Source organism: Pelmatolapia mariae, linkage group LG2, assembly GCF_036321145.2.
Source record: "Pelmatolapia mariae isolate MD_Pm_ZW linkage group LG2, Pm_UMD_F_2, whole genome shotgun sequence".
NCBI classification, from domain to species: Eukaryota; Metazoa; Chordata; class Actinopteri; order Cichliformes; family Cichlidae; genus Pelmatolapia; species Pelmatolapia mariae.
This window is the reverse complement of record NC_086228.1, coordinates 23,398,484-23,675,002: the sequence shown is the minus strand read 5'-3', so window position 1 is coordinate 23,675,002 and position 276,519 is coordinate 23,398,484. Positions and strand designations below refer to the sequence as shown.

General features: G+C 40.0%; 13 protein-coding genes across 31 annotated transcripts; 5 read left to right on the top strand and 8 right to left on the bottom strand.

The window, feature by feature from the left end:
* The first annotated feature begins 9,059 nt into the window (after positions 1-9,059).
* lnx2b (ligand of numb-protein X 2b) lies at positions 9,060-28,593 on the top strand. Of its 3 annotated transcripts, none has more exons than XM_063486171.1 (10): positions 9,060-9,282; positions 14,322-14,908; positions 17,163-17,356; positions 20,185-20,384; positions 22,866-23,288; positions 23,869-23,997; positions 24,910-25,084; positions 26,271-26,511; positions 26,611-26,769; positions 26,867-28,593. In XM_063486171.1, the coding sequence occupies exons 2-10, from the start codon at positions 14,505-14,507 to the stop codon at positions 27,000-27,002; spliced, it is 2,061 nt and encodes a 686-aa protein (XP_063342241.1). In that variant the 5' UTR covers positions 9,060-9,282; positions 14,322-14,504; the 3' UTR covers positions 27,003-28,593. The 3 variants fall into 3 exon arrangements, with proteins under 3 accessions (XP_063342241.1, XP_063342250.1, XP_063342233.1); XM_063486180.1 differs by lacking the exon at positions 9,060-9,282 and adding an exon at positions 13,374-13,435 and having other exon boundaries at positions 17,163-17,347; XM_063486163.1 differs by lacking the exon at positions 9,060-9,282 and adding an exon at positions 13,374-13,435.
* Positions 28,594-29,808: 1,215 nt separating this feature from the next.
* On the bottom strand, positions 29,809-35,697 carry chic1 (cysteine-rich hydrophobic domain 1). Its single transcript, XM_063495422.1, has 6 exons — positions 35,544-35,697; positions 34,059-34,113; positions 32,964-33,119; positions 32,526-32,582; positions 32,027-32,086; positions 29,809-31,220 (listed from the first exon to the last, which is right to left on the bottom strand). The coding sequence occupies exons 1-6, from the start codon at positions 35,687-35,689 to the stop codon at positions 31,170-31,172; spliced, it is 525 nt and encodes a 174-aa protein (XP_063351492.1). The 5' UTR covers positions 35,690-35,697; the 3' UTR covers positions 29,809-31,169.
* A 1,488-nt stretch (positions 35,698-37,185) lies between these two features.
* Positions 37,186-40,235, bottom strand: cdx4 (caudal type homeobox 4). Its single transcript, XM_063486149.1, has 3 exons — positions 39,800-40,235; positions 38,255-38,400; positions 37,186-37,419 (listed from the first exon to the last, which is right to left on the bottom strand). The coding sequence occupies exons 1-3, from the start codon at positions 40,233-40,235 to the stop codon at positions 37,186-37,188; spliced, it is 816 nt and encodes a 271-aa protein (XP_063342219.1).
* Positions 40,236-50,445: 10,210 nt separating this feature from the next.
* Positions 50,446-93,928, bottom strand: kdrl (kinase insert domain receptor like). The gene is made up of 30 exons (XM_063495410.1): positions 93,409-93,928; positions 86,325-86,415; positions 85,224-85,435; positions 83,433-83,554; positions 82,000-82,159; positions 81,755-81,897; positions 81,493-81,664; positions 81,239-81,359; positions 80,959-81,128; positions 79,314-79,470; positions 76,892-76,997; positions 74,636-74,744; positions 73,271-73,555; positions 73,034-73,180; positions 72,643-72,771; positions 71,509-71,615; positions 71,009-71,138; positions 69,862-69,966; positions 68,214-68,327; positions 67,960-68,048; positions 67,598-67,751; positions 66,757-66,854; positions 66,281-66,403; positions 65,921-66,032; positions 62,412-62,511; positions 59,855-59,960; positions 57,610-57,728; positions 55,448-55,526; positions 55,092-55,192; positions 50,446-52,538 (listed from the first exon to the last, which is right to left on the bottom strand). Exons 1-30 carry the CDS (start codon positions 93,470-93,472, stop codon positions 52,355-52,357), a joined length of 3,909 nt encoding a protein of 1,302 aa, XP_063351480.1. The 5' UTR covers positions 93,473-93,928; the 3' UTR covers positions 50,446-52,354.
* A 6,660-nt stretch (positions 93,929-100,588) lies between these two features.
* Positions 100,589-111,649, top strand: tex11 (testis expressed 11). The gene is made up of 29 exons (XM_063495398.1): positions 100,589-100,616; positions 101,761-101,873; positions 102,184-102,268; positions 102,732-102,822; positions 102,894-102,975; positions 103,084-103,203; positions 103,431-103,511; positions 103,635-103,720; positions 103,797-103,854; positions 103,946-104,041; positions 104,124-104,205; positions 104,451-104,529; positions 104,660-104,811; positions 104,980-105,065; positions 105,365-105,502; positions 105,659-105,761; positions 105,889-106,013; positions 106,565-106,650; positions 107,310-107,363; positions 107,473-107,513; positions 107,621-107,698; positions 107,792-107,862; positions 109,056-109,169; positions 109,381-109,447; positions 109,628-109,777; positions 109,886-109,994; positions 110,098-110,218; positions 110,806-110,973; positions 111,321-111,649. Exons 1-29 carry the CDS (start codon positions 100,589-100,591, stop codon positions 111,390-111,392), a joined length of 2,736 nt encoding a protein of 911 aa, XP_063351468.1. The 3' UTR covers positions 111,393-111,649.
* A 94-nt stretch (positions 111,650-111,743) lies between these two features.
* dlg3 (discs, large homolog 3 (Drosophila)) lies at positions 111,744-194,258 on the bottom strand. Of its 10 annotated transcripts, XM_063495329.1 has the most exons (23): positions 194,036-194,258; positions 193,068-193,199; positions 182,361-182,446; positions 177,307-177,417; positions 143,782-143,835; positions 143,225-143,275; positions 141,932-142,056; positions 141,377-141,546; positions 141,065-141,201; positions 137,788-137,932; positions 135,565-135,709; positions 128,994-129,150; positions 128,315-128,417; positions 121,289-121,403; positions 118,853-119,029; positions 118,675-118,750; positions 117,957-118,059; positions 116,428-116,469; positions 116,168-116,218; positions 115,723-116,084; positions 115,495-115,604; positions 115,317-115,408; positions 111,744-114,947 (listed from the first exon to the last, which is right to left on the bottom strand). In XM_063495329.1, the coding sequence occupies exons 1-23, from the start codon at positions 194,052-194,054 to the stop codon at positions 114,841-114,843; spliced, it is 2,670 nt and encodes an 889-aa protein (XP_063351399.1). In that variant the 5' UTR covers positions 194,055-194,258; the 3' UTR covers positions 111,744-114,840. The 10 variants fall into 10 exon arrangements, with proteins under 10 accessions (XP_063351399.1, XP_063351423.1, XP_063351432.1 ...); XM_063495353.1 differs by lacking the exons at positions 177,307-177,417; positions 182,361-182,446; positions 193,068-193,199; positions 194,036-194,258 and adding an exon at positions 170,075-171,212 and having other exon boundaries at positions 115,723-115,895; positions 115,983-116,084; XM_063495362.1 differs by lacking the exons at positions 177,307-177,417; positions 182,361-182,446; positions 193,068-193,199; positions 194,036-194,258 and adding an exon at positions 170,075-171,212 and having other exon boundaries at positions 115,723-115,895; positions 115,983-116,084; positions 117,957-118,056.
* A 2,152-nt stretch (positions 194,259-196,410) lies between these two features.
* On the bottom strand, positions 196,411-207,559 carry gdpd2 (glycerophosphodiester phosphodiesterase domain containing 2). Of its 2 annotated transcripts, XM_063486132.1 has the most exons (16): positions 207,536-207,559; positions 203,185-203,407; positions 202,371-202,474; positions 202,147-202,240; positions 201,962-202,021; positions 201,765-201,863; positions 201,571-201,661; positions 201,048-201,193; positions 200,500-200,582; positions 199,991-200,147; positions 199,674-199,883; positions 199,438-199,586; positions 197,859-198,006; positions 197,626-197,702; positions 197,509-197,537; positions 196,411-196,914 (listed from the first exon to the last, which is right to left on the bottom strand). In XM_063486132.1, the coding sequence occupies exons 2-16, from the start codon at positions 203,272-203,274 to the stop codon at positions 196,862-196,864; spliced, it is 1,590 nt and encodes a 529-aa protein (XP_063342202.1). In that variant the 5' UTR covers positions 203,275-203,407; positions 207,536-207,559; the 3' UTR covers positions 196,411-196,861. The 2 variants fall into 2 exon arrangements, with proteins under 2 accessions (XP_063342202.1, XP_063342209.1); XM_063486139.1 differs by lacking the exons at positions 201,765-201,863; positions 207,536-207,559 and having other exon boundaries at positions 203,185-203,484.
* Positions 207,560-212,152: 4,593 nt separating this feature from the next.
* On the top strand, positions 212,153-219,934 carry pdzd11 (PDZ domain containing 11). 2 transcript variants are annotated; one of them, XM_063495291.1, is made up of 6 exons: positions 212,153-212,254; positions 212,943-213,040; positions 215,334-215,474; positions 215,582-215,680; positions 218,223-218,283; positions 218,856-219,932. In XM_063495291.1, exons 2-6 carry the CDS (start codon positions 212,948-212,950, stop codon positions 218,888-218,890), a joined length of 429 nt encoding a protein of 142 aa, XP_063351361.1. In that variant the 5' UTR covers positions 212,153-212,254; positions 212,943-212,947; the 3' UTR covers positions 218,891-219,932. The 2 variants fall into 2 exon arrangements, with proteins under 2 accessions (XP_063351361.1, XP_063351370.1); XM_063495300.1 differs by having other exon boundaries at positions 212,184-212,254; positions 212,934-213,040; positions 218,856-219,934.
* Positions 219,935-221,221: 1,287 nt separating this feature from the next.
* stard14 (START domain containing 14) lies at positions 221,222-223,693 on the bottom strand. The gene is made up of 6 exons (XM_063486119.1): positions 223,520-223,693; positions 223,253-223,400; positions 222,765-222,868; positions 222,434-222,551; positions 222,287-222,339; positions 221,222-221,428 (listed from the first exon to the last, which is right to left on the bottom strand). Exons 1-6 carry the CDS (start codon positions 223,691-223,693, stop codon positions 221,222-221,224), a joined length of 804 nt encoding a protein of 267 aa, XP_063342189.1.
* A 2,029-nt stretch (positions 223,694-225,722) lies between these two features.
* Positions 225,723-233,761, bottom strand: rab41 (RAB41, member RAS oncogene family). Of its 5 annotated transcripts, none has more exons than XM_063495275.1 (8): positions 233,587-233,761; positions 232,422-232,480; positions 231,323-231,376; positions 230,947-231,052; positions 229,913-230,024; positions 229,415-229,508; positions 227,414-227,480; positions 225,723-227,215 (listed from the first exon to the last, which is right to left on the bottom strand). In XM_063495275.1, the coding sequence occupies exons 1-8, from the start codon at positions 233,663-233,665 to the stop codon at positions 227,151-227,153; spliced, it is 636 nt and encodes a 211-aa protein (XP_063351345.1). In that variant the 5' UTR covers positions 233,666-233,761; the 3' UTR covers positions 225,723-227,150. The 5 variants fall into 5 exon arrangements, 4 of the variants coding, with proteins under 4 accessions (XP_063351345.1, XP_063351328.1, XP_063351336.1 ...); XM_063495258.1 differs by lacking the exon at positions 229,415-229,508 and adding an exon at positions 228,914-229,007; XM_063495266.1 differs by lacking the exon at positions 230,947-231,052 and adding an exon at positions 230,315-230,420.
* A 2,233-nt stretch (positions 233,762-235,994) lies between these two features.
* Positions 235,995-242,343, bottom strand: arr3b (arrestin 3b, retinal (X-arrestin)). Its single transcript, XM_063495238.1, has 16 exons — positions 242,259-242,343; positions 241,769-241,802; positions 240,633-240,663; positions 240,415-240,475; positions 240,269-240,313; positions 239,988-240,181; positions 239,774-239,833; positions 239,596-239,672; positions 239,364-239,499; positions 239,191-239,275; positions 238,995-239,067; positions 238,650-238,787; positions 238,440-238,517; positions 238,316-238,339; positions 237,861-238,227; positions 235,995-236,422 (listed from the first exon to the last, which is right to left on the bottom strand). The coding sequence occupies exons 2-15, from the start codon at positions 241,774-241,776 to the stop codon at positions 238,158-238,160; spliced, it is 1,080 nt and encodes a 359-aa protein (XP_063351308.1). The 5' UTR covers positions 241,777-241,802; positions 242,259-242,343; the 3' UTR covers positions 235,995-236,422; positions 237,861-238,157.
* Positions 242,344-247,755: 5,412 nt separating this feature from the next.
* On the top strand, positions 247,756-265,283 carry inppl1b (inositol polyphosphate phosphatase-like 1b). 2 transcript variants are annotated; one of them, XM_063495217.1, is made up of 27 exons: positions 247,756-249,316; positions 250,440-250,503; positions 252,528-252,666; positions 252,814-252,934; positions 253,382-253,522; positions 254,074-254,161; positions 254,267-254,344; positions 254,649-254,786; positions 254,937-255,051; positions 255,186-255,286; positions 255,365-255,467; positions 255,577-255,773; positions 257,062-257,179; positions 257,345-257,441; positions 257,546-257,684; positions 257,833-257,932; positions 258,099-258,187; positions 258,895-258,976; positions 259,277-259,366; positions 259,465-259,578; positions 259,660-259,748; positions 259,839-259,926; positions 260,170-260,322; positions 260,702-260,783; positions 262,138-262,924; positions 263,000-263,130; positions 264,438-265,283. In XM_063495217.1, the coding sequence occupies exons 1-27, from the start codon at positions 249,180-249,182 to the stop codon at positions 264,529-264,531; spliced, it is 3,675 nt and encodes a 1,224-aa protein (XP_063351287.1). In that variant the 5' UTR covers positions 247,756-249,179; the 3' UTR covers positions 264,532-265,283. The 2 variants fall into 2 exon arrangements, with proteins under 2 accessions (XP_063351287.1, XP_063351296.1); XM_063495226.1 differs by having other exon boundaries at positions 247,757-249,316; positions 263,015-263,130; positions 264,438-265,281.
* A 5,131-nt stretch (positions 265,284-270,414) lies between these two features.
* p2ry4 (pyrimidinergic receptor P2Y4) lies at positions 270,415-273,589 on the top strand. Its single transcript, XM_063486106.1, has 2 exons — positions 270,415-270,707; positions 272,173-273,589. The coding sequence occupies exon 2, from the start codon at positions 272,224-272,226 to the stop codon at positions 273,313-273,315; it is 1,092 nt and encodes a 363-aa protein (XP_063342176.1). The 5' UTR covers positions 270,415-270,707; positions 272,173-272,223; the 3' UTR covers positions 273,316-273,589.
* Positions 273,590-276,519: the final 2,930 nt, after the last annotated feature.

The following is a 276,519-nucleotide window of genomic DNA, read 5'->3' as shown; positions in this document are numbered from 1 at the left end:
TGCATGCGAGGAGCCCACCTTCTGTCTGTGCCTGGGCCACTTGGCTCCTTTACAAAGGCTTTCTGGAATAACAGAGCCAACCGGAGGAAACGACAGCCTGATCACAAGAGGCTCACCTCTAGCTGCCTGCTGGGGTGGAAAAGGGTGTGTCTGTGTGTCTGTGTGTGTGCGTGCGTGCATGCGTGCGTGCGTGCGTGCGTGTGTGTGTGTGTTTGAACGGGAAAGCAGCTTTCACTGCTGCACGAAACAATCAGGATGCAGTTGCAGCAATGGTTATGAGCAGGATCTAACTAAACCTGCAAGTTCGTATTTGCTATTCATGCAACTGCTCCGCTTTTGTTTATTAAAGAGGAGCTGGAGTGACTATTATTCACATCTGTGCTTCAACTATAGAATATCAAAGTAGCTGAAAGAGCCCACTTTGAAAACGCTTTGATCACGCTGTTATACATGTTTGTCTTGAAATACACAAGATAATGAGGTATCTTTCCGTAAAGATAAGCAGTGTGATGACGGCTCTTGCTGTATCTTATCAATTAATGCTTCAGCAGTCAAACAGAGCGCCTCAAAGAATCTGTTGCCAGTATGTCTCCTTTGCTGTCCTTTCCCACACTGCCTCTGCCCACCAGTATTTGTGTAGAATGCAGATAGAGCACTACCTTCTTCCTGTATGTATATCACTGTCGTGAATATGTGCTTCCTCCATGAAGAAAAGTATTGCGGGCGCTGCCTGCATCCCTTTGTGTTTGGGGGACTGGTATCTTGCAGTAGGTGCAGGCTGGCTGAGGCATTGTCATTCTCTGGATGTCATGCGCAAGTCGACCCTTGATCTCCCACTTTGAAGTGCATTGCAGACCCACGAGAGCAGTGGTTGTGAGCTCACAGCAATCAACAGAGGGCGCTCCACACCAGAGAGCCTGCAGACCAGAGGCCGGTGGCTCTCCTCCTCACAGATTGGTGCCAGGCTCACAGAGCTCTGCAGTAAAATTCTCACCTCATTATCTCAGACAGTCACATCACAGGCTTGTGTGGTCAGGGGAAAGGAAAGGGAAGAAAGGCTCGGGGGTGGGCAAGAGGAACAGGCTTGGGTGGCTGACACTAGAGTCTCTCTCTGTGAGTGTGTCTTTCTTTAAAGGGGGGGTGGGGGTGTTGCACTGGTGATGAGGCTTGAGTACAATTTACTGTGGCACTGCTTTAACACCTCTAACAACAGGGATCAGGCCAAACTGCTCCTGGCTCACTTAACAGGAATGAGAGACGTGTTATTCATAGGAGCTTAAATTTGAATTAATGGTTTCTGTGATTGTGTAAACTGTGAAAGGTTGTTAGGGTTTGTTAGGAATAGTAAATGCAATTTTGCACCTCATTATTGGGATCAGTATTTATTGCAATGAACGTTAAAACTGCCATTATGTCAGCTCTGCAGAGCAGTAAATGTGTTTATATACACACTATAAAGTGTAAAATTAGTGATAAATCTGCGGCCTTAAAGGGGTTAATTTGTGTAATTGTGTTAGTGACCTTTGACATTTCTCGTTACTTTAAAAAGACAAACCTTATATTACACTTGTTTCTTCTGTAACACATGTTTTTCCCTGTAAAAACCTACGAATGAATGATCCATTAACTATTTAGTCAGGATGCAGATGACCAGGAGGTCCATTGTTTGCGAGGATGCAGTGGAGAACTTCTGGCAGCTGCTGCCCCCCTTATCTTTGCCATGTACAGTCAATAAATCAATATCAAATCTAAGGAACAGGAAGCCAGATGGCCTTCCCACAACCTCTCCAGGACAGCCATCTCTCAGGTCCTCCTCGGCTACTGTACCACTGGTGCATGCAGCGGTCCTTTGAAGACATGCACATTCAACAAGCAGCTCAATGAATGACTAAAGGGAACAAATAAGCTGTTACGACTCTGCTCAAATCAGTGTTTGTGTTTCTATCCACATCAAAGGCCTCAGTCTGTTTGATATTCAGCCCCCACACCTTGATCCGAGCCACGTACAGGTAGAAGGGAGGAGCAGTCCATTGAGAAGAGAGAGGGTCATGTGGTTGCCTCTTTCAGCCCCAGCTTGTGGGTAGTTGACCCAGACGAAGGGTCTGGTCATGTTTCTTATTCCCCAGGGTGCTACTGCTTCTTACACCCTATCACTAGGCATGTTATTTATTGAGTCCCCTATTGATTATATGCTTTAAAGAATATTCACTTTTTTTCTTAGCAGTGATTACAAAGTAGAATGCATTTTCAGATTTTGACATTCAAAGTCTTGTAATATTAACTGAAAAAGAAGCCGTTGGTTCAGTTGGTTCACTTGGTTCACTTGATGCTGGCTTGGTGAAATGAGTTCAGTGTGGGCAGTTACCTAAATACATCCCGCCAGACCCATCTTAATTTCTGTTAAGGCCTGGGGTCGGGTTAAACAGTAGTTTGATTGAATGGCTGTTCACAGGCCGGTGTGAAATGCCATCTCTTTTGCAATGTGGGAGTAGAAAAAGGGGGTTTCTGTGGCCTTTGTGTGGCCCACAGTCTTAGAGCACGGACCCATTGTTAGAGCCTGACCAGCCAGCCCCTCAGACTCTCCTTTAACCTGCTTTGTCTCAAGCAGTGTGACCATTTCCTTCATTCAGGTCAGGGCAGGGTCGTGACTTTGGACACCAGTCTCCTCTGTCTGTCTGCCCTAGCCGGTATACTCATAAATGCATGTGCCACTGAGACAGATGTGCTGTTGTCACATGTCAGATGTAGCTGAACTAAGAAGATGAGTATGACTAGGTCAGGTGTACTCCTAAATCACATTAATATAAACTTGACATTAAAATAATACCTAAAGTTTAAGCTGCATTGCACAAGTCAGAATACATTTAAGAAAATATGTCACTTTTGTGAGTGTGTAAACAACAGTACCTCATGCACACAGCTAAGATTAGTGCTTTACTGCCTTGAAGTTGTGCAACTGCTTAAAAGAGTGCTCAGTTCCCTCCCTCTCTGTGTCCTGAGCCTGGACCTGCCTTATCATGGCCTGGCCATCACGGTGATAAGAGGAGGAAAGACCAAGGGGCCATAACGAACAGTGTGCGTGATCCAGGTCAACAGTGTGAGGAGACTAGACTCAAGAGGGAGGGAAGAGGGACAAGAATATTATCTGATAAGAATCACAGAAGTCTTTTGATGTCAAAGGGGCTGATCCAAGGCTACAGGGTGTCATGCTGAGAGGACGAGCAGAATGACACAGCAGGTACAAACAAGCAGGCCCTTGAAGATCATCCTGGTCTTAAGCACACATACACAGGAGAACCCTAGACTCGCACACAAACACATAAATTTTATATTTTCTTTGGCTTATCTTTTTACAAATAACATGTAATTTTGTAAGAAAATAACAGCAAGAAATTCAAGATTCATTCAATTCAAGATTCAAGAACTTGTCAATACAACAATATACACAGTAGTATACTGAAAATGGCGCTTTGACCCCAAGCCCCCCTATGGTGCATTTATAAGAATATAAAAAAATAAGTGAACAGTTAACAATGTCAAAAAAAAAAAAAAGACAAATTAACTATGACTCAGCAAATCTTTAGCAGTGTTGTCCAAAATGAACCACAGCTGACTGTGAGATTACTGAAGCTTGAATGCAGTGAGTGTAGTCTGGTTTGGGTCATAAGTCACTGATTAAAATCTATCATGTGCAAGCCAGACAGGACCTGAGGCTACAGTGCAAGCTGCTGCCTGAACCAAATGCCTCGTTGTCTTGCCCAGGGCGAGCTGCAGAAGGTTTATTTTATTTTTATTTTCTTTCTTTTGCCTGGAGTGGCCAGAGGAGGAGTAGGCAAGCTGCTGCAGTGTTACAGTGTCCTTGGTTTCCCCTTAGCAACAGTAAAAAAACAAAAGACCACACACACAAACGCCCCTTCGCTCATTTGCAAAGTAAGGCCCAATGAGAAGCGTTACACTACAAAGACAAAGGAAACTAGTAGTTTTCTTCATTCTCATCAAGTTGCTTTAAATGATGTTGTCTTACATGCCTTGTTATGTCATTGATACCTCTGAGCCCTTGGTACCCAGTGGACCAAAAAATCATTAAAAAAAACACATCACAGTGACCTTTTACGTCATTACAGTGCTTTTTTTAAATGTATTTTATGTAATCCCACATGCGCCAGTGTGTAAGACCTGAAAAAGAACACTAGTCTAATACACTTTTTACTGCAGCTGAAGTTGTGTTTGGTCACAACTACAGCACCCAGCTGTTTAGGAGAAGTGTCATTTTGAAAGCAAAGAAAACAAACTGAATATTTGTGAGCTGTGCTTGAAGGCATGCCCCGTATGTCTTTTTTTTTTTTTTTTTTTTTAATGTGATCTATCAGGAGAGGTATGACTCTTTATGAAAGAAACTGGACAAAAGTTCTCCTCGTCAAGCCAAAAGACTCTGGTATCAGCAACCTGTTACATCCACACTCCAATTAAAAGAATTAAGATGTAAGGAGCCTTCATTATCAGCTCTCTCTGAAGGACATCAAAGGCTGAGGTGGAGTGAGAGTGCAGCTGCCCTGATGGTGTGAGTTTCTCCTCTCTCACTCCAGAAGAACTTGTTTGTGTTGAGGATGTTTACTGATCCCGGGGAAGACAAACAGCCTGTTTCTTGTTTGTAGGCACCACAAGTCAAACACAGAGCTGTGGGTCCTTTCTGTGTGTGCGAGAGCGAGACTTTGGGATACGTTTTATTGTTTGGCCATTGTTTGTCTTTTATCTGTCTTTGCAACTTACTTCCAACCTTCTCATCATGGGCCAAAATTCAAAAAAAGAAAGACAAGGAAAGACATATGCCTTTTGTCAATGACAGAAACCACATCTGTACAAAGGCTCCGCATACTGAAATGAGATTTTCTGATAGATATCCTGTTTCACGTTTAATCAATCAATATCAAAACAACAGATAAACTGTTACCAATATATGTATATGTGTTTAGCTTTATTAGTAGGTCTATATGTATTTGCATGTAGTACTTTTTTTTTTTTTAATAAATTGAGTTATAGTACCTAACCTAAACACATGGTGTCACTCTTTCTCATCTATTTCACCAACACATGGGGGTCCTCAAAGTTTTTGTGACCCATTTCACATGTATCACATACCAACATGGTTGCTGTAAATAATGTTTCTGGCATGATTTGTTAAATCTGACAGCAAAAAGTGTTGTTATGAAATACAAGCACTTCATATTATGTGTCTGGACTACTTTAAAGTGACTTTTAGTTAGATATTTGCTCTTTTTTCTGTTGTTTTGAAAATGTTGGGTAAGCAATCACAGCATTCTAAATTATGCATAGATCTTTCCACAAAATCAAATGAAAGGTGCTCCATTGTGCTTTTACAACTGATTTATTTATGTTCTAATTTTAATAATAATGTCAGCAAAGAAACCCTAAAAATCATGAAAGATGTGCGGCCTAAGTTCCCTGCTCTCTTATGAAATATAGACCACGTGACATCTGTATTGCTTCGTGGAGAGTTTCATTCTGTGAGCTTGTATCAGCAAATGTCACTTTGAATTGAAGCTTCCTACGACAGCTATAAATCCTGGGGTGAACAGGCTTTCACAGAGAGGTTTTATGGCACTGAGACTTCCCTTCCTTTCTGTAGGGGGTATCGTGCTTTACACTGTCCATGTGTCACAACCCTTTTAACTGGTACAGTGCTAGTATTTTTCTACAGTTTTGCAAAGGTGTTTGGAAAGTAATTTATTAAGGGAAATGCCAGCATTCGCTAGTTCTGAGTTACTGTGCTGTGAATTTTTTTTTTAAACTTCCGGGCATTTGTATATGTGTCAGTTAATTAGAAAAACACATAACATGCATCAGCTATCATAATCACAACGGCCACTGTGGATAATCATATGCACTATAGCCTAGTAATTATGTATAAAGTACATTTTGTCTAAAATGTTCATGCTGACTTTGATGCAAATTTGAAGTCTAGACATGCAAAAAAAAACCAAAAAAAAAAAAACCAAAGGGAAATGTTTTATTGCGCGGCTATAAAGTGATTCAAATATTCGGCCTTTTCAAATACAGAGCAGGAACCCTTTAGAGAGCTCTGCAAGTGAGCTGCAAGCTCACTAGTTTGGGATTCAAGTAGCAAGTATCACACTTCACATTTCACCATCCAGAACATCGTAGAAATGCACATTTAGACAGTGACAGTTTGAAATATACAATTAAAGGACCGTACATGAGCAAATGTTCTTAGTTACCTTACACCACATCGCACAGTTAATGCAGGCTGTGTACCATGTATCTGCTGTATCCCAGTTTAAACTCTTATCCATGGCTGCTCCTTCCTGAGCCTGGCGGAGGTCTGTTTTTGTTAAAATAGAGTTCTTCCTTCCCCCTCTGGCTGAGTGCTCATTCAGTAGAGTAAGTAGACATTTACTGCTTCCATAGGAAACAAAGTAACTACTGAATTAAGTGCTTCTAGTAATGTCTTCTGGACAGATCAGACCAAAGTGGACACATTTGGTAAAAAACAAATACATTATACCAGCTGTCAAGCTCGGTGGTGGAGGGTTGATGATTTAAGTTTGTTTCGCAACCACAGGACCTTTGCACCTCTGTATATCAAAGTATTCTAAAGTCAAATGTGAGGACATCTGTCCGACAACTAAAGCTTGGCCAAAACTGTGTCATGAAATAAGATAATAATTCCAAGCAAAGCAGCAAATCTACAATAGAATGGTAAAATAGTATTTGGTAAATGGATTGGTTCTTATATAGCACTTTTCTACTCTAACTGAGAACTTAAAGTGCTTGAATGGGTTAAAAAGAAAGGCTCTTGCAATGCCCCAGCCAAAGTCCAGACCTCTACCTGCCTGAAATAACTTCAAGTTATTCATACTAAAGGTGGCTCTACAAGCTACTGAATTGGGGGGGTCCACACACTGCTACAATGGTGGATGTTCAAGATAAAAGTTCCAATATATATATATATATATTAAATGAGAAAAATAATGTTCAAGTTATAACAGTAGTAGTTGTTCGGTTGATTAGTGCAAATTACAGCGCTGATGTAAACATCCATGTTTGTTGGGAGCAGTTTTGATTGTACAGTCTGACAGCTGCAGGGAGGAAGGACCTGCAGAAACGCTCCTTCGTGCATCTAGGATGCAGCAGTCTGTCACTGAAGGAGCTCTGGAGTTCAGCAACATTTACATGAATGGGGTGGGAGAATCTCAGAGATGTTATTTTGGCCAGAGTCCTTCTGTCTCCCACCACCTGCACTCGATCCAGGGTGCATCCTAGAACATCCAACCTCTTCCTCTCAGCTGCCGATAAACTGCTGCTCCAACATACAACACTGTAAAAAATGACAGATGCCACCACAGAGTCATAGAAGGTCTTTAAAAACGCTCCCTGGACTCCAAATGACCTCAGCCGCCTCAGCAGGTAGAGTCTGCTCTGACCCTTTCTGTAAAGAGCATTAGTGTTGTGGCTCCAGTCCAGTTTGTTACTCAGGTGAACACCCAGGTACCTCTAAGAGTCCACTATCTCAATGTCCACTCCCTGGATGTTCACCGGTGTCAGTCTGGTGGGTCTGCGTTTCCGGAAGTCCACCACCAACTCCTTGGTTTTTCCGGCGTTGATCAGCAGGTAGTTCTGTTGGCACCAGTCCACAAAGTCCAGAGTCCACTGTCTGTACTCTGAGTCGTCCTCACCTGTGATGAGGCCGACTATGGCAGAGTCGTCAGAGAACTTCTATAGGTGGCAGCGTGGGGAGTTGAAGTCTGCAGTGTAGAGGGTGAAGAGGAACGGTGCCAGTTCCCTGTGGGGCCCCCGTACTGCAGACCAGCATATCAGAGACACAGCCTTGTGTCCTCACATACTGTGGGCATCCTGTGAGGTAGTCCAGTATCCACTGGGACATGTGGTGGTCCACTCCTGGTAGCTCCAGCTTGTCCCTCAGAAGTTGTGGCTGGATGGTGTTGAAAGCACTGGAGAAATCAAAGAACATGATCCTCACAATGCTTCCAGGCTTCTCCAGGTGAGTCAGAGCTCGGTGCAGGAGGTAGATGATGGCGTCCTCCACCCCAATTCCAGGCTGGTAAGCAAACTGCAGCGGATCCAATGAAGATCCAAAGGGAAAGGAGCTAAAATTGTGTTTTTAGTCACAGGATGCACATAGGGGTTCTACTGGGGTCCAAGAATAAAAAAATATGGACCTGGAAAAGAGCAAAACAGGTTTTGTCAAACCCCTGCAAACCTGGCTTCATAATAGAAATAAACTTTATTAGTCTCACACTGGGGAAATTAACATGTTATAGCAGCACAGGGGCCAGCAAGAAAGAGTAAACTAGAGATATATTAGAAAAATAGCATATAAATAAAAAAGGCCAAAAAACTGCACAAGAGTTATTACTGCCATTTACAAATGGATATAATATATACTAAACACACTTTTCATATGTACAGAACTGCATATTTCTAACTGAATATCCAATTCTGTTGCATGCTATCTCACCATATAGCCTTTATTTTGTTTATCGCCATAGGATATTCAGAAACCAGGCAGTGGGTTTTTATTACCAGCACACCAGTTTATATGTAAACAGGCTGGCTGTTGGTGTTTTTTGTTTTTGTTTTAGCATCCATGACCTCAGACATCTAAAACTGAATGTTGCACTGTACAAAACTCACAATAACTGAGATGAAGGCACTTTGGAAAAGTTAATTACTTGCATACTTTGTGTGTCATTAAAAAAATAAAAATAAAAATTAAAAAAAAAGGCACGAATATGCGTCTCTTTTTAAAATACTGGGAGTATTTTTCCCATTTTGTCATAGATGGATATATACAGTTAGATATCAAAGCAAAATATAATGCTTTGGGGTGAGTTACTGCTTTGAAAGAGTGTTTTGTCTGCCTGGAAAGAGCGGGCTGTTATGTAAAACCTACTGCCTTGGAAAGGGGGACGGTACTGTGTACACCTGCATGGACTTCCCTCCGGTGCTCAACCTCTTTTTGGTTCAGTGTGTTTGCTCGAAACTGGGAAAGACGCCCAGTCTTCGCCTGCAGGTTCAACTGCACCTGGGACAGGTCAACGGCTGCTATGTGGTAAAAAGAAAGAAAGAAAAGAAAAAAGTAGTTAATGAAAACCAGCTCGGGGGAGACACTGGCCAGACTTTGTGCCGTTTTCATTTCGCTGCTGTCCGACTTCACAAAGACCTCGCTGTTCTAGCTTGCGACACGTTTGCTTCTGCTTCCGGAAAACAACCTTCACACAGGTAAGACGAGTTTCGGCTTCGCCTTCGGCAAATTCTCTTCGTTTCTGTGTACAAATATTATTAGTAGCCGTTGTAGTTTTTCTTTTACGCTTCATGTGAGCTCTATGTTCGCGTAAACGAGTCTTAGAGCGCAAAATTCGCGCTTTCACGGAAAAGTAAGTCGCTCAAGGTGTGTAGCAGTTAGCGCTTTCTCCGCGGGGCACACACGGTGTAGCTGAAGGTGAAGCAATGTCTTCCTGCTCTCACTTTACCTGCCTCATTAACCAGTATCCTGGCCGATACCTATGAAGAGCTGCTTTTATTGCCCCCTCTGTCATTTGGATCTGTCAAGGTGGTGTTGTGATTAGGAGCTCAGCAACAGCCGTCGGTGGTCAATGGAGGGACAGTGAGTTATTTATGGTGGCAGTGACAGCACGCACATCCAGGCAGTCAGAGTCGAAAATGATCGCAGATGTCCTTGTTGCTGTCACCGAGTGTCTGTTTTTTCATGTGCGAAATTTTTAACTATGCAGAGAAAATGGTTATTTATTCAATCTGAAGGTGTTTGAAGTTTTTAGCCTGCTTTCCTTATTATTTCTATGAAATGTAAATTTCAGAGAGGAAATAATAAAGATGAGCCACAATATTAAATCCACTGACCGGGTCTGTTAGTTAGCATTTACTTAAATGTGATGTTCTGCTGAGAAACCTTGATTCATCCTGATGTTTTGAAAAATACAATCGACCTTAACTCTGTTTGATGTAAACCAAAGACACTCCCCAACGGTGGCCTTTAGCCCTCAATAGGATCAGTCGTCCCTTGCTAAAACCACAAAGAACTCCAGATGTTCCATATCAGTGCAGTGAAGAGTACTTGTTTTTTGTGGCATGTGATCAAAACATGTCTACTACCCAGTAAACTAATACAGTATATGACTTATATTATCACCACATATTATAATAAATGTACTCTAAAGAAGCCATTATGCTTAAGAACCTCTTTCACCACTTACAAGCTGCAAAAGTGGCACAAACATTAAAACTTCACTATGTGTGCGTGGGTCTTTTGTATATTGGTTGCAACACTCTCTAAGGGTTAAAGACCTTGCCGCAGGTGTTGGTTGATTACCACACAGCTCTGGTATTTAACACTGACTGTGTGTTTGCCAGATCTCGATGAAGGTTTGATAGAGTTTATATGCGTTGATTTATCTTTTCTTGCCGGGTTGCCTCTGGAGTAAACTCGTTATTTTTAGTTTACAAATGGACAAAATGCCTCAGTGGGCCTGGTTTTTGTTTGTGCTATTGGTATTAAATTTATACTGTTATAGTGTAATTGTGTGCAGCGGTGTTGTTATTGTAATGGCTTGAAATTGCTTTTGTTCTTTGATAGATTTCGGCACAGTTGGATTAAGTTAACCTGTTTCAGTTAAATAATTTTACGTCTTGATCAAATACACAGGAATCTTATATTTGTGCCACTCCTGCTGTAAATGAATCCAGAGCAGAGGATGCAATTTTTTTAATGCTGAACTATTAGAAATTTTAAAAAAGAAACAAACTGTTGACAAGTAATCCTCTGCTGAGGATTTTTTCGTGGGGATTTTGTTCACGAATTACAGCCCCAGTTTTCTCTCTGTAATAACATAATGAAATTACAGACATATGTGGTGTTTGCTTGGCTGCTGTACACTGGGAGGCTTGCATGCCTTGTGCAAACAAGCTTGACCTCTGTGCGTGATTTGTGGTTATGAGACTGGCTCCACACCACACTGTGCACGAGTCTGCTTTAAGAAGCTTTATTTGTATGTATATTTGAGCCAAAGAGAAGGTAAACTGGGGAAGGCATTTTTGGCAAATACATCATACCAGGTTTTATTGTGTTGTTGGAAATGATTATTGATTTTGTCCACACACAGTAGATATGCAATGCAAATACTGGTGATTGTATTTTAAACAGAGGACTTTGCATCCTGTTGCTATAGCAGTTACATAAGATTTCTCAGAGACTGCTCAAAACACGTGGCATTGAACTTTGATTATAAAGATTAGATTCAATTTCAGTTCAAGACGCTCAAGAGAAAAAATAGTCCTTGCAATCAAAAAGTAAACTTTTTTTATAGATAATAAAGTTACTGAAAGCTAAGAGTTACAAACAGGGAGTAAAACATACACAGAGTAATCAGTCAGACTTCCACCATGGATGATAAGACATTTCTCCCTAGTCTCCTGGCATCCTGCTTATCTCATGTTACCTTGACCACTGGAATGATTCATCATCTGGACTGAGGAAAAACAAGGCAGTGTAGTTTTCTTAAGGAATTACAGGCTTCAGAACATATTCAAGTCGTAAGAAAAAAGGTGGTTTAATCTCTGAGAAATGCTCGCCTGATGATTAAGAGTTATTCATGTCTGGGTAACTAATTCAATTAATTTTCCATTCTAAGTGCGGTATTGTCATTTAATGCCAGACATTAATGGAAGGTAGAGGCAGACATGGCACACCTCCTGTCTCATGGACCTGAGAAATTACTGTCTAACATGGCCTCACCTGTGTTCACCGAGGGTGTGGCAGCACATGTGATTCACTCATATCAGCTATCAAGGCATGGGATTGGGCCCGGCTTTGAAGAAACGCCACCTCAGGTAATCCTCTAAAAGAGACCAGAGTACTCTGTAGGGCCACAGACACTTCCCTCGAAAGCTTACGCTGTCACATGATTACAAGGCATTTGATTTGGATAAGGTGTTCCCTGGTGCAGCCTTTCCTCTTTGGTTGCCTCTTAACATATTTCACCATATTTATTTCAAAACCGCTGGTTTCATAAGCATGGGCTTTAATTTTCTTTTAAAGTAGACACTTTATCATTTCCACACCTCTAATACTGAAAACTTTCAAACTTAATAACACAGTTTAAATTGATCAGCTATGAAATATTCATTTTTACCTGTTATGAAGCGTAGAATGAGCTATAGAGACAAAAAACCTTTTTTTCTGCATAATTTTAAACTGTTTTTTTCTGCTTTGACATTGGACATTTTAAAGAGATTAACACACTTTGAAACAAAAGCAGTGCCTGCAGTTTGTAGCGCTTTCTTACATTGGCTTCATTTTTCAGCCCTGGAGGTTGTCACTTGACCACATTATGCTGTAACTTTTTGAAAACTCTCCATTTCACCTGGAAATTCCCAAGAAAGATGAGTACTTTGATCGAGGTCATGCTTTTTTTTCCCCTTTTTTTTAAAGGAACATGGTTAAAAGGCTAATAGCTTTACAGCCAGCCATTCTGAGATTACCATCATTTTTTAGGATGCTATTTATCCTCCTATGAAGCCATGTTTAATGAGGGCGTGTTGGAATACAAAACCTTTCGGAAGACTAGCTAGTGCATGTCACTGTAGCACAAATCAAATACACCTTTAATGTAAAGCCTAGCTGAATTGTTACCTCTTCATTAATTCAGATGGTGGATTTTACTTTACCGTCATCCACCGAGTGATGTGTTTTCAAGGTAAATGGAGCGTAGCCTGGTTTTTACTGTGTGTGTCTCTGTGCTACAGTATCCTTGACCCCGATTCGTAACAGGAGTGGGTATCAGCTGTACAAAGTGAAGAAAGAGAAGGGAAAAGGCCTGTGTACATGTATATGGAGAGATGTTTGCACATATTTATAACCAGGCTTTTGTGTTTGCAATCATTCACTCAGCTACTGAGAGTACTTTACCTGTGGTAGTGCAACATCAGCAGTCTGAGCCACCAACCCCCAAACCTACGCACACACTCACATACACACACTCACACACACACACACCGAGGCACTGATGATGGAGGCAGAACAACCATTTCTCCTTTCCTCTCATGGTGCCTAGTTATATTCAATTCCCCTCTGCATTCCTCACACCGGTGCAATTGGAGCTCATACACATCCACACTGATGCACATACACACACGTAGTCTCTCTCTCTCTCTCTCTCTCTCTCTCTCTCTCTCTCTCTCACACACACACACACACACACACACACACACACACACACACACACACACAGTCATTATTCTGACGGTCTGCTGGTGAGGAGGCAGGGTTCTGGTTTCATTCAGGCTTCAGGCAACTGCTAGAGTCTCTCCTTTGCGTGCAGTGGCTACTGGGCGCTTGACAGCAAAGATATCATCTCGGGTGAGTCGCTTCAATAACACTGAAGATAAAGCAGTCTTTTTGTGTCTGAAATCAGCACTGCGATCACAAAGACAGGGGACCTGAACATAGGGACTTTATTGTGGTGGCTCATTTTGTCATTTTCTTATGTGCAAGAGAACATTTCTCTTTAGTTGATTTGCATCAGTAAGATAAAGCCATGTATCTTATGGTGGTATTTGATGGTCTTTGTGGATTTCTTAGCCTTTCTGACAGTCCAAAGTATTGAAAGTACATCAAGCTATTTTGCTAATCAAGTTAATAAAGCAGTTAATAAATAATCACTGATTATTTCCATCCGCAAACAAACTGTTTTGATGGATGATGTGTCCTCAGTGGTAGATTTCACAATATCCACCTAAGTACATTTGGTATAATTTGCGATGTTTCTTCATTTGTTCTTATTTGGAGAGGTTGTCTAAAAGTTTCTCCAAAGAATGCGTCTCTAATCAGTGCTCTCCTTATGAGAGGGAATTAAAAGGAGATTACGACCTGCACAAAGGGATAGAGACCACTGCCGTTTGGGTGCAAGGGGTCATTAGTGAAGGGGATTGCATTTCTGCCCAGTTCATTCAGAATTCTTACTCCCGTGCGTGCTTTGCCTTTGTTCCTTCCCATTAGCAGAGGGTTGACTTTAGTCTGTTTTCTTCTGGCTCATTTCACAGAGTTCAGCGCTTTCAGTGAGAAGCACTGTGACTTTTAGCTGAGATGAGAATTCCTTTTGTCCCTCAGGAAACTTGCTGAGAGGAAGCAGCTGTAGCTTGCTGCCATATTGCTGCAGCTTTGTGGATTTGTCATTTCCTGTGTAGCTGCCCAGTTTAAGTAGGAATGGTCTGCTGTACACTTAACTGTGTTTCTCTCTCAACAGAGAATCAACATGAAGATGTGGAGATAACATTTTCGACTCTGGATAAACTGCTTCACTGCTGGAGTGGATTTGGCTGTGGGAATGCAAACGTAGACTTATGAAATATACTAAAGAGTTTGTGAGGAGATAAGAGCGTGCTGATCCTTTCCAGACACAGAAAACTGGACTGAGCTCTCTCAGATAATGGCTACAACAGAAACCAAAGTTAGCGGCAGCAGCACTGTGGGCCTGTCGTGGGCACGTGTCTGTAAGGAGTGCGGCCAGCAGCACGACAGCCAGGACTCCCACTTGTACGAGTACCAGGATGAGGTGGACGATGAACTGGTTTGCCACATTTGTCTGCAGCCTTTACTGAAGCCAATGGACACACCGTGCGGCCACACGTACTGCTTTCATTGTTTGAGCAACTTTTTGAAGGAGCAGGACTTCTGCCCTGTGGACCGCCAGCGGCTGCAGTTACATCAGTGCCGTCCCTCCAGCCTGCTGGTCAGGAACCTGCTGGACAAGTTGACGGTTATGTGCCCACACTGTGCGGAGTGCCAGCAGACGATGCAGCGCTGTGAATTGCAGCCTCACCTGCACAACAGGTAAGACTCAGTGGGATGCTGACTGTGGATACTGTTTGACCTTCACAGTTCTAACACACATGAAACTCTAAATCTTCTATTATGAGTATCTTATGACGACATTATACGCAGTGCAATAGTTTTACCTAGTTTTCCTTCATTTTGAACCATCTGCCTGCTTCAGACAAAGGTTGTAGTTTATGATGGTGTTTATGTAATGTGTCCTATGTTATATTCATGTTGATCTCTGATGCTGTCTTGTGTAAACTACCAGCGACCTAACTCATCGGTCATGTGGTTGTCACAAGAACTGTTGAACTTTTTCAGAAACATTTGCTTTCTTGCTTTTTAGGCAAGAGTTAAGACGAGTGTTGAATGGCTGTTTACTCAATCTGAAGCTACAGCTGGCTTTCGTTTAGTTTAGCCTAGCTTGAAGACATCTAGCCTGTCCACCTTGCAGAACTGCGGAAACTGTTTGTTAATCTGACAGTTGATGTGTAAAGTGGCCATATCACAGATTTACAGGGGGATTCGTGTGACAGATTAAAGATTTATTGCAGGCTTGTTAATTAGTAAGCTGAGTAAGTACAGGAAGGCAGTTTCTTTCGTTTTTTTTAAGCTTTGGAAAGAGCCACCTAAATTTGTTCCCTTTTTCCAGTTTGTCGATTAAGCTAACTGTTATTTATAGCCTCATATTTGGCTTACAGGCACGAGTATTGTAGCTTATCATTCTTGTCGAAACAACAACAAGAAGAAAAACTTAGATAAACACAAGATCTGCAGGGTTTTGTGAGAAAATTCTGATTACTTTGCCGCAAAAAAGAAAAGAAAAACATAACGTCTATAGCTGTGTTTTTGTACGGTGGCCTTGAGAGGTCAAACGTGCTCAAGCTTAAGAAAACACACAAAACACAATGGAAGTTGAATAAAATACAACAGAAATAGAAAAGATGCAGCAAAAGCCATTTAAAAATAAAAAGTGACAAGCTAACAGTAAACGGCTAATAGCAAACACGTATCTACAGTATTATATGAATCATGTGTTTAAACTGCATATCACCTACATCTTTTTCTCTCTTGCAACACAGATGAATCCTCAAACAAAAGTGCAAACCTTTGCGTGTTTTGGTTTCTGTTACATTTGCACCTGGTCCGTCATGTTATTGTGTCACATAAACACTCCTGTTGTATTTTGTGAGATTTTATGTTTTTCTACTTCTTGTCATGTGTTTTTTTTCTATATCCGTTGTGGGTTTCTTTTTTCTATTTTAGTCATGTTTTGTATGCTTTTCCGTTTGTTGGTGTTTTCTTAACTCGCAGTCCGTTTGACCTTTCAGGGCCACCATAGCTGTGTGCTCTTTGAAACTCTACCAGCTATTGCTGGTAGCATAGTTCGTCTGTGAACACACAGCTGTGTAGTTATTGAGTTCAATACGAGGCACAGGTCACTCTTCTTGTTTTCACATGGAGAGTGTGGTGCTTATCATCCAGTGGCCGCCATGACGCAGTCAGTTGTGGGAGGCAAATTAGCTTGCTGCAGCTTCTCTGTGTAAACAGTGAGGAGGCAAAGTTCAGGCATGAAGACCAGGCACCGGTTCCAGCACAGGCTTAATCAGATTCAGCCTGTCTCAACAGACACTCTGCAATGCAGAGAAGTCTGCATAGTGCTTCTCCTCTGGTCTCTTTGCTCTCACGAAACACATTTAACATTGAATTTTGTTCCCTGAGTTCATTTTCAGCCGTTCCTGTACATGTACCTATAATATTTGTCATTATCTTCACTTATATATGAATACAGCTTCAAAGGTGAGATCTCCTATTAAATGTGGCCAAAGTTCAGATGAGGTAATCATATGTATAATTAATTCCTTTGAGCCAAAAACGTCAGACAGCTGTAATGCTCAGTTTTTGTTTTTTTTTTACTGTCAGACCTGTATGATGCCAATGGGAGGGGATTTCCTTGGTGTTGTCATCTCAGCAGCACTGGTCTTGAACACAGCTTCATCACCTAACTGCTCTTCAAACGTTGTTTCTGATGAGCAGCTAATTAGAGGAAAGTTGTTTTTTAAAGGGAAGGGATGGAGGTAAAAGCAGCTTGTTTCAGACAGTGGGTGGACTGATGGGCTGCACAGCAATTGTTTGGAAAGATACTCTAGTAAAAGAATATAAAGCTTTAGCTCCAAATTGTAATAAAAGATTCTCTTTAAACTCCTTTTAACATCACTAATTCGCCCACTTACTTGTTAATGTTCTTCATACTTCTGTCAATCCTCAGATGTCCTGTTTTTAGAAGACTCAGAGAGGAAGCAGAGAAGAGGAAGAGGCCCTCATGGAATGAATTAAAGGGACGTAAGGGTGACGGAGAAGGGTCTGGAGATGCGAAACACTCAGCAACACTGTCTCGAAGTTCAACCCGGGATCAGCCCGAGCCTGGGCTCATTAATCCTGCCTATGAGGAAGGTGAGGAAGGTATGGAGTTATTTTATTATTTTAAAACCCGCCATTTCTCAGGGTGTGCGTTAGAACAGTACCAAATAATCTTTGTAGAAGCTTCTAGGCTTAACAGGAATATTTCCAGTTGGTAGGGTGATTGTCAGGGCACACACACGATTTGCTGCTTTTAGCCTTTAAGGGTTTGATTCTGTCTGTCTCAGGTGAATCATCAGCCTGGCTGTAGGAACATGTACCAGCTCACACACAGTTTAACCAGACAGTTGCATCATGGGTGGGAAAAACCCTGAAAGCAACTTGCAAGCCGGTATCACCGACCAAAGTTCAGTAAAACACAGTTGCCAGGCAACTGGTACCAGGTGTCCACAGTGAGGTTTATATTTGTGCAACTATAATCTGTCATTTGATTTTTGAAAAAGCTCTGTTAAAATCTCAGCAGACTCATCAGACTCATAAATCTAGAACGATGTTAGATATGTTTAGTAATGCTGCCCCCCCCAGCATAAAAACTTCATCATGTTGATTCATCCAGGTTTCACCATCTTTGCCGCTAGTAAAATTCATAGCTTTCTAACTGAATGGGAGCAAGTACATTGGTATTATTGCTGAGGAGTAAGCATGTAAGTACTTGTATGGTCTGTGTGTATGCACAGGCCATTTCCATGGAAGATCGAGGCTGTGCAGTGCAGCAGAGTTTGCGCTATCTCACTGTTATAATCACAAACTGAGGTCCACTCTGCGTCACTCTGTTTCCTTTTCATGATACTCTTCAGCGCATCCCGGAAACACAAATGACACAGATTTACTGGTTTATGTCATAGTGTGTTATTCCATGTAAGTATCTATGGGAAAAGAGACATTTCTAAAATCTTGGTGAAGACGGTGTTTTTCTCACCAAAATGTCTTGCTGGGAGTTAAAGGCGACGATCATATCTGTCTCTGCATTCAGGAAAAAAGATGGGCACAAGATATGCTCAGCTTATCTGAACACAAACATAACAAAAAATGCTCCTACAGCCTGCTCTTCACGCTTTGGGTTTTCTGTGAATTTTGCAGCAACAGGAAGATCATTTAAAGTTTGGATTCTATTTCTGTAGAGCTGTTTTAAAGTATAAGTCAACTAACAGTTGATTACAACATTGATCCTTTATATGTATACAGGCTACAGTAATGTTTAACCTAAACAACTGGCCAACACCAACATTAACACTATATGGACATATAATATAATATACATATACATATAATTATATGTCCATATATGGACATATAATGTTTTTCAGGTTTTTCCACTGCCTTCAACCATTCTGATAGTTGCAGCATTCTCCCTCTGAGAATTTGCACACATCTGCAAATTCAGAAACTGAAGCAATGATTAATATCATTCTCATCAAAGTTTCCAGACATACACAGGAGGTATCTGGAGTACTGAGCAGGGCAATCACAATCTACTGACATGGAGGTGCACATCAGGTCCAGGGTAGATTTAAGTATAAATCCCCTGTAACTTAGTTGTGCTTAATAGGGCGTTTACTGAGAGCTTGTGACATGCTAGAAAAGAGGTGATGGGGTAAGAGGCATCTTGAAATGTGTAAACAAGCTATCAGTGTATCTGAGCTAACTTTATGCGAGGTGAAATAGAAAGTGAGTATGTGCGCTTTAGAGTAAGACAATGTGGAAAGCTACAGACACCATGGACGAGTAGCCGTTATGCCCCGTATCCACCTGAAGAATGCATGTGTGGTTGATGCATTGCGCTGTAGTGTTTTTGTGAGACAACTGACCTTTACTAAGACTCGAACAGACCCTCGCATAGTCACAGGCTATTAATGTGTTGAAGGGTGTAGCCTGTTTTTGCTTCCAAATAGTTTCTGGAGTCACTCGTCACTGTTTAAATTGCATCTATTATTTCTTCTGTAGTTTCAATCAATGAAAATGTTTGTATACTGAGTCTATGAAATAAATATGCACTAAGCTTCCAATTTCTGTGGTTTTAAAAGGTACGCTGCTGGCACTGCGACCAAGCGCTAAATAGCTTATGTTCACTGAATAAAGATTTTTTTTTTTTAAGAAAAAGTTTTTATTGAACAGTGTCAAATATTTGCATGTTGAGTGTGAAGGCATTCATGTGTTCGCCTTTCAGGCAGCCTTACGAGACTTGTTTAGCAGGTTTATATCACGATGACAATGAAAATATTATTAAACGGTCAGCACAATTCATGCTCCTTTATAGCCTCTTTCCCTCCCCTCATCCTCTGTCCTAATGGCAGTGTCCCATTTGATGATCCAAGCCTGGGTTTTATACACTGAGCAGGTTTTGTTTATGCTAACAATTTACTTGGATGCCGTGCTGAAACATCCTGCAGGGAATAAAAACAATTTAAAGTGCTGGTGTGAATCTTTTAGTGTTTTTATTCATGTGTGGGAAAAACATTGATTTCTGGTGTGTGAATAAATATGTTATAGTTGTATTTTTACACCACTGAAATGAACCAGCTTTGCCTTTTCTGTTGTGTTTTTGGATCTATGGAAGTGTGACACCTCAGTAAAGTGAGGATAGAATTTGTTTAACTTGTGGGCGAGTTACCATATTTGGAAGATAAGAACCATTTACAAAGATAAAAAAAACATAATTAATCAGAGTCAAGCTGGACTCCAAACAGCTCAAACTTGTATGATTATATCTGTTTGTTTCCTACTTTCTGCTGGTGTTCTTGCATCGGGTATTTTGCAAGGTTAGGTATTTTAGGTATTTTCATTCCAGTGAAAAAGAGGAGAGAACTGGGAGTAAACAGGACATACAGCCATGTTTATTATTGTTGCTTTTCTTTTTCCCTCTCCTACAGACAACAACTCCCTGCGGTCCAGTCTGGTGGCCGAGGCCACTGTGGTGGAGCTGATCAGAGATGAACCCGGAGAGGAGCTGGGCCTTCGGATCGTGGGGGGGAAAGACACACCGCTGGGAAACATAGTCATACAAGAAATTGTGCGGGACTCAATAGCAGCTAGGGATGGCAGGCTGGCACCAGGAGACCATATTTTAGAGGTGAGAGAAAACAAAAACGAGGGAAGAGCTGGGATTAAGTTGTATTCAGCTGTTATTCAGTGTTGGGATTTAGAAATCTCGTGTCGTGGCATAGCGTGACAGTTAAGGTTAAAATGGTTTCGCACACAACACCTTATGACTACTTCTCATGGTATTGTAAACACAGTGCTCGTTAGAGGGGGTGGGAAAGTAGACATTCAAGATAAACAAGTTTTGTCTCCATGGCAATAAGGCGTGGTTAATATTACCTGGCACAAGTGCGTCATGTCAGCTTGAGCAACTTTGCTTTGTTGGTGTAACTGACTAACCCACTGCCTTTCACTTTAATAGTGTTCAAACATTAAGGAGGAACTGCGTTTGGTTTCCGCAGAGAATAATGGGAGTGCAGAATATCAATAACAAGAATATTCCACATCCGATTTCTACCCTCACATTGCTCTGAAATAAATTTCCTGTGAAATACATTTTAGCTTTTCCTCTAAAGCTAAGCAATCCCAGACCTGGAAATGGAAACAAAAACCGTACAGGAGAACAGCTCGCTTTCAGGATGCAAAACAATCGCTTCCTTTGTTTGTGAACATAAAAAGATGATTGAAACAACAGACTGATTTTTGCTGAGGCCTATTCTTAGATTTGTGAGGCAGACTTCAAACAGAAGAGACTTGGAACTAATGTTTACGTACCTGTGATAATCTTGATTATTTTATTAAGAGGACAACGAAACTAAAGTGTAATGTCCATCCTTCTCCTTCAGCGTCTCCAGTTCAGGGCTAACACTGAGAAACAGACAACCATTCACACTCACCTTTATACCTCCCGCCTAATTAGAATCCCCAGTTTTTGGACTGTGGGAGGAAGCTCAAATTTCCAGACAGACCCCAAGCAAGGTACTGCTTGCCACCAGGCAAGGCAGGCAACTGCTTTGAGGCAACAGCCCTCAGGGGGACCCCCTGAGGGCTGATAAACTTTAAACTACAGCAGTAATGCACAGCTTGTAGTGACAGTATGAGAGGCCTGAGCCTCCCTTAGGCGTCCCCACCTGACTCCAGTCACTCCCTTTTCAAGTGGCATGCATGATTGTGTTTAAACAAACCTAATGACAACAATGTAAATGCTTTTTTTTTTCTTTTACAAATGGCAATTATAAACATGATCCAGATGTTTTTACTATCTGTGGATGCTTCAGTTCAGCCAAATAGCAACAAAACATAACAGGTTTTGTGGAAAAAACATGCTCTGCTTATTTTGGTATGAAATTAGACAACCAAGGGCAAAATAAGTCTGGTTTTAATGTTTTCAGTGGCATGGAGGAAGCCACAGAATGGCTTTGTGGCTTCTGTTTAGTCAGTATTTCTGGATACAATTCAAAAACTGCATCATTTATCAGTTACCCTAACCTGCCATCAGCCATGAGACCTGCACCACATTCAGATGAAATTCCACCGCTCATTTTTTTCAGCTGATGAGAGACGAGCATGTGATGGTGTTTTGCCTCCAGATGCACAACATTCTAGTGATGAGGACTTTGAAGATTACTTGCAGTTATTTACTCAGAGTTAAATGACTTAATATGAGATTTGGATCTTCCAAAGGAAGCAACTGAGTGGCTTGGGTCTAGACTGAGTGAGAAAAACTTCCTGACTACAGGGAAAAAAAATTCTTTCTACTGGAGATGATTTATTTGAATTTTAGGAGCGGGACCGCACCTCATGCCATTGCCCTTCTTTGTCTATATATGGCATCCTGCATGGCTCCCCCCTCTCTTTTCAATTCATTTACCTCACAATAGTATATATTGATCAGTCGCCAGTTTACTCCATCTGCAGGACGTGATGAGAAGAATCATCTTCTATCATTGAAATGGATGATGACTTTCTTTATTGCGTTCATGTTGAGGGTGTGTTGGGTTGTGAGTACGATGCAGATGACTACAGGCTGTTCATTGACCGTTCAAAATCCAACCTAAAATGTATTGTACTGCATAATAGCAATTATTTTTGCATCCATGCCAGTTGGTCTTTCTGTCCAGCCGAAAGACACTTATGAAAATAACCAAATTGTGTTAAAGAAGCTGAAACACAATGAGCACAAATGAACCACCTGTGAAAAGAAAACTGTACAGAATCACTGAATTAAGTCGTGTCAACTCTTTTCTGGAAAACAGAAATCGTATTTTTAATGCAGGGCGTTGTATTGCGGGGCGACACGGTGGTTAGTACTATTGCCTGACAGCAAGAAGAATCCAAAATCTGGCCGTGGAGTTTGCATGTTCATCTTGCTGTGGCAACCATGCTAAATAGCATTAAAGCCAGATAGGACAAAGCTTTATTTCCAAGCACATCAAATTACACCACTGTCAAGAAAGGTTGATCTCTTTTATGCTTGACAAATAACTGTACACAGTGAAGGCAGGTAATGTTTGCGCTCAGCTGCTTTATCAGTGACTGTGTTGTTTCTCCTCTTTGTGGTGTCGTGTTCCAGGTGAATGACATCAGCTTGGCTTCAGTTCCCCACACTCGGGCCATCGCAGTGCTGCAGCTGCCCTCCCTCCTCAGGCTCACCGTCATGCAGGAGAAAGGTTTCAAATTAAGGGATCAACGCTCAGACCAAAACCAACCCACTTCCACCGGCTCCCCGGGCTCTCACAGTCCCCATAGCAACGCTACCTCCAGTAACAACCCTGGTACAGTCCTGCAGGTGACGCTAGTGAAGAGTCAGCGCACAGAGCCGCTCGGCATCAAACTCATCCGCAAATCAGATGAGAGTGGGGTTTTTATCTTGGACCTGCTGGCTGGTGGTTTGGCAGCTAAGGATGGAAAACTGAGGAACAATGACAAAGTTTTGGCCATCAATGGACATGACCTGAGGCATGGGACACCTGAAAGTGCAGCCCAGATTATACAGGTAGATTACAGACTGCACTCTTATTTCTTAAATAAACAAAGTTAAGATGCTGTTTAAAGTAAGTAAAAACACAAAGAATAAAAAGGACGTGCACATCACAAAAGTTATTCAAAAAGTGACATCAACATTATTATTGTGCAGCCCTTAACTTACAATGTAAAGTGCCTTGAGGCATATGTTGTTGTGATTTGGTGCTATATAAAGAAATAACATTGAACTGAATTAACAGCATGTTGACAACATTTTGGGACACAGGTTGTTTACAACTTGTACAGAAGCCAACACCTTCAGATGCTGTCAGATTAAAAGACAGGAAAGAAGCATCTGTTAGTATGTTTATTATGGACTCTGTCCCCAGCAAGTCTCTACAAGTCATAATGCATCTTAAAATTTCTACAGACCAAAGGCACCCAGGAGGGCCATCAATCACAGCATGGAAAATGTATCCTAGGTGATAGTTAGTGGACCAGACATGCAAAACCCTCAATATAAACACCACCTGGCAGAGGAATTCATAATAGGAGCTTTGTATGAAATTTGTTTGTGTAAAATCATTTACTTTTATTCTGTGTGCCAACAGGCCAGTGAGATGCGTGTGAACTTTGTGGTGATGAGATCTGCGGAGGCTCAAGAGGAAGGAGGAAGCAGCAGAACATCCAGGAGGACGCCTGAGCCGCAGTACTTTAGGCGCCGGTCCACCTACATGAAGGTAACACACAAACCGTTTCCTCCCAAGTCAATCCTCAAACTGAAAGTAACTGGCCCTCGTTTGTTTTAGTTTTTTTTAATTATATATTTTATATCCATGTTTCCAGGTGGTTTCCAGCTGTTGTCTTTTAACACCGCAACGTTGGTAGCAGTGTCTTACAAACTTTGCATGTTTATGTTTACACGGCGTAATTGTGACATTCACTCCTGTGTCGCTCACACTCAGTTGTACCATACACAGTGAGTGGAAAGAACAGCAACCCCCCGTTTGAGGGGTGAGAGCAGACACCTGCAATGGTGAGCAGAGATAAAAGCCCTTCTTTGGGGCCTCCCTCTGGCCTGATCAAAAGGCCCTGGGTGCTGCTCGCTCTGCCGCTACGGGGCCACTGTCTTGTTGTTTTTTTTGGCCATTTCTTTGCGAGACAGAGGATCAAAGCTGGTAACAGTTAGCTTTCGCCTGCAGAGTCAAGCCTTTTCGTCTTGCTGGGGGGAAGGGGGGGGGGGGGGTTCCCTGCTGTGGAGAGGAAGAACCCCCCACCTTCCCCAAGCTTCCCTTCTGATGGTTTACAGACTCCAGAGAGCCACAAGGAGACTGGTTGAAGTTGTCATTTTCCACACATCTTTTCCAGTACGAGAGCGTAGTGCTGAACCTCACACGTTCCCTCTGCCCTTACCTCTCAGCTCCATCTCAGATGTTTCACATTTGTTTCTACAAGTGGTTCTGTAAGGGGGATCCATTAAGTCAGTGATCCTGGAGAGAATGTGATTAGCTGGCATGTTAGGCCAAACGAAAAAAGGTTAACTCCTGTGGAGAAAACGTGAGGTAGAGGACATGAATTTAAAAATCCATACAATGAAGATGGTCAATATTTTTCTTATTGCTTGGTATTAATGTGTCTCATTGTTTCCATAGGATCCTCCAGGTGGATTTTCTAGTCAGGAGAAGACTGTGAGTCTGAAAAAGGAGCCTCGGCTTTCCCTCGGCATCACGATCGCCGGAGGGAGGGATTGTCGCAGCCGTCTACCGGTTTACATCACAAGTGTGCAGCCTGTAGGCTGTTTGCACCGAGATGGCACCATCAAAAGAGGTACAAACCACAGGAATAAAAAGAGTGTTCTTGTCTTTGTAATGTTCTCTTGGCCAAGGGCTACAGCTAGAAATTATTTCAGTTTTAATTCATCTTCAGATATCCTCAATCATTTTTGCCTGTAAAATGTCAGAAAATGTAAAATTAAAAAAAAATGTCACGATGATATCTTTTCACTTTTTGGGGTTCAAAGAAATGCCAGTTTTCTATCATGTATAACCAGGGTTAGGGCCGGTGATCGTGATGAACTGGACAGGCGGCCAACTTTGACAGGGGGGCATTTGGCTTAAATCACTTTGGCATTCCATAAAATAAGAAATTAAATTTCTTATATATATATATATATATATATATATATATATATATATATATATATATATATATATATATATATATATATATATATAAAAAAGGGGAGAGTATAATCATAGTCTCACTTACATGCTATTGCACTTGTGTGCGTGCACACACACATACACAGTGTACAAAACAGAGGTTATAAACTAAAGTGCAAAGTAAGACTTGTTAAATTTACGTTTGAAAGAGAACTACAAGAGTCAATTACGTTTGATTAATAAACCTAAACTCTGGGTCATCTGTACAGGCTACACAGCAACTATAAGGATAAAAAACTATTTTTAAACACATCATAAACGGGCCTGCATGATTACAGTCATGTGGGATCTTTTTTGGCCGTCCCTGGACCTCCAAGACCATCCATGCCATCAACACTGTACAGAATGAATTGAACATCTTTTCTGTCCACTGATTAATAATTTAGTAAGCCAGTTTTTGTAGAGATAGTTATACATAAATTCAATCAATTAAGCCTTTAACGAAAACAAAATTACAATGTATTTTAATAAATAAGTGTAAAGATTTTGGAAATGACAGCTCTGTTTGAAAATCCACTACAAAAGTACAGGAAAAGGGCAATTTTCCTTTTTTTCCTGCCTCTTTTCCAGGATACAATGTGCTGCTAAAGGACCATTAAAACTGAGAGGATGTCCTAAAATAGAGACTTGACTCTGACTTCTTTAACAGTTGCTCTTTAAATATTATATCCATCCCACACTTTGTCTGTGGTTGAACTGACATCTTGAGTTTAAAAAAAATCACTTTAAACACAGAGATAATTTTAACTGAACTGGCGTTGTCCTTGTTAACATCATCTGTATTTCTTCAGGTGATGTTCTGCTGAGCATCAACGGTGTCGATTTGACTCAGCTGACCTACAATGAGGCCGTTTCTGTGCTGAAGGCTCAGACAGCTCAGTCCCAGGTGGTGCTTCGTGTCATTCAGACTGTGTCTGAGGAGTCAGAGGACGACACCGAGGCTAACAATGACGAACTCGACATTGCAGAAGACTCACGAGATGACACCCTCAACTGGACCCCGCTGTGGACTCGTTGGCTGGGATTACCAAGGTAAAGCCAACTCAGTATAATCATTTACATCATAGTCATAGTTTTTTTTAGCTGTTTTTGCTTTTATGTGAAAGAGCTGACTCTGACTCGTTTCTTCAGTCACATGCACTGGTGCCGGGACATCGTCCTGCAGAAGACCAACAACGAGAGCTGGGGCTTCAGCATCGTTGGGGGTTATGAGGAGAGCCACGGGCAGCAGCCATTCTTCATCAAAACCATTGTGCCTGGAACACCGGCTCACTTTGATGGACGCCTCAAGTAAGTTAACCACATTTTGACTCCCATGTTACATCATCCGCTCCTGCATCTTTTCGACACTGACCCTGATAACAAAAATGTCCCGTGGCTTTCTCAGGTGTGGTGATGAGATAGTGGCAGTGAACGGAGCTACAACTGTGGGAATGAACAACTCCTCTCTCATCCCAATGCTCAAACTACAGAAGAATAAAGTCACGCTGACTGTGGTGTCCTGGCCGGGAAGTCTAGTATAGCAAACCTCACGTGCTCATTCTGTGATCTCCTTTCTTTCTTTACTGGGAATCTCACTGTCCCTTCCACATGTAACCCGTTGAGATTTTTGAGGTCATGTCATACAGAAGATGCGTGTTCTTCAAAACCATCCCATGTACAATAGATGATTTTCCATAGGTGGACTGTTTTTTGCGATATTGTCGTGTAACAATGATGACAATGCATGAATTATGTGCTAAAGACAAACTGGAAGGATTCGTTCTTTTGGAGTGTCTTTCTGATCCCATTTTAAAGTTGTATGTATATTTTTAGCTTATCTGCCTAATGTTTTATTTGGTAGTGATTACATCTTAGACTGTGTATAAAATGTAGCTTTAGGGTCTGCAAAGTGAAGCTAATGCAGAAGTGCCTTCTTTCTAATGACCTGCAGGGGACGACTTCGTTGGTTGCAAAAAGACATCCCGTTGTACAGAAGTCTATGGGAAGATGTCCCCTTTTCTATAACCTCAATAAACATTTTCCTTATGAGTTTATGATCTCCGTTGCTAGTTTTATGCCTTAATGAATATAGCATATAGTTCATCTTGTAAGTTATCTTCTTATTTGGAGTCAAAAAGGACGATAAAGCAGGGAACGCTTTAGAGTAGACCTGCCTTGTGACTGACAAGTGACTGAATGTGGAGTGTCCTGTGGATTTTCAGTCGGATCCTCACCTCACTCGTCACATCCATTTATAAAAACCCAATATGGTGACCGCTATCCCCCTCAGCTCGAGTCTACACAACAGGACTACGACACAACGGCTGCATCTATCCTTTGTATACAGCCTATGGATGGTATTAGGTGTTAAGTGATAATGAACATATGTACATAGTTGAATTGCGTTATTGTTAACAATATGCTGACACCAAATATTTCAGGAAAGTGAAGTCTTAAGTTGATTTAAATTGACATTTTAGAGCAAAATTAGCATCTACATGGAGAATATCAGCAGTGAGATTTTTTTTTTTTGGACAAAACTAATTTTAAAGGGTTTTAAAATGTCAGAAATATTTGAAGTCTACGTCATGACAGTAAAGATCACGCTGCTTTACTCAACAAATATGTATAGACCGTTTAGTCAGCATTGTGTTGCTAGGGGTTGGATCAGGTTTATTTCCTGTAAGCTCTTAACAGGAAACTTTAACTTGGGTTGTGAAACTCTTAAGCTGGTTTAAAAGAAGCTAATAGATTATGTGACGAACGTTGAGTTTTAATCAAAACTTTTTAATCTGTATTCACTGAATATGTGTATGTATATCATTTATCCGTTTCTTTCCAAATGATAAAGTTGCTCATAATGAACGAGTTTAATAAACAGGTGCCTTGTAGATATCAAAGGACAAACCAGAATCTATACTTGCCTTAAATTTTTTGCTCCACCAAAAAGTTTTTGCTTTCCTCATTATTTGTTCTTCTCAATATTTACTGTTTGTGGGAATTCAAAGCCTTGCTCTGATAGATCTGTGTCGACACATTCCCAGTGGCCTTTGTTGCATCTTTATAGATGCGATACTTATTGAAAAGCTATGGATGGCTGTAAAATTTACAGCAGGTAATGTGTGTATTAGCCTGTCCACCGTTTCATTATGTTCAATAAAATCATGAAATCATTCCGTCTTTCTGTTATGAAGGTTCTGTACACTTTGGGCTTTTTGGGGAGGAAGGTTAAGTGTAGTAAAGGCACAGCTTTACAAGCCACCCTTTATTTATACTTGATGATGGATGGGTAGTTTAGACGGGATTATAAATACACCAGTATTCACAGAGGAAGGGTGCAAATGTTAGAAATAATTTATTACAGTTACTGATGTTGAAAGTCTGTGGCTGGACGGTTTATTAGCCTGTTCACTCTGACCCCTAGTGGACACAAGGACTGAAGTGGCCAAGGTTTCCAGATTCCATCCTGTAAAACCTTTAAAATAACCATGATATCCATGAATTAAAAAATAAAACTATTGTTATTAATCTTGTGCTTTATCACAGGCCTGTTATGCAATTTTAAAATCATGCTCTAAAGTCCTCAACAGTGATTTCTCACAATTATGATTTGCCAGTTCTCTCAATAAAATCTTCACTTCATAAGCACTTACATACCACCAACTTACTAGTTTTATTTCTGTCTATATTGTGAAGCTTAAATAAGTTTTAAATATATATACATCTGTCATTAAAAGCCTGATGTTTTAATCCCCCAAAACCTAAATGTATCAGTATATTTACCACACAGGGAATCTACTGTCAGACTGTAGCATGTCCCCAAGTTTCTCATAATTTAAAAAAGCTTTTTAGGATGCCATATGTTGCAATACAATTGATATTTCTACTTCACACTACTGCAACAGTAAAAGGTTACTGAACACTTCCTCAAGCTAAACCAGGAGAGGCTGTGAATGTGAAAACAAAAAGCACAGAGGACCATAAAACCCTCCACCCCAAAGTGAAGCCCACCACTACAGTACTTGTTGTGGTCAGGTACAGTAGAAACTGTATGTTCGACTTGCTGCCTGCTGGTCCGTGACATTAGGAAGCAGCAGTAGGTTATGGTAACAGCATTCCTGAGTTGTATATATGTTGAGTAATTGCAGGCTGTCTTGTTAAAGTTAACGATTCAGCACCTTGTTAAACATGACAAACAGCCACATTTTTCATCGCGGGGCAGCAGGCTGTGGTCAAAGTGCATCAGCCAAGGTCAGTCACAACCTGCTTTTACCAACATGACACACAACAGGTTTCATAAGCAGAAAAAAAGAAGGAAGTGGCAACAAATTAAATTCAAAATTGACAATTTATTTTCTCTCCATTGGGATTAGGTCACCATGATAAACACTTACAAAACAAAATGTAACGGACAATACTGGGAGCAGTAAACTCTCCTTTGTACAGGAGAACAGATTTCAACCTGCACTTCTCCGTGGTTTTCAACTATACCAGAGGCACTCTAATACAATGCAATGCAGCAATCTTTTGACTAAGATTCTGGAAAACAAAACCAACACTTGAAAGGATGAGTGAAACAAAGGAACCATCAGCTCAACACATCAGGATCTGTAGAAGCATGTGCTTCCTAACACTTCAGGAGGACCAAACACAGCACAGGGAAGAGTACAAAACTACAAAATTAATACAAAGTTAGCGGGGTGGGAGAGAAATGAGTGGAAGTGCAGAGTTCAAATTCAAATCTTCCAATCATCTCCATCTTTAACGGATGACGAATCACTGAATGTCATCTTAATTGGCAAAAACCGCATGGTAACGTGCACTGCTGTTGTCACCGGAAGAAAACTCAGGATCCACTCCAGTCTGAAATCCTGAACTTCATGTGCAACAATCAGTCCCAACTCTGGCATCAGGTACATAGTCACTATATGGCTTACAAGGTAAACAGGTCCATATAAACTAGAAAGGTACGTAGACATCTTTCATAATCAAAACTATTGTACAGCAATATATTGGCAAAAAAAACTAAAGAGCTAAGTAACTTTATGTAAACAATGGTATACCACTGTACAGCTTATTCTAACATGGTATTTACAGGTCAAGTTCTTACTAGCTAGTTCCCATGTACAGAGGGTTCTTGTAAGGACAAAACACGGGGTGATGACGTACACTGTACGTTAGGCAATCTCAACCATCCCATCTACCTGCAAAGAACTGGATTAAAAGAGGGGAAACCCAACAAACAGCATCTGAGCCTACAGACTTGTTGAATTACCCAAAGCCTTCCTCCTCCTGTTACATGTAGTTTTTATTTTTTTTAAATCATACATAAGGCAAGGATAGTTACGGAAGGTGGAGGCATCACATTCTTTGCGAGGGATTAGTGATTTAATAGATGGGATACAGGCTGATGGTTCTTTGGGGTAAATGCACTTTTTGAGAGTATCACTTGTTTTGTTTTTTCTCACATGTAACAAAAACACATCAGAGTGCAACAAAGGGAACATGTGTAGTTCTGTCGGGAAAATGTGCAAAATCTGCTCTAAAGCAAAGTGACAGTGTTGCAAATTCTAATGTACAAGGTACTGGGAGATTTACAGGGTCGTCACGAGACACAGCGGCGCAGACCCTTTTTTCCAACATACTGTATATACAAGGCACTAAGGATAAGATTCAAGGGCCACTCATCCAGTCTGGCAACGGCCTCGTCAGTCTGGTCGGAATATAGGATATTTGGGTAGGAATTCTATAAGAATCACCTGAAGAGAGGAAAAACACAATTTCGCAAGGTTAAAATCCAACTGTGTTCACCAGAGCAGAAACATTACTAGTTACTGAACTAATCTCTTTATTACACAGACAAAAACAAAGTTCTCAACAGTTTAAGTAAGAGATTTGAGTTTCTCTGGATTTCTCTGAAAATCAGCTCCGGGATCACTCGCATACATGCGGCCTAGCAAATCATTTAAATCAGCGGGGGTTGGTTAAATAGGAAAAAAAAACCTGTCAAAGCAATGACGACCAGCAGCACCACAAACAACACACACCGCCTCTCTAAAACTGTTTCAACAGTAACTACACATTACAACCTTCATGAAGGGAGGATTTATAACACAATGAATGTATTTGGCTGCATTTAATTAAGCCAAGTTACTACATAAACAGACAGACTTTAAATATCATATATTTTTCTTGTTTTGCTGACTTTTACATTTAGATTTAGTTGGAGCTGGAAAGGTGGTACTAAAAACCAACTAATTCCTCATTTATTAAGTACAAACTTTCTTTTTTATTTTGAAAGGTTTCTACAAATTCACAATTAAATATCAGCTCATTCTAGCAAAGCACTAGAAAATGAGGCATTATTAAATAATCTGCAAATAACACTTATATATTTATATAACATTTCACTTCCCTTTTTGGTCCTTTGTCATAGAAACTGCTCATCCTTGTTTCCTGGACTGTTTTTTTATTCATCTATTTTACCGACAAACAATTGAGCAGCTAAAAATGATCTGCAGATTAATCAGTAAAGGGTATAGTTGACAAATCCATGCCTACTTACATATTCCATCATATTACTGCTTTCACATTTTCTTTTACTGAGCTTCCAGTGCAGCCCCAGCTGATGAAAGAAAAAAAAAGACACAGATACAATGAATGGACATCTCCCTCACTCTCAAACAGACACAAAGACGCACACACAAATGCACAAACAAAGGAAATCTTCTCTTCAGTGTCAGGGGAATTTGAGAGAAGGACTGTCTGGTCTCGCTGGGGTCAAACTGTGGCCAGACACCCTGAAGAGCTTCCTTTATACCTTTGCACGGCTACTAGCTGTAATTTGTTGCTGCGAGACAAAACAAAATTAACATGGACTTTTACTGCTGACCTCACGGTCCTTTCAGGCACTGCGTACCAGATTGCACCAGATCTGACTGGCGGGTTAAAACTTACACAACAGATTAATGATGATTATCCATCACGATGATACTCATCTTACACACACTGACACAGACCAATTAAGCACTTTTACTCAGGTGCAATGTAGCCATCTTCCTTACCTTATGGTATAGTCGGTTATTTTCCCACTCTAACAGCTTCTGAATAGACCGCCTCGTCTTCGGGAACAGACCACAGAGGGGAAAAAAAAGGGCATGCCCGTTAATTTAAACAAAAATACACATTACTCAGTTTAACACGTGAACAGGTAACAGTTAACAGCCACGGTGTTAGGATTTATGGACTGAACTCCCAATTTACCAGCTAGTAATTTTCACTCTGTTGTCAGCAACTCTCGAGTGGTAATACCACCCTTGAGCTGAGCAAGAGAGAAGCAACGCCATGCAATGCATCATTTCTACACAGAGCCACCAATTGAACGCAAGTTGTTATTACCCTCTACACTTAGACCAATTGCTATAACAGCCCCTGAGTAATCAGCACTGATGTAAGGGAGAGTTAAACTGTCCAACTCGTGTCACGGGAGATTTGAGACTTACTCTCTTGTTGAGGCAGATAACGGGCCATAGGCTGCAGCCTACTGTACAGCAACAACACAGGCAGCCACAAAGAAGCCACTTCACATTCACAGGTAAGTTCTTCTTCAAACAAGCATTCACCCTGCTGATGCTGGTTTTGAATTCCTCTGGTGCTACCTAAAGAAAAAGGGACAGGACACGTAGTGAAATGAACATGGGAACTTCTCAGAAAACGAGGAAGTTGGATAATTCAATTGTTTCTTGGTCATGTTGACTTGAAAAGATTTCTCAATGCACAAAAGAAACCTGTGTACAAGGATCAAAGAGCTTTAGAAAACCAAACAGGTAGATATTTGCAGATGTTGTCCAGAGATGAGATCTAAATACATTCCCCCAACTTGCTAACCAGGCTTTGGACTGTTCAAGGCAAGGAGGGACTCAAAGGAGAGATAAGCTCAGTGCCTGTGGCAGCACCGGCCAAACAACTTGAATGGATGCTCATTCCTCTCTGAGCCTGTACGCCATAAAACAGGGGTCGTAATCTTTTATGACAGGATGCAAAGGTCTCTTTGCAAACAGCCAAAGACCACAGAATAAAGCCCAGCAGGGCCTGATCTGCACCCTTCAATCATCATAATTGTGACCTCATCCATCACATGTCACCCTGGGTCACAATACCGAAGGTACTTTTTATTGCCCCACACTTCCCTCGGCCTGCTCTTACCCCTGCAGCCTTTTTGTGTTTCTGCGTCCGACCCAGGAAGCTTTCCTTTCTTGTCTACAGCAGAGTCTTCATTTCATTATTTTATCACCTGGTGCTGGACCCTCCAAAACACTGGGCGCCAACTGAGCACCATAGCCAGCTTACTCATTTACAGAGTTGGACAGCAGCTCCTTTTCTATGCAGTGTGGTACGCTACTTATAATGAATTTCCATCAGATCAAAACCCCTCACGGAAGGCTGAATGGGGAGGACTGGGGAAGTTAGGGCTGTAAAAAGCCCAAAAGAACAAAGGAATCACTGCAGCTTTAATTGCTCAATTCTTCCCACTTGGATTTGAACAGAAAGCAGTCTGCAAGACTGAAGTGCAAGAAAAACTTAAAAAGCAACTGTACCTTTCCCGTGAGAACAGAGGGAAATTCTGTGTCAAATCTGTTGCTCAGTCCAAACCTGAAAAAAAAAACAAAACAAAACAAAACAAAAAAAAAAGAACAGAGCAGACATGTCAAAAACAAACACTCAATAACAATAAAAATTAATCTAAAGCTAAAATATATTAGCTGCTCCTTATTTAACAACATTTACCTATTTTAATTATAACTGCATGACAGAAAAAAAGGACAATATTAAACTAAAGAGAATGCCAGCAAAGACTTTTTCCTTTTTCTGTATGGTGTATAGGCCCACTGTAGAGAGATCATGCTGCACTCACATGGGTTAAAGACAGTCTTGACTTTTGTCTCAGTGTCTCATGACAGGCTTAAACAAAAGAATTAATTTTATCTACTGTTTTTAAAACTCTTTGGATAGGAATGCACTTATACGTCACCACATACACATGTTGACTAACACTGCACAACAGGGTAATAAGATGGCATTCATCAGTTGTGGGTATTTTTATATTGATCTGTTCTGCAGTGGATAAAGTAACCCTTGTTAAGACAAGGATTTCATTAATTCTCTCCCTGGCTCAAAAAGATGGAATATCTGAATCAGATTGTCACCACTGGAATCAGCCAAACTGCTATTTTAAACATTAATAATTGAGAATCGGTGCGGCTTCACTTGGAGGTTACTTTATTTCTTGATGTAAAGAAGGATGAAAGAGCCACATCCATGGGATTCTGCATGATTGCTAGTCCATTGATTAAATAACTGTCAACAAGTCCTTGTACTAACTTGATATTTGGCATACAATCAGAACTTATCCCTAAAACTCTGATAACAGCCTTATCAGCACCCGAGAATGACTATTTGAGTTTGAAAAAGTTCTGCAGAATAAACTCAGCAGGGTGCAGCAATCTTCTAGCAGCAACAGCACCCTTCCAAACAGCTGATTATGTTTTCAAATTTAGGCCTGGTTGAAGAAAGCTTCCAGCTTGGCCTCGGCATCAGCTCATAAGGTGAAGGATGAAGATGAAGGGTGGATCTGATAGCGATGACAGTGACAAACACCATCTTAGTAAGTCCCTCTGAAGGTTGGACGTGCCTCAGGCTATATCCCCCATTAATCAACATGATAAAGTGCAAAGGTCTCCATCATATATAGGCAGTTAAGGGACAAGCAATTGTGAAACCTACAGTAACCATTGCGAATTAGCCCACGACAGGTAATGTAATGTGAGTCAAAACACAAGGATGAGGACTTGTAGCTAAAAGAGCATCTCACGTAAACTTGACTAACGTTAACAACGGCTGCGCCTGCCAAGTTTTAGGTTGCCATGCTGACATAAAGTCGTTAACGTGGGTTTACGGGGAAACAGCTATACCCTCGCCCAAACATATGGCTAACTGTTTTGATTTCCGTTAGCTCGCAGGCTAGCCTCAGCTAAACAGGCGACACCGAAACAGAAAGAAAGCACAAACGTGGCTCCACTTACACCGTGATGTGCCCGGCCCCTCGCATAACCACGGGCTCCGGACAGTATCTGGGCAAGTGCTCCTCGCTCACTACGTGCTCATCCTCTTCGTCTTCTAACTCATAAATGGTATCAAAGTCCGCCATGTTGGGTAGTAGGACGCTCATGACGTCTCCGGCGGGGCCGCGCACGGACGCACGAGGCCACGCGCGCGAGAGAGCCACAGCGTGTGCATGGAGGAGAAGAAACCATCGCCCAGCTGAGTCCTGAAGGACCAGGCCTGGTATTAGACCGGAAAAATACATGTATTTAATAATCCACGGTAATATGTGTGTATGTGCAGGTGTGTGTATGAGTGTATACATAGGAGGATGGGGATTATTGTTATTACTCTTATTATTAGCTGTTAATTTTTGTCCCATCCCCAATTTGATCATTAATGAAGTATAGATAATTCACATATCCCCAATATTCCCCAGTTCTATTTTTTTTTCTTTTTTCCCCACTTGCTGTTGTTCTTGTATGTATTCTGTGCCTTGGCCCGTCTCGAGATGTATTTTTCCAATGGGAGAAAATGTCAGAATAAAAGTTTCATATTCGGGGACAATCAATGAACTTCCTCATTTCAGACATATGCAGAGGGTCAACGTCAGGAACACCCCGTAATAAGCAACATGTCAGCTACAGAGGCTTGAACTACTCACTTTAAATGACAATAACCTGCTTTGCTGACCTTTTCCAGACAAATGAAACTGCACCCTAACATAGGCTTAAATCTACAATGTGAACCGGTCCAAATGGATCAGGAAATTAAAAATCCCATTTAACTCTTTTGTATCTGATGCTTTTGTATACATTTACATGTATTCTTTTAGCCACATACTGAAAGGCCAAGCTTTGCATGTAGGCCACTCAAACTCTCTTCATGTTTACACTTGTCAAATCTTTTTAAATTCCAAATTAAAAGTAGATGCATTGAAATGACACAAAATTATGCATCAAAGGGGAAAAAAGCCTCACGGATGATGTCCCTGGCTTTTTAGAACTTCTTGCAGTTAAATTAAAAGGCCATGCTGAGATGATTCTTCCCTGGTTAATATACCAGTGAACAGGCCTGCGGGTAGTTGGTTAGGTTTTTATTCTGTGAATCCCAGATGCACAACAATTCAGAAATAAAGAAATTGACAGATCTACTGCAAAACACCTTTTATTTACATTTTCAAAGTTGCCATTAGACGACCTCTCTACCCGTACCATCTGTTTGATTGATTCACAAAACTGTGCTTGAAAGCGTAAACGATTTGTCCAGTTAGATTTAGCTTCATGAGGTCCAGTGTAATACTTCAATGGCATGTCCCTGATTTCTCACGTTATCCACAAACACATGCACGTCATACCAAATACAAAAAAAGATAGGCTATTTATATCTTATTAACTCACAAACGTTTTAAAACAGTTTAAAAATACTTCGATTTTCTCCCCCCATTTCGTTAAAACTATTCTATAAAAACTAAGATTTGAAGAGCCTCCAGCGTTTCCTTGCTTTAAAGCAGCCGTTTATCCGCAGCTTTGTGCTTCAGGACTTGGGTTCAGATCCTCTGGCTTCCTGTCAAGTGTCCTGTGAGTGCCCACTTATGTGAGATCGTCCTCAGGGCGAGCTGTTCTACTGAGTCACAGTCACTTGCTGTATATTCCTGATAGAGGGCAAGGTGTTCATTCCCTGAGGAGGGTACATAGAGCCGTGGATGTCCGTGGGACTGAGAGACCCCGGAACCGGCAGAGGGCTCACTGAACCCGGGTCACTGTGCACAGACCCGCTGCTGCCGTCGGACTGACCCATCTTTTTCTTGATCAACTTTCTCTCTTTAGCTCTGCGGTTCTGAAACCATATTTTCACCTGAGGAGACGCAAAAAGAAAGAAAGAAAGAAAAATTAATTTGATGAATATTTTCCTGTTCATATAATTTGATAATTAATATACAGAGCAAATAACGTGTACATCAACAGGTCCACAAAATAGGCCTAAAAAGCAAGTATATATAACCCAATACGCGCCATTGCTTTTTCATTTTATTCTCTATTTTATAAAATTAAATTAAATAAAAACACCCAATTAGAAACTTTTTCCCCGAGTTTGGGCGTTCCCTATTTTTTCTCTATTTTGTCCACTGGCATAATGAAAAATAAAATAAAATCCAGGTCTGTAAAAATGGCCTTGAAAGGAAATAAATAATAAATAATTTGTTGTTGCATTTCTCGTATTTTTTTTTTAATTTATCTTTTTAGTAAGGCATTACTCTGACATTGTTTATTCTCTGATTTATTTATTGTCATAAAAAATTAACAAAATGACATTAAAATATTGAATATTTACTAAATTAAGCATTTAATAGAATAATTTGAAACAGAAATGTATAATACAAAGCGTAATTAAATCACCGAAATAACTACAAATAATTTATGTTTCCAATCATAAATTATTTGCAGACCATCCCTGTCCAATAATGAATTTATGCGGCTGTAATATAAATACAGGCACATTTTTTGCCTGACAATACTGACCTACTTTTGTGGTTAGAAGCACATGCAAACATACAGCTTATTTTACGTATTTATATATTTTATGCCATGTGATAATTCTTTCATATATAGGTATATTTATATGATATTAATTGTCGTTTCTTTAATCAATAAAAGGGCAGAAAATTAAACAGTAATTAATAGAGACCAACCTGTCTTTCCGACAGACCGAGGTTGACAGCCAGCTCAGATTTCCTTCTGATGGTGATGTATCTGTTGAAATGAAACTCCTTCTCCAGCTCCAATCTCTGATGGTCTGTGTACACTACCCTGTACTTCTCCTTCGTCCTTGTCTTACCTGTGAATGTGAAAAATAAAAAAACACACATAGTCATGAAGAGGTTGTCTGCCCGTTTTTAGGATCATCTGCTTGTAGCCAAGTGGTTGAACTGGAAGGTTTTCCCCCCGGAGCAGGCTGCATGCCAGGACCGGTCTATCGACGCATAGCATCTTTATAAGCTGCGTCTTCAATACACATGTCTCTGTCTTTTCAACAGATACGCAGTTACAGCTTTTTGATCTTGCTTTGATGACAGCTGTAGTGCGCTGAATTTCAAAGAACCACGAGTCAGTTCCTCCACGAGACACGGGAAAGACTGAAGAACTGAAGAACCCATGGGTTCAACTCAGTTCATTCTGCGTAAATACCCAAATTACAGTCCGAATGTGGGCTGTTGCTATTTGAAATGGCTTTACACTTTCCCAGGTACAAATGTGTGTGTCATCCGTTTTATGTTTACAGGAGTGGAAAAAAAAACAACTAAAGGAAACCAGTAAACCCACTATGAATTCGGCTAAAGGATTTAAACTGATGTCTGGATATTATCAAAAAACACTCCTATATGGCATGGATAAAATAGCTCTACTGTAAACTAAATACATTCAATCTGAAATGCATAAAATCCACATTCTTTTGTGAACGTGTAAGTACTTCTCCGCGTTTGAGATATTAGCTGTGAAAAACGTCACTCTTTCCGGCAATATAACTCTTGGGAAAGGAAGGGAGGTTGGCGCATATCAAAGCGAAGAGGTGCTGAAAGAAAAAGGGACACTGCCTGGATATGACGGATAACACCAAACACTGTAACAGAGAGGTCGACCTTGCATCTCCTGCAGTAATGACATTTACATCACAACTGGGCCTGGCGCCGATTCCTTGCACCTTTTAAAATTTCTTCCATGGGAATAGAGCAGCCAGAGCTTCTGGGCTCAGGTCTGGGATTAGAATGCCAGGCCCATCCTAACTATCATTTATATCAAAATTAAGACATGGAAACGGTTTGTGGATACATTTGATGCCATTGGTAATTAATACAGTTTCCACAGAAACCAAATAAATTATGACCTTATAAGTGGCCTATTTAAAATTTAATGAGGTTTTATATTCATAACAGTTTAAATTTAAGCAACCTGCAAAATGCACTGTCGCAGGACCGGAGTTTCCTTCTGCTCGTTCAACTTCTTTTCAGTGCTTTTTCCAATTTTCCGGTTGTACCCTTTCCATCAGTGTGGAGTTTAGTGTGTTTCGATGGAACTTGTTTGATTTTACACATTATTTTAAATGACATGGCCTGTGCGTAAATGGACGCAGAAACTCTAAACCGCGCAAAAAAACCCCCAAAAACTAATTTCTGCTGCACAACCAGCTTTTCTATTCCTTAAATACACAGAACATCATTTTGGCACAATGATCTCACCTGTAGACGACGATTGCGCAGTTTTGCTCATCCATTGGTATGAATTACGCCTTTCCCTGCCAGGAGAAAGTTGTGCAACATTAACGCTGTCCGGTGGCGGTTGTAATACCGCAGATCCCGGAGGATGCATATGTGCGTACTCGTTTGAACAGTAAGGAACCTGTCCAGGAGATGAGTTATTCATGGGCGTAGGAATAGTATTAGGGGGTCCCAAACTATAAGCACCCCAGTCCTCTCGAGGGGCGCTATATGAAGGCCCCCAGCTCCCCGTAGACTGTGGGTGCGTATCCATGTTTGGCACATGATGGTATCCAGTAAAGTCGGGGTACTGTGGTGTTGAAACAAAATTCTGTGGAGGCAGATTGATGCTTGATCTTCTTACAGGCCCTTGGTGATACATGCCGCTTTCTTTATCCAGTAGGTATCCAACATACATGATTTGGTGAAAAACCTTTAATATATCAAAACAGCTGAGGGGTTATGTTGCCTATTTTAAGGCGACATTGTCTCCCTGTAGCTGTTTAAAAAGCAATCCTTGTGGTTTATAGTCCAAATCGGTTCCCAGAGAGAAATGCAAAGTAGTTCCAGCCTGTCTCCAGCCTCACATGCTGTGGCTCTGTTGACAAGAGACCAAAGGTACACTAAGGCCTGCCTGACATCAGCCAACTCCTCAACTCTTGTAGATTTGCATCCAAATGAGAGCGAGCTGTCCCCTTGCGCCTGTCCTGTAGCGCGTCATCACAGGACAGTGGGCCTATCCTGGACATGAGTTCCTCACACCGTGAATAAATTAGCACCAGGGCCTATCAGCTGCACATGCTGCAATAAACCGAGGCAACACGTTCACAAATGCATTAATTCAAAAGGCCTATGCGTAATTGGGCACATTTCTCACATTTGTTGCAAGAATTAATTTTCTGCTGGCAACTGAGCAATTGCCTACATTAAAATGCAGTAACGTTGCCAACATTTTTAAAGTCGTGCCTAGAGTTTCATCTTATAATTACGAAACATTTAGATCGAATTTAGATTTCAAAGCTGCAGGGATTCAGCAGATTCCAACCACGCTTCACACGTAAACCCCGAATTATTTGTCAAGATATTCACTTGCAAACGAGGTGCAAAGTATGAGAGACTTTAATTCTTTAAGCAAGTAGTATTCCGTGTTCACACCTCAAGGTCGCACTTCACAGCTAATTCCGGTTACAAGGAAACTCCCGCAACCCCCTCCATGACAAACAGCGGCCTGCGACACATGAGTCAACGCTGTCCCCTCAAACTGCTCTGCATACATTTTTTTTTTACAAGTTTGCTTAATGTTAGTGTGTCAATGAATCGATTAAAAAAAGCCCATTTGGATAACTCAGATCTCTATAAAAAACCCATATCATAGATTAATGGACAGGAAATAGCAACAAATCAGGCAACAGAAGGCAAGCAGCAGTTCAGACGTGTGTGCGCGCAGAAACATAACTGGGGGTGAAAATCTCATCTGGCTAATGGTGAGAAAATACTACTGAGTAATCGAGTCGTTTCTTGACACTCCACGGCCCAGTCACGCCTGTGGTTTGCACACAGTGCAGCGTCCTGGCTGTCAGTCAGCTGGCTCTGCTTCAGGAAATCCTTTAACTCTGCATTTTGGCAGCAAGGGGGGTAGCGTACTGCAGTGTCGTGGCACTTTGAAGTAAGAGAAAGCTTCTTGGCTTTCCCAATCCATTACATTACAAATGACTAAAAATCAATATGTGCTTTTCTAATGCGTATTACTTAGTGGATTTAGGCAAAGTACTCAAATAATAAAGGTGTACACAGTGACAACCACTTGTGATTTTTCTGTAAGGAAAAAGAAACTGCTGTAAGCAGACAGGATAAGGCATTAAAAAATACAGATAAGAATCTATCTGTTACTTGTTCACTACGTGTTTTCTTACACTCATACAAAACTACCATAAACCCACGTCCACTTTGCTACATCACTGCACTGTTTGCTCTGGAATCACTGGTCTGTCCTTCACTTTCGGCCTTTCTGGATTATAATCAGACCAAATGACGCCCTCTTGTTGATTTCCACAGAACTACTGCTGTTGCTGTAACTTGATTGATTTTCAGTTTGACAACCTCAAGAGGGCAGCCTCCGCCAATAAAACCATCAATCCAGCCATTCTCTTCCCCTCATCCTTCCAATAAAACCAACTGATCCACACATTTTTAGAAATCTGCTATTAATAAATATAAGCTTTGTGATAATTTCTAGTTTATTTTCAATATTGCTTATGAAGTTCAGCATGAAATCACTTTGATTCTAAGTTTGCAAACTACTTTTATTGATGGAGGAGCTTAAAATTCTCTCTCTTATACGTCAACTGTTTGCCCAAGCTGCCAGTCAACAGATGATAGTTTCTTGGTGGAGCTTTCATTTATTTTTATTGGATTAACATCTACAAGTACTAATTGCATGTCCTGTTGTTAAGAAAGTCCCAGGCTGGTAGATATTCAAGAATTACCATGTAGTCAGTTCTGGAGGTATGCCTAAATGAGAAGTGCTCTGTCTAAAGGTTTAGGACAGGGGTGTCAAACTCAAATTCACAGTGGGCCAAAATTCAAAACTGGAACAAAGTCGCGAGCTAACATTAATATTTATTGAGAAAAAAAAAATCTTCCTCTAGATATAAGAATGAATGTTTTCTTATGGACTCAAACAAGTTTTGCTGAAAAACTGAATATGGAACAAGCAAAACTTAATACTAAACAATATATATATTAGCTGTATAATAAGCAGTAGGCCAGCTCTAATAGTAATTTGGTATGACTTCGCGGGCCAAATGTAATTAGGCTGCGGTCCAAATTTGGCCCGCAGGCCAGAGTTTGACACCTATGGTTTAGGATGTCCTCTTAACTGCCCCACAGGTAGTCCAATCGCACAGCTACTACAAAAAAATTTATAACAGGCAGCAACATCACTTTAAATCTATTAAAGAGGATGGGTAGATGAGCTTGCTGTGGATATATCTCCCTATGACTGAAGGTCTTGTCTGCATAATATTAATGCAATGTACAAAGACATGGATAATACATTTGTACAACTGATAATAATACACAGATGGCACCAACAATTACCCGTGAAAGTGTGGGGCACAAACGGCTTCTGTTCTTGTGGAATAATATAAAAGACTTTATTTCTGAAGTCATGAAGAAAGGATTTCAAATCTCTGTAGAGCTGTCTATCTCAAGTTCAACAACTGAACTTCAACACTCTGACTTTTCGTCCTTCAAAAAAAGTAATATTTCTTCATTATTCTCTTTAAATGTCCATCTGACTGGGTTCACATCAATCTGTGAGAAAAATCCTGCTGTCAAGTAATTACATGTCATTAGGTGACATTTATGAAGTGAACCACTCTGCGGGAACTCTAGTTTGACTTATCTTAAGCAACCAGAGTGCTGAGATTCAGGAAATCTGCTCATTTATCATCATGGCTGCTGTCACATGGTGTTGGCCCTACAGATTCAGAGCATTATTTCTGGATGACATCATCAACACAGTTCACTCTCAGGGTTTAACAAGAACAGACTTGTTTAGAATAAACTGAGCACATCAGGAACAAAACGTGACCTATTTTCTCCTCTTTATTCTCACCCACAACTTTATGTTTCAATCCTTCTGTTATCAGGATTAGTTGGCATACATTCTGATATTTCAGTATCGTTACTGAAACACCACTTCACCACAGAACTCCGATCATAAAGCCCTTAAATGACTTTTGTATTTATAGTTCTTTGTAAATCACGGTGCTGATGTTCAAAATCTCAGCTCAGTTTCATTTTGATTCTGTGTTTGCATTCAAATGTTTGTTGCCTCTGAGTGAGACACGATAAACACCTGCACTATCTAGTAAAAACACTAGATGGTGCAGTTGAGTTATGCAACGTCTCCAGTCTTAACGCTTCTCTTGCATGTGCACAATAAAAACTCACAGGTAAATGTCTATCACTAATTTCATTGTGTTTGTGTTATGTATTACGCCTCACGGCGCTCTTGTTTACTCTCATTGCTGTTGTAATTGGCATTGTTTTAGGCTTGCTACTTGTTCCTGTACTAATGATCATTAAATAAATATACAGCAAAAGGCAGTAAAAGCTTTTATACAGCATTGACAAGGTGGCTTAGATAGTTTCCATGATAATTAAAAGAATAATGACAGGGAAAAAATGCAGAAGTGCTAAAAATGAACGTATAATAATAGAATGTTCTCATTGTCTGATGAGCCTTTTGTCTTTTTTCAGGAATGCACATATTAAATATTTACTCACTGGTTTGATAGAGCTCGATTTGCATATGTATCAGAGAGAAGGGAAGCCAGTTTCCTGCTTCGGTTGACCTCAGTCACCAATAAAAATGTGCGATGACTTCAAACTGAGAAACAAAAGTCACATCTCTCTCTCTCTTTGAGCTCGGCATAATGTAAATATAGTAGATCAATGGCAGTCAGAGGTGAAGCAGCCCAGGAATTTATTGATGTCTTCAATTTAACACGGCGCATCTCCGCAGGGGATAAAACACAACCACCTGTTACTATTTTTAGTAATGGTTTTGGTTTTTTGGTTTTACACAAATTAACCAATCCCGAGTAATTTTTAATGCAAAACATCTGGGAAGCACGAAATCATGTTCTGCAGTAAGTGTACTCAGGATACGACAGAAATGGATGTTGGCAACGTGACGAAAATGTTCTTGCAAGTCGTTTTTGCAACAGTAATTGTTAGCCATCCTTTACTTACGCAAGAACACGCAAAATTAAACCCTGAGAATTAGAAGAAGCTACAACATGCATTGCTGGATTCCTGATAATACATTAATTCCTCTATCAATTTGTTGTTTTAGTAGAAGCTGTTAGTCCTTAGTAATAGTTGTTCATCTCTTCCCATAATGATCTTTGAGATTGGAACTGTAAAAGAACAGGATTATTCAATATTCAGTACCAAACATACCCCGGTACTCGAAGAACTCTCCCAAACATTTCAAATTAAGTGATTTGCTAAATATAGTACCTGGTTTTTTTATGTGTAGATCTAAATGTCTATTCAATTTTATTTATACAGCGCCAAATCACACCAAGAGTAGCCTCAAGGCGCTTTATATTGTAAGATAGATCTTACAATAATACATACAGAGAAAAACCCAACGATCATATGATCCCTTATGATTTAGCACTCTGGCGACAGTGGGAAGGAAAAACTACCTTTTTGCAGGAAGAAACCTCTGTGCTACTGTATGGCTCACAACCTTTGTCACATTATCTGGGATTTCGACTCACTAGGTGATCACTTGATGTTAAAGAAGAAATATTACCAGGACCTTTTATTGAGAAAGATGGTGTTTGCACCTGCTGCCACCACTGGGATTGCTGGGAAATATGTGTCATGTGGAAACATTTTCAAGAACTTCAGGAAAATAAACAAACAAAAAGAAAAAAAAAAGGACAAGAAAAAAATACATTTGTGTCGGGTTAAGTAAATCATGTGTTCTGCATTAGTAAAAACATTTAGCAATCAAGTAAAAATAGTCGAATAGTTGAAAAACACATTTCTAGGAAAACATCAGAAAGCTTGTTTTGCCGGTTTAAATTTGAATGTGACAGGCTGGCATCCTGGCAGTGGAGAAAAGAAAAAAAGAGAAAATATGCACAATGTTTGCTTTATTTGCAGCATGTGTTCCCCTTCTGTCATTCTGCTCACTGATTGGAAACAGAAAACAGATCTAAATCAGATAGGACCGGGATTCTGAGCATCTGATGCTTCTGTGTAACTCAGTGCAAACAAGAGGCGTGCAGAGCTTATGTCTTGTTCTGAGTTCACCAGTGCATCAGCTTGTTCCCTGAGCCTTCCACCCTCGGAGTGAAGCGCACTTGCCCCCATTGTTCAGCACCCTGGCGGGAGGTAACGGCTGTATAGAGTCCTCCACCACTAGGGGGGCCTGAGAAAAATGCAGCGATCAGAGTGGCATAATTAATGTGAACATGATGGTTTTTATTTTGAAGCTCAGCTGAATGTTTGTGGTTTTAATCTCTTCTCTCTGGACTTGTGGCGCTTCTGTTGGCCACCCTGCTGCTCTGTGGTGGTTTTGATGAACTTATTGTTCTTACTGAACTCTGGTTTCCTTTCATACACGGACTACATCTATGTGCACTGGGGTTATGTGGGTTAAATTACCATAAATGTTCCACCCAGAGGACATGGATAGTTTGTTTTGTTTAAAACGTTTGACATGTTTAACTGTTCCTTTGTGTCTTTTGTAGTTTGAGATTTCGGTAACGGTCCAGGATTAAATTTCCAGATAACAAGTAAATGGGTTGTTATGAAATTTTGTATAAATACTAACGTTTCCCTGAAGACCAGTCCTAATGAAGGGAAATTATGACCCTGTTGCACTCTCAAATGGTAAAAAATTTGACTTATCCTCTTATATTAATATCAGTATGAAAGTACCGCCATGCACGTTTTGCATATCTCTGTGTTTTCAGGCCATCTATCCATCTACCTTTTAACCACTTGTCAAATTCAGGGTTATGGGGAGGGTCCCATAACCTAACATGCATATCTTTGGCCTGTGGGAGCCAGAGTACCCCGAAGGTACTCATACATGCACAGCAAGAACATGCAAACTCAACATAGAAAGTCTCCAGACACTTTTTGAACCCAGAACCTTTTACTGTGAGGCCACAGCGATAACCACTGCATCACTGTGCCAAAACCTTTCAAGTCACTGAGGATGTATCCTGTTCACTGTGATGGTTCAGCTTTTTATATTACCTTCATTTCATACAGGCCCATACTGGCTTGTATAAAGTAAGGTAAGAGCAATGCATTTATTCTGTAAAATAAACCTGTGTAATTTATTTATTTTACAAAAACAGGAACCTTCTGTTGACTTTTTCAGACTGTGTCTGTCTTTGAGGTTACAAAAAGCAGGATTACTTACATAACACAACATACCTAAATGATATGAGCCAGACTTTTGTGTGATTTTTTTTTATAAAGTGGTCTTCTGCAATGCACACACACAGCAGATGAACAGAATGTCCTTAGGAAATATCCAGGGAAAAATCCAGGAACAACCTGACACAGGACCTGAGAGATGACAAGCCCTTCAGTTTATCCATGTACTGTTCACTGAAGCCTCAGGAAGACATTCTTAAGAAGAGGAAACTCCTTAAGAAAGGTGTCTAGAGTGTCTAGAGCCATTTGTAAAACACGATAGAGGTTGTGTCATGATTTGGGGCTGCATTTCAGCCGGTTGCATTTTGTCAAAATTGATGGAATTATGAACATAGAAAAGTACCATCAGAGTTTAATCCACCACTCAATATCATCTGGAAAGCATCTGATGGGCAACAGCTTAATGCATGACAGTCATAAGCATGACAATGATACCAAACACACTGTCATGCAGTAAAATCATACCTGGATAGAACAAACAGGAACTCAAACACTATCAGGATGGATCGGCCTCCAAAAGCATGACTGACAGTCCATGACCAGGCAAAACAGGCTCTTTGGAGCAACGCAGACTCATTCCAGCAATTCACCCAGACACATAAACAGAATGCTGCCTTTTATTGATTTTTTGGGGGGGAGGTTGTTTTGTTTTCAGAACATTCAGTTCTGTTCTCTGGCTGCTTTTTGCCCATGTGTGGTTAGAGGAAGCGGGGTGAGGAAACACAGAACCTTCTAAGTGGCTCTATTTTTGCCTCGCTGTTTGTTGTTTTTGTCAATTTGAGAAGTTTCTGAGAAATACGTCCACACCTATGCTGTAATCGCTCTTCATCTCCAATGCAGCACCATCAACATGTCAAGATTCCCATACCTGCTGCACATGGACATATATATTGACCTGATGCTGATCTCTTGTTTGTTTTTTCCTTTTGCCCTCTGAACCACAGAGGACCTGAAGCTCAAGTCTTTATTTAGCTGATGGCTTGTTTTTTTCACTTTGCTCGTTAAAGGTAGACTAAAGTTGGGTGTCAAATGGGGACAGTATCCGGCTTATTGTTCTGCATTTAGGTGAGAGGCGTGGACAGGCCTCGCCACCTTTCACCTTCTCGAGCAGGGGTCTGGGAATGGCATTCATGTGGGAAGGGGTTTAACTTGCTGATTGGTCAGCTGCCTGTAATTGTGTATGATAGGATTTGAAGCTGTATTACAGATGTTTTTGGCAAAGTTTCAGAGGCTCCCTGGGCTCATTAATGGCCGTTTTTCAATGATTAATGGAGAGTTTTTGCTGCTGTGTTTGCTTTGGGAAGAGGCTGTTGGGAATGGTCAAGGAAGGGGCGTGGATAGTATGAATGCAGTTGTTAAATGAAGGAAACGCAAACAGTCCACACTGTACAGTAATGAAAATTAATAATCTATATCGTTATAGAAGGTTTCTAAGAGTTCACTGAGAAACCTGGTGCAGGAAATCCCTCTGATGCTCTCCCTTTTTAATCTATTAACTTTTAATTTTCTCCTCATCTGACAGGCAGATTTCAAATCCATAAACTTCAACTCAAAATAATCCAATAAAACAAGGACTTCACTCGGTTCTTAATGAGTTTAGTTAGAGCCAAAACACTTTGCATTACTTTTTATAGTCCATCTGAACTCATATCCTCCTCTTGGCTTTTCTGATGAGAGATTTATGCTCTAACATGTTCTATCTTTATGGGTTTTTGAGGAAAAACATCTCACTCAAATTTTTTCTGCTTCAGTGCAACATTTGTCAGCCCACTTTGATTCATCATTTATTCATTCCTAAATGCAAGGGTGTGACTTGTTGTCTTGCAGGGTGGTAATATGCACAAAGGGTTAGACCGGGTTTGTTTTGGATACCAAATGTGCAGAAATATGATGAATTGTCGCAGGTGTTGTGGTATAAGTGGTATCCACTGCTAGGAAACTTCAGCATTTTAAGTAATCCTTGTTTTTTAATGTAAATGAGTCAGTTGTTTAACAGCCTCTCTGTGGAGCTCTACTCCCAGCACAGTGGCTTCTAAGGAAAAGTGTCTCATCCTTGTCCCTGTATGGAAAAACACTGTGTGAATTTGCAGATACAAAAAAAAAAACAGAAAAAAACAGAAAAAAAAAAAAACATGACAGCGAAGAATACCCTCCCCTTCAACATCCTTCCCTTGTTTGTTTGTATCTGGGAAATCTCTGGGAATAGTCCACATCGGAGGTTGTTGATATGTATTTGGGTGTGACGTTGGGTACTCACTCACCTTATGGTAAACAGCAAATCCTATGAGGAGACAGTGAAGGGCCTGTGGCATGTGGTCAGACACGCCCAGTTACCGGTAACCAGAGGGTCCCATAGGAAGGCTGGTGCGTGGCGTCCTCCAGTCGTGACCAGGATGATTAAAAGTTCCTTCCTTTTCCGCTCAGAGGGGCATTGTGCCGGTGCACAGACAGGCTGCCGACACCTTGTCCCTGGAAGGAAGTGAGTGTTTCACGATCCAAAGAGGACAAGACTGGCAGAAGGATGCATGAGTATTTCAATATAAACAAATCATTTCATTAAAGTTTGCAAGCTCAGATTTCATTAACGTTGAAATTATTCCCATTTGTTGAGTAAATACGCAGGGTAAGGACTAACAATGACATCAAGTGTGAGGTTCCCAGTGCAGAGATTGGGAACCGCCCAAGCGGTAAGTAGATAAATCTGAATCTGAGGAGTCATTCATCAAGGTAAAGACTTATTTCTCCTACATGTTCTGTGCTTTCTGTTTTTAGTTTTCCTGTGAAATACTAAAATAACTTTGCTCCTAAAATTTATATAAACAGTGTGAAATAACAAAATCCCTCCTTGCTGTTAGCATCAGTAGCAAGGGTACAGGTAGGCTTTTTGCTGCTTTTCTCACATTGAAAGACTGTTTTTGTCATTTTTAAGTTATATTTAGTAAAATGACAACATAATCAGTATCTTAAGTCCTATTCTGGACTGTGCTGTGCACACTCCAGAGAATGGAAACCTCAACATTGACGTTTACCTGAAGCCCACAGACACGGACCAGTCCTACTCTTTGACTTCCACTACCCTCTAGAACACAACCTTAGCGTGATCAGGACCCTGCAACACTGGACAGAAAATGTTCCATCCAAGGCAGAAGGGAAAGAAACGGTGTGCCACCAACAATCCAGTTTTGAGATCCCTTCCCAGGTTCCTTAACGCCCACTCACATCTTGAGTCATTTCATCTCAATAGATCACGTTAGGGTGAGGCAATGATCTGGAGAGAAGAGTCAGTAGAAGCAAGACAGAATACATGTGTGTGAATAAAAGGGAGGCATAGTGAAGTGTGATAGTGAAGCTGCAAGGAGCGGAGGTAGAGGAGGTGGAGGATTAGACATGAGTACATAAGTGTGACAGCTCAGACAAAGATAGAGACGCAAGACTGAGACAGTTTGGACATGTGCAGAGGAGGGATTCATGGATGTAGTGAAGAAGAACATGTAGAGGTTTGGTGTGATGGAGAGAGATGATCCGTTATAGCAAAAACTAAAGGGAGCAGTCCATACAAGAAGAATACTTACCTTTTGATCCACAGTCGTAGTATCAACAAATAATTCATTTTTCCACATATTTCAAGCAAATATGAACCAAGCCTCAAGTAATGTATAAATATATAGATCTTTATTTATTCACTTCATACACTCAGTTAACAGTGTTGGGGAACATAATTTTCTAAAACACTATAACTTGTTACGCTACGTGGACAACACAGAAGCAGCTCGGAAGAAGTTTTGAGCTGCTGCAAGCATTAGTCATGGTTTTTCCAAAGACATTAGATAAAATACAACATTTACCCAAACTGATCAGATATTGAGATAATTAATACTGTTAAAGTAGAGGCTAAAATGATGGATCCATTTATATGAAGCTTGACATTGATTCCTATTTCCATAATGAACGGCAGTGATGATGTTAGACTGGCATGAAATAATGCAACAAATAACAGAAGTGTTAATTCATACTTAAACAAAAAACGAACAAAAAAGAAAAAAATAATTTTAAACATGTGTTTCTCAACATGTGTTCCTAATAATACACCTTTAAAATACAAAAACATATACTTGATATAAAGCATCAGTGCATAATTATTTCCTCTCCTCTTACACAAACAAAACATCATCAGGAAATGATCAAAATATTCACTTTAGTTTACTCGCTGACAAACGCTGTTTCTGCAGTGGTTAATGGGCATGAGCTAGCTGCATTTCCACGGGGTGTGTTTGCTGTATCACAACATAAAAATAAGCTCAATGTGCTTTTAAACATTGGTGATGTTACGCACTGAGCTGACCTTTCTCTCACACACAGAGTTTTGATAGCCCGCACCACAAGCTTTATTACAACAAGATGCAGAAGCAGGTTCCCTCAGCGTTATTATCAGTGAATACAGCAGCACAAACAGCATATAATGTCTGGAATTCAACACCAGGATATTGCATGGTGATATCAGGAAGACTGAGCTGGAAAATTCTTTGGTTAACTTAAAATATGAATGTATATAAACAACGGAGCTGGATTACTAAGTAACAGTGTCTTCAGTCTATAAATACTCTATTAGTTTAACTAGTGGTCTGTTGAATAAACTGTTCCTATGATGTTTCTAACTATGTCTGTACAGAAGAAAAATACGCTTTTTTTTTTTTTAGCTGGACAAATTTCAAATGAAAAATCATTTCTTTAATACCTGGCTGGAAAAGGAGGTGGATGAGTCTGTATATACAGTAACTTTAATGGGTCCATAGTCAGACTGTCAAATCTGAAGCTGTCTGTTCTTACTCTCAGCTCTACCCTGTTTCCCCCATTAACCTGTGATTTTCTGAAACCCAAGAGAGATCCAGAGTACCCTTCTTCTCTATCACTCTTGGTCAACCTGAGTTAGTCGAGCTGAATATTTGATGAGATCACAGGAGCCATGACCTCAAAAGAGACTGTTCATAATTAATGTGCTCCACTGTCTGCTTTTTGTTTTGAGCAAAAACGAACCTTCGTATGAGACAACGGAGCCGGATTACAAAAACCATTTCACAAATTACAGTTTTTATTTTTTCCAATAAAGTTAACCTATATATATATGTTTTTTGTTTTTTTTTTAAAAAGGTTTTTGGTCTGAATTTGAAAGGTCTAAGGAGTCCTCTCTCTTTTCTTTTAAGGCTTTTTCATCTCTAAACGCTGTAGCTTGTTCAAAGTGAAATCATTGCGGTTTGTTTCACAGTAGATCAAAGAAATACCTGAGCCTGTTTTTAGCTGTTTGCCATATTACAGTGAACGTGGACCGGACCAGCAGCTTTAATGTTGCCTTCAAACTGGAGAGAAGTCACCAGTTAACAGCCTTCCTTGAAGTTGGAAGAAAAAAAAATCACGGTCAAGCTGATTCATGAGCGTCCTTTCGTGTTTCACACTCAAGTGTTGCTAGAGAAACGGTCCGGAGATAAGAGTCAAAACAGAGGAGGACAAAGCAAAAGGCTTTGAGGTGGTCACTCTCAGATTCTCCAGGGGCAAAACGGGAGGTTACACAGGAGGGGTGGAGTAGCGCACCACGGAGTTATAGTCAGGCGGCGGGCTGTGACACTCGAGGCTGGCGTCTAGAGACGAGTCATCCAGACTGAAGTCCAGAGGGGGGACGATGGGCTGGTACTTCTCCTTCTCTGCGTCACACAGCATGGACTCTTTACTCTTACTCGCTGCCTTCATCCTGAAGCCACACAGAGATATACCTCGTTAGTCACACATACTTATCGTCACAAGCTTACACCTCTAAATATGTTTTTCAAGGGTCAACTCAAAGTTACTGATTAAATTTAAACCTCTACGGTTGGGCGTGGTTCTTCTTATCTGTGTTCATACATGAATGAAAAAAAAAATGAACGTGGCCGGAAACGTTTGCCCCAAAAAACTGGATGTTTTTTTCACTTGTTTGTTTGTATTTGTTTACTCGTGTACATCTATCTATACAGTTTTGGGCCTTACATCTCCATGGTAGCTTTTACTTTGTGCAGTGCACTGTACTAAAATGTGCTATAAGAATAAAGCTTTCCTTGCTTGCATGTATTCTTAACAACGTCTTCTCTTGGCTGTTGGCGATGACCGCTCCTTAAAACCAAGAATTTTTAACCACGATATGAGTTTTAATCGCCTATTTACGAAATCACATTTTCCGTAAATTTCCTATTACGAAGGTTGGTTTAGGCTTTGGAAAATGGTGACAAACATTTATGACCTTTTACAGAAAACACAGTCACATCAGTGAATAATGGGACACCTCATCAGGCAAATTTGGAAAAGTGGGAAGTAGCAAGAAGATTACTTTTTTTTTTAATTAAAGACAAATTTAAGTGGTCTGTAATTTGTTTCCATACGTGGGGATTGCTACACAATAGCCTATGCACTTAAATGCTCTGTGCTTAATATCAAGGTTGCCTTCCCTCATGACAACTTCATTTGATTGCTCTCACAGTAGGAGGCTCTTGTGATATTCCTTGATTAAAATTAAAAAAAAAATCCCCCCTGTGAAGCTGTACCATCAACCAAACGTATGATGCAATCAATCATCTTGAGCTTTTCTGCTTGACTACAATATGAGTAATTGCCTCTTATTGTCTTGGTGTTGCTAGGGGTTCCCGGACCTCCTCTCTCAGGGCTAAAGGGTCAGTGCCCAGTGGGGGGAAGTGACAACCCTGTACTGGAATTTTATGCTGATGAATAAACTACCTGTTAAATTAGACATCAAAAGTAAAGAAAACAATAGTACAGAGTTGTTGTTTAGGCAGTGCCAAGTGCAGGGAGGAGGTACAGTTGAACCAAAGGAAATAAAAGTCACTTTAAGCTGTGCTAACGCCGTCAGCAGACTGTTTCCCAGCTGTTCACATGTTTAAATCAAAGTTGCTTGAATATGAGCTGGGGTGTCTCTTAATAATATACCACATTGTGCTGAGGCAACATTCTCTACATAATCAGCACCAATCATAAGCAGAGGGAAGTGAGGTTGGAGGAATGGTGAGGCCTGGGTGAGCGTCAGGTGGACCGTCATACAAAAGCACTACAGCGGGGGAGAGCCTTGTAAAACCCTCCTGAGTTCAAAGGTGGCAGTGATTGAGTGGTTGCCCAGCAAGGAAGTCCTCCCCTTAAAATAAAAGTCATTCTCTGGACGCCTGGACTCATTTTTCCTACCATGCCGAGGCCCTGATGGGACAAGCAGGCCTGTAATGACTCCTCGACTTCAGGTTTTGAAATCTAGAGGAGACTCTGAGTGGGTGTTTGTCGAAGGGAGTCTGGCAAGCTCTAAATCAGTTACAGGTTACAGGGCTTCAGAGTGTCATTAACTCTGCTAAGAGTGTCTCAGTTTTTTTACACGGGCTCTCTTAATAATTTATAAGTGCTTTTATGTTGCTTTCACAACTTTAGATGCTTTTTGCTTGAGCTTAAGAGAGATTGGAAAGATTTGCTCTAGAACAGTTTACCTTACCACTGTTGCTCTTTTAAACCCCTTGAGTGTAAGCCCCAGGACTTTGAAGGAGTATTAATAGTCGCTACTGTGCAGGGAGCAGCAGAATAATAGGAAAAGGTTTAAAGTGTAATTACTGAGCTCAGAGGTGTGACCCTGTAAATTAGCCCTGTCACCAAGCTTCACATGTAAACCTTAAGATGCCAGCAGAGAGCTTCATGAGAAAATCTCAGCAATATCAGATGTTTTTCCTAGAATAAACTCTAAAGTGAGAACATATTGTCTCCGGGTCTTTACACCAGTTTAGAAGAACAACATCTTTAAATCATCAAACGATCGGCTGGATTTTGCAGTTTGTCTACGTCACTCCTTTGAGATTATTTGTATTTGTTGCCTGGTGTTGGATTGTAGCAGACAGCCATGAGTCATAACTTAAATCAGGCTGGGAGGTATCTCATTCAGGACTCTTTGGAAACAAAGAGATTTTAGTACTCGCTCTTAAAAACAGCCAAACGTCGGCCTGCTTTTGTGGTCAGTCCTTCAGATTGTCACCTTCAAGCTTTTTTCCCCACCACTTTTCCTTTGTGCTCCTATTCCTCACGCATGGGTTCTCCAGACAAAAGGGAAAACTGGCCTATTACTGTTTTTTTAAGGCTGAAGAAACTTAGGCCAAAAACAGTTATAGCGTCTACATTCCTGCACAGCGGGGAGGTTTCCAAGCAGGTACTCTGAGTCTCTCACAGTGTGTTTGTGTGTGCTGATCTGTCACTGACGGGGGCATGAGGAGGGGTGCAGCATACGTACGCCAGAGCCATGATGCTCAGAGGTCGGCCTGCCAATGACTCAAAGCGCATCAGTGTCTTCATGTTGTCAGACGAAAGGCCCATCCCGCTGTCTGAATGACCCTAATGACGATTGATCGACAAGCAGAGATTGAATACTTAAAACCAATGCTGTACATAGAAATTAAAACATATGACTCGATTTAATTGCATTTACATTTTAATTATTATAACTTATTATAACAAATTCCAGCTAACTTTAGCCGTCACTGCATGTAACAGTCAAATGTGGAGCTGAAATTAAATAAAGGATAAGTTGTACTGAATGATGTGCATATTTTGTGTGTTTCGGGTTTAATTTCATGCCTAATAATTTACCTCGTGGTTCTCACTTGTTCCGTCCTCCATCATAACCTCATCAAAGGTTTTTACGCTGGCGGGACGGATCTTAATATTCCTGGAAGAAAAAAACAAAAACAAATCTTGGGTTAAGACTCCAACCCACCTTTAAACATTCAGTTCAGAGAGTCCTTTGATTACACTGGAGCTGAAAGGCCAAGTTCAGCAACAAAACCAGAGGAACTTAATCACTTGCGTCAACAATGTGGTGCATCTATGACATTGTACTTTGAAAACACACCTTGTTTGCTTTGCATTTCAACGCTCAGAGGCTAAAACAGCAGCTTAATTTAACTTAAAGGGTAGCTGTCATTACTGCTTTTCAGCACCTCTTTCAAAAACACACTTGGGGGGACTCGTGAAAATCCAACAGCTCAACAAATATTATTTTAAGTGGACATAAATCCTGAAGCCTCGCTTTATAGTTTCTGAGGAAATACCTCGCAGGAGCCACAACACTGAAGGCTCGCAGACCATCGAGCTGACGTCTGTGTATTTCTTATCACGTGCCAATCGGGTCTCTCATTGTCCTCAGGTTGGACCTAAACGTTCTCCTGGTTGAGTTTAGTCTGAACGTTATGGGAACAATAATTGTTTTAGATATTTTTCAGTTAAAAAAACGATTGAGGTATTTCCTTCGCAAAACAGACTCTGCGCTGTTTGCCTGTACAGTCTGAGGATTGGTTTACATGTACGTAAGACAAGGTGATGGATTTCCTTTGAATGTCTTAACAAGTTCACTGGGGAGTGCAACAGACTTGAGCCAAGAAGACTAAGAGACTGCAGCCAATCTAGCAGCCCCGTGGGGCTGTAATTCATAAAACCGAATATTGGACAAATATAAAGTTTGACTTGATGACAGTTCTGCGTTAGTAGATAAGAGAGGGAAAGTTATCACATGTAATCCTGAAGGAGGCATTAATGTTTCTTCTAAATTTCAATGGAAGACATTAAAAACTCACAGGAGTGACAGACGGGAATTCTGGGGAACAACAACATTTTTAGACCCTGAATGTCTGTCACAGACTGGAAATGAAAGAGGGACAAAGCCACTGTGATTTGGTTTTGAGTTTTAGAGCTTCAGCTCAAATCACTGTGTTCGGATTGGGCTATTAAAATTAAGGGACATTGCACACTAATTAGTGGTGGTGACTTGTCAATGACATTAGCTCGCCACACCCTCAAACATATCCTGACCACATAAGAACTGAAACTAGTGGTCAAGTGCATAAATTCATCAAGAAATGTTTACTGTGTTCAATATTCAAACACAATAAAGCTTCTGTGCAAGTGGACTATTTTTTTTAATGGCCCCCTGCTGGCCATTTAAAAAAGAATGCAGGGGTTTTTTTTACATTTAATATCTCTTAAAACGTTTTCAGAAATTTGTAGTTTACTGAACACATTCTGATATATAAAAACCCCCACCGCCATTCAGCCAACAAACTCTGACTCCATCGTGATGCAGGTGGCTTTTCCATCTTTTACCTGTGGCGATAATGATTTGCACACTTTTAAAGTGGAGTTTTTATCAGATGTTTAATCACTTATGAATGTGGTACAAGTGAGTATTTATCTATTTGCACTGCTACTAAACCTCAATAATTCAGAGAATAGAAACAGCGGGGCATCTTCAAGTTAAAAATTCATATAAAAATAGAAAGAAAATAAAGAGAAATCTCAAAAGTAAAAGGATTAGTCCACCAATTTCTGTACTAGGGCATTAATAGTTTAGGATTTATTAAGTTTTCATTTAAAATTTAGATTATGCTCAGCTTCTTGATTGCATTTGCTTATTTTGTGTATATTTGATTATTTTTAGAGTTAGTTTTTTGTTTTATGATATATTATAATAATACTGGTGCAGGTGTAGTGTTGGGTGGAGGGTGTGGTGCGAGGGTGAAGTATATGTTATTTTTCATGTGCAAGATTAAAGTAGATTTAAATCTGCACAAAATTTCATGACAACTCCTGCAAATTTGCAGTCTGCAGACCTGTAGGGGTCAATTAAACTCTTTACAGCACCAGTGCCAGTGCTTGTGTATTTTCAGTAGCATAGCAGGGAGGCAAGCACATGTGTCCGTGAGTACTTTAGTGTGTTTTATGAAAACTAGTCCATGAAAAATAGTCCATCTTCTTACCAGTTGCTCCCTGAGTCGCGGTGGGAGGTTGGCCGTGTCTCCTCTGACGATACTGCAACAGTCTGGTCTCCCACCTTTGCCAGCAAGGCTGTGTTGATAGGTATGTAGTGCTTACCCTCCTAAATCAACGAAACAAGAAGGTTTATGATTGATGCTATGTGCTCTGTACAAACACACACTTCCATAGGTTGTGGTGAGCAGCCAAAGAAACCAGGCTCATGGCTCCAAAATCCATAACCATATTCATGAAGCTTGAACAAGTAGCAGGAGAGTTCATGACCGAGCTTCTCGCACTGTTACACAAGCTTTAGTAATGAAAGTCTGTTCTTTCTGTTCTGTTTCTCATGAAGGTAACTTTCACACTCATTTGTAATGCAACAGTTTTCATTTGATGTGATGTGATATGTGGCTTCGTCTGTGTCTCTTATTACTTAACTGGACAATCTACAGTCCTCCAAAGAAGTGAAACGTAATTCCTCTTTGTAGCTATCTGTCTGCAGTAATGTACATTATGGAAAAAGGCCTGTTTACTTCTGTGAAAGAAAGATGCCTTGTGGTTCCTGATGACTGTAAGTGATCCGGTTTTGTTCAGGTTTTAACCAGTTTTCTATCCACATTGACAGCTGATACTAAGCAATCGTCTTTCTTAAATATACATTCATCAGCTTCAGTCGCTGCTATTCTTCCTTTAAAAAAAATGAGGTCTTTTGTTTTAAACGTCAGTGGTTCACGTAGGCTGTAAGGTTAACAAGACAAACAGCCTTCAAGTGCACTTAACGTACACGGCAGGAGAGCAGACTGCCTCTGATGAAGGCAGTCTGCTCTCCTGCCGTGCAGTCTGCATGGATCCACTCTTGTTTTAATCTTTTTGACACATGCAGACATGCAAGCCATAGAAAGCTACTTTATTAAGAGGGAGTGCAATTTAGTCTTCGAAACCTTTTTAGCAGCACGGGAACTCCAGCTCCAGGTGTAAAATTTCACTTAGCTGCTTCAGTTTCGCGCCAATCACGCTCTAATGGGACACTTTTGGCCTGATTTACTAATGGTCTGTGGCAGTGCAAAGCCTTCTTTTGGCATTATGAAGCTACTGTTGGGATTTAAAGAAGTGTGGTGTCAACTGAGTAAAATTACTTTTTACAGTGGGATGAGCAGTTTTGCAGTGTTTCAGGTTTTTAAGCCACAATGAAAACTTGATTTCTCTATGTGTCACATCTCTTACATACCATACTGAAATATCTGCCAGTATACATATGTGCACAGTGCTGATTTTAATTAAAAAGCTGCAACATCCCATAGAAATGTGGAAAAAATTGCTTTTTCATATTTATGCACATTGGATAATAACGGTAACTTTAATAACACAGTTCAGGCTCTATTGGTAAATAATGTTTTGTGTTCTCTTGGTAATAAGCTGGTTATTATCCAAACAAATTGGCTTTGTCTTTGCTGGTAAATTATGCATTGTCAGTAGATCAGCCACAGAATGTTAGCCTCATGCTAATTTCCCCCTGGTGCTTTAACAGAGTGAAGGCAATGTTAATGTTAGCACAGCCACTGTTCTGTCAAGTCAAAATGTCTCCAAGTAAAAAGGTTTTCTGGGCTCTGTCAGGTGTGTTTCATCTCATTTCGGTGTAAAGTATTTGCCGAAAAAACTAAACATTACGACTCGTTCTTGTCTTTGTTGACCCAGTCATAACAAAGAGCTGTTCAGCTTTGTAACAGCTGTATAAAATCTACAATCTGTGTCATTTGACACCAGACAATGTTATCATGCGTCACACTAACAATTACATTGTTTTTTTTCCCACGTGTTTTGAAGTGTTGTTCCTCTACACAGCCGATGGTGCCATTTCAAGGAGAGCCAAGTGTTTGTGCTGACTGTTGTTTCCCTTCTCAGTTACAGCGAGCAAAACACTTCAACTTCTGTTTTTTTTCCCCCCTGTTAATCACCAGCAGTGCTTGTGACTCATCCTGTAAATCTGGTAACTAATATTGGTAAAACCGCTCTTGTACAAAACCGAAACATGGTCAGAAATCCTCCCTGATGTGGGGATTTAAATTTGAAATATGTCCGCACTTCTCAGTAAAAACACTTCAATAAATCTCTGGTATATCCTCATAAACTCGCAGTTTCAGTTCACGCCCAAGCCTGATGGCAGATCCGAACAGTCTGGTGTTTAAACAGTGAAACGTGAACTCTATAATATGTAGTGTTTAATTGGTTAAGTTTTGCCCATCATACCTGTTGCACACTGGCCTGAAGCAAGTCTCCCAGCCTTTCCACCAGCTCAGTGAAGGTCGGCCTCTCCTGTGGCTCACCCTGCCAGCAGTCCAGCATGGTCTGATATCTGTGAGGAAAGAGCAAAGATAAATACTGGATGGATACACTTAATGTCAAAGCCAAGAACAACATTGGGTATATTTGGGTTGATGTATTGAAAAATGTAGCACCTTCAGGAAGAAAAACATCGACCTCCAGAGTCGTGGTTCTTTGTCTCTTTCACCACTTATAAACAAACCTCTTTTCACTGAGCAACCACATGTGGTCCACCTCTAAACCAACTGCCACACATACGCTTCTGTATTGTCAGTAAACCTTGAGCCTCTGGGACTGTATCAGTCTCTGTTCTGGTTTTGGGTGTGAAAAACAGTAAGAACACACAGCCTCGCTCAGGTCTCTGAAAAGCTGTCAACCTCTCTGCCCATGTGGGAAAACTCAGAGCTTTAATGTGATTTTCCATTGCAATGTCCAGCTACGTTTCATGAAGGAATTTTGAAACAGAGCACCTCAGCTCCTGTTTAAATTATATTCACAGCAGGCTACTGATTGGGATCAATCAATGGCAGACACTTTTCTGCTTTCAGCTACAGCAGCTACCACATTCCCTCCAGAGAGCTTAAGTTTTATGTAAGCATAGCCATTGTTATTACATTTTGGCATTATATTTAGTCAATCTCAGGTCTTAGGAGTTGGGAAAGCAGTTGGTCTGTTGGTATATCAACCCAATATCCCCTCATCCTGGGCCGGCTCAAAGAAGCAGAGATACTGGGATTCCCACCTTGATTAATACAGAGTGCACTCTACCAGGTGCTAGTCCTCTTAACAGTGACAGGATGTAGGGAGCATGATCACAGCCCTCATGCATATCATTGAGGAGGAAGTAGACACATTGTATGACTGCACAATTTAAACCACATTTCCTGGCTGGTCCGTAATGAGAATAAATAGCATGGGCCCACATGTTTAGAGGTCTTGAGGGAGTCTGGTGTTTCTGAGGGGGAAAGATTCTGAAGAAGTGAACTACTTCATCCGGTTGGGCAAATGCAGTAGGATGGGAAATGAGCATCCTATTTATTGTGCTCCCACTCTGTGTAAATTCTTCTGCAATGCATCAGGACGGGGGATCTTATTAGCAGGCGGGAGACAACATTCCTGATGAATCAGGGCTGTGAGAACACAAATTAAATGGCGCTCCCTGAAACCTCATGTGGTTTTAATCATTCTTATATTCTGAGTTTGGGACAAAAGTCAAGGTGTCATAACCTGGGATTAGAGATCAACTGTAAAAATCTCACGGGGATCACCATAATTCACCCCAATGACTCTGCGTGAATTGCTGTGCATCCCATTTAAAGTGATATTAACTGGTTTTATCTTAACTTTAAATTAGATGCAGGCCCCACAGCCATAAAAATGCAAAATATGTAATTTGGCAACCCTACAGTATTTTAGACAATGAGCTAACTGAACTGAGATGGAAAATATGAGGGATTTTTGGCACCAGTAGGTCTGCATCTACAGATCATGTGCCCTAACTGAAATCTACGGTCTGGATTAGATTCAGTAAATCGTTTCCAATCATGGCCAGGCAGAACTGATAGATTAATCCAGTTACCTTTACTTGGCACAAGATGCTTAAACATTCTGAAGCTTTTGATAGCATATCATTACTAAGCGGACGTGCAGCATTATTCTTTCAAAACAAATGCTATTTGTGAATTTTAACTAAGTGAGGCGTGTTAAATGAAATCCAGACACAACATATGCACACGTGTTCAGTGAGAGCTGCAGAGCTCTGCAGGGTTCGGATCAGTTGCAGACCGAATACACGAGGCGTATCACAAAAAAAAAAAGTTTGACTTGCTGCTTTACGAACTGACAGAACTGACACCAAAGAGGGGGCTCTGTGTTCTCCTGCACATATTTATGTCTATCTGAATCCTCCAATCCTTTCTAACCCCCCCCCCCCCAAAAAAAACTCTCCTCTTCAGGCCTTTCTTTAAATGCCAAGTAGGCATTTGAATTAAGTGCAAAATTTCCTCTGCACCGCTGTCAGTCAGAAAACGCTTCAAAGCTCCAAGCATGCCGCTGTAGAGCGAATCGCCAGCTAATATTTCCTCCTGCAACTCTGAGAGCGGGATTACACATGATTCTTATCCAGCACGCCTGACCTGCTGGTGCAGTGCAAAGAGGGAGAAGGAAACAAGACCTCCTCTTAGCTGCAGACTGATATGAGAGGGTTTATTTTCTTTGAAAGGAGAACATATGGCCGGTGATGTGGAGGTTATTGCCTGAGACATAAACACACCTCCAAACTATATGGTGTATTTTTGTTTCATGAAATCAGTCTTGGATTTTCCAATCAGACCTACAGGACAAGACCGATATTCAGCACTTTAGTTCAAGTTATTGCTTAGGAACACTGCCTGCTTCACCGTTTCCTCCCGTTTGGTAGAAACACCTCCTGTTTTTTTAAAGAAAGATGATACCCTGAAGTGTAGCTGTGAGGAATTCTTACATTTCAGAGGAAGCATATTCTGGCGCTCTCATCCTGGTTCCCTCTTTGAGTCTGCAGCAAAATTCTTCATCGATCTGGACACCCGGGTATGGGGAGGCACCTGACAGACAGATAACGTGGTTTGTTATTTGTTGTTTACAAAAAGGGGCAAACACAGTTCAATTAAATAACTACATCTGAATTTTATATGTGAGAAAATGGTCCCTTTGGATTAATCAAAGTATGAAACATCTACATTTATTATTTAAAGAAAAGGAAAACCCTCTAAAATTGTTTATTCTACTTCTTATTTTAATTGAAACATTAAAAATAATAGGCAGTGAAACAATATTAACATAACTCAAGTGAACACAAGCCAAACAGATAAATTACTGGTCTTTGCTCTGTCACATAAAAATCTCTCTCAGATTTGGACAGTGTAATAAGAACTGTGTTTAAACCAATTTAAATGAAATATAAATGACTTCTGGCTAAAAATGATATACAGCCAAACCCTAATGTTTTTAGACTCGTTAAACTGTCTAATGCATCACTCACCAACCAAATGGGACATTTTATTTACCTTTGAACTATAATGTTGGGTATAAAATTTTAATGCTTGGTTTACTATGAAAACATAGCATGAAATACTAATGGGTATCAGATTCCCAGTCTGCTGGTTTAGGGTAATAATGCCCATTTTCTGAATTATCAAGTAATATTTTTCTTTGCTCCAATCCCAGTGAATAATACAACAAATCATCTTTGCAGCTCCCCAGATTTACACAGAGCGACAGATTCGGCTTTGCACAGAAAGTAAAATACACAACATCAGCTCCAGCTGTCACCGTTCACACGGTTCATATTTCTAGATGCGGCTCATGTCCATTCAGTGTTTCCTGACATGTGGGTTTGTGTGTAAACACAGTAAGAACCTGAACATGGACTTAAATGGATGCACTAATCCACTGCAAAGGGATTTAAACATCCATCCATTTTTTGTGTGTGTCTCCTAATCATAAATAAAACAATGTGATAAACTCACTATTTTTAAATACATAACATGTGGTTGCTATGTACATATGTTTTATTTATTTTGACAAACTTGCATCATATTAAACGGATTTACATTATATTGACACCATGCAATTCAAATGAATGGGAAAATGCTTATGTAATTTTAATGTATAAGGCACAATTTTAACTTAAATATTTTTAGTGTACATGATTGGATTTTTGTTATAGTATTTACAAAGTAAACAGAAGGAATTTCACATTTGATTCATGTGTAATACGTATCGTTAATGTGCAAAGTTTTTAATAAAATACCCATTTCATTATATCATACTGTAAACTGCTCTTGCCTTCTAAGTTATATTTATTTTGTTTTATTACAAGAAAAGTATGCTTTGGTATTTTTATCTTCTTTAACATTTTAATCAGCATTTATCGGTCTAATCTAGTATGATAGACCTAGTACACTGTTTGGCATCAATACTGTACTAACACTCTGGATACATGAACTCAGAAAACTGAACTGACAAACTTTTGGTTCATAAAATACCCAGAGAGTATACCGTGGAGCTCCAATTTGTCAAATTTAACCCCAAAACATCAAGTTGCACTATTGCAAAGATCTATTTCGCTGACTTTTTTTTGTTGCTCATTTTGTGTCCCTGTTTCTTGATTTATTTTTGTAAGGCTCAGCTAACACCACCCAGATGTGCGAGTGTTTCTTTAATGGAAAGTGTGGCGATAAGGTGCTGAGAGAGGAAGAGTAAGAAAGACAAAAATAAATAAAGGGAAGAAAACTGTCATTGTGACATCGGCATGCTTTCCACTGAAAAGATAAAAATATACAATTTCACACACTTTTCTTTCAGTGGAAGTGGCTGATGACACCAAATGATAATTCATAAACAGCACATTTGAAAACACTTTCCCTGCATCTGTGGTGACTGTTGGACATATACATAACATGCAAATAAAATCTCATGTTGTCTTGGCATCAAAATGTGTTCTTAGCTCTGTGCCAGGTTCCTCATGCAATCACGGACCAACGCACAATGCTGCCTTAAAGGCTGGAGTGGTCTCACAGCAGGGGCACACTTTTACACTGATCTGGCTGCTTGGTTACTGTGAGTTTATGTTGCCAGCTGGGTTGAAACAGACTGCTTGAATAAGGGGCGCTCACTTGTTTTAATGTCCCATGCCTGTGATAATATTCACAGGCCCTGATTGTTTTTTGCATGAGTGCCAGGAAAACTGTTTTCTCAGGCTGGCAATGCAAGTCCAGGCGCCTTTGTCCCAAATGCACAATTACACAGTGGAAGAAGACAGCTATTACCCAGGACATCTGGTGAGGCTGTAAAAGCTAGGGGCACTAATCAAGTCCATTATCAAGATGAACATCATGCTAAACGTCCATCCATCCATCCATCCATCCATGTGTATGTGCTGGACTGCTCATATACAGTTCTGACTTATAATAGAGGTGAATGCTTTATTGGCCTGCCAACCCTGAATATGTGAGGATGACGAGACTAAATTAAATAAAGAGTAAATGTGAAATACAAATAATAACCCAGTTTCACAGGGTATTTATCAATAATCGTTAATTTAAAAATAGCCTTTTAAATCTATTTCTTTTAGCTATAAGTTTCATAAAATGTTGCGAACAATGACATACCGCTATAAATACTGCTAACACTTCAATACTGTTTAAATGCTGAATTCAACTTGTTCCTGATATTTATCTTCGTTGTGTTTGCCTTTGAAATGTTTTTGCTAGTGACCAATAAATATCTTTTTGGTTTTGACTAAATAAAATACAGTTTGCGTACATATCAATTAGGCCTTAGGTTAGGTTGCACCTCTTGCTTAAAATCTAACCCATCAAGACCCTCGTTGTCAGGCCTATTTAAAACCTGCCTGGCATCCAGTCAAATCCATTTCACCTTGTTTGTAGATTTTTTGCCTAAAGTTGACCTTTTGTACTAATTCTGTCTAAATACTTTTGCTCTTGGACTGTACTCGGGTAACTTTGCAGGATTCAGAGTTCAAGAAAATCTTTACTTATCCTATGCTGGCGCTTAGGTGCAGTCACTCAGTTCATCCACTATCTCCACTAGTTTTTTAAGCTCTACTTTCTTTAAGGCCAGCCTCCCTGTAAATCAACTTTTATCTGAAACTGAGCATTTAGAGCAGTCTGAAGCCCAAGATTTTGGCTTACAGGGATTAAATGTACATATGACTTTATAATTTTAAACTCTGGCCATGTTTAATATAATAGGCCGAATTTAAGCATATCTGCTGACTTGTGTTTTCAGAGAGTCTAATGCAACTCATGCCTTAGTCAGAACCACCCACTGTCATCTGCATGATCCCAAATACAAATTCCTCATCACAGTTTCATTTTGAGTTTAAAAATGATAATTTGTAACAGTCTCTCCCACAAAGAAGCTTTGGGTTTGGTTTTTTTGTACTGTAAAACAGCTACCATGTCTGTGTAAGAGACTCGTGACACTTACCCAGAGAGAAGATCTCCCACATGAGAACACCGAAGGACCAAACATCACTCTGAGTTGTGTAGATCTTGTCAAAAATGGCCTCAGGTGCCATCCACTTAAGCGGCAGTCTAGCCTGTGCACAAGTATTTAGAAAAGAGATCATATACTACCTTCTATCATCTGTGGATATCTCCAAAATTAATGTGAACACTGACTACACTACACTATTACATCACTGGGAAAACTAGGGAGTATAAACACACATTTCAAACAACTGCTAAATGTATCAAGTCTTCTTGTTTCTCAGTAGTTCTCAGTAGTAGCAGTAGTTCACTGTTTTGGTGTGGTCTAATAATGATACTAATAACCTAATAAACTTACATCTCCTTTGCGCACGTAATCTGGGTCCTTGTAGACATCCCTTGCGAGTCCAAAATCACAGATCTTCACAACATTATTCTCAGAAAGCAGGATATTACGTGCAGCCAGATCACGATGAATGCACTATTAAAAAAACGGCAAAAAACGTAGTGAGATTTTTACTGCAAAACTGTGTTTTCTGCACACTGCAAGTTTGAATTCACTGCTACGCTGCATTTGGGGAAACATATGGTTAAGCCATCAGTGATATTACAATAGGAAATTCTGTTTTCTATATACAGACTCCTGCTGTAGATTATTTATAACAATGGCTTTATTCTCTAATCAGTGTCATCCTGTTCTCCAAAACTATGAATGAGCTGAAAAATAAACGAGTTCTACACGTACATCCTTTAAACATCAGTGGGCACGCTTAAAAATAAAACAGTTAAGTTAACAATGAAATGCATTGACTTCTGTTGTGAGGGAGAGAATACCTTTCGTGAAGCCAAGAACTCCATGCCTTTTGCAACTTGGAAACTGTAGCAAATTAAATCTTCCAGTGTCAGAACTCTCTTATATAAATCCTCAGGTTCTGTGAAACAAAACAACAAGTCCCAGTCAGAGTGATTATTCATTCTGGGCTTCAACTTTAAGACAATCCTATTCCTCTGCTTAGTGTTTTGAAATGTTATCAGCAGCCCTCCACACCTGTCAAATAAATCAGATAAGATGAAGCACTAACGTCTCTCAAGGGAGAAACTGCAAAGGCCCTGGACTACAACACGCCATCTTAAGAATCCATCCTGACACATACATGTCTCCTCCACACTCTGTCTTTGAAACATTCTTTATAGACGAGTGATAGAAAAAAAATATTACAAGCCCTCCTATTTTTCAGATGTCAGGTGAAACGTGTAGTTATGGACGCAGCGTGCTGCAAGAGGAACTCACAAGGAGCTCTTCCACTTCCACCTGAGTAAACAGCTAATCAAACCCAAAATAACACATTAGAAACAACAAGGCTGACGTGCCGAGCTCAAGGCAGAGAGCTGTGCAATAGTTGGGGTCAGGAGAGGAAATAAACAGACGCCTCCCCAGACTCAGTGGGGTGACAGTCGCTCCTGCTGCACTGATTGTACTGCTGAACAGGAGGAGGAAATGTCCCATCAGACTCAGACTGAAAAACAATCTGAAGGGAGCTTTCATTCCTGGGCAGAAGGGGTGGAGCAGAGGTGAGAGGAGGAGGGGGAGAAGAAGGGGGACAGCAGGAGGGACAAGTGGGGAGGAGAGAGGAGTGCGGGGGTTGAAGGGAAGCAAGACGTGCTTGGCTTTTACCCTCTTCCTCTTCCTCTGAGTCACAGTAGCTCTTATCTTCGATAAAACCAGAGCTCGCGGAGCTTCCGGTGCTGGCCACGCTCTCCAAGCGGCGCTTCATCAGCTCGCTGAGTTCGCAGCCCAATCCGGATGAAACCACCTTACCATCCGGGCTCTGATCGACACACAGGTTTTATTATAAATAGGAAATTCAATTATACGTTTTACACGCATCAGAATTTTGTGGAATATAATCACACTGCATTAAGGTACAATGAATTTATCTTTACAAAATAGGAGACCAAGAACGTTGTAAAAACAGTTACTCCCTGTACAAAAATGACGAGAAAGAAACTGTTCATATTGTTCAGCTGGAGACTCACTTTGTAGACGAGGAAGTCGTCTCTCTTGCTCCTCAAATAGTTGGACAAATTTCCATATTTGCAGAACTCCACTATCATCATCAACGGTCCTGTTAAAGATGGAATCATTCCTCTGATTATTATTTACGGGAATAAAAACAAGGGTCAAAAACAGATGCCAACTTAATCCTAAACCTAATGAAACTGGCAGTATTTTAGTATCCTTTAAAAAACAATGCTTCTATATATTTTATAATCACACTAATAATGCTCACCGCCAGGTTTCGTGCAGGCTCCCAGCAGGTTAACCACATTGAGGTGATGGCCAATGTGGATCAGGATCTTTAACTCTGACATCAGAGCCTTTCGCTCGTTTGACGTAGCGCCTCCTGTAATGAGTGTAAACATCAGCTGGTGCTTCAACATCCAAAGTAAATGGTCTCGTAAGCCCTTTAATTTGAGAAACTTCCAACAAGTAAGCATACACATTTTTTAGTTTTTTTTAACTAAAACAGAGAGTGGAGAGTTTTTTTTTAAGTGCATTCAACTTTTTATCTGTATTTATATATTAACAGTGAAATCTATTTTACTTTTTAATTTCTGAGACCCAAGACTACTCTGAAATCTCATGTGGTATACAGAAATATTACATAGATTTTTATTAACTGCATTGTTTTGCACAATACACTGCAAGCAGAAAGTTTATGTTCACAGTTTTTTACTATGGAGAAAAGGCTAAAAAACTGGGATTACAGGAGCAATTTAATTTAATTCAATTTAAGTATTGAAATAAGAGAGAAAGCTATGTGGAGGGTTTTTTAGGTCCAGTTATATCAAACAGCTTTTGTTGGACGACATCTTGAAAGATAAATACCAACATAATTACAGAGATAAAAGGGGAAGTGTTCACATTACACTCCTGAGTTTGAGAAGTTTATTCAGTGATATGAGTTTACATTGAATTATGAGAATCGAGATTTAGACCATGCTATCTTTTTCAATGACCAACCACAAAACCAAAGCAGCCAGAGTCTCTGACTAAATCATGGCCAATCTGAGAAAACCTGCTGCTTTCCATTAACTTTGACCTATGACTAACAACAGCCAGAGCATTAGTTCCTTTCAGTGAACCTGTGATTTATGAAGAGTAGTGATTAATGATAAGAAAGAGCAAAACATCTACCCAGTGGTCCTATTTTTTCATTCTTGCAAACACATCTTCCCCAAATCTCTACTTACTGATAGGTCTGCAAATTGCTTCTATAGCGTTGCCAAAAAGAAAGAATTTTAGGGAATTACATGTGCCATTCATGCATTTGCTGCGGTGAATGAAATAGCTTTGCAATAACAGCCAAAACTGTTTAGCTTCCTGTTTTCATTTTGAATATTTACAGTGAACATTTGGAAAGATGTCAGAATGAGATTGTAAATGCTTCAAATAAAGACTGAACACAGGAAAATTTCCAAATGTTTGACTCCCTAAAATGTGTCAAATAAACACATGAGCATATTTTTATTGCTCATGTTGGGCTTGTCTCTTATACTTAAAAAAACCTTTTCACACGAATAACTTGGACACTTCTGATCAAATCCAATTCCCAATTCCCATCAGCGTGAGAGGTTTTACCTCTACATGCACTTTGCAAGAAACAGGCATTGGATGTTTTTTTGCTTTGAGCTATAACACCATGCAAACATTAACTGTGTGTATGGTGATGTAGTTTATGAGTCTGCGATATGCACGTGAAATAAATCTTATGCAGAAGTGACAGATATTCGACATTCATCTGCTGCACATTAAACGATAACTTTACTGCTGGCCCGTGCAAGTACTATGAGCATTGCACCACTATTGGTAGATTGGCCAAGTTATGTAAGAATGTGCACAACATAAAAGGTCAGTGAAGTTTTTGGACATCCTACCTTTCAGCATTTTGACTGCAACCGTCTTGCAGGTTGAGAGCTTGTCGATCCCAAAAGCAGAAGCCTCGACCACTTTTCCAAAAGCTCCATGGCCGAGTGTTTTGCCTGGCAAAGGAAGAAGGTTTTGATAAGTGGAAAGGCATTAGAACTTTCTGTCAGGCTCTATAATTAAAACAACCTGCTGAAGCTCTGATCACCAGACAGTTTTTCTGTGAGGATTTGTGGTTCACTTGAGACCGGATGATAGCCAAGTTCACTGATAACCCTGCATACCAGCTGCAAAGAGGGGTTACACCTATTCAGTGTACTTTATGTAGCTCTGTCTATGATTTAATACTAACTGATAACCTTTATATACATTTTTTGTCATTATTAAAATTCAATCTAAAATCTTAAAGGAAAGACGTTACACAAACAGTGATGTTTAACTGAGACTTAATACTGATGCTCTGTCTTTGTTTAAATGTCATTTTGATGAGTAGACTGTGGAAGATTTCCAGTTTGGCCCCAAACCTGCATACATAAAACTTCCAGAAAGCAAAACAACATATTCAAAAATCCTGAGGTGACGGGCTATGTGTAAATTTGCTGCTTTATTATGATCTGCTGTATCTACACTTACTGGACTCTTTGTTAGGTACAAATTTAATTACTCGTTAATACAAGTATCTAATCAGTCAATCACGTGGCAGCAACTCAGTGCATTTAGGCATCTAGACATGGTCAAGATGACCGGCTGAAGTTCATAACTCCGCAACAGAATGAGGACGAAAGGGGATTTAAGCGATTCTGAATGTGGCGTGGTTGTTGGTCTCAGATGGATATTTCAGAAACTGCTGATTTACTGGGATTTTATCTCTAGGGTTTATGGAGAATAGTCTGAAACATAGAAAATATCCAGTGAGCAGCAGTTCTCTGGGAGAAAATGCCTTGTTGATGTCAGAGGTCAGATGGGAATAGTCAGACCACCGTCACCAGATCTCAGGCCCACAGAGAATGTCAATATGAACCAAAGAATTAAGGCATGTATGGAGAGGAAAGGGGTTCAACCTAGCACTAGCAAGTTATACCTAATGAAGTGTCCAGATGGTGCACATTTAATAATGAAACTTCTTTCAAAACACTGATGACACTAAGCATTGCTCACCAAGTTGTAGGCGATCACGAGGAAACTCCCACTTGCTGCCATCATACTGAAGCAAATCATTCTGCTCCTCGAGGGGATACTCATCGGGATCAATGATGATCGATGGACCCATCTTATAATGTGCTGGTTGCTGAAAAATTAATGTTATCATTACCATTATGTTTTAGGTTTTAAGTGGCAAATAAGTAGTAAATAATACTAATTCTTGCTCTAGTCTTTTTTCTTTAGTCAAGTACAATATGTTCTAATTATATCTTTTATCTAAGATAAAAGGTCACTATTTCCCAATGATTATGAGAAAGAAAAATCATCAAAACCAGCTAAAAGGATTATTCACTTAAAAAGCATTTACAACACACATAAGTCAGTCATTTCCAAAATAGCTGCCTTCAAGAACACAAAGGAGGAAGTGTAAAATGTCACAAGTGCAATGCCACTAACCCTGATTTTGTGGAGTGATTCACTCTGCTTGTAAGAAAAAGCATAATGTAGTCCTTTACCTTCCTTAGCTTGCGAATGAAAAGAATAAGCATGATCCAGAGGAACGTTGCTGCAGCTCCCGTACACACCAAAATTATGACCTCAATATTTGGCTTCGCCTCATCCCCTGGAAAGAGAAGAATTGTTGTCAAATACCAGACCTCTTTTGCAAAAGTGAAACTGTGGCCTTCTTGTGATCTCACATGCGTCATATCACATTGGCAGGGTCTGGTGATTTATGATCAAAAGGAAACAATCTGTAACAAATTACCAAATAAAGACTACAGCTTTTGACTAAAACCTTTATATCATCTCAATTCTCTTTCACTCTTGTTTATTAGTTTCTTCCCAAATTCTGCTTTCAGGGATTGTATATAAAAAGGAAGTGGAAACACGCTTAGCATTTGTGGTTTGCTTGGAGAATGCATACCATACTTTTTTCCTGTAGTGTTTTCATCTAAACACGGCTTTTCTAACCATCCATGTCCACACTACACACTCACGTCTCTCAAATCTACACAAAATTTTTCCGGCTCTTATTTCAAGCCGTCCTTGACTAAACAGTCTTGGCAGGACACGCATGTAGCTTGTAGCTGAAATATATATATATATATATGTATATAAACAGTTGATAAAGCTAATTCTAAGGTGCACAGACATGGATGGAATGACTTGCATGATGGCCCACTTTTTACATTTTCTAATGACCTTCTACTCCAATTATCTACTATGTGTTTCCAGTGCCTTGGTGGTTGTAGCAGTCAATCATTTTCAACTCATTAGTGGCCCTCTTAACACTTTACAAGGGTTGTGTCCTCTACATGATGGCTCCAAGCCAAAGCTATGATCATAAAACTCAAGAAGGAATTCATTTGGCATTCCTCGCAGCCACAGATTTTCTGTCAGGGGAGAGTTTTCTCACTAAAGTCTGACCAGAGCTATTTGTAGTGATGACAAGAAAACAAGAGGCCAAGAGGGTCTCAGAGATGTTTTGACCAGGCATGCAGAAAATCCTTGACTCCCCTGATGAGTAATGCTCTTATTTTGATCTGCAAGTTTCATTTTATGCTGACAATCCAGTGCTGTAAACATAGCAGGTTAGATTGTTGGAAATTTCTTTATGTTTAATAGTTAATATTCCATGACTGACTCACCAAACACAGTAACCAAAGCGCTTGTTTTCAGGACACCCTCAGTGTTGCTGGCTATACACTCGTACAGACCCTCATCATCTTTCTTGACCCTCTCAATGATCAGGGTACCGTCCTCACCCAGTGTGATACCTGAAACGCACAAACTATCAGTCAAACAGCCTAAAAGAAGTGCAGAATTTTAACTTTGGATGTTTTTTGAAAACTCGTGGCAGTGCAAAGCCAAGTTTAATGACTACACAATTTTAACTGTATGAAACCTTTAATTTGTCAATAGACTGCACTTAATTCATCTTCTTCTAATATGTCAACCCGGTCACAAAAACTGTAAAAACAACAACAAAAAAATTCTTCATGAAAGCCATAACATATGAGATACTTTTCTCAGTGGTACCTGGATTTTCTTCTAGTGGAACACCATTTTTGAGCCAAATGATTTTTGGAGGAGGAACTGCTGAAGCGTTACAAACCAGCCTCAGGGTGCTGGTATTGTTCACATCTTGGCTAGTCAGATTTTGATTCAGCCACGGTCTTCTCCTGGCTGTAGGAAAATAAAGTTTGAATTATTGGTGCTGTCACTGTTTCGTAGAGGAAAAGTGGAATCAGGTTCTCATATATTGCTCTAACTTACCATCCAAAATAAGTACAGCCTCCTTGAGTTCAGCCTTCTTGTTGAGCTTGTAGGCTTGGCACTTGTAACCTGCAGTGCTGTTTTGAGACACATTGTGCAAATAGAGAGAAAGGGAAATGGAGTAGCGACTGAACTGGAGGCTAGATACGTTGGAAGTGACTGTTTGATTCCTGGAATCCAGCCACTGTAGATCTGTGTAGAGATAACGGGTTGCCCGACAGGTCAGGTTGACGTTGTTCCCTTCAATTGCTTTCTGAGGTTCAGTGGTTATTTTCTCAGGTTGATCTAGTGTGACAAGGAACATGGCAAGCAACATATTTAGTCATTTACATTTACATGGCATCTACATCCGTTTACATGCGTGCAATTATCCAACTTGCCAGAGTAACTAATTAGGAGAACAGTTTTTGACACAAAGGTACTTATCAGAAGACCCAGAATGTCAAATTCCCTGTTATTTCCTGTTTCATCACTATTAATTAGAAGCATGTTGTCCAGTAGACAACACTGCTGATGGCGCTTCTGCAGTGATCCAACTCGAGCGAGGCTGACTATGCGCCCCAAGGGATACAGAATGCGTTTGTTTATTCAGTTTGCTGGAAAGCATTCTCTGTTCCGTAAGAGAAGACAGCTGTTTTTACAATCCTGTCCTCTTTTTTTAGCAGCATTCCATCATTCTCCGCCTTCCTCACCTTTGAAAGAGAGTGGGATTCCTCTTGGGAATTCTCCCACCCTGGGATAATAACTTTTTGGTACTTGGCATCCACTCCAAAAGAAGTCCTTCACCCTTCAGGACATGTGATTCATGCAACTATTTAGGAAAGGTGATGCACTTTATTGCAAAGTGAGCTCTGCTTGTGCACGGTGACACCTCATCTCCACTGTTATTACATAACTGTCTCAGTTGATTTTCATTTTGGGAACATTTGGAACTGCTCACATGCACATAAAAAGTAAATCCTTATTGCACACACAGGTTCATGAAGAAAGAGCAATGACCTGCTGGTGCAGGAGCAGGAATGCAGTTATTCAATGATGTTTTTAAATGCATGCCATTACAGCACTCCATATGGCTCAGGACTTGTTTGCCTCTCTTCCGCCCCAAAGCTGTTCAACTACAGTGGAAGATGTTTTCAATTAATGCCCCCCTCTGGTTTCTTTATTGCACAATGCAATCTGTGAATTCCTTTCCTGTTCTTGCAGTTCATTACAGCGTGCGATGTGCATACAGATCATTTGTAAAGCATAGAGCTCATGGTATAGTGTGCTTTGCAATTGAACTAATGTGTTTCTGCATGCAGCTGTGTGATTATAATGTTTTTTTTAAATTACATTTTACTTGTTGTATTCTGGTGACCTACTTACCATCAACATAGAAAGGCACTGTAATGTGGGTGCTGCCAATGTAGTTCTCAGCCTTACAGTAAAATCGTCCTGAAACACGTGCATCTCCAATCACCAGGGTACTCACAGTCTGATTGGGATCAATAAAGCGATTGTGATTAATTCTTAAAAGCAGATAAAACATAATAAATATAATAATAAGAGAAACAAACGCTTGATATCATAATTCACTTTCTGCTGTCAGTGTGATAGATTCTAGAGGTTTCAATCACCATCAGAGCACCGAGTCGCCCTTAATAAACAAGTGGGAGGTCTAGACACAGCCTGGTGTGCTTTATAGTCTGCAGTGCTTGACATTAATGAAAGGATACAGCTGGAGTTATAAAGGCCAAAGAGTCTCCTTCATACTGGTGCTATAGATCTAGACCTGGGCCTCCATGTCCATTTCCTGGAGAGCACCTCCAATGCCATGCTCGATTTTAAGGTTAGCACAATATTTTAATGGCTTAAATAGACAAAATAATAAGTGAGACACTTGGGTGAGGGGCAGACGGCATGGGGTTCTGTTTAGTGTTCATGGGGACATCTGTTTTTGGGGTCAGTCGGCCACATCAAACAGAGTGAATGATGTGGGTGTATTGTCTGGTGTATGCTGGCCTAAACTTCCTGGGCTGGTAGGAACTATTGTGTTGGCTGTGTGAGACCCAGCTGCAGCTACGAAACCACATCAGCGTCCCTTTACTTAAACTGTTCACTTTACAAACATACAGACATCAAAATTAAGTATCATAACGTCCAAACCTTGCTGATAGAACATTTGTCAAAACACTGAGTGACCTTATGATATTATGTTACACCTATTACTCACCATTATGTAACATGAGATTGAAAGCAGTCACTGAGACGATTGTGGCTGTCCCAAAGACGTGACCTGACCAAACACACTATGACCTCTGTGCCCAAGTCTTCCCTCAGTGTTTCCTTATATTATGACTCTCCTTTTTTGCTGGGCTTTCTGAGGAGGCCCAGTCATGACTATGTTCTCATTCACGGGCCAAAACGATTTATATGAGGTGACAGAGAGGAATTTACTTCCACCAAATCCCTCTTCGTTTAAACTGCTGCTTGTTATCATTGAACCTTAGCCCTGACCCTCATAAAGCACCGGCGACTGGCCACAGGTACTTGTAAATAAGAGGTGCCTCTATATCTATGTCAGACACGTATAAAAATCGATGACCTGTAAAGAAGGCCAAATTTACAGTTACGTGGTGCGCAAATGACTGGATAGTTCTTGTTGTCATGTATTTCACAGTTAGTAATGGTAAACAGTCATTTAGTCATTCGCATTTACATGGCATCAACATCCGTTTACATGCGTGCAATTATCCTGTTATGTATTTTACCATTAATGAGCGCACCAGCAATTTATGGACTACAAATTCAAACAACAAAGAATGGATTCAGAAAGGTAAATGATGCTTTCTCCTGCCCTAAAACAGCTGTAATGGATTTCTTTAACCAAATCCCATACAGACAAGGGGCATGGCAGCGAAGGCCTGTTCTCAGTTAGGTTTGGCATGAACAGTTTTAGCATCAAGCTTCCACGGGAGATTTAAACCAAAGTCTGTGTGGGATGTTTGGGGTTTGCATGGCAATACGTCTTTGATGTCTTTTAAGAAAAACTAAGGGATTCTTATCTTCTAACTATCTAACTATTCTATCTAACTATTGATGCCTTAAGCGTTGATTTTGGAGGAAATAAAATCTCTTTAAATTAATAGGTCTGCCTTAAAGCTAAACCTAAGCCTGCCTTCATAGTGTAGCTGTTTCATGTACTTACATCTACTACAAAGACTGTGAAAACGTGGGGTATATTTCACTTTAGTAACGGGAAATGAACTGTGTCTGTCAGTTGTGGGTGCACCATTTCCAAACTGCGGGCCTCAAAGAGCAAAAGCTTTTGTACAAGAGGAAAGCCAGTGTAGGTAAAGCAGCGCCTTTACCGCTATTTTTTTCTTGTAAATATAGAACCTTTCTTTTCAGATGTGGCTCATTAAATGTGTAATAAAACCAAGTGATTTGTCCCTAATTCCCTGGTAGCTTAATTCCAGGAACAAATCCCATCTCTAATCGCACTTTTCTCCATACCATCTCTCTTCCAGTTCTTTATACTGGCGACAGCTATTTATTAGACTCAATTCATGGGGAAATGCATATTATAAAGTGCATCCATTGTTTAAAAACATATACTACATATAACTTTAATCTACATACCTTGTTTTTCCCTTTAACTAGTTGAGACTTCGTGTTTATGCTTTTAATCCAGTTGTAGGAATCATTTCTCTTTTCATCCACTCTGACAAAGACAGGCTCCAAGTCACTACAGGAGGGAGAAAATGCAATAAAATCAACCATTCTGAACAACGAACAATGTAACAGTCTTTTATGTTATTGTATTTGAGAACTTTAGTGTAATATCAAAACACACCCTGTACAGATCACACGATAATAATGTACACCCTGCTATCTCATTGTGAAGGCCCTCTCCTGAGGGTTCTCTGAACCCTCTAGCATGGGGTGTCCTAGTTCTTAAACCCACAGAAAGCCTTGATTTAGGCCCCGCTGGTGGTGAACAATTAGTTTGATGAGTGGAGAGGCACTGAAGGAAACAGCAGCAGCAACAGGAAGGGTTGTGCTGTGCGTCACCTCATACAGGAACACCCCTCCACGTTCTGGCCAGAGGAGATAAGGCAGATCCTGAGACCTTGGTGGTCAGCAAAGGACAGCTGATAACTTCTCAACCTGGTGATAAAGACAACCCTATATTTCTGCCTTCTTAAAAAGCTTCTCTCAAATTCAAACCCTCCCCAAAAGTGACATTTCTTTTGCTCCCAAAAGATTAAGGGATGTAAGTTGGATTTACAGTGACAGCTACTCTGCAGGCTCAGGGCACTATAAAACAAACATTTTGCACAATTGGCCTCCCACCAGGCTAAAGCTGTTCCTCTGTCTCATTAGCCGCCTGCCACAGCCCAGCCACTATTCCTGGTGCCAGCCCTGATTATCTTTGGCCCAGCAGAAAGAGTTGCTTTGACCTTACTAAACCTCTGCAATATTTTATCACGAATCTGGTAAGCGGCAGCTGGTTTTATGCGATAATTTAGTGAAGAAACCAATGGGAAAGTGGTGGATTAACACCAGCTAGTATGTAACATAATTAGTCGCTTTCAGTCTGCATTGTTTTCTTTGCCACTGGATGTGGAACCTGATAACACGCAGCTAATGGCCCATTGTTTTCCTGATCTTACAGTTCACAGGCCCTCCAAACCACGATCTGAGTGACTGTTCAAATGTTCATTTTGCGTATGGGTTCACCGCCAGGCTGGTATCCATGCATAGTCACACATATAAAGCGCTCTCAGTTCTCTTCAGCACTGCAATAACTCGGGGAATCTGAGATTTAACTCCCCCGTGTCTCCCTCTCAGCCTACAGAACCACTGACCACTAATGAGAGGGCAGCTCTCCGCGGCTTTGTTCCTTTGATTAATGGGTCATGTTCTGGGACAGAGTCAATTGAATCAAAGTAGGTCTGTTTTATAGAGGGATCTCCGGGTCGGACTGGTGGCTCTGAATCCTGCGAAGGCATCTCTTCGCTGCGTGTTGCTGTTGGTGATTTTGATTCAGTATTGTGGAGTTTCTGTCTAAAGGTACAAACTAGTTAAAGACTTTTTAATACCAACTTAAAAACAGATTTTAGACTTAACTTACAAAAGAGAGATAGAAAAAGGTGAAATGTCCTCTTTCAGATGTTCAGAATGAACAAGAAAGTATTCAGTCATATGTTTATTAATGTGACCAGAAAATTATGTAACTGATGTCAGTATCCCATTGTCCCAAGTTTGAAACACCTACCATCAAGTCTCAGTGTCAAGCCATTTACCAATAAACTTCCATCTTTCATCATTACCATCTTCTCCATGGTTCCAACAGTATATTGCAAGGCTAAAACGGACCTCCTACGCAGATAATAAGCGTCTGTCATGGTCCGTGGTTTTTTCTTAGGGTTTTGTTTTGTACAGTTTAATATTCTTTGACTTTTGTATGTTAGATTATCTTTTGGATTGGCTCCTTCTATATCTTTATTCATAGGTTTATTGTAGAATTACCTTATGTTTTTCTAGTGATTAGTTCGTCAGTGGAGGGTAAAAAATTGCAATTTTGTCCTTAAAACTTCCACAGTGTCTAAAAACACAAGTGTCTAAAAGGACTTATAAAAATGATATCATTAATCATTAATTGTGAACCTTTTAAGACTTTTTATGATTCCATAGACACCCTGTGCACGGTTTCCAAAACATGGGGATTATATCCACAGCAGGTGGACTCAATTGTATCATCTCAACAGTTACTCAGGCTGACAAAATGCAACAGACAGTTTTTTAGACAGAGAAAAACATCTGGAGAAAACTGAAACTGGTATACAGATATAGGTCATGATTTGGTAACTTACACAATTCAAAGCACAGAATTTTTATATAAAACATTTGTAATGTAAATTTGTGCTTGAAATTAGTTACTTACACTGTTGAAATGCTTTGAATTTCTTAAGGTATTGCTGAACCGTGACAGACCATGACAGCAGAACGCCTAGGGTAAACATTTCAATGCTTAGAGCATAACATGAGGGTGACTCACTTTTTAAACTTCGGTTCTGAGTGAAATGGTTGCCAGTGCCAAGTGATGGTTGGCAACGGCAGGCCATAAGCAGTGCAGGTTAGATGATGCTGTCTGCCCGACATGTAAGGTTGCACGTCCACAGTAGCAAGCTCCGCCTCTGAAATACTTGGCTTCACTACATACACACACAAGTACACAGTAGCCACATACACGCACAAACATGGAGAGAAATTGGAAGAGAAAGACAACATGTTAGATCAGAGGTCAGGCTTGCCTCCTTTAAGAAGCCAAAAAAAAGCTCCCACTCCCACATTACACTTTTTTTTTTAAATCAATTATGAGCAAATAAAAAAAGAATTCAAGATATTTTTTAGGGAAACAGCATTCACCATGACAGGATCAGGAATTTCTCCTTTCATTATTTTTTTCCTGAATTGTATTCATTCAGCTTAGTTTTGCACCTTATGTTCACCCTGGCTGTCCACACCCCACTCTCTGTCCCACTGGGTTAGCTAAAAGAATCGACCGCACCGGCCCCGCCTGCTGTGGAATCTCAAAATGTCTCAAAAAGAAAGACAGTCTTGATGTGCAGCTATGAAAGGCGGGCCGTCGACATTAGCTCTCCTTTAGACTGTGTGTAGGAGAAGAGTGGGGGGATGCCTGCCTAGCCCAGGGCTCTAGGTCAAAGAACAATCTCACCGCAGTCCATGCCTGGGTCACTGAGTCAACCATTTGTGCTGCAATGAACAACAGACAAAAATGCTTCTCCCACCTCGGCAGATGTACTTATCTCAGCACTATCTGCATTTTGAACAACAGAAATAGTTGTGTTGCATTCAGTGCCCCAGCTCATGCACACCTGCACTCTGATGACTGTAAACAACATATGAACAAGATTTAAAATAGTTCTCTAACTGGTGCCAGGATTTTCTCTCCACTTTGTTGTGTTTGTAAAAAAATTTTCATTCCAATAAATAAAAGTCTTGTGAAGTGGGCCAGTCAAGGATCATAAATAAAGTTTATAAAAGGCTAGAGGGGCCTGATTTTTACACTTTTTGGCACACTACTGGGATTCCTCAAAAATGTTTAAAGAATGCAGTAAAAATAGCTGTTCCCTCCACATGCTAAGTGTGAAGTAAGGGATATACAGTCTCCTTTTTGTTCTTTATAGCAAGCAGACTCCATTCATGTATCTACTCAACATGCTAAAATATTTATATCCTAGTGTTAACACTTATCAGTATATTAAAAGAGTTGTCATAACAATGAATTGCAAGCTGATTTTTCTCCAGCTAAATACATAATGTATGGAACATGCTGTTTATATGAGCCGTACTGTATGCGCACAGGGTGTAAGGATTGGAGGGGTCTGGGGCAGCTGGAGCCCGTGTGCAGAATAGAACTCGGGCCTTTTACACACTCCGCCAAGCCCCTTTCAAAGAGCCCCAATAATCAACAACAGCTGCTCCTGCTACGTCAATCCAGCCCTGGAATCAACAAGCCCCCAAATTCCTCTCATACTAGAGCTGCTACCTGCCGTCCAGTGATCTAGACTGAGAGCAGCAGCAGCAGACGTGCTGGGGGCAGCCTCGGTCCACAGCCAAGGCGCTGCTTCATTTCGTCAGGATCAGTGAAGATTATCAGGTTTGTGGTAATGGCTTACCTGTGACTTCCAGAACGTAGCTGAAATTCCTGTACAGCCCCTTCGCTCTGTTGCCCAGGCTTATGGTGAACACACCAGAATTTTTCTCCTGCACATCAGTGATGGCCAAGCTAAAATCAGACTTCTTGTAGCAAGTGGAATTCTTCTGGATAGGAACCCCATCCTTGTACCTGAATATTAGAGGCACATAAAAGTTTGTTTATTGTGCATATGCAATAATAGAGGTGCCCAACGCTCATAACAAAAGGTTTATTTATAGTGGCTCTAAACCATTGCCTACCATGCTATCATGTCTGGTGGTGGCAAAGCGATGACCCTGGGTTCAAACACAATCTTCCTTACACCTTCAGTGACTGTTCTATGCTGTCCATTCTTAGAGGAAATGTTAAGATATGGATGCTCTGCAACCAAAGAGTATAGATTAAATAAGGTTATCATCATTACTTTACAGGATCGCCCTGATATTACAATAATTTACAGGCTAAAATTCTTTTAATTTCACTTGTAATAATAAAGCATTAAAAGCATTCTCACCATAGACAACAACTTTTGCCGTGGCAGTATCATTTACTCTGGGATTCAGCTCAGCTTTGCAATGATAGATTCCCTTATCCTCCATGGTAATGTTTGGCAACACTAAAGTGTTACTCATTATAAGGACCTTAGAAGGTCTGAGTGGGGACTTGATTATAGAATGCCGTTCTTCCTGAAGACAAAGAAAGCACCATAAATGCCAGTGCTACTTGTGCAGACTGTTCCATAATATTGTAAAGTCAATGATAAACCATTAACTTACTTTCTCCTTTGGAAAATGCCAGGTGAAGTTGATTCTTCCATTATAGGTGGTCTCCCCACTACAGTTGAGGATGAGGGTGTCTCCAGCCAAGATTTTAACACGGTTGTTATCTGGAGTAATCCTCACATTTTTAAGAACATCAGCTGTAAAATTGGAACAAACATAATGAAATGTTATGAAATCTTAAACAATCAGACAGTTAAAAACAATTAAAAGTCATGTCACCAGGAAAACAACAGACTCACTCAGTCTCCTAGGAAGGTATTCTGACTTGAACACTTGACCGTTGACTTTGGCATGACATGTCAGCATGCTGTATGAATCGTAGGCACCGTAGGGGATCCTGAACCCAACCATTGGATCCCACACCATTTCTTTTGTAACCTTCTCAGTTAAACTTGGCGCCTGTAATGAAAAAGGCAAAACTAATACATTTGATGACACTTGTGATGCCAACTATAGGTCACTGAGCCAGACAGACTGAAGAGGAAGCTGCATGACTTCATTTAACACGTAACTCATGCTCCACCGGGCTCAGCTGGGGACACATCTGTTAAGCTGTTTTATAACACATGCATGACAGCCCTGAACTTTTCTAGACATTACCAGAAGGAGATGAATGTAAAAGAACGTAAATGTCCAGTGCAATCAGATATGACATTAAGCAGTGTTAATGAGAGCTCCAGGGTACAAAGTCTGTGTGATGTTTTGCACCTGCTTAATAGCACAGGTAACAGTGCAGTGAACTGTCAGTCATGCATCCTGCCGTCTTAACCAGTATTCCCAGTAACAAGCACTGTGAATGTGACTGCTGCATTAATTTATGCAATTAGGGAAATAACATTTGGAAAGGATGTCCTTGCCTGCTGCTGTTTGTTCTCATGCCAGAAGAAGGACTGGGATTGGAGGCAATGGAAGAGAAGGAAGGAAGGAAGGTGAACAGGAAGGAGGAGTGTCATGCATTTATTAATAACAGGAAGGTCACACCAGTACTATCTGTGGCATTAGAGTCAGAAGTGATTATGCACAGTTGGCACTATGACACATAGTCATATATTAATCACAAACAATGAAACAAAAAGTCACAAAAAGGCACAAAAAGGCCACAAAGGCACTTCATCAAGTACTAACAGGGTCTTAAGTTGTATAGATACGTGCGTTGGAAAACAAGGGAGTACTCAACCGCTGCCTACTAAGATCAAACAGTCTTATGCTTTTACCTGTTGTTTTCTAAGACTGGACACAACTTTTCTGTTGTTTCCTGATGTTTGTAAGAGCAGAGAGACTAAATTTAGCCTGGGGATCTATTCTGAGAAAAGAACTCTTGGAACACCTTCCTGCTCTTAGAGGAAGCAGACAGGATGACTCGCTTTGCCGCCCCTGAGCTTCCCATAGCTAAGCCACTGTCCCCGGTCTGCTTCTGTGTGCTAGAATGATTTAACACACAGAGGGTGTGAGAACCACTGTGATGCCCTATGCACAGAGTGGAAGGACATTTTTTTCAAAGCAGGTAAGGATACCCTGCTGTGGTATTAATAGTAATCTTGTTCTCAGGAGACGTGCTGTGTGAGTTTCCTGGAAGTTCATGTTAAGCAGTGTCTATGGAATACTGTGTATTACTATAATATGCAGTACTATGAAGGCATTTATAAAAGCATGATGGTGCTTAAGACCCTACCCCTGTCAGTGTTACATCAGTATCAGGTGAGGATGTCCGACACGGGACAACAAGGCTGGTCTCATGCCTGTAGATGCCAAGAACATCACCTTCAACAGGCTCCACAAATGGCTGGTCGGGATCTGAAAAAAAAAACCCAGAATTCAACATCTTAACCCTGGAGAACCCATGGGGTCAAATTTGACCCCATGGTTTCCCTAGAAAACCAATGGGGTCGGATCTGACCCCATTGGTTCTCCAGGGTTAAACACAAGTTAGGCAGAAACACCATTTCAAATCAAATGTGGCCCATCACAAGATTTTTTTCGGGGAAACCATGTTTTCTAGTAAAATTATTCCTATTCTGGTAAAAAAAAGCCAACTTAATTTAAAAGTGCAGTGGTTAGCATTGTTGCATCACAGCAGGAGGATAATGGGTTCATAGCTGCCAGCTGGCTGTGATCCTCCAGTGTGGTTTGTGCATATTTTGACCTTCTGCCTATGTGGTTTTAGAAGTGCATGTGTTTTCTCCCACAGTCTCTGGCTCTCTGTCACTGCGATTCACTTGCAACATAACCAGGGTGTACCCCACCCCTTACGTCTGCTGAGACAGGCTCCAGAACCTTTGACCCACTAGGAAAAGGAGGTTTACCAAGTGAAAAAGAGCAAGTCAGGGTATTCAACAGAGATCCAGAAAAGAGATCAAATCTCAGATTAGTTAATTCTGGCCATATAAGGGCAGTCAGTCTGTGGGAACGCTGTGGCTACATAAATAGTCTGTGATTGAAGGAAGGTCGAACATTAGTGGTGTGAAAAAGTTACAAAAATTAATAAACAGCTGAGGATTTTTGAAATAGGATGCAGCAGGTAAACCGTGGAAGTCATTTAAAAAGCACAAGAAAAACTGAAGCTACCTTTATATTTATAATAGTTAGCCAAGTTGTAGACCAATATTAAGCAACTTTATACCAACATTTTTCAAAATATAAAACCACTTTGGTCACATTGGCTGATACTGGAATTTACTCTCTGCTGCCCCTTACAATCTCCAGTTATATAAGTGTATGTGGTGCCATGTGAGGTTTAGGGAAGCGTTGTTACAAGGAAAACAGTAGCTGAAGCAGGAAATGGTCAATGACCAGGGTTTCCTGAGCAATTAGCTTATCCTCTCACCTCTAGGAGAAACCACGGCACCACAGAAACCACTTCCTTTCTCTATTTTTTTTCTCTCAGATGGAGACCTGTGGCACCTTAGTCAGGATTCCAGTTGAAAAAAGGTAGCACTAACCGCCTTTATATTTATATCTAATGCATACAACTACAGATTTTAGTAAGCAGGTCTTGCTTGCGTTCTTTTTTTTCCTGCACATTCTTCCCATGTCATTAAAAAAATAAAGCCTTTTGGAGCTGACATAGTGAAGAAGGTAGGGTACACCCTGAACACCATGGTCCTTTACATCCTGCTGCCTAACTCACTCTTTTTTCCTTCTATAAAGGATGTGTCTTGTGTCTTATGTCTTGCAAATACCACACTGTTCTTTGTCATTTCAATACTGTAAATATCACCATCTGTGAGATCAGTTCAACATTAAATCCTGCAGCTGGTGTCAGGAGATAACAATCATCCCTTGAAATCCTTTTTTAAACACAAATCTTCCGTGCATTTTAAATTTCTGAATGAAAAAATCATTTGGTTCAAAATGTAAGAACTATTTTCAGTTTTAGAGTTCAGTTTTTCTAACACAGCAATTACATAAATTATGAACTGCATAATTTGAGCATTATACATCCAAAACGGTTTCTAGCTCTCACCTTTGACATACACATAGGTGGATTTGATTTGGTCTGAACCATCCTTGGTGTTTTTACAGGTGTAAGTCCCTGTGTCATTGGCAATCAGGTGTGTGACTATCAGTCTGCTGCAGTGAGACTGACGGTGAGGTCTTGAATCACACTTCTCCACCTTCACTCCCTGCGATGAGTTCGACCGCTGGGCAAGTGTCCAGCTGAAGACACCGTGACCTCTGACATTATTGAAAATGAGAGAGAATGTTAAATGATATTAGATCTTGGGTGAGGCAAATAGTATTAGAAAAAGCAAACCATTAATTCTATTAAAAGTGGATCTATTTTTAGAGAAGGTGCCACATCTGTCAGTGACCACAGAACTACTAAATTTAGTAGCTTATCCCTGGGGACTTTTGGGCTTCATTTCCATTTTAAGTTTATTTCAAGTTCATCTTGAGTCATCCAAAAGTTTGAACTTTCACATGGGAACATGTTTCTCTTCAATGATGTGCTTAACTAACACATTCTTTCCACGCAGAATTCAGTTTAAAATGCTCATTAAAGAGATCCCAGAGGAACATCTAGCATTTCTCACATTCCTTTCCCTTTGCCTGCAGAATTTTGGGTCAAGCAGAACCTCCAGTTCTCATCCACTTCCAAAAAACAAGACAGTGCTCTACGCATCAGGCTTCTTACAATGTGGCCTTGTAAGGAAGCATTATATTAAACCAACATGAGTTCCTAAGCATTCTTTGGAGGCCTAAAAAATGATGCAATACCCTAAATTCTTAAGAAATGTGAATGCACTTGGGTCCTAAATTCCATAAAGGAATTGGAAGAAGACTGATAAACGTGGACCACCATCGCTGGTTCCGGTCAGGGACTGTCCCAGCTTCTTTGTAGCTAGTAAGAGTCCACAGAACCAGGGACGTCCTGCTAATTCTCCCTTAAAATTTCTGCCATATAATGAGAACAGAGTCTGAAGTCCAGCAATTAGGAGAGCAAAGGTAAAGTAAATGAAGTTGTATTGTAATGCAAAGTGGTTAAGAAGAGTTATACACCACCATCAGAAATGTTTGAATTTCAAGTGAAACCTAAAAAAAGTAGGTGCTTTCAACTGCATACCTGCAGGTGAGGTTTAACAAACTGCCTTTATGAAGAACGATTGGATTGACGGAGGGATGAATCCTAAGCGAGTTTGCGCTCTCCAAATGTCCTGCAAAATACACACACACAGATTTAGACATTTACACCAACTCTTCAATGGTATGTCTTCATCATTGTTATGCTAAACAAAATGAAAAGCACAGCGGGAAGTCCCCATGGCACAACTGCTGTGTAATGTGCCTTTTGTGCTGTGCGCGTGGGTTCACTTTGTGCAGTTCTACTCCTGCCTCTTGTGTAAGTGATTGTCCACTGAGAGCACACTGTGGGGACTTTTGGGAGCTGGAGAGCAGGTTGTTGAATGAATCGGGGTCTTAGGTGATCAAAGATAGAATAAAGGGAGGAAGAGGATGATACATGGAGCAGCTGTGCCACGATGCCAAAAAGGTCAACACAGTCCGATTTAGCAGGAACCAAATACTTTTTTTGTTCATTTACTAGTGACCTTTTACTCTGAATGCTGTGCTTATAATATCAAGAGGGTGGAGATGTTTGATTCAGAGGTGGACATATCTCGTGTGGAGCCAGCAGAATCTGTTGAGAGGTCTCTCTAACAACAGTTAACATAGGAAACAGTGTAGTTCTGCCTGCTGTCCAGAAAGAGTCCCAGTCCCAGATGTTGTTTCTTTCTTTTCACTGAGATCCCTAAACAGCCTGTCACTGTGGACACAAAACAAGTATATTAAGTTTACCCTTGATCTGTTGTTAAGGATAATGTTGGTTTATGTGTTTGATGCATATACTGGCTTAAGGGGCAATAATGGCCTATTTTATGTATTACCCACACACCTGGAAACCTGCATTTACACACAGAAATACAGAAAAACAATCACTCGCACACGTTCTCCTAGTATTTGTGTATTATTCAGAACAGCTGTTGTGGCAAGAATGAGCTGACGCTGCCAGTGTTGGCAGGGGGACTCAATATTCACTTCCTCACAAAATGTTATAACATCATTGTTTTATTGTCCAAGGTTAAGCAGAGGGGAAGGGTTGTGGCTTGCACTCTTTCATGTCGTAAAACCACACACTTTTGGCTGCATATGAACACAAATCAAGAGCCCTGGCCTCAATAAACAACCACATAAGCTGCAGTTCTTACAGTTCATAATTGTATGGCTTTTATTTGTAGCTGCCAGACAAATTTCTTAAGTGCATTCTACTTTGCATTTTTTATGCCTCGATATTCTGGAAACAAGAATACCATCAATCTCAATGTAATTTATCAAAGAAATATAAAACAAATATAAACAAACCCACTATGTATCATGTTCTTTTAGCCATACTTATGTAGGCCTTGACACATGCTCATGAATTCAGGTAAGAAAATCCCATAAAGTTGACTCAGTTCATCTAGATGCAGCGTTTTCAGTGGGAGAAATGTTTCATTACTAAGTCAACTGACTTCTTCAGTCTCAGCTGACAATAGGTTTCTTCCAGTTTCAAAATGTCCAAAATTAGCACCACTATGCAACAAGTTCATGACTGTCAGGAATCTGCAACACAGAGGAAGTACTATCCCCACTGTAGTCAGGGAATTCCCTGAGTAAATGCAATTATTGCACCTGGACATTTGTCAGAGGTGATCCAGGAGAGAAGAACAACCGCTGCCATCTTTCACAGTCTTATAATGCTTATAATGCAACTTTCTGTGAAAAGTGCTCATGTCCATTGTTCAGAGGTCATGACAATGAACAATAACGAAACTGAGCTTCTGGGCTAGTGTTAGGCAATGGTGCCAGTTTCGGTCATTATGCAACTATACTGCATATACTGTACTGTTGTTATGCATAACCTGCCAAGAAATGTAACTGGCCAAGAAATGTAACTGCACATTGAGTCAATGCAGGCTACAACTATTGTGATTGGTCTGATCATTACCGTTAAGTCCTCCTGTGCCTTTCCAGTTATTAAAAAAAAAAAAAAAGATCGGTGAGTCAATAACAATCATTGCCTTAAGATGAGGACTTAAAATCTCTGAAAATTCCTGGAAGGAGATTGCTAAACTATTGGAAAGATTCTGAGGGAATTTCCAAAGAAGTGGAAAAACCTGGGGGACAAATATGCTTGCCACCTCCCAAAAATGACCACAACAAAGAGTCAACATTTTGTTTCTATCAGCTGGCATGCATATAAAAAGCCAGGACACAACCACATAATAATGAACACATATGCACCTCCGCAAGCATAAATGCCAGCAACATCGGCCACTTGCGTAGGTTGTGTCGCAGGCTCACCGCAAAGGTTCACCCCAAAAGTCTAAATCAGGGCAGAGACTGAAGAGTTGGATGAGTAATGAGACGTTTTACCCCAATGAAATTCCTCTGTCCAGATTAAAAGAGTCCACTGAGACTAATTATGGCATTTTCAACTTCTTGAATCTTTGACTCGGTTACAAATACATCCCATGCATGAATGCTAAAGTCCCACAGCATACCCAGAATCATCATCTTGACCTTGAATTGCACGGGCAGAACGCTTATCTTTTAAAACTAGCACATTTTTTATGCCCTTCTCTTCAGTAATCCACTACAGATGGGTGAACCGGCAGGGCCCCCCAGCAGCCCATTAAAAAAAGACAAGAGAAGAGAGGAAAAAAATATTGCCTTGCCTACACACCCATCCTCAAAACTCCCACCTGCCCAGAACTGACCTTAGCTAGCATCCCGACAACCCTAACCCCCTGCAACAGCTGTGCCCTGCATTCCTTCAGGAGATCGCCTGAAAAATGCCAGAAATTGTGCATATTGAGTTGGTTCAAAGAGCCCCAAAGCTGGTTCTCATTAAAAGCTGTTACAAAGAGGACAGGCATGGAACAAACAGAGAGGGAGTCAGGGAGGGTGCGAGAGGCCGACTGACTTCTGCTTCAGTTTTTTCACTTGCATGATCTCGATTGACTCACACAGCATCAAGCTGGTTGCTGACACAGAGCCAGGTTAGCTAAGATTAGACCAGGATCACATTTGTGTGTCTTTGTCCTCGCTTGGCATTGATTAAAGGAAATGGCACAGGACACTGTGTTTGGGGGGAAAAAAATGGTCAGGAAATACAGACAAAAATTTGAAACAACATGGATTTCAGGATTTTTTTCAATAGAAATGTCTGTGGTCAAGAAAATAATTAAATATTTAGTCTGAAAGAACGACCAAACAATGACCGAGACTAAATGATTCAGGTTTTCAGCATTGCAATGGAAAATGATGGCCTACGTATGCTCTGCTTAGCCATATTTTGTCAAAGGATCTTGAATAATACTTGTTAGTTATGTTCCTGACATGAGAGAAAGCATAAACTCTTGGTGTTTAAAAAGATACTTTGAGCACAACTCCTAAAATATTCGGTGACTACTGCACTTAAAAACACTACAGAACTACAAATAAAAAAATAAAAAAAATACATAAAGCAAAATAGACAAGTGATATAAATGCCACCAGCATGCTGCCAGTAGCTCACTGGTGATGTTGTGTAATAATACAAAAAAATTACTGTATCAGATGACTGTACTGTCACTGAACCGAAAAGGAAACTCCAAGTCACAGCCCCTAAAGCGCGAGGAATAATGTGCGGAATTCCCTTCTCTTTTGCAGAGGGCACACTTCACCTCCCTGTACTTCCCGTCCCGTCATCAGACGGCACGAATGTCTTGAGAGTCGAGGGAAAAAATCATTTTTGGGAATAGGGCACAATGATTCCTTTGCGTATCATTGCCACTTCATCCTTTGCTCTTCTGCTGTCACAAAATTAGATGGGGGGAGAAGTGAGAATTACGGAGTAAATGAGCCAGCTTTGCTGTACTGTGACCTTGACGATGGACTGAAACAATAGTGAACAGTCTCTGCGATGAGATTTCATGATAGCGCACTGGTAGTTTATGTAAACAAACCTACTACACACTAACTTATTTTTATATTTTCTCTCAATTATATGTTAAAAGTACTTTAACTGGTATATGATACTACTCTGTCATCTGCTATGAAGCCGGACTAAAAGGCTAAACTTGATCAATATCCAAACAAAAAGTGGAAGGGGGCGAGGAGGGATTTACCGCTAGAGTACATGAGTCAGCTTTGCCATACTGTGACCCTGGCAAACAGAGTGAAACAGTAGTGAATAGTCTGTCATGGATAGTGCTATGGTAGCCATTGTAAAACAAATGTAATACACTATTCACTAACCTCTTTTTGCATTTTCTCTCAACGAGATACTGCAATTAACTTCCAGGGGGATACGATCCTACTGTCATTTGTTAAGTAGGCTGGACTTAAAAGCTAAGCTTGATCTGTATCCTTCAAATCTGAGTTTGGGCGGTCCAAACATCGCACCTTCTCTGGGTCACGGTGCTGTCCTGCTGCAAAAGTGTCCGTGACAGTTCACTGCAAGTTAGACTGACAAAATATTCAAGACAAACTTTATCAAACCTTTGACAAGACTCAACCACCTGCCATAATAAGAACCAGCTAACGGTGCTCTGGCTGTGCTACTTGTGTCCTGGAACATTCTCACATGCAGAGCCCTACAAAAACCCTACACTTTGCCAACTGCAAGGTTAAGACAACAGTTACAGAGAGAGCCTTTTTCATTAGGCGTGTATAAACCTTTAGAGGTTTGGAGGCAAAATGCCCCAGACTCCTCTAAAAAAAACAAAAAAAACCCCAAAACAAAACAAAACAAAATAAAGGAACATCTGGCCGTGATGGGTGGCCACTCTAGGTTATATAAAGCTGTGTAGAGCCAACAAAGGGGGTTCTCCTGCATGAGACTCCTAAATAGTAAACCCAGAGGATTCCTGTTCCATAATGTATGATTAAGACTAAGAGGCAGACAGAAGCTCCTTGAAATTGAAATCCCATGCAGGATTCAAAGAAAATATATTGCTGGTTCGAGGTGGATAGGTCTAGCATGGAACAGATGCTGGAATAATCCAGAAAAGCAACACAGTTCAATTTGTAAAGCTGAATATCCCAGTGTAGGGGAATGACGTTTTCTGCTCTACTGGTAAATCTTCCACTCCAGGTGAGTGTGTGTGTGAGGATGTGTTTTTCTTGTACTGCCTGCATGGACCCAGATGTACTGCCAGTGAGCAATGAGCCCCCACCGCACTTGGCTGACCTCTCATCACTCCCATTTTACAGTCCTCAAGCGTCCAAGCAGGAAAGAAAAAAATACTCTGGTACAAATTAGACACAACATCAACCCCTCTCATCGCAGGACTGTCTACACTGCAGGAAAAGAAAGAACTGACAAAGAGAGTGTTGTATATGATAAGTAACAATAAAAGGACAGCTTCCACTTTCCATTTCACCCATCTCCTTAGTCATTGCTGTGTCAGTTATAACTTTCATGGCAATTTTCTTTCCTAAACTCAGGGGTGTCATCTGACTAAATGTAACTCAGAACCCAGAATAAAAGAATCAGTCCAACACAAGTGATCATTTTAATTAAATATATATCATTATATTTACAGGCAAACTCCATTGTATGAATATTCCTACATGCATCACATCTCAAGTGATATGCAGAAGGGTCCACTGAAAAAAGATTATCTTGCTGACATTTGTGTGAGCTGTTACGCTTCAGTTAAATTGGTGTCAAAAGGTCAGAATGAACATATGTAACCTGTGCTCATTTCGAATAAGAAGCAGCTGCAAGTCAAAAATTAAGAAATCAGCAAATAGGCCAGCAGCAAATATAGTTTTTTTTCCTTTTCACTCTAAGCCATCTTTAAAATTACTGGGATAAAAGTGGATGTTGTGTAATAATAAAATACACCCCAGTCGTGCGTGCGCATCACTCCATGACTTGTAATTTTGCTTAGTTAACGATGACACCGTGACATTCTCACAGCTGTTCACCAGAAAAAAACATCTTACACATCTCTGAATAAACAGAGACACCTTGACGACCATCAGTAACTAATGTCTCTACCAGTCAGTGGCTCCTGTACTGAAACAATAGCCCCTTTCCTCCTTGCTATTGTCTTGTGGATGAAGTTTGACATAGTTGAACGTGAGCACAAGGAGCTCCGGGAAGAAATCTTTGCTCAGGTAGCGTGTCACATTTCCGTGACCTTTACTAGCCAGAACAATTCCAGGCTGCCTCTCTTGTCCCTACATCCGCTTCCTCCTCTTTGCGTCTTTCCCACGCTTTGTGAGTGGACAGTGAAGGAAACCTACTCAAAAACACAGTGTGTGTGTGTGTGTGTGTGTGTGTGTTCAGTAAAAGAGGTTGAATGTGAACAGTATTTCCTTTGTTTGGATGGGCTGTTTATTTTGAAGTGGTGAGGAAGCCTTAGTTTGTATCTCTGTGACACACTGGACCTGGCACAAGGTGAAGGAACATCCCAGATTTACTCAGGTTTTGTGGAGTGAGACTGAGACAATGGAGTTGACTGGACTGTCAGATAAAACATGGCAAAATGTTTAATCCTGTCCACGCACACATAACAATTGCAGGAACTTTGCGTTTCATAATTTATAACAAAGTACTGACATGCAAAATATTCAAAGTATCTAAGAAAGTACACTAAAATAGACCATTCAAAACTCATATTAGTAAATCCAGTCATACTAAAATATAGAGCCCGACTAATCGCCTGTTATGAATCAACGCATTTTACTAATAATCTCCCAATGACAATAGGGACAGACGACCTCTAGGGGCTTATCTGAAAACTGCAAACTCAATAGCAGAATGATGATTTTTTTCTGTTGGCGCATGATCTTCGAAAATGTGCAAGTAATCTGCGGTCATAGCTATACACAGTAATCATTTTACACTGCAGCTGGGATCAAAGAATAACCCGCCAACAAAATCAGCTCTTGGTTGCAGGTCAATTAAACACCGGAGAAATTTAAATTACTATAAAAAAAAAAAGAAAAAAGAAAAATAATGCTAAAAATAGTTATTGTAAAAATTGGCAGCTGTATATAAATCGTGTTTTTAAATATTATGCAATCAGTCTTTCATTCACTGAAAGGAATTAACAATGATAAAGTCTGTTCTTTCACTCGTAAATATCTGGTGTATATAAACATGAATGACTCACCTAATGCCAGAGATAAAAAACACAAGATGACAGCGACCTGGTTGAAGCAGTCAGGTGGGGCCATCCTGCGAACTTCCCCAAAGTGCAAACCTTGTGATAAAAATAAATGCAATCTAGTCGCTGTTTGTCTCTTTAAATTCCGGCTGACTGCGAGTCTTAATTGGCCTTTAAAACGCCTTTTATGAATCCCCAAAAGGTTCAGGTGCGCAAGGACAAAGCAGCAGTAATTTTCCCATATGCCTGCACGCGATTCGCGGGGGAGCTCTCCTGCGCTGCTCGGCAGTCCAACTCCCGGCACCGGCGCACTGAGGAGGCGGGTCGGATGCACCGCTATCCTCTGGGCAGGTGCAAAAGTAGTAAAAGGAAAAAAAAGTTAAATGAAGGAAATTGAATCGGCCGTAAAATAAAAAAGTTGAAGTGAAAAGTACTTCAGCTCTTGTGGCTCTTGTGCTGTGTTTGGACTCAAGAACGAGATCAATGAGCTCCTGCGCCTTGTACCCACTGTATCTCCTCCCTATCGCCTCTGTGCAACACTTACAGTGCCGTCCAGACGTGACACGTTTTATGGAGCCACACACAGACGGAGGACGCGACGTCACTTTTGTTGAGGAGGGGTAGGTAGGTTAGGGGGAGGAGGGGGCGACTTCTTAATTTTAGCTACTGAGGGGGAACAGTATGTCATTGTTCTGAGTTATTCCCACTATAACTGTGCAGGGAAATAAAATGATGCAACAGAAACGCAGTCATTGCACGTATCTTATCATTTAGGAAACTCCACTCAGTTTTTCATACCAGGCAGAAGCTCCCTTAGACACTAGAGATGAGAAGAAGCTATTCACTGAGCTACCTTAGAGTCTTAATGAGTATGTTCTCAAATTAAATTCACAAACCTTTAAAGGGAGTTCTTCAATCACCTATTAGTAGGGAGCAGATGCTCTTCAGAAGCATAAACCGTCTCACTTTCTTTCTGAAATAAAATCTTTTGGTGCACGAAGTCTCTTATCTTTGACTTTTTATCCACTATCACACTGTACTCTCTTAGTGTTAAGGAATTTCCACATCCCAACTGCCATAACTGAAAGGCTGTTGTGCCCGAATGTTGTTGATTAAAAGCAGTCTGCTTTAGTTAAAGCTCTTGTTAACTTTGATTCATTACATATTTTGCAATTTTTAATTATAAAATAAATTAGCATGCTATGTATTTATTTACTTAACTGACCTTTGTGTGCAACACTGATAAAAATCAACCTGTGTACCTGAGGTTAAAGGTAATTGCATTTATCTTCACTGGAGAAAAAAACAAAACAATGCAGTGCAAACAATCACTGTGATATCGGCTTGAATCTATCTGCCCAAGTTTGCAGAATAAACATTTGTTGGATTTATTTTTAACGTCAGAAACAGGATGCACTTCTTTTTATATCAATGTAAATAATCTTCTTTTGTCCGGCCGTACCCTGCAGTGTGTGGATATGCCGCAGACTGTTTTCTTTTTATCACAACAACAATCACTTTGCTGTTGCAGGTCATACTAGCAGGCATTGTAAATAAGAACATCCTGCCCTCACCTTTCCGCCCACAACAGGAATCCACAGCTACCATTTTGGGGACTGGATCAGAAGTAGTGTTGTGTGCTAAAGGTGATACACAAGGCAAATTGAAATGTAATGTAAACCAATTTTCCGACCTATAGCAGGAGAACTGTGATGTGGCACATGAGAACATGGGAAACTTGGCCATTCCAATGCTGGTAATCCTTATGCTATCTGGGATTTTGAGACCACACTGTCACAACTAAAGAATTCAGCAATTTCCTGCCCCCTATCAGTACTTTAAGTCACTATCAGCCAAAGAAAGAGAAGTTACAGACAAGTTACATTCGAAAAGGAAACATCATATTGAAGGCTGCACTGATTTATTTCTAATAATTTTTAGATTATGACTGCGGGAATTTCACTTTGGGAAATTTCAGAAGCAAGAATTGATCATTTTATTATTAGATGATAAACTATTGGCTCATGCATTGTAAGAGAGCAATAACTTGTAAAGTGTATAAAATTGCAACTGTAATTTTCTTAGTTTGTTTCCATATTTAAGCTTTCAAAAAGGGAGACATTCCCTTTGGGCTAACAGCGCAACAGATAAGTCTCCTGATGAACAATTGCTGGAAGTTACAAGCTGAGAGGGGTGGATTTAAAATGATTTATTTTGGAAGCTGGAGCTCAAACAGACTGTGGGGGACTAACTGGTTGTACACACACCGCATGCAGTCTTCCTTTTGTTCGTCTTGGGTAAATGAACCAGAAGAAATGTCCTTTCTGAGGAGAGTAGTAGACAGCGTCTGACTGCATGCTCCGTCAAGTGACTGTACTCTGACATGAATGCAAGTAGTGCCAGCATTTCCAGACTTCAGAATGAGGGTGTGAAGGCAAAATTAGAAATACAAGTTGATGAAAACTTGCTTAGTTACACTTTTCTAGTACTGTACCGGACCCCCCTCCTGCATTCAGAACAATTTTAATTCTTTATGGCATAGATTCAGCAAGATGCTGGAAATATTCCTCAGAAATCTTGGTCCATATTGACATGATAGCAGATTTGTAAGTTGCACATCCATGACGCAAATCTCCCAATCCACCACATTTCAAAGATGCTCTATTGGATTGCGATCTGGTGACTGTGAAGGCCATCTGAGTGAACTAATTGTCATGTTCAAGACACCAGTTTGTGATAATAGGAACATTGCAAAATTGTGTGTTGTCAGCTGGAAGTAGCCATCACAGGTGGTTATAAAGAGATGGCCCACACCAGTATACCACCACTATCATCATGAGCTTTTGTTACAAGCCAGGATGGATCTATGCGTTCATGTTTATATGAAATTCTGGCCCTACCATCTGAATCGCTCAGCTGAAATCAGGACTCATCAGACCAGGCAACTTTTTCCAGTCTTCTCCAATTGCGGCGAGCCTCTGTGAATAGTATCCTCAGGCTCCTGTTCTTAGCAGACACAAGTAGTGCCAAGCGTGGTTGTTTGTTACATCTTCTTCAAGGCTGGATATGTTGTGAATTCAGAGATGCTTGTCTGTATACCTTGATTCTAACGAGTAGTTACTTGATTTAATAATCATAGTTACCTGATTCTCATTTAGACAGGTTACCTAAATGCTTTAAGTTACTGCCATATAAATGGCCCATTAGATATTTGTGTAATCCGAAGTAGAACCTAATGAAGTGGTCAGATAGTGTGTTCCACTATGTTAGCAAAACTAATACTTGCATAAATTCAGTTCTATAAATGTGTAATTTTTAAGTCCTGGACAGAAGTTTGCAGAAGTCAGAGCATTTTTGGAAACTGTGTTACTGTATTAGGGTCAGTGCATTTGTGTCTCACCTATGTCATTTAGCTCCATCTAGTGTTGATTGGAAAAAAAAGGACATGACTGGGAAAGGCTACATCTATAGCAATATTTTTTTTCTCTTAATGGGAAGCAAAAATGGTTTAATAAATATATTGATAGAACTTATGGATTAAGTGGTTTTGTTGACTTCACACACCAAATGAACACTATTTTATTTATTCTGAACATTTGCCCTTCCAAGTATTCCATGCTACTGGTTTAAAAGGTGGGTACCTGCTTTCCTCAGCCTCTGAGTTGTCAAAAGGAGATTTACTCAAGAATCAAAGCAACATAGTTGAAGCTTTGGTAGAGGTTTTCTGGGTAATATGTCAGATATTGTGTCAGAAGAAATTTAGTCCAGAAATTTAGTCAGGCAAAAAGAAATCAGTGCTCAATGGGAATCACTGTGAAGGCTGTTCCCAGTGAAGACAGACTTGTAAGAAAGCAATAATTCAAAGCTCAAAAATCAAACTGTCGAGATATTCTCCAGACCCATGTCTAATGTGGTGTTGAGTCAAATGACCTCATATTGCTGCTGAGTCACCCAGGCTACAGATCACTAATGGAAAAACACAGAGATGGAGAAATAGTTGCTGAATGTCTGTTCAACTCAATGTGAGAGTGAAGTTTTACATATAACAAGGACAAATCAAACCAAGTTTAAGATCACGTCCTTGGGTGGAGTTGCTCAATGGGTGCCTTTGTTCTAGATGTCTTTTGCATTATTTTATCAAGACATCTAGAATAAATCCTGACATATCTTTAGAAGCTTGGGTATCAAATGTTTACGGCATGAATTTCTAGTGACTGATCCATGCTATTTGGAATTAGTTGGGCAAGTTAGTTAGATAACTGTAAAAACTAAGCATCACCTTTTAACAGAAAGTATTATTATTCCTCTGTTTTCTGCTCCCTTAAGAAGTCACCACAGCTGATAATCTCCCTTAATCTCAACCTATCCCTACCATGCTCTTATGTCACCCTCTGCATATCCTTCTTCAGTGCATGCATGAATCTTCCTTGTGGTCCTCTTGTTTCATACTTAACAACGTTTGCACACCTAAATAATCTTGCATTAAACACATAGCCCCGTGAAAAAGAAAGCAACCCCCTCCAGCAGCTAAATATGTTCACGTGGCCTCCAAACTCCCTAGCTCATGATCAAGCATCCCTGGGATATGCTGTAATAACCCTGATCCACACAGACCCCACCCTGCAACACGCAGGATCCAATTTCCCATTGCCAGACACTACAGGACGCCCCCACAGTTCCCTTGTTCACACTTCAATGGGTCAGAAGTGTTCAGGCAGCATAAGAGCGGTTCTATACAATATTTTGCAGATGGTTTTACAGCCATGTTGTGATTTCTTGGTATTCCTGTAGTAACTTTTGAGCTAAATACAATATACTCCCCTAACAGAGACATATGGAAACTTAGGCCTTCATCTTTTCTTTGATTTGAATTGCATGCATACATGTAAAAATTGGAATATTTCAGCTTTTAGAGAGAAAACTTTTACTTCATTGAAGAGAGTAAAATATCTAAGTGAGATGTCAGTGTTTCATAATGTCATAGTGCTTTTGCCTACCTTGGTACCTTTGAGTATCAAAAAGGTATGAATAAGGGTGGAAGTTTGATTTGGGAAAGTGATGAATCTGTCAGAGAGGCACTTTGCTCCTTACACCTGTAAATGGCAGTAAAAATGGGAGTCTTTTTAATACTGTTATTAATGTTTTGTGTGATTTGAAAAAGAATCATAATTCAAGTTGAAAATTGAAAAAGCCTTACCTGACCTCCTCTTTCTGCTTAGCTCTGATGCCCTCTCTTTTCCTGATACCTGTTGTCAGAAAGAAACCAGAAAGTTTTATGTACTGTGACTTACAAATAGATTTTTGGTTTTACACATAAGATAAATTGTTTTCTAACAATAATATCAGAAGAATTTGGTGAGATAATATTACAGTCGCATGTCCGTCTATGATACCTATGGTATTCTGACTATGATACCTGTATTAACAACCACAAGGAGAGATAGCTGTACACTGAAAAACAGAACAGATCTCTGTTCATGCATTTAGAATTACTAATAAAAAAGATGGATATGCTATAGTGGTAACATTACAACTTACAGTCCAAATACCAATTCACTATTTTTTATTTGTTGCCTGGAGAGCTCTCTTTTTCTGTGTCATCCTGATGTCTATATCTACAACAAATAATAAACCCTTAATTTCCCACACTAGTTACTATAAGTACAGGTAATTTAATCTACTTGCCAAGCATGTGATGACTGGAAAATGTCACTTGGCAATAAATGTAAACAAGTGCGCTAAGCCAGTCTTACAAGGCTTCTTAGATTTACCAAGAAATAAGGGCTTATACTGTTTTTTTTTCCTTTATGGCCACAATGCCAACAAAGATTGCTGAACTCTGAGTAAATACTGCAGGAGAACCAAAGAGAGTTATGAGAAAATACTTCACCAGAAAACCTCAGATAACCTTTGAGTATAATATCAACCATAAACTTTATTTAAGAGCTATTGATGCCAACATAAGATCAATACCAGTTAGTGTTAGCAAAGTTAAAACTTAGAGCATGCCCTGTCAAAACATTTAGTTTTCTACAGAACTCCATTATCTGTAAGCAAACACGTGTCTTACTTTGTTTTGTACACTGCTAGCAATTCAGCTTTGCGGTGAGTTGAGCTGACCTTAAAATGACTGAAAAATCAAATTTAATATGACTTTACTGCCTTATTTTATGTTCCCAGAAAGCTAAAGCCCTGCATAGCCTGGATCATCTTGTGCTCCAGTAGATGACCCTTCTCTCAAAAGCCCTTGCTGATTCTTATTTCTGTTTTAATTATTTTTAAATTGAAATACTACACTATACATAAAACACTACACAACACATACATAGACCAAGGTAGATAAGGGAAATGAGGGGGAAAAAAGACAAATAATTTTCAACAGTTACATTTCTTACATTTCTTTGACCTTCATATCAACATAGTGTTGCATCTACAAATATATAGAAATCTTGCTTTTATAATAAATATTTCTCTTTAAACATTTCAAAACTGTGCAGTTTTCCTTCTTTCATTATATTGTATAGAAATCAGAATGCACACAATAAAATCACAACTCAAGGATTTGATAATATAAATGTCTCGCTCTAGTTTATGTTCTTTTATAACAGTTTTATATACCTTAAGAGTCAATTTCACCTAATATTTATATAACCTTGTAAACTGTTATATGATAAAATTGGCTGTATGGGAATGGGAGGTATTTTCTTTTTAGTGTGTTTCCATGTGTATTTTATGATGGGCTACATAAGTACAATAGCACTCATCTGTGCTGCAAAACAATAATCTCTAAAAGAAGGTAGTCCCAATCTCCCCATTGCAAAGTTTTGAGATGAACTGTAGGTCTTGTAGGAACTTGCCTCTTCTAATTCTCTAGCAAATAACTTTCTATAGAAGATGGGGATAATACAGTAACCAACAGAAACTCTCTTTATCCCTTTGTTTAATGGTATTTAATTTTTGTCACACCTGCAATTATTATCAAGCTAGTATTAGGAACAGTTTAAGGTAGGCAGAATAATTCCCTCTATTGGAGTAATAGCTCTTTTATATTGCTGTTGTTTTGATATCCTCGCTTTCTTTTTCGCGGGCATTTTTGATAGCTGTCAATCAAATGCCAACATTTCAGTGAGGAGCTAGCTGCTAGCACCTAGCCTGACAGATATTTTTATTCCACGAAAAGTTAGACATGGAGGAACTTACCTCAACTGTGAAAAGTGAGTAACTGACTCGTTCTCTTGACCCACCTATTTATTTATTAAAGTGCTTTTACAAAACCATATTGGGTACCAACTGGAGCTGGAGCTTAGTTGTTAATTTAGCTTCCAACCTAGCTAATTCACTAATTGTTAGGTTGCGTCTATTATCTGGAAGCACAATAGCTAATAACAGTTTTGTGCCTCTGGTATATTAGCTAAATGTTACTCAGGCCATGGAAGTAATAGTTATTTTTCTAAAAGATAAAGGGAACTAAACAGGCAAAGTCTGTAAATCCCAAAAGTTGTATTATTAAAACTTACTGCTGTTGTGACTGTAGCAAGAAAAAGTTAGCCAGCAGGCTGCCATCTACATTTGTAAGTACAAATCTACACCTGGGTAACAATTTGAAACTTTTAAAGCAGTTTTTGATGGAGAGTAAATTCTCTTTATTCAGTGGGTAAAAAGGGTACTTGAAGACCTTATGTGTATTTCAAACAGGGTCTTAGAATTTTTAAAGAAACTGCTTTGTTATAGACTTTTTATAAATTTTGTGCAGCCTGTGAAATGCCTGATAATGCAAATGATTAGAGGCATAAAATTGGGGTTCATGTTATCCACTAAACTGCTCATGTTATCTTGGTCACCAGCCACAGTGAATTATTGTTATATTTTACATTATTATAACAAGCTAGCCCCCTAACTTGTAAATATGTAATATGAATACTTTTTTAAAATGGCAACTAATTAACCTAATTTGGGATGTATGACTCATGCTTCATTTTAGATTATATTCTACCTTAAAAGATGAACAATCATTAATAAATAGCTTAATATTTCAGTGCTAATAGCCTAACATTAAGACACAAGAGAATATCTGAATTATTTTTTAAATGAGAAAGGAAATTAATGTAGTCAAACTGGATTTTGAGACAGATTTTTAACTTAAACAAAAGAATAAGAAAGTGAGGTGCTCTCCATGTCACACACATTATTGTCTTGCACATACAGTATGTGGTTTTCTTTATAGTGTAGAAAATTCGGATATTCTTATTGCATGAAAAATCAGATGTCACTTTCCACTTCAGAAGACAACATGTCCTCTATTATCCTGTTTGTGTCCTGTCAACGTCTGTCTTTGTTGACTTTTTTTTTAATACACAGGTCTCACTGAGCTCCTGCTGCAAAAGCAGCTAACAGATTATGATGAAGTGATAGAGAAGCTCTTCTCTGAAGTCCCTGGACTTGAGGCTATGCCCAAAATACCAGATCCGCAGGTAGACAAAAACACGTCAGCTTGTTTAACTATATGCCACAAGTCAGTAGTGATGTAAAGTTATAGTATAACAATAAAAAAAAACCAAAGAAATAAAATAAAATGAAGAATTAACAAATAGTTATGGAAGAAATTTTTTTACACCGCTAATATTCTTGTTTAATAGAGCTGAATTAATCTAACCTACTACAAGTTATATGACTGCTGCAACGGTTCCATGATGTTTAAAGACTGCAATTTAATGTAATATTGTTTATACTCATATACAAGAAGCTGGCATAATGTTATTTTTTTTGTTGTCTTGTTTACAGCTGGAGGAGTGTGCCATCAAGCTGTGGAACTGGGGAGTTACTAAGAATGTGGGTGTCACAATAAGTACAGTTCAAAAAGCCCAAGGTAAATATTTATTTGTATTGTTCCACCCCTCATTTTTTTGTATTTTGCTAGGAAAATAGGAAATAGATACAGAAATGCATTTAAACATACAAATGTGCATGGAAATATATAAGACAAAAACACAGTCTGTACTATTCTAGCAAGTTTCAAAGTTAATATTTGGTATGAGCACCTTTATTGTTCAACCCATCCTAAATTTTAAAGGTTTCTTGTAATTTCTTTAAGTAGTCTTCAGGAATAGTTCTCCAGGCTTCTTGAAGGAGATTCAAAGCTCTTCTTTGGAAGTTGGCTGCCTTTTTTCAGTTCTCCGTCAAGATGATCCCACTTTGATCCCATTTTGACTTTAACAATATTGAGGTCTGGACTCTGAGCAGGCCAGTCCAAGACTGATTGTGTTCCACTGTGCATTTTTCTATGCTTTATCTTCTCTCCTCACATTCAAATAATCTCACTATGCTTAAAGTGCGTCATGTTGCATGCAGTCTGTTGTACTGCTGTGAGCCTGAGAACCCAACAGAGGGCACCATTCGCAAGCAGATTCTGGTAAGCAGTACTGAAGGCAGCCTCTGTGAGTGCGCAATGTTTCAGGAGGACAAGGCATGTTTGTCAGTGTCTAATCTTTACAGATGGCCTGCAAAACAGGGAGAACCTGGCTGGACTGCAAAAATCCCCAGATGGCAGATAAATACTTAAGCCTTGCTGTCAAGGTGAAGAAGAAAATAACACTCATACTGATAGTCTCTTAATTCTGTGTAGGTTTGAAGCAAACACAAATACCATGTTTTTAGAAATGACTCAAAATCTAATATCCCCAGAGCCTTGAAATCCTCTACAGCCAACTGATTTCCAGAGGCAATGGCACAGCTGACATTAGTTCATCCAAGGAGGATGTGGAGAAGGATCTACTTCGAATTCTCTCATACCAAGCAGAATCGGTGAGCTGTGGCGCATGTGATGTTCGACACCTTCGATGTGAATATTTGTTCTTGTGATATTTGGCAGCTTAGGAAGTGCCATTCTGACAGACTTGCAGTGTGAAGTGTGAGACAGCTAAAATGTGAACTGAGAAACAATGAGAGGGGTAAATTTCTGACAGCTAATAGGGAGTATTATATTGTTTGCTGACATTTAATTATAAGTTCAGATCTGTTCTCCTTTACAGGCCATAACTCAAGGCAATAACAAAGAGGCTGTGGCCTACATTCAGCGTTGTAAAGACATGTTGCTGCGACTACCAAAGGATGTAAGAAAAAAGGCCATCTGTTGCTATTATAACAACACTATATATTGATTTTTCACTTTTACACTACATATTGTTATGGGATGTGTGGGGGATGTTAACTGTGATTATACTTTCTCAATACAGACTGCGTACCTCTCCCTAATGTGCTACAACTTTGGAATAGATGCTTACAATGTGAGGAAGTATGAAGACAGTGCTTTTTGGTTGAGGTAATATTCTAATGTTCAGTTTCCCAAGAAAAATGTTGATAAAGGTTGCAATCGAAGAGAAATGTTTCCGTTTCAGTCAAAGCTATGATATCGGGAAAATGAATATGAAATATGGCCCCGGATCTGAAGTTTTGGTAAGACAGTACAATATAAACTTTCATACGAACATGACTGTCATTTAGAATTACAATTGTAATAAAAGTGATGTTAATTTCCCTACAATAGGCCAAGGCTTTGCGGCTCCTCGCCACTGTTTATTTGGAGTGGGACTGTGAGAAGTTTGCAGAGAAGGCGCTCAATGCTGTTAGCTTAGCAAACAAGGTGAAACATTAGGAATCATTTTTAGATTGTTATTTATATAAGCAGAGGAATCTGCTCTTCAGCTAATTTTGTAATTTGACAGGAATGCGTGAGCACATATGGACTGTACTTAAAGATCAAAATACTCCTGAGATGTGAGTCATCAGACAGTGACTTCAGAGCAGGTTAGTTGATACCACAACCAGAACATATTGAGTTATTTAGACAGAATTTGATTGGTGCTGCAGTGGGTTGTTAGTCTCCAAAGTTATAAAACTGTGGCTTAGGTGTTCTCTTAGAGCTGTTCTGACTACAGTAGCAATAGATACTTATACTGAGAGCCTTGGAAAGAGTTAATATGTCTCTGTAGATGACTTCAGCAGAGTTACAAATGCACATTAAAAAGCAGTTTTAAAAAATTCATTTTCAGGACTTCATGAGATGCTGGAATCAGAAGTTTCTCTTGAGCTGTGCCTAAGCACAGTGAAACTACTAATCTCTGAAGAGAGGTAAAAATCTTTGTTTGTATGGTAATAATTCCCATTAGTTCTTTGTAGAAATATATAATACATAAAGAAGCATCTTTTTTTAAGTCTCAGGCATATTTTATCGATCTGAATATGTCTGTTATTTTTCTAGAGAAGCGCTGGCTTTTGAGTATTTGAAAAGTGTGTGTCAGCACTTTGAGACATCCCCTGACCTGGGAACTGCTCTTGTCTTGCACATTGAGCTGCTGCTGCAGAGAGGCAAAGAGCTGCTGGGCAAACAGAAGATTGAGGATATTATCACTGGTACTGTATTTCTGCTATCAGTACTATAATAAATCTAAATTAAGACAGACAAAAATTTAATTGCATGACAAATACTATATATTTATCACTGCGTATAGTATTAAAAAGAATGAATAGTACTTTAAATGTGCTACTGTATTAGTATGATATTTTTTTACACCCACATAGGCCACTGTACAGGCAAACAGCTGACCCCACAGGCCCTTACAAGTCTCCATGTCTTGCTGTGGGATAAAGCATCCAAGTACTTTGAGGTACACATCTATTCACAATGCATTTTAGAGTCCATACAGACGTGCATACTTATAAGGATGTTCACAATCAGCAGTGTTGCTTCACAACAAAAAGGCAGGTGGCCACAAAAAGGTCCACCTAACCCTTGTTAGGTATTGTTAGATGTTTCCTTATAAAACAGCATGTGTATGTTAGAAGTTTTCCTATAGTGTTAGTTCTTGTTTTCTGACTTTCCACCATAAGTAAGTAGTTTATTTAGCATAGGTTCAGTGTAGAGGTTTACTTTCACATGGACAAAAGTTTAACTTTGTGTTTCCAGGCTGGAAGCTATTCTGAGGCTCTTCAGTGGTATAACTACTCCTTAAGTCTCTTCAAGGGAGGTCAAATGGAGCCCAACTTAGCCAAACTGCAAAGAAACAGAGCTTCCTGCTTCCTAAAACTTAAGCAACTGGAAAAGGTAAGAGAACTTGAGGCTGCTGTGGTTGGTAATTTTTAGAACACCAGTATTTATATGTCACTAGTGACAACTGGAAGTGTCCCTGGCATATTTTTTTTTACAGTTACTGCATGCAAATATGTTTTCATCTGTATCAAAAATCTTAATTTTTGTAAGGCCAAAGAAGCAATTAAGGAAGCACAGAGATGTGATCCAGACAACATTTTTACTCAGTTTAGCGTATACAAGGTGGCTGTGCAGGAGAATGAGGCAGAGAAAGGTACCTAAAAAAGATTACTTACTGGGACTGGGGTGCTTTATAAATCATACTAGTGTTGCCATAATAACAGCAATATTTTCACCATATTATTTTTGATGATGTGGCTGATTTATTTATTTTTTGCTAGCCTCAGGTGCATTGCATGCAATGGGACGTCTGTCCAAGAATCCTGTAGCCTGTGAGGACAGACTGCTGGTGTCGGAGGATGCTGCTTCCAATCTCCTGAGTCTGGCTGCTCAGATTGCTTTGGAGGTAGAATTTATCACAGGACTCATTGCTCGTTTCTGTACACCAGTCCTTCAGTTTAGGTCTGATTGAGTTATTATTACATTTCCCGGTCTTATGATGATATAGCGCCTCATCAGTGCTATTTGCAGCTTGGACAGAAACTGGCAGTTTTTGTGAGTGGGAAGTTGATGAGGGATTATGTCCTTGTCACTGAACTCATACTGGTTCCTGTGCAGAAGGGGCTGAGAAGAATAGCATCACTGAGAAGATGATCAAGCATGTTAAACCTTTCCAGGAAAATGTCCAAACCAGCTGGGATCAAAGATAAAGCTTAAATATTTTTCATCTTGTTCGTGTAGACTTATACTGCAGTCCTTCCTCAATAGTTACATACTTTATACTATTATACAAATAGATGTGTTACAGTAACTTTCCCCAGCTATTATAATCAATAGTTTCAGTTATTAAATCAACTTGAATTTTCTTTAGTGTACTATGTGATTCTGATGCGTATCGATAAGTATAGGTGGTGAGTGGCATTAATGGTGATGAGAAAGTTTCTACCTCTGTGGCAGAATGGACAACAGGAAACCGCCATGAAAGCACTGGAGATTTTGTGTGAACACTCCAAAGATCAAGCACAGGTTCTGGTTGCTCTGAGGTCTGTGAAAACTTAAGTATAACCTAAAAAAAAAAAAAAGAAGTAACATTTTAACCTCACTTTTATTAAAATAGTATCTAACATGAATGATATGATGTGACAGTATGTAGCCAAAAACAGATTGAGTACAGAGCCTTACACATAAGGCTGTTATTAAATAAACATACAGTTGTAGTCAGAAGTTTACATACACTCATCATGAGCACAAAGAACATTTTAATTTGGTACTTTTAATAATTTGAAACCCCGAGTTAATATTCATGGTAACTTAAAAAAATAAAAATAAAGCTTGCACTTGTGAATAATTGCGTTTTTTTTTATTATGTGCTTGCTTTCTTATTGTCTTGATTTGGATGCAGTCTTAGATACGTATAAATTTGATGCTAACACCTAACTTTGCTAATGGATATCATGTTTGGTTTTTGAGATCTGAAAATAATGACTCATGTTTAAATCTCAAATTGGGTCATGATGGTACTGCGTCACACATTTAGTAGAGGTGGCTCAGAGATTGTATTTAGTCTCTTAGTTTTCCACACACCTCTATGATCCACTGACCTATATTCCCTCACTTTTTCACTGAAAGTATGTCTCTGTATAATACAGTTAGTAGGTGAAAGAAAGGAGGTCAACACCAATTTCTTCATTCATCTTTTTAGGTGTTTGGTTCGGCTTGTTCTCTCCACAATAGAAAAATTGAGTGATAAAATAAGGTGAGGTGAGAAAGAGGGAAAATACCAAATGTTTTCATATTTCAAATTGATGCTGATTTAACTGAAAAAACAAAAACAGATCTACATTTCCTAATTTCATTCCACGCAGTGATGTAAGTCTGGATGTCTTGCTGCCACATCTAAAAAAGGGTAAGTGCAAATCTTAATTTAATTGCATTGTGAGTGGAAGTGTCTCAACTACAGTGTCATGTGTTGTGCGTCATAACCCTCGGATGTTTTCTTTGCCGTCACTTCAGCTCTGCAGACAATTTCACACCCCTCTCACATGACTGTCGATCAACGCACAGAGGAAGCTAACTGGTTCAGAAAGATTGGTGCTAAGATTCTTTCTCTTCTTTTCACTTCAATCTAACGTGGTATGCAGCACCTTCATTTTGTCTGTGTGCTCATGTGTGTCCTTGTTACAGCTTGGAACTTGGCTTTGCAGTGCGAGAGCAGCCCTGACAAAATGAGAGATTTCTTTGTGCTCTCTTATCAGGCAAGTGTCCTTATTAGCTTTGTCAGGTGAATTAATCAATGTCTGCTCTATGTGGGTGTAGATCAAGAACACCTGAACAGGAATAAACATTGCTTTATAAATAGAAACGTATCAGTTTACACTCACAATAATATGTGTTCCTTAACCTTAGCTTTAATGGAATACATACCATTACATTTGGATCTATTAAGTTTGATTTCTGCCAGGGATTTTCTCATGTCTGATTTACATACAAGCCCTGATGCCTAAAAGTACCCATATACAATTATTTTGATCTTATTTATAAGAAATTCAACTTACTTTTGGTTAAATGTAGTCAGAATTTAAATACAGTATTTTAGAAATACTTTCCTACATTATATGTACAAAACTATGGACCCACCTACACATTACACTTACATGAGCTTTATGACAACTGGTCCCCTCTTTGCACCTATAGCAGCTTCCACTCTTCTGGGAATGTTTTTTGCAAATGTTGGAGTGTGTCTGTTGGAGTTTCTGCCCATTTAACTACGACTGATGCTGGACATCACAGTCTCCATTTTACTTCAGTCCTAAAGGTGTTTGATGATGGCAGCTAAGACCTACCACACCAAAAATTATCCAGCCACACGTTAATGGACCTGGCTTTGTTCTTTTGGGAATAGTTATGCTGGAAGAGAAAAGGGTCTTTTCCAGCCTCTTCCCATAGATTTGGAAGTGCAGAATTGTCAAAAATGTCTTTGTAAGCAGAAGCATTAAGATTTCCCTTCACTGCTGCTAGGAGGTCCAGGCCAACCTCAAAAAACAACCCCATAGCTTTATTGAATTCAGTGAATAAGAGGTGTAGCCTAATACTTTTGTCCATGTAGCGTATCATGTGTTAGTTCCTTTGTCATACGTGCTTAAATGTCTATTCACTGTGTCTAAATGTCTATTCTGACAGTGGCTGTGCTGTGTTCTTATTCACACTGGAAAAACTGAGTCCATATACTTTGCTGCCTACAAACGAAATGAACTACAAAAATATGAGCCCACAGATTATGACGTTACTGGAAGATTTTTAAAAGTTCTATTTGTCTATCTGTACTTTGTGCCTACCTGTCAGTCTCAAACTCTTGAAAAAGAGAACTTGATCTCAATGACAGAGCTTTTTTAAATAAAAGAATAAATAAATATTAAGGCTATATGTGTGTTTCTACATGAACCTATAGTTCTCCCAGCTGTGCCCACCTGATCGCACTCTACTCATGGGCCAGAGGACATGTCTGCTAATGGCTGCTGCTGCTTCTTTGGAGCTCGGCAGGAAGTCTTCTCACCCTACCCAGGTGTGCCACCCACTGCCCATCTCCTACATTTAGCACACTCTCACTCCACATGGATGGAAATTTACCAAGACCAGTGGAGAGGAGAGGTGACTAACAACATCATTGGTGCTAGCGTAGGTGTTTCATTTGAATCCCCCTGCCTTTGAAAAGGAACTGAACACTAGGTGGCGATGATTAATCCAGAATGCTTTGCATGTTTGTCTGGTTCCAGGAGTTCACTCAGGCTCTGGAGCACATTCAGATCTGTTCAGAGGTGTGGAAAACCCTGAAAGCATCAGGTGCATTTAGCAGCTACACTATTCAAACTAAAAGTAATTTTTATTTTCAAAATGTAAACTATTTAAAACACAGCAAAGGAGAGTTAAACACAGTTATATGTTATTAAAAAGCTGACATAATTTTTTAAGTCTACTTCATGAAGTGAAATTGAGCTATAAAAATGTATTCTCAATTTACAGGAAGCTTTCCGATGGACCCGACAGACTCTCTACTACTGCTGTATGAGTTTGAAGCTCGTGCTAAACTGAATGATCCCATGGTTGAGGCAATACTGGAGTCTGTGTTGGAGCTTGAAAATGTTGAACCCAAAATGTTAGAGACCATGGCAGGTTAAAAAGACCCTCTATTATTAATCATGTCTGTGCTGAAATACCTAAAGAAACACATCAGTGTTTTCAGTATTCACTCTATGCTCTTATTGTCTTTCATTTATGTAGCCTTGGCAATGGAGCCTCCAGCCTATTTCCCACTGCTGTGCAAGAAGGCCTTGAGGGTTGCTCTCTTTCTGCACAAGAAACAACCACAGGCTGACCTGGCGCACTGCAGGCACACCCATCACTACCTTTAGCATTTCATTAATGAGCATTTTTTTTCTTTTTAGATTTTGAATGAATAGGTTATTGACTGTTTTTCTGTGTCCTCATCTTAGCAAGTGTGTTCACAGCCTTATCAAGCTGTCCCTCCCAAGTGGCGTGTCAGAGGTGGAGGCCCATGTGCTCAAGGAGGTGTGGAACTACTACGAGGAGGCCCTGTCCATCATTGCAGCCGCAGTGAGTCAGCACCAATCACACACCGACATCCCTCGGCTCCCACCTCCTGTTCCCTCCAACAGGAATGCTCCTGCTATATAATTCACCCCCTCTTTTCCACTCCATGCCTGCCTGCTGTTCTAGAAGCCTCTTTTTATCAATGGGCTTTCAGCCGCACTCCAATTAGCAGATGCTTCCATTCACCACCCCTTCCTGCCAATTTGAATGTTAATGCGCTGTACAAGTTGTCACACTGCCGGTGAGCTACAGCTCTGAAAGAGACATGAAATTATTGAGACATTATGCAGCTTTAGAGGCAGTGCACATTTCCCCTTTCATATTGAGTTATTACTTGAAAGCTGTGGAATTCTTTGGATCAAAGTAAATGGACAAGATTAAAGTGTTGTGAAATATGAATGAACCGTTTCCACTGAGTTTGTTTCATGCTCTGTTTTTATGACTTACAAGCATAAGTAAATGTTAATATACAAATGGACAGGATTTGATGAAAGTTTACTTGGCATTTGCTGCCTCAACCCACTGAAAATGATTTGTACAAGACAGTAACCCAGGTGGCCTTTTGAACATCTTCCTGCTCTTCTCCGTAGCCGGACGACTTCCCAGAGATGGAGACCTTGTGGTTGCTGACTCAGGCTTGGAACACTGGGATTTTGCTGTACAGCTTGGCTCAATACCCCGAAGCTGAGAAGTGGTGTGGCCTGGCCATGAGCTTCGTCCGCCACCTGGGATCTCTACAGGAGAGCTATGAGACACAGGTAGAGGACTGGTGGAGAGAAGAAAGGGGATGAAACACTGGGTTGATAGTAGCTTAAATCATCCTGCTGCTTTGTTAAATACAGATTTTGGCAGAATTAAATCTACATGTCATTGTACAACTCCAGGGTTGCTCATCAAAATACACCAATTATAGTTTTGAAGTTAGCTCAAGGAACGTCACCAGAGGTGATCCTTTAAGTATTGCAGCTTTGTCAAGAGAAAAATATGGCAATAAAATACAGTCTCATAAGGTTAAACTGGCACACAGCAATGAAAGTAACTGCTCCATTGTACTGCTAGAGGTATAAAAAGCTTAGTTATACAGCTGTTATTTATGTACCCACAGATGTCTGGTCTCTACAGCAAAATCCTGGACAGATTGGACAAAGCAAAGAAAAATGTCAGCATGAAAGAATAGACAAACAGGTATAGGTCAGCTGTCGGGAGCCTGGTGCACGCCTGTTCTTCGGGGAAACCTACGTTTATTCAGTTCAGTTTTCAACACCCTAACGTTCTCAATGTTATGAGAAACATTTACCAGAAATTCCAGTTTGGTATGTTCTTTTAAATTATTTTAACTGTGGTGTATTCTGGTAGACTAGTACATTCATTTCTGGTCTGATTCTTACCTGAACATTTGTTCTAAGCTCCTATCCATTTATACTTTTCCGACAGAAACTAAAGAAAAAATAAAATAAAAATCTACCACTGCAGTAGTTGTTTTTAAAGCCAATCTGTATCCCAAAGTAGAATAAAAGGCACATTAAAATCATATCTGAGTCACATATTTTATTTTCAAACAAATAAACTCTTGTCAAGTCCCAAAATAAAACCCAAACAAAAGTTGCAGGACTGTGTTCCCTCATGACTAGGACAGGGAAGACCATGAGGCCAAGTGTCCTGATAGGCTGTACTACCTGCAGTGACAGGAAGGAAACTACTGTACAATCAAAGGGTTCATGTTTGCAAGCACTTACTGCACAGATGTGCTATAACATAAACATATCATCACCCAAAAGTACAAACAAGAACCCTGACCCCCCCACCCAAAAAAATAAAAGTATATATGTCGTCATTTCTCTCATCAGAACAAAGACCCTCGTCAATTATACACACACAGAGGCATTCAGGTTCCATCTTATCACAACCTCAATGGAAAAGTGTAAAATGAAATCAAGTTCTTTGGGCTTTGACATGGCTGACTGAGGTATGAATACCACACACATTGTTAACAGTCAGCTGTATTTCAACTAAACACCAGAGTGGACCAATTCTAAACCTCTAATAATGTACTGATCAATGCTCCTGCTTCCTGTGATATTGTGTAGGTTTCTGCCTGCATCACTTTATTTTACAATATATTGTTTTTTTTGTTTTTTTAAAATCTATACACCCAGACACGTTCCACAAGAAATCACATGTAGACAGGCCCTACTTGAGGGAACTGAATTCCCAACTGACTAGTTAGTGTTCCAATAGGCATTTGAAGAGAAATACCAACAATACAGCACATTTGTATGGAAATTATATCTCAAGAGTAGCTCAAACTTTACTTACCTGACATTTGTGGTCTATAAAACATGTTTGTCCCAGTTTGATTCACACATGCATGAAGCACAGGTGAGGGGGATCTGCTGGGGGCTTATTTACATCGTACAGCTACCACACCCTTTGAAACAGTCTGCAAGCAGTTTATAAATGGCTCTGTTCCCTTCGGTAATTCCCTGAACTCTGGTTTTGACACAGGTAATGACAGCTGGTTTAGCAGTGGTGCCTGGCAGGTGGGCACACCTGTTCAGAAAATGCCTGCAGGTACAGGTGCTCTGTGGGTGGGAGAGAGCAAGGGACCCAGGGGTCTAGGTTAACACTTCTTGTTTGGGTCTGGCTCTCTGAGGAGAAAAAAAGAAGTATATCCCTTTGCACTCTTCCCAAAAAAAAAAAAAAAAAAAAAAAAAGCTGAGGAAGAAACCAAAAGCGTTCACAGGGTCAAGGGCCACAGCACTCCTCCTTCAGACGTGCTCTCTCACATGCACACATTAACATATAGTGCCAAGATATGCATGGAAGGATGGTGCAGGTCATTTCAATCCTGGTGACGCCACAAAGCAAACTCAAAGGTTACCAAACTGATGGCCTTGAACAAGCTCCCAGCCTTGCAGAAAAAAGAAGACAGTACAGCCCGATTACACTGTCCACTTGGAAACAGCTTTAACTAAGCGACAGTGCCTTTGAGTAGTTTGTTCACATTTGACAACTGTGCAATCACCCAAACGTGGCTGTTCAGTCACGGGGAAATGGTATCTGTATGTTAAGATTCCTGAGCTGGCCAAGCTCACCCCCAGACGTGCCAAGAGCTCAACACAGTGCTTCAGCACCTGCCAACAATAGATTAAGAATTCATCGATTTATAGATGCACAAAGCGTAGGTTTTCTCAAACCCAACTTTAGTGTTTTTGGTTGGTGGACGGGGGGGCAATCGAAAACAGGTTATAGTTACTCTAATATTTAGGACATCCAATACAATTATTGTCTTGTTCTACCCGTTTTAAGGCCACCATCATGGCGGCAGATACGACAGTACCGTGTGACCAATCAGAAGAGAATCCTCTGGGAAGGCAGAGAGTGTAATAGGGTGATCTGCTGCTCAACATGAGTTGGGAGGCTCTGGCTATCCAAATTGCAATCCATTGGCCAAATTCTTCTTTAATTATAAAGGAAGAGGGTTGAAATACAGGGGAGGGAAAGTGCCAACAGAGGCAATTTTTTTTCTTCTTCTTTTCTTAATCTATTGCACTCAAGTCAGGCCTCCTGACAGCTGGAGGTCACAAATAGGAAAGATTTTCCTCATCAATTGTGTTCAGCCTCCCTCACAGACAACAGGTAGTCACAAAACAGAATTTGTATTTGATGTAAGGCAGTTTGGTGTTTTGCAGAGAGCCCAGTTACACTTCTCTACCCCCGTCCTTTACACAGAGCAGCTAAAAACCACAAGCAAAAAAAAAAAAATCCCACAAGAAAAAAATAACAAAAAAAACAAAAACAAAAAAGGAACTAACAGCCCTCCAAATTGACAATTCTAGTGAAGTGTAAAATGTGTAGTTTTTAATATGTAGTAAAATCTCAGTAGGATTTCATCATTTATTTTGTGATTTCATAATATAAATGTAGAGATTCACAACGCACTTCTTCCTCTTGATCTGCCTCCCAAGATGTCTTTATCGGCTGCAGCACAGACAACTGGCAGATGACCAAACAGCAAGCTGGTTTGTGATAAATAGATCAGTTTGTAGGCTCCTCTACTAATTTCCTCAGTCATTATAAACAAGAGAGATGACTCCTTGAACAGTACCATCAGCAGGGCTCGATTTATCCAGTCTTTTTTAGAAAAAAAGAAAAAACCCTTTATTGGTCTTCAACTTCTTGTCTTGCGTGTCTTTTATAATGTGATTTGATGAACATTTACAAAGTGTTTCAACTTGGTATGATTTGTCTCTGATCCCCTGAAACTTCTTTTTGAATCCCAACTCCTCTCCAGATTTCTGCAAAACCTTCTGATCTTCAGTCAGTCCCAGTTCACAAAAGGATGTATTCCTTTTCCCTTTTGTTTTCGGTTGTCAAATTCCTTTGGAATGGCATTTCCAGTCTTGAATGGATTTGTTGAGAAACTCATGCAGGGGTGTGCACAGTCACAGTAATGGTGATAAGACTTCTTTTTCATTTAGAGAGTAACATAATGATGACACTAAAACTTGATATGAAACATATCTGCAAAAAGGAGGTGAGGAGAGGGGCTATTTGGGCTTGGGTGGGGTCTCTGGGAGGCAGGAGGGGAGCTCTGTGCCGATGCAGAGAGGACGGCAGGAAGCTCAGAGTTTCTCTGAGGAGGGGATCCAGATGTAGGGCCCAGACTGCTCCTCAATGATTAGCTTGATTTTGTTGTAGATCTCCTCTAGTGAGTCACCCTGTACAATAGCTGAAGGCAAACACAAAAGGGAGAGAGGTGTGTTATTTGGTTGCATCAGAACAAGAGTCCTCCCCACCCCCCAAAAAGTAGCCTAATCAAGAAATTCTTCTGTTGAGCAATCAATTCAGTTGTTTTATGAAGCCAAAAAGCCAAATCATAAACAAACACACACCATCAGGTCGTAAATAAAACTTTCAAGGGAGCTGGAGGGTCAATTTCCTATAGACTTACACACAACCACAGAATTCACTGACTTTAGACTTCAATGACAATAAATAATCAGATCAGAAAAATAAATAAAAGATTGATTAAAAAAAAAATCAAAACCTATATCCCAAATTATAAGTACAAATACTTTTTGTTGGCAATGAGACTGACCTGTGAAATACTCCCCAAAGTCTTGCTCCAGTTTAACTGCCTTGTCAAAGACTTTATTGGCCTGCTCATATGTCTGCCTCTTGTTCATCTCCCTGAAAGTGACAGTAGTTACGGTTAGTATGACGGACACAGACCAGCTGTGATCTTGATGACAGTATGTATAAAAGCTTCGACTTACATTAGGGCTTCAATGGATTTTGGTTTGATAAAGATGGCAATCGGATAAAGTTGTGCTTGCTGCAGTCGTTTTATGGCATTCCCAGAAACATCCAGAATGCAGTGTTTCCCCTGTAGGCAAGTAGAGAATACTTTAAAATACTCATAGTGGTGAAAATTTAATGCTTTCTGATTTAACAGGCCACCCAATCTGGTAACCCAAGCTCACAGAGAAATGCTCGATGCCTACCCTCTCAGCCACAGTTCTGACAGACAAGATGCTTGTCCCATAGAGGTTCTCGTTGAACTGGCCCGCTTCAATAAACTTATTATCCTGGATATCCTTCTCCATTTGCTCTCTCGAGCCCACAAAGTGGTAGTCCTGGCCGTCAATCTCGTTCTCTCGCCTAGGACGAGTTGTATCTGCAGAAGTGAATGGAACAAGTTTATTTTTGTTGCTGCTATTTTGTTTAGCGTACTGTGTAGAGGTGTCGAGTGTTGTCAACTCACGTGGTACACACGAGCCAAACTTGTGGGGGAACTCAGAGATGAGGTCATCATTTATTCTGTCCTTCATTGGGCCCAAAATTATCACAGGTCTTGTGTAGTGGACTGAATCAGGAACAGAGAAGGCAAGTGAGGATAAATGTAAAAATCTACAGCATGACAGATTGTGGAGAAGCGATTTCACTTACTTTCCTGTCGAATGACTGGCTCATAGGAAAGAATTGTGTCCTCCTGACCCTCTGTAACAACAAAAATTTAAAAAAATGAAATTTTACATCCTGTCTGAAGGAATTACATAAAGCTGCCACAGCTGATAAAACTCCAAAATGAAATATTAGGTTGCAGATATAATTTCACACGTACATTTAAGGACATCTACCGTGTTATTCATCTATGTGGGCAGAGTAAAAGAAACCAGAGAGACCATGAGAAATTAAAGGTGACTCACTCGAACTACTTTCGCTGTCACTTGTGTTGGATGTCAGGCATTCTGCAAATGCAAGAGAGTTTCAGATCATTTTACAAAACCATAACCACTGTGGCATTCAAGTCAATTCTCTTCCTATGGGTGAAATTTAGTTTCACCTGCCTCAAAGGACAAAAAGGGGAAAAAGAAAAGCACTCTGTTTCTCAGCAACTAGGCCACATAAGAAAAAGGGGAATAACGAAAGCAGAAGTTTGGTTTGGTGCAGCAGCCATGCTCTGGCAGTATTTGGGAAGTGGTTTTAGGTGCAAGCAATAGGAAATTAAGTGCTTCCTGTGATAACATCCCAAATGACCCACAATCCCCAGGCCAGTGTTTCCTATTGCTAGATCTGTGCCGGTGGCAGCTGATTTCATAGCATAGAAAAGGCTGAAAACATACGGCGCTACACTGTAGAGAGAAGGGAGGCAGGAGCTGGTTGACTTTGGGGAATAAAGCAACACCCTGCTCTGGTGATGTATTGTAACTCTGTGTGACCTTGTATGACAAAACTCTACTAAACATGTAGAAAAATGTTGTGAGACATTCAAAATAAGTGTAATGTTCACCCAGCCTCTCTTGGGAATGCTTTTTATTTAAAATATATAAATACACACTGTGAATCTGAGTAGGTGTGTGAGTGTGTTTTTTTCTGTGAGCACACAGATAGGTTTGTGTGTGTCACTCTAAATTTTTTTCTTTTTTTGCATTCCCAGCTGGGCCTGCGGAGACAAAGCATTTTTCTCTGAGCTCAGGGGACAGCTGCTTGACACAGTACAACCACACACTTACTCAAACTCTTTGATCCATAAAAGTCATCGCTTAACCCTGGGAAGTCCTAGGTGTCCCGACAGGTGAGAGCAGAAACCAAGAGAAGAAAGCAGACAGGAAGAAGAAGAGGTTAGTGAGAGTTGGGGCAGGGAGAGAGAAAGAGAGAGAGGAGTGCTGTGTAGTGCTCGCCAGGCCCACTGACACACGGAGCTGTGGTACTCATTTAGCCTGAGCTCCACTTTGTTCATAGTAAGCCACGGCCTTTCAATTACACAAGCCCAATCCCGTTAAAATGGGATTTTGACCTGTTAAGTGTAAAAGCTTCGGTCCGGTTAATGAGATTCTTCCTGTTGTGGGTCAGTGACTGACTGGGAAATTGATCAGGCCTTATATACAAGGAGTAGCATCACAGCATTAGAAGGCGTGTGTGTTAATGCAGCCGAGAACACACCCAGCTGGCAGCACACACACAGTTGGAACACTCCTCCAGAGCCCACAGACAGACACACCAGAGAGAACCCCACATCTCCAGCTCAGTGGTGCTGGCTCATGGCGTGTGGGGCATCTCTCTGGGACAGTGAGAAAGGGATGAGAGTGATGCCATCGCACAAACCATCCCTGGAGGTGAGCGGAAAGATGAAAGTTGAGAAACAGAATTGAAGCATGAAGGGGAAAGAGGATGAAAACAACACCCCTCCCCCACCACTACCACCGCACACCCCAATCACACAGCTGGTACTCACGTTCAGACTCCACCAACTCCTGCACAATATTCTCCTTGCTCTTGTAAAACGGGAACTTGCGTGAGAGGTTGAAGCTTTTTTTGCGCTTTACTTTGACTGGCTGCTATTTGATGTGTGGGTGAGAGAGGGGAGGAAGGGAGGGAGGGAGGGGGGTTCAATGAGAGGGTGAAAACAAAAACAGAATGGGTTTCAATGAAGGTACTTCAACACCCATGCAAAATCAAACAAAAACAAATGAAATGTAAACAAACAATTCACATTAAATAATGAAAATGAAAGGCAGGTAATGGGTGGATATGAATGGCACATCAATGTGAAGGAAACAGGCATCCGTTTACCAAATTAAACATCTTCAATAAATTTAATCCTTGTACCACAGAAAATAATACAGACCAGAATTAAAGCTGATTTATGCTTCTGCAAATTACATCTGAGAGATTGTCTTCTGACAGACGTGCAGACATTTTGCAAGTGCACATTTCTTAATATCACTGAGTGCACGAGCTGTGGAGGTTGCGGAAACCTTTTCCTCTTCGCGGAGCCTCTGGGTAATCTATACAGTAATTCGAGAGCTTTTTGTGCTTGCTTCAGTGAGCAGGTGCTGGTCCCTTTCCCACACTCAGGGGGGAAGTAGGCCATCTCCCTGGGAGCCCAGCAGCAGCTCTGAAGACAGCCGCTCTGGCACCAGGGCAGGGAGCAGCTGGTCCTCTACACTTACCCTGTTAGACTCAATCATGCCTGTCCTGGCGTGGAACTTGACTGTTTTTAACCTGGCCCGCTCCTTCTTCTCCACTCTAGGGAAAGAAAGAGAAATATATCAAGTTCAGGCCGGTCATGAATAGGAGTAATCACATTAGCCTCGCCTGGCATTCGCTGCAAATGAAGAGGAGTGATACCTTTTCTTGCTTGGAATGACCCCAATCTGCTCACTCTCTCCGTGAGGTGTGACAAGCCTCGCCTGCCACCACTCATCATCAGAAGCGTTTATGACATGAAGGATATCCCCATAAGAGAAGCTCAGGCCTTGGCTGGGCAGACAGCTGTCCCTCGTTCGATCGTAGTCAAACAAAGCTCTGCACAAACAAAGCCTTTGGTTACGCTCTTTCATCTTGTATCTCTGATCAAATTACTGTACCGAGCATTCGAAGTTGGCACAAAATGACAGTTCTGACTCTGCAGCATTACATAATTGCTCTTTGTTACTTTGTCTATTACTTCACATTGCTTGCATGTGGGCTGCGATTTGACAACATTTTAAATATTTGGTATTTAGAAACGCTATGGCTGATATACAGTACTGTGCAAAAGTTTTAGGCAGGTGAGGAAAAAATGCTGTAAACAAAGAATGGTTTCAGAAATATAAATGATTGTTTATTGGCTCCAAATGTATTCTGCAGCAGGACAACGACCCCAAACATACAGTCAAAGTCATTAAGATGATCACAACATCATCGAGTGTGTCTGGGATTACATGAAGAAACAGAAGGACGTGAGGAAGCCTACATCTACAGATCTGCTGGCACGGCTGGCAGCCTTAACCCAATTTCCCTCGGGATGAATAAAGTATGATCAATCAATCAATCTGTGCTTAGTTCTCCAAAATGTTTGGAACAACCACCAGCCGAGTTCCTTCAAAAGCCGTGTGCAAGTGTACCTAGAAGAATTGATGCTGTTTTGAAAGCAAAGGGCGGTCACACCAAATATTGATTTGATTTTGATTTCTCTTTTGTTCATTCACTGCATTTTGTTGATTGATGAAAATAAATGATTAACACTTCCATTTTTGAAAGCATTCTTTGTGTTTTCCTCACCTGCCTAAAACTTTTACACAGTCCTGCAGTCAGAGATGCCACTCATATTTAGTGACAAAGCCATATACAGTCACACTTGAATCCAACTCATTTATACATTTAACAATCAATTTTTAAATAGTGCAACAGAAAGCAACTTCAGACATTTACTAAGGCATGCCATTCATTTTCATTTGTTGTTGCCGCATACTTTCCACTTCAATAGACCACGTTTACCGTCTGTCCAGTTGCGTCACTATCTTGTCTGACAGGTAAAGCCACAGCTACAACTGAAGGTAAAACTACCTGCTTTACAGGTTTAAACTTCCCTTGACCCATAAGCCTATATCTACAGGCTACGCCATACTCTAGTGGACAGACAGACTGAGCTCAACATGCATTTTTCTCCTCTGTTCTAAAGACTTGAGCCAGTCTGCTCCTGCCAACTGAAACTGGGAACGTCAATACATAAAGACTACTGGTGAAACTGTCATGGTGCAATATAGCTTATCTCTTTGTGTGCTTACCAGGGAATCGAAAGCACCTTCAACACAGGCTGAGGAGTGATAATCAAATTCTTTCCCTTAGCTATTTTATGGTACCTTAACACAGACAGTGAGAGCACATGTGATACTTTCAGACTAAATTTCAGACTAAAAGATTCCTGAGACTGGGCTGGGTGGACATGGCGGCTCCCGCATTAGCCGGCAAAACTAGATAGCTTTTCCTACATAACTGCGGGCTTAGTCACTTGCACAGGAGCAGGCTGGGCTCTACATGCCTCACAGGAATCAGTGTATATGAGAGGCATTACTCATGATACTCCTCTGACCATAGCAGGCCTCCAATGTAATAACACTTATGTACCTTCTGAGACATCCCGATAAGATCAGAGCTACTTTCAGGAGTAGTTTTAATATTCTGATAGTTAAAAACAACTGAAGAGGCAGCTTGGCTGTCAGAACTGAAAGGGTAAAGTGAAATGAATTAGTGCTTCAGCAGAAATATGGGGAAGCACTTTTGACTGCGGTGTTACATCACACGGTCCTTTCACCTTGAGCCATGCGACTCAGTGCATTTATATGAACAGAAGGTTGCCACCTGTTTCAATTCCTAAATGAGCCTCAATCCAGTTTGGCAACTTGCCCAAAGTGTCATAACACAGGTCATCTCAACAAGCTCCCCTGTCAGTCGACATTAAACAAAGTCATTGTCATAGCAGGCATCAAAACAACAACAGGGAACGTCTGTTCATCTTTCTTTAGATGGTGATGAATAGTGTGAACCCGGTGGCCTGAATTAAATGATGTCACGCGAAATGCTTAGCATAAAAAAATAATATTGTAACATGTGATCTATGACATTTATGTCGTGCTGCTACTGTCTAACAGTGTGGCCGATTTTAACAACACGTGTGTTTGGGCTTCATCTTCCCCTGCAGACGAGCTGAGGTTTGTTATGCAATAGTGAGATCTTAGAATTGCATGTTGTGAGTACAAACATGAGTATGTGTGTGTGTGTGGGTGGGTGTGCCGACTTTACCTGACATATAGGGAGCGCTTCTCACTAGTGCGCAGGGAACCTGATCCTGAGCTCATGCTGCTGTTCATCATCTGCTCCCTCAGGTCGTGGATCTTGGACTCAAAGCGACTATACTCTGCGTAGCGGGAAACAAACAAAAACTGTGTCAGCGGCGGGTTCTGGAGAATAAACTTTCTCTTTGAATTTTTACGGTTAATGCGCTCAAAGTTAACTTGGTGCATTAGATCTTGAATAAAAAGACCAAACAGGAGCATTGGCCTCTGCCTTCGTTTCACTACGGTATAATTAGAGAGCTGTGCCTCGGCCAGTGCTGCAGTGAGCTACAGTAAAGAGAGGAAAGGTTGAGCGAATCCTTAGGCTGATTAATGACCCCAGGAACTGATGGTTTATCACAGATCTGCCTCACACATCCAGTCATCTTTCATGTCAGGTGATTAATTACAGGGATTAATTAGGTTCAACACAGGCTCTTTAGTGTGGTTAAAAAAAGCGAAGGCCTCCAACAATTTCAAATGCATGACCATTTGTCATAGGTGTGTAAATCCAGTTGCTGCTCAGGAGCACAGGGATGATGTATGAATCCACCTGGACCTGCTCATTAAGAAAGCTCTCATTAGCCTGCTGTGCACAGCGAGCTCTGGGCCTGGGCTGCTGGAACGAGCAAGGCCACCGCACCATGCAGCACTGCCAGATAAACAGAACAGCAGATGCAGCCAGAAAAACAAGTAGGCTAAGGTGCTCATGTGATCACACAAAGGATGTGCTGGAGCAGTATAAAGACAGCACTGTGAACAAGCAATTTTGTCATTTAAATGTATCCTCTACTCCAATGTTTCATGTTGCACAGCTTGCATATCCTCATGAATGTAGCTGTACACAACTGAATCAAATTATTACTGCCATGTGATGAGATGGAATATTGCTGTAACGATGACACATCTATGCCCTAATATTAATTAACCCTATGAAAGAACCAGCGGAAAAGAATCTCATCCAAATTTATTCCACATATCGAGTTGACTGGCATGCCCGCAGGGGTACCTCACAGCTTAATCATCAATAGCTGGCAACACTTCCTGTAATTTGAACAACAAGAGATCAAAGTCCATATTCTGTCAAACAAGCCTAGAAGCAGCCTTGAAAAACAAACACCTACGCCTACAAAGATGATTTAGTTAGTCCAAGCTCGCGGAAAAAATTCTGAGCAGGTGCAAAAACAAGCTTCAGGTTGCTGATCTATAACCCCCTGCCGAAACCAAAAGGATTTTCAAAGCAAACATGGATCCGGCCCAGGCCCGGTGACAGCGCTCCACCCTGATCTCTGCTCAAAGGGTTAACGATACAACAGAGTGACGCTGCAAGGTGAGGTAACCAGACACCGCCTGACTGCCTGTAACCAACAGCAACAGTGTAGCACTCCTAGAACAGGGACAGCGCACACGGAAACAGCCATTCAGACTAGTCCACTTGGCTTTCAGGCACAGGAGAGAGGAGAGAAAAGCAGCACAAGAAGCTGCAGCTTGGGGAAGGAGGGGCCGAGGGAGAAGACAAAGAGTAGCTAAATACAGAGAGACCTGCTTTACAATACCACCAACCTGAGAACTGTACCAGCAACTCAGGGCAAGTGCACATTTGACAAAGCTAAATGATTAGCTTTATCAAATTCCTAACAGCAAAATGTTTCATTTAAGTTCAGTGAGCACTGAAGAGGAGCAGAACTACAATCAGTTTTAAGCCTCTGGGGGAAGATGGGGTGGGAACTATAAGATAACTACAAATTGCTGCCACACCTTCTTGATAATGGTGACACCAGAATACATGAATTCTGCAGTAAATCTGTGTACAGCACAACACAGTAACTGTAACTGACAGGGGAAAGAAAAACACTAGCTTTAATCAACTTGTGCAAAATTAACTAATTTCCGGCAATTTTGGAGTCAGGTCATATAAAACAATAAGGGAAGCTTAACCCGGTACACATTTGAAAGAGAACCTATTAGCTCCTATTTTAACCTCTAGCAGAATGATTCACGAGCCTTTAGATTGGCTGCCCCTCGCTAACAGAAGGTCTAAACAGACGGTGGGCGGGGCCTCTGTGCTCATAGCCAGAGCTGTAGGCATGAGACCATCATAACAGGTATATCTGCTTTCACTGACATAAAAGCAAAGTGATGGAAAAAAAACATGGAACCAAGAGTTTCGATGTGTTGGCCTCTACTCCTGTTTGTTAAGAGCACTGACCATTAATATCAGCATACCTTTTATATGTAAAATAAGGAAAAGCATTATAGCGCCCCCTTTAAAACAAACAAAAAAAAAAGAGCAGGCTGTGATGGTGCTGAATGAGGGTCACAAACCTTCCACAACATCACCACAGGAGAACACCACCACTGTAGTGAAACCTCAGCCCTGTATTGATCGTTAGTCCTGCCTGAAATATCAAGCACGTGGAGCTAGAGTAACGCAAACAAATCTTTCATCAGCGCGCCTTGACAGTCCGGAAATCAGATGAAAATCTAATACAAATGAGAACAAGCTCAAATCTCCCATAACAACAGCATTTAAGCATGTGATCACTCAGTAGGGATGCAAATCAAAGCAATTTATAACTGTGTGCTAGCCATGTTAATAATCAGCCCAAGAGACAGTCTACCCACATGTTTTAGGGGGGAGGGGGGTTAAAATATTACCTTGATGTCATCATGTCAAGGTAGTTTGAGCAGTAGAAATCAATCTGGTATTTGACTAAACCTGCAAACTGTAAAAGCAACTGAGTCACAAGCTAACAAAATGATAATGTCATCACTCAAAATAGCTTCTCCTGCTGTTTCCTGGACACATGCTATTTAACAAATGACCGACAAAGCATAAAAGAAAAAACAAGAGCCCTTTCATTTCCACTGGCTACATCAAACATTACCAAAGAAACAATCTGCAGCCTCTCTAACAGGAAATACTTTCAGAAAAACAGAAACAAGCCACAATTATCTGATAAGACTCTTCATTTAAGAACAGCTATATCTGTCCGGTTAAGAACAAGTCAGGTTATTGATTGAGACACTCAAGACCAGCCCAGCTCTTGCAGGGGATCAATCCAACATAAATCATTCAGTGACATCTCTGCTCACAAGCCCATCTTCAGCCCAAAATTATAAATGTTAAATCCTGGTTTCTTAAAGCGATTAATACTCATGAGGTAGCCTGTATTTTTAGGAGTGACCCACAGGAAAAAAAAAAAAAAAAAAAGAGAGAGACAGCTAATAGAAACTGGGACTATTCTGCACCTCTCACTCCCACTGCGTGTCCTCATTAGTCGAACAGCTTTTTTATTTTGGGGGACGGTCGCTTCGCTTTTGATCCAGTTATGCAACACAGCAGGCATGTACTTGTAATGTGAGTGTGCGTTATGTTGACAGGAATAGTCGAGCCAGTGAACGCGCACACCCCCTTCCCCGATATTACAGCGTGGAAGGTACATGTAGACCCTGCCTAAAATATTTCTACAAAAGCCCATAATGCACACTTGTGAGTTTAATGAGGGTGCTCGGAGGGTAACATTTCCTTCACGGCCCTCCTCCCACTCCTTAAATGCAAAGATTCTGGAGTAATTACACTCATTGATGTCGGGGCAGGGCAGCAGTGTGTGGATATACACCCTTCACTTCCATCGCTTAATGTGAGTTAAAGGCCTGGCAGTGCTCCAGAAAGCCACTGAGAGTTGGGGGCCCTCCCACCGCAGCTTGTGTGCCCCATTGTGGCTTCTTGTAGTTTCAGTGTTGGCCTTCGATCACAGGCCCATGGATGCTCAGGCCCCAGCACCACAGAGTATACTCCAGGCATTTTGCCTGGCACAAACTAGCTCTCACTCTCTCCACTTCCCCCCAGATTGACTGTCCTTGTACTGCTCACTGGGGGTTCCTCCTGCTCCAAACTCAAATGAACATCATGTCTCACACACACAAACACATACACACCCCCCTTTAGGATGCCAGCAGAGTTACTGGACACAGATCTCAGGTCACCAGAGGGGATACAGGAAGTCAATCATTTGCCAGCACTCAACTTGTTCGTTTGGAGTAGCTAAAAACTGTATACAAACAGATAATTGTCTATCACTGAGTCACAAAGGGGGCACAGGACTGAAAGCATGATTTGGTATGAAAAACAAAGCTTCTTCTCTTCTAACCACATCATTATTCAAGAAGCTGCCTAAATGACCCGACATGCAAGACAACATAAACTCACAGGGAAGAAACCCAACACCGCACTTTTATCGGTTTTTGATCTCAGTTTGAGCCTTTCATAGACTTTAACCCCAATCTAACTCACAGATCCCACTCCGACTCGGTTTCAGGGACCTTGGAGAGTTATTGGACAGTTCAGGCTGATGTTTTATTGAAAGACAACGAAATATGGAGCGAGCATGCTACGACTTATGCCCCGTCACATTCCTGTCATAGTCCAACCTGAAAACTCAGCCTAGACATAAAGCTCGCAATATCCTCCCCATTGTTGCTGCTATTAAGTGCAGCATGTTCAAGTACACCTACAGAGAATGACTGAAACACTAAGAAATACAGCCACAATTCACAGCCAAGCTTTAATTCAGCATTAAAAGAAGGAGTGGTGCCATTTTGTTGAATCGACTGCTAATGTTGGAAATAAGGGCAACACGTGAATTCTGCTTTTGTCAGCTTGGAAAATGGACCTGTGGTCAGAAAGTCGTAACGCGCAGGTGAAGTCGCAAAACTGACACACACACCTGTTTGACCACACCTCTGTGCCCCCGCCTATAGGTTTAGGTTACATAAGAACAGTAAAGCAAATGCTGGATGAAATCTCTCTTTGGGGTATTAATTACAACCTAAAGCGACTTCACCTACCTCCAAGTAGGTTTTACATGGAGTAAGAACAGTCAGTGGAGTCCAGGTAATGGCAGCAGTTTACCGTAGACATACTTGTGTTAACCACAGTATGGGTGAGGCGATCACATGTTTGCCACTGTAACGAATTCATCTTAAGACTGATATTAACGAGAGCAGGTGTAATATCGCACCAAGGCTTCCTCGTGGCTTATGAATGAAGTGCTCACACTTTACTTTGTCCTTCAGGAGTCAAAGTACAGGCGAAGAGCAGCAAACTACGGGCTGTACTGGCAACCAACACAAACATGTTCTACAATGTAACTCACTCTCTTTGTTCGCGTTTCACCCCCGTCGGTGTTTGCCGACACCTTCGACCTTCGTCTCACCTTCGCTGGAGAAAACTCTGGCTACAATCTCGCTGTGGCTGCCGGTAGTTTCTTCATCCAGCCATTAGGGAGTTCATGCGGCTTCTGCTCTTCTGCTGTTGTATCCGAGCCCATCCCCCATCATCGCCCGTACTGGCTGGTAGACATAAAAGTTTGCCGCTTTCCACCTCTTCACTTCGGGTGCGTTAAAGGTTCCCCCCCTCTGGTGTCGAAATGGAAGCGGAGCTAGCAACTTTCCGCTTAGTCGCCTCTTTCCATCGCTGTGCGGGTCTGTGTGTACAGACAGCCCAGAGTTTGAACAGGGAAGGACAACAGCGGTTTCGTTTGCCCGCCTTGCAGTTGGCTCAACACTTCGGGCTGCTGCCACAAGAGCCGCCCCCGACCGAATACTCGCTGAAAGCCGGCCTATCCGCTGCGCTGCCCTCGTTTGCAGCCCGATCTGAGTGCGCATGGGCCGCGGCACCAGGTAAACCCGATTGCACCATTTAATAGATATTTAATCAACATTGTTATAAAGCTGGACTTGCGAGAGACATGTAGAAAAAGAACCAAAACACATGAAGCCGAGATATCGTGATTTTCGGTAAATGCTGTGAGTCTCAAAACAATCGTTCCTACATTTCCCACAATGCAAGCCTCCAGTGAACACAGAAGAGGAGGGGGGAAAGTACAAGGCATGCCTGGACCACAGGAAATCGGAATGTTTGAAAAGAAATGAACATAATGGAAGAAACATTATGGCACATCTTTACGCTGCACCACAACTGAAACATTTTATATTAAATAACTGTTTTGCAAAACAAATGTTTAGACTCCTTACTACAGCACAAGTCACAAGCTTAATCCTTAAATTAAAGTAAAACATCTCATGGTACAATATAATTATAATTATTCATTCTTTGTGTATCACTTTGATGTTCCTACGAGAGCTGATTATCTGTAATAGCACATAACAAAATATGTGAGTACATTTAAATTTTATAATTTGTAAAATAATAATTACCAAAGAGAAAGTAGCAATATTTGCATCCACATTAAAGTGCAGTAAGGGGTTGAATTACCTTCTAAAACTGGTTGCTCTCATAAAGTGGAGTTGAACATTATCAGATTACAAGTACTCTAGTTCGGGGGCTGGATTAGCTCACTGGATACAGCAAGTGAGTGTTATGCTGTAAGGCTATTGCAGAAGCCATGCCCTATACTGGTCTTTCTCCCAGCTTTCCTGTCATCTCTTCACTGTCGCACCACAATACAGACTAAAACAAAAGACCCCAACATGTATTCAAATCAGTACTCTAGTTCAATTGCATTAGCGAGGACCACCAATCATGATATCAAAGGTTTAGGGGAGGAATATTTATACTGGATCTTGCTACAAGGCTGCAACTTTTTTCTAATTGGCTGGTGCTCTCAAACAGAAGGTTTGAACAGCAGGTGGATGGGGTTTCTGTGCTCACAGCAAGAGCTGTTTGCCCGAGATGACCTTATCAAGGATATCCACCCTCTGAACTTTAGAGCGGTCTAATGTTTGAGCTCTCCAGTCACGGTTAAGGATACAAATATTTGCACTTATGCTGCCTTAATTTCATTTTATTTTTTAATTAGTCATTTCACATAAATAAGCACATTGCATTTGACTTAATATAAACTCTGAGGCATCACCATTTTCACAGGAATAGGAGCAAGATAACCTGAATGACTTATTTGATTTCAGTGTAAGCCCCGTCTTGGTACAATGACATATTCACACATTACATGAGATTGTAGGGTCTTACCTTCAGGCCTGTATTGAGCAATGATGGTAACGGTCTGCCCAGCTCTCTTCAGTGCTGCAGCTGCCTGCTCATGTGTGGCATTCCTTAGATTCACACCATTCACCTGTTTAAAAAAATAAATAAATACAATTTTAAAAAGCAAAAAGGGGACATTTGGTAAGAAAACTGGTTAGATTTTTAAGATGGCTGGAATCATGTGATCCTTGAGACCTGTACAGAAAAACAAATGTAGCAAAGAACAAAGTCTATGCTCAAAATAGATGGTTTCAAGACTTACTAATAATAAACCGAATTACTCAATAAAATTAGTAAACAAGTATGAAAATGTACAATTTTTTAACGATGTCAGCTGATGAGTCATCAGTTATCTTTTTTGACTGACTCATTTTTTCCATACATGATGCAATATGCTGCCAGATTAAAAGCAAGCTGAAAATAAACCAGTCAAACACAGACTTCAGGGCAGAGGGCAGCTAAGCTCCCTAAGAGTCCATTTGGATTTAATGTCTTGCTCAAGGACATTTGTGAGGCAGATATTTGCTGGCTTTCTAAACACAGTCCCTCCTTAATGTTATCATCATTATTCTGACAGCAGGAGTTGGCTGAAAACCCCTCTGCCTCAGACTTGTTTTAGTTGTTGATGTGGGTAAACAGAAAGCTTGAAGCTAAAAATACTAACTGAGAGAATCCTGTCGCCCCTCCTCAGCTCCCCGCTCAGGTCAGCCGGGCCTCCAGCCAGGATGAAGGAGACGAAGATCCCTTCTCCATCCTCCCCGCCAACAATGTTGAAACCCAGACCAGTAGAGCCCTTGTGTAGCACCACCTTCCTTGGCTCCCTGTCAAATAGAGTGGCGGTGTCAGGGTGAAGGGCGGGACAAAGAGTGTATAAAAAGAGGCCAAATTTAAAAGAGACGTGGCCAAAACTGAAATAGAATTAGCATGAACAGAGAGTACAGAGACTAGTTTGTTATGTGAATGATCCCAAAATGTCAAGTGTGTCCAGTTTAGGCAGCTACATGCAGCAGGCCTGCAGATGGTTTATTGTAGGCTCACTCTGTTTATATACTTGAATCTGAGAACTTTAAATAGAACATTTAAACGACTTATGTTCAGGACACCACTCGCTGGTAGAAAACGATGATTAACCATATAATAACCATGCATAAAAACCATGCACAACACTGTTAACTCATTACAATAAAACAAGCAGGAACATGATTAGGTCCAAATGCCTGTCATCTATTGGCTACATCTTATGGAAATGTACACACGTGTCAACACTTAAACACCCACTCGTATCAATGTACAATGAGCCGCCTCCTGCCCGACAGACCTGCTGAAGCTCTGCTTTAGCTTTACCCACTATGACTCATCCTCCAGGAGGCTATTCAGACCGCCTCAGTTTTAAGATGCTAGAGAGGCCAAACCGCTGCTACGGTCCAGGCAAAAGCCCTCTGAGAACACACTTCACACAAATGCAAACACACCCACACACACTCTAGGAAGCCCAACAGTCGACTCTCTCTCACTCTTTCACACACACATGCTGCGCACGCACACTCGCGCAGATTTTCTATACAGATGAACACATAAACACACATGCATGCACACAAAATGCAGTTTCCTTTCTCAACAGAAAACACTGCATGGTTCCCATTAGTGGTTTTCTCTCGCAGTACTCAGCCTGCGGTCGACAGGAACAATTCCTGCTCCATCCCTAATGGCTGCGCTCAAAGTTGCTGCTAAGACCATTTTCCCATTGATGGCAGCAGAGGCAGCATTCCAGACTTTCAGAATCATACCCATGAGCAACTGGAAAAATGCTGGAGACTCCTGAATAGTAACATCGTGCTTAAAGAAAGACTGCTATGCATTTTAAATGAAGTGAACTTTGCAGAGATGCTAAGAGCATCACACAAGATATATCAATATCCATATAGTAGACTCCTTACAAGCAATGTGCTTACAAAAAAAGATTCTGGGAAAGAGAACATATGACTGTGCTGATGAGACTCATAACATTGCTACATTATGCTCCAAGTTTTATCCACAGCCTTTTAGAATTAGCTAAGTGATAATTGCCTTTGAATATGCTAAAACAACTCACTCGCCTTCACACAAGTCAAGCCTAAAATAACCTCACTTTCCATCTAAAGCCTTTCATCTCAGCTTGACAAGGCACACAGATCTCCATGGTTACCTGAGGATCCAGAACCGGTGCTTACTTCTGAAAGAGCATTTCCTAACTGTGCGTTCAGGCAGGCTCCTCACCAGCGACATGGAAGATGAGATGTTGACCGTGAACATGTTCGCTATGCCACATTGCTCAGCTCAGCGCAGCATTACTCCCCGACCCCTCTTCCTGTCTGGCCTTCCGCAGTGAAGTGGAATACAGAATTAGAAACTCCTGGGATCTGGGCCTTGTGTTCCCTATCTCATTCTTGTGTGATGTGATGGGAAACAGCTCCTCTTCGGGCTGTGACAGTTGCTCGCTCCCTATCACTAGTAAGGCAACACATTTAACCCTAACAGTCCCAAGCAAACAAAAAAAACCTCTTCCATTCTACAGGAAGAAGCAAAAAACAAAACACTCTTGTCTGGCACCTGGAATAATTTGGATGGACTAGAGATTGTCCACGTTTGATCCTCTTTCAAACAATCCCCTCGTTTCTGCTGTGATGCTACTGAAGGTTCGGCCCCCCCTCCAGTCCAGCACACCAGCATTCCTGTCTGTCAGCCTGGCCCTCTGGACACTAGGCAGATATATTCCCAGAAGCTCCTTGCTAATTTGTCAGAGTAAACAAAAGAGGAGCTCATGGACTGACTTTCATGACTTTTAGCCCTTTGATTTGACGCCCTTATAGTCTCTGTCCAGACAGTAAAGTCCTGTGGAAGACTTTTGACAGGTGCTTTTCTTAACAGTTGCTGCTGCTGCCCTCCAAGGAGGTGTGTGCGTGTGTGTGTGTGTGTGTGTTGCTTGTCCATAGGATGTGAAGTGCTTGGTCAGTTACATGGAAAATGGGAGTGAATTCCTACAGTTTCAAAATGCAGGGATCAAGTCCTCCCTTTCTATCACAAGACCTGCTCCCCCCCACCCCACCCCAACTCCCTCCCACCCCTCCGCCTTTTTCATCCATGCCAGGAATGTAAACAGGTACAAAAAACCCTCTTCTCTCTGCCCAGCGGTTTCTTTAATTCAGAAACCACCCTCCCCTCCCACCGCTATATTATCCCTCTGTGCTTCACTTTTCTGGCTGAGGCGGTTGCAGTGCAGTCCTAAAGCTCTGAATGGATATCTGGGTTGCAGGGTTCAGCAGGTCATGCTGCCCTGAACTCAGCCAAGTAATTGGCTCTGCTTGGCTGATTAATGGTGGACACTGCAGATGGATGCCATTTTCTCCACAGACAGACACTACCTATTGCAGCACTTTATCTCTCCCCATCTCCAAAACAGATTACATCAGCCTGTGTTCACGGGGACGCACCATCTTCCCTCTTCTTTTTCATTGTCTACATTTTACCCATAGATTTTTCAGTGTCCACCCCCTTCTTCTTCGGGGTCTGCTCTTTTCTTTTAATTTGACAGGAAAATATTTATTCATTGCTAAGGTGATAGACTGTTCATTCTCCGTGCCTCTCACCGTGACTAAGAATAAAATCTGAGTAATAAATGAATAACACCTAAGTTGGGAACTAAGCTGAATCTGCTGTGGTTCTTTTAATTCTAAATCCCTCATTTAACTCGCAAACCAAAGGTCATTGTGTGTTATCCAGATTCTTGAAAAAAACAGTCAAAGGTTGTGTTTCCATGTGTGCAAGAGACACATAATGTTACTGATTAGCTCAGCTGCTTCGACAGTACTAAGGCTTCTGTATTTACACAGGCTGTGACTAAACAAAGAGGCCGAAGCAGGAGGCATTGTTGCATACAGTACGGGGAAAACATGCAAACTAAAAGTGAGAATGCATTTCAAAATCATGCCATAAAGTTTTTGTTTCCTTATTAACTTTACACAGAAGTCCTTAAGCTAAAAAACTAAATCAAAATATTTGGTGGGACTATAGCACCAATTCTCCTAGGTACACTTGCACATACTTTTTCAATGTTCTTTCAGCAACTTTGAAAACTTTCTTGCAGTTTTGTGTATTTAGACTGTCTTAGTGCCTTCTGTCTCTTCGTGTGATCCCAGACTGACTCAATGATGTTGAGAACAGGGCTTTGTCGGGGCCACGCCATCTGTTACAGGACTCCTTGTTCTTCTTGTTGCTGAAGATGCTTTTTTCCCCTTTTCTTGTTAATATTACTCTCACTTTATGTTTGGCGTCTTTATCAAGATGCAGGATAAATTTAGTGTTGATCAAATGCCTCTAAACATGTAAAATGCCTAAAATGTTTGCACAGTAATTTGCATCTGCAGTAAAGCCTGACAGGGCTAGTAGAGGGTTGTTGCTTGTTTAGTCATCTTGTGCCCTGTCACGACTGCATGCAGATGTATGTTTACACCAAACATGCATGCTAAACACGGAGGTTTTATTTTTTCTTGAGTCCAATGTGGACAGAAACAAGGATTTAAAGGATCGTCTGATTACACCATATAATATAACATATCTCCAGAAAGGGGGGTAATATCAGATGGAGAAGGGGGTGTCGGGGACGTGTCTGCGATGACACCACTGAGGGGGATGTGCAGATGGGCAGAGGGCCGATATAAGCTCTGACTCATTCCTCACAACAAGTCTGCTCTACTTCTGTGGAAGCCTGTGCCTTCTATAGCATCCATCTAAAATAACCCTTCGTGTTTGGAGCCAATGAGGAAGCTTTTGGGACTGGAAAGAGGTGTCTGTCCTGTGTCCAATGGAGTAGAATGACGAGAATGATGAGATCGAGTGGTTTGTCATTCATGATGTCCTCAGAGAAAATGGCTTTTGATTCTGATACCCAAATGCATGCACGGTCACCATATGTTGGCTGCTCTCACTTGCACAGTTGGCTTACAACGTGTCCGGTGTACTTGATCGATATGCACAGGTATGGCATGTGTCAGTGTCATAATTGCATGCTGCACTTTAAGCATGGCACGCGTGTGTTCGTGTGTGTCAGCACACTGTGAGCAAACATGTCAGCGTACAGTAAGCATGTGTGATTGGTGCTGGCAGTACGGGTGATGAGAGGGGTAAGACCTGAGTGCATGGCCTGGTTTTCCCAGCGTGCATATGAATCATGACAGCTGCAGCACTGTCTGCTGCCCTGTACAGGATCAGGCTCTCTGTTTACATTTACATACATAGAGAAGCAGGCAAAATATTTCACCGCTCCTGTCATCCACACCAGCCTTCAGTTCGACCCTTCCTTTCAAACACCACATTTACCACAAGCATTTAGTTAGAGCAGGACTACAGTCACTCTCCTTTGCACTCACTGCAAGGCATATATGTTACACAATATAGGTAAATTACATAAAAACAATGGTTTACACACAGACATCAGTACAGTCATCCATGAAGTGATGGAAAATGGACAAAACTGTGGCTCTAGAAACAAATAAAAAGAAAAACATTCAATTAAATCAAACACCAGGAGGCCTTTTGCAAATTTGATAATGCCAAACAGAAAAAAAAAAACCCAAATGCAAGCCATAAATAATATGTATATTATGTCTTCAGCAGTAAGCACTAGCCAAAGTAGCTTTGGCTAGAGATATAGGCTTAGTTTTATCAATGCCTCCTGACAGATGGAATTGAGCAGCTTGTGGGAGCGTGAAGCCCTTTCGGCTGCACTCCTGCGGTGATGTGTTTGTGAAGAGCAGGTACGACTCCATTTTAAACTGCGGTGAACAAAGCACTACTGTTTGAGATTCGCACATATGAGCAAATTAGCAGGAAATCAAATATTGACCGAATGGGAGTAGGCCGTTTAAAATATGAAAAGCACAAAAAAAGCGGCAACGAAAAAAAGAAGAAGAAAAAAAAAAAAACGAAACAAAGGGCAATAACTATTGAGATTTTCTTTTCACTTGTTCTCTACTCAGTGTTCTGTTGATACTTGTTTCTTGTGAAGTTGTGAAAGATAAAGTAGTGGTTCCAAATAAACCGAAAAAGCCTCAGCAAAAATTTACATGCAGACAGAAGACTAAAAGAATTCTCAACATAAATATCGCCTGCCTCGCCCTCCAGCCCTCCTTTCCTCCCTCCTCCCTTGGTTAATCTTAATCTTCTCTACTGCTATTTATGTGCACAGATGTGGCCCAACACACTACTGGTAATCCTGATGGGTTATATGCCCTGGCATTTCTCTAAGTGCCGAGCTACAGAGAGGAGGGTTAGCTAAGCAAGGTATGATGGACTAGGTTAGTACCTGCCAGAGAAGGGGAGTGGACCTTGGCACAAGGGAGCAGGGGAAGGACAGAAGCCTCTGTAGAGGGCCTGGGGCACCTTGCTGTCCCCAGGTTTGTGGATGACACTGTAAATAGGTTCAGCCCTGCTGTGGGGTACAGGAATCACAGTGAACGGGACAAGTGTAGGACACAAATAAAGCACACATACCAACAAAGATGCGACAAAATGCACATACAAGTCATGTAGACAGCTTGTACAAGGACATTACAAGGCGACGTAACACTCGGCCAGTAAGACAGCACACATAGACACCCGCATGCAATCACACAGGCACACACACACACAGAGGGAATTCAGCCTCTTCCCTAGAGCTGTGGGTTAAGCTGACTCAAAGCCTCATGGGACACTCCAATCAACCCTCTATGAATGCTACTTCTGATCCAGTACTTGGATAGGAGGTCAAAGGGTAACACACGCTCATAACAAGTATAAGATGTGACAAAAGACTTCTCTCAGCACACAGCTGCCACACACTGTCCAGCTATTATGTAGTATGTACCATCGGGGCCTCGATGAGATGAAAACTGCAAGCTAAGCAGATTCTTTTGTTAATCAAACACTATAAGCTACTGTAAACAGGTGTATCCTTGAAGCCACCACAACAACGCTTGTACGAAAGCAACAAAATAGAGGCTACTGAGAACAAAATACGATCCATGTTAAATTAAAATAGTTACATAATTTATAACCGTGTTTCTTTAATACAACTACACCAACAAATACCAAAAAAGCCCAATAGCTGATCTCCACCAACAACCTGTGCTAAGACTTAGCCAAAGCTATGCTCATACAGCCTTATGAATGTCAGGTTATGGAGGAGGATCATTCATGGAAGAAGCCGGTCTTTAACGTACCTCGTGAAGTCTTCCTCCCCCATCATGTGGCGGGGAACGGGCGAGTACCTGGACGGGGTGACTTGGGGTGGCGGGTACACTGGCTTGGGTTCCATTCCCCCCATGTAGTTGTGGCTGACGTGGTTGTCCACCATGGTGGGGAAGGCTGGAGGGAGGGCCAGGCCAGTAGGGGGAAAGAAAGAATGATTACAACACCTGTGCAACAGGAGAACTGCACAAAACATAACTGCATAAAGCTGGTTAATCAGATATTACTGGCTCCTAAATGACAGCTTCATTACCACACCAAAACACTGCTTCATAATGATAATATTCACCCGAATATTAGAGCAAGAAAATTCCACTTTATTGCAACGTGGGTATCACAACAAGTCTGCTCTACTTCTGTGGAAGCCTGTGCCTACTATAGCATCCATCTAAAATAACCCTTCGTGTTTGGAGCCAATGAGGAAGCTTTTGGGGATTGGAAAGAGGTGTCTGTCCTGTGTCCAATGGAGTAGAATGACGAGAATGATGAGATCGAGTGGTTTGTCACTCATGATGTCCCCAGAGAAAATGGCTTTTGATTCTGATACCCAAATGCATGCACGGTCACCATATGTTGGCTGCTCTCACTTGCACAGTTGGCTTACAACGTGTCCGGTGTACTTGATCGATATGCACAGGTATGGCATGTGTCAGTGTCATAATTGCATGCTGCACTTGAAGCATTGGTACGCGTGTGATGATTTTTGTGTCTCTGTGTGAACCAAAGTGGGAACACAATGAAATAAACTGGGGAAAAAACGAATCCATGAGCAGATTAGAATACTTACTGTTATCTTGTTTTTTAGCTCCATATATTTATTACTGGACTTTTACTAGACTGGCTTTGCATGATTCACAGCTCAAAATAATCCCTTTGTTAAGTATCTTTTACTGGAGCCAATCACTTCACCCACGGTCTAAAAAGAGCTTCTCATAAAGCCAGCTTTCTTCTGATTGGCTCTCCCTTGCAAACATAAGGTCAAAAAGGTAGGTTAGTGATGCTGCTCAACCCATAGCCAGAGTTGTGTGTCTAAAATGACCATAATGAAGATGTCCTCTTTCTATATGTATGAGGAAAATCATAATTGATTTACCTTCTGGGAATGTACAGTACAACCACAGATTAGGGGACCCATGAAAGAGGCAACAATCCCTCTTTACATAACTCTTTATATCCATCTCTCTGGAGTACAGATTATCGATATAAGACAGTTTGAATTATATACGCCTCCAAACAAGTTTTTCTAACTTCTCTGTTTCTTTGTAACTTGTCTGATCATCTGACTGCTTGTATTTCTGACCACATCTAACTTCTTATTAACTTCTTTCCTGCATTCCCAAAGCTTAGCAATTAACTTGGTGAGAACGATGATATTATTAGGAGTAGAAATAGTGGCCAAAACCACAAAAATAGGACCCAGGTTTTCCTTTAAAGTACCACTGGGACATTTTTTATATGCTGGCTCGGTTTTTTATGCGCACAATGTAATCTATTGTTTCTGCTATATGTCTGTTGCAAAATGGGGAACTACCACTGACTAATATGTGAAGGCATGTGCCACGTTTTTCTAAAAACCTGTTTCCTTGTGCATGCACATAGCAGACAGATCACACACATGAACAAGCCTCTTCTTCTGAATTTACATTTTTAGCGTTAGCCGAGCGTGATAAAGCAAGTGAACCACTTCACTTGCAAATCTGGAACCACGTCTAGATTCAAGGGTTAGTGAACTTAAATGCAGACGACTTCAAACATTTGGAACTTACAAAACCTTCGATAGCCCCATCTAATACTAAATCACTGTTGTGTGGAAATTTGAGATGCTGCAGCTCAAGATCGTGGGCTCTCATGAGCAGGTGGGATGTGAGAAACCATCCACACTCAGTGGGAGGCAGAGAACTGTGCTTGTTGTTGCTGTGGGAAGGATTGTGTGTCTGTGTGTGCGTGTGTTTGTGTGCACGAGCGTTCACTACATACACTATGTGGGTGTCTGGGCATAGCAGTTTTGGGGAGAGAACAGTGAACCAACAGAAAAATTCAGAAAACATCGCTGGTAAAGATGAAACTTTAAAAAAAAATCATATAAAAAAAATTACTCTTTACCTTACATCTCTAATTTTGGAGCTTGCTGATTATTGATTAGCAAATTTGCACTTATAGTATGACTACAAGAACAGGAAGAGGTAGATACGTACTGCTGGAGTAGTCTGGTGGGGCATACATGTCGTTCAAATGCACAGGTCCCGGCTTGGCCACCTTGAGGTAAACCATATCGGAGGTGTTCTTCAGCGCAGCTACTGCCTCCTCATGACGCACATCCTGTAGCACGATGTTGTTCACCTGAATGCGACGATAGTCCAGAAATCAGAAGAGGGGGAAGAAAAAAAAAATCTTTGTATCAACACCTGAAAGCCTTGTGTCTCCTGCTGCACTGTGACAACATCACGCATCATAGCAGTCATCACACCAGCCAACACAATAATGAATCATAGCTTGAAGGTATTATGAGATTTCAGTACATTTCAACAGCAAAGTGAAAGGTTGGTGTGCCGTGCAGTGATAACAGAGGTCAAAAGCAGTAGGTAGAGGTTTGAAGGATGCTCTGTATCTCTCTTTACTGTTTCTCTTTTAAGATTCAGGTCCCAGGAAATATGCTGCCAGTCAAAAGTTATTCCAGCAGTTTGGTAACATTAAACCAATGTGCTCACTTGCAATAATGCAATAGAGAACAGGAAATGAAGTCTTGAGAAATGCTTAAATTAATAATGGCATGTTTCTTGATCAGTCTATGATCTGTAGCAGCATGCCACAGTGCCACCAGATCTGCATTTTAACTACTGATGTCTTTAAGTTGACATTTTTCTTTTGTGTGCATTTCTTTCAAAGGACAATTTTCTGCCTTGCCTGCAACTACTTCAAAATGCAGCAGCACGGCTTTCTGCTTGTTTAAGCAGACGTCACCCCAAATCCTATGTTTTAAAAGTGATTTTAAGATTTTACTTTTCAGTTTTAAACCACATCTAGGTCTCACCCCTAGCTACGCTGCAGAAATGTTGACTCCATATGAGCCGGATCGCAGCTTTAGATCCTCAGGTGGGGCCCTTCTGGCTGTTTCAAAGTCGAGGCTTAAATCTAAAGGTGACTTTGGGTTTCCCATCAGGGCCCCTCTGATTCGGAACAACCTTCCTGAGGAGAAGAGGTTTGTAGAATGTGGGACTTCCGAATGTTTATAGACTTTATGTGATGTCTTTTTAAAATCTTGTTTTTCAATTTCATTTTCTTTGTAAATATGATCTAAATTTTCTTGTTGTTGTCTCAACCTTGCTTTAATTTCATTCAGCTTTGTTTACCATGAGTAACACCATATCTTATACCTCAGTATCCTGCTTCTTGTGTTTGTCAAACCATTCTTTTCTTTTTTATTTTGTGAAAAAATTCGTATTATTATTAATATTAGTAGTAGTAGTATTAAATAAAAAGACAGAAGCTAGGCTACAGAAGCCTAATCACTTGTCCAATCTGACAAAAAAAGGTCATGAATGTTAAAAAAGGTGTTAGAGAATTTTGTAAAATATATTGTGTTTGTATTTAAATAACGATTAATGACAGCTCAGTGATGAGGGCAGGGATAATTACTTGGACTTTTACTCATGAATCTGATTAACAATTGTTTTTTAAAAAAAATATCTGCCTTTATCAAATATTTCTCTCTCATGGCCAGCTGAGGGGCTGCATTATTGCCCCAATTCGTGACTGTGTTATTTTTCTTATAAATTATTGTAAGTGCTAATAATGTTGTCACATTTAGCTTAAAGTCACAGGATGTGACACCTAAGTAAATAATGTGATGTACCTAACATCTGAGCACTCAGTCAACCCAGTATACTTTAGTGCCATGCAAGAAGTATTTTCCATCTTCCTAATTTCATTTTTTTTAATATTTGTTACACAAACATATTTCTGATAATTAAACGAGTTTTAATATTAGACAAAGATAAAAAAAAAATTAGTTTTTAAATGTTGATTTCATCTATTAAGAATAAACAACCTAACTGCATTCGAGTGTTTGTGATAACTGTCAATGAGTTGTTCACATCACGGAGAAGTTTTGACTCACTCTTCTTTGCAGAATTATTTTAATTCAGCCACAATGGAGGGTTTTCGAGCATGGACGACCTGTTTAAGGTAATGTCAAAAGATCTACATCGGAATTAAGTCAAGACTCGAAAACCTTCATTTTGTTATGATTGAGCCACTCAGAGGTGAACTTGCTGGTATGTTACTGATCATTGTCCTGTTGCATAACCCAACTGTGCTTAAGCTTCAGGGCATGAACTGATTGCCAAACATTCTCCTTCAGGATTTTCTGGTAGAGGGCAGAATTCATGGGTCCATCAATTATGTCAAGCTGTCCAGGTCCTGAAGCAGGAAAGCAGCCCCAAACCATCACAGTACTGCCATCATATTTGACTGTTGATATGTTCTTTTTGTAAAATGCTGTGTTCATTTAATGCCAGATGTAATGGGACTTAAACCTGTTTTAAAAAAAAATCAGTTTTTTTCTCGCCAGCCCACAGAATATATGTTGGGAATCCTGAAGATGCTTCTGACAAATTTGAGACGAGCCTTTATCTTCTTTTCGGTCAGAAGTGGCTTTTGCCTTGGAACATGGATGCCATATCTGTCCATTCTCTTTCTTATTTCTAAATCATGAACACTGACCTTAATTTAGGCAAGTGAGGCCTAAAGTTTTTTAGAAGTTGTTCTGGGATCGTTTGTGACCTCCTGGATGAGTCGTTGATATGCTCTTGGTTGGCCGGGCACTCCTGAGAAGTTTCCACCACCAAGTTTTCTCCATTTGTGGATAATGACTCTCCCCGTGGGTCACTGGAGTCCCAGAGCCTTAAAATAGCTTTTTAACCCTTCCCAGACTGACAGATGTCAACGTTTGTTGCTTTTTGAACAAACAAAGCTTACTTTGTCTTCGGGTTCTGTTAAAGTGGTTTCTTGATTTAAGAGGTCTGGCAGTAATCAGGGCTGGGTGTGGATAGTAATGTGATTAATGTGATTAATCAGTTAATTCGTGATTTAACAAGAGGGCGGCAATTCCTTTTTCCCCACAGGACCAGGTAGGTTTGGATTACTTTTTCCCTTAAAAAATGAAATCATCTCTTAAAAACTACATTTTGTATTTACTCTGGTTATCTTTGTTTAATATTAGAATTATCTTGATTATGTAAAACATGTAACTATGACAAATATGTAAAAGAAAAACCTAAAAAATCATAAAAGGGACAATTTTTTTCATAGCACTGTACTTGTCCGGTTATAGAAATAGCTTTATAGAATGACTGCAAGGAAAATGCTAAATATCTGTTTAACTTGCAAGTGAACCACACGAATAGCTAATGAATTCATTTGGATTCGAGTGTCAGATATGCGAGTGAGTCAGAGGAAGGTGCAGGCTCCTACAGCGAGCAGGCGGTCTCCGGTTTGCAGTCGTCCATCTTTTTGAGCAGCTCCACCTTCTATAATCTTGGTAATATAGATGCTGTTGTCTCCTGGGATATGTTGATTCCCAATCCCTCCAGCAATGCTGAATCCCAGTCCTAGGTGAATAACAAAGACAGCCAGTGCTTTAACAAAAGGATCACCCCAGACTGCATGCTTTCATTCCAGGCCCTATTTGTAAGATTATCTTCTGTTCTGTTCTTCTGTTATTTATTACCTTTTAAGCAGCACTGCAATCACTTTCAAAAAGAATATGTTAACACCGACTCTAACCTTTGGGCCCTTTCAGCAGGTTGACCTCCAGAATCGTCTCAGGTGGGGCCTGTCTCCGTCGAACCAATAACCTCACCACTGGTCCTGCCTCTTTCAAGGCTTCCACCGCCCGGCTGTGAACCACCTCAGACACATCGACATCATTAACACGCAGCACGCAGTCGTTAACCCTGTGAAAAAAAAGGTTTAAATGTCACATGTAAAGTGCATGTGGTTCTGTGGAGTTTACTGACTGCATAAAAAAGGGAGACCCAAGCAAAGCCAGTGTAATCAGAAACCTCAAAAGAACATGAAAAAGAACTTCCATATCATAATTTCTGCATGTTTCAGGCTTTGGTCTTCCAGTGAATCATAAGTCTGAGGAAGCACACAGAGCCTGGGGGCAGAGGGCTGTAGAAACTCTGCCTCCCACACAGCGCTGCCTGGCGGGACGCAATGTTGGTGAGCGTTAAAGATGAGAGTAGAGAGGTTAGAATAGAGAGAGTATAGAGGATGTAGTGGAGCTTAGTAAGAGTTGAAGAAATAGGAGGCAGCAGGAGGAAGACGGAAACTTACCCCAGCCGTCCATCCATAGCAGCTGCTCCTCCGGGGATGATCTTGGTGATGAAGATCCCTGGATCATCAGGAATGTGGGGATTGTCTATTCCTCCAGCAATGCTGAAGCCCAGACCAGAGTTCCCCTGAAAATAGGTTATGATTAACATTTTCAGCAGGATACGATAAACAGCAAACAAAGTAAGCTCAAGGTTAGTGCAATATATCTCTTGTAGTGTATTTAAATCATGTGATAGATGCAAAATGATCCAGAGATTTCTCCAGGCACTTCCTGATGCCTGTTTCTGTGGAGGCTCGTGTGTGTGACCGCACGTCCCCACGTGTGACAAATTGAAATGCCATTAGAAGAGGGAGCATGTACTCTATGAACTCACAGAGAGATATTTGTGTATGAAGTGCATTAAAAATCTGAGGTAAAGATGAGCTCAGAGTCATCATTTCGGTTGCCTGATACAATGCTTCTCACTCTCTGCAGGAGATGGATACTGCCACCTCCTGTTGTTCCTGTCCCTGAAACGACAGAGGACCCATTTTGATCCAGCGGGACCAGGCACACTGCTGCATCTGACAGCCATGGCCACAGAGACAGGCAGCAAACAAGACAGCTGAGAAAAGACTTCGCTTTATTATTTTCTATAATTAATGAGCAACAGTCGCAACAAATTAGGACAGAGGGAGGCTGAGGCCTCCCAGTGTGCTGCTCTGGAGCCAAGAGGAGTACACTGGGCCTTACCACCAAAAGTTACACACCCACAGACCTTTTAAAGTGTGTCTGTGCATAGTTTATTTAAGCTTTCTACATGGAGAAATGCCACTTAGAGCGGAAGGGGCAAAGAGATATGCTGCATCTACCGTGGGTTCGCAGATGCATCTATACGTGGGTGGAATAATGAGAGCAGAAATGTACAGTATAGCTCTGCCACTAAACCTGAGCCACCGCTGACAAGTGCAGCGGTGGCCTGCTAAACAATTGCACAGGAAGGTGCTTTACATTTCTGGTGTCTGCTGATGACATGTGTATCAGGATTATGTAAAAAGCCATGCCTAGCTGGCGTTAATGTGGGTCACATAGGACATCACACTTACGACGTTGCTAATGCAGTGAGAAAACGCCTGTCTTCACTTGCATAAAAGTTTATATAAATTAACAATCATTAAGATTTGTCTTTGGTATTCATTTAGACTGAGCTGCTTACCACCACCTAGTGGGGAGAAATCCATCAATCATGTGAAAAAAAAAATCAGAATGAGGATACTGTGGGAAAAAATGCATCCACGATGTGTAAAACTTACCCTCTCCAAAATGATCTCTTCATATTTATACATCCCATCACTTCCATTAACCTGCCAAAAACAAAACACAAAAAATGAACAGCATGGTTAGTGACACCTCTGAAGACAAAGTACGTAGTTTGCCCACATGTAAGAAAAATGGGACGTGTACAAATGCTTCGGCAAAATCCTTCATTGTATGTCCAAAAAAAGAGAAAAAGATCAGACTGAATACGAGAAACCCAGTAAATCGGGATTAGTGTCAAAATATGGCTTTACTATATATATGAAAACCGCCACACATTTCTTAATGCTGTAAATGAGAGGTGCATTTCTTTCTTAAAATGCAAACGCTGTAAGAATACATGCGCAACTGCAGAATGCACAATCCCAACAAACGGGCAGAGTCAATAGGAAAATGGATGTCGGTCCACATGGCAAACAGCATGTTGCTGCCAGGAGGAGGCCTTTTCATCCACACACACTCGCAAACATACAAACATGTTCATGCACTGACACAGAGGAAGTGTGAATGAGAGGGATATATACTGTAACAGACAACGAGAACAGATACTTACATAAGGGCCTGCATCTAGTGAGTCTGCGTTGACAATGATGGGGGGAGGGTTGGCCTGTGAATATGAAGAGATACACATTATCTCAGTGTGTGAGGCTGGCAGCACGCAGACGTAATGCGGTACACACACTATCACTTGGGAGCAAAATGAACGGATGCCACAGGAACAGGCAGTGAGTCTCCTTGGGAGTGAGACTGGGGAGAGAGATGAGGGTGGGGTGGGAGGGGTTGAAAGGGGGTGTGAGGACTGAGAATGAGGACTGGGGCAGTGAGACTGCTGCTTATTAACCGTCACAGCCAGACATCCTGCGGTCACCTCATAAAACAAACCAGCTTGTGTTCCAGCTGTTGGCACAATGCGTTTATCCCACATCTACTTCCACATAATGAAAACACGGAGCATCGTCTAGAAAAATGCATGAATTTTGGCTTGGTGCGCTACAAGGTTTACGGAATTACACACACTCTACACAGAAATCCCCTCTCACGTCTGTTATTCTACATGCAAACAGGTAGTTTTTTAATCTCTCTTTATGCAAAATATCTGTCTGTCGTACTTGTTTAGTGCACAGAAAATAACTGGTGCTTGGTCTGAAGTAAACAACTCATTTAAATGCATCATGATGCCAATTTTGTAATAAACTTTTTCACCTTTTTCAGTTGTCCGGACGCAACAGTTTAACAGCAAAACAGACAGAGAGGTCAGTAACTGCTTGTTGCAGGGTTACTGTCAAAAGTTAAGGGTCAAACAATTCTTGAGTACTATGATGGGTTGAATTAGCTCAAAATATAATGAATACAGACTCTAAAAGCTATTTTAGATTTCTTGGTAATAATTTTTAGGGAAATTGTTTCTTCTCTTGTTTTTGTTTCCGTTAAGGCTTTAAAAAAAGCTCAAATGTACAATAGGGAGCACGTCTTCCCAGCAGAAATATCAAAAGCAGCATTTAAAAAGCCAAACTCAAACAAGACGAAGTTTCACAGTCCAATTAACCTCCCAGCTCAGCTCTATTGTGCCACCTGGTGTTTCTTTGCCCACTCCAGGCATGCAGAGTGAAGTTTGATGGAGGGGGTTTGTGTTGGAGCAGCCGATGGCCATCCTTTACTTCTACTGATTTGATTGACTTGTGTGCGTGAGGGGGATGCAGACAGCGGTGCATGCAGGGCCTTATACTTCCAGGTCCAGCACTGAGGAGAAAATCCTTAGCTGTCTGTCTTAACACTAACCTCGCCAACCTCTCCCAATCTCACCCTATCACCTTACAGTGTAGAGTGCCTGTGTTTAAGCAGCTGAGTTTGACTGATTCTGAAGACTTACATATTACACATCGCCTATGATAGATTTTTTCAATCTAAACTGTGTTACTGTGCCATTGCCACTTTATAATGTATAACTACCTGGAGTAATGCTGCTCTACTGCTCTACAATATGAGCACATATACACAGATGTATGTGATATATAATTAGATATAGGGAAATGAAATTCAGGAATCTGGGATTTGGTTTGATAAAATGAAACTATATACATTATTTTTTCAGTTAACTTCAGTTCGTCACATTCATGATATAAAAATCCACTTTTACTTGCTCTATTGAACAGTTACCATCAATTATTTACAAAGGCATGGATATTAAAGGGACACACGCGGGATGAATGGTAGAACAAGATGAACATTTTTATATTGTCTTACTTTTTATATATCTACTATATTTCTTAGCAGGTCCTCAGCTGTCTGGGGTGATGTGCATTTTATTGTCAAGTCCTTGAATATACACTCACTCACACTTTATTAGGTACACATTGCTAGTACTGGGTTGGACCCCCTTTTCCCCTTCAGAACTGCCTTAACTGATCATGGCATAGATTCGACAGGGTGTTGCAGACATGATACCATCACATAGTTGCAGCATGTTTGTTATCTGCACAGCCATTGTATAAATATCCCGTTCTACCACATCCCAAAGATGATCTACTGGACTGAGATCTAATGGCTAAAAGCGGTTATCAGTAGATTGGTGCATAATTGTGGTCATAAAGTGGTGGATATGGCCACAACAATACATAGGTAGGCTGTGGTGTTTAAATAAGTCAGTTGTTATTGAGGGGCCCAAAGAATACCCACCACCAACAACCTAAACTGTTGATACAAGGGACGATGGATCCACGCTTTTATATTGACTGAACCTAATTCTGAAACTGCCATCTTAAGTGCAGCAGAAATAATCCACTTTTGGTGACTTGTTGCCTTAGTACTTTAAGACTGTGGCCTTCTTCTGCTACAAGATTAGACATGTGTATTCAGATATGCTCTTCTGCATTTCTTGGTTGTAAAAAGTGGTTATTTTAGTTGCTGTTGCCTTCCTAACACCTCGAAGCAGTCTCCTCTGACCTCTGGGATCAACAAGGCACTGTTGATTGCCCGAGAACTGCTACTCACTGGATATTTTCTCTTTTTACAGACTATTTTCTGCAAATCTTAGAGATGGTTGTGGAGAAAAATACCAGTAGATCAGCGGTTTCTGAAATGCGCTGGCTCCAAAAAGCATGCCATGTTCAAGTAACGTAAATCACCTTTCTCCCTCATTCTGATGATCACTTTGAACTTTAAAAGGTCGTCCTAACCATGCCTACATGCCTAAATGCACTGGGTTTATGGGTTTATGGGTTGATAGTTGCGGTGTAGGTATTTGTGGTGATGAGCAGTTGAACAGGTGTACCAAGTGAAGTGGCAGGTGAGTGTACATCATGCTAATAAAGACATTTACTGTAAGATGTTAATCTACTTGAACAGCATTAAACAAGCCTCTGATTCAGGGTTTTCAATCAAGCTGCTTGTGGCTGCAACACATCTGTGTCTACAAAACAGTGGCTTGACACACACTCGTGACAAAAGAGTTCATCCTTTGATCAAAAGCGCCTTGCAAGATATGCATAATTTCATTCACACTTCTCAGTGTCAAGTTCCCTGGTAATGAAGGTAGGTCTCCAGACAAAGAGGAGCTGTAGTTTTAACCTGCTCCACTCAGTAATGATGTGCTATGACTCTGGACAGCTGTGGCCCTCCTCCTCCTCATCCTCCCTCCCAGTCAGCACAATTGGGCCGTCGCTGTTATCTGCATATGGACTAACAGATGCTCACGTCTGTGCTTGTGTTTGCACATTTCTCATGAGCGGCTTGCACTTTCCCTTCCCTTCATCTTAGACCCCAACTCAACAGAAGATTTTGGTGGTGAAAGCATGTTTTATGTCAGTGGCAGTCTACTGTGAATGAAAACCATGAAACCGCAGTTGACGAAACACAGCCTGGGGGCACCTCGGGGGAATACACTGGCTACTGTTGTCCCTTGGTGACTGACAGACTAAGCTACTGAATCCACTACTGAGACCACATGTGAACACACCTGTTACAGTATAATGCCTCCAGTGCTTATCGTAAGTAACACAGGAAACCAATGCTTCCCGAGGGGATCACCAAACCTACAACTCCGGCTGAAAGACAATAAACCTATCAGTGGTAAAAAATACAGCAGCATTATCCTGGCCTGGGATTGCTGCGTAATCCCTCTATCTGAATCTCACATAACAAGCAAACAAAAAGGAATAATGGAAGATAATCTCACCCCGAGTTTGTTTAACATTTAGCAATTTACCCAGGTAACTTGGATTGGACTGGATTACTGCCCCGCCTCCCCCTGTGGACAACCTGCTCTCACCTCTATGCTAACCTCACGCACAGGAAACAAAACAGCTGATTAAAGAAATCCGACCATAAAGGAGGATTAAAATACATAGCAGAGGTAGCATGTAGCACTACCTGTGCTGTAATAGCCCCTTTAGAAGAACAACGTCTTACAGTATCTGGATTTTTCTACTGTGAGATGTAAGTTGAAAATCACACATGTGAAGCGAAAATTCTGACTTTCTATGTCTATGCCTCTCCAAACACTCAGTGAGTCTCCTTGAGACTGTAAAATCCACTCAATGTCTGAATTTTGCAGAAGAAATTTACATGGCAGCCACATTGGAGTTTTGTCTCGATCTATTATCTGGATAATTACATCTAATCCACGGGCATCTGCATGTACACCTGGTACAATAAGCACTCTAATTATCACAATTCTTCCCACATGGGCAGTGTATCTTGTATTTTTCTGTTAATAAACATCATTCTCCAGGTAAAAAGGAAACAACGGTATGATTGGTTTATTTTAATAATTTTTGTCGAAAAGCGGAACTTGCTAGTCATAAGAGGTCATGTGAGGTGACCTTTTAACTTCCCGGGCAGATTGTTTTTAATAATGTGCCCACAGCAGATGGCATTCACAGCTGGCTGGGGTCCAATCACATCGCAAGCCAGTTGATCTGATCACAGAGCATTCAGTGAGCATTTGCACCTTTCATTTAAAAGTGCTTTTTCTCATCTAGAAAAGACACTTTGACGGTGGTGACATTAGAGTCGGGTTTCAACAAAAGCTCATTAAGGTGTATGAGTACGACTGCAAAAGACTTTTAACTCCAGACTTTAATCATTTATACAAACAGTTGCTGTTCTTTACATGTGTCCATTTGCAGTGGTAAGTTCAGGCTGAAGCTTTAGCACAATCCTGCAGGGACACCCATACAAACAAGCTGCGATATGGACACAAAGACCTAATGCGCACACGAGGACAATAAGTCCAGACTGCCTCCCCAGCATGAGCTCCTTCCAACAAGTCCACACTGACCACCGTGAGCAATAATCGCCACAGTGCTTTCTTTCTCTCACTCCCGAGGTTCATCTGTTCATGATGGTTTCCTATTCACCAATCTATCATCTTGCTCTTCTGTCAGTTGCGACTGTGGCGTCTGTCTCCTGTCTCTCAGCATCACAGAGCTTGTGTATCATGTTCTGGTGGCACTGCACCACACAGCACTCAACTTGGCTGCAGACTCTCAGGACAGTAAAGCTACACAGACTCCCAGTGAACCTTGGCAAGTGCAGGGCACAGGCTTCATCCAAATTGTTAAATAATCAATGTGTTCCCATGGTAACCAGCGCTCGCACAGCATTGGCCGGCAAACCGGCTTAGCCACCTCCCCTTGCTCCACCTCTCAGGGCTCTCGCTGTTACCTCACTGCAGTTTATGCGGCTCTGTGCTCACACATGCCCGGCCATAGGCTGGATGTGCCTGACTGCCTTTTCTACACAGACACAAGCACATACACACCGCAGAGCCCACACACTGATTTAAGTGAATACCACAGCTTATAATTTACATGTCTATAAAGATGTGAACCCTCACCATTTAAGGCACAAATCCATTAGAAGGAATATTCTTTTTATTCTGACTATGCATACGTTTAATAGCACACAGGCAGGCGGGTACTGAAAGGGAAAGGTTCCTTGTACAGGGTTAGATGAGATAATTGAAAACACAATAATATTGCAACAACTATGTTTATCAGTACAGCATTAACTGCTTGACTAGCACAAACTTGTCTAAAATTAACAATTTACTGTTTTATAGGTGATTTTCTTTACAGTTTTTACAGCTTTTTTACTTTTTATTACTTCCTAAGATAAGTTAAAAGGCTACTGAGGGATAGTCATATCTACTGTACAAGCCTGAATAGTACAAATAATCCACTCCAATATGAGCAGCAAAATGAGTCTAAACAGGTTTGCACACAGCCTCTCTTTAACATATAATTACTACTGTGGTAAACAAATGGCAAAAAAACATAACAAATATCAACAAATCTAATTTTAAATGTGTTGGTGAAGCTTGCATAACATATACGCAGGCAGCTGCCTCTGTTCAAAATAATCCAAAACCTTAGGAAGGTTTGACTGTCAGCATTACATTCTGTGCTTTTAAACCCTCATCTTCGTCATAGGTAGAGGGGGGAAAAAGACGGAGAGGCTTCAGCATGTGCACGGTGACAGCATGCTGACAGGGCAATAACCCTTTCCTCCTTAGCAAACATTTCCATATCAGTTCTGCTCTCACCAAGGCACGCTGACATGAGAGCTCAGTCTCCAGTGGTGACATCGCGGTGAAATATGACAGCCAGCCCTGCTCAGACGATGCGCCCAGTCATTTAAATGCTTCAGCCGATGCTGAAGGAAGCTCTTCCCGGGCCTGAAGTCATTGCTAATAGCAGATAGGAGAACAAGGTATGCTGTGACGTGCTTACGTTATCTAAAAAAGTAGATGCCTCTAGCTGTGCTGCGTTTGTTTTCTAGCAGAATGTGGAATGAGAGATGCAGTTGGTGCTGCTGCTCTGATCCTTCGGCTCTTATTGGCTTCTCGTAGGCCACGCTGCAGTCTAATCAATACCTGCTCAATTACCATGCGCCCAACATCTCATTCACGCTGTATCCCCTGTGCCAGGGGGAAGAAGGAGGGCGAGAAGCCAGGTGAGAGAAGAAGCATCTGAGAAGGCTGAACAGATGACAGCGAGAGATGTTTTACTCGCAGATGCTGTCAAAACTCAATGTCAGGGACAAAGGCGGAATAACGAGATGTAATAAAGAAAATCCCACAGCGGTAAAGGTCAACTGTTCCAGCTATCCCTCTACAACGGTAGCTGAATCCAGCCATTCATTTCAATGGGGAAATTAATTAGTTCGCACATAAAACAGACCAATTACAGCTCAAAGTTTTCTGATTTGATGGCTATGATTGAGCATTTTGACTATGTTGGCCCCCCCCGCTTCCAAACCCTCCCAACACACACCGCAGACACACATCTGTGAAACTATAATTAATAGCCCGTCACAGCTGTCAGCAGCACTCCCTCCTCATCTTTATGTAATATTACAAAAGCATGCTCTGGCTTACCTCTCTGCCATGCTGAGCAGCTTCAAATGAGAGCTGGCTAGTTTGACCTTCACAAGTAGCAGCCACTAGGTAGAAGTACTGAGTGTAACGAATATTCATAACAATGTTGCTCAAGAAGGCTTTCTACAACTGATCGGGTTTGAACTTGACTGCACCTCGCTCTGTGTGCTTGTGACAGTACATCCGGCATGTGGCAAGCGTGGATTCTGACACGACAAAGTGGGAAAAGAGCAGGTTGTAAATAATAACATTAATAGTGGCTGACATTGCTCACGCTGGCTCACGGTGACAATGTCATGGCTTACTGGCACACTTGAATACAGCTGAACTTCTATTAATGTTATTACAGTGTAGTTAGACAGACCTGTGCTTTTCCAAGTGGGGTGGGTGATATTTCAGTATTATCCTTTTTCAAAAGCAACATGTTTCCACTAATGTCTTTGATTCAAACCTTTGACTTTGATTGTAGTGAAAACTAACGCACCTGAGTTATGGAGAATTTTTTCATCAATCTGCCACACAGCTAAGACACCAGGAAACCCATAGACCACACTAATTGTAAAACTCCACCTTAATTGTGATGTCAAACATTCTCCTATGAAGTTTTGTGACTGCATCTTGAATGCTTGCAATGCTTTCATAATAAAAAAAAACCTGTCAAAACACTCAAAACCACAGTAGATTTCTCTATTTTTCCATGACGACAGATACACAGAGACAAACAAATGGCCTTCATAATATCATGACTTTAGCCGTTCTTTATATTCTAATATCAGTACTGCTGTGGTCTGTGTGTTTTTGGAAAAATGACAAAGCAACAAAGCAGTTGCTGCAGGTGATTATCTAAATCAAGGATCTAAACCCTGAGGGCGTTATAAATAAAGAAAACTTGAAACATTTTTTGCAATCTACAGATAATAAGGTACAGAATAAACCAACAGATTTCAACAAAATATTGTTTGATTAAAGAAAACCATATTTATTTAACAGCAGAAATGTTGAGAACGATTATTTTTAAATAAATGAAATATTAGTTTTTCATTTATACATTGCAAAAAATGGGCCTGATTGTCCAGTTTAGAAACAATCAATAAATGGATTCAACTGACTGACTCAGTATCCTAACCATGTCGTTATTCTTTGCTTTTAAAGACCATACAATACATTCATGCAACATATAAAGCTGCACGACAAGTGATGCATCGGTGTCGGTCCTATGTCTGAGTCATCCCTGCTTTTCAGATGTTGCTGCTAATAAGTGGGTAACAGCATTACAGGTGCTCTTGGAAATAGCCAACCGCTGTGCTAAAGATGGGTAATGAAAAACTTATAAACAATAATCATCACAGATTTTTAGCAGATACATGTACTGGGAAAATGACTAAACTGCTAATTCAAATTAGTCACTGGTCTCACAACCAGCACCACCGAGTCAATGTCACAGAAAAACAGCTCCAATGAAAACTACCACATGTGCTGTGGTGAGGCTTCACAGTGACAGGAGTCTAATAGTCATCAGCATAATCCTGCCTGCACAGGTCACTGTAGCATGTTAGCGCTCTGCTTTTGACTGGTTATCCTGAAAAAGCCTCTGAATTTATTTCCCTCCGATGGTTTGGATTTGTAGCTCAGGACTAGCTACAGCGCACAGCTACAACAACTGAGTGCTGCCATTTTCAAGCTTTCGTTGGTTTACTACTCAGCTGCTCTGATGTGAAATATTCTTAGTTTTCATTGTTGGTTTATTTTGCATGTGCTAAGTTACGAAGATACATCTTCAGCAAATTTCAGTGGAGGAGAACAAGCTTCCATGGAGGAAACACCCAGGCAGGATGAGGTGAGATATTTCACAATGTGAGTGCAAACACTTAAGAAAATATCCAGAAATTAGCTCTAAATTAGCTAAATAAGATCTTATAAGTCAAATATCATATGAATATTTAGGTCAGTTGTTTTACTTAAAGATTTATTTTTAGTCTGTTATTCCTTTATTAGGCAGCAAAAGTAACAGTAACAGAGAGATGGGAAGATGGGCAGAGAAGGTGGATGAGCAGTTACCAGCCTCCACCAGGTGAACATGCAATAGTTTTACATGAAGGTTTTTTGTATGGACTAATGTGGCAATAAAATGATTTTAACTGTGAGTTTCAAGTGTGTTGGCAGATGGATTTTTAGTCATAGACAGAGCTGCATTAACCGTTTCTAGCTGTAGCTTCAAATTTACCAAAAACACAACTGTTTATATACTAAGAAACTAAGATTTTCATCAGTCTTAAGTCTATCCTGACATCTCAAATGTATTAAAGACATGAAATCTCACAGAAGTATCATACTGAAAATCAAAGCGATCCTAATGAAAATAAATAAACGCTACGAGTAGCAAACAACGCTGTTTTTTAATGCTCTGTTTTCACTTTCGTCACCTTTCCTTACTTCTTTCCAGTGAACCCCAGACCACAATCTTCTGAGCTGCATTTAAACCAATCCAATTTTAGACTTTTTTTCCTTTAATTGGGAACATTGCAACTGTGATTCTGCTTCATGGTCCTAACAGTATTGCAAACACGATCCTTAAACCCCTTAAGTGCATGTTATTGCAAGAAAAGAGATTAGCTTTCTCTAATTTCCTTTACCTGCTTTTGACTACACACGATTTTGCTCACACAGTCCTACCTTTCATCAAATCTGCTAGAATATTTTGGACTAAATGGCCGCTGCAGCTGTTCAGGCAGCGCTCGTTCACAAATCAAAATCATGAGACAGTGATAAAACTATAGAGAGCAAATACAGAGTGCTTAGCGATCCACTGTAAAATAATATAGTGAAAATAACAAGCCTAACTTTGGCCTAAAGGCCAATAAAAACCATTCGTCTCCATCTCTCAGGAGCCGAGGCCTGTCTCAACACAGCGGCAGAGATCCTCCTGTCATGGTTAAGGTTTCATGATTTTCTATAAGCTCCACTTGGGAACGCCCACATGCACACAAATCTCCATTCACTACCCGTGCCTGAGTTTTGGCTCACAATAAGTGTAGGTGTTGAAAGTGATGAAGAATTACAGTAAGTAGGACACAAGCGAGGCAACAAATACAAGAGCTGCGCCTCTAGTTTCCCTCTGATAGTTATGAATACATGAGCACATTTATCCATATGCTGATGTATTTAGCGCCAAACAGCAGAGGGGAATAAAAGAAACAGGGCATTGTTTTAAACGTTTGTAGCACTTTGGTGATTGCCAAATCAATCTGCCTCCTGTCGAGGGTCCAGATTGCCTATTTTTCACTGCCCACCTTGGGCTGCGTTCAGGCAAGACACACTGTCCCCTAAAGAATGGGTTTCAGCCAAGAGCAGAGCAGCCATATTACTGGACTGGAGAGATGACACACTGATCTGAAAACACGCAAACCTTTTATTTCTCTGACACAAAAACCCCCACTGTATACCAGCTGGCTGCTGAAACACAACAACTGATTTAATAGATGGAATATGATGGCAAAATATATGGGCTGCAGGCATTAAATAAATAAAAGGAATGGATTAAAATATCTTTATCATGTTTTCTGTCAAACGTGAAAGATGCATGCTTAGCTTCAAGACTATAAATAGAGAGAATAAGCCCGTTGTACTCTTTACAAATAAAGGTATGAGAGCAAACTACCTCCCAAGATGTCACCACACCCTGCTGAGAAAATCCCCCTGTGAAACCACAACTCGCTGATTTGCGACTTCAGTTTTAATGCAGACTACGCAAGCAAGATTTAATATATTAATTTTATTTTTACCTTAAGGACAAGCCAGTGCAGATGCATCAGACATATTATGAGGTCAAAGAATTCCGAGTAGAAATGCATACGAGACTTTTGGGAATGCCAGAGATGTTGATGGTCCCTCCCTTCCCCTCAAAAAGCCAATCACCATGTAGCACTGATGCATGTGCTCGGTTTCTTTGCATAAACAGGATAAAATGCCGCTGTAGCTTTCGGGTCGTAAAGATGAAGCCAGCTTTAAACCAGCATTCTATTCGAAGGCCACCAGATGGCGATAGCTGTGGCTGCAAAAAGGTTTCGGGTTCTATAGAAGTCTTTCTAACTTGACCTCTGTAACCACTTTCCTGATGACTCACTCATTCATTCATTTTGGGTTATACTGAATGAAAACTTAAAACTATTTTGTAAATCTAGGTATATGTGTAATATGAATTAGCATAACAGTTGCTTAGGGCTTCTAGTGGGTTGAGGTAAAGAAGCTGACTGTGTTGACTCAGGTGAAAAAAAAATAACCCTTATTTTTGGGCAAATTGTTTGTAATCACATTTGACTGGTAACTCTACACTCTACACTGACCATCCATTTAGATGGACTTCTCTTGCTAGCCTAAAATTAATATCTGGAGGTGTTTTCAAGATGGGTTTGTATGATTCCACCTAACCCAAAAACTCTTGGTTCCAGCTTCTTAAATGTAAGCACAGTAAATCTGTGAGCTTTGGACTGCTGGTCAAATCATTTGCATCACCATAGAAATGCACAGCTCATTTCTCATTTTGAAAGGCTAAAAGAACGACTAGTTTGACACTAAATGTTAATGCGGTGTGAATGACGGGCTGAATTTCTTGAAAATCCCAAATTCTGGCAGAATGTACTGATGTTGCGTCATTCCTGTCAATCACACTGTCCCTCCCCTTCCCTCCCACATTCCCACCTGCTGAGATATTCTAGAGAACATATGCAGGGCTTGGATTTGGCTGATTACATAATTGCACATTTTAATGGTGAGTATTAATCCACAATGGCCCATATTGGGTTTTATAAGCAGGCTGATTGGGACCCGCAGGCTCTCAGAAAGCAGGGGCAGTCGGACAATGAAGCTCTGGGCTAGAAGAGCGCTTTACATTAGAGCTGAGGACCACTACTGTGTTCCATAATGCTATTCACCACATAGCAACTGCACATTTTTATACTGCGTTTTAGTCACAGCATCATCAGCATCAGAGACATATTTTTCTGCATATAAAGAAATGATTTGCTTCCTGACTGCTACAGCCCTGTGGTTGAGGGAAAAATCCCAAAATTGTCCTGGAAAACAAGCAGGCTTTGGTCGCCTGCGTATCAACATTGCAGCCTGTGGTAATTAGCTAGCTGAGCAGCAAAGCTGCTGTGCAGCTCTGACTGAGCCTGCACCATGGCAACACACAGGGCTGTGTCTGAGCACAGGCTCCTCTCTGCTTTCCTCTCCTCCCCCTTCTTTCCTGTTCTTGTTTATTTATTTATTTATTTTTTACTGGCTCATCCCTTTCTTTTACGCCAAAAACTCTAATTTCTTCATCTCTTTCCTCCCGCTTCCCATCCTTTCCTCTCTGCCCATCTCTATTCCTAATCACCCTCCCCTGCCTACCGTCCCCTGTTGCATCATCACACAACATAAAAGACACTCGGTGGTTCATGTACAGGCAGGGCTCGGCGCTGCTGCTTTCCTCGACATTCTGAATGCGGGGTGGTGAATTTTTCTGACATATGGCAATCAGTATCATGTCTTCCTGCTAAATTCCATGTTCATCTATGCTGGATTACACACAGTGTGCATTTTAAACATATTTAACAACAACATACATTTAATGTTTCTGCAAGCTGATCGAATGCAAAATGTTCATGCTGAACAAACTGCCGAAAAAAATTTGAATTGTTGTTAATATACAATTGAGTAGATTTAGGCTAAATGCTAGATTTAAAATGTGTATATGTGGTAATTAACAGTACCTATAGGCACAGTTGTAACCTCTATACCAGCTGTTCCTTCCTGTGTCTATTTTTATGCTAAAATAAACCAAGGGTGGGATAGACTTTATTTAACTCTTGGTGAGACACGAAATATGTGTGTTTCCATAAAATGCCAGACTATTCTTTTAACATTTTCATGGATATGCTGCAGAGTGTTAAGGTCAATTAGATATATTTAACCAAAAGCGTGATTTCTATCCTGGGGCACGTTAAATATGAAAACAGAGTTCAGCTTCTGGTTACAGTTTCACACTGAAATGGCGTACAGTAGGCTTTGACTTATAGTTTCTCTTGTTTGGTAGCTTTGTCATAAATGTTATCCAATCAGTTAGCATGTATACAAACTTCATTGGTTTAAATAGGCAGTACATGCAGTGAAAGTTTGTTACTTTTGCCAGTGCTGACCGAAGCCCTAAACTTAGCGTTCACACCACAGAGGCTGTTACAGCTGGACTAAACACTTTCCTGATGAGTTTCTGGGCTCAGTTCTTACTTTCATGTTTTACTAAGTAAAACAGATGCAAGTCCATTTTTAATGTTATGGTCATTTTAAGAGTCAGAACATGGTTGAAACCCTGACGTCATCTCCCTGGTCAAAACTGATCACAGTACAATGAGAAAGGCTGAACTGTAGAGGACCGTCTCTTAAACACTGATCAGATATATAATATGGATCTGATTACTGCAGAACTAGTATCATCAATATGGCTATGAACAGATATGCACACGTCTTCTGCAAGTACACAGATGCTACCATTAAACAGCACTTTCTCTAAGCTATTTGTGATTTTCTGCATCTAAATTTAATTTCATTTGTTCCATGATTAATTTAATGCGTCGAACTCTTACAATTGTCCTCTCTGTGCACAATGTCAGTGTCCTTTTTTAGGAAAACATGAGGCCAATTAGTTCACCAGAATGAGTTTTAAACGTGTGAGGTTGCAAGTTTGTGTCACTGCTCAGATGTGGTCGTTCTCCTCATCATTTTTAATCCAGAAACTTTCTAGAAAAAGAAAAAAATTGTTCATTTAATTTTAATCTAATCGGTAAAGCAAACGTAGAGATACAGACTTATCTTAGTAGAAAATCAAACGTCCCCCAGGTGATGTTTAAGATGTGCCTCAAAAATGGTTCGACTTTCATTTTGGAACTATTTTATAAGCATGAGTTATTCAACACTGAAATGTTTCCTGGTAATTATCTAGGATAGGAAGACTTTTCAGTCACTGAGCAGTAGCCACCGAGGCTGTGGCTGTAGCATCTATGATTAGCATCCCGCATACAAAGGCAAATCAAGATTTATAAAGTGTCACAGTGTTATGCTCTGTGCACACAACCCTGCAGTTAAAGACTACAAAGAACTACTACTGACATAATGGGTCTTTTTATGTACTGATGACTGTTAAGTCATCCAGTCAAGTGTTGCCCATCTGACCCTGTTACACCTGGAAAAGCACAGTTTTGTGAAAAAAGGCAGTTTGCACCTTTGAAAGTGTTGATAAGACAGCTTCCACACCGGTAATAAAGAGATCTGAATGATTTCTAGCTGCTATGCTTAAACATTAAACATAAATGTTTCCTTTGTTCTCTCCTTGCATGCCTCAGCTCGTGTTGCTTCAGCTTAAAGTCAACAAAAATGTCAGAGGCAGATCTAAGCGGCTGCTTATGATCAGTTCTATATAATGTTTACAGAGTTTTGGTAGAGTGAAGCATCTGTTTCAAGGTTTTCGTTTTTTTAAGAGCATTTGGGGAATTCAGAAAAAGCTAGGAGCTGGGAGAGTAGTAGTGGGAAGTTTTATCGAATGCCTCACCTGGACGAGTGATTTCAGGTTTAAGTTTAAAATGAATGCAGCAGATACTTAACTTTACTATCAAATAATTGTTGTAAGCGTTAAGCTGCCATACCATGCTTATTGGCTGCGACTCGTGAAACAAGTCAGTTTTTTAGAGAAGAAAGAAAGCTGAATTATTTTGGAAAATCCACTCGGCGTTTTGCTCTACCTAACTCGTGGTCTAGGAACACCTTTTCTGCAACTTAAAGATTTCCTTTGAGAACTCTGATACACCATGTGATCATTGTCACTTTAATTGAGAATCTTGAGTCTAACTGATAAGTAAATAAGTAAGTAAAATGTGTTTATATAGCACTTTTCACAGATAAAAATCACCTAGATCTATGTGATCAGACTGACATGAGGGCATTTTTGTTGCTAATACTAAAATGGGAAAATGTGGATGGCTAGCTCCTCCAGGAAAACAAGAATACTAAGAATTAATAGGGGTTGATTCCCCCAACAGGACATCCATTAGCATGTGTTCCAATGGTGAGAATCAATGTTTCATTAAGCTGCTGTGCATCTATTTGACTGATAGGTACAGGTACCTATTACACTAAACTGTGGCTATGGCTGCTTACTGAACTACTTTCAGGATGGCAGAAAATCATAAATCCAAATGCGAGCATTAACATGTAAAGAGGACAATATGGACACCATGTCCTTAATGCTCTACAGGTTAAATCGCTTTAATCTGGGCAAGTAAAGACAATGATATGTGGTAGAGTTTGTATTTGTTATGTACTAGAAGAGCACGTCAGATGTGATAAGTGTCACGGTACAAACAAAACGTGAACTCTAAATTTTCTAACGGCAGTATAATAACAAGTGACTAATTTTTTTTCCCTGTCTCTGTGATTTAGATGTGTCTGTCTGTTTTTCCAAACTTGATGTAGATAGAAATGATTTTCCCTTATGAAAATAATATAATTTGTACATACAACAGACAAAGGTCTGGATAATGCTGGCTGTCAGCTTGGTGGGTGGAAACAGGAAGCCCATGTGTTATAAAAATATGCTGTATGTTCATGTAACAGGAAGCTGCAGATGCCCCATGCAGGTTCTGGTGCTTGGAGAGAACCTTCTGCTCCGCATGTTCCTTCAACATACTGACATATTAAAAAGGAGAAGAATATACATGGTTCTAGTAACATGTTGGCGGCCACCACCACATACCACCACAGCAGCCTCAGTGCTTCTTGGCATTGAACATCATGTTTTCATTTACAACTTCTTCCACAGGTGTCCAAAGCTTTGGCAAAGGCTATGACACATGGGCCATTTTCATCTTGGACTAGACCACTCACATCAGGAGAGAGACATTTTTTACTGTAGGATAAGGATAACTACTCTGAATAACTTTGTATAAAACTGCAGTGACCACTTCGTCTAAGCACCGGTTTATGTTTGCCACTGTGGGAATACATCGCATGGATGGCAAAAGTGGCATTACATCCACTGGCGCAAAATGGACGAGCCTGAGGCAAGACCACACCGCCCGTATGGGCATTTATATGACACACATGTGCAGGAGCACAGGGATTCCCAGATGGCACAGAACTCATGTAGGGAGATTTCTGCAACAGTGCTGCAGAAGACTGCAATTGGATAAAAGCGCCATAATGGTGAGTATAAATGCATGTGGCTGTGTGATGATGTCACATCGACAAGGCAAGGGACCAATGCGGGGAGCATAAATGTAATTTTGGCAGCAAAACAAAGCCACTGGACTGCCTCACTGGGTCAAGGTTTCTAATTCTACCTTTATTTGTCAATCCTCCGTATATTCTTATATGCAATAATCCTTAGATGCAACAACAGTGCAAAGAATCACATATTAGCCATCTATTCATAGTCTCTATCTAACAAGTATCTAACAAAAAGTTTCCTTAAAAAGCTCTTAAATAGTTTATTAATATAGCTTTAAAACTGCTATATTGTGGGGTTTCTTTTATAAAACATATAAAAAGCATGCAGAAAAAAGTCTGGACACATTTATCAGGGTTATTAAATGATTCATGTGGAATAATGAGGCCTGAGAATTAGCTGCCTTTGAGGGCAACGAGACCTGAAAATACAAAAAAAAAAAAGTTAAGCCATTAAAAGGTTTGTTAAAGGATTTTCTACAACTTGGTTCTTATTTTAGGCCATTGTTTACATTAGCTTACATTAATTTGTAAGATATGGGTTAAAATATATAGCTTTTGTTTTTGTTTTTGTTCTTACTTAATATTGAAATTATATCGCTTTAGATAAATGTGTTTGGGATTGCTCAGGCTTGTCTTCTCTTCTCATCAGAAAATGGTATCAAAAAGATGGCATTTGCTACTTAACAAAGATCTTACTTTTGTACTGCAAAGTCATCCAAATTTAATCAATAAATGGGCTAAATTTAAGGTCGTACCCTGTGCAGCAATGCATACATACCGGCCTAATCATGCTGCTGCACAGGTCTGGAGATGCTGCTGCATCTTCTCCGAACACTGCTCGTCACCCCAAGATGAAACCTTTGATTCATGTGATGTATGAAAAAAGAAAAAGCGGAGGAGGCGAAGGGCAGTGGGAGACAGGAGGGGGATGATAGAAATGAAGAACACTGAAAAACAACACAGCGCACACACACACACACACACACACACACACACACACACGCACACACACACACACACACACAAATGAGAGGCCAGACCAAATGGCTGAAGGGCTGCTTGGATAATGCATTAGACAGAGATGGCACTCAGAGCAGCTACACATGGTAAGAAATGCACTGCTTTGCCAAATGTCCTCCACACACACACACACACACACACACACACACACACACACACACACGCACACACACACACACACATGCGCGTGCACGTCGGTGTAACTAGAAAATGGAACACAGACTCAAAAAAGTATTCATTATTCTGTATGATGAAATCATGAATTCTCATCACTAAGTGAAGCTCAGAGAATTTCCTGTAGAACAGAATTTTAACTACTTGGTCATCAGCTCTTAGTATTATAATTAGTTATACCATCGGAAATCCATATATACCATACATACATAAAGGCAAGGCGAACACTAAAATGTGGAATGAACGCAAAAATATCCCTTTGTAGTTCACTATGAATGAGTGAGGACCAAATCAGTGAAAGTAACCCTACTGCTATTATATCCTTCCTGAAAACTCTAGCAAATACTAGACAACCTACTTAACTGGTTAAAGAACCTTTTAGGAAGTGCCCATTGAAGGAATTCATGCTGAATTAGATGAATTTTAAATTTTGAGCCAAGCCAAGAATTGAAACTCAGTGCTTCCTTTGCGACAAGCAGACGTGTACAAATCTGAAATATGAGCACTAAAGCTGATTCATATACATCTGCCCATTTACTTAATCTTCATTATTTAGTTAAGGCTTTCCATTTAGGCAACACTTCATTTCTCAGCTTATTTCGTTACAGGAAAAAGTGATGTATTAAAAGATCTTTTTGCTCTTTTAAACAGATGGCATTAGATTCCCTTCCGTTTCCTTTGTGCTCCATCATGCAATGTAGAGTCATATTTACAACTCTGACTGTTTTCTTGTATATCGATATACTCTCTCCAGTTAGTAATGCCAATTCTTTCTCTTCTGTCATAATGTATCGTGTGAAAATGCTGAGTACTAAACTAAACATGACTTGAAGATAAATACAAGTAAAAGCTTATTTAGACAGGTAGTGATTAAGCCTTTGGAGCCACAAGAGGGCTTTTAATTTAAAAGGCTTGAGCAGGAAGTATGGGTATCATTAGGAGCATCTCAAAAACTGCAAAACAGAAGTGTCTGAAAATAATTAGGAGACTGAAACAAAGTTCCTTCTGCAAAAGAACCTTAGGTTTGGCATGACTAAGCTGCTGTAGGTAGACATTTATTTATTTATTCACAGCAAATGCTAATCCTGATTATACTAGCACTTATTTTAAAGTATTCTGAACTTTTATAACTATTCAGTAGTTACATCCTGTTTCATTGGTTGGACAACTCAGGATTTTGTGTACCTTATTGTAAAGTGTTACCAAAATAACAGCTGATATGGCGGTTGAATAAAAGCAATAAAAGCACAAGCGTTGTTGAAAGCACCCACACACCCCCACAAAAATGAAGAGGAGTCAGAAGGCTTAGGGACTAGCTCTTCACTGATATTGATTGGATATACACGTATTTCATGTATTGCAGCATGTGGGTGATGGAACTGGTGTACTTTGCTGAGGATGTTAGCACATTCTTACTAAAAGGAGTCTAGCATCACAGGGGGAAAAAAGGCTTTTATATCTGTACATAGGATCTATCACAACGTTTGATTCTTTTAATAAACAACTACAGGGGTACAGGATCACCAAAATCTCATTCCATCAAAAGGCCCGTATCCCTTGCTCCATCGCTGATTCAGACGTCCAGTCTGCCCTGCACAGCGCAGCACAGTCGCATTTCTAGGCCAGTCTCTACTGTGATCAGCAAAAACCCCTTAAATAAAACAAAACAGGCAAGCAAACAAACAAATAGCACTCCCCTCCCTTCTCTTTTCTCCTCTGCTCTCCTCCCCAGCTGGCAGCGAGTGCCAGAGAGGGGAATGGGCGAGCTGATACGGGGCTGAGCCCTGGCAGGGCCTCTGACAATGACCATATGGATCACAGGGGCACGACAGCCTCGGCTTCCAGCAGGACACACACCTCCACACACAGGATCTGCCGCTTCGGGCTACTGTACCTGTAACGCTACACTAAAGCCTCTACATACATCACATAGCTGTAGAGGGGTTGCGCTAATGAGTAAACCACTTGATGAGCTTAAATCTGTGTTGGCAGAAGACACAAGAAATTTCTCTGATTCCAGCGTTTCACACAGAACCTCCATGTTGAAAGATGGAGCTGATTCAGTTTGGTAACGCAGCAAACGGGGAAAAAAAAAGAAAAAACCAACAACCAAGTAGAGGCTTTTAAGAGATGTGTAGGAGGTGGGATTAAACACAGTTCAGCTTTTAGGTCACAGGTGTAGCCGCGCTATATCACAGGTCTTCAGCTCCTATAATGGTGGCTGGCTTGTCAAAGTCTCCACAGTTTGCTGACGTCAATGTCTGACTAGCCATTTCTCCGACGCTCTGTGCTTACCCTCTTTAACAGCATAAAAAAAAGCTAACTTTTGTCAAAGTGCACATAAATATTGCAGTACGCCTTGTTTCCCTTGTAATGTAGTGCATTTCCCATGGTTCACTGTCCTCTCCTTACCCTCACATCTCATGGGTACAGAACACTGTGTTTTTGGGAAAAGGTTGGGGGTGTGTGCTTATAGTGTATGTGTATATAGTTATATGAAACAGTCTGTCTGTTACAGCCTGTAGCAGCGTTTTTAATCCATTGTTTTTAATCCAGTGGAAAGATCAGTGTAAACTGTCAAATACCACAGCTGCAAGTACAAAAGAAAAGTAACCAAACATCTATGCACCATTTCAGTAGCAGAAACATGTTCATCGACATTTTTTTCTCCGATCCTATGTTGTCATGCTGCCAAGTGAGCATGCCAGGGTGAAATATTAAGACACTAAAACACCGCTAAGAGGCAGCAGCTGCTGCTCCTTGAAATGTGCAACAAAGTGAAAAGCTTGGTGCAACAAATCGTGGACCTGGAATGCTGAATTTGCACGTTTGTATCGCAGTTTTCAATATACTGGATGATAATACATAATAACATCCTTGAGCAATGTCACGTAGTACCTCAACATGTTGGAACATCGTAGCAGTTCCGAGATTATGAAGAAGCAATTTCTTTGTTCTACTTCTTGAGTCTTTACTTTGTAAGAAATTCTAGTGTTTTTTTATTGATTGCAAAACAAATAGAAATATAAAAAAATACAGTTGAGAAAAATCAGTCAATACTAATAGTTAAATTAACAATTTAGCTATCTGCCAATGCTAGTGCTTTTTGTTTGCATTGTTTTTGCTGTAGTTAATCTACCTTTTGGTCTGCGGAAGCACAGAATTCTTCATTTAGCTCCCTAGAAAACTATAAAAATATATGAAGCATAGCAATAATGTCAGACAACAGATACAGATTGGCGAGTACCACATTTTAAATGTGATCTTATTTAAAAAATAAACTCAGCCAATAGGAAGCACTAAATCTTTCACATCTCCTGTGATTTCATATTTTTCGGTTTGGCTAGATGGCTTAATACAAGCATTCACTTGCACTGAACTGATCGCTGTAATGCAGTAATTTGGGTAGGAAAATGTCAAACATTTGCACCTCCTGCATGGTTAAAGCAGGCAAATCAGTTTGAGGAAAAAGGTTTTGAAACCTTCTACATTGATTACTCCAAATATGTGATTTAATTTTCACTTAACTCATGAGTGAGTGAGAATCTCCTTCCTACAAACATTTTTCTGCTCATCTGTATTTCAGGGATGCCTGATTGAACAGCCTTGCTCAGGTCATGCCAGCCTCCATTAGGTTAAAATAACTTTTAATTTTAAAACATGAATTTTCTTCTTGGTGTGTTTCCTTGTGTTCTCGTATTGGTCGTTGTCTCTGAGTCTCTGAGTTAGCAAAACAGCCCCAAATTATGGTGCCTCCTCTCCTGTAAGTCCAGGTGTTTTTTTTCTTGTAGTGGACACATAAACAAATATAAAGTTGTAGACATTTCTGCAGGTGTTTTAACGTTACTCTCGGGTTCTTTTTCACCACTTTCACGCTTGCATGTTGTGCTCTTGGTGTGATCTTTGCAGGACGCCCACATTAGGGAGAGTAGCAAGAGCTCTGAATTTGCTCCATTTGTAGGCATGTAGATTTATGATGAACACTGAGGTATAGAAACACTTTTGTAGCTGTTCCAGCTGCCTGAATCTTAATGACTACCACACTGATAGCAACAAATAGTCTCAGGGTTTAGGTTAGGTTCTGGTTGACATCTACTCCGTTTTTTTTTAAATCAGAAAAAAATGTAGTGCCAAAATGTATGAGAAATGTTCTAGGGTGTGAATATGTGTCTAATTTAGGTTGTGGCTAAGCCAAAACCCAATTCTTTTAAGCCACACCGCCAATCTCATCTCATTCAACAGCTGAGCTTTTGGGTTCACTTACTTTTCCAGCTTGGACTTTAAGTAATTACTCGATACAGTCGAGACAGAAACTGTGTAAGCATTCTTCATTTAGCGCGTTAGTCCATAGTTAAGACTTACATAAAGATCAGATCACATACATCCTGATAACTCTAAACTTTTTCCTGAATAATGCAAGCCGTGACTCCAATTGTGTAGCGTTACAATGAAAAGCAAACGCATGAAAAAACAAAAAAAAACAACCCAAACTGAGCCCTTGTTTATAGCAAGTTCCAAAACACTTCACAAGGTTAAAATGAACGCAGGACCTGAGCTACACATTGAAAGATTTCAGAGAGTAATTACCAGTACACTATATCTGCCTGTTCTTGCCTCCTACTAAATTTAAAATGCTGCTTGGGGTGAGTGTGGGAGAGAGGGAGGAACAGGCTAGGAAAGAAAGGTCTTCAGATGAAATGTTAATTCAACACTGAAGCTAAAGAGCGATGTCTAAAAGCACTGACACTGTAGGGTGGCAGCAGACAAGCAAATAAGTGGGCTTTTATAGTTTTATCGGTACATGATACTGCTTCATAAGGGTTTAAACTATAAAACACAATAAAGCACACAGAACACAAATGTTAAAACCTGGAAAACAATAAAAAATAGATACAGACTTGAATGAAGTGATGATGGCACTTTTTCTTACTAGGTTAGGAATCCGTGTTTCAGACTCAGATATCAGACCAAGAAAGATGCAAAACTACTTCTACTGCAAACCTTTTTGAAAAAGATTTGGGGCGTTGTGTAAAGTGTAAATAAAAATAGAATGATTCTCAAACATTTAAACCGTATATTTATTTGAAAGTAGTAGATGATAAGAGATAAAAAATGATCAATTTTGTTGTTTTCTGAAAAATGTATATCTTTGGTTGGAATTTGATACCAGCAACATATTTATAAACAGCTGTATCATGGGTAATAAAAGACAAAACCCACATGTAAATTTGCTTAAAATTTCAGGTTATTAGATAAGAATTTTGAGTTGGGAATCTCAACATAACTCAAACATTAGACATAATAATATGAAATTGAAAAAATAACTTGAAATTTTGACTTACAGATGGCATTCTTTTTCCAATAGTAGAAAAAAGCTGAATTAAAATTTGAAATTTGTTTTGTAAATGATGGATGATGGAGAAAAGAGTGAACGCTTTTGATCAGTAAACATTTCAAAAATCAGTACTGGTAATGGGGGCCATTAGGGCTAAAAGCCGGAGTAGTTTCCATAACCTTTAAGGCACCTTTAATAAAGAACAATATATACCAGCATTAGAGCATCTAATGCTGCCATCCAGCCATCCTTATTTTACCAAGACAATGTCAGACATTGTTATCACATGCTAGAGCAACATGGCTCTGTAGACTGCTATTATTCACCTCCTAGAGTTGTCTCAACCTCAACCTTTATAAATCTGCTTCTTGCATCATACTGAAAATAAGTTTGCATTTAAAATAAAAACAGATAAAAGAAAATGCTGCAGTTTGAACTTCATGTTACCTTTGTACTAATTTCTAATGAAATATATAGTTTAAATTATAAGCAAATCATTGCAAAATGTCACAACTTTTAAGAACAGCCATGTGTTAATTTTGTATAAAACTGGGCTGGAGACGGTAACAGCTCCTGCAGGTGCAATGATGAAAAATGCCATCCATCATGCATTAACATTCACAGCAGATTTCTAAGGAAACACATGGACATAGTGAATGCTGTTTCATCCAGATTACACACTGCTTTTCTTTTTCTTAGACAAGCTCATAGATAAACCCCTCCTTGATCTGATGAGGAAAATTCCAAGCCTTAGACTAAGCCTTTCGAGATCACAGTTAGAGGATCCAGCTCAAGACCTCTGGACGTGGAGCACACGCAAATCCCATCCGTTAATGCTCTCTTGGTTGCTGTCACAGGAATGGCAAATCAAATCAGACTGAACAAAATCTCATCAGACAGATGTAGAAACCAATGATACCGATAAATCAATGCGACTGTAAAAAGACGCACGAACACACATATGCACAAATTTCAGATTGAGGCCTGAAAGCTCCCAAGTCGTAATCACCTATGGGAGTGTTTGGCATGGAACGCCCACCACGTCTGTGCATTCATTTAAAATGCCACAACCACTACAGAGACATGTTATAAACAACAGGTCTGGCAAAGCGTTCTGGACTAAATCTTGATGCTAATAAATAAAGTAAAATCCAATTAATATTTAAAGCTAATCATAGCCACGGAGTTGGAGAACACACAAAGACAGATTGAAGCCCGCAGGGGGAAGAGGGAGCTTTCTGACTGATGCTCCCAGTAGACTGAGGTCTCTATTTTTCTCAGATTTAAATTCAAAAGCTCTTGTTTTAAAGAATGTTCTTATAATCCCAGCAGAAATCATCCATAATTAAACTAGCAAGCTCATGACAAAAGCAACACAATCATTCCCTAAATAGATGACAGAGAAAAAACAAATTAATGTGCCATCGTTATGTCTTGGGGTTGCCTGATGATTTCCTCACATATGCATGAAATGTTCATGGCTACAGGAGCCATTTAAAAATGTCAATGATCCAGCTATAAAAAGCCAGCTCATACAATTCTCAATGACTGTGCAAGGTTATTACTTTTCATGCTAGCATCCCCAAAACATGAGTTGTTATGAAAGCTATAAGCTACAAGGATGTTGGGCGTGTGTGTTACTGCCCTGCTCTCTCTGGCTGTGTTATAGGTAGTGGGGGAGGGGGAACGTTCACTTTTCCCTAGCTAGGATGAGCAACGGTGAGGAGGGCCAGGAGGGCGGGGGTTATGGTGGGTGTGCATTTCTACCCATGCCGTGCTATAGCTCGTTCATGGGATGGGAAGCGCATATATGTAGGCCATTCACATGCCTGTTTCAGGAGATGGAGGGACAGATGCTTGTCCACAGTGTCAGTGCCTCTCCTGCTTCTCTCTCTGACAGCACCACCAACTGCCTCCTCTTACATAATCCCCTCCCCCTTCTTCAGGGCTGCTGCCTGCATTTATTGGCTTATTTCTCTCTTTTTTAACCTTTGCATTTTTACCCCACTAACCCCCGCTCCATGCCCCATTCCCTGACTCATTATCCGCAATTCCAGCTATTTTTATTCCAATGAAGAAATGTAAGAAATGTAGACACTCGTATATTCAAGCCATGAATGCTGGGTCGGATATGCTTTTTTGCAGAGTTTTTATGCTGGTATATATTCACACGACAGAACGAGAAAGCAGGGATCCTTCGAAAGGATAGCACAAGCCAGGATTCGACAGAGGGGTTTATCCATTAATGGTGCTGTTTCAACAGGATAAGATCACTACATGAATCACGATGCAGTCGAAAGAGATTTTTCATCAAGCAGATGCTAATTTGCTCCTGTTGTAAGTTGAATATTGAACAAATACGCTGGAAAACCAGTGGGTAACACTGACGGAGAGTAAAATTCTCCATGTAAGGAATAAATGCTTACATAATCACATCTGCTTTGAGCTTTCAAATGTGTGAAACATGAAATACGCATGACTGATCTGGATGTGGCTGTAATGGAATAGATTTAAATGGATCATGAACAAGACAGAGAGAATGTCCATTTTCTTTTTTCGCCTCCTCAAAACTAAAGCCTCTCCTCCATGTAGTAATCTGCTAATATCAACCAGGTTGCAGCTCATACGAGGGCTCAGCTCAGGAGGAGCCTTTTCCACTGTGCTGCTGAAATTTCAGCCTCCATTTTCTTCTCACCTTCCTCACTTCTTCCTATTCTTCTTCCAAAACCAGGCTCAGACACAACAGGGGGTGAAATACAAATAATGCAGTGGCTTCACTTGCCGCAAATACAGGACTGCACAGGCACATACTTATGCACAGCAAGATCCATTCCTTGAATCTCATGCTCACCGAGCAACCCTTCCCCCACCCAAGCTCAATCTCATGCTCACATACATGCACCTTCCTTAATTAAAGACTGTGCTCCTGAAGCTATTCTGACCTTCCATCAACTGTGATTTACAAATACATGTAAATAAATGGAGGCAACAGACACAAAATGGTGCACATGTAAAGAGGCAGTTTCATTCACACTGTGCGACACATAAGACAGGCAGCATTTAGATTGCGTCTCATTCTCTGTTTGTATTACACAACACAGTCTATTGTGATGCTTTGAAGCACAATGGCCTGCAAAAAAATACAGGGACTGGCATCAGAGATGGATTTCGTCATCCCTTCCTCCACTCTAAGCTAATTAGACAAAATCTGTTTTTTACATCTAATTTCTTTGAGTCAGCTTGTAATGTCAGGGTTACCGACTAGAGGGCTAATTCACAATAATTGCAAACTGCCTCTCGGTGCTGCTTCCATGAATGAAAATGCACCATTTCTTTGGCCTGTGGTAACTGCATCAGCATAAGCCTTTGACGACACACACACTTGGTGTGTTAAACCTATAAGCATTAGTCATCTGCGCCCAATCCAAAAATGAAGATCATCTACATGTATGTGCCGCGATGCTAGATCAGCTCTATTCTGCTCTACAATGCAAAATACACAAGCGACAATTAGGAAAGAGAGGGGTTGAGAAGAATACTAAATCTGAATTCTCTTCCTTAAACCGACAGCTTCAGCTGGCACATGATCATTTCTGTTTTACTATGGCAACAGCCCCTCTGATCTCCCTCGTCAGGTCCCACGAGCCTGAGCTATGTAACAGAGTGAGGAAGAGGAGTTACCTGGTCATACCACTCCCGGTTGGTGCAGGTGCACTCGGGCCACCATCCTCCTTGTCCACTGGAGTTGTTGCCATTTACTTTGGGGCCACCCTTGGATTGGCCCTTTGGGTTGGGGCCTCCAGGGCCCCCACCAGACATAACCTTGCCCTTACTTCTCCCTAAAGTGCCCCCTCCTCCTCCCATGCTTCCACCTCCCCCTGAGGCTGGAGGGGGTAAGGTCTGGCCTCCACCATACCCAGGTGGGTATCCATAGGGCTCGGCCTGCCAGTCTCCTCCATACGACGGGGCGTCCATCCTACGCAGGGCAGCCATACGGGTCACCTCATAACATTCTGGGCACTTGCAGCAGTGGTGGTGTTTGTGCATGCTGGCTGTGCTGGCTGGGCTGACGCTGAGATGAGCGGCGTGGCACTCTGTCTCTGCTGCCTCCTCAGATCTCACACAGCACGCTGTGATCGGCTCACAGAGCGCTAATGCCGATGGAAATAACACTAATCACAGGAATTTCTACAGATTTTCCCTTTTCGTCAAATCCTGTCACTCTCCAGTTTATTCCTTCCGGACGCAGAAAAAAAAAACGGACTGAGAGGGATGGGAAGCAGCGACAGGAAAACAAAAATACAAAATGGGCACGTAGTCTTTGTCCTCTTGACGTTGAAGATCAAAGGAAATATTTAAAATATTGTATACCGCCACACAATCAGAGACCAGCCCTGATGATAGAAATTTCCTCTTGCTTCTCTTGGTTCACAGTGATACGCATATAAATTCATAGATATATAGATATTTTTTGTTTATATATCATATATATTTACACACACAAATACATATAAAAATATTAATATAAACAGACAAGCACAGATACAGATATGTACAAGGATAAATGTATATATATATAAATATCTATATGCGTGTGTACAAATATATATATATAGATATATAAACAATATGTATAAATAAATGATATCCGCAGATGAAAATCTTCAGTTAATTCTTGGTATCTTCCTGTTCTTGTCAAAATCTCACGGCTTTTTTTCCCCTCCTGCGTTGAAAATCGTTGTCTTTCGCTCTCTGTCTCTTTTCTCAGCCTGCAGAGAGGAGCTGAGCACTGGATTGCCTCTCAGCCAGCTTGCCCTAGATGTGGATTATTCAGAGGGATGTGAGCTAGCAAGAGGGAGATAGTGAGAGAGCGATATAGAGCAAGAGAGAAAGAGAGAGAGGGAAGCAGGAAGGGACGGAGGGGGTGGGGAGGGGAGATATGTAGCAGCATCCCTCTAGCACCTCAGCCCTGACAGCCACAGCCAATCAACTTGCAGCGCCGCCATCAGCAGCAGCAGCAGCACCAACAGGACTGAGCGCTTCAGTAGCTGCTCTTAAAGGGACCACAGCACCCAAATCTCGCTGCTTCCTGCCTTGAGTGAAAAGGCACTTCTTCCCTAATCAAAACACAATAAAACATTGTGTGTGTCTGTGTTTTTTTTCCTCTTAATATTTTAAAGAGAAAAAGGTCAGGAAGTCATAGTCTGCAATCTGCCAATGCAGTCCCCAGCCTCTGATCCGCAAATTCTGAGTCTAATCCATGTTTTCATCAGACCAATGCAGCTGAAATCCAACTTGCAATGAGCACCCCTGTCATTCTGATCACTGGTCATCTCCACGGTCATCCTTAGTTCAGCTGCAGCCTGAACAGCTTTCTTGTGCTAGTAATTGTCAATCTCGGGCTCTGTGTCACAGCACACATCTGTAAATACTCTTGCAGTGGAAGTAGGTGCAGGAGATGAAAATCCCTTTTCTCCTCAATATCATGGCTCTCAGCAGAGGATGCATTCGAATCACGCTGCATTACTTTAAAGCGTTCTTTCGTTTCAAAGCGGCACCGCTGTTGCATTATTTTAATGGCAAGTCCTGCGCGTGTGCAGGACTGGGTCAAAAATAAGCACGGCGAGGGAAAAATTGCACTCCTGAAGCCTCGTATAAGAACCATAGGAGAATTATTTCATGTTCACAATGATGACATCAACACATGTGTACGAAACCAACACGATTACATGCTCGGGCTTTCAAGTGGGTGGAGGAAGAGATTGAGAGTGAGAATGTGTGAGCGGAAAAAAACCCCACTATATGGCTTTCATGTATCTGTGGCAGTTATATTTTCAGTAATGCGATAGGACTGCTTGTGAGCCATTTTAAATGCTTGTGAACTCGTGGGCTGATCACAGCTAGATACAAAACATCCTGACACTGAGGGTGAAGGTTTTTTTTTTTAGTGAACTGAGAGGGAATGTTACAGTGTCGCCATTAAAGCCCTGTATACATGCATTATTAATGAAATGTGACGAGGAACAGAGCTGGGTGTGTCTGCATGGGGGAGAGGGTATATTTATACATAGTCTGCATGTTACAGTCCATATACATTAAAGCAAGAAGCCTTTTAAGTGTGTTGATAGACACCATATTGCCATATTGAAAATTTGACATGTATAAATGCCTATCTGTGCAACCTTCCTGTTAAACTGAGCAGGACTTTGAGGGCAAACTGGATTGTGTTGCAGCCCTACCAGGAGGCACACACAGCAGGCTCAGGCTCACTTAATTACATGCAAGAGTAACTCACTTCATTATAATGATATCCTCTCACTCTAACCTGCAGAGATTTTCATTTTCAAGCAAAGAGCAAAAAGAGGCATTTTTAAACAGATGCTGGAAACCACTGTATGAGTTACATCGTAGGATGTGCAGCCACATATGCCGTTGAATCCAATCAGAGCGGCGAGGCGGGGCTTTGAAGCAGCAGCCTGAAAGACCAATGTAAGCATATCAATCACAGCACACATGACAGATTACATGTCGCAAGCATCCTTTCCTAAAGCCCCTCTCTCCTGTCCCTCTTATAAACTGTCCACACTGCATTTACCAGTCAGTGCAATCATGGGGTGTGCAGTAAGAAGCTACCTTTATACATACATATATAAAGGTAGGTATGGGCAGGACAAGAAAAGAATAACCACAGATTGGTAATCGTCCACATACAAACACATGAATAGGTGTGACCAGTTCACATATGCAGACAAATTTTAATACCTCAAAGAAAAGGAAACTGTTTCAGTTCCATATTATAGATGGGAAATACAATTTAAGAGCTGCTTTTCTGTCTCAGTACAGAATACAGAATTAATACAGGAAAATTATTTTGCATGAATTAAATTGTACTGGGCAAGAAATGTCTTGATGGATAAAGCACTGTCTGTACTGATTGTTTAAAATCAGTGCACAAGTTACAAGTTTATAAATGGAGGATAAAGGACACATTAGTGAATATAGTGTAATCAAATACCATTGCCCTGGATTAAATGCAGCTTTTGCGAAGAGTATGTTCGCAGCAGATGGCCTCCCCTCCCTCAGCCTGGTTCTGCCGGAGGTTTCTTCCTGTTAAACGAGAGTTTTTCCTTCCCACTGTTGCCAAGTGCTTGCTTATTCTCATTGTTGAGGTATTATTGTAGCGTCCTTACCTTACAATATAAAGCACATTGAGGCAACTGTTGCTGTGAACTGGTGCTATATAAATAAAATTGAATTGAACTGAATTAAATGTGTCCAGAGTGTGTAAGAAAATCCTGGCTAATATTGTGTTCAGGCAAACAGCATTAGGTGATTTATGGCTAAAACTAAGACTGTGACCTCTGACCCTCTGCTGGCAAATGATAAAAAGGACCTTTGAGTTATGACACAAAGGAGGAGCACATAATTTGCTTTTTGAACAGAGATGCTTCATTTCACCTTTCGGCACCCCCGACACAATCAGCTCAGCAGCAGCCTTCACAGCTCTCTTATTACATAAACCCACCTGGACACCCTGTAACAAACACACGCTATCATAACGAGCATTACAACCCCCCCTCTCAACCACTGCACGGACCATCTATTGAGCTTTTCAGTCATTTCTAGGCATTTCTCAGAGAAGCTGTGTGACTGCTCCTTCGTCACCTGACCGGATGGAGCACCATAAAAGGACAATCGGTAGTGAGGCAGTCTTAAAGAGGCAGCTCCCAATCAACACATAATAAGATCTTGTACTGTAGCCTTAACCAGCTGTAATAGGGGATGAAGAAACAAGTCTCTTGGGTATCATTACATCCACTGAAAGGAATTCCCAGATTATAGAAGAATATGTGAGATATATATTTTACTGGTTTCACTGACAGGTGATGTGTTGATGGGAGGCAAGTAATTCGCACAGGGTGAGAAGACAGCAAGTCAGTCAGTCTAATTCAAATGAGTGAGATCGTTTAGATTTGCCACAATGCTCTCCCAGCATTTCAGAAGCAGAAAACTGAGGCTACATGCCTAAGACTCCTATTAATAGGCCTTAGTGGCAGAGAACAGCTGCTCCACCACACACATGAAACTCCAACTGATGGAATAATGAGAGAGAGAAGCATACACATGGAGATAAATGAAGGAGACAGGAAAAGAGGAGAGTGAGAGATTTTATTAGAGCTGCACGGATAAGGAACAGTGTTTATGCAGATTTCATACACGCATAAAGAAGAGGGAGGAAAAAGAGCAATAAGAAAAGGGGGGAGGGGGGTTTGGTTCAAGTAGGAGGTTATAGGATCAGGTGAAAGTAGCTGATAAAATGTGATGAAGGTGGTTGAGGTCCACTACAGATGCCGTAACAGAGGAAAAACCGAGCTAAGGTGCCCTGTGTGTGGGCAGAAATGCGATGACTAGAGGGGGCATTACTGAAGCATGGTGCTGAACAGAAGGGGAAGTAAAAATAGAGAGAAGAAAAACAGAGAGATGCTGAGAAAACAACAAAGTGCTTATGCATCCGTGAGTGCATGGGAATGCAAAATAAACTGTGTAATTACCCATCCACCTTGCCACAGAGTGCAACGCTTCTGAAATCACTGTGCTTGCTGAGTGTGCATCATCACGAATGTGCTCAAAGCATGTAGCAGAAGAGAGCGAGATGGAGGGAGAGAGGAGAAAGAAAACAAAGACGCAAATTAAAAGAGGAATGAAAAAGACGGGATAAAACATAGAGAAGAGCGAGGGGAGAGATAGATATAGAGAGAAAGAGAGTCAGAGCAGTCTGTAGGGATGCAGGCGGGGGAGGAATGTGGTTTCCATGGCAACCCGCGGAAGGCTGAGCTCTGGGTGTCCGTTCCAGCTCTGCACTGCACCGGCCCTCGCCTCTCAGCCGCCTTGCTGTCTCTCTCCAGCCTCCCCCACTATAGCTTTCTCTTTACACCCCCATTCTCTCCCTTAAACTCCCTCCCTTCCCCTGCGCCTCCTCATCTCCCTCCTTCATGTGAAAGAGGGAGTCTCACACACACAAACACACACACATACGCAGCCAGCTCCATATTATCCATACCAGAATCAACCTGTGCTGTCACTGTTTTATTATGCAGGCATTATCATACAAGCACAATGAATCCATGTGCTTGCAGCCACAGCCTGCATCACCTCATCTTTTACCCGGTCCAAGTCCACTAATCCAAACGCCCCCCTCACATACACCCACACACACACACACACACCTACTGCACTAGTTCTGGGCTCAGCTGAAAAGCCAACGCCTGCAGCCACTGTGCTGCCATGTGCCTCTGGCCGTGCTGTAATGGGGAAATGCGTGTGAACACGGCGGCCTTTAAAAGCACTGAGGAACATGGCAGCCTACTGAGACATATCTCTCACATGAAAAGATGAGGACTGAGCATGTTGCTCGTGTAAGCATCAGATGAGCCACAATCCTTTAAAGAGACCGCTTGGCATTTGGAGAAGCATCATTTTGGTATCACTTTGGCAAGAAGCTTATCTGCTGTCTTGCCAAAAGTTACAGCACAATAAAACAAGAGGTGCCAGGTAATTAGCTTCGTTTAGCAGGACTGAAAACAGCACATTTAATTTTTTCTATCTAAACAAAAATCATAATCCACACAATGTAGTTTTACAATTTTTTTCACTTGGAGATCAAAGAAAGAGATGCAAGGTGTTAGTCTGTGAAATTTATACATGTTGGTAATATGGATTTTGTGACATTTTGACAAGTGAAGCCAGTTTTTTCCCACTGTTTCTAGTCCGAAACCAAAGTAAACCTCACATCTAATACACAGACATGAGGGCGGTATTTGCCTTTTACCTCATAGCAAGCTAGTTAAACAAATAGTACTTTGGGCTTTTGTCTATCTATCTGACAACATGTGCTGCACTTTTGTTAACTCATAAGAAGAACTGACATCCAAGGTTGAGTTATACTCACACAGCAAAAAAAGTTAAAAAATAACCCTGTTTATAGTCAGGCTATATGATAAATCAATGCATTTTGTAACTTTTGTCAAGACATGCTCACTTGTTACAGTTGCATGTATACCAAGAGGTCAACATCTGATATTGGTTAAGAAGACACCAGAGCAAATCTTTCTCTGGTGGGAGAAGTTTCACCTCTCACCGTACTGTCTAGAAAATAAAGGACTAAGCAGAGCAATTAAAGATGGCTTTCGGGAACCAGTGAACGTTCCCCAGGAGTCAAATGTCGTCGGGTTAGGGATAGTCCAAACTTAGAGACAGTGGACAAGAAATCAATGACTACATCCTTAAGATGTTGAGCTAACACTGATACGATGGGCTCTATTAAACTGCTGATACAGAGAACTGTGTTTCTCTTTGAATGTGTTATAATTATGTTTTGGGAGGGTGACTCTGATTCCAGTGTTGTGGGACGTGGTGGCCAGAGTATATTAAGAAATGAAGAATGTACAACGGGGCAGATCACGTTACTGAAATCAACCATAAAGCGTTTAAATGAGCTTACTTTGCTTTTTACTGTGAAGTACGGTAGTCTGACATTAAACTGTGTGGAAAAAAAGAACTATCATAGTGAATAACGAGTGACTAAGAAAACGCTGATTCAGGGACAGCATATATTGCACAGTCTTAAATTACTTATTTAAATCTTTTTAAAATCAGCCTGTAGCTACAGTGAGATCCTCAGCATGGTGAATTATATGACCACATATTTTAGGCCTTTAAGTGTTTTATGATATACTATTAACCACGGTGTTCAGTATTACCATAATAAAAAGCTCAATAACTGTCGTGGAAATTTTGTAAGCATCACATCATCAGTGTCACAGTATCGTCTTTCTGATGTTTAATGGGATCACTGAGCAAAAGTTGAGTTCATGACAGTCCATGGAAGCAAATCTTTGCTTTGCGTTACTCACCTTTGGCACATCGACATGAGATCGAGCCACCAAACCAGAAACTCGCTCCACTTTTTGAGGGCTGCTCCTGCTGGTCACTCGGACCCGGGACACACTCTGTCCCTCTTGATCCTGCAGGGGACACACATAGTATTTGTTTTTCAGACAAGTAACGTAAAAATCTTGTCTTGCAATAACATGGACGCACTTGTGGATACCAGAAAAGATAATCATATACATTAATTTTCAAATGGCATTAAGTATATAGGTAAATGATGCTCTTCTGCATAATTTGTTGAAGCAGTCTGGTTATTCTCCACTGACCTCTGACATCAACAATGCACTTTCTCCCAGAGAATTGCTGCTCACTGGATATTTTCTCTTTTTTGGACCATTCTCTGTAAAACCCTAGAGATGTCTGGGAAAATCCCAGTAGACCCGCAGTTTCTGAAATTACTCAGACTAGCCCGCCCAGCAACAACAACCATGACACATTCAGAGTCACTTAAAATCACTTTTCTTGTCCGTTCTGATGCTCGGGTTGAACTTGAGCAGGTCATCGTGACCATGTCTACATTTCTAAACGCACTGAGTTGCTGCCATGTTGGCTGAATAGAGATTTGTGTTAGCAAGAAGTTGAACAGACATGTCTAACAAAGATAGTGAGTTTTGTTGAATATATTATTATTATCATTCATAATAAATCCTATGAAAAAGATGTGTAATATGTTATACAGATTTACAAATTGTAGTACTAATTTAACCAACAGAAATGCTAAATATAAAAAAAATCACTCTGAAATCTTTTTGAAAACAATTGCAGAACTCAAAATTTTGAAGTGTGCATCTATTTTTTAAACAAAGTATTATGTTTTCTGTGTTAGGTATTCAGAGTAGATTACATGTCTTGTAATCCAAACATAACATTACTGATCCTAAACATGACATTAACAGCATTTGTAAATAATCTGACAACACTGACAGAGCTAGGACGAACAAGCTAGCTTAGTTTAGCATAAAGAGCTAACAGCTAATCTAGCTATGTCTCAAGTATAAATTTATCAGCCTACCAGCACCTCTACAGTTTACCAATGCAGTATATACTTTTTTTTTTTACTTTCTTTTGTCTTTTTAAATTATTTAGTCTGTCAAAGAAGCTTCCTGAACCCTAAGCAGGACTTCTGACAGACATTTAACAATACCAGGTTAGCTATTTTCCAAGTCTTCAGGGTTTATGCTAAAAAAATTGTCACCTACTAGCTCTTGTATCATAAAGAGAAATGAGCACATGTATCCTATTAGTGTTCTTAGATTTCTGCAAGGAAACAAGTTTGCTTATTTAAAACTTTTTATGTAATAATTTTAAATACTTTTTAAATTTAAAAAACAGTCAGGAGTGACTCCCAATCTTGTGAAATAACATTGTGTTGAAGAGAGAGAGTAGCTTTGGAAAATCAGAAAGTTAAGAAAAAAATGCAGCACAGAACTGTTTGTTGTAAAAAGGGCGCAAGACACAAGACAGTCAAAGTTTAGCAAATATATTATATGAGGAAACTAAACACAGTGTCCTAAGCCTGGACATAGACCCGATAAAGACCCTTAACTGACAGCAGAGGGCAGCCTTTAGAGCAGGCCATCACCTGTGCAAATCTGCAACCACGTGTTTCCACCAATTTTTGAAATTTGTTTTCAAATAAAAGCTCTTAACTCTCTCCCGATGGCTTTAAATTAAAATGAAAGCTCCTCTTTTGCTCAAGTTGAAAAGATAATATATATACACCCACACCCTGAAGCATGCGGGCAGCTGTACCTGGCATCTATGTAACCAACAGGAAGAGAGTTGGAAGGCAAAATTCAACCATCAGAATTACATCAATGTGAAGTTTGCAGTCTTCTCACAACATTTTCTTTACATTAGTGAGGCTCAGTGAGTGTGTCCTTTGATGGCACCTTCTCCATATTTAGGACAGGCAGGTCAGCTGACACTGGCAGACAGTGCAGCTGTAGCCCCTTCTAATGATGGAAGCTAACAGTATGCCCTTTGCACAACACACATAGCCAGACATCTGCAAATTGGTGCAGTCATTCAATTAATTACTTCAAGTCCTATAACACTGGAAATTCATGATATATTTAAATTCTATTCTTTGATATTTGATGATTATATCCCAATAAAACCAAACTAGTGACATCACACTTGTCTTGGAACCAAAACATTAAATAACCACTATGAAATCAATCACATGAAACTAACTTGTTCTCTTATGGGTTCTTTTATTTATTTTCCAAAGGAGCTATTCTCCACTCTCACCTGCTACTCTGCACCAAATCAGGGAATTTGCAGACTCATTTACTTTCCCTCCCATCCTCCACTCAGGTGACCGCATGGCTAGAATACTGATGAGCACCTCGTCGGGTGTCCATTAAGCAGCTCTCTTTCTCTCCCTTAAACTTCCCACTATGACTGCTGCATCCTTCCAGCAGCTTCTCTCTTTCCAGGACTGTGCCTATAGGCCTCACAAGCAGCTGGGATCCAGAGAGTGAAGGATGGGGGGATGGATCAAGAGGCATGTTGCACTGAATTAGAAGCTGAACAGGGTGGATCACAGATGCACAGAGACGAGCTTAGGATGTTGGACTAAAGTTCAAGCCACAGTCATAATTTATGGTTTAGATCCTCTACCATGGGGAGTGACAAAGTTTGAACACATGGCCCTGCAATAAGCAACTATTTATGCTTGAATAATCCAGTGATTTCAAACCAGGGCTACTTTTTTAACTGCCCAGCAAGGGGGAAGATTGTAAAAAAGCACGGTTAATTTTTAAAAATGACTATTTTTTGGAACAGATGATTGTAAAAGAAACAGTCTTCTGCTCTGCAGCATCAGTTCAATACAATCAAGTGGATGAAAAGTTTAGTGCAGTTCCTCTGTTCAACTGACCAGCCATAATCCAGTTCAGAGTTATGAAAATTTCAAAAAACACACTGACATTAAGTGATTGACTTGGGGGAAGGGCTGTTAAGCATAAAGGAATAATGTTAGATTAAACCTTACTTCCCATGTGAGTGTTGAATTACTCTCACCTTCCTTTACATAAACCAAAAGGCACTGAAAAAAGTCCTACATGATGTAAAACCACATGTGCATTCATTAAAAAAGCATCAATCGAATTATTGGACTGTGGATGAAAGTTATTATCGATCCCATCACACCAAACACAAAGAGCAGCTGGAGTGGATCAGAAATGTGACGACCATCCTGAGAAAAATTCTATGCTTATTTTTAAAATGAGTCATCTAGGAGGTATAGTGTGAGCCATCAGTTGTCATACATAAATCACCGTTTACAATTTAATGTCTTTTCTACAGAGATGGCTCTTTTTTGGACTGCTTAATTTATTTGTTTAAACCCCATATTGACATATCTCCCTTTTTTTTTACACTGAAAACTATGTAACATGGGATCTGGGACAGCACTTAGTAAATAATAAACAGCAAAGAAGCTGCATCAGGCAGCAAATGAATCAGCAGAAAACAATAAACAGAAAAAAGCACTAAAGCTAAATAAACTATGAAGGATCCCCATCTATAGTGAAATGGATCCTGAGCAAAATTAGGGAATCAGTGTTTCAGTCAGGCAGCTTGGTCGAAGTAAATACTTTATAAAGGTAAATATGGAGATTAAAGATACTATATCTGCTAACGATGAACTAAGTCTGATCTTATCTGTGGTCTATGTCAAAACAAACAGTCATATGTAAACTCAGACGCCTATCGAGTTTGCCATGATGGCTTATGATGACTGTCAGAGGGAGCAAGTCTGTATTTTCCAGCATACTTCCTCTCTGTAGCTCACCAATGAATTCAAAATCACACATTATATTTTGTAATACATTAAAACTGAGAAAAGCTTTAAAACCAATGTTGAGTGGGCTTTTGTCACCTCTGAAGTATTTTGATGGCAGCTAATGGTCGTCTTTCAACACTACCAAGACTCCAGTCATCTAAAGGCAAGGTAAGTGCTCATTCAGTTGATGTTTGAGCAGATCTGAAATCATCTCCTAATAATCTATCAATAAACTGCTCCACACTCACAAGGTGAAATACAGTCTTGGTTTTACTAAGCATGTTAATTAGCTGGATTAAACGACAACAGTGTCTTTGAAGAGTATTTCAGGCCAGTGTAATTGTATTAGTCTGACATTTCAGTTCAAGAATCTGGTTTCTTTGCTTAAAAGAATGAAAGCTAGCCATTGTGCCTCAAATTACATTTTTTAAAATTACATTTAAAAATTTGGTGCTGAAATTGAAATCATGTTTTCTCTGTGCCGGTCCAGTCTGTGTGGGGACTCAAACTGCAAACAAATGTCTAGGCACACTCATGTCATCATTATTATACAGACGCTATAGCATATCTCTCTTGGCTACAAAAAAAAAAGAACAAAGGCCATTCAGCTAATGAGTTATTGAAGTCAGCCAAAGATCAATTTCATTAACATTTTGGCATAGCTCAAGGAAAGTTGCAAAGCAACATTAAAGCACACAAGTGATATCAAGTGAGCAGTTCCAACCCATCTAAAGGCCATTAGGGGATAAGTGACAAAAAAGTGTCTGTATATAACCAGAATGTGTGGATTTGTTTTACATCACTTGCCTCCACGATGCTGTACATTTAAAAACATTTAGGCCTACATAAAATCTCCCTTCATTCTGCGTCCCACACTAAAAATATTCTAAATAACCATGCGACTATAAACACTTGTTATAATGACAGGACTGGCTGACTCCCACTGATGAGCAAATGGTAATCAGCGCTCTTTTGACTCTGTCTAATTTCCTCTTCTCCCTCTACCCATGGGTGCCCCCGTCCAACTTTTTCTCTGTCTGACACTCACTCACCAGGTTGAAGTCATAGCTACTGTGACTCATGGTGACATGTTATCCGTGTAGGAGTGCGAGGGACACAGGTAATGACATCTAGCGTTGCCTACCGAGTAACAGCAAAGCGCACAACAGCACGTGTGAACATTAAGCTTATTTTCTTGAAATCTATAATGTAAAGCAGGAAATTTACCTCCCACGCATCTCGCCTGTTGTCTTCTTTCACAACAGTTTGTTCTGTGTTCAGTTGCAAGGTCACCTCGTAACACTCTTGAATATCTGTGAGGAAAAGAAAACTATAATAAGCATTTTTTTCCCTTTACTTGGACCACAACAAACATTACAGCAAAAGACTTTCTTTTTTTTACTTTGTCATCTCTACATCTTTGTAAGTTCTCAGTCGTCTAACTGCTTTGGATGCGTTAAAGAATCCGCCAATCAATCACCTGCACTTGGGGAGATGTCTGTTTTTTGTCCTCAGGGGTACAGTGGGTAAAAATGTGGGGGTGGGAGTCGTCTGTTTACATGGAAGCTATGTCTCCATATTTGCAAGTGTTCTTCTTATCTTCTTGCTGAACTACATGACTCAGGTACTGACTAAGTACATCATCAAGTCTGTGTCTAACATTATAATTTATCATACTACCTGACAAGAGTGTATCACAAAAAAAGAAAGAAAAACATCCTGCACGTTGTTATTTGTCAGTGTCACAGATCACTTACACGACACGTGACTTTAAGATCTCGTTGCTTTGAAACTCGGTTTTATGCCGAGACTTCTACACATATTAACGAATCAATACATGTAGTTCACTCTAGCTGACTGATGGGAGAATTTATAAACTCTTGCATTAGCAAATTTGGCCACTTCAACACATGAGCATCAGAAAGGGAAAAAAACAACTCGATATCACAGCAAAGCATGTAACAGACACCCTGGCCCACCATGTGGATGTCATGCTTTGCTTCTCCTAAGTGTGAAATAGACACGCATGCAGAAGTTGCAGTACCAGGATGCTTTACTGTTATGTTGGGTTGGAAAAAAATATGTGATTTAACTGAATTTGAATCTGTTACGGTTGCTGGACTGTGAGTGAGTGTTTTATAAACTGATGATCTACTGGGATTTCCCACACAACCATCTCTCGGGTGGTCATCTTTACTGAGTATGGTCTGAAAAAGAGAAAATATCCAGTGAGCAGCAGTTCTCTGCCAAAGGTCAGAGGAGAATGGTCAGAGCTGACAAGTAATTCAAGAAACTCCTGGTTACAACCAAGCCAAAGCTAATATAGTTTTTATTCAAGGATAGTGTAACCATGGTAACCATCTTTGATTAGCATGTACTAACATGACAGCTAAACATAAAGAACAGCTAATAATAACGACACCATAAAGCCACCAGTGGTGCTAATAAAAAAACTTAGGAGCATTAATGTCTATATCAAATTTTCCCCGGAGCCACACGAGTTCTTTTTTCTAGACTTTTAGGAAACAGGGATCCCCCAAAACTACATGCATGTGCAGGGCTAATCAAGCATTTGTCATTAATTGTTAGGTAGCATGAAATTCAATCAAAAGTGAGTAAGTCTCAGCGCACTCTTTAACTCCTCCCCCCTTCTTCTGAAGTCTTCTCATCACTTCTTGGCCCATGTCCCACGGTCAGCCGTTGAGTGGCAGCCGTTTGACAAGAATGCGCTGAGACAATTTTGCTGATGCCAAGTGAAGGCCTGGTTACTGCAGTGTTGACATAAAGAGGTTGCAGAAGAGTTCATCAACTTCGCACAGTTCACTGTCAGGACAAAAATGGGCTGCAAAACACTTTGGAGGTGAAACTTTTTAAACATGTCTTTCAAGAATGTGCACCTCTTATTGAAACGGGGACTCAAAGAAAGTCTATCTGCATGTGTGAGACGGAGAGTTAAGAGTCAGTATGTCCCAACAAGACGCTGTAAGAACAAAAGTGTAAGAATGGAGCATGTGACTCATCACTGTGTCTGAATGTGGAGGAGTGAAGCCATGTGTGGGCAGAGCAGTTTGATGACCAGCTGACTAAAGAGCAGCCTCACTTACACAAACTCTTATGTACATGCAGACACGCAAACATGCTGTGGGCCTACCTGCAATAACCTAATTCCATATAGATGCAAATATCCACAGTCGCACAAATGAGCCTCCTTACTTTACCTCATTATTTTCTACACATATTGTACTACGCCACAGATAGCACTGTCACTGTGTTTATTATCTCTGCGTGTTATATAAGCATCCCAATAGTGAATGGATACAGTGCATGCAACATAACTAAAACGTCCTCAGCTTAATTCCAGCTGAGAAACCGACTGCATTTTACACCCCGCCTCTGACTGCTTGTTTTCCAGTCTTCCAGGTCACTGTCCAATAAAAGAAAAAAACGCCTAAAGACAATCATTTGAAAAAAAAAAAAGGTATCCTCATATCCCCACACAGAGTAGTTGCTGAAATGGAAGTGGTGAAAATTTATTGTTACTGATGGTTGAGCAAAATTTTTATTTAAAAGTGACTTCTCTCTACCTGAAATGCCTAAATCCAATACTAGATCAGCTCTTATAGTAAAGAATTTTGCTTTGCATCTGTGTCTGCGTCTGCTGGTCTGGGTGTTTTAGAAACTGCTGATCTACGAAGATTTTCGTGCACAACTATCTCTAGGGTTTACACAGAATAGTCCGAAACGGGGAAAATATCCAGCGAGCTGCAGTTCTCTGGGTGAAAATGCCTTGTTGATGTCAGAGGTCAAACGAGAATTGTCAGACTCCTTGGAGCCGCTAGAAAGACAACAATAACTCAAACAAAACTTGTTGCAAACAAGGTATGCAGAACTGCACCTCTGAACACACAACATGTTGAACCTTGAAGTAGATACAACAGCAGAGGATCACAGCTGGGGCCACTCCTGTCAGCTACAAAGAAACAGAAAAGAATATTGGAAAATGTTGCTAGGTGAGATAGATGTTCCCCAACCTTGTTGAATCTTGTGAGTTCTGAAGGCAAAAGGGAGTCCAACCTGGTACTATCAAGGTATACCCAATAAAGCATCTGGTTAGTGCGAACTACTGCTGTACTCAAAAAATATTCATGCCCAAAAGGGGCATGAATATTTTCCATGTAAATTTTTCCACGTAATTTTATACATCGGTGTAATGTAAAACATAAAATTCAATGGGATCTGTTCTGATCTGAATATGTTTCTTAATGAATATTTAAATGACTAAATAAAGCTATACATTTCTGTTGCGTTTTATTCAAAATAGATGTTTATGAAGGTAAGGAATCATTTGTTGACTTTATATAGCAGCTATGCCGCTTTCTACCTTTTAGCTGTATAAAGCTAATCTAAATATGGAATTTAGGAAGTGAAGCTAAAGATAGTCATCAGCTTAAATTCAAACTGAAGACTACCACCTGACCTTTGACCTAACCTCACAGAGACATTGGACACCACAGGCTGCCCTGCACAAGCTAGGATAGACTATTACTGTGAGCTGTAAAAGGCCTACTTGTTCATGCACTTGTATATTATTCTCACACAATCTTTGAAAAAAACAACAACACACAATCGTTTTATTTTGACTTAAATAACCAAATATCTAAGCAGCAGGTCGTGTACAGATCTACTGTGACACAAAAACCCAAATAAACATAAATTACTTGAGGCAAAAGTCTAAATTTTATAGGGTTATCAAATGTCACTTCCTGAGCAGTACTCAGCTTTCTAACATATTCGCTCATCTTTCTTTCCAGTACTCTCTCTCATACATCCATCTCTGAGTGAAGTTTTCACACATTCATGTTTTTTTCTTCCCTTGAAGATACAGCCACAGTACCTTTAACTAATAGACAGACTGTGTGCCAAACTGCACAGAAACAGCTTAAGTGTTAATTAAGAAAAAAAAAAAGTGTAACTCCACTTGTGTTCTTGCTCCAGTTCTACAGAGCTAGATAGATGCTGAAGTATTGAAACCACAACTTTACTGACATCTGCACACAGGATTTTAGGAGTTGCAGGTATAGGACAATCAGGTGACACAGGAATATGCTTATTTACAAATATCAAATAGTTTGAAGTTATTGTGTATTAATAGTTTTGGATTTCAACATTAAAATGTATACAAATGCTAAATTGAGTCAATTACTTTTTAATAAAGTCAAATCCAGCCCACTTTACCAGCTCTGAAGAGTAAAAATAATGCAAAGCCATCACTATACATCTTACTGAGGTGCTTACACTACAGGAAGTCTCTGTGCTTGGTGGAAGAAGATCCGAGAGACTGAGCCGCCAGTATTGCTTAATATTATTCCTGACTACTGATCTTGTCAATGACACAGATCCAGCAAAGATGTATGGTTTAAAGCAATCATCCGGTTCATCTAGCTCAACAAAGGCTCTCAGAAGAATTCCCTTTTTTTATCAACAGCTTTTACTTGCCTTGTTTGCTGAGATTGCTGCTTTTACGATTGAGAGACAGACAGACAGCAATGGCATGCCCTGCTTTATGACAGTAGTAACATTGTTTCTCTGGCTTTAGACTTGGACCTTTAGCTTATTGGGGCTAAAATTCAGCATTTTTCTATGTATGCTCACAGTTGGATCTTTCACATTTACTCACACAAATGCTCTTGTAGGTCAAGGAAAATTTCTGCAGCAGAACTTTAGCCTGCTGCAGGGTGGTTACATTTTATTCATTCAAATGTAGCACAATCTGCTCTGAGACACAGCTCTTGAACTGTTCAAACAACATCAGCTCACTTAGTGTTTGAAAGCCAATAACTTTGCTTGGTACATCCCATCTGTCAAAGGAAACTTAAAAATTGTTTGAAAAGAGGTTCTCTTCATTTTACAAGAGAGCAGCCTCAGTTACCAACTCTGGTACCTTTAAATTTGCCGTATATGATGCTATCTTCAGTTGAGGGAGCTGCACAAGCCTCTTGTGCCTTATCAACCAGCTTGTAGTGAAACGGAAGAGACCAAAGATACTTTGGCTAATGCAAAGCAACAGGATTGCAAGCACAAAAATGAAAGAAGGTCTCTGCTTCAGTTTCCTGAAACCGAAGGAATAGACTAATAGTCTTGCTCACAATGAAGATGAGAGATGAGGAACAACAGAAGGACCAGTAGTACCTTCTTGACTTTGTTAAGGAGGCACAGAAAATGGCTCAGTGTCACTCTTTTGACACTAACTCAAGCTGGAGGATCCTGATATTCTAAAACTCAATTTCCCTCTGGGATTAATAAAGTTTCTCTGATTCTGATTCTAATAGCAGCCTTCAAGCTTACAGCAGTTTAATTTGTACTCAAGCTCATCTTTATGTGTATTGTCTTTTGCCTCAATTTTAAGATGGGCTAGGTGCATTAAACCATAAATAAGCATCAGACAAAGGTGAACAATCAAGAGAAAATGAGGCCCGAGGCCCCTGCTGAGACCTTGAGGTGAGCAGCAGCTTCACCAGCCTCCTCCCCCACCCTTTCTAAGGAGCAAACCATTTTGTCCACCATTAAGAACAGCAGACTTAAACTCTTTTTCTGTAGTGCGTTCTTTCTAATGGTCAGATATCAGCTTGAATGGGTACATTCTAAGAGAAAATAACTATGCTGCTGCCTTGATTGAAAACCTCAGTAAGTCCTTTTATAGTTTTGACATAGTTTATGATTATGGTAGATGGTTAAGGTCAAAACACTCAACTTGAGGCTTTGAAATGTAAGAGCACAAAGCAACGAATGTCCACCTGTCTATGTATTTAAGAAAAGTACCGGTAAGTTCAGCCTTGATTAAATCTCGAAAAATATTAGTTTAGTTAAGTTTTGCAGGCCATGCTCTTCAGCTGCATCTTGGACACCTGGCTTGTTTTCACACAGCTAACACTTCTAATTACATCACTCATCTATTTTTGGCAGAGTTAACAAGCGAGAGAAAGGTGCTCAATCACATCTTGAAGTGTTCTGAGATCAGGATTCACAGGCACACTTCGTACAGAGCTTTTTCTTTTTTTCACTTCAGTGACCTTCCAAACAAAGTAAAAAAAAAATAAAATCGCTGAACTGTTCCAACCCTCACAGACCACATAAATTCCTGACCATAAAACAAAACACACAATCCAGACCAGAAGTCTCTTTCACAGGACCGATTTCTGGGTCTATTTTGGGGCGTCTGGTCGAAAGCTTTTTTTGTCACAGTTTAAGGGGGTTTTCCCGCATTTCCCCCCCCCCATCCACGGTCCTCCAAAATATCTGCATGCATGATCGGTGCATTACAGGCCTCTTCTTTTTGTCATGTACCTATTTAATTAGACTGACATCATCTCTGTACTTCCTGCCTGGTTGAATCACAAACAAAAAAAGACAGTGCCCCTGGTTCTTTACATGATGATGAGCAACCCACTGCTCACCAGAGCAACACATTGACAGAAAACTAGGTCGCAGTTTTAAGGCAGGGCAAACAATTCCCTCCCTTGTCGCTGTTTAAATGAAATATTCCCCAGGAATTTAGGCTCCTCTGTAATTGAAAGTGTGTCGGCCTGTATGTTTGCCCCAACTGACAGTGAGCAGCACCCCGTGCTCCCCACTGTATGTTTGTACGTTGGAACAAAAGGGTAGATGCGCAGTTAAGGCAACCTTTGTTCGTGACTGTGCAGCCATGCTGACATCCAAATGGATGAACGCTGAACCTTCCCACGTGATGTGCAACACCTCTTTACTTCCCGCAGAGTATCAAAGTCAAAGAAACCGTAAAGACAGAATACTTTACTATGCATCAATGTCTTTAGAGTCTGAAAATGGCAGATTTTCAGACTCAGGTCTTTCATCTCTTCTGAACAACATAGTCCCTGCTCCAGAAAATTTCATCCCACCATTAGACTAAATGGCCCATATGAACCAGTTCACATGGTCCTGAGCATGTGAAGGCAAACACAACAGGAGCGGATAAGAGGATGAGTAATGTTTATACTGCACTGTATTCCTATTAGTGCTATGAACCGGCTGCTCTTCCTCTCCGCCTGCACTGATGAGAACCACATGTTGAATGAGGGGCCAGTCTTCTTCAACCATTCACCTGAGACACAGCGACCAGACGGCTCTTCTTCTTCTTCTACCCTTTCACATTGTGCAGATGGTCCAGAGAGCCAGGACGGCCTGGAAGAGGCTCGCATGGGAGCCTAGAGCAATTTATTTTCCTGTCGGCCTCAGGCTCGGCCCTGATTGAACATTCTTTGCGAAGAATGTTTGGAATCCTGAAAGCTAATCCTCTCCGAGTCTCCCTCACCTCAATAAATAATAAAATACATTAGATCTGATTTCAGGTTGATTACATTAAAACAGTGCATGGTCAAATGTCCACTAATACCTGGAGAAATGGTCAGTAACTGAATGGGGTTTTTTGGTGACTTTCTCTCTCAACTTTAGGGTGATTTTTTAACAAGTTAACCAAGTTCAATAGCTTTGGTTAGCATTCTAACAAAATAGTGACATCTATCCAGTACAAAGCAACACATTACTGTAATCACATTACTGTTTATGGTAGTGTAGTAATGGTAGCAGCACAATTGTAAAGTGCAAACTGCATTCAGGACAGAAGTAGCTGCATTATGTCTGTCTAGGTTGGGGTCGTTCAGTTCATAATAACCTAAAGAGCTTGGAAAGAAAGTGACTGGACTTCTTTAAGTTTCGTGAAGATGCTTCTTCAGCTCCAAAAACCAAATGGTGGAGAGTCCCAGGTAAACCCTACTTGGCGTTGCCTCTTAAGAGGGTCGCTGAACTACTATTGATCATGTGACTCATCACATTAGCCAAGGTGCAGGAAAAGAACCAAAAAAGCTGATGTTGCTAGCACAACATTAGCTCTTTGCAAACATCTGCATAGACAGCATGCTAATACAAAGGTAGAGAAGAACCCTGAATGATACTAAACCTCCACCCAGCAGCTAGAGGCTGATCTTCAGCAGGTAACAAAACGAGTAAAGAGCACTCAGGCTTGCAACATTGTAGCCTCGATGCAAACCAGTGGTGTCATTAATATAAAGGCACTAAACTGTGCAATCAACAGTTATTTCATTGTGATGAAAAAACCCCAACTGCATATTTAAGCCTGCACCAAAGTGCAAGAAACTTTTAATCCCTAAACTTCGTGAGTATGGATAAAAAATCTTTTGAGACTCAAGAGAACATCAGTATCTACAGACAATTTCAGAGGTTATTGTCATAGCATTTCATACATATATGCAACATTAAATAAGATTATGATTAATTTATGATGTATGCACTTAGTTACAATTCATACATTTTCTTAAGTTGGACTGTTTTAATAACATCTAACAGCCCAACACATTACAGCACAAGAACATTTGACTCTAAAGCATGATAGACTTCTTGCAATCAGTGCATCAGATTAAAAGCAAGTATTTCAATTGCTTTTCTTCATCTATTACACGTTATGATTGACATGCTGCTGCTGCTGATTTGAGCTCCTATGAGCTTGTCGATTCCTTTTATGAACGTGGACAGCCCCCCCCCACCCCCCACGATTTTCTGTCAGTTGCACATTGCAAAACAATGATGACAAACTCTTTTACACATGAATCACAAGCAAGTCGTCTTTTTTTTTTTTACAAAATTTTGTTTCACAATTTGTTCAGACTGAAGAGATAATAAATCATTTGGCATTAAGGCAGAAACCCCGTGAATGCCCAGTAAACCAAAACACAGCAAGCAGAAACAGAATTGATAATGGCATCACAACAGCTTCACTCAGGTGTGGGTGTTTTTTTTTCATAAGAGTCAAAACCAAGCAGCTGATACTGCATTTGAGATTTTGAATAGCATGCTCTGCTATTTCTATCATAGTTACACATAATATCTTATAAATATCTGGCAAAGGCCAACACATACCGGCAAAGATCAATCAACCACTTAACAGCACATAAAGGCAACACCAGTTACATTTAGATCCATGATTTGTTGGAGAAAGACACAAACATTCTAGTTTTACCTTTGTACACCTCAACGGTGGACTGAATTTGTATTTTATAGCTTTTCACTATAATTTTAAACACAAGGTCCAAGGAGATGTCAGTGCAAGTGACACAACGTCTAACCAAGTCAAGAAAACTCTTGATAAGGTGAGTGTATCATTATTAATATATGCAATCGTTAGATGCCTTCATGAATGGAAATGCAAAGAGTTTACAACAAGATGCAAACCCAAGAACAAGAAGAGGAAATTAGACCTGTGCCAGGAATCACCTAAAAGAGCCTGCTGAGAAAATCTTAGGAGATGAATGAATGAAGATTACCTTGTGCCAAAATGATGGGAATAGAAAAGTATGGATAAGGAGAAAAACAACTCCTAATCCAAAGCAAATCACGTCATCGGACACACATGATTGGAGCAATTTTATGGCATGGGCATGTATGGTTGCCAGTGAAACCAGGTCACTGGTGTTTACTGATGATGTGACTCCTGATAGAAGCAGAAGGATGAATTCTTCAGCGTACAGGGCTACACTCTCTGCTCAGATCCAATCAAATGCTGCAAATGCTGCCAATCCCACAGAGCTTCACAGTGCAAATTGAGCCTCTGAAAATGAGGGACTACATATTCTTTTTTAAATTCTCTACTTCCTAAACCATTCATGCAAACTCAGTCACATTTTTATGGTTCTATCCACCGTGGTGGTGCACAAAAACTAACTGTATTTGCTTCAGCCTACATTTTTAGAAACCTTTCAAATGAGACTTAACAACTCATTTGGTCTTAAAATGTGGACTCTGGGTGATGAGGTACAACAAATTAGTCTCTATAATGAGCCCCTTACCTTTGACAAGACGCAAAAAGAGCAATACATTTTATCTTTATGTTTAAAGGGTTCATCAGTCAGCACAAGAAAGTATACCTTAAACTCCCTTCAGTATACATCATTAGCAAAATGAGCCACACCGTATCATTTTTAACTGCTGCCTGAGTCATAGCCGCCCTTCCCCCCTTAGATCCTTAGCAAAGAAGCAGCAGTGGGTCAGCAGAAGCAATAGCAGACCCAGGGGCAAGCATCATTATAACATGGCTGTGGTAATTAGAAGGACCACTCAACCATTTGCTAAACTGAAGTAATGTGCCTTATCTGCTCTAAAAGGAAGTGAGGATAAGGTTCACACAGGCTCATTTCCAAAAACACAAAACACACCACACTCAGCTTATCATGGAGGTGTAGCTGGTTACAACTAACATTAACTCATGATTCACTATTAGCAAACACTTCAGCCAGAAGCAATTACATTTGCTTCTGGCTGAAGTGAATAAAGTTTTCTGACTTTATGATCTATACCCTGCTGATACAGTTTTATGAGACATAAATGTGCCTATTTTTGTAAAACTGAAAGGAGGAATTGTGTTTCAACAGTGTGACAGGTCAGAGTTTATGACAGCACAGTCTATAGATAGACTGAGTTGAGTGTGGCTTTAATGAGATTTTATTACAATCCGAGTATGCTACAGAGGTGGTTATACAGCAAACCTTTGTGAGGCAGACTGAAAGGCCTCTTTCATAAGACTTAATTGGGAAACATTTAGACTCAGTTAACTTCCCATACAAATTAATACAACCTGACCCCGTCTCCATCCTGTGTCAGCCTTCAGCCAATCACACGGCCACGCAAATCAAACTATACGAGCTGCACTAAATCTAATACTGATAGTGTGTGGCAACAGTGTGCAGCAAATCAAAGGAGATCAAGAAAAAAAATACCTCCCATATTTAAGAAGATAGGCACGTGAAGAGGAAGCGTTGTTTGGAAAGGACATCCTGAGAAAGGTCTGATGCAACATAAGCTAGAGGGAAAAGTTTCGAAAGACTCTCTTCTTCAAAACAAGCTTACCGAGAAGGGCTTGAAACAGCTGGCTGCCCAAGATGGAAGACACTTTGCCCACGCTGGTCTTCAAGGCCTGTTCCTCTGGACTGGTCAGGTTGGCCTGGTACTGCTTGAGCAGCCTCACCGCCCTAGCTGTGTCTGCCTCACAAAATAAATACATGTCTCAGAACAACAGCAGCAGCAAAGCTACACACAGACAGGGGAAATGAAATAACAGTGTTATGAAACTGTATCCCATTTGAGAGGCTAGAAAAAGACATTCCTGGAGTTGCAATTTTCAAAAATGTCAGCAATTAATCAGTTCATACAAAAATTCCAGACTACTCTAAACTTACCTCTTTATTTTAGCTCTAATTAAACTATTACTAAATGTAAATACATGTAGCCAGCAATACTGCTACTACTGCTTTTCTTTGCACAGAGACACACTGTTATAAGAATTTAAATAAATAATAAAACACGGAAGATTTCTCCTTTTTTTTTTTAACTAAACGCATCACTGCTGCTGCCTGTTATATTCTCCTGCAGAGCACTTTAAAGGCATTTCTCTCTTTCCCATCAGGACTGTGCAGCTGGTTGCTGAACCCTGTGGGTGGTGAGGAGCACAGAATGCAGAGTTGATGCACATCACGAAGGTAAATCTACTACTTCACAGTTTCCTACCTAATCCTGAACATTGTGATCGAGTAGGAGAAAAACATCTCAGAAAACAACAACAACAACAATAATAACAACAGTACGGAAGCTGACAATTTCCACTTACTCTTAACTTTCTCATTCCCTGAGGGCTAAAACAGTCTGGTTTCTCGGGGGGATTACAGCTGAGGTTAGTGGGGCGGTGAAAAGCCGTGCAATAACTTTGATGGCGTAATGAGCTGGCATTAACCTAAAAACTTTAACTTTACCCGAGTATATAAGAAAAAAATGTGACACGTGGGGAAAAAAAGATATAACGTTACATGAACGGTACTCACCATATTTATGCACCATCATGTGGGCGACTTGAAAAGTCACATAAGTTATAATTTCGGGGTGTTTTGAGGGTTTAAGAAGCAAGAATAATAACTGCGATAGTCTCGGATAATTTTACAACCGGGACTGTCGCTCCTTCCTCACAACAGATTTTTTTTTTTTTTTAAATCCAGTCGCTGACACTCCCAGTCTGTCTGAAGTGTCGCTGCAGCGGTCCGCAGTGTGGTCCACACCCACAGACTGAGGTTAAGATGTGAAAAAGCAAAGACTGTTTACTTCATGTCAACTTTTCCAGAAGTTTGCTTTTTTGGGGGGGCAAAACGGCTCCAGAGCGTGACATGTTCACGTTCCTCCTCCCCTCTCTCACACACGCCTCGCCTCCGTGGAGAAGGCCCACCGGTCCGGCCGTAGCGGGCCCATTTGCACTGTCAGTATTAACGCTTTAAACACTGACACCTGCAGATAGCTTCAGCACATGACATCACTAGTAATGATCAGTGTGTTACTTAAGCCGTTTTTGTCCCTCGTTGCATGTTTATCTGGTAAGTCGCCTGTTTCTCGATTTTTTTTGTAGTTGGTGACATCTCGTGGTGGGATAAGGTGGTGCTGGGAGTCCGTCATTAAAGGAAAAGTACACTATGCAGACGTGTTTTGGACATGTGCAGAGAAGAGATATTCAGGGTGCGGAAAATAGAGCTACCGGGCAGGTGGAAAAGAGGAAGACCTCAGAGAAGGCTCACTGTTGTAGTAAAGTACATGCATGGTGTGACAGGGGAGGATGCTGGGGATAGGGTGAGATGGAGGAAGGTGGTCAGCTAAAGCCAAAAGAAGAAGACTCTAAACATTTACAACTACAATTTACAATCGGACTTTATTGCTTTAAAAGTGTTATCACACACACATTCATACAGTGCTTTTTTGTATGCATAAGCCCATTTCCTAACACACACACACACACACACACACACACACACACACACACACACACACACACACACACACACTTCGATGAATGCATCAAAGACAATGCATCTTCAGCATCTTGGCTAAGGACTCTCCACATGTGGATGTGAAGAGGTAGGGGTTCAATCCAGCGACACTCCAATTAGCAACACTCCCCTGCCAGACTGCATTGTATAATGATCAATCACAAAACACTTTTTTCATTATTTATTTATTTTTTTTTAAAATAGTTGTATGCTTCAGTTGTAGTTTTTATCCATGTCTAATGTTAACATAGATTAAACTGTTCAACTGTACAAAATATAATCTATTGATCAGATTCAGTCACGTTAGAAAGAAAGTACACCAGCTGTCAGCGCTAAGGTTTTACATGTCAGGACATAATAGAAATGATCCAGTTTTTAAATTCAGTGGACAGACCCTAAGACATGCTACACTGTGTCATTATTTAATTTAAAAAAAAAATGCTTCAGATAAAATAGTGAAGCATTATATCTGACTTTATCAGTGTCTTGCAGTATGGTGGGAAACGTTAGAGTTCGGTTTGTGGGAAACGGTTTGTTTTTTGGTTTATCGGCAGCTCTCTTAAGCTCCTGTCGCAGCATTTCAGTCAGGTTTAGGTCTGAACTTTAACTGAGCCACTGAAACACTTTAGTGCTTTTCTTTTTCAGATATTCTGTTGTAGATTTCCTGCTATGCTTGTGATCATCACCCTGTTGCGTGACCCAGTTTTGGCCAAGCTTTAGCTGCCAGACACATTTAACTACAAAATATTTTGATGTATATAGGAATTTATGGTCCACTCAGTGACTACAAGGAGCTCAGGTCTTGTGCTACAAAATAAACCCAAATGATCACCTCTCCACCACCGTGCTTGACGGATGGTATGAGGTGATGTATGCTGGTTTTCATCAAACATGGACCTGTGTGCATTATGGCCAATCATCTGCACATTGGCCTGATCTGTCCAAAGGTGATTGTTCGCAGTGTCTTTTGTTTTTTTAGATGCAGCTTTACAAACCTAAGCCCTGCTAACATGTTCTTTGTACATAAACAAGTCTTTCCTGTGCCAGCCCTTGCAAACAAGCCATACTTGTTCATTACTTTCCAATTGGACTGTCACAAACTTTAACATTTAACATGCAAACTGAGGCCTGTAGAGTCTGAGATGGAGCTGGTATGAAGCACCTCCGTTATATAAACAGTTTATTCTTAATCCGTGTGAATGTTTGTGCTAATGCTCCAGCCACAACTATCTGTGTCCAACTTTAACAGCTTTTCTAATGTGCACATTTGTTAAAACGATTTTTTTAATATGTCACCTGTTTATTCAAAATTAACATTTTTACCCTTGTGTTCAGTAGATGCTGAAATAAAGCGACACAAGTCACTGTAAAAAATATAGTTTTATTAACGGTGTATAGTTTTAGTTGGCTCAGATTACAAATGTTTATTTAATGCAGTAGTATTTTTTTTACTCAGTGGATACAAATCAATGTAATAAAATGCAAAAAAAAAGTCATTCAGATCTACACACCATGTCATATAGTTTCAGAGTTTCATCATACTGTCAGTAGTAGCAAAAGAACAAACAAGTATTTAAAAAATAATGAAAGATAAACCTGTGTAACTAGCTTTCTCTCTCATTGTCAAACACACACACCCCCACACCCCCCAAAACTGTGTATAATGGCATCGTAGTGATATATAAAAAAAACAACAACATTATGGCCTGCATAATTTTATAAAACAGTGCATGTCAGTTCACATTAACTTGCTGTCCTCCCGATTTAGGTCCAAACCCCAGTGTTAGTGCAGAAAAGGCTGTGATTGTGAGCTTCAAGAACATCTGCAGCCGAAGGCTGTCAGGCTAGCCTGGTTAGGAAGACTTCCTGCTCATTGTCATTGCTGAGTCCATCTGTCACAACAAACAAGGGATACATCATTATATGATCTGTTAACTGTTATGAAATAGAACATTCAAGCTGTCAGGTTGTGGAAAATAACTTTTTTTAGCTATCATTTGATATACTTTCTATTTGCTTTTGATGGTTTTATAATGTTGCTTTCCTTTGTGTTTCACTTTCAGCAAAGCCATGCCAGGGATTTTTTTTACACAATTTTTTTACATTCCTATCTGCTGTTGCAAATGTTAGATATTTAAATTAACCACATAGGAAAGAGAGAAAGGTTCAATGGTTGAGATAAGATCATTTTGCTACCTGGCAATCTAAAATGTGTCTTACTAATCAATAAAAGCATTATTAGTGTTAAATTTGTCTTGGTAACACCTTGGAAAGATTTCTATTATTTACACCCAGGCAGTAATCATATATAGCTTGACAACTAGAGTTTTTCTATTGTTGCCAGTGAGTTATTGATGAAATCATTGTTTGTTTTATAGGTTTGCCAATAAAGGGGAAAATAACCAGTGATCATCATTTTATTTTTTAAACTTAAATGTCAAATATTCAATGGCAAAAAACCCCAAAACATGATATTGATACAGTACCTGCATTATGGCAAAGACTGTGTTTTGTCCTATGTGGAAGAGAGACATTGGTTAGTCAGCTTGTTAACTTTCCTCCTCCTTTTTATACAAATTTGTAGACTAAACCTCTGTTCTTACCAGTGAAAGAGTGCCATCATCACAAGAGCAGATGATATATCCACTAAAATCCATGTTATCAGGTATGTAGAGCGTGGCTGAAACACAAACGGGGTCAAAGTGTCACAAATCCTGGGAAACACTGCGACGAAGATGTGAGCGCCACATCCAAAATCTTGAAATGATAATATTTCTTGCTTCATAATGAAATAAACAGAAAGGGAAGTAAAATGCCCAGCTACTGCATTGCTCACCATGACCCAGTCAGGGCGCTCCATTTCTTTTAGGAGGTGGCAGGCGTTGGTAGTGACAGAGCTGGCTCCTGCACACCACAGCATAGAGAACAGCCAGCGCTCATTAACCACGAACAGGTTCACTGTAATGTTTCGTTTGCGAAGGTCGCTGTCAAATACGAAGACAAGCGCATCGTTTAGACGCGAACAAGAAGAATTTTGAGAGATTACAGAGTACTTAAAAGAAGCACGGAGAAATATGTGAAACTGTAAGACAGGTATTGATTAATATGCATGTGCATATTGGTAAATGCATGGATGAGGTAGGAAAGTTAACTTTTAAAGTCTCTGGAGATGACTGGAGAACTGCATGAAAAACATCCAACATCTCTCATAGATCATAAATAAGATCTGGTGGCTATATCCTAGGATTCCCATTTGATACTTGAGCTACTTAGTGATAACTTAAGCCTTAATCTTTGGAGCAGTGCCATTCTGGAAAAGTCCACTTCTACCCAGAATGCTTCAGCAGAGGATAAAAGCGATTACTCATTGACCCTTCCTTGTAAAAGTCTTTTGATGTATGACAAATGTGCACTTCTCAAGAATATGGTGAAGCATGATTCATTTGACTGTATCACTAATACCTGTCAACCAAAGCCAATTAAATGCTTCGTTGACCATTTATCTTTGTGATTAGAGGTTTAAGCTCTGCAAACCTGCTGTAATATCACTCCCTTTGTAATTACAAACAGGCTGTTTTTGCAGAAACAGTCTGAGCACGTCCTGCACAGGCGTTCTCAGTCACCTCTGACTCCTTGTATGTCAAACTAATACCCAATCATTATATGCCATTCTCTTGCTTTCTTGTTACATAATCATATTTAAATGGGACTGCTCAGCATCTTTAGACATGATTGAATGTTAACTGTTACAATGCAGTGCACCCATGTGGAGGCACCCCCATTCACTGTGCTTCTCTACTTATTTATTCAGCTTTCTCAAAACTCTTTAGATGAGTGTATACATGAGTGTAAACTGTGCATCAATTATGCAGAAAACTTTCCTGTGTTTTTTTATATATATATATATTTTGACACATGAAATGACAAAATGTGGTTGAGTGCAAGGATAAGGATAATGAGTTATGTACGCCCAGTCTGCACATTACAAATCTGTGATGACCCCTAATAAGTCACACATATTTGAGTAGTACTTATGCATTAATTGTGCCACCCAGGAATAGTTTTATTTTGTGAGACATGTAGCAAGGCCACGCCATGGTGAGTTTGTTTTGCACTCAGTGAAGCGCTTCAGCAACTTCTTAAAACATGTTGCTACACTGCATTTCATTCTTTAGGCCCCCTCCCTTTTATTTTCTATGGTTATTTTGCTAAGCCATTGAACAGAACACCTGGGTTGGGACATTATTTGAATCTTGTATCCTGGAGGCCAATCCTACGCCTCTATATTAAGTGTCAGAGCTGTGTCTCAGCATGCTACATGCAGCTTTAATTAACACACTACTGTGCATGGCCCCTGGCACCAACATGCACTGTAGATAATATTGATATTTCTTACCCACCTATTTATTTCTTACCTGATGTTTTTCATTTTTATTTTGCTGTATTTCACATTTAGGTGGCTCCCGTTATTTTTTTCCAAATCCGTTTCATTTTCATAAACCTGGATAAAGTCTGGAGCATGCTTCTTTACAACTTCTCGTTCTTTTGAAGGAAGCCAAAGAATCTATGAAAAGGAGAAAAAAAACTCTTAAAAATATGCTTGATCGTGAAATGCTTGAATCCCGCAATTGATACAAGTGAGTAGACTTACCAGACTTTGAGGAATGCCAGACTCTAAGATGATCTTTACTGTGTCATTTGTGTCAATTTCTTCTGTTTCTGTATTTTTCAGGTCAAATATCACTGAGGTATTGTGCTGTTTCGCAAATTCAAGAAGCTTTAGCAAGGAGAGTATGGTCTGTTTCCTGGCTGTTTCTTTCTCCTCTTCTGAGAGCAGGGACACTGTGCCGTAAGGATCATTCTGCAAAGCCAGATAATTCCACATGTTTCTTTAGTCTGACACATGATAATACATAAACCTCTGCGGGCAAATGTGCGCTTACACATAAATCAAAGCACAATTACTACCTTGAGGAACTGTTCTCCTGCGTTTAGAGTCTTTAATTGTTCGAAGGTCAGGTCAGTGCTCTTATTGACAGAGTCTTTAAACTTGTCTTTAACATTTGTCGTTCTCAGCAAGAAGTCAGGCCCATGGTCATGCATCAAGAAGGGTGTTCTATCTTTACTAAATTTAAGCAAGAGTTAAACAAATTTTAGTATCTGTGAAGTCAAAATAATCAGTTTTTCATATTTATCAATGAAGACAACAATAATAATGATGAAAATAATGTTCTAAAAATGTAATAATTAGTTGGGCCATAATGTTTCCCAAGAACCAAACAGCATGCTCATAGAGATCACTGCTACATTTGAGCTGATTAGTAGAATGACATGCCCCCACTTGCAGGACTGTAGTCCATGGTGATACATTTCTGTCATATTTGTGCGCATGAAAAACCGAAGTAAAAGCAAAAAGACATTCCTCTTTTAAGAAAGCAACTGTGAGTCCTCCTAAGCGTAAATCATTTTCATTGTACCTGAGCTGCACGTCTGTTTCAAAGGCTATCACGCCGCACTCGAGGCTTCTGTTGAACGACATCATGGTGTTCTCTGGGGCCAGCTGAACACAGGGAGGACAGATGGGTGAGACACACTGATGTGCTTAAGTGCCCTTCCTACCCCAAAGCGGTGTGAGCACAGACAACCCCCGTATGCAGTGTTAAATGGAGCTTATTATTGACCCAGCAGCAAAGCAAACTAACAAGGGCACAGTAGCGTGGCATATGAGGACGTCACATGACTGGACCTTTGCTCACACCTGAGCCAGGGAGAGTCTACCTTCTATATTTGACAATATATTAAAATGGATTGTACGTATAATATTAGCATTAAATATTTCTCAAAGAATTGAACTGCGTTTTTAAACGTTCTTTAAACTACGCTCCTTTGTCTTAATCAACAGCAAAACTTGAATATGACTGCAATCTGTCAACAATAGCAGCTCTATCCAAGGGTGTAATGTCACCACTCTATAAATATATAATGTTTATTTGCAGGGTGGTGCCAAGTAAAACAAGACGCTCACCATCGGCGCGCCTGTGTGGCCGATAAGTTTTGGTTTTTCAGGTAGTTCCTGCACTTCTATTAGACAAGGAGAGTGGATGAGCAGGGGACACAGGAAGATGGCTGCTGAGACCACTAGAAACATCCCTGCAATGACCATCTTAGATCCTGGAATAAACACAAGTCAGACAATAATCTTTAAATATTTAAAATGCTCCAAGCGTGAATGTAAACCTTTGTAAAGAAGCCCTTTTTATTTATTTTTCCCCTGCAGGAATGGACTTTTATTATATTTAAATATATAGATTTATAAATGTATATTTATACATTTGTATATCTTTCTTGTGTATTGAACTAATGCTCATCATGCAGAATCAGTTTCCCAGTGACTGTCAGATGAACCTCAGCTTCAAAGTACACCAGTACATTTGTTTCCAGTGTTAGCCCTGTAATTAGGTTTGATACAATAGTGTGTATATAAAAGGGTGATGTAATTGCCTTTGAATCGTGTCTGTGTGTATGCCGAAACTAGGTCTGACACATACGTGTTTTTGCCAGGTGGAAGCGATGAAAGACAAACGGGCTTAGCAGAGTCAACGCTCCAACAGCACCAAACTGCAGGAAGGGAGCCGTGGCCTGCCAAGAGGTTGACACAGACATTAAACACATATGATACTCTCACACCACTTAGAGCCATTTAAAAAAACAAAAAACAAAAATTTCTGTACTCTAACTCTACCTGGAGTAGACTAAGAACTGTTGGCCATAGTTCACTCCCCTTTATGCTTATTACTAAAGCCAAAGCTGTGATGAATATTACACAAAAACAGAAAATGATCTGTACGGGAAAAAATGGGGAAAAAGCAGAAAGCAAATATAAGATTAGACGATTTTAATAAAACTATAGACTGGACAGTTAAATGTTTGCTTGCTTACCTTATGGAGCCAGTGTAAGTGGAGTTGCTCCTCTAAGGCAACTTGGATCAGGGCAAAGAGCTGTAATCATCGGAGAACATTTTAAAAATGGCGGCTTCTCATTCTTAGGTTTAATGATAGCCGTTTCGAATGTGGAGCAATATTTGGTTCCCCTGTGTGGTAAATTAACAAAACTATATTTTTACCAGCAGCAGGATACAGTAGCTGGCCAGCACTGCAGAAATGATCACCAGTACCAGGAAGTAGTTTACCCACGTCTTCAGTATGCTGAATGTTACACTGATAAGGGGGAAGCACATAGTTAAAAGAATGAAGAACATCAACAAAGACAAATAAATATTCAGTGTGTGTGTGTGTGTGTGTGTGTGTGTGTGTGTGTGTGTGTGTGTGTGTGTGTGTGATCACTCACTTGTTAAAATTCTGTTGGTCATTAGAGATGGCAAAACAAACATACAACCAGCACAGGGAAAGCAGAGACATCAAAGTGACAACTAAGAGCGACAACCATCTGCACTGAAATGAAAAGAAAAGGAGGAAAATTGATTACTGGTTTTCATTTTTGAAGCCTTAAAAAAATTGTGTAGTTGTCCAGAGAGCTATCCCCGTGCGTGTCGATGTGTGCACAAATTCCAATGGAAGCTTAAAGTGAGACAATGGAACAAATCCAACATTTTTTCATAATTGGTTGAGTGCTTTGCCCGCACTGTGTCGTGAGAACTCGGCACAAACAACCCCAGCGCCCCCAGCACCCCCTCCCAACCACCACCATCACCACCAACAGCACACCTCAAGTGTCATTTCTCTCACAGATTTACAGAGCTCCTGCATCCTCCTATTCCCTTTCATATAAGTACAAAGCTTGTTAGGGCTTGTGAGTTTATTTGTTTCTCTTGGCACATAAATGAATTTTTTGAAATGCAATCACCACGTCGGTTATTGTGTTTATATTTCCTAACAATTTGTCAATGACTGTTTTGTAATAAAAGTATCAGGTTCACAATGCAACAGTTCATAAAGCAGCATTTTATATTTCGGATTTCAGTCAGGCAAGATTTTAATCCTGGATTACTGGGATTTATAAAGGTTATGCTGAATGGAAATAAACCACACAAAAAACCCTAAAAAATCAAATAAAACATGGTTATTTAAACATTACACACTCCTGTAGAGAGATAAAGGAAAACTGTGACTTATCATAAGAAGAAAACAGATATTAAAACTACCTTTCTCCTGTGATTACTTGACTCCGTCCAGCGGCAGCTATAAAAGCCCCTGCTGAAGAACAGGCAGCACAAACAGACTTGAGACAACATTTCTCCTCCTCATCCACAAGCGTAGGAAATGCAGATCTGGTTTTGTGCCGTGCGGACACTGAAGAAGCTAATGCTTTTCTCTGAATGCAGTGACGAAGTTTGGGCTGATTGATCTCACCAATCCTGTGGTGTGCTGGAGGGGAAAGAAAAAGACGACTGTGACAGAAAGCAAATGAGGGGGTGATGGGCAAACTTTCTTTGGGGTATTAAGGCAATCCCTGCTCAATAACCCCCCCACCCTCCACCAACTCCCACCCCTCAATAGAGCCTGTGTCTAAAATAGCAACTGGCTGCATTTACAATGGCCAACACCACGGGGTATTGAAAGTGGTGCACAGACCAGCCTGAGAGTGAAGTCAGACTATTGGACACAGTGACAGGCACAGCCATGCGCAGAGAGGAGGAAATAAAGTGAAGACGACAAATAGTTTACAAATGGAAAGAATGAAAAAGAAAATGACATAAACTATGACAGAAATGAAAATGGTTTCGATTGCCAGACACTTTTCCATTGAAGTGAAGTAAACTGTGAATGGGTCACAGCAAGATTTTTGTCAACGTGTTGGGGCTTATCATTCCACAGTTGTGTCAGGCTTTGGTCCCCTTCCTTGAAAGACATGGGAATTTACACACAATGTCACCCACTGAAACACTGAACAATAAAGGTTTCTATTGTGCACTGCCAGCTCTTCCTTGTTGAACTAGATCCCTGGAGTTCTGCCAAATATCTCTTCACCTGAATTGTTCATCTTGTTTTTACAAACAGGTACCAGGTGACAAACATGTTCAAGGGGAGGGCATAATAAACTTTGAGTAGTAAAAATGAAACCTAAAAATTACTTATCACTCTTAATTATTCTGTAAAAGAAAATAGCACACTGCAATCAGCATTAGGACGCAGTTGCCAACAAGAGCCTGTTTGGACAGGTCCACAGGTCTAATTGTGACATGGAAATGTAAGAAGGCTTGTTTCACTCCACAGACGCTTGCTTTACCAGGAAGTTATGAGCTAAATATTGAGCAATAACCGTAATATGTGACCAACCACGCCATCAGTTTGTGACAAGGTGACTAAAGAAACAAAAAGGTCACTGTTAAATTCAAAGGATAACTGAAAGTCACGGCTGAGTTAAAACAGTGTGCTTTTCATGTCCCTGCCTAATATAGTAACTGGAAGCTATCGCTGTTTATCTTATGGTATTTTAATTGCTGCTCTAAACCTTATACTAAGCTCCACTTCAGAGTACAAGGAAATCCTCTCATAGTGGATAAACCCCAAGAAATCTGCAGCACACACTGCCACCTGTATTGTTTGGAAGATTTAATGATATCAGTCAGACACACCTTTCCAATTTGTTTAACCAACGTTTACACTGTTATAATGTAAACTGTAATTAGGCACACAAATGATGTGAGCATGCTCCATTAATAAAAAACTGATGAGGGGTGAAATTTTCAGGTAATTGTTTATAAAGATTTTTTTTTTTTACCCCACTAGATACAGATTAAGAAGAATATTAAAAAGAAACAAAGACTATCACTTATTGCTTTCACACTCTCACTGTCTATGAGCTGGCTCATCTTTCACGTAGGTTTTATTTCCATTTTGGACAAAGATTTGCGCACTTCTTTACTGGGCTTCCTTTATTAGTTATGCCATCAAGCTCGTCCTGCGCCCTTCATCATTTCTATTTCGATTTATATCCAGGAAAAAAGGCTAATAATGGAATTTTTATTAAGTCTGATTTATAAGCTCTCAGCAACCCAGTTCAACAGTAACGCAACCCAGGAACCAAATTTTGGCAGAAGTTATGAATAAGACACATATAGATTTAGTTCTAAACTTAGGTCAGCCAGTTGTGCAATCTTGCACTGCTCAAAAACAAGAACACTTGAAAAATGTTAAAACTGATTTTGATTTTGTTTCCACTGACATCATTTTGTTCTCAGCTTGAAGATTTCATTCATCAGATTTGATGTGTGATTTTAATGCCCCCTTAATTATATATTTTTTCTATCTCCTTTTAGTCTTGCGTTTTCATTTTATTACTCACATCTTGGAAAAAGTGCTGTTTAAAATGCTTTGATATTATTTGATATTTCCCAAGTCTCTCACACAGTATGGGAATAAAGTTGGATGGTCCTAACTGTTCCGTTCATCTTGCTGGTTTTCAGTGTTCTTCACTGTGAAGTGTCACAATCATAGACTGTGTATTATTATTTTAGGCTGATGTTAAGTCTGACAGACAAGCAAATAACAAACCCGACAATTGCCAAAGAGGGAATCAAATAAATACTAGAAATATAACCAGAAATCACAGGGGAATACACAGATGACATGATGAGAAAAGTAAGGCTGATGCGGGAGAGACAGGTGACGGCAATCAGACAATCAGGACGGGGAAGTGAAACTCAAAAATTAGAGATACTGGCAAAGGAACGCAGAAACAGATAACTGAGGAAACAGCACAAAATAGTAAACTCCACAAATACTAATCTAGGATTAAAATATAGTACACACACACAAACTAAAGCATGACTCACAATGGTACGGGGAGAAAACAGACAACCAAAGCTCCTCAGAAGAACAACAGGGGAAACCGAGGATAAAGGGATAGGGGAATATGCTGACAAAAAGACTGAACAATAAACCCCGGAAAGACAAACTCAGACTTCATTATATTAGCTGAGTGCTCACAAACTAAAACCAGACAAAAGAGTCAGGTGCACGCCACTACACAAGGAGAAATCTATGTTTGTGGTGGCTTAATGAAACTGTGGAACTGATGCTAAGTCAATGAATTCAAGATGACTCAACAGGCAAAATGATTTAGCTTGAGTCTGTGGGGTCCACGGGGCTTTGTTCATAACCTGTGTCATCCTTTGAATCCGGAGGGGAAAACAATTATATATTTAATCACTTTCCTGCGCACTGATTTACACCAATAAGGTGCTTGTCGTTTTTAAAACATCTATCTATCAGGACACTAATTTAAAATGATGCAAAATTAGATGTGATCTGTAATATTTAAAGAAATTAGGTCACTGCTGAACTGTATATAACCATCATCCTTAACATTACATTAATTATCATTTCATCAAAGTGTTTATTGAAGCTGCTGGCATTATGTTATAAGTTATATTATAGGGGTATCATAATCAAATATTAACATGTTTATTACAGGTGCAGTTATAACTACTTTAAAATGATTGAGTTAATATATATATATCATAACTCATAGCCTGAGTATATTGTTACAGTAAAATAGTAGCTGAGCAAAGGCCTGAATGTATTCAGCTTCTTGTGGTATTTGAGTTTGCTTAGTTACAGGTGACGAAAGGATGTCCAGTCCATGGGGACCTCAAAGGCCTGAGATCTTCACCATATTTGGATGGATGGGGAACTTCTGTGTCTGCAGTTATCTCTTAAAATACATGGATGTTCTGTACATGCAAATTATGTGCTTGTAAACGCAAGAAGGGGCGTTACAATACCCTGATGTTATAAAAGCAATCTAGAGTGTATTTTGGGTAGAGATGTACAACTGATGTTTTGCAGTTTACACCTCTCCACGCTGCGTGCATTCATTAAAATCAATTGTTTGACCTACCTCTTCTGGACTATCATTGTTTTACTCCCGTCCTCAATTTCGAACCCGTAACAGATCCTATTACCCTGCTGTTGTCTCCATGTAAATATTCTTCCAAAATGCCTTTTTTTTTTAAATGTTTTTTTTTTTACCTAGATATCAACATGTTATACACCTGTCCATGAAGGTCACCGTTTGGGTGGATGCTGACAGAAGTGCTTGACCATGCGTCCTATTGAACACATGCCTATTTCTTATTCAACATCTTCTGGATTGATTGAATAAACTGTTTGTATAAATCCAAGTTCACACATCTGTAGTGATAGTATGTAGTCAGAAGTTGTGTGAACCACTGTAGTTACATTTGCACTTTTTCATCTTGTGAGTTCGTTCTTGTGCTCGCTTGGATCTGTAGCGCTTGCTCACATTTGCCAGCGCTTTACTCCAGCAGCTTATTCCATTCTGTACACAACACTTCTGAACACTAGAAAGTCTGCATAATACATACTATGTACCTGTGCAGGTAATGTCTTATATATTTCTAAGATCGGAGAAGTGTGTGCGCAAATTTAATTTTAAAACGTTGTTCGGAATAAAGACCAAGTCTCTCTGTCTGTCTGCCGCAATGAAACCCATGCGGTAAGCTTCCCGACAAATTAAAAACGACTCACCAGTCAATCTAGGTCACGGAGATCTTCGCACGCTGCGAACTGGCAAAGACGCACCGGTCTTGGAAAAGCCCCTCTGTCGCCACCCTCTCTTTCCACCATCCCTTTTACTTGCTGTGAGTCTGTGGGCTGAATGTAAATGGGGTGCATGAATAGGGACGGGCTAGGGGTGTACCGTCAAAGTGAGGAAAGATAGTGTGAGAGAATACCTGCACAACGTTTTGGCGTCCGCGCCGCGTGTGGCCACGCCTCATCCAGTTTCTGATTATGATTTTTCTAGGTACCCAGAAAAAAAGAAAAAAAAAGGGGGGAAAAAGATAATACTAACCGACATAATATATTTAAATAGTCCTCAAATAATTTATATATGAATATATGTGAATTATCTTTTGTGTTTCATCATCTGCTCCTATTGTAAACGAGGCTATTTCCAGTAAACTCTTCCTGAAGCAGCCCGGAGCTTCCTCACATACAGGTGACAAATGACTTTAGATTGTTTTTTATGATAATTTCGTTACTTTTATATGGGCCTAATCGACAAATCTTATAAAGGGGTAAAATAAGTATCTAGTTGGTCAGCTGCAACATCATCTTTATTTATGTATGGATGCATCAACAGTTTCTGTATAATGCGCAGATATACAAGACCCATGCATGATTCAGAAAGAGGCTATCTGATGCCAGATTGTTTTCGATTCTTTCGGGGTTTTTTCCCCCCGTATTTCTTATCTATTCATCAACACGCTCTAGTTTCTGAGTCAATGAGTGAGTTATTGCCATTTGTCAGAATCAGTGGACTGTACTTAAAATGGCATGTGTGACATTTTGAATGCCTGCTGTACCAGACTCTCTTTTTTCTAAGGATTGCCTGCTATGTCCAGCTGAATAGTGTTCAGATGCTGATTTCAAGAACACATGCCGCCCCCCCCCCCCTTTTTTTTAAAGAAAAAATTTGTTTGCATGTAATAAAAAGAAGAACATTTGCATTTTTACTGCATAAACTCACACAGAGGATATGCGAATTCATAACTGTCAGTAAAAAAAAGGGGAGAGGTGAAACAACATGTTCAGTATGTAGTAAGGGCATCATGCTGTGCAAGTATGTTTGCCCATAGATTCTCACCACCTCATACATAATGCTCTCACTTACGTTCTAACAGAAGAAGAACCATCCTCTTCATTCATGTGCATCTTTCTATATATCTTTCTTTCATTAACCACACTACATGTGTTAATCCTTCCTCCTCCTTATTGCCCCTGTAAAATATTTAACTGAGTGAGTGCGTACGTGTCAAGCTCAATAAATATGTTTTACCTGATGTTTATACCTGCGAAATAACTGGACGGCATGTGGGTGATGTGGGAAATTCCACCCCTCCTCATGGTAGTTTTACCTGGAACACAAACATATGAGTTTAGTAGACTTTACTCCTGTTGTGGAAAAATAAAGTCACCGTTGAAAGCAAAGCCTGTAGAAAAGGAGCAACACAGCATGAACAGTATTCATTCCAGCTCTGATACAAAATATGTGCACCTTGTACTTAGGTGTAGATACAGTGTTTCTGTGAGGCCGTATGCTGTCATGACCTCTTGTGCCACCTTACCGATCAGCTGGTTATGCTTATTTTTGGATCTTTTCATGGATACCCTTGGTACAAGAAAGCTGCTTTAATATGAACATGAAACTGGAAACATTACAATGACCACTCCTTATCCATGTCGTTTGTGTACAGCTTGGCAAATTTTTTACAATTTGATGGAATATTCTGCACCTCACGACTTACGCAACAGACTAATTCTAATATAATTTTGGAGAATATAACCATTTATCTTATAAAAAAGATTTTTTTTAAAATATTTTTAAAGACAAAATCAAATTGTAGACACATGTGCCATAAAGAATGATTCATGTGCTTTTAGTTGTGCAAGAGTAACGAAATCCTGTCGACTATGATGTACTGTTTTGACAACTTCAACAGTCATTTGAGAATTAGTCAAACTGAAAAAACCTGTACTGGATCAGTATTTCTACATCCTGGTGTACCTTTTCTTAAGTGAAAATCAGAATAGCTGATTTTTACAGCAGTGTTAGAACGAAGTCACGCAGGCATAATGTACTCTGATGGTAAATGGAAAGGACACCCTCACTGTAACTTGTAAGGTTTTACACATTAGGGCATAAAATTTAAATGTGTGGTCTTTAGTTGGTCCTAAAGTTAGGTAAGCATAACCTCAGATAATCATCAAAACGTGACGTTTACTCTGTGTTATCACTTATTTAACAAAAACATGGTCACAATGCAAGAAGCAGCGTGTGAAAAACTCAGCATGCCCTAACTGCTTTCACAGGAATCAAGACTTAAAATAGCTGCCAGGTGCTGCTAATCAAACGCACTTGATTTATTGATCTTCGTAAAAATCTAAGCATCTCTATAAAACAGAGGTTTTGGCAGTTTGCTGGTATGGAGCCTCCAGGTGTGTGTTAACACAATGTCAAGATGAAAAGACATCAGTGACGATCTTGCAAAGGAAATTCCTGCTCAGTCTGGGAACGGTTACAAGGTCATTTCCAAACAATTTGAAGCCCATCATTCTATAGTGAGAAAGATTATTCAGGGGTGAAAAACATTCTAGATGGCTGCCAATCGTCCCAGGACTTGACGTCCAACTAATTCCACCTGAAATCCAGACAGCGCGGTACTCAGAAACTGCAATAAAACCTGGAGCTACATCTCAGACGCTATAGGCCTCAGTAAGCAAGGTAAGCAAGGTTTTTTTGGGGGGGGAGGATCTCCAGGAGAAAGTGTCTTCATTCTATAAAAACCAGAAACCTAAAACATGGTCGCAGGGCTCAAGTTCTCAAATTTGCATTTGATGAAACCACATGACTTCTTGAACACAATCCTATGGAGAGATGAGACCAAAGAGATGCTTAGCTATAATCCTCAGCACCACTTTTGTGTGTGGACCTCGTACTTAGTTTTTCACGCACTGCTTCTACACATTGGCTTAGTTCTCTCTTAAATAAACAATGACACGCTATAACAGATCCTTTGTTGTTGCTCATCTCCCTTTGTATTTACCTAATCTGAAGACCTTGGTAGGAAATAGATGATTTTGATTATGTCCTGATATATAAAAGTTTAGAACTGACAGAAGGTGGAGTTTCTTTTTTCTTTTTTCTTTTTTAACTATGACTTTATTTAATGTTACTTTGGTTATAGTAGTACTCAAGCAATGCTCCAGCAGCAATGGAACTCTTGAAAGTGGTTTCAGTATGCTGACATATTTTAAAAACAAAACAAAACAAAACAAAACAAAAAAACTTGCCATAGTTTTGTTTATCTATCTTGCAAAGTTTCTGTGTTTTCATTCCAATCTGTCAACACGGGTTTCATTTCATTTAATTGCAATGTGCAACTTGCAGAGACCTGAAGCCTTCTTAAACAGGCTCAGTGAACAGTAAACATTGTGCATGATTTACTATCGTCAAAGTCATTTCTGAGTGCTGAAGCCATTGTTAATCTACAATAATAAAAAAAATGTTCACGCTTCACTATTTGACTGAAGATAATAAATGCAGTTACAGAGTATGGACTATAAAGCTTTAACATAATGGAGCCCATATCACGCGTCAAAAGCAGCTTCACACAAACTTTCACACAAAGTGGGCACATTTCGCAACACACATTTTTCACTTGTTTTTTTTCCCTGCTCAAGTTAGAAAGAAATGCAAACATATGCAATTGCAGCACTTAAGGAATTAAGTCACAGTTCACATTTAGAATGTGTGTGATCTTAATTTCTGATAATTTTTTCCCCACATAAAATTATATGTAAGAATATGACTATCCAGACACGGGACACAGGGACATAAATGATGAGCAAACATAATAAATATGTCTGTGTAGGTTCTCAGTCATCCATGTCATGGCAGTCTTAAAAATTTGGCTGATAGGATGATGCATATGATCACTAGTAGGTCAACTACCCCCACAGGGTCAACCACCACTAGGGATAAAATACCTGAGACTCTCCACCTTTTAGAACTGAAGAAGGCCCTTGGAGGAGAGGTGAAACTTCTTTTTTCAAGCTCTTAACACCACAATGAATACAGAAGTTTTTGCTGCAGTGATAATTATGACACTGCAAATCAATACATAGAAAATATTTTTTTTGGTCAGACTGCAAGATGTCACAGAAGTGTTTTACAGACTTCCCGGTTGATTTTACAGCTAGCCGCCATTAAGATCTCCATCTGCAAGAGCTTTCAGGAGGTCGATATGCTGCAAAACGTGAGCACTTGTAGAATAAAATGTGAGAATATGTAGATTTTCTTTTTTACCTTGTAAATTTTTTCACACACTTTTTTTTTAATTTACAATGGCAGAAAATATTACAAAAAAAACTTGTCATGTAAATTTTTACTCATTATTCACTTTTTAAACTACTTACAACTTCAAATCTGTGATTAGGACCTCTGTAATCAGTGAATAAAACTGTTCAATTGCGCCCTCTCGAGTCACAAATCCACGAATTCACGCGCTTTGACTTTTGTAGCTGTTCAAAACCCTGGACTCTCCACTCTTCGCGCGAATACTCCACAATGCTGTCGGACCTCTTGGAGTAACTACTCCACACCAGGAGGTGGCGATAACGCACTATAGCTGCCTGCAATTGCTTACATCAACAAGTTCACACTGCTAGCCCTCTGACTGGCAGGTGAGATACATTTTTGTTGTTTTGTTGCAGTCATTCATGTTTTTCAATGCTAAATGATCCCAGTACCTTTATTTTAAAGTTCCTGTAATAATTATACCGCGTGTCAAAGTGCTTCCTGTTTAACAGAGCAGAGCGAGCTCGTTTACAGTTAAACACTAAGCTAATCGTTGTGCTAGCTCGTGATGCGTTTGCGTGTTATTGCCGTATCAAACTGTCCACTGTGAGATAATTTCACACGTTTTATTTTATCTCGCTTCTTCCCCGTGATCCACATGCGTATTTCTTTTTTTTAAAGGTATTTCTAAGTGTTAGCCATATAACGTCCCTATTCGGACTTGGTGGCTAACCTATTACAGAGTTGTGAACGCAGCTGTGTTGTAGCTGATGTTTTGGTCTTCTCTGGTCTTTATGTCTTATCTAAAAATGGTACATACAAAACCGGGTGTAATAATGATGGTACATTAATGCCAAACCCCGGTGAATGAAGGAATTACAGTCATGGAATAGGGACTGACATTATAGTGATTTGAAGTTACGTGTCCGAAACTACAACACAATAGAGACACCTGAGCCCTTTAAATCAGCGGTCTGGATTTCAGGGATTTCCCTTTAATTTGTATCAAGCAGCCCAGTGCATCCTTAGTTCATAACAATGAACTGCTATTTTCTTCTCGGTGAGGAATTTTAGAAAGCATGGACCAGAAAATTCCCTACGACGATTACCAGCTGCCAGTGGTATTCCTGCCTTCTTATGAGAACCCGCCTGCATGGATACCTCCACAGGAGGTATGGCAGATGTTAATCCAACTAACCTTTGTGCTTAAATCATGTGCTAAACATTTTGTACCTTATTATATAGTGTATATATTTATTTTATTTTATTTTATTTTATTTATATATTCTACTTTAGTTACCATTTATAGGTTGTGCTTAATGTTGGCTGCTGTAAAACCGTGTTACAGTGCTGAAAATTTTTATTTGCCCCCTTATTGATTTCTGACTTATATATATATATATATATATATATATATATATATATGTATATATATATATATATGTATATGTATGTGTGTATGTGTGTGTATATATATATATATATATATATATATTTTTGTCATTCTTATATGCTTGGGATCATCAAACAAGTTTTAATATTTGTCCAATACAACCAGAGTAAATGCAAATGCAGTTTTTAAATTATATTTAATTTATTATGAGAAAAAAATTATTCAAACCTACCTGTCCCTGAACATGGAAAAAGTAATTGTCCCCCATGTTACGTCATGATGAAATGTGATTAACCACATTTTTTGCAAGGCTGGGTTCAGTTCATTAGAACTGTTGAATCAAGAAATCACTTAAATAGAATCCATCTGACAAAGAGAAGTGGGCCTAATGATCTTAACTAAAAAGCAAAAAGTCATCATCTAAAGAAGCTCAAGAAGAGATGAAAAACAAAATAATTGACATCGATCAGTCTGGAAAGAGGTACAAGGCCATTTTAAGGTTCTGGTACTCCAGTGTGCAACGGTGAGAATGATCAACAAGTGGGAGAAGGCATGCAACTGTGGAGAACCTTCTGAGGAGTGGCTGACCAAGAGTGCACCGATGGCTCATCCAAGAGGTCACAAAAGAACCCAGAACAACATTTAAAAAACTGCAGGCCTCACTTGGCTCAGTTAAGGTCAAAGGTCACGGTTAAACAATAAGAAAGGAGAAAACTACTGCTGACTAAAAAGAACACAAAGGCTTGTTTCACATTTGCCATAAAATATTCTTCATGATCCCCAAGACTTTTGGGAAAATGTTCTATGGGCTAATGAGACAAAAACTGAACTTTTTGGAAGGTTTGTCTCTTTACATCTGTCATAAACTGGCAAATCATTTCATAAAAAGCACATCATACCAACAGTCAAACATAGTGGTGGTAGTGTAAATGTCTGAGGCTGCTTTGCGGCTTCAGGAGCTAAACGATGTGCCGTAATTGGTAGAACCATAAATTCTTCTCTCCACCAGAGAATCCTGAGAGAATGAACAGCCATTAGTTTGTGTCCCTGCTAGAGCAAACTTGGGTTATTTAGTAAGATGATGAAACACTCCAGTAAGTCTAACTCTGAGAGGTCCACAAAGAGTGCAAGAGTGAGTCAAAATTCCTTTACAGTAATGTGAAAGACCCATTGCCAGTTATCGTAAACACTTAATTGCACTTCTTGCTGCCAGGGGTGGCACAACCAGTTATTGGGTTTAGGAGGAATCTACTTTTTCCACACAGGGCCTTTTTGATAAATGACATCATAATCAAATATGCATTTTGTGCTTGGGTTATCTTTCAGTAGCTGTTGCATGTTAAAATTGTTTCATGTTCTAAAATATGAAGGTGTCACAATTATGGGGGAAAAAGAAATCAGGAAGTGGCAAATACTTTTTCACAGTGCTGTATCTAAAATATCTACTGGTAATTTTACTGAATACTATTAAGTTTATCTGAGAGTCACAAAGATTCTTGGTTTTTTTTTCTTGCTACTGCTTTTTTGTAGCTTTTAATGGCATCTTCCATGCCAAGGCATGGGGCTTCCCAATGTAATGTGATAATAGGTGGTCACATACAGGTTGTAACCTGCAGGTGCATGCACAGTCCTTGTGTCACCTTGAGGCCTTTCTGTCTGTCATGGTTTCGTAGTTGGCGCCTTTAACTTCTTTTTTTCAGTTAGTGTTTGGGTTTCAGTGAGTTCCTGAAGCCTGTCTTATATGCGTTTGGAAATCTGACAAGCAAAGAGGTGTTGGCGCCTGACTGCAAAGGTCAGGACTGTGCAACACCATTAAATGTGCTACAGAAAGCAAATGGGTGGATATTTTTTGTGAATGTGCTGTTTCCAGATTTTGTTATCCCAAAGGAAATACCTTTTTTTGTTGTTGTTGCTGATCTGCTTATTTTCCAAACAGGTGATGCTGAATATGTATTATGTGATGTGATTCTACAAGGCGCTTGACTCTTATCACATTGTTTTTAAGGCAGAAGAAGCAAACTTAAAGAAGCTAAATATTGCTGGCTGTTCTTCTTCTCTTGGTTCATTTTTAGCGGGTTCTTCATCCTGACTATAACAATGAGCTCACACAGTTTCTGCCTCGCACCATTGTGTTGAAGAAGCCTCCAGGAGCTCAGCTGGGCTTCAATATCCGTGGTGGGAAAGCTTCACAGTTAGGAATCTTTATATCCAAGGTGCGTGCACAGCCCTAGTTATTAGTGTGGGTTTTTTTTCTTGCTGTGCTGCTGACTATTTGTTTGCCTATTTTTAATCAATTTAAATCATTTCTGTGTGCTGGCAGGTGGTCCCAGATTCAGACGCCCACAGAGCAGGGCTACAGGAGGGAGACCAGGTTCTTTCAGTGAATGATGTTGATTTCCAAGACATAGAGCACTCAAGAGTAAGTCGAGGCTGAATTTCAAACAGGCTTTATTCAACACATTGTCTCCAGCACACACTTACATATTGAAATCTACTGTCATATTCATAAATCTGATTTAGTTTAGGTGTATTTCTATTCATGTATGTACAAGACTAACAAATAGCTTCACATACTGTGCTGTGCTCTTTAATCTTCACTATAGTCAGAACATATTCAAGGCAGGGTTGCTCAAGTAAACCTATAATGGTGATCACAATAATAATTTTTTTTGTCAATATCAAGCTCACTATTACAAAAAGTAAGTAAACTTTAATTTGGGGGAGTGCGGTATAGGATAATCCAGACATATTGTTTTATTTGTATTTCAAAATTTCAAGAGTTGAAAAAAATTGATACCTATACCCGGGAAAATACTTGATATTGGATACCCTTTTATATACTGTGGGTGAGATTTTTACCCTATTCTGCAACAACAAGAGTATCAGCAATGAGGTAATTTATTAAATTAAATCTAAATTAGATTTTAAAAAATAAGTATTTGAGACAACATTTAGAGATTTTATTCATTTTATACATTTTTAATTTATTTTCAGAAATATCCCTACACCCTCATTGTTATTTGGTTGAATGTCTCTTAGCAAGTTGCACCTCAACCAGATGCTTTTGGCAGCCATCAACAAGCTTTTTGGATTCTTCTTTTTATTATTCTTTGATTATTAGTTACACACTCATTCACACATTGTGGCTATACTTGTAAAACAAACTTAACCCTGTCATGAACGTGGTCCTGTTCTTGAATTATTCTGACGGGATATTTGACCAATGTTCTTGGCAGAATTGGAGTTCATTTTTACCATTAAAAATTACCATGACATTTATACTCACAATGAGCATTATATACAAGTGCATCTCAAAACATTTGAATATTACGAAAAAGTTCTTTTTTTTTTTTTGGTACCTTCATTCAAAAAATGATGGATTATAACTTATGAAAATCAGAAGTCCACTATCTCAAATTAGTAGAATATTTCAGATCAAAAAAGGATTTGGAATCTTACTATGTCCAGTTTCTGAAAAGTGTGTTCACCTATTCTTTCAGTACTTGGACAATGCTCTGTTTCCATGATTCACTACATCAGTGCAGTGTGACATGGAGGTGATCAGTTTGTGGCACTGCGGAGGTGTTACTGAAGCCCTGGTTGACCTGATGGTGTCCTTCAGTTCGTCTGTGTTTTTGTGTTGGGTGTTTGTTATCTTCCTTTTGACAGTATGCCATTGATTCTCTGTGGGATTCAGGTCAGGCGAGACGGCTGGTTATTCAAGCACAGCAATAACATGGTGAGCAAACCATTTGGTAGTTTTGGCATCGTGGGCAGGTGTTAAGTCCTGCTGTAAAAGGAAATTGGCATCTCCATGAATCTTGCCGGCAGTTGGAAGCATCAAGTGCTCTAAAATGTCTTCTTTCAGAGTCTAGGAACTTGATTTCGAAATGAAACAAAAAAAATTACTTTCATGTGAAAAACTTCGAACTAAGCTTTGAACTGATGTCAAAGCTGCTCCTGATACACTGACACCAGCCTCAGTCCACTTCTTGTGAAGGTCTCCCAACTTCTGGGATGGAGTTATCCTGACAGTCCTCTCAAAGCTGCGGCCATCCCTGCTTGTGGATAATTTCCTACCATGTCATGGTTTTTTGTTTTGTTTTGTTTTGTTTTTTTTTTTCCCCAGCCAGGTTTCCATTGATATGCTTTGACACAGCACCGACCAGCCAGTCTTTTCAGCACTGGCCTTCTGTGGTTTGCCCTCGTCATGGAAGGCTGTCAGTCAGCAGACTTCCCCGTGATTGTGGTTGCATGAACTGAACGAGAATAAGAAATGCACCTTATTTGTACCATTTGAACGATAATTTGTTCAAACTGAAATTGAAATATTGTTGTAGTTTGAGATGGTGGATTTCTGATTTTCCTGAGCTGTAAGCCATAATGATCAAAATCAAAACAAAAGAGGCTTGAAACTTTTTTTTCCTGCATATTTTTTCAAGCATGAATGACTTTCTAGAAGAGAATTACAGTGTAAGCCATTCTGGCCATAATCAAACCGCTGTGAGAAATAATGACGCACTAGATGCACCATAATTGTTTTGTGTTCTGTTCTGTTTGTTTAAAATCAGCAATGCTTGAGGAGATGTACATTTTGCTTTTATTTTGAAAAATGTAGTTCCTGTTGCAGCATGTAAAATATTTAGACATTTAGTCTAATGTGTAAATATTAGCTTTTTTGAATTTTGACATGCAAATGCATGTTGTAGCATTAATGTGCAAATACAGAAAGCATCTACTCACAGATGCTTTCTGTATTTGGAAACTTGTCAGGAGGACAGGTTTTTGCTTGTCCTCCTGATCTATCTGCTCTTCCAGTGAAACAGCAGATCTCATACTAAAAAATGCAAGATTAGGTGGAGCCAAATGTTGCAGTTTTCTTTTTTGTTCCATATCTTGTTCATCACAACATTGCATTATATTTTCTGTTAAAGATCATGGATAATGTTTGTCTTCTTCAGGCTGTAGAGATTCTGAAAACTGCGCGAGAAATCTTGATGAGGGTTCGCTTCTTTCCCTACAGTAAGCGTTGGTTTACTCGATTGTATCAGGAGCATGATGACAACCTAAAAAAACATTTATGTCAACATGTGTTTTTATCTCAACTGTTAAGATGTTTTAGAGAGATGAAGAAAGAAAAAATTGTTTTACTGCAGACTTTGTGTTCATGGGTAGAGATCTTGTAAGATATTATTTTAAGACAGATCTACACTTAATGTCCTTAAATATCTGAGTCTTGTTTTGCTGTTAGGTTAAGTAAAAGAAATGCTCAGAGGAAACTGTTGTGCTCACTTTGGCTTTGAAAGCAGGTTTTAGTCTGTGCCTTTTACTATTCCTCAGTGTGCTAATACAGCATGTGTTATATATTTAAAACATGCTGAATTTCTCAAGAATTTGAACATTGCCAGTATGCCATCGTGTCATCGTGCCCACATAACAATAAGATTATCATCTGACTTATCTGAGTGCAAAAACAAAAGACAATAAAAACTTTAAAGCAGTAAAAACTTTGAGCTATGTCATACTGATACAGAAATATATAACAGTGCCCATGTCAGTACTCTAATGGTGTCCTTTGTGGGTTGTTTTATCAGACTACCAAAGGCAGAAGGAGAGGACCGTACACTAGATGGCAGCAGAGAGAGAGACAAAGACAGAGGGATACTTAACTGCACTTCACTACAATCCTCCCACACACTCTGGCCTCCATTCTGTCTCAGCTTCGAGATGACTAATGCATGACTAACAATCTCATTCAGTATTTCATGTAAGGAAAATATACATGATGTTAAAGACTGAGTTTCATAGATACTCCTTTTTGCATGGTTCACATGATGAACTCTACTTCGATTGAGTATATGGTTAGGAAGTTGTTTCTATGCAGAGCTTTTTTTTAAGACTATAAACTAGATTTTACACTATAAATTATAGAACAGATAAATAAGAAATATTTTCTAGTCAAGCAAAGGATTTAAAGATGACCTTTCCCACGTTTCCTCAAGCCCTGTTATGATATTTCTGCAGATGTTTGCATATGTGTGGACTAAACACCATCACTTGATATGAGTTATTGTCACCAGACCTCTGTTGAATTTATGAATATATTGCACAATGCTGTTTGTTCATATTTAGTAAATATTTGTAATTGTGTATGAAATGCTAAGGGATGTAAATATACATTTCAGTCACTGCTACTGAGGGCTTTGGTACTTTTATGTTCCATGCACGAGTTTTACATAAACTACGCCTGAGCTGATTTAATGCTGTTGCATAAACTGTATGTCTGAGGTGCCAAATGGTTTACGAGCATGGCTTGTAACGTGCTATTAAAGTGCATAACATTTATTGTAGCGTAGTGGTAAAGCTTGTAATGGGGTGTTATCTGTGAGGAGGCACCAAGGTTTGCAGGTTTAATTCAAACCAAAGACAGTCTGGTGCTTTCATAATTTTGGCCTGCATGGTTCAAGATGTGCATAGTCAGTAAAATCTGCAGATCCAACCTCTGGCTGCAAATTAAATCTGCATACAATGGAACATTCATAGAACATAGTTGAATACCTCTGGATATTAGTGCATTATGCATTTATACAATAAACTGTATGTTAATAGCTACCACTTTCATCGAAGTATTGTCTTTATTTCTGCACACTGATCATTTTTATGTAAAGAATTTATGTTTGAATGGGTTCAGTATTTGTATTTTTTTTTTATAGAGGTTACGATTACAAAAATAAAGCTCGACTCCTTGAACTTTGCTAGCGTTTGGCTTTGTGCACTTGAAGAACTGGAACCAAAGCTAGAGAAGGACCGGTTTGTTCTGGTGCAAGTAGCAGAACTTGTTTCACCCTTGAAGTCAGTTTCTCTTGAAACTGATTGACTGCATTCCTCTTATGACAATTACAATGAGTGCAAAAGCTTGTTAACCTTGTGAGGTTTATTTTAAAAAGAAAACAGGAAAAAAAAGGAATGCCTTGTAACATTGTTATCATTAAATAGTTTAATATGAAAAAAAAATATTGTCAACCTACAGGGGCTTCATCCCAGGCTATTACTTCATGAATTTACATCAACTTGAAATAAATAAATAAAAAAGCCTTTATGGTCATTCCAATCCTCCAGGTCAACTAATATTCAACTAACAAAATACAATCATTCTGTGTGTATTGTGACTTGGGAATACAACCTAACTGGGAGTTCACTTCAGTGCCTTCCTTGTGGACCAGTGAAACTCCACCATTTGTAATAATTTACAATGCAAACACCTTGATTGCACAATGTCTGAGTAAAGGCAACACACCTTCAAAAAGAGCCTTCCTAATTACAAACCTAAAGACAACCTGCCCCACGAAGTTGCTACCTGTACATTATGCTGTGAACATATTAACAAAACCGTGTTTAAGTGTAAATTATCACAAAGTTATCATCGTTCTGTGTCTACTACAACCCCAAAAGGAAGACAGTTTCAGCTGTTTTCAGAACCAATTCCTTTGCAATATTCTGAAGAGAAGTTAGTGTCACAATTCTCCACAGGTGTTTGCCAACTTTCTAATCTTATTTCTATTCACAGTCATTTATAATGACCTGCTAGAAGTCAAGTATATTTCCCTTTCTTCTACTTAAAATTTGTTCATGTAGCTGCAGCTAAAGATCGACTGTCTTAGGTCCAATTGTAAATGTAGTATTGCAAATTTGTCACATTCAAACCCCAACACCTCTAACCCTGTACAGTAGAAGTTAGCTCAACACAGACTGAGGTGATGGCAACTTGATCTGTGCTCATTTCCATCTTGTCAGACAGTTGTAAACACATCATGCTCTTGCTCATCCTCGAAGGCACACCGATTTAGAACTGGAGGATCATGGTTACGTCACAGAGAGCCGGAGACCTCAAGTCCATCTACAGTCCACCTCTCAATCTCTCCGTCTTTGTCCACCTTTCCTCCCATCACTATCATTCAATCTAGCTGCTGTCCTCCCCTTCGTTAGCATCCAGCTTTGAGCTTTCATCCACATTTTCCAGTGAGTCTGCTCTCTGAATTGACAGCTCAGCGGGGTCCATCATGGGAAGGGTGTTCTGCTCTGGGTGCAGCCAGGGCTTGAAATCGGGGGAATTCTGACTTTTCCAGTTTGAGTATTCCTGTCCCGCCTTGAGCACACTCTTCATTACCTAAAAAGAGAAGAGATGATGCGATTGTTAAAGGACTGCAGCACACCTCCGTTCTCAGTCAACAAAGCTGAAGATAAAGGTGGTCGTAAAACACTGTGTGGTAGATTACATGGCAAGTAGAGGTGAAGATAAAAATGGCTGATTTCCAGATTGCACACGCAATCTAGTTCTTCAAACAAAACTGAGTATGTAGAGAGAAGGTTTAAATTTTGTCTGCCTATGTAGGTTTTTAAATGGATACACTTCTAAAGTCTTTTAAATAAGATGTTTTGACAGCCTGGTTTTATAATGGTTGTATGCATCTTTTGGACATCGGTAGATTTCATGGTGTAAAGCAATTTAAGTTGTTCTTTTACCCATTTCCAGTCAGATTTATGTGACCTGGAGATACCATATGAAATACTTTTGTGCAGACTTTTAGAAATACTTTTCTTACTGTTGTTCTTGTTTCATTGATAGTTTCTCTCTCTCTCTCTCTCTCTCTCTAAATAGTTTCAATCTACGGAAAATATGAAACTTGGGGAACAAGTTCTTCCAGGAGGGCGACTGACGGCTTAAGCTGAGATTCTCCTTTGTCAGCAGCCTCTTCAGGACAGGCCCTTAAATTGTTTCTGTGGTTACCATTGTCACTTAAGACACATGAAACTTTTCCCCTCCCTTATGAGTGTGCACATGGACACACACACACACCCCTCTTGCACGTTTAAAAACCCTTGTGAAAACACACCTAGACTGTCACAGATGCCGATACTGTGCTTATGGATTTAACCTTATCACTTACAGCTCTGATGTTTACTACAGGTGAACAAATGTTTAGCAGGAAATGGTCTGTGGAAGTGGTTGTGAATCATTACATACCTTAGGAGCAAGAACTTGGGATGCTTTGTTCACCACCCACTTTGGGAGAGAGCCTAGAAGACACACATTCATCGTAAGAACTCTGCAGAAATGAATCAACAACTCTAAGTTTGAATGGAACAAAGTAATTGTTGCATATAGTTTTACCTTTGGGGTCTGCTTGTGAAAGATATGTAAAAATGCAACTATTTGGTCCCGTGGCCTTGATATAATACCCCGTCTGGATGGAAACGGCTCTTACGAGGTCCCTGCGAGGGGGGTATTTCTATAATTCAAGGAAAACATTTTGCAGAATAATAAGGAAAACTATACATTTTTATGATATTTCTGCACAATGTGACAATGGATAAGACTAGCTTTAAAAACAATAAATCAGTGCACACATAACAGGACAAAGAGGTGTCAAAGAGCTGTACAAACAGTATGTGTAGAGGCAGTGGTTGCTATGTATCTTGAGTGGATGTAGGAGGTGGCGTACCGGGTGTTTGACTGAGAAGTTAACCATGATGTACTCGTCATCTGTGACCTGCCACGAGCGCAGTGTCACAACATCTCTGTTCTTTAATGGAATTGGACAACGCCCTGCAGAAGGCCAAAATAAAAAATAAATAAATAAAGACATAAATAATGTTATACTTTGGCAAGCTTTCTCTGTTAGTTCAGTATTTAGGCTCAACAAGTGTGCCCTTATTATGGCAATAAATACACTGGTGTAACAAGAGGCCATAGATGAGAGCTGAATCAAGTGTCAAGAGAAGTGAAATGAAGTGAAAGATATATATATATATATATATATATATATATATATATATATATATATATATACATATATACACACACACACACACACACACATATACACACCTGCAGTTATTGTATCAGCAAAAACAACATCTCACATCTAATCAGGCCCACACCAAACCACAAACACACAGAGCATTGAAAGTGATAAGAGTGCTCACTCACAAGAGTAGTAGCCCACATCAGCATTAGCAGAGAGCCGGGCAATGTCAAAACTCTCCTGCATAGTTACATCCCACTTCTTGCGGTACCGGCTGTCGTGAAGGACGTCGAACATGGTAGCAGCTGACACATCATTAACTATCATTTTACACTGGAGAAAAACATACAGAGGGTTACAGGACACCACCCACATAGCACGACAGCCTAATAAAACTGATTTATTTTTAAAAGGTATTAAAGTTTTTAGATTTGGTGCTAAGGCAAACTCACCTTCATCTTGTGGACTTTAGGTACGTGATTTCCTTTATTCACAGCGCGCACCTCGATCCACACTTGCATCCCATTGTTGTCATACTTATTTTGCCAGTTGTCGGTTGCTAAACACTGTTTTTTGAAGTCATCAAAGACCGCCTTATCAGGTAAAATATTCGAAACCCGAGACATATTCGTCTGTTTTAAAAGAAGCCTTTCTTTTTAAAGATGAAAAAGAAAAATAATATCCTTCAACCTGATCGCCCCCAGAAAAGTTCAGTCTCTCTGAGCTTTTCCACGGACGAGATTTAAAGCTTCTGCCGTCGTGGTGCCTGTGGTGAGAGAGATATATGTCTGCTGATGACCTGTCCAGTTGAGCAAGATTTTTGTGTTGAATTCCTGAGCCATTCCTTCAAACACCTCTCCCGCTGACGTAGAGGTTACTTCCTGAAACCAGGTGTGCGTAAAGGAAAAAAAAAAAGTCTGCCCCGCCCTCAGCTGTCAGTGCAGCTACTATAGGTCGAAACTTTAACTAAACTTAAAAGTATTTTTAGAAAAGAGCAGCCTTACTGGGTGTGATTCTGAGTAAGCATTAACAATACAAACAGGGGTGCACTCACAGTAATCTGCGCATTGTGGGCGGATCAGGGGAGTGGGTAGGTGAGAATTGCTCAGCGTCGATCCATTCTGAGTATCATCACGACTGTGAAAACTAAACAAAAGCACACCTCTAGTAAACTATGAGTGGAATGTTTAAAAAAATCTGATTTTCACACTTATATTTGATAGTGGCATTACAGTCTGAACAATTTAGGCTTCTTTGGTTCAAATTAGACTAAGTCTACATTGAATTCCTGACTAAATTGAGCAAAATGAAAGTGTCTTTTCACATAGATATTTAGAGATGTACGGCCTTTCTCATCTTGAAAAAACAAAACACCCAACTCTACCACGTGCAAGCAAAACACAGGTTTTGAAATCTGTTGAAGAATTTGTTTTACCCACTTATTTAGCAGAAGGTAATGGATGGATGGCTTTTCTTATTCAGCCAGTTTCCTAGACTTGCATTCAACCCAAAGAGCAAATCTTATATAGTACAATTAGGTGAAGATCTCCAATAAGAAAAAGTTTTTGTAAAAGACTAGGCTTAACCCAAGTCTGGGAAACTGAGCCCGTTTCTTAAAAGCAGTCATCTGAAGCAGTGAGGACTGTGCACCATGAATGTAGGACGCAGAAAAAGATCGTTCTTCTTACTGTACCAACATCCTAACACCAAGTCTTAAGCCTCCAACAGCCCTTAGAACGTGTCTGTTGAAAATGCAAGCTGAGATTTGTTAGTGTGGTACCAAAGCTGTGTTCAAGTATTGCATAAAGTATTATTAAGAAATTTCTCTCTAAGGCATACAACTTGGAATAAGTGAAGGTTTATCCAGAACCTTCTGCTCGGTTTCCAAAGTCCAGATAAAAAAAATGAGGACACACAATACTCAAGTATGACAGTAATAATCATAAATACACAATGGTGCTGTCTGTATCTGTGTCAGGAATATTGGAAATAAAATTTCATTTACAATCTTTAGTTTGATATGAGTAGATTTGTGCAATGCAGTGTCATGCTCACATTTGACCACACCTAACTGTTATAACATTTCACAACTGTGATGTGTTACACAGTTTCAATGGTGACGTGTGACACACACCTACCTGTGACAGGCTCAGGTGCTGTGACTCATTTAGAACTTTATTAATGAACAGAATTAATATGATTGTTGCCATAAAATAACGAGTTTTAAAAAAAATGAACACAGAGGTTAAATTTTGGTGAAATATCTTTATTTTACTCCATGTGATAAGCCTACACTTGTTTTCATTAACTCTCCTTTTTATACATAAGATAGTAATAGTACAGTATTCACACAAACATTGCTAAACACGAGTAGACATATTTCAAATGGACAGACACAATTCAGAATAGCACAAAGCTGAGTATTTAGTCAGTGACAAGTAATAGAAGAGCTGCTCATGTTAAAACGGTTGTTCGCGTTGCAATTTAAATACCGTAACTTTCAAATCCATTTTTTAAAAACGCTGGACATTTCAAAAAAAGCTACAGCAAACGATCAGTGTCTTTTGTTGTGCTATGGCTGGTTAGTTGGTTTGGGAGACGGTGTAGGCTTTACCTGTGACTGTAAATCAAGCAACAGACCACACCGGCAAAAAAACAAACCCCCACCCCCCAACTCACTAGGCGTAAATGTCACCTGTAGGTGGCGCCTCAGCAGACACGCAAACAATAAATAAAAACAAAACTTTAAAACATGCGTATCGGCATCTGTACTTTTGGTCACGCGTACAATGTTAGCTGTATGTCCAAGTTACAAAATAAATAAACCAACAGTCCTACACAGGCAATAGCAATACAGCAAAAGATATGGCAACTAACGTCTGCACTTTTTTTTTTTTTTACAGCAACGGTGTTAGTAAGCTTTAGCTGTATCTGAGGACATCTATCTACCAGCTCTACAAACAACTAGTGAAGCCATGAACCAGTCAGCAGGCTTCTCTGATATTTTACAATATTGTGGCTTGATTCAGTGCACAACGTTGGTGAACAAACAAGCAAGGCATCTGTGTTCTTATCCATGTAAATCCTGCGGGGTGAGCATGCTGCATGTTGATGCAATAGTGTAATCAACACAACACAAATCGTCGATGAGATGGCGGGTACGTCGTGGCGACCAAAGTTACAACTCTCCATCGACGTGGAAAAACTGATTTTCATAGTATTAGGGGACCATCTACTAATAATGCCTCCTCAGACATGTTAGTACAGTGCAGAGTTCATTCAACAACATATAAACTTTTAGGTTAGTAGGCTTTCTAATTTATTTGGGCTGGCTTCCCTTTTACGATATATATCCATTTCCTTATTACGCATCCTTCTGCAGTACTGTTAAATACAAATTTGTGTTAATCCGGTCCGCTTACACACTTGCATTTGGCAATGTAAGCTCGCAGACGTGTTAGGTATAAGTAGTTCCACTGACACAATGAAAAGGGTTTACTTGAGCCTAATGTGGCAATGTAATGTTTTGCAATGATAACAGTTCACTGGTTGAGAGCCAGTCGTTACTTCCTCAAAATAAGACAAAGTCGACAAATGATAAGCTGTTTAGGAGACAGAATAGCTTCGGCTGAACTCTCCATTTGAAACAAAAACGAAAGGATAGGCAGAGAACTCAACCTTGTAGAGTCATTTAAATAATCCCAAGCAGTTTTACTTTACAACAACAAGAGTAACAGCACTAAGATTCTAAACTGTGCAATAACTCAAGAGCAGTTAGCTATGTCAGTCTGCAATCCTATATAATGCCATGCAACTGGATGAAAATCTGAACATATCAATTAACTTATTCCTTGTTTTAAATGTTTACTTTTGAACCATTTTTTCCCCAAATAATTTGTTTCAATACAGTAATGCACATCCACACGGTTACTCTGAAAAGTCACTGAGTTGAAAAGGGAAAAAAAGAAGAAAAAAAAGACAGGTCCTCCATCCCGATGGCCGTGTGCCAAGGGTGGAGGAAAGTGGCCACTGAGAGACAAGCTGTTGGTGGGGAGGAGACAGGCTGGCAGGGGCTGAGGTGTACTAGCATGAGCAGCTGCTCTCAGTTACAGTCATCTCTGGCTGTTTCTCCAGTTTGATGTCGATCACTGAGAGAAGTTAGTTAAGTAACACTTCACATGAATTGCAGATTTCACTTCTTTTTTTTTTTGCAGTGCCTTTCATTCTCTGCATTCTTTCCAGTCAACTAAGTCGCAGTCAGTGCTATGTTACAAATATTTTTAAAACTGTGGCATGACAAAAGGTATGGCAGCAAATTCTGCGCAAAAGCAACTCAAAAAGGATACTGTCCTCTTTGCTTTTCTCTGGTGTGCTATCCATCCCAGGCAATGCAGCAGCAACGCGTCGGAACAGCTGCAAAACAGTAAGAAAAATTAAACATTTGAAAGGAACAATTTGGTAAATAAAATGTAGTTGTTCAAGTAGCAAAATAGCAAGACACAGTCCTGTGAAAAGAAAAACTCTCACAGGTCTTTACGCAGTCCTGTAAAAAACTAAGAACTGATTTCTGTTGTACACTTGCTGATGTGCTTGGGATCGTTGTCCTGCTGAATGACCCAGTTTTAGTCTTTGGACAGATGGCCTCATATTTGATTCAAGAATAATTTGTTTACAGAGAAGTTCATGGTGGACTTGATGGCTCCAAGGTATCCTGGTCCTGTGTCTACAAGACAAGTCCAAGTAATCACCCCTCCACCACCATGCTTGACAGTTGGTACGAGGTGTTTGTTTTTCGCATAATGTGGCACAACGCATTACGGCCAAATCTCTACACTTTGGTCCCATCTGCCCAAAGGACATTGCTCCACAGATTTTGCAGTTTGTTCTTACACAACTTTGCAAACTAAACTATGCTCCTTCTGGGAACCTTCAAAATAAGTCATACCCCCCCCACTTCTAAATGTCCTATCATATACCTTTCAGCATTGAACATGCTAACCATGCTAGCTCTTGAGTTTTTGCAGTTTATCTGAACATTGCACGGTCTGTCCCTTTAGTGGAAGACTGTGGCATTGTGTTAACACATTTCAATGTTCCAGACCTCGCAGAGGTTCTCACATTTGCTTCATCAAGTGCATTTCATAAGCAGCACCTGGCTGCTACTCAGCCTCTTTATTCCTATTGAAGCAGTAAGAGTGCAATTAGTTTTTCACAGGACTGCACAGTACATTTTCTACAGATGTAGCAGGAAACTGTTTATACTCAAATCTCCAGAAATGTGTTCTTATTTACATGTTTACTTGAGGCCCCAACACTTAAGGCACTTACACTGAAACAAAGCCCCTGGCATCCTAAAGAAGTGAGATATTTCAGTCTTGATGATAAATTTTTGATTCTGAACAGCCAAATACAGTCATACATTAGAGTTGGATAGATTATCATGGAAAGTATTGAAAATCTGGTAATAACACAGTTTATCATATTACCAAACCCTAGATGGTAGTCAATGGGCAGTATGTAATTAAATTATAGCTAGTTATCTCTAAATATTGCATTTCATTGAATAAACACAAGTGGTAGTCAAAGCAACGATACAGTCATCTGCTGAGAAAGTCTATTATATTCATAGAAATGTTTTAGCGAATCAGACAGAGTACTGGGAAATAAAGGCAGTTGCAATAAACCTGGGCAGAGCAACTGCACTGAAAAGCCTGTGTGGAGAGAACACCTTCCAGAAAGCTACGACAGGTCATGATGAGCCACGAGGGGGGACAGGGAGGCAGGAGTGCAGTGTAGACTTTGAGAGTAGAATTAGCTCAACTACCCTGAGAAAACGGAATCGCTACCTGTTTGACATTGTAGCCAGTCTTTGCGCTGGTTTCAATGAACATGACATTCAGTTCCTTAGCTCTCTGCTCGCCCTCCTCCGTGGTGATCTGTCTGCTCCGGTAAAAGCAGAAGGGTGGAGATGGCCGAACAGACAGATATGGAAAGAAACCGCAAAGAGGACAGGCCAGAAGAAAAGAGAAGAGATAGAGAGAAGGACAAAGAGAGCTCAGCAATGAATCTTGTTTGGAGTGAAAAAGAGAGTGGTTAGTTTATAAGGCGGACAGAGACAAAGGGACAGAGGCCGCTGTGCTGAGTAAAGACGAAACAGCATAAAATCCACTCCAAAGGTCAATGATTCATTCAACAGCCACACTCTAATCCATTAAATGATCGAACACATGGAGGAGCTTCACACCCCAGATGTCACAGGCGGGTCTCCCTAACCTCTGGGACATTATGAGCCTTGCTTGAAACAGGATAATTTGTCACCATTACACCTGCTCCTGCTGAACACCAACCTGTTTGACGTTATAGCCAGCCTTGGCACTGGTCTCTATGTACATCACATTGAGCTCACGAGCTTTCCTCTCTGCCGCCTCAACAGAAACTTGCCTGCCATGGTCCCAGGAAGGGTAAGGTGAGGGTGAAGGATGGAAGTGTGGTGTTTAGGGGAAAACACAAAAAATATTCAAAATGACATGAAGAGAAAAAATGTAAGGCAAAAGAAAAAAAGGCAAAACAGAAATATGATCAAAGTATAAATTAAAAAAAAAAAAACCCCAATATAAATAAAAGTATTTAAATAACTTATAGAAAGGCTGAAGTATGCAACATTACAAGGAAATAATAAAAGTAAAAACTGGATGAGATGCACTGAAGGGAAGTGGGATTCCAGGCTTTGGCAGAGTTTATACTACACAAAGATACCTGTTTTGTAAATGCACTAGGATCCATTTATCAATCTTTGTAAATAGAACAAGAAAACAATCATTCGCGCTTATCACACAACCATGTACCTTTTATCCGCTAAGTCTGTTTTGTTCCCAACGAGCATGATAATGACATCACTTCCTCTCTCTGTTCTAACATCATCAATCCACTTTGAGGTTTGCTGGAAAGAATTAAGATCTGCAAATGGGGTGAAAACAAGCAACAAAATACAAAATCATTATACACATCAGCCACATGTGCCCCATAATACATGAAACATCTGTTACAACACATTCAGTTAAAAGCCTAGAGAAAAGCCTAATCTTATGTAAGAAAAACCTGTAGTTATGTGTTAGTGAGCAGGAGTATTCAGAAGAAAAAGCTTAGAGAAGAAGTGTATTTTGTATTAGTGTACTAGCAGAAATAAAGAGCTTCCTTCCTATTACTCTAGAGCCCTACAGAATGGTTAGAGGACAGCCCTGACTCACTGGTGATGTCATAAACAACCACAGCAATGGTAGAGTCACGGATGTAGCTGGGAATTAGGCTACGAAAACGCTCCTGTCCAGCAGTGTCCCAAAGCTGGAGCCGGACCTGAGGATTGGAATTGCAGAAGAAGAAATTGACCAAAAAAAAAAAAAAAAAGTCGAGATAAAGGGCAGCAAAGGGAAGGATGAGAATGTGGAGAACAGGACAGACATAAAAAGAATTGCAAGCCAAGCAGTAAAGAAGAGAATGACCTTTAATGGAGGAATCGCGAAGAATCATTCAAATGCAGAAGGCTCAAAGATGACGGGTGTTATGCAAATGTGAAAGTAGGCCCTGCTGAATCATTATTTAGGCAGCTCTCACAGGATTTCTGCTCACGAAGTGACATCGGCAGACATTTTTTTCCATTATTCTTCAAGTAAGACTTATAACTATTAGCATTTACACTCCCCTGGACACTGCTGGAGAAATGCTTTTGAATCACTACACCCAATACAAACAGTATCTGAAATATACCCTAACATGCTATCCAGCGGGGTTTGCTAGGCTCATTAGTGCTTTTGATTTTGTTTTTTGCCCTTCCACATACTAAGTGAAGGACAAGGAGGAGAGGCAAAGCCACAATACCTACTGGCTATGTCATAAACCACCACAGCGGCGGCTGAGTCGCGGATGTAACTGGGGATGAGGCTGCGGAAACGCTCCTGTCCGGCTGTATCCCAGAGCTGCAGCCGGATCTGTGGCCAGCCACGAAACAAATGTGGGAACATGGGGGCAATTCATGATCCAGCCAGGGGATGGAAGGAAAACAAAATCTTGAAATAATGATGGGAACTAAAAACACGATCACATGTTCAACAAAATGAGTGAAAAAAACAAAACAAAAAACTAGGATAATCAATAAACAATGTGGAATGGTGTGATAATAAGCAGAAGCATGCTTCTATGGCAGTTTTAATACTTGACCAGTTGGAATGGTGTAAATTACAGTAACACACAGGGCTTACCGTGCGATCTTCCAGATACATAGTTTTTGACAAAAAGTCAATGCCAATTGTTGCCTGTAAAACAAACATTTCAATTAAACAGCGTTACCAGCAAGTTAAATGTATTACATACATCTAAAGAATCATTACCTACATTATATGTTAAAAACATTTTATTGATCTTTTTCATAACATGGCTAAAAAATGTCCAGAAAGAACAAAATGATCAAGTATTGTGATAACGGTTTTGTGTGAAGATGCTTTAGATAGGAATTCATCTGTAGCTGGACTTGACATAAACAGGTGATATTTCTTTCTTTTTCCTTCTGTCATGATTTTTGTACTTAAATCTGAGGCTGATGATTTAGTTAATTTGCCTTACATGTAGATTCTTATATCAGGAGTTTGTCATTTGATCTCTAAATGAGCCAAATAAAGATAAACCACTACTACTACTACTGACATTTAGACTTGTTACACAGGTAGCGCTTATAATCTATTCAGTGGAATGCACTCACATGCTTACTAACATCCGGGGTACGTGATTTTTGTAGCAAGCCCTTTGTGTGTTGCAAACATTCTACTCTGGTTGACTGGTGAAACATAATGGTTTCGGCAATTTGAAGTAACACGTTATTCATGTTTCGTTATACACTTCACAGAAGGTAAAACCTCAGGGGCTTAGCTAGCAAGCTGATCGCAAAAATGGACACTATATTTACAAGAATGTGAATGGACAGATTACTAAATGCAAATTCCCTATGCCAAATACAATTAAACTATAAATGATCCCATAATTTCCTCAGGGATTAATAAAGTATTCTGATTCTAAAAAATAAAATAAGAACAGGGAGGCATTATGACATTCTGAGGAGATGCTGGCCAATAGCCAATTTTGTTTTAATTTTTTTAATTGTCCAATTTAAATTTGTCTAAATATTTACAAGTATCAGCTACTGACATGATAAATTGTTCTATTTTATTCTTTTTTAACTGTCACATATGTTATTGGATGATCAGTCGCATTGAAACTGTTAGCTCATTTTTTATTACACCTGTGCTTGTGGCAAAAATGTCAGTTTTCAGACAAAAATGACTACACAAATCAACTTCTTTTTACCTGGTAAGTGTTGTCAAAACTGTCATACATAAACCTGGTGATGAGTGAGGTTTTCCCAACTGTACAGAAAAAACACAGTCACTTTAGTAACACAAGAGGTATTCCAGGTAATTCAAGCCTAAAACCACCACTCAAATGGTAAATTTAAAAATTATATAATTGTGTAATTAAGTCTGTATTCAATGAAGAGATAGAGAAGAAAAATGAGTCGGTGACATCACACGGTGAGTAAACTGCTATTACCACTGATGCAGTGTGGACGACTGAACCCACACGCTGAGCTGGCAATATGGGTGGAGCCACAAAATCTGGAAAATTAAAATTTACTCGACCCCTGACAGCTGGCTCGTAATACCATACTGTATCAATTACACGGCACAAACATTACTAACAACAAGCCACGTTTTGCATTATCAGGGTCATACCCCGAACCTGAGCAAAAATAATGGAAATGAAGGAAAAAGGCCGACTGGTGCGAAACCACCGGTCGACGTGGCTTGTTCAAGATGCTGCAGCAGGAAGCTAACAGCTAAACAACTCTACACCGACAAACAGACGGTTTAAATTAATTCTTGAGATTTTCTGTTTGAAGCCTGTGATCTGTAACAGACTTAGAGCCCCTACGTAAGTCTTTAAGTGCGCAAGCGAGCGTCAACATTGACGTTTTAGCCTAATAGAGCTAACTAACTGCTAGCTACAAGCAGAAGTAACGTGCTAACAACGAACCTCCATCACAAACTAATGGGAGGAACAATGACAATGCCCATTGACTCATTTCGTTAATTTTTAATATGTGGATACATCTTGATTGCAGCTCCTACGACACAATAATTTGTCGTATTCTTGCCCTCTTTCAAGGCACAAAACAAGCTAGTTTAGCGATCTATCTCCAGCTAACGGTAGCTATTCAATGACATCATCACCGGGGAGAAAAATCGGTAGGTTAATAATCTTTGTCATGCTCTAATATTCTTTGTTGACCTTGCAAAATTAACACATTGTCCCGTATCATTACTGGTCACTAATATACGCTACATGACTGTACCATACCGTCCAATTTTAAGCTAACACCACAAAGCTAGTTAGCTGATCTTGCCAGTTCTCCCAACATTTCCTTTCATCTGACCAAATTAACGCTTCTCTAAGTACTTCGTGCCCATCTTACCACTCTGTTCGCCCAGAAAGACGAGCTTGAACTTTCGTAAGGGGTTGCCAAACTCTCCGCCGCCGGTCGTGGTTGACATTTTGTCAAAAAAATAAACAGCTGACTAGCTGACTTGGCTAATGATGTGATGTCTAGACCAGAGAGGACCAAGCCGTGTATCCTTATCCTACACTAGCCAGCGCTATTGTTTTCTGAAACATACAGCAGTAGAAATAGCGCCTTCAAGTGGCAAACACAGAGAGACAACAAAAATGGCAAAGTTAAGAAAGGCCTTGCAATCAGGATTACCATTCTATTGCAATCTTTGCAGGTTGAAAAATCTGCAGAAACAATAAATACATCATTTAAATGCATTTGTTTACAGGGAGCGTAAATGTTTACACAGGGCATTTTACAACTGCAGGAAATTTTCTGTCTCATCCATCAATTTAAAATAATCTTGTACAAATTACACTTTCCAGCGAAATTTTAACCTTAACTTTAACAGTACATTACATACCACACTAATATTAGTGCTGATTTGCAATTCTATTACTGTAAATATAAAACAAACATTACAAACATATGTTAAAAACATAAAATTTTAAAACACAAAATGTTTTGGTTCTATGTATTTTGTCACAATCTGCATATAAAAGTAATATATTCATTCAGTCAAATTAACTCGTGGAACCATGTTACTTTCATTTTTAATAATTATTTTAAATAAAAATAATTTGTGTAGTTTATTTAAGCAAATATTTGAAAATAAAGAAAAAAATAATAAATAGGATAAAATCCCAAAAAATAAATTCTGAATAAACTGCATGATGGGCAGTTGGGCAGAATAGATTTCAAATTAATATAAATGAAATCTTATGTGAAATTGAGCATTCAGTATAAGGGTGACTGTCTTCAACTTAATGGTCAACAGTTAGGTAATTAAAAACAACAACAACAACAACAACAACTTTTTCAGCATTGGTAACAAGGTTGCATCAAGCTGACAAGTCATTCGATCTGTAGCAAACAGCAACTGAAATATCTCATAAAAAGTTTATTATTTTATATATTTATTATTATTATATAAGATAAGATAAGATAACCTTTATTAGTCCCACACGTGGGAAATTTGTTTTGTCACAGCAGGAAGTGGACAGTGCAAAAGTTATGAAGGACAATTAGAATAAAATAAAATAAGAATAAATACAGTACACAACTGTACAGAATAGAATAAAAATAGAATACTATATACAGTAGAATAAAATAGAATAAAATATACAATAGGATAAAAATAGAATACAAATGCTATATACAACAGAGTGAAAAATACAACGGTGCCAGAAAGATTATTGCACATTTGTGTTATTGCACATTTGTGGATGTGTGTGTTGATCAGTTAAAGTCTTTGTTGTGGAGTCTGACAGCAGTGGGGAGGAAAGACCTGCGAAATCTCTCCGTCCCACACCGTGGGTGCCGCAGTCTCCCACTGAAGGAGCTGCTCAGTGCTGTCACAGTCTCATGCATGGGGTGGGAGATGTTGTCCAGCAGGGATGACAGCTTAGCCACCATATAAAGTGTCTTCTAGTTGTAGAATTAACCACAAAAAGGTCTTCCTGAATATTGTATCTCAATCAGAAAACATTTTATAGTGCAGCAGATAACTGAACATTGCTGCAAAATCAATCACAGGTGGTTAGGAGTACCAAAGTTGCAATAGTCTTTTTATGATTGCTTAGTTATATTCGTAACACGAGTTGGCCAATATAACTATGAAGGGCAGTGCTGTCATGCGGCAAGAGGATTCTAGGTCAGATTCCAAAGAAAGACATACATGTGAAGTTAGGTTAAGCGTTGTTTCTAAAGTGGCTGTTTGTTTGATGGTAAATGGTTATCTGTTTCTCTGTGTTACCTAAAAAAACTTTATGACAGGATGTGTGAGCATGATAGAGCTGAGCCATAGGCAAAGGAGTCTTCATGCATCAGATATATCTAATTCATTGAAATGCATGGGAATAAACTGCATGGCATGGCACCAGATGAAAACAAAAAATGTAAAATTGTATTGTTTTTTGAAAGATTGTTTCTGTAACCCACTGCACTATTAGTGGGAGAAAGAACCACAAGAAGCAGAGAAACGGTTATATATTTTTGGGTCACTATTTACAGACAAGTAGGCCATGTGAAATGTTACCGAAAGCTGGAAGGAAGGAAATGGCTTGCTGCAACTTTTCGGAGCAGTGGTATAATAACTGGTTACACCCAGAAAAACTTTAACTGTGACTTAATCTAGCAAAAAATGATAGCTAACATAAACATAAAAATGTATCAGTTTGGTTAGTGTGGGGAAAAAAACCCTTCCCAACATCAAAACAGATCATAAATATGAACAAAGAGAAATTTGTACTTGAGAAAAATGGATTTATTGAATTCTCTTAATTGTCTTAACAGAGTGTCACATTTGTGTTTTTAGAATATCCACTCATTTCATTCAATCACCATTTTTCAACATGTAATTTCTAATGACATAAAAATAAAGATTACGTTAAATCAAGCTCTGCATCCTCATTACCAATGACACGTATTGAAAGGTCTACTCTATTGTGGGACACATCTGTTGGATTCTATACAGTGCTATGATGTCACGCACAGAAATTTCACACAGACTTCTGACCCTCAGTAATTGAGTTCTCATAGTTATTTATAATAGAATTGAATATATACAGGGGAAATTTGAGCATTTTGTGCTTTTCTTTGCTGACAATGAGTTCCCTTGTGTTCTGTGTTCTCTGCATGAGAGATGATTTTCCTTGACTGGCTGCTTCAACCATCCGTGGTGTTAACTGTGATATCTGACCTGTGGATAAAATGGACAGACAATGGACTGTGACTCTAACATTATTCAAGGTAACTTATGGAATATATCTCATCTAAATTTGTACAATCCAGTTTCCTAAAAAGCTGCAACACGAATGCAATGATTTGGAAGTTATTTAAATACTGTATTTAAAAGACAGCATATCAAATGTTGAAAATTAGATAAGCTTTGTGTTTGTAGAGAGAGAGAGTGGCAGGGGCATTTTCATCATTATTTTAGATCACGTCTTTTTTTGTTTAGGGACACTGTTAATATTTGGGAGGCCTGATGGGAACAGTTGGTGTAATTTGAGAGCACAGTGTTTCCCAGTTCTTGTTTGATGTAGGACTTCAGCTTCTTTGCAGTCATTTCATAACACTCCAAATATTTTCATTTGGTGACAGTACTAGTAGGTGAGCTAGTTAAGCACCTGGAGTATGTGCTTAATTTTTAGTATTGTTTTGGTGAAATAAGCAAGACCTTATGTGAACTAGAAGCCATGGATATTTTGCTATGAAACCTACATATACCTTTCAGCATTAGTGATGCCATCACAGATGGTCAAATTACACATGATACGTGCACCCCTTCCTTCTTCTCTGTGCTAATAACAAGCCGGTCGGTCCCTTTTCTAAGCCCAGATTATGCTTTTTGACCTTGTCTCTTGTATACAAAAATTTTTCAGGGCTTTTAAATCATTCGATAACATTATGTAGTTCTGTTAAACACAAATTTATTCTTTAATTGTTGAACTCTTTGTTCACGCAGTCTTTTACAGAATTGTAAACCCTCTCGCTCATCTTTGCTTTGCTGAAAGTGTCAGCCTCAGTCGGGGTACTCTTTCTACAAGCACTCAGTTATCTCATTTAACTTAAAACATTTTGAGTTTCAACATTTGATAAGTTGTCTTTGTAGAATTTTTAGAGAAATATAGGGTTACATTTTTCAATACATACATTTTGTAGTGTCCCTTGGTTGTTTTTTTGTGTTTGTTTGTTTGTCTGGTTTGAAAATTGGGTTATGGATTACTTTGATTTGTGAATTTTTATACAGTACTGCAGGCCACCCCTACTTTTGTATTTATAATATCTGCAATTTTTCAGACTCATACACTTTCAGATATTGCTCAACTTTCAAAAATCTGCATACATGCTGCTATTAATGTCTACTGGAGATCTTTTAATTATTGATCTTGGGGGTGGAGCAAGAGGATTCAAATTTCAGTTTTCACACAGGATCGAAGGGTAAAACAGGACACTCGTTCAAGGGCCATCACTTCTGCGCTTTTGCAATTCATGCCATTTTCTATCCAAATAGTTCTTTAACATATGTTTTATGTCATCATCTAATATTTCAGTGTGTAGGGATGTTATAGGAGGGGCAGTAACCCTTGAAGAAGTGAACACTGCATAACTCACTGTATCTGAGTTGACCTCACCTGAACTAAAGAGGCATTTAATCCAATTTGCTGTGGTTCATAAAACACATAATTGTTCATGAGAAACAAAAGTGAACATCATATACAATTATCACTGCCACAGGTGAATACACGTCTTTTTATAGAGACTATTTTATACTTTATACTTACACTTCTGCTCAGTACACAGTAATGGCACGCAGTAAAGGGGAGAGCATGGCATATAGATGACAGTAAGATCAGTTACAGAAAGCTACTGTCTAATTTTAGTGATATTTCAGGAAGTATTTTAATGGTAATTTAGTTGGCACTAGCAGTTCACACAATACAGAACTCACCTGCAGGCTTTGGGGACATCAGTGTCACAGGAAGTTCCACGACAACATCACTAAACATTTTACAGATTAACATATACTCATGAATAATTTGCCTTCATTTACACAACTGGCAATAAATGAAGGAGAACTGATATTTACCTTCCTGTAAAACCACCCAGCAAGCTATGGTCAGAGAGAAATGATAAAAGAATCCCTTAGTCTGCACAGTTTGGCACAAAAAAAAGGAAAGCGTTATGGGTTAGTGTTTTCTATTAAGCCTTACCCTCCACTCGAAACTGTAAGAGTGACCTTGACTTTGTAGGAGATAATAATTCCCTGCATCTCCTTCTCTCCTTGACTCCTGCAAGGAGATGGGAATAGTTTACGATTTAAACCTTGGGGATTTGGTTTAAGGTGCTATAAGTGGACAGCAGAATGAAGGCCCATCCTAGCTTCACTGTAAGTGCTTTGGTGAGAGACCTAAAAGTCTTACAGCGTTGTGGATGCTAAGTTGGTGTCCTCATCTTTTAGACGTCCATCGACTGCAAGACCTCGCTTTTCTTTGTTGTTGGCAAGTAGGGGGGTTACTTGGAAGGACTTCTCAAATGTAGAGTTGGCATTTACTGTCTCTCTGTGTTTAGAGGTGAAATAGAGGGAAAAAGAACACACACTAGGTCAGTATTCTTTTTTTTGTTTTCAGTTAATCTACTTAGGGCCTTTTTAATTTTAAGGTGGGGTCGTTTATAGCCTCAGATTCACTGATAGTTACAGCAGAGAATGTACTAGATACATTAATTTGAACCAGAAATGACTCGAGTCCGGTTATTATTCGCCTTACCCAAACTCTTGAGCACAGACTTCCTTGACGTAAGTGTCAGATGAGTAGAGGACCACACTTGTGAGCTGGCCAACTTAACACAAAAATAGTTCATGTTAGAAGTATGAATTAAACTATATGCCTTCAAAATATTTCCCCCATCTCGTCAAACTATACAAACAAAAATGATTCTGATCAGACATATTTGGGTCCTTACCTGAGATTTTGATTTTCTTCACAGTCTTGTTGGTTTCATTGTTGATTTGCACTTTAACGGTTATTGGATCTCCATGGTAATAAACCTGGAAAAGAGTGATTTTAAAACACAGTTTAGCAATTATTATGTAATATTTATAATGGTAAAAATGCATTTGGTATATTTTCAAGTACCTCTTTTTCAAGGGAAGCCTCCAAGTGCACTGGTTTGTCACTCATCATAAACTGCTTGGCTATATCAGCCTTGGCTCCGGCCTTGTTGTTAGCTGGGGCGAACTGTATTTTACGAATCATCAGACGACAAGTATCCCTAGAAGGAAAATAAAAGGGAAGAGAATGACCCATGCATGGCCTTCATACACAGCTCAAAGACTGAGAGGTTTAAAATGACGCTGCACAAACATACTTTTTTTCAATGACTTCATCTGGATTGTCAGGTGCGTTGGCAATGTATGCTTTAATCTCAAAGTCCACACCGCAAGCCTACAACAAGGTAAAATCCAGATAAATTAATTTTTCCAAACATTTAACACAATGTGTAAGACTTAAAGAAAGCAAATAATAACACTGGATGGTAACTGTACCTTGCCGGAATCATTTGGCCCAGGCTGTAAGGAAACTGAGCATGGAAGATTTGGTGGCATCTGGAAGAAGAAGAAATGAGTCACATACATGAACGTTACACTTTAAAATGATTTTAAAATAAAAGCAGGGATATGATCTAAGGTTAATCAAAATACCTTGCATTGAAAATAATTTATTTGTTGTTACACAAAGAGAGAGATTAAGGGTTTGGACCTGGAAGGAAAAGGCGTGCCCCTGCTCTCCAACTTTTTTCAAGAGGGATTCCATCATTGGGGATTTAGCTTCGCTGCCACCCGTAGGTGGATACACCTGAACGCGATGTAGCCAGATGTCCCTTCTGAAGGACAGTCCGATGACATCCAAGTCATCACTTCCATAGCGGAAGGCACAAGCAAGATAGACATACACTGCAGTGGAAAAATGTGTTGTTTCAGTCTGTGTCAGTAAATCATCGCTTATAACTTTTATGATTTGCAGACTATAAAGTAAAGTACCTTTTCTGTCGTTAAGACCAGAAGGATCCACTTTAACTACCCCTTCTGCAAATATGAGAAGAGTCAATCCACAGCCTTAGATCTTTCACAGAGATTCTTATATGCTCATATATTCACATATATCAGGATGCAGTTTTGCCACGCACCAACTATTTCCACTGAATCCACATTGTCCACAAAGTCCCTTTTCCCCAAGTACAAGGCAATCTATATGAAATGAAGAAAAAGGAAAACGGTTACTCCTCCACAAGATTAAAAAAAATGTGGACGCTATTTCGGGAAGTTGGAATAGCAACATACAAATTGCACTCCTCCCTGTGCTCAAGGGGTGCCCTGTAATGATTATATTGTAGAAGCCACTTACAGTTCCATTCCCACTGGTCTTCTTAAATACTCTGGAAATGAAAAAGAAAAGAAAAGATCTGAATCTGAAGAGTATTTGAACCTGAAAGTCCTAAAAAAGGCCCTAAAACACATGCAGAAAAAACACAAGATGTTAAGTCTAAATGAGCAGTGACCCATAATTTCATTGTTTTGCTTGATTATAAATAATAAACTATTTTCCCCTATAAGTTGTCTTCTATAACATATTTGTGCATTTACAACTTTTCTAGTTTTTATTTCTAATTCCTGGATAACCTCCCACTTGCCATCAACTCCCTTGCTCCTCTCCTGTGAGGATGGATTAGTGCTTAAAGTCAAATTGAACCTGCTGCTACAAATGTCTAATCTGAACATAAGATGTGAGTTTGGGTAAGCTGAGTAAACAAAGTTAAACATCATATAAAATATGAAAATGACATATTTGGATCAATACTGGGTTAGGCAGGCTATTTTATGAAATAGCTGTTTATGCTACAAAACAAAAAGTAGTGGCAGAATTGGCAAATTTAACACCCAAATTTATCCCAAGATACGGAGAGTGCAAGAGTGCAATCCTTTTGTTCTGGGCGGATGTAGTAAACAAACAGGTAATCCTTGGTGGTGTTTGTCGCTTTCAAATGCCACATAATCCTTTTAATGCTTTTCCTTTGTCTTGTAAATCTGCCTTCCAAGATCCAATCCACAAAATCCATCTTAATAAGGATTTTTCCCTAAGTGTCTAAAAAGTATAAAATAAATCAGAATCAGAATCAGAAAGACTTAATTTATCCCCAGGGGCAATTAAGAAGTGTTAAGGTTGTTGCAGAAGCTACTTCTGTCACGATGTTACATCCAATCTACTATCCTTGTTTCTTCTAAATTAGTTATTCGCTTTCATCCCTCATGAACAACTTTTGTTTCAATAATAATAATTATAAAATAAATAATCAGTTCTTTTTCATTTCTAATTATTTAGAAATCATTCATATTTAACTGCATTAAACAGGTTGCATTAAACAGTTCTTTTTGGATTTTATACTGAAAGTTTGATGGTTGATTTTTAACCTCTCTAAAACTGTCACAATATTAACATTGTTGATGACTACTGTGAATAAGCCTTAAACCTTTCACACTCACTTGGACATGTTGATGGCAAAGTTTTAGGTCCACTCTGCAAAAAAACCCAAAACACAATAAAGTCATAAATAGCTCAAAACATGAGATAGTAACAAAAGGTATAACTATTACGTGCTTTGGTTATCTGTGTCATTTTTAGTTTATTATGCCGGTACAGTACACGCTAGAAAGCTCCTCATTGATGACACTATGGCAAACGACAGTCATGTTGTTCCCTATAACTTCTAAGAGGAAAGGATCTTTTTGATTTTATGGTTAGTTTAAGATCATAATCATAATAAACAACATTCCTAATACCTAGCGTGACACAGACCATGCGCTCCTTGTTAGCGGATATAAAAATATTGATAAAAACTACATATTCCCATGTAATAATACCGTGATAAATTTCCAACAAATGCTGACTCTGTTCTGTGCAGTTATAGTGATCCGATACCTTCTTCATCCGATTCTATTATGCTGCAGGTCAGCAAGAAAAACGCTAACTTACCGTGCCCTCGGTTCTGTCAGTGAGTCGTCTCTGCTGTGCTCTCTAATCCTTCACTGTTGATAGTGTAAGTGCCTGCCAATCACGGACTCCCTATTGCTTTTATACTATGACCTCCCAACCTTGAAACCCTCCTCTTGAGCTTACTGGCCTAAAGAAGGCTGTTTTGGAGAAAATCTGATTAATTCATTATAACACTACTGTTTTAACCTACAGCATGTTTAAAAATAATACTGTGCATGTAGCTTCAACATAAAAGATAACGTAAGGAGTCTTGGCATTAGTACAGCATGTAATGCAGAAAAACTTTTCATTTTATGTATTGATTCAAGCTATTTGAAAAGTAAATGTATGCAAGAATAAAACTGGGAATTTGATACTTTGCAGGTATGGTGCAATAATATAGTTTAGTAACAAAATATTCATGAATTCTTTGCTCTCAAGCTTCAGATGGTCTTAAAATACTAATGAAGACTTGCTAAGCTGTAAAGAATGCCTTGTGAATGGACTAAATGTTCAAGGACTCCTTTTCTTATAGCTTAAACTAGAGTAGAGTGGTATTAGTTGGATTTTAGTTGTTATGGTAGCAGGTCGACAGATGGCTCCTCCACCAAGCTTTGCCCAATCTGTGCACATAGGAGGTTTACATAAATCCAAGTGACTTAATGTTGCACAAGGAACACGGCCTTACAGCTAGCATCAGTGTGATTACAAAATCATTCTGGCAGTTCTGCTGTTTAGCTATGAGCATGGTTGATTTAGCAACTTAATGATAAGCATGAGTATATTGTGATGTCATGCCAATTTGGGATCCTGTTTGAAGTATGAAAACTGAAGCAGAATTTGTGGCTATGCCATGATTCCATGGTTTGGAATATTTGGCTTTAAGTTAATGAGGATCTGTTAGTTTGGGCTCTATAAAACTGGACTACTTTAACTGTAGGCACATGTTTGACCCGCCTTTAATGTCTGCCAAAGCACCAGCATTTATTAGCAGTGACCTTTAGCAGATCAAACATCTTTTCTTTAGCCTGAAGTAGTTAATTGATAAATAAGCGAGCTGGATGGATTGTCACACCTTGGCAGTCAAGGATAATGAACGAGATTGGTGTATGTGTGCGTTGGCCTCAGTGTGTTGGCCTCCCTGCAACTGTTATACAGGTACAAGGTTTGAGATCTCTTTAAAGCTGTCCTGGCAAGACAGCACTGGTGTGAAAAACAGCACCGGATCATCAGGTAGGTGATAAATCTCTTTAATAGGTTAAAGCTGTCCTGATCATTCCACTATAGTGCAGTATAGAAAACAATCAGCTTCACTTCAATGTGTTCTGTGATTCTAATAATGCAGTAAAATCTTGCACAGCTTAAGGGATCGAAAAGTAAGCTTCCAATTGCTCTAATACACAAGAAGTTATCATGAGAAAGTAAACAATTACTTTTGGAAGGTAGGGGATATACAGGAGCATCTTTATGTGGAACCTGGTGATTTTAACACCCTAGAATTGACAGTGCTCAGGTGTTTCCTTTGATGTCCTGCAAATAGAAGAAATATCAACAGACTCAAAGTCTCAGGACTCTTAGTAATACGGGGGATGTCAGTAAACTTTGACTCAGGAAGAAGGGAATACTATGCTAACTAAGAACTGTCTCGGAAATCGGTAAATTGTCAGTGGACTTGGGTTCAGAAACTGTTCTTGTGTCGATTGAAAATGAGGCAAAGAAATGTAGGGATGTAGCTGTCTGAGGATGGGACCTAGGTTTGGGCATCATCCACCTTTTCGAAACAGATGAGGTGTTAGTCGACCCAGAAAAATAACAGTAGTCGGCCAAAGAACAGGTGAGGTTTCAGCTGAGGCATGAATAGATCAAATGTCGACCCAAGAGCAGAAGAAGAGCAGGAGAGGTGTTGACAGGTCTTGCACACTCAGAAAAGAAGAAGGGTGCCAGATGACTCAAGAGCTAAATTGGTTTTAAGTGACCCAGGAGGCTAAGAGATATCACCAAGGCTGCTGGGCAGACGCGAAGAACACCAGCATGTCCCCTTCCCAAAAAGGGTGAAATCAGTTAGGCAATTAGCTAACTGTGTGAAAGTTGACATTTTTACTGGCTAGTAAACAGCAGTCTAGGCTGAGCAAGCAAGCTAAAAGTCGACTGGCTGGCCTCTAGTCTGGGTAGCTATTGGCTTGGGCCTAACATACTCTGGGGTCCAGCAGAAATCTAGATTGTGACCCTTGATATCATTGACAGCCTCCATGGCAAAATTAAAAAGGGATAGAAAGTTAAAACTTAAAACATGAGACAAAAAGAAACCATTAAGAAAAGATGGAAAACATGGAATAAGACACTAAGAGGGAGGCAAAAGTGATACAAACACACTCTCCAAAATGCTGACTTTAACTAATTTAACTACATGTAATAATTTAAATTTCCATGTAATTTTATTACGTAAGTCCAATTTTAAGTGTTAAATTTAATGAAATCTGTTGATTTGAACTTTACTTGATTGCTATACTTTCAGTTTATACCGAGTACATTTCCTTAATGATTAATATTTCAAATAAAAAAACTTTGATATAATATATTTCAATTACATTTCACTCAAAATTATTGCTTCATGTTTATTGAGAGGGAAGAATTTTTTTCCTCAGTGCCTTTTTTGGCTTGTGTTTCTAAAGGCACCACAGTGACTACCTTTATTATAGTTTATGTTCATACACCATTTTAAGTCTCTCTCGGTTTGTTTATTTTATTTTATTTTTTTAACCTTTGGTTGTGTGAGGTCACATACATCCACATAAGCCCCTTATAGCTAATCTGGTGACAATTTAGGCAAGCACTTTATATAGACAGTCAGTATTGTCTCTCAAAGGGATTGCTGACTTGTCCCATTGCATTACAGCACCATGGTATTAACTACCTCTTAGCAACACAGTCTTCATCGTGGTGCTAAATTTAGACAGACTTGCAGTGTTTGTTGCTAACAGTAACTCCATTAGTGCAGATGCTGAGCCAATTACATCAATTTCCAACATTGCGAGGTGCTGTCGGTGCAACCTTGAACAAAGATTTATTGGTGCACAGCATTACAGTTAACATCACCGATTTCAATTATTTACACATACTGTGAACTCTTCATGTCAGGTAGGCACAGGCACGTTACCTTTTGGCCTTATGCCACTTGTACTCCGTGCCTCCTGTGTGACCTTTAACCATGGTATTTTTAGCAGCTGCTGCTCATTAACTTAACTGAAAAGATGCTGTAACTTGGAGTGGTTGTGGCATCAGTTGGAAATATAGCTGCTAAGACGCTTAATCATCCAAAAGGAGAGCAATTACTCATCAACGATTTGTGATTCATAATGTGCCTTATTGTGTTTATTCTTAAAGTCAGTCAGTCTAACAGCTATAATTTACACTGGTAGCAGTTTACATTTTTGTAAGGGCAGTTTAATTCATCCTATAGTGGAGATGATTTAGTAATACTGAGTATGTTTTTATCAAGCTCAACTCTTGTCATTAATTGTCGTATTATTTTACAAAATATTTTGTATTTTGACTGTTATATTATTGATGAATGCAAGTCTAAAGCTCATCAAGCATCTTTACCATACAGACAGACAGGGTTTCTGATTCAAGGTAAAGAGAAGGATAAAAGTCAGTTTCAAAAGCTGATTTGACTGCCAGCATTGGCAAATGAGAGCGAGCAGATGACTCTTGGAGTACATTTCCCCGTCTCTGTGTCTGTTTCAGTATCCTGCCCAGTCCTTGCCTTACATAAGCACAACATTTGAAAGAACTGGATAGAGTAACAGACGTGACAGAAACCAATTACCATTGCACAACAATTGCGGTTCTTAGAATGTTATATACAAAAATCTATGACTAAACAAAGAGATTTTAGCAGGAATAATATTGAACTTTTGTGGTTTGATAAAGTTTATCAGTGTTTATCATAACTTTGATTCTGGTGCAGAGGTCTTCTGGTCATACTAACTTGCAGTGAATCCATCTGCTCTCTCTCACTTTGAAAAACCTAAACTAAAACTTGAGAAATTGGGCATGGCATTTGTTTAAGTTGCCGCGCTCAGTCTGGCAGCTCACTGCTAGCCCACATCAGCTGGTGGCTTAGCCGATACACCTTCAACTGGAAAACCGCATATATGACACACTTTTTAAGTTGCTATTGCCTGCTTACAATTGCTGCACATCTGCAAGTGACTTTGCAGTCAGCCTCCACCCTGTTTCTTCTTTCATTCTGTGTCTGATATGATCAATATTTTTTCTGTTATGTACTGTTGTTCTCTCACTTCTGTCTTTCTTGTAGCCCTATGAAAAGGCCAGAAGGTGTGACCTCCTTAAATTCATGAATATAAGAATAACAATCTGCTATCCTGACTGACATCCAAGAATCCTGTAGTGATTCCTACCTAGTGATGTGACTCTGGGGTGGATACTGTCTCTTGAGTGGTTTTTGATTGACAAAAACATCTGAACAACTGAAAATGTTGTTGAAATATAATATATAGTCATTATGTTTCAAGAATTAACCATTTCATCTTATTGTCCCCTTGTTATTAGAAAAGTGCTATGTAAGTACCAGTCAGTTTATCTTAATATCTGTTGGTCTGGCATAAAATAATGAACAGATTGCATCAGGGTGAATGATTCCTACTCACCCAGTCTGGTTTTTCTTGTAGCACAACCCACCATGGGAAGCAGAGCTTTTAGCTGCTCTGCTGCTGCTCTCGCCCTATGACAGCTGGGATAGGCTCCAGCGCCCCCCGCGACCCTGAAAAGGATAAGCGGAAGTGAATGGATGGATGGATATTATTATTACTATTAAGGTTCGAACGTATGGCTACGAGTAAAGTGTTTCAACAGTTATTTGATAAATTACCCTTATTTTTATTTATTTACTTTTTACTATCTGTATGATTTGTAATCACTTTGGATTTTCATCATCAGATGAACCATCAGAACAGATTTTTAAAATACCAGCCAAACCAGCAATGACATTTCAGGCTCAGTTATGTAATTGTCAATCATAATTACCTAAAGTTAGATAATAACAAATGAATCCCTGGTAAACATTAGCGGGTGAATTAATTGTTTCCTTGTCACCTTGGGTGTGCTAGTTAGCATATAGTGCTTCAGTTTGGCTTTTATGGTTCAGTAATATGCTGTGTAAAGCACATGGTTATTCTAAAAAGAACTGATCACAGATTGAGAGTTAAGTAGATGCATCATCAGATTGGGATGTACTTGTGTCTATTTGTTTTATGGGCTCTGTGGTTGGTGGTCAGCACATTTCTGCTGAGTAGCAAGAGGCAGAACAGTAACAGCTTCCCACAGAGTTATTCGCTCCAGCTAATGTAGTGGGAGGAACGTAGGAGGGCTGAATAATGAGTGATGTTTTAGAAGGGCAAAAATAAGAACGTTAGGGATGATCATAACCATATGGACACAGCGTTTAGCTGGGAGTGAACGAGTGAGCAATAGAGGAAGGGAAGTGAAGGGAGGGTTACAACAAGAAAGCGGGTTGGCTGACAGAAAGAAGGGGTGAAATGCTGGCCAGAATCTGAAATGTCTGAGGATAAGGATGCTGGCAAATGAGGAAGAAATTGAAGTTAAGCCAAACAGCTCACCAATGAGTGGAGAGCTGTGTTTTCTGTTTAGAATTTGAGGGAAGACAAAAGGCAGGGGAAAGAAGAAGAAGAAGAAAATAAATGGGGAGGAAATAACAAAAAGGAAGCAGCATTCTGTTTCACACTCCGGTGGTGAAGCTGAGGGCCTCACAAGAATTCTCCTGGCTATGTCCGCCATCTGGAATGTCGAGTCACTTCCTCTGTCTGCCCTGTGCTCTTATGGGGTTGTCCTCTGCCTCTGTGCTCCCTCCCTCTGCTCTGACAGCACTCTGAAGAACTGCTGGAGACCACGCCAGAGCAGACGGAACCTTTCTGACGAGACACACACAGCAGCACACTCTTCCAGCATGAAAGTAAATTTCCCAGAGTAGCCTACATCCAACCAAACAAACTCCAAATGGAATCTGAGCTTGGTAGAAGGAAAGGCAACTGCAGTGATCAGCTGAACTTTTGGAGGGTGTTCCTATTCCCTTATATGGCAACAGAGCTGGGAAATCATTTGAATTAGTCTGGTTTCTGTTGCATGCCTGTCTGGTTTTAGTGCTGACTGAGTTCCATCTGGTATGTTTCTGTCTTTGCTGCGTGTGTGTTTGCCTGGGAGTGTGTAAGTGCTGTGTGTGCAACTTGATTTGTTTATTTTGCCATTCTTGGTTCTTCTTTTCCTGTTGTTTGCATGTGGGGCTTTTGTTTTGGGACAAGAGGAGGGCTTGTGTTTGTGGTTAAGCTAGAGGCTCCGTCATTGCCTGAGGGGTGGCTGTTTCATTCAGTCTCTGCACTTCTCGCTGTTTTTCTTCTACCTCCTTCTCTCTCTTTCTCCCTCCCTCCCTCATTCTGTTATGATGGTCTGTGTTTGTTGGAGCAACACACCCACCTAGGTGCAGCAACTTGCGACCAAAAACTGAAACTAGGTCTTTCTCTACACAAGGATATTACCAGATAAATGGACTGAAGGCTGTTGCTGGAGTGGACTAACCTTGCGCTCAGCTGGATATTTCTTCTTTGTGCCCTCAATTCAACAGGATATGTGACCCAGAAGAAAACAACAGGAACCCAGGAAGTGCTAGCTGATAGAATTTTCTTCTTTCTGACACTTTGGTCATGAAGAAGAGGATCATGGGAAAGGCTGAAACACTAAAGTAGACCACTCAGCACACTCAGTGGCCAATGACATAGGTGACAGAGCTCCAGTGCGGTGCTATCAGAGCAAGTGTGATAGTAAACCTATGTCATCACCTCATGTGGATTATTTTTATGATCATAACTCTCAACATTGATTGCCATGGCTACGGCAGCATGGTATCACCGTGACATCAGCCGTGTGTATGCAGAGGACTTGTTGGCACGGGCAGGGAGGGATGGCAGCTACCTAGTGAGAGACAGTGAGTCTGTGCCAGGAGCCTATGCATTATGCCTGCTGTGAGTACACACACACACACACACACACACACACACACCCCGTTTGCCTATCATAATCGAACACAATTATCTTATGGACTATACTCTTTAGGCGGTATATTAATAACAAGCACATTTTAAATGTGAAGCCATTGATAGTAATGCTGTATCCCTCAGAACTTAGAACGGAAAATGCAATAATAAGTGACGCTCTGTATTAATATTGCAAAATGTATTGGAAGAAAGTCTCATTTTATTCATTTTAGCTCACTGAAAATATCAAATTACTCATTTATTGTTCTGTTTTTACACAAAACCAGTACACCTACCCATGTAAGACATTTAGATTTTGGCACATAGACCTGGCAAATATTAAGCATTTATCTCTACAGAATGTCGTCATTTGTAAATTGATTCAGCAGCTTTTCTCATCCTGTCATATCCATCACTTTCACCATCATCTGGCAGAAGGCAATGAAGAAACATCTGTGGCTAAAAGTGCCTACATGCTGGGCAGACTTCACAAGTACACACTCTCCAGACTAGTCAGATGGTATCGTCCAAGTAAAGTCCATCACAGGCAGTCTAACCCTAGCTCATTGCTCCCTGTTTCCCCACTTACCCCTCTTTCTTCCCTGGGGCCCCTGAAAGTGGGCAGGAGCTCCAGCGACCGCACTACGCTGACTGCTCATCAGCCAAAGCCAGATACATTCCTGAAAGCTGAGCCTGGCTGGTCACAGTGCTCCCACTTTCCCTTCATTCTTTTCTCAGTATCTCATTCACTCTTTAAAATTGCCCCCCTCCCCCCTTTTTGTACTGACCCTTTCTTCCATCACTTTCTTCATGTAATATACTGTAGCAAAACACTTCAAACCACTGTTCATCTTTATATGCTGCCTGAATGTGTATTTTGAAGTGATGGATGGAGATGATGTTCTAAGGGTCTTTGACACATTGTTGATCTGTAGTCAATGATCTGTAAAACTACTGGTGAAATTACTGAGAAAATTAGTGTCTGTAATACACACATGGGATACACATGGGATCCTTAAAAAAACCTACATTTAGGCACATTTTGCCTTTGAGCATTTGCCTTGTAGTATTTTGCAGTACCAATAACCACTGTAATTTTTGGTTTCTAAAGGTTCCAACGTCATGTTCACACCTATCGTATTCTTCCTGACGCAGATGGTCTTCTAGCAGTTCAGGTGAGTGCTCACTGTCACATGACCCTGGATGCTCTTCCTGGAAAAAAGGACCCAAGTAAAAACACCACACCATACGTGTCTCAAACCTTGTCACAAACTGTGCACACGGAGGGGAGTACGACTCAAGTTAGAAGGATCAAACGCTGGTTTGTTTTTGCCTGTTGTGAGGAGAACAGGAACATGTTTGTGTTTCGTCTCTGTAAAGACTCTGTTACAACTGCAGTAACTTTGTTGTTTGAATGGCATCTCTGCCATGTGGCTGCATGCTTGCAGCATGAGCTCAGCAGCACAGAGGAGAAATTGTTTTAATGTCTCAAAGATTCCTACTCAACCCACACACTAAGTCATTGACCAATGGGTGTGCTTATTTGTCATGTGTATATATGGGGCTGTTTGTGTTAAGCGTAATGATTCTGTTGGATGTGGGAGAGTTTAAGCCAGTGATGGTATGTGTCTGTTTTTGATGCTTCGAGCAGGCGTATTTAGTTCGCAAATGACCTGATTATTAGACTATTAAAGAACACACACAAGCACAAAGTTTGCAGCAACAAAAGAACGCACTCAGTGGGTGAGAGAAAGCGAGAGAGTGAGAGGAATAAATATTTTTGGGGCCTAAACCACAAATCATCTCTGACCTTTCTTTTTTTTTATAGCAGTGTCTGCTTATTAAAGTTCAATAACAAGTTTAATAGTGATTGTCTGGCAGTTTGTTTTTTTTAAGGCCGCTGACTTGGAAAAATTCTCCAGTTTCCAATAAAGACCTAAAACTCTGTTGCTATTTCAGTTGTTTTTCCACTGCCATGTGTATAAACCTTCAGTATGTATTTTCCCTCACTGGATTTGCTCCACTAACTCACTAGTCGTGCGCTTGCCTTTTTGTTTTTCCAAGAGGGCCATGGAGATATTTTGGGGCCAATTTTGTCTTTCACTGTCTTCTATTCCTTTTCATTTCTTTTTAATTGCTTTTCAAGAGACCCTTGTGGTATAAAAATACTATTTGAAGAGTTCCTGGCAAAACAGACATTTAGCTCAAGCCAAAAACTGGTTTCTCACCACAAAACGAAAACAAAAACTTCTAAAGGAGGGCACAGGAAAAGGGCACACTTGGTTTTGTGGTCTAATATGTACCATGCCATTTTGTATAGTGTGAGTACCTATGGCAGCATCTTTTTCTTATCTTAAATTCCAATCATGCTGCTTTCAGTTACTTTAAGTTTTCCAGATTTTAGTGAAAACCTTTAGAGAAAGCTTAGTTGAGCTTGTGGTTTTAATGTGTGTTGTATGAATCTAGTCATGTATTAAAGATAATTTTGAAAAGAGATTTGTTATTATGTGGTGAGGGGATTTTAGAGGTTTTTTATGCAGGACCACAGTGAAACAGAGAGCTAAGTGCTGCTATAGTCAGGAAATAGCTGTAAGTGACGTCATCTCTCTGTTGGGCCACAAGGGAAAGCTTTCTAAATCTCTCAGGGACACCTTTTATCACAGCAAATCATCTGCATGTGCCTTTTTCTGTCATGCAAATCAATACTTCTGCTTTGCTCTACCAAGCAAGATTTCGGAAGAGGGAAGGGGGTGGAGATCTGGTGTGAAACATTCATTGAAAACAAGATATGTTATACAAATTAAAATCTATTTACTAATTTAATTCTTTTATAACACAGTCGGGGAAGATTTTCTCTTAACAATCTTGAAATCTCATCGTTGATTCTTAACAAGTTTAAGAACTTTTCATTTCAGTGTTTGTGGATCCAAACAAGGCCTTCATATAGTAGCACATTCGTTTAATTATACGTTGAATCTATGCAATAATATCTGTACTTCTATGCACAACCTTTTAAAAGTGAAATACTCTTTCTAATTCAAACTACTCAACAGATTTAAACAGAATTATTGCATCCCTTACCTTCTGCATTCCTTTTTTTGGTTTTCTTCCTGTGTAGAATGAGAATTTATGCTAGGTCATGACATTTTAAACAGGACATAAAATGAATAATCTGCTGTTGCATTTGTGTGTTTTATAGACAACACAAGGGGTGCAGGTGAATTGTTTCCGGACACTGGAGGACTTGGTGTTGGGGTACCAGCAACCCCACAAAGGCCTGGTCACTCCTCTGCTGTATCCTGTTCCCCGTGATACGGACAGTGGTGACGAGAGCTCAGGTTGCATGTCATGATAAATCTGTTTTGTCTGTATCATATATTAACCTGCATGTTGTACACATAATAAAACATGTGGCTTTAATAACGATGTCTAGATCCTTCGCTCTGCGCTGTAATGTTCAAATGTTGTGTTTTGCGTATGCACAGATGATGAGAAGCCAACTTCTGCTCCAGCGTCTGTCGGCACAGTACCTTTCACAGGCTCCCCAGTAAAAGCAGCCCCTCATGCCCTGTTTCTCGATAAGTTGCAAGAGCTAAACACATCCAGGTATATTTATTAAATAATTGAATTGCCAAAAATACGCCTATTTCAGAGATAATCCTTGCACAGTTTATGTTATAAATTATTAGCCTTTTTTAATAAGAAGTGTCCATATTTGATATTACTGCATCACATAAAGTCACATGCATGAATGTGGTTTCTTACAAACTTATGCTGTATATTAATTTCCATCTTCACGTTAATATGATTGCATCTAATCAACACTTTTATTAGCTTATGCACCTGTTGGCGATCAAGCATAGCAACTATTTGTGAAGCACTTCCCTCTTTTGACTTTTTTGCCCTATTAATAAACTGTGCTGATATACTGTCTGCTCTGTGTTAAACCTCTGCTCTTAGCCTACTCTGTTTCTCTCATATTCAGTACAAAAAACGAAATGGCTTTCATGCTTTATACAATATAATCTGATTTTTTCCTCGTTTATTTAATAGTACTGCAGGTGATGTGATTGGCCTGTTGAATGACTACCTCTTCAGTGAGCTTCCTCTTGACATTGAGAATGTGCATAAAGGGGCAACAACACTATGCCACCTCAAACGCACTCTGGGTGCTGCCTGCCAAGGCCTCAACAGGTTAGCATCATTTTACACTTGATTTCAGTGCTGAGCTTTTGACCAGTTGTAGCAGCCTGCAGTGTATGGTTTGTTATTGCCACACACAAGGTGTCACTGTTTGCTATATGCAGGATATATACTAGTTCACTTAAATAGACTTTTAATTTTTTGATTTACTTCTTTAAAATTTACATATGTTTGAGACTGATTAGGAAAGCATGACGGTAAAATCATTAGCACTATTGCCTCACAAGGAGGTTCTGGGTTTGAATCTATCGCAGGTCCACTGAAGCCTTTCTGTGGAGTTCATATGTTCTTCTTGTACCTGTGTGGGTTCTCTTGTGGTAAACCAGCTTTCTCCTGCAGTTCATAGGCATTGTTATTAGGTTAATGTTAAATTGTCTACAGGTGAGCGATGTTACTCTCTGTTAGCCCTGTGATAGACATTCCCAGGGTTTACCCCACCTTTCGGGATAGGCTCCAGCTTCCTCATAACCCTGAATTGGCTAAGGAGTTAAGAACAGATGAATAATGGGTAAATTAAAATCGTGCATTTATTTATTCAACAGTGAGATTGATCTGACTCTCTCAAGTCTGGAGACCCTGGCCAAAGTCTTTGACCATCCTAGCTGCTCCTTAACACCCCTCAAGGCACAGGTACAATGCAAACCATATATTATGTTTTTTTCTTAACATTATACACTAAATGTAGTAAACATCCATATAGACAAACTAATTGAGTGTTGTTTTATTGTGAACAAGGGTTCAGAGATGGATATAGAGAACCTGTTGTGTAAGATCTCAGCTTTGGTCAGTCTCCTTTCTTCTTTGGAGAAAAAGGTACGTTTACGATAAAAATAAAACTTCTGCTGTGGAGCTGAAAAAGGTGTAACACTCGAAAACTCATTCATATACTTCTTACATGGGCAATAAAGCTACATAACTAAGAATTAAACTGCTTTAACAAACTACCAGGCAGCTCTTTTGTTAGTCTTTATCCTTTTCAAAGTTTACCTTTAGTCATAGTGTTCAGTTAAGATAATAAAGTGCTAATAATGACAAATTAAAACAAACCCTTTTTTTCCTGATAGACAGCACAAGTTATACATTGCAACAATGCATTTGATATCATTTTCCCATAAAGGTATTAAAAGCTTTACAAGATGCTGTGACTAATCACAACCTGGCAGTGCAGCCCAACCCACCCCCTCCTGAACCATCACCGACCTGTGTAACGCCCGCAAAGAGCAATGCCCGGCAGCTGCCAGTCTACTCCTTTCAGGTAAACTAGAGTGAAAAAAAGCCTCAAGTTTTACGACCATCAAAAATCTATAGTCTGTTCTTCAGTTACATGCCATCTTTTAAAGAGATGACTCAAAGCAAGACAAATGAACTCATCTCTGACCTTAAATGTATTGATATCTTTTTTCAGGTGAAGATGTTGAGGTATGGCAGACAAATTGTTTCTGTGGATGTGGACGCAGGAGTGTTGCTTTTTGACAAGAAGACTGGCTCATTTGGTATAGAAAGAGTCTCACATGACAGAAGTAAGGAAATCTTTGCTTTGTTTCCTAACTATTTACAGTGGCTAAAACTTATCTCTTCAAAGCAAAAATATTGTTTAATAATTATTAAATGTATGTATTACTTTATTATTTACAGTTTTTTCCCTGTTTATCAGTCCTTCAGATTGTCAAGTTTCAGAGCAGTCCAGCCAAGGTACGCATGATGGTTGACAGCCACCACAGCACACCGCGGGAGATGACGTTTGAGAGTGCACGGGTAAGGCGCGATACTGAAGTTTTTTACTTACTGGAATCTGTTGTTTCTCTCATCATAACTCACTGTCATTTCTTTTAGAAATGCGATGCGTTCTGCCAGCTCCTCCAGCTGATGAAAACCAGGCACTCTCAGCGGAGTGAACCTGATGTGATCTCTGTTTTTGTTGGCACCTGGAATATGGGTAAACATTAAAACACACTGGGAGTCTTTTTTCACAGCCAGACAACATTGTGCTGAGTTATTGTTAGGTGATCATTTTAACTCTGATTTCTTCTGTTTTAATTGTGCAGGTGGCTCCCCTCCTCCTCGAAGTCTACAGACGTGGGTGACCTGCTGCGGTTTGGGACACACCCCTGACGACTCAACCGCCTTGCTTCCTCATGACATCTACGCCTTAGGGACTCAGGAAAACCCCCAGGGGGAAAGAGAGTGGACAGAACACATCAAAGCAACCCTTCGCAGCTATACTCACATTGATTTCAAACAAGTAGGAGTCCTTTACTCAATTTTCTTCTCAGCTGAATTCTGTGATTCCTATGGCTAAATATGGAGTAAATGAATCTAATTCCATCACATGTAAATGTAGAGAGATGGGTTGTCTTGATGCATGTTAAATCATCCAGATAAGCTTAGATGACTGACAAAATGTTTCACCCACTGAAAACGCTACATCCAGATGAATTAAATAAGAGGTTGATTGAATTTATACATTAAAGTTTGTTAATGGTCATAGAACTGTCATAATTACTTCAACAATCAGAGGCAAGGTCCACTAATAGGATAAATTGAGGAGCTTTATTTCACAGTCAGCTCATGAGTTGTTCTGCACAACAGCATTTTAATTGTCTTTTATTTATTATTTACATACATAACATCACATTATATCCATATCCTGCAGCTGTGGTTTTATATAATTGCATTATTAAAACTAAATTTAAAAAAATGTTTTTAAAACCAAATTTCAGTTTTCCAAATGCTCCTTACAGAATTCATTAAGTCCATGTTCATACCTCTAAAAGAATCATCCAGCTATTAAAACATTTATCTTTACATAGCCCAAAATCTCCACATATTTAATTTTATATTATTCTGTTTGATTTTTATACAAACGTTGAGTTCATGCGCTATAATACCTTTGATCCGGCCAGAAGTATTTCAAAAATGAGGCTTACATTAAAAAAAAAAAATCAACATTAGTCCTACAGTTTACTATACAGGTTAAATGAATATCAATATCAATCTTTTGCCATGTTCTACAATTGGGTCACCTCTGTCATTAATATTTAATTTTAAGCTCATGTAAATCAGTGCTTTATTCTTCTTATAGCATATACAATTAAAACAATAACACTTTAGAATTTTAAAGGGCAATAACACTTATGTGAAAGCCCAAATATTAATATATATGCATGACTAAGTGCATGTCTGTGAAGGTTCTCAGTCATCCAGGTCATCGTAGTCTAAGGAGCTTAGAAAGAAAAGCGTCTGGACTTCTTTAAGTTGCTTGAAGACGTTTCACCTCTCATCCGAGAAGCTTCTTCAGTTCAGAAGTCCAGACGCTTTTCTTTCTAAGCTCCTTAGATGACTAAGTGCATGGGAACACACATTTTGTCTCATACAGTAAAAATGTTTAAACAGGAACATTTTTAACAACAACAGGCTCTAAAAATAAAGCATTTCATTCCAGAGTTTGCCTTTTTGGAAACGGTTAAATAATTGTTTTGACTGGTTGGAAACAATAATGCAGTATTACAATGTGGGGTATTGTCCTGTAGGTGGCAGTGCAGTCCCTCTGGAATATAAGGCTGGCCGTGTTTGTAAAACCTGAGCATGAGAGTCGCATCAGCCATGTGAACACAGCCAGCGTGAAGACTGGCTTGGGGAACACATTGGGTAGGCTGCTCTGCATGATCTCACCATCACAAGTGCACACAAAGCAAATACAGTAAATATACAGCATCAAGGAAGCCAAGACCCTAAAAATCTGTGCATGATTTTACAAGAACAAGATGTTTCATTAACCTGTAGATTTAAGGTTGACTGCTTCTATTGTTTCAGGTAACAAGGGAGCTGTTGGGATCTCCTTCCACTTCAATGGAACGTCCTTTGGGTTCGTCAATTGCCACCTGACGTCTGGAAGTGACAAAGTCCTGAGGTGCATTCTCCAAATGTGTTTAGAATTTTTTGTGCTCTGGTCGTTTCTTGCTCTTTTAAAAAATACTTTTTATTTTGTTGTATCTCTTTTTGTTTAATGTCCAGGAGGAACCAGAACTTTGTGGACATCCTCAGGCTTCTGTCTCTGGGTGACAAACAGCTCTTTGCTTTTGACATAAGCCTGCGCTTCACCCATCTCTTCTGGTGTGGAGACCTCAACTACAGGCTTGACCTGGACGTACAGGTCAGACTGACACTGCTTATTTCTTTGTTCTCCTGTTTCTTAACATACTGAGTGATTTAGCACACTTGAAGATTTTCCTAATAGTACATGTGAAATAACAATTATTTGTGACATCCTATACACTGATGTCACTGCTTACTAACTCCAGGACATCCTGAAGCATGTATCCAAAAGGGAATTTGAGGAGCTAATGTGTGCCGACCAGCTGACCCAAGAGAGACACAAAAGGAAAGCCTTTCTCTATTTCAGTGAGTTTCAGTTTTGCCTTGTTTTATATTGAAAGTCCAGTATTATATCTGCACGCATTGTGAAAAATGCTGAAATGCAATTTCCTAAATAGCAACGGTATGATCTCATTATGTGCTACTCGGACTTTTCTCATTCTTCTCACTTTCTTTATTTGTCATGGTTAAGAGGAAGAGAAGATCGCATTTCCACCAACCTATCGGTATGAACGTGGCTCTAGAGATTGCTACCTATGGCAAAAGTACAAGACCTCAGGGGTGAGCTTTCTTTCTTTTTTCTTTCTTTCTGAAAAACAGGGAAATGTATAAAAAAAAACAATGCACAACAGATTACACGTCCCGAAAATAAAAACAATATTTACACCTGAATAGTTCACAAAAATTGGGGATAACTTTTAAAGTGGCATGTTGCTAGAAGTCTCATTGTTTGTAATGGTGCCTCCGGTGGTTGTTACTTCATTCTGGAACTGGATTAGCACATGTGCTTCACATGAAGCTGACTTTTTGTTTCACTGTGTATTTTTTATTTATTTATGGTTTTTTTTGAGAATGAAAAGATGTAGTAAAAGTGTGTGCAAACAATAATCACCAAACTTTTCAGGGCTGGATCCAAATCACCCCAAAAATCAAATTTAAATCATTCAAGTATGTAAATAATAAGAAATGATAAGAATACGATAAGAAATGCCGCTGAAACATTCTAAATATATAGTCATTAAGACGAGTTATTTATTACTTTTTTTGTAACTTAATCCTCTTTATAGGGTCTGAACTGCTTTCGTGATTGACACTAGCTGACCCACTCTCTAAAAATAGGAGGCATTAAACTCATTTCTAGAACGTGAATGTTTGGCATAACAGAAATCCTTCAGAGTGCACACTATGAATACGTATATGAATTTCATTTTTACGCAGACCAATACAATGCACTGTTGATTATTTTATGGCTAAATGCATTCCTGTAGGTGCGAGTCAATGTACCATCATGGTGTGACAGGATTCTGTGGAAATCCTACCCAGAGACGCACATCACCTGCACTGCATACGGTAAGCCATGCAGACTGCTGCGATAATGACCAGTCACCTATCGCCCAATAAAATGAACTTACTTGGTTGTGGGCCATTATGAAAGCAGCACTCATTTCCTCTCTTTAAGCCACACTTCTATTTTGACAAACTCAAGCAAACTGTTGAAACAAAACAGATACTGGATATTATTTTGACACACTCCTTCAAATATGATTAACAGCTCATGTGCTTTACCACAAAGTCATGTTGCTGTAGCAACAGCACACAGAGATATTTAGTGCGGCTTTTTAAGTTGTGTAATATATTATCTCTTACTAGGTTGCACAGATGACATCTTCACAAGTGATCATTCACCTGTTTTTGCCACATATCAAGTGGGAGTGACATCACAGTCCACCTCCAAAACAGGTGCTGTCATGGTTGTTGCCGCCCTTTGGACATAAGCACCTGGCATTTGACAGAATGTCTTCGTGAAATTAACAGTACAGTATTTTCAATTCAAACAGATTCAAATTCCAGCACGGAGAGGGCCTGGATTATTCTCGAAGGTATTGAGGCGATTGTGAAGACGGCGAGCAAGGCAAAGTTCTTCATTGAATTTCATTCCTTGTGTCTTGAAGGTATGGTTTCATATCAGTAAGTGAATTTTTTGTGAAGCATTATGCACCAGAGTCATTTATCTTTAGTATTTTTCTTTGCAGAGACGCGACGTTCAAGTGAGAATGACTCACAGAGCTGTGACGTTCCTGGGTTTCTCAAACTCGCCTGGTCTTTCAAACAATTACCAAAGGTCAGACATTCAGACTATTGGGAAATGGCTAAAATATAACTCATCTAATTTATTTTTTTAACTTGTGTTTCTCTGTGTGTCCTACTATAGCTCCTTCCAATTATGTCTGAGATGGATCATCTTCAAGATCAACACATGCTGCTGTCTGTGAAGTCATGTGATGGGTTTGAATCATACGGTTGGTCGCGGAGCAAGTTTATAAAATGTCCCTTCATGACTGTAGCATTGCTAACCAGTGCTTTCAAAGACCCAACTATGTTAAAACACAATGCAATAGTGTTTTTTATTAAATTTACTATATTCTTATCAATACTAATACTTCCTTTATTTGGCTTTGCAAACATCTCGTGTCAAATCTCATACATAAACAAAGTTTTACTTGATCTAATGAGCATTTTTATAAAAAATATCTTTGCCATAGGTGAATGCTGTGTGGCTCTGCGCTCCGTCACCGGTGCATCTGACCAGTTTGAGACTTTTCTGAGTCACCGAGGTGAGGAAATGGGCTCCATACGCGGACGTGTCAGAGTTCATGTGCCCAAGGACAAGCAAGCAACGCGGGAGAAGATCTATGGTGGGTCACATGAAACTGGTCTTCTTTTAATCTCTGCCTTGCTTGCACTATCACTTCCCACTAAACCTTCATCTCCATCCTCTGTCACTTTCTTTGACTCCTGTGAGTTTCACATTGCTTCCTCTATTTGGTTCCTCAATGATCCCTGGCTTGGCTTTACACTTGCTGGTATCTATCGGCTGCTTCCTCTTTTGGCTCCCGATTGACTGACCAGATGCATCCTGAGACAGGACAGATGGGTATTATGCCATCAGGTCAGGCACAACACACACAACAACAACAGCCTTTGGCCTAATCACCCCAAACAGACTTAGTTTTGTAAGTCCATTTTGTATACTAGAAAATGAGATTTTCATTTCCTGTGATTTGACTTTTCCAGAGTGCTTCAGTATTGAGAAAGATCATAAAGGCTCTGGTAGGGGACACATGTCTCCTGCGGTGACACGGATCCCTGTAACCAGGTGAGGACAGCGTCATTTCAAGAAAAGGGGCTCGGTGACATTTTCTGGGACAGACGTTGTACAAATGATTAGTGGATGTGAGCACATTTTGCCTATATTTTTCCATACAATCATGCTTACATTTAGATTCACATTCCACTGTATACACTTATTTTAGAGAATTGTATGAGAGATTCTCAGAAATTTGTTTCCCATCTAACTGGCATAGATGTTGAAATGTACTACTTTAATTACTTTAATCTGAATGTCTGAAAACTTACGTTTCCCAATCTCTGGCATCTGATGGCACAAATTTCCCAAGACTAGAATACATTTTTGGCATTTTAAAGTGCAGCATCATTGAGAAACTTTGCTGGTTAGTTAAATACATGCAGATGGGCTTTTCTTGTTGAAGGCATTGTGATATGAAAGCCATATATCTTTACTTGCCTCTGTCAGAAACTATTAGAAACTGCTGTGCAGGGCTTTGGCTGGGATTACACTTGCTTTCAGAGACAGATGCCATCTAACATCACGACCAAATTGTTAATCTCGTGCTTTTTCCAAGTTTGAAGTCTGCTCGGATGAATTATGTGTAGTTTGTGGTATGTAGAGTAAGGTATGTGTAAGTAAGCTTTTACGGGCACTACAAATGCTGGTGTTTTAGATACTGCAGCCCTTTACACGTCAGGATCCACCGGAATATGACTCACTGATGATATCTTGTGCCTATGCTACATTCTGTGAAAAATGCACTAGTCCTTAATGCAGACTCCAGGTGGAAAATATAAAACTAATGACTATGTGAATGTAGTGTCTGCAGCTTTCTGCATACATGTCTGTAAGTGAGCATAATCCTGGCTTAAACACAGAACCAACATTGTTGGAGATGTGGAAACTATAACACTGGCGTAAGCCAAGCCGAAACTTTAAAAACAATTGTGGGTAATTACTATAATTAATATGAATTAAAAATATAAAATGCTTTATTCTTTGTCAGTTTGGTTAGATTTGTTTACACATTAAGCATGAAAAGATAGTGATGCATTGGTTTATTAAACCAGTACCTCTTCTTTGATGTTTGCATGGCATCCTTATATGATTCAGTTGCTTTTACAAAGTATACAGTAATACCTGAGCTGAACTTCTTGAATCTTGCTCCAGCCAACCTTTTATCGATGTTATAATAATAAAAACAAAGCTTATTTTAACTGAAAGGATCTAACTCATTCTGGGAACTAATTGAAATGAAACTGAAACAAAACTCTAAGAAATATTGCAAAGTTGTGTAGCTAATGAGTGAGAATTGAGGATGACAGTAACTTTTGTATGTGGTTGAGTTTGCTTAATTCAGGGCTTTTTTAATTCATTGCAGGTCCTCAGCTGCTCCTGCCAAACTAAATCCAAGCAGCTACACCAATCCCGCTTACTACATCTTTGAAGGCGTGTCCGTGCCACATAGGGTGGAAGACGCGCTTCCCCATCGAAGGGATCCTCAGGTGATCTGGTCTGGTAATGAGGCTTTGCAGCTCCCAAAAGTCTCAGGGAGGCATGGCTTTGACAGCAGACCTGGCCGCAGATCAGACTTTACAGAAATTGAAATTCCAGCCATGCTGTCCCAGTATTTGACAACCAGTGACCTTCATGCATCCCAATCCCACTCTTCCTATCAACTCTTTCCAGCCAAAAACCCATCTCCCATACCTCCACCGTCACGTAAAGCCATTTCACATTGCCAAGAACAGACTTCACAACCCACAGGCAAATATCAAAGTAAAAATATTGTTCAGGACTCCCTACAGCCTGAAGTCAGTGTAAAGAACTTGTATATGAATCACTCAGCAATCATGAGGGAAAAGGTGAGAAGGGATCAACATCAGCTTCTTCCAGAAAGGACCAACCCTATCAAAGCAGCTAAGGCACCATCAGCTCTCCCCTACACTCGCACACACTGTCAGGCCACTGCTTCCTGGATAGTGGATCATCAGCCCCCTGGACCTACAGGAGACAACTCACTCACTGCTTTGCAAATTGCCAAGTCCCTCAGCGAAGTTGACTTTTTCCCCATAGAGCAGAGAGGCCCATCTATACCCTACCAGAGGACAAATTATAGAAATGGCCCTTCCATGCATGGAGATAGAGGATGCAGCTGGGAGAAAGAGGTAGGCGTAATCTTGCTTTCAAAGACAAAGATATAAGTTCTGAGTTTTGTTAACTAAATAAATAATTCAATATAGTTTATCTCACTGCAGGTGTCAACCCTGCAAGGCGCACCAGAGACTGTGCAGGAACTTCTAAGTACTCTGGGCCTTCAAAAATACACCCTGGGACTTAGCCTCAATGGTTGGGATGATCTGGATTATTTCAGGTAACAATTAATTTTGATATTTATGTAAGATCATCATGAGTATAACACCAGTGTATCAGTCCAGAAGGATATATGTCTCACTCCTGCAGTGACTCCATGTTGCTCCACTCTGTGTGTGGGAAGGGGCATGCAGACATGTTTTTCTAATTATCTGTGAGGATATTTATAGACATTAATGAATTTTCAAGCTTCTTTTCTTCATTTTAACTATCACAAATAAGTGGCAACCCTTATTATAATCATAACCTAATTCTAATTGTAAACACAAAGCTTGATTTTAACCATCAAACAGGCTTTTAAAGTGGTGAGGAAAAATGTACGGGCAAGCCAGAAAGCTACAACTTTATAAAATGTAATCAGGAAGTTGAGATGCTCACAAAAGCTGGGTAAGTATATCTTTATTCTCTGTTTTTACTTTTATCTATTTATTTTTTCTCTCTTAATCTCTTAATTCCTGTGGCCAATGGCTACAATCACGCAGACATAAACATTTGAGAATGCCACACACAAATTACAATCTGCCCGTTCTTCACAGACACAGTTTGAAAAAGGACAACAACACACAAACATACTGTTAGTTTATCCTCATAGCTGTCCAGTTTCCAGAACAGTACTTTAAATGCTTGATTGCCTGTATGCGATGCATTTTGGGGAAATGTGTAAATTCAAAACAAAACACTTTCAGTTTTTCCAAACACGCTTTGATAAACAATTATAAACATAGGAAGAAGTAGAAAAAAGCTCATGTGAGTGAAAGGTCATTTCAACACACTTTTCTGGGAGGCAACAATGAGCAGTGAAGAGGAACTAAGGGGATGGGCATCTTTTCTGAGACATTGTAGCTGCTTCTTGGAAACATATAGGCCACTTTAATGTAAACTCATATGTCATATCTCAACACTGGTACCACTGAATCGTGTTTTCCCCCCACTACTTTCGATCTTGCTTGTCTTTTTTCTTCACAATGGAACTTGGTTTCTGTGAAATCTGCACATGTGAAATACTTACTACAAACATTATGACATTCTTACTTAATTCTTTATGAACATGTGATTTCTTGTTTGTGTCACAGTTGTTTCTTCTTTCAGTTGCATTGTAGGAATCTTATCCCAGAAGGAGATTTTGTAACTAAATAAAACTTTTGTATGAGATTTTTTTGATATTAGCTATGACTCAACAGCTTTGCAATAACTTCAGATAGAGTGCAAACTAACAGTGGATGCACATTAGAAGCAGATCTTTTCATTACTGGTTAAAAAGAAGGAAAAACTGTGAGCAAGTATGACGATGTATCTTTAACTCTACAGTGGCATCACTGAGGAGGATCTGTGCGCTGCAGGAGTAATGAATGCTTCACACCGACGCAGGATTCTCGAGAATCTGCCCAGGACCTGGAACTGAAATAGAGAAACGGGCAACAGTAATGGTACAAAATATCATAATTCACTCAGTTACAACTGGAAGAACTGTTAGAAGTAAAAGTAAGACAGGCTGCCAGCTGGACATTACTACAGCCCTGTCAACTTTTCATTTATTACATCAGTACTGTAACAATAGATTGTGTGTGTCAACACAGCAAAGAGAACACAGGAAGCATGCGTTGCACAATCTGCTTGATTCTTCTATCCATGTTGCCAGAGCGTGATGTTATCCATGGAAGTCCTTGGTAGGCATCTCTCATTACTGACGCGTATACAAATATTGCTTTGTGGTATTAAGGTCTCATTGATTTTGTTGTCAGTGAATTCTAAATGACTATAATATTATAGTCTTTCAATTGCCAGTGTTCATAAAAGGTTATTGTTTTATTTTCCACTTTCATCCCTTCTGCTGTCTGTTTCCATTACACTGCTATTAATGAGCCTGGGCCTGAGCTTTTAAAAGCATCTCTATTAAACCCACGAAGCATAAAATCTATCTGTATCTACTGGAAGTTCATCTGGAAAGCTGATACAAAAAGGCCTGCCATATGTCATTTTGTTTACTGTCCTATACTGTTATTATCCTGCCACTTAATCTGTAATATGCCCACTGTGCATGGTTCATGCAGTTTTTATAAAGTTGATAAAGCAACTCTTGACTATCACCAAGCAATTGCATGTCATTTCATGCCGTCAGACAGTTGCTTCCATTGCCGTCCATTGCACAGATCATGGTATATTATCGTACTTGAATACTGTCTGATATAGCCTACTTAATGGCCTAGTACTGAAGTGCACAGGGGTTATTGCAGTCAAAATCATCTACTACAAGTACAGAATATGTAAAATCATATATACAACAAAATTTCCTTTACAATGACCTTATATTAATGTGTGCAGTGGAAGATTTATTCTTTAGTGATGTCATGATAATGGACTTTGATAAAGTCTAACCCAAACAGATGATTCCATCTTATATCCTGAGGGACATTGTACAAATTGTACAAATGCCTTTTTTTTTCTTTTGGCTTTTTGTTTGTTAAGCCACTTAACACTCACCTGTGAAATATTCAAGCAAAGGCACTTAACTCAAGGAAATAACCAGTGTTGCGCCTAAACAGAATATCTTAGCAAAGAAACAATTTTAAATTGTTACTAGCAGCCTGCCTCAAAAACACATAATTTGTTCTCATTTCAGATAACACAGTTTCATTACCAAGGTGATTCACAAAAAAGCTGTTAGCTGAAAACTTGGCATTTCGCAACATAGTGTTCAGTGTGTACTTGAGAAAACTGACCAAGTGGAGGCCTAAAAGACTATATACAGCAGATGGACCATATCTGAAAGTCATATCCTTAGGAAACAGAAAAAAAAAACCAAGCAAAGGCCTGACAGAGGACCTAAGATATGCATCTGGACCTTCTTGTGGATCTATCTAATGTTTGCCAAAACCTAAACAGAAATGGTCTCAGTGGAAGGATGTCTGTCAGGAAGCCATTCCTAAGAAAGGGAAACAGCGAGAAAAGGCTGGCATATGCCAAATTATACAAGAACTGGACCAAAAATATGTGGCAGCAGGTCTTGCAGAATGATAAATCCAAATGTGAATTTTTTCTTTCAAATCATTGTCAGTACAGCGGTCAGGAGAGAGGAACAGCACATATGAAGTAAGAGACCAGATCTGTTATCTTGACAGAGAACGGAACAATGTCCAATTTGGAATATCCTTCAAGAAGCCTGGAGAACTATTCCTGAAGACTACTTAAGAGAAATAACAAGAAAGCTTGTCTAAGAGTTCAAGCTGTGTTGAAGAATAAAGGTGGTCATACCAAATATCGCCTTTCAAGCTTGTTAGAATTCTACAAACTCAGATGTTGTCTTACACATCGTATTGCTATGTAAGGTTGCACATGTTTCACTATGGTAAATAGCTGCAGCTATTTTCAATTTTCCCACCAAAACATAAAGAAATCAGGGCTGGCCCAAGACTTTAGCACAGCACTTCACATCAGATACTTCTGTACAGACTGAAATCATGCTCAAAACATATGAGAGTTGCTTTTGCCAGCTCACCTATAATGACACATGATGAGGTAAAATGATACATTACAGCAGAAAGAGGTGAGACAACTGTGAAGCTGACTCAGATGCAACAAATAATCCCCTCAGCGTGTGAATGTTTTTCAGGTTTTAACAGTTGCATTCATTTGAGGTAGTTACTCATTCCAGTACGGCCAAACACATGTACTAACAGCAGGCATTTGTCAGTGACCACTAAGTCAGTGACCTACTAATTGTAGTGATGTCATCACCAGAGGAGTGCTGGTAAGTTCAAAGTATGAAGCAGCTGGCTTTAGAAGTAAAACAAGTTTTTTTAAAGTCACATGCTTTGCTGTATATGGATTTAAGCTGACATACAAAAAACTGCCACTTAGCAGACAGCAGCATAACAGAGTAAAGAAAGAAAAAGAAACCCACATTACATTTATAAGATACACATCTAAACTACTCTCATGACTATGCAGTAAAAATGAAACTGCCACCAATTAACGTAGTTTAGCACAAAGGTGTGTGCGTGTTTGTTGTATGCCAACCTCATGAAGTGTTAACAAGACTTCAGCCAAGAAATAACCTAACATAAACCACTTGTGTTATAATGTCAGAGAGTTCTTTGCTTTAGTACTACATGGAATAAACAAACAAAGCTTCGTTACTGATCTTTAAATCTTCTGGGTTTTGTTATCTTTGAATACAGGAAGTCTAGTTGCTTTGTCCTGTCTGGTCTTTATGCTGAATTATTTTTTTTGCAGTACACGTATGAGAATATGATCACTTTTCTCATCTGGTTCTTAGTAAGAAAATGACTGTGTTGTTCAAGAATTTGCTTGCAGTCTGATGTGTTAACATCTCATGTGTCCATCGACACTTAACTGACCGATAAGGAGCTTGCTCTGTCAGTGGCCCACTCACATTCCAGACATTTAAATCACCCAAACTCTTCTGTACACAGAAACTCTGCACTGCTACCAACAAGATGACCTTCCCGCATGGAGACACATTCACCAGGAAGCTGACCCGCGCACACACGCACAATCAAACGTGGTTACTGTGTCTTTGACATATTAACCTTTGGGTGAACAACAACAGTTTCCTTTTGAGAGGGTTCTGCTTTCATGTAAATTAATGCTCATTTCCCCTAAAAGATCTTTAACTGGTTTAAAAAGATTTCTGTTTGATACTCTTTTGTCAAAGTATAACTGACTCTTCTTTAAAATCAGACAACTGTACTATGCAAGGAGATCGTCTCTCTGCATATCACCTGAATCAAGGAGCATGCTCTGTCTGGAATATCTGGGAACAGATCATAAAATGGCGATTGAAGCAAAATATCTTTGCTATTATCTCTGTTATTGCAATACAGTATTATCTTGTGATATTCAGTGTGTGGATCATCCAAACTTTGGTTTAGGAACTTTGCCTCATTTCATCTTACTTTATTGCCTGTCTCCAACAGCATTATTGGACAACTTACCTGCTTTTATTTCTTTATGATCCAGCTATCATTACACGCCCTAACAATCTTGTTTGGCCCAGAATGCAGTGGAGAGGAATAACTTAATCCCTAACAACTCAAGGAAGATACACCACTATAAAGTTGTGACTCCTCTGACAGATGGGCTGTTCAAATATTATCTCCTATAACATTTCAGTATTGACTGCTATAAAGTTTTGACATGGGAATGAGTCTCATCTCAAAGACATACAATGCCAGCAGTGGAAGAATTACTGAGCTGTTTTACTAAAGAACAAGTGGAAGTATAACAGTGGAGAAATACTCCATTACAAAGTTAACTCCTACAAGAGTCTGTAAAATGTACAAAAAAATAAAATGTAAAGGACCACAGTGTTAAAGGGCAAGGCTATTCTGTGGTGTGGAAGGTATATAAGCATTAGCCTAGTACTTTTGCGAGATCCCATGTTGCTTTTGCGAGAAAAGGTTTTAATTTAAGTCTGCTCACTTCCTGGTCAGTACTGAGACCGATGGAAGACACACCTGTGGGAGAGATTCATGGATTTTTATTTAGAGCTTGGCCTAAACTAAGAAAACATGAAATCCTTGCTTGCAGCAAATACAGTTTTTATAAAAGTCAAAGACATCTGAAGAGAGTTCCTAGTGTAAGGGGACAAAGTAATCCCAAGGCCTACTCTGACCTGGTTGAATTCATTAACAACTAGCTGCAGTACCTGCGCAGGGAAGAAAAGGTCTTTCTCAGGATCTCGCAAAAGTACATCTTTTTTCATCCCGTGTCCTATGAGGGCCTCTGTAGCTTACCATCCAACACATTCATACTCTGATGGACGCATCACAGAGCAACTTAAGTTTAGTATCCTGCCCAAGATTATTTGGCATGCAGACTGGAGCAGCCAGGTTAGTAATTAGTGATTAGTAAATGACCTGCACTACTGCCTGAGCTATAGTACCCACATGTGCACATACTTGTGGAAACACGTGGAGTTGTGGAACAATTCAAACAAGCTTGAAAGTTGACCACCTTTATTCTTTAACACAGCCTGAATGCTTTTAGGCAAACTTTCTTTTCTTTCTTTCTTTTTCTTTAAGTAGGCTTCAGGAATAGTTCTCCAGGCTTCTCGGTGGACTTTCAAAGGTCTCCTTTGCATGTTGGCTGCCTTTTGTTCTGTTCTCTGTCAAGATGATCCCACACTGCTTCAATAATGTCAAAGTTCGGGTTCTGTTGAGGGAAGTTGATTACTTATAGTTCTCCATTGTGTATTTATATATCCAGGTATGCTTTTACAGCAATGGCAGTATATTTGGGATAATTTTCATATTGATAAATGAAGCTATTGCCAATCAGAAACTTTCCATATGATACTGAAAGGTGGATCAAACTCTGATGACACTTTTCTGTGTTCATATTTCCATAAATTTTGACAAGATTTCCAACACCCCTGGCCAAAATGCAGCCCTAAACCACGAAAGAGGACCCACAGTGTTTTACAAATGACTGTAGACACTCGCTGTCATGCTTCTCTCCCGACCTTTAATTTGAACTGACAATAATTTGAACCAAAAAATTTCAATTTTCATCGTTCATCATTTAGATCTGTTGTCACTGATTTTCACTCCAGTTCTTATGTAGTTTGGCATATTTCAGCTTTTCTCTCTGTTTCCCTTCCTTAAGAGCGGCTTCTTGACAGACGTCATTCAATTGAGACCATTTCTGATTAAACTTCAGTGACTGAAGGGCCAGACAAATCTCTCAGGTCTTGCAAAATAGTGCAAAAATACTATGCATCAAACTGGGTTATCTTTTTGGTAGACTCGAATAAAAAAAGGGGGAACAAATAGAACAGTTGAAATAGACTGCTAGTGACGAAGCAGATAAAGATAAGATTAAAAACTGGTTCCTTGTTAAGCTGTATTATGTTTAGACACAAAACACATTTCCTGAGTAAGTAGCTTAACAAACAAAACGACATTCTTCTGAAAACCGTCAAGTACAAGGACTGAAAATGAGTGAAAAAGCAGCCAATGTCCAAAGAAAAACGTGAAAAGACTGGACAACTTGTGCACAAGACTAAAACTCCGCCTCATAAATAAATAAATAAAGGGTTGGTTCAAAACTTTTGCACAGCACTGCATTTCTTCGTAAGTCGGAGCGACTGGAAACTATCTTTTGATCACTGTATCCATACATGCATGGGCATGTTTGCCGATCTCCAAGTAAAACTTGCTTGTTCCCCGAATTAAACTCTAGTAGCAGTTCCACGTGTTTCTTTAATTCGATAGCTGCAAAAACAGGAATCTCGAGTGGCAGCTTGCCCACTCAGCACTTCCCACTTCAACCACACTCTGCTATCTGTCCTGCATTCAACGCGAACTGTGTTGGAGTTAAAAATGTCGAGAAATGTATTCGTCGCTGCGCATTAATGACCGCTTAATGTGCGTGGGTTGGACCACAGAGGCAGTGGACAGTGTGACGGAATGAGAGAAGCAGAGTTTTTTTCATACATCTGTATCACTGCTGAGAGTGAAACTTAAAATTAAGCGAACTAACTCTCCGTAGCGCCACAGTGCAACAACGGGATCGCGATCCGCAACAACAACACGGCTGTGAGGATCCTGTTGGGCGGTGAGTAGCAGTGAAGTTACAATGTCGTGCTTCTAGAGAAAGGTGCGGAGCCGGATATGCGGAGCTTTTGTAAAATCACATCTAAGATTCTTATTCAGGTTAAGGAGATTTAAATGATCAACCAACAGCAATGGAAAGAAACCGATGGAAGTTCTGTTTAGATGCAGTTTATTAAACCCTCCTTACATCGAACTTTACACTTCTTTCCCGATAGATTTCCCAGTGAAATACGGTCTACTTTTAACTCCAGTACACCGTTTATATAGTTACCACGCTTATCACCTTTAACCTTAAGGTGATACATAAACCGATAATAAAAATATAGTTTTATAATATAATGTTTATTGTTTCCAAACACTAGCCTTTAAGTAGTTAACTCTTGAATTTTACTTTCTGAAGGGATATTGCTGTGCATAGTGACCATTTAAGCCCCCCGGTGTTTTTAGACTCAATCCTTCATTTAACTATAAGTTAAATGAAGGATTGAAATGCTTCTGACATGATTCCAGTAGAAAAAAAAATGTGACTCCTCCACAGACTAACTGTACTACCACAACCGTTATTTTCATTGCTGATTAATCTCATCTTATATGGAAGATGCTTTGCACTTATAATGCATCTTTGGTGGTTCTACAATGTCTAGGTCACCCACCTGCACAAGTGTGTGCAAGTGGAGCTGCCATGCAAGGTGCTGGCCTGGCAACAGAACAGAGTTGGGGTTCTGTTTCTTGCCTAAGAAAGACAAAATTAGACTGGAGATTGAACCACAAACCCTACAATTAGTGGACAAACTGCTGTACCACCTAAACACCAGTCCCTTATTCTAAAAACAAAATTTTATAGAGGGCAAGTTCTTTACATTTAAACTGAAGACGGTGATATATTTATATGTGCTGCTGTGATATTTTTAATCTTAAAGAATTGTTTCCTACCATGATTTTGTCAATCTACTTCCAGTATCGGTATGATGAAAAGTTAGCTAAAGATACGGAAAAGTTTGGAAACGTTAGTTGTGATCCCAGAAATATATGTACTCTTTAACACTGAACTTTGATGATTTTGATTTTATTGTGGTTTTCTACTTCTAATCACTACCCAGTGATGTTTTGCAGTGAATCTTGTACCTAGAGCAACAAGATTTACTACATCAGAAGCTTTGATAATAACCATCATGTTTGAGTTAAACGTTTAAAAAAAACATAATTTATTACCTTGGAAATTTTTGGAATCCATCTAGATAAAAGAAACTGTATATATAAGATAAACCCATACAGAGCCAATAAAAAAGTATTCCTGTTTAAAATATAACGGTGCCATAAATTACCCGACTCTGTCATTTCAGTTGCTAAAACAGCTTGTTCCCTTGAGGGATAAATATGCAGCTAACAACCGAAAGAGAGATGAACTTTACAGTTACATAATTTAAAAATCGTCATATCTGAGTGTTTCTTTTTTTCCTTTGCAGGTTTTGTCATCTGATAGCTTTAACAGCTGATCGCACAGGTCATTCATAGTTATGGAGAGGGTCACCAGCAGCTCAGGAGGACACAACCGGTCTGAGCTGATCTCGATCTTCAACTCGAGCTGTCAGTTTGATGAAGAGTTCAAATACATTCTGCTGCCCGTGTCCTACAGTCTGGTGTTTGTGTTCGGCTTTGTGCTCAATGCTGCAGCTTTATGGGTGTTTGTGAAGATGCGTCCTTGGAACGCCAGCACAGTGTTCATGTTCCACCTCGCCCTGTCAGACTTCCTCTATGTACTCTCCCTGCCCACCCTCATATACTACTATGCCAACCGGAGTCACTGGCCATTCGGTGTGGTTGCCTGCAAACTTGCACGCTTCCTTTTCTATGCCAACCTCTACTGCAGCATTCTCTTCCTCACCTGCATCAGCGTGCATCGCTATCTCGGCATCTGCCACCCTATTAAGATGATGAGCCTGGTGAAGCGTCGCCATGCACACCTGGTCTGTGGCATAGTGTGGAGTGTGGTGACTGTGTGCTTGGTGCCCAATATCATGTTTGTCACCACCTCCAGGAGGGGCAATGACACCCTGTGCCATGACACAACAAGTCAGGAGGCCTTCGATGAGTATGTGGACTACAGCTCTGTTGTGATGGTGCTGCTGTTTGGCATCCCGTTCGTCGTCATTATGGTGTGTTACTGCCTGATGGCTCGGGCCCTGTGCCAGCCCAGACAGGGAATATCTTCAAGCCAGCAGAGTGCTGCTTCCCGTCAGAAATCCATCAAGCTCATCATCGTGGTGCTTGTGGTGTTTGCTGTCAGCTTCGTCCCATTTCACATCACACGGACCCTCTACTATACGGCCCGTGTGCTGGATCTTAACTGTAAATTCCTCAACATAGTAAACTTTACTTACAAGATCACCAGGCCGCTGGCCAGCATCAACAGTTGCATTGATCCCATATTGTATTTCCTGGCTGGGGATCACTACCGCTCCAAAATGATGAATGTTCTGATGAGAAAAAGACAGACAGTGAGCAGCCAAATATCTGAGCAGGCACCAGCACGGCGGAATAATAACGACAGTATTGGTCTGGCTTATAAAAACTCAGCTCTTAAAGCCAGTGAGGATGCTGAGACGTAGTGCCAATTGCGAGGTACCGGTAAATATTTCTGCTCCTGGCTGAACTGTCATTTCCGATCTGAGGCTTGAAGAGAAAAAGAACCAGTGTACTGTGACTTTAACTCAGCTGGATAAGCTTTGTGTCTTTCAAGATTTCTGCAGAAAAAAAACAAAGAAATGTTTGGGGTTCCTCTTATTTTCTCCAGAATGCTATTTGTGATATAAAAATCATGTATTTTTTTAATGAGTCTGTATCTAACACAAAGGAGTTATTATTCATTACTCAACATGTAAATAAAAAGTGGTTACACTCCTGTATGCAGTTATTTATGTGAAATTTGTGCAGAAGCAGAAGAAAGGGAGACACTTGAGTTAAAGCCTTTAATACAGGTGCCTTAAAGTAAAATGATGAGACGATTGAGTCAGTCTGTCATCTTTGGTGTAGATAATAAGGTTTGATTGAACACTTGCTGATGAAAATATAACAGAAATGTCTGACTGTTGTCTTAAAAAATAAGACAGTTGTGATGTAATCCTTCCTGTTTTATCAACAGTATTTGTGTGTTACCCAGAAACTGCAGCTGCAAGTAGCACAGCCCCGGATCCCAGCTGCTTTTGTCCTTCAACTTTCACAGCTGTCTTTTTCTTTACCATGGAGGAAAGCAGAGAGACGACTCCAGACTGTTTCTGCATTCAAAACCACCCACACCTCTGCAGCAGGAGAAGGGATTTTCCTTTTTCCCCTTTTACCTTTGGGATTGACAAATAGGTATTGCAAGAGTTGAAATCAGTGTAGGAAAGTTTTACTTAATCACACAGTGCCCTCGACCCTTGTTTTTTTTGTTTTTTTTAATTGCTGATTTATGAAGGTATGCAAGTGCAGAAGTGTTTAGAGTGCACCATCCCAGATGATGCTCTCACAATTTAAAATACGAGGACTACTTTCTAAGTCTTGCGGCTACATGAATACATGTTACCACAAAAGACAGAAGTGTCATTATCTGTTTGCCACAGCCTGATTATGTGGTGAACAACTGGTCAGGGAAAGATTTTACATCTAATCCACATCACCTCGTGTTTAGCAAAATTTAAAGTAACACCTTACGAGACCCAAATAAGGTGTCAAAGCAGGCAGCGTTTGGGAAGTGAAAGCAGAATATGTGACTCAAATGTTAACAAAACCTGTTTTTCACTGTAATCTACCATCACGTGTGCAGAGAGTGGCCTGGGAAAACTTTCAGATATGAGGGATAAACAAAAACATATAGCTGGTGAAGCAGTTTTGTGCACACCAGATACCTATAGCAGACTCCTGTATTTAAGAGTAAACCCTTATCAGCCTATTTGGGAAGTCTTTATACTGAAATTCCCTGAAGTTGCACCCCACCCCCCCAAAAAAACAAAAAAAAAAACAAAAACAAATGTGTGCCTACAAACTGTCTTGGTGAGAAAGATACCCTGTCATACTAGCTGGATGTGAAAGATGTAACATTTAATATCATGTTTTTGGAGGTTATAACAAAGAGTATTCAGGGGATTTTTAAACGCATGGGATTTCCATATTTATCCACACCAAAAGTTATAACTGACCCACAGGTACCTTTTAATTACTATAACCTGTACACATTCTACATCACAAAGAGCTTCATCTTCTTTATCATACTGATCCAGCACTCGGCGTGTAATTTAGTTCTCATCTTCCTAAAGGTTCAAACGCTTTTGTAGGACGACGTGTCAACTTTGTGCACATTTCAATAGTTTGCCTTGCACTGAACGGCAGATTTCGTTCATTTGGTCGCTTGAAGTAAGCTTACTGGCGCCTCCTCGTGGTCTGATTTAGTCAGGAGGCAGTACTTAAAAGTTCAGGATATAGTGTTGTTTTTGCAGTGAATACACTCGATTTTTAAAAATGCATTAGAAAATTCTAAAAATTATAAAATGACGTTTAAGTGTAGAAAGAAATATTTTTGTGCTACGATCATGACGACGCTGTCTTTAAGATAAAAAGAGAAGGAAGCCAGAAGAAACGCGGGAGGATGGACAGGACATCCAAACGGTACCACTTCTGAAAAACACCATGTGTGATTGTTAAGCATTTCACACATCTGCGTAAAATTAAACCCGACCCGCAAGGACCAACCCGAAAGGTAGCACGAGCACCCTGCCATCCACTCCAGAGGTAAAAAACAACAACAACAACACATTCGTTTTTACATGAATACGTGCAGTAAATATGTTGCAGTTAAGCAAGTCATGAACTTCATGAGCATCCGGGTGGGCTCTGTGTGCAGTTTTCCACTTCTGAAGGAGGTGCCAGTGCACACTAAGGTTTCTGAATCAAAAGTAAATCTACTAAGAACATACAAAATCTGGGATATCGTAATATTAGCCTACACAAAAAGATTTTTGAAAATTAATATTAATTAATACATATATATTTTAAGTAATTATAAAAATCAGTATCTATCTATCTATCTATCTATCTATCTATCTATCTATCTATCTATCTATCAGACGTATGTGTTTTTATATATTTTTTAATTACTGCTTTATGTGCATTTTTTCCTAAATGAGGGATGTTTAATAATTGAATAAGCTCAAAACTGATATTGATTGATCCATTTCTACGCTCCCGCTAACAGGATATGTTGCCACCTTGACCTACCAGAGAAACCTAGGTAGCGCAATTGTTCATGTGCGCATGCTCCGATTAGACGTCGCTTTAAAAATCTGAAGAAACTAACCCTTCCTTGGAAAAGCTGTCCTCGCAGCTCTCATTTTAAAATAATATCAGGCTTATTAAATGTTGCTAACAGCGGCAACTCGGACTAACTCACTTGTCAGGTGCTTTGGTTCGGCCTCTCGAAGTTTAAAAAGCAAAAACAAATGACGAATATAAATTAAAGGTAAGTTTACTGTTTTGGAGAAATGTTCAGACGTCATACGTTATCAAGGCCCCACCCCACGCCTGCAAGCCAGAATCGCGAGTGTTTCCGCCCATTTTGGAAATTATTTCGCTGGAAAACACACATGGAGCAATAAATGAGCAGGTCTGTCATTGAAAAAGCAGATAAGCAAACGAAAACAGAAGTGACGCTTTAATGAAGCTAACATTTGCCGATAATTATAGACCGCTGATATTTGATTAGAAACTTAAGCAACTGCCACATCCGTTTTAGCAAAGATCAAAGCGTACAAAGAATTAATTTACAAATAACGACAAAG

What these genes read in the sequence shown, in the direction of transcription:
- lnx2b (XM_063486171.1), top strand. Translation starts at nt 14,505, where the DNA reads ATGGCTACAACAGAAACCAAAGTTAGCGGCAGCAGCACTGTGGGCCTG. An exon ending in AGATGGCACCATCAAAAGAG is followed by an intron (nt 25,085 to 26,270) that starts GTACAAACCACA and finishes GTATTTCTTCAG; the next exon opens with GTGATGTTCTGCTGAGCATC. An exon ending in CACTTTGATGGACGCCTCAA is followed by an intron (nt 26,770 to 26,866) that starts GTAAGTTAACCA and finishes TGGCTTTCTCAG; the next exon opens with GTGTGGTGATGAGATAGTGG.
- cdx4 (XM_063486149.1), bottom strand. Translation starts at nt 40,235, where the DNA reads ATGTATGTTGGATACCTACTGGATAAAGAAAGCGGCATGTATCACCAA. An exon ending in TGCGCAATCGTCGTCTACAG is followed by an intron (nt 38,401 to 39,799) that starts GTGAGATCATTG and finishes TCACATTCACAG; the next exon opens with GTAAGACAAGGACGAAGGAG. An exon ending in TCGGTCTGTCGGAAAGACAG is followed by an intron (nt 37,420 to 38,254) that starts GTTGGTCTCTAT and finishes GCGTCTCCTCAG; the next exon opens with GTGAAAATATGGTTTCAGAA.
- dlg3 (XM_063495312.1), bottom strand. Translation starts at nt 170,440, where the DNA reads ATGCACAAACACCACCACTGCTGCAAGTGCCCAGAATGTTATGAGGTG. An exon ending in TGCTCAATACAGGCCTGAAG is followed by an intron (nt 121,404 to 128,314) that starts GTAAGACCCTAC and finishes CCCGCTACGCAG; the next exon opens with AGTATAGTCGCTTTGAGTCC. An exon ending in GGAGTTGGTGGAGTCTGAAC is followed by an intron (nt 116,470 to 117,956) that starts GTGAGTACCAGC and finishes TTGCATTTGCAG; the next exon opens with AATGCCTGACATCCAACACA.
- inppl1b (XM_063495217.1), top strand. Translation starts at nt 249,180, where the DNA reads ATGGCTACGGCAGCATGGTATCACCGTGACATCAGCCGTGTGTATGCA. An exon ending in GAAAGCCTTTCTCTATTTCA is followed by an intron (nt 257,933 to 258,098) that starts GTGAGTTTCAGT and finishes GTCATGGTTAAG; the next exon opens with AGGAAGAGAAGATCGCATTT. An exon ending in AACGCGGGAGAAGATCTATG is followed by an intron (nt 260,323 to 260,701) that starts GTGGGTCACATG and finishes TGACTTTTCCAG; the next exon opens with AGTGCTTCAGTATTGAGAAA.
- chic1 (XM_063495422.1), bottom strand. Translation starts at nt 35,689, where the DNA reads ATGAGCGTCCTACTACCCAACATGGCGGACTTTGATACCATTTATGAG. An exon ending in GGGGCCGGGCACATCACGGT is followed by an intron (nt 34,114 to 35,543) that starts GTAAGTGGAGCC and finishes TTTTTTTTTCAG; the next exon opens with GTTTGGACTGAGCAACAGAT. An exon ending in TTATCTGCCTCAACAAGAGA is followed by an intron (nt 32,583 to 32,963) that starts GTAAGTCTCAAA and finishes CTGTTCCCGAAG; the next exon opens with ACGAGGCGGTCTATTCAGAA.
- pdzd11 (XM_063495300.1), top strand. Translation starts at nt 212,948, where the DNA reads ATGGACCAGAAAATTCCCTACGACGATTACCAGCTGCCAGTGGTATTC. An exon ending in TAGGAATCTTTATATCCAAG is followed by an intron (nt 215,475 to 215,581) that starts GTGCGTGCACAG and finishes GTGTGCTGGCAG; the next exon opens with GTGGTCCCAGATTCAGACGC. An exon ending in AAGACATAGAGCACTCAAGA is followed by an intron (nt 215,681 to 218,222) that starts GTAAGTCGAGGC and finishes TGTCTTCTTCAG; the next exon opens with GCTGTAGAGATTCTGAAAAC.
- tex11 (XM_063495398.1), top strand. Translation starts at nt 100,589, where the DNA reads ATGGAGGAACTTACCTCAACTGTGAAAA. An exon ending in GGAGAATGAGGCAGAGAAAG is followed by an intron (nt 105,762 to 105,888) that starts GTACCTAAAAAA and finishes ATTTTTTGCTAG; the next exon opens with CCTCAGGTGCATTGCATGCA. An exon ending in TAACTGGTTCAGAAAGATTG is followed by an intron (nt 107,699 to 107,791) that starts GTGCTAAGATTC and finishes TCCTTGTTACAG; the next exon opens with CTTGGAACTTGGCTTTGCAG.
- arr3b (XM_063495238.1), bottom strand. An exon ending in GATGAAGTCATTGAAAAAAA is followed by an intron (nt 239,500 to 239,595) that starts GTATGTTTGTGC and finishes TTTTCCTTCTAG; the next exon opens with GGATACTTGTCGTCTGATGA. An exon ending in GAAGAAAATCAAAATCTCAG is followed by an intron (nt 239,068 to 239,190) that starts GTAAGGACCCAA and finishes TTTTGTGTTAAG; the next exon opens with TTGGCCAGCTCACAAGTGTG.
- stard14 (XM_063486119.1), bottom strand. Translation starts at nt 223,693, where the DNA reads ATGTCTCGGGTTTCGAATATTTTACCTGATAAGGCGGTCTTTGATGAC. An exon ending in ACTTCTCAGTCAAACACCCG is followed by an intron (nt 222,552 to 222,764) that starts GTACGCCACCTC and finishes CTTGAATTATAG; the next exon opens with AAATACCCCCCTCGCAGGGA. An exon ending in TTCACAAGCAGACCCCAAAG is followed by an intron (nt 222,340 to 222,433) that starts GTAAAACTATAT and finishes TGTGTCTTCTAG; the next exon opens with GCTCTCTCCCAAAGTGGGTG.
- kdrl (XM_063495410.1), bottom strand. Translation starts at nt 93,472, where the DNA reads ATGGCCCCACCTGACTGCTTCAACCAGGTCGCTGTCATCTTGTGTTTT. An exon ending in CCACCAGACATGATAGCATG is followed by an intron (nt 81,129 to 81,238) that starts GTAGGCAATGGT and finishes TCTAATATTCAG; the next exon opens with GTACAAGGATGGGGTTCCTA. An exon ending in AGTGCCTTTCTATGTTGATG is followed by an intron (nt 73,556 to 74,635) that starts GTAAGTAGGTCA and finishes TTGTCACACTAG; the next exon opens with ATCAACCTGAGAAAATAACC.
- p2ry4 (XM_063486106.1), top strand. Translation starts at nt 272,224, where the DNA reads ATGGAGAGGGTCACCAGCAGCTCAGGAGGACACAACCGGTCTGAGCTG.
- rab41 (XM_063495275.1), bottom strand. Translation starts at nt 233,665, where the DNA reads ATGTCAACCACGACCGGCGGCGGAGAGTTTGGCAACCCCTTACGAAAG. An exon ending in GTTTTGACAACACTTACCAG is followed by an intron (nt 231,377 to 232,421) that starts GTAAAAAGAAGT and finishes TTTGTTTTACAG; the next exon opens with GCAACAATTGGCATTGACTT. An exon ending in GGTGGTTTATGACATAGCCA is followed by an intron (nt 230,025 to 230,946) that starts GTAGGTATTGTG and finishes CCCCATTTGCAG; the next exon opens with ATCTTAATTCTTTCCAGCAA.
- gdpd2 (XM_063486132.1), bottom strand. Translation starts at nt 203,274, where the DNA reads ATGTTGTCTCAAGTCTGTTTGTGCTGCCTGTTCTTCAGCAGGGGCTTT. An exon ending in CTGGCATTCCTCAAAGTCTG is followed by an intron (nt 199,587 to 199,673) that starts GTAAGTCTACTC and finishes TCCTTTTCATAG; the next exon opens with ATTCTTTGGCTTCCTTCAAA. An exon ending in ATGATGGCACTCTTTCACTG is followed by an intron (nt 197,538 to 197,625) that starts GTAAGAACAGAG and finishes TCTTCCACATAG; the next exon opens with GACAAAACACAGTCTTTGCC.